General features: G+C 41.5%; 3 protein-coding genes across 4 annotated transcripts; 2 read left to right on the forward strand and 1 right to left on the reverse strand.

The window, feature by feature from the left end:
* The first annotated feature begins 6905 nt into the window (after nt 1-6905).
* ARG1 (arginase 1) lies at nt 6906-23451 on the forward strand. The gene is made up of 8 exons (XM_074946942.1): nt 6906-7045; nt 12413-12485; nt 13945-14119; nt 15554-15713; nt 16202-16296; nt 18186-18290; nt 20327-20463; nt 23276-23451. The coding sequence occupies exons 1-8, from the start codon at nt 6986-6988 to the stop codon at nt 23449-23451; spliced, it is 981 nt and encodes a 326-aa protein (XP_074803043.1). The 5' UTR covers nt 6906-6985.
* Nucleotides 23452-27392: 3941 nt separating this feature from the next.
* Nucleotides 27393-83055, reverse strand: MED23 (mediator complex subunit 23). 2 transcript variants are annotated; one of them, XM_074948441.1, is made up of 30 exons: nt 82867-83055; nt 76178-76209; nt 75967-76054; nt 74851-74975; nt 74605-74716; nt 73771-73869; nt 72745-72846; nt 71389-71458; nt 68545-68657; nt 67683-67778; nt 67099-67116; nt 58144-58344; nt 57251-57394; nt 54456-54601; nt 53583-53828; nt 53251-53393; nt 52298-52472; nt 50434-50597; nt 49158-49282; nt 48169-48374; nt 46940-47120; nt 44897-45067; nt 43511-43727; nt 42585-42821; nt 41181-41346; nt 40056-40128; nt 38491-38705; nt 36898-37018; nt 30781-30912; nt 27393-29765 (listed from the first exon to the last, which is right to left on the reverse strand). In XM_074948441.1, exons 1-30 carry the CDS (start codon nt 82924-82926, stop codon nt 29607-29609), a joined length of 4137 nt encoding a protein of 1378 aa, XP_074804542.1. In that variant the 5' UTR covers nt 82927-83055; the 3' UTR covers nt 27393-29606. The 2 variants fall into 2 exon arrangements, with proteins under 2 accessions (XP_074804542.1, XP_074804543.1); XM_074948442.1 differs by lacking the exon at nt 67099-67116.
* Nucleotides 83056-93671: 10616 nt separating this feature from the next.
* On the forward strand, nt 93672-173987 carry ENPP3 (ectonucleotide pyrophosphatase/phosphodiesterase 3). The gene is made up of 25 exons (XM_074948443.1): nt 93672-93889; nt 105734-105812; nt 110388-110510; nt 112653-112778; nt 115091-115151; nt 123602-123699; nt 126115-126194; nt 126943-127062; nt 128244-128353; nt 134084-134149; nt 135934-136006; nt 142067-142175; nt 142354-142482; nt 143962-143993; nt 149139-149266; nt 151348-151414; nt 155460-155547; nt 156540-156712; nt 156797-156848; nt 157655-157809; nt 166948-167086; nt 168105-168182; nt 169791-169923; nt 172260-172416; nt 173749-173987. Exons 1-25 carry the CDS (start codon nt 93773-93775, stop codon nt 173920-173922), a joined length of 2667 nt encoding a protein of 888 aa, XP_074804544.1. The 5' UTR covers nt 93672-93772; the 3' UTR covers nt 173923-173987.
* Nucleotides 173988-224203: the final 50216 nt, after the last annotated feature.

Raw genomic sequence — 224203 nt, forward strand, 5'->3', positions numbered from 1 at the left:
CTCCATCGAAAAGGCATAAATTAAGTCCCTTTGAAATTGTTATGGGATGCCCTATGCGAGCTATGACTACCATTACTCCCGTTCCAGATTTGAACTTGACTCACAGTGCGCTCCTTCAGTATTGCAAGGGACTAATGCAAGCTGTAAGTCACTTCCATTCACAGGTTCGAGCCGCCTGGCCCACAGAACCCACCTCTGATGCTTGCCACAACCTCGAGCCAGGTGATTGGGTCTACGTACGGCGCCATCATCGAAAGCACGCTTTGGAGCCCCGGTGGAAGGGTCCTCATCAGGTACTGCTCGCTACACAGACGGCTGTTAAACTATCTGGCATCGCAGCGTGGATACATGCTTCACAGTGTAAGAAGGCACCATCCCCAGAGAACCAATCATCACCTCAGGACAACGCAGAGTCAATTTTGACTCCAGAAGAAGATGTAGAGGAACAGTCTGCAATACCTTACAATCTACACTCTCGTAAGGGTTGCCAGAAGCAGGCGACGAACAAAAAAAAAAAAAAAAGAAAAAAAGCAGTAGCGAGCCTAGCGCCTACTGCCTGGTGGGCATAAAACCGTGACTGCGGTTCCCTCAGTTGAAGTTGTCAGAACCAGAAGAGCCTTGCCTCCAACATGCGTCTCTGCCTGTTCCTCGGCTGCTGGTATCTTACAGTCTGGGGAGACCATGATGACAATTCTTTTATCCAGCAGCAGGTGTGGATAGCTCAGACCCTTAATATTTCTAATTGCTGGGTCTGCAGCCACATCCCAGCCCACTCTCAAACTGGTGTTCCTGTCCTGGCTATCCCACTCAAGTCCCCAGATCTCACTGGAGGGCCTCGTCTTGGGAAGTGGTGGGAATAAATGCATCTAAATGGATAAGTGTGGTGGAGGGAAAAGGTCATCGGTGTTGGGTGTGTAATGGGACAGGGCTGAATCTGGGGAAAAGCTGTTGCCTTCAGCATATTGTGGCCAATGGTGTATGGGATTATTCAAACAAAACTAAAAAGTGGCGGGCCGGGTGTGGAGTTATGAATTTTTTTCTCAACCTGGGATCAAACAGAGAAATCACTCATGTTCCCCCTACAGTAACCTTTGTGAAATCAATACAATCTTTCAATGTCATGCAAATAACACCACTCCTCGTAAGGAGAATTACCCTCTACTCTTTTGGGGATACTACTCCTCCTTTGCAAACACCTATATGACAAATGGGTGCAACCAACCCTTCCTGGCCTTAATAGGCCATCACTGGGTGTGTGGGACCAGAGCTTATATCGCACTACCAGCTAATTGGTCAGGAATCTGTTATCCTGCCCGACTCTTCCCACAATTCCGAGTGCTAGGAACCTTCCCTCGAGAACGCCTCCGCAATTTCAGGCGAAAAAGAAGGGACTTAACAGATGCCCAATGGCATGTAAATAACATAAGCCCCTTAACCTGGGAAGAGGCCATTGGCGGTTCCTTAATACCATTAGGGGGAGTAATACATCATGCAAAAAGGCTCCTAAGGTTACAAGCAGTAGTTGAAATAATGGCAAATGAAATTGGAGAAAGTTTAAGAGCCCTGGCCAAAGAAACAGGTGCAAGCCGACAGATGGCCCTCCAAAACCGTCAGGCATTGGACATAGTGCTGGCGGCAAAAGGAGGGACTTGTGCTCTCATTGGAAAAGACTGCTGTGTGTATATACCAGACAACACCAATGGGGTAATAGATCGTGCTAGCCACTTAGAACAAATCACATATCTTCCCCACGAAGAGCCAAGTTCTGTATGGAAGTGGCTAAGTAACCTTTTCAATTTCTCTGGCATAGGAAACTGGTTGTTTCAGGGAGCCCTAACTCTCCTGTTTGGAATCCGAATAATTTTTGTATGTTTTCAGTTACTTTCCTGTTGTAGCCAAAATTGTGTCAGGCATGCTACACAGATAGCTGCCCCAAACCAGAGTGCTAATTTGATGATTTTAAATATCACTGATGAACAAAGAGATAAAGAACGATTGATATATGGAACCCAGTCATTGTTGGTCATTGCGTAGCTTGACCAAAAGGAGGGATTGTGAAAGTAGAATGAATTATATTGAAATTATAATTCATTAAAGAAATGCTACTTGAAGGGTTTGTTGAAATATAGTTGTCAGGAAGAGAAACATTAAGGAGTGTGAGACAATGGGTCCTCAAACTAATTAACTTAGAGCTCCTACTGAGCTAGGAGATTGGTAAACGTTAGTATGCAAATAAGATATGTATGTATATTTGTCAGTTTCTGCTTTCTTTTGTCTCTTATGTTAAATTGGCTTTGGCTTAGCTGTATAAATAAGTTATCTTGAGCCTCAGAGAGGGGCTCACATCTGGGTGCATTAGCAAAGCACTTTGCTAATAAACAGAGTGGTCTGACAAATTATGTGAGTCCTGAATCTGACTTTGACAGTAAGTACAGTATTCATTATAGGGTTTGCCCATACTCTTGCCCAAACTGTCTTCTCAAAAAGACCCATTAGGTTCTACTGAAAGTTCAAAAGCTGTCTTTTCTAGTTCACTTGTATACAGCTTTGATGCCACAGTATGAGAATTCTAACCACATCATAAAAGAGCTGATAGGGAATATGGGATGGACTGGAAACAAGCAGGGAGGATTTTGTTTTATTCAGATAACAACATTAAAATGGTATCCTTCCCAGCAGATGCAATTTCCAGCACTGTAGAAAATGGTGACACTGCAGAACAAAGGTTTAATGCATTTATATGGAAAAATAATCAGTAATGGAACAACTTTCCATGGGGTAGGTTCCATAAATTAGGTTCTCAAATCCATGAATATGCACCACAGCCACTTGCAAGCCCAAGCCCATTTGTCTGCATATCCTTCAGACATACACAAGCTGATAAAAACCCATGCAAATACAGTGATGACCCGACTTTAAAAAGAGCTCAACATCCAGCAGTAGTTATTGAAGTATGACTCTAAAAATATTGACTATCCCATTGCATGACACACATACACCCTGTTTTAGTCCAAGCCAACATCTCCCCTATGAAGGAACACTGGACTCCCAAGACCAACCATACTGGGTCAGACCAAAGGTCCATCTAGCCCAGTATCCTATCTTCTGACAGTGGCCAATGCCAGGTGCCCAGAAGAATGAACAAAACAGGTAAATCAAGTGATCCTAGCTTCTGTTTGCCAGAAGCTGGGAATGGGTGACAGGGGATGGGACACCATCCTTGCCCATCCTGGCTAATAGCCATTGATAGACCTATCCTCCATGAATTTATCTAGTTCTTTTTTGAACCCTGTTATAATCTTGGCCTTCACAACATCCTCTTGCAAGGAGTTACACCATACCCTCAGTTCCCACATAGTCATGTTCTCTTGATATCTTCTGATAAAAATGAAACATTTGATTTTAGACTCACCACTGTATTTTCCTGTATTGTATTCTGCCAGTGTGTGCCCTTAGAATGCAAGGACATCAGGGCAAGAATCCTCTAGTTGCTCTGGCACAGCTCCAGTTGTGTAATACCAGGTATACCAATAGTGCTAGATAAACAATTTTGCCAAAAAGAAAAGGAGTACTTGTGGCACCTTAGAGACTAACCAATTTATTTGAGCATAAGCTTTTGTGAGCTACAGCTCACTTCATCGGATGCATACTGTGGAAAGTGTAGAAGATCTTTTTATATACACAAAGCATGAAAAAATACCTCCTCCCACCCCACTCTCCTGCTGGTAATAGCCTATCTAAAGTGATCACTCTCCTTACAATGTGTATGATAATCAAGGTGGGCCATTTCCAGCACAAATCCAGGTTTTCTCACCCCCCGCCCCACACACACACAAACCCACTCTCCTGATGGTAATAGCTTATCTAAAGTGACCACTTTCCTTATAATGTGTATGATAATCAAGGTGGGCCATTTCCAGCACAAATCACTTTAGATAAGCTATTACCAGCAGGAGAGTGGGGTGGGAGGAGGTATTTTTTCATGCTTTGTGTGTATAAAAAGATCTTCTACACTTTCCACAGTATGCATCCGATGAAGTGAGCTGTAGCTCATGAAAGCTTATGCTCAAATAAATTGGTTAGTCTCTAAGGTGCCACAAGTACTCCTTTTCTTTTTGCGAATACAGACTAACACGGCTGTTACTCTGAAACCTGTAATTTTGCCAAACTTTCTATTGAACTGACTTATGTCATCTTTAAGTGTTCAGTCTTTCTCCCCCCCACAAACCAAGATATACACAGGAAGAAGGAAGGATGCCATGCGACAACGGTAAAGCGCCCGAGGAGCAACTTTCTTGTAACACTGAACAAGAAACTGTATTAAAACAAGGAAAACAGCATTATTCCTAAACTTACTCTGTCCCTCACTCTGTTTAAATGCAGAGCTTCTGCTTAGACCTTCCCGTCTGGCTCCCTGCTTCAGATTTAAAGGAACAGTAAGTACAGATATCCTCAAGGAAAGGTTCTCCTTGTATGTTTTGCGTTTTTTCTGCTTATTCCCTCTACTTTTAGTCCCTTCATCACACCTCTCCCAGTGACTAGAAATGGAAACCTGAAAACTGAGAGAAGCATGAAAATGTGCCTCCACTCCTTACTATCCCAGTCAAGGTCCCTTGAAGTCATCTTGTTAGTTCTGGTTTCGCCAGTAGGGTGGCACACAGGAGAGCTGTTAAGAAGTCTGAAAAAAAGCAGCATAGGCGAAAGTAATTGGATTTTACCACTGTCGACTACTATAAAGGATGTGTCTAATGTCCCAAAACAAGGCCTACTAGGTTGGCTCTATTGTGACATTGGATTGAGGTGACTGTAATAAATTTGGCAACCGGGACCTATGTCAGGTGACTATGAAAAAATCATCTAGTTAGTTCAAGATTCACTAGTGTGTTGGTTTTCAACCTTTTTTCATTTGCAGACCCCTAAAAAATTTCAAATGGAGATGCAGACCCTTTTGGAAATCTTAGACATACAGGTTGAAAACCACTGTTCTATGGTAAAGACAACCTCTTGTGGATCCCTTAGACATAGTCTGAGGAATCCCAGGGGTCCGTGGACAGCAGGTTGGAAATCACTGCACTAGTGTAACAAATGGGTGACATACAGGAGGGTTTCCAGCAGCTGGACTTTATTTCCTGGCTGCACTCACTTGACGTAGGTCAGATTGCAAAAGTTCATGCCCCTTTCATCTGACAGGTTAATAACCCTAAGCTCCAAAAGACATAACCTTCTTTTGGGTGGAAAGGAGTGGAACAAAGTATATACTCCATGGGACTCTGTTATTTGGACAGCATCCACTCACCTCCAGAGGTTCTCAGTGATTTTCCCCCGCTGCCCTTGTAGGTAAAATGGCTCTGGCAATGATGGCTCTTAATGTACTCCCCCAATATGCAGGAAGCATTTACTATGACTGCTTCCACTGCAGCCCAGAAGATACATCTGAGCTGTTTTTATATGTATGCTGCCACAAAAGTAACTTGGTCTGAATTTTCAGGGGGAAGTGATGTGGAGAGGGGGCAGGAATTACACAAGGGGAGAAAAAAGTTCAGGAGAACCTGGCCTTTTATCCTCACGGGACTGTGCCCATACTTAGCATCTTTGTGGGGCTAAGGGAGATTTTAAAAAAAATCAAATTCTGTCAAGAGAACTTTGTAGATGTGAATAGCTCTTATCTCTAGAAATCTTAGTGGTTGCTTGCCAAGTTTTCCAGAAGTGGGGGGCTAGTGATTATGAATGCCTAACTTGACATGCTTTGATGAGTTCTGATTTTTAGAAAGTGTGCTAAAAGAATCAGTCTCTTTCCGGGTATCTCAGATCGGGTCTTCAAAAAACGGAGGCACCAAAAAATAACTAGTCACTTGAAAACCTTGACTGTTGCTCAGAAGCCCTCAATTTTGTGGTCCTGGCTTGCCTGACTCAGCAGTGTTTTAACACTTGCTAGACTTGTTGACAGCAACATAAGGCTGTTAAGTTCCCAAAAGGAGTAAGTTTGTTTCTTTCAGATTTTATCCCCTATCATCAAAATTGTATTTGGACTATACACTCCACTCCCTGAACAGACTCAGGTAGCTATTTTCAGAGATGGGGAGTTAGATTTCATAGTGGGCAGGCACACTCTTGCTATCTCATGTGTGTGCATTGGAGTGCATCTCTAGCGCTGATGCACAAAAGTATCTTCAAGGGACTGCAGAGATGTGAGCTATGACTATGTTCTGGTTTTGTCTGTCCCTTCCAGATAGTGCAGGTCCTGAGCCTTCCTATTACAGGACAAATCATACTGATTGGGTGATATGAGGCAGGGAGTGGGTTCAGGAAACCTAAAAAGGCTTTTTATAATAGTTACTGGAGCACAGGGGAGGTGTTTATAAACCTGTCACTTAATGAAGACTTATCCATCCATCTACTACAAAAGGATATATTAACACTTAGAAGGCTGTTGCATAAATATCACAAAAGTTGGATTTTAAGGTTTCTTTTAAACCACTGAATTTAAAATTAAGAAGCTATAGCTATTGTAGAACAGCAACAGGCTGCAGCAGGGTGTACTTTCCTGAAGGATAAAGGCCTTCTACTTCACAATATACCCAAGGAACGTATTGCCCTGTAATGCACACCACAACAGGGTGTGCCACTTAACACCTGCGAAAGAGCTAGAAGTCTGGCACTCATAAAAGGCTCTGAATTAACAAGCTTGCCATAGTTATGTAAAATTAAACAATAACGAATACAAAATACACAGTTAATGGGGTTATTCTCTTGCATAGACTCAAGGACAGGAAAGTGGCAACTGCTGATCTGTGCTTGTGCAATTGCTCTTTTCAGTGGGTGGAGGAAAAGACCCCGCCCCACACACACAATGGTAAATAGCTTCCCTTCTGTTATAAATGGGAGAAATCTGACCTCTGCCAGTCAGAGGGTTGAGAGCCTGCCTTCCAGAGGGAGGTACCTGTTCCATTTTGGTGAGATCCCAGAGGGCAAGGTGTGTGGCAGAATGAGTGTAAGACCGAAGACCTCAGCTGGAATCATCTGGGCTCCTTTTTCAAAAGGACAGGTAGAGTGTTTCCAATTTTTCTAAAATGTGTTTATAAACACTTGTGTTTAAGGGGTTTTAGATTGGAAATTATGAAGCCACTACTGTCTGTGACCTTTGTTCCTTGTTTCTCTTGGTCTCATTCTCTTTATTAGAAAGGGAGGCATAAAGAATATGGAGTAAGCTACACGTTTAGCACAGCTTTCCACAGCTCTGGATGAGAAGGCACTTTCACCCTTGTCAGTCCCAAAGGCAACACTTAGCGTTGTTTTGTTCTTAGTGCAAATGTTATATTTCAAAAAAGTTCAGTTAAATTCTGTTTGGTTTGAGCAACTGAAGCACAAGAGAACTTCTTCTCTGCCCACGCCAGCTTTGTAGATCTCAAAACTCCCTTATTAATATTCCCCATTTGTCATGAACATAGTCTTCATTCATGGATGAATGTTGCTCTGGTAAATATGAGCAAAAAGTAGGGTTAAACATAATTACACTAAAATTGTTAGCAATTTACATTCTTTATTTGTGTAATATGGGAGTTCTCCTAATCTTAATGGGATCTCGTAAGGGGGAGTTCCGGATATACACCTGCCCAAGCACATTGAAATTACTGCAGTCACGCTTATTTCAATAATTAGGCACAGCATACACAATGCCTCTGATGTGATTATACTTGCTTCCAGATTACACCCTCCACCATCATATATGTAATAATCTGCTTCCAAGAATGAGGTTTAGTCCTTTAATGATGAAGATGGTAACTTCCCCCCTTCTCCGAACACACACAGACATGAGGTTCATGGCAGTGACATAGAAAATAAATAAATACACAAGTAAAGAGCACATACTGGTATGGAAATATTACCTCATTAACTTTTGTGATGCAATACTATTCAAAAACATAACTAATACAAAGAATAAAGAGCTGGTTAGAAAACATTTTTCTGCAGGAAAAAATGTTTTCAGAGAAAAATTAAAAACTGAAACATTTCAGTTCTGAAGTTTTGCCACTGTGTCTCATGTGAGTTGTAATTCAGGTGTATCTTGCTCCTGTTCTCCTCTACAAGCCAGGCTCCCTGGTCAGACTACACCTCCCATAATGTATCACAGTCTCCCCTCAGTGGCATTGTAGGGGTAGGAGGCTGAGGCATCATGGGAATCAAGTGGCCATAGTGCATCATGGAAGATGAAGTCCAGCAGGGGCCTGGCCCACAGATGAGAATAGCAGCACGAGGCACCACAGCAGCACTTCACGAGTGAAATGTCTTGGTATTCAGTTTTTTTTTTTTTGGGGGGGGGGGGCAGATAATTTGAACAAATAAATTTAGTCTAAAATGCAAATTTCCATTGAAAAATCAGGTTTGATGGAAATTTTCAATCAGCCCTAGTATGTTTAGACATTCCTACCTTGATCAGCTTTAAGCATTCCAGTGGCAAAGATGACCACTGTCTAGGTGGCCTTCCGATATAAACAGTATGACTATATGACTAAACAGTGTTATATAGAAAATTAAATTTAAGTCACCTTATTTTCAGGGGTGCTGAGCACCTGCCCTTCCAGTTAAAAATCAATTGCAGATGTAGGTGTTCAGCACTTTTAAATATTAGGTCCTCTTTTGTAAGGCTTTCCTTCAGATAAACTTACTGCATCACCCCCAAGCTGAGCTTTTCCTTAAGAAAAACCTGCCTTCTTCAGCCTGCTGTAAGGGCATGGTCTTCAGTCCCTTTTTATTCAGCTAGCAGCATAATGCTGTAGCCCAGTTCAGCTTTGTCTCAGAAACAAAATTAAACACACACTGGAAAAGAAACAGATTCTCTTTCCAGCCTGGCATGTGCTTGCTCCTGGTACCAGCACACTCTCTTTCTACGCTCTCCATTTCCAAACTGTAAAGTGCACCTGAGGGTGAGGGCATGACTTGTAGTTAGCTGTGGAGACGCTCATTCCCCTCCTACATGCACTAATAATTAAAGTAACATACCCATTTATTCTTTTTGAGTTATTCCATTTCTGCAATCCATTCCTTAGAAAATCTTACCCCAAGTATCACAAAAAATTATAATGTCTAGACTGATACAAACATGTAATACATAACGTTCTGCTTTGGCTGGGCTGCTTGTACTCAGAGGCGTTAGCTGGACTTGCTTTTCTTTCTCCCTTTCTATTAATTAGCCTACAATATGTGATGTGTAAGGAGTTGCAGCCTCTGGGGTCCCAAGTCCCAGAATGAATGTGTATAATGTAAGGCCAGATTTTCAAAAGAGCTCAGCCTCCAATGTTCCAAGTGCTTTTGAAAATCTGGCTCCAACGGTGGCAGCTGATCACTTTCAGACATGATCATATCTCAAAAACACACAAAAAAAACCCCCCAATAACAAGCAAGGAATTTAAAGTGTGTGGGGAGTGGAATCTGTTAAGCAACACTGAGAATGAAATTCCTAACATTTGCAAGTGTGAATATCAAAGTTATACACTGCAACGGGGCCAGTGCGTGCTCCACCCCTTTGAAAATCAGATAAGATTCAACATTTGCAAGTTATATACACCCTCTTGTTTCTGAGCATAAGTGAAGCCACTAACTGATGCGGTTAAAAAGAAACTTACTCTATGGGGGCAAGTTATTTCATATTTGCCTATTTGAGGGTTTCTTCCACCTTCAAAGGGGAAAAATTACGTTTCTCTTCTAGCCCAGTTAGGTGGTACCAGACATTGATGGAGACAGGATATGGGAGTAGATGGAACTCTGGTCTGATTCAGCAAGGCTGTTTCTCTTATGACATAATTTATTGGTATTAGAATTTAGCTATTTCATTTTAAATGTGTTTGTTTCAAAAACTCATTTTAATGTTAGATAAAGCATCTCTTTCCACTGTGAAATAGTTTGTAGTAGAAAGATAAGAACATAGAGAGGAATAAATGATGGAGACTTTGTTTTGTATTTCTGGCACTGGACTGGTACTCAGGAGACGTGGGTTCAGGTCATGCTCTGCCACAGACTTCCTATGTAACCTTGAGCAAGTCATTTAATCTTTCTGAGCCTCAGTTCCCTGTCTGTAACATGACAGTACTTCTTTTCTCCCACTTTTTGATCTATTTAGATTGTAAACTCTTCAGGGCAAAGTCTCTTACTATATATATGTACATCTAATAGAAGGACGCACCAGTGTGATTAGGGCATTAACTTAGGATTTGGTAATCCTGGGTTCAAGCCCCTGCTCCACCACACACTAACTGTGTGACCTTGGGGAAATCATTTGGACTCTCAGATCCCCCTCTGTAAAATGGAGGTAATAGCACTTCTCCTCACAGGGTGTTGTGACAATAAGCCCATTAAAGATTGTGAGGTGCTCAGATACTGCAGTAATGTGGACAATACAAGTGACTAATCTTAGCTGGGGCTTGTAGGTGCTACTGTAACTAAAATAATATATTTTATTAAGGTTACCTGGACTTCTCCCTTGAATCCAGGTGTCTGCTGGCAATAATTCGTATCCTAGATGGCATGTTCCGTTCTCATTTTCCACTGCAAACAACTGAGTCCTGCAAGTCTTGCTCATACAAGTAATTCTCATTCATACACATGGTTTCATTGAATTCAAAGGGATGGCTCCGATAAGTAGAGCTCATAAACATGAGTAGAGCCTTGCATAATGGTGCCCTGAATCTGGAGTGTCAAACTTCTAGCTTATTTCTATAATAAAGAACGGAGTGGTGTTATCAGCAAAGTGCTGCAGAAAGGACATTGCTGAATCCAGGCACACGGGAGCTATTTAAAACTGGCTGTTTTGTGCCTTTGAGTCCTCCAGCAGTCTCTCCTCCCTCATGCAGCTGCGCTGTGCACTTCAAAGACAGCTGGGCTGCTTTAAAATGTAGCTTGTACTTACAGCACTACTTTGGGACCAGTCAGCCAGTTCCCATTTCAACTTTTTAATTAAAAGTCAGACTGTAAAGTAGCCGAGCCACAACTCTGTGCTGTTGCTTGGCTAGAAGAGAAATGTAATTCTCCCCTCTGAAGCTGGGTTACTTCAGAGGAACCAGGAGAGAAACTTCAAAGGCTGCTGTGTCCCTCCTCCGGTCCAGCCGCCACGTTTCCCAAGCAGTCGGCCTCTGACAAACCTTTATCTATAGATATGAAGAGGAGCCAATTTACCTTTAAAACAACTCAGCTCCCATTAACGTCAGTGTGAGCTACACATGTATCAGGCAGATGGACTGGGCGCAATACAGCAGCTGCTCTCTATGGCACAATGAGTTCAGTTTCAGTCTCAGAGCTGGCTAATAATTATTTTAAATGATACATTGAAAAGGACATGATCATTTTCTTTAATAGGCAATAGAAGAAACCGTTACCCTTACAAAGGATAAAAATGCTCTGGTGAACCTGTAGTGAATGTTTGTTTCTGTATTGTTAACATTCCCTACATCCAGAACCGTTCTTTTCCTTGCATGTAACTAACACCTTGTCTATACTACCACATAAGTCGACGTAAGTTATGTTGCTTAGGGGTGTAAAAAAAAAAGAGTGATGTAACTTACATCCACTTAACACGGTGTCTACACCATGCTATGTTGGTGGGACACGCTCTCCCATTGACATAACTTCTGCCTCTTGGAATAATTATGTCGATGGGAGGGCGCTCACCTGTCAACTTATCGCATCCTCATCAGACCCACTAAATCAACACTGCTGTATCGATCGCAGCAGTGCCGATGTAGTGTGGGATGAAGACAAACCCTGAGACAGACACTTTCGTAATTTCATATCGAACAAAACGTATACAAGACGACAATGATTTTTGCTTTCAGTTGTTTGAAATGACCAGAAGTCATGCTTGAGAATTCCTAGGCCAGGTTGGATATGAAAGAGAGATCAATTTTGTTAGCTGATAGAACTGTTTAAACACAGAGAATGGCTGAAAAATTACCATTACCTGAAAAATTAGAATACAGGGCAATTTTTTTCTTCTTTCGAAATAGATTCTGCTTGATGCTTGTAAACTACTTTTCAAGGATCTGGGCTCCCTTAAGGTGCAGTTATGTGCACCCATGGATCTATTACAGCAATTTATTTTCTGTGCCCTATTTCAACTACAGCCCCGATCCTGCAACTGGGTCCATGTGGGTGGACCCATGCAGAGCCTGATTCATTTCAACATGGATCAGCTTGCAGGATAGGGACCCACATTTCTTTCCTGGATAGATTTCTGCCTCCTGCACTTACCTCGTCTGTTCTGATGTGATATACTTGTTTTTCTTCCAATCAAGTTATTTTAGAGCAGCACATTTGCACATAATGTAGTGTTTAATGTAAATTCTGCTCCAAAACAGGTTTTTCTCTTACGTAATTGCTCAGGTACATGATCTACCTGACTTATTATATTTCTTATTAATAGGTACGGGAAGGAGTGGAAGAAGGGCCGGCAGTGGTGAAGGAAGCTGGCCTGATTGATAAACTAACAGCCCAAGGTATTTTTCAAATGGAAAACACAAAATTTAAATACAATTAACATTATCCTTTATAAACACACCAACAAGTACGCAAGCAATGCTCTGGCATCTTCAATGAAAAAAAATGACAAGTTTAAATAAAACCAAAACACTATGTTTGAAAATTTGCAGAAAATTGCAAAGTGCCTAAAAATCACAGAAGCTGTACAAGTTTTGTGCTCACAATTTTTTGTCACCCGAGAGGATGCCTTAAGTGTTTTGAGACACTTACCTTCTTCATGCAAATTGACCCAGAAGCCCCCATTCTATCCTGCCCCTCCTCTTGGCCAGCAAAAAGCATGTACTTATTTTAGATTTCTGGTGATGTCATCTTAGCAGATACTCACTTCGTATATCCAAAAGTAGATTTCCCCCCCAATCACTTACTGTGAAACTTTATATTTTTCGAAGGCTGGCCTTTCAAATGTGTGTGAATGAAAAAAGCGGGCTTAGGCTGAAAATATGTTTCCCATCCCCACTCCTCCAAGCTCAAAACCACTCGAGAGATGTTCTTCAAACTTTTCTGGAGCGGAGGGAAGCTGCCTAGGTCACAGCCCCGATGGTGCTTGGGAGGCTTAGAACTCTGCTGAAGCCTTGCAGAAGAAGCAGAACCCAACATTCATTTGGTGTTGAATTAACTGCTGCCTCCCCATCTGACAGAGCGCTGCCTTGTACACTGCTGCCTACTTGGTACTTATATAGCCCGCATTGCCATAGTATCCGAGGGCTCTACAGTCTTGGATGTATTTATGCTCACAGCACACGGGAGGTAGAGAAGTGCTATTAGCCCCATTTTTCAGCAGGGGAACTCAGGCACAGACCAACAAAGTCACTTGCCTAAGGTTACACAGGCAGCCTGCAGCAGAGCAGGGAATTGACCCAGGAGCAAATCTAGGACAACACTGTAACCACTGCACCATTACGAATTATTATTATTATTGGTATTACTGCAGCACCTAGGAGAACCAGGACTCCATTGAGCTAGGTGGTGTACAACCACAGAACAAAACAGCAATCCCTGTCCCCCAAGAGCTCCTTTCCCTCTCAGCTAGCAGCTAGTTCCTTCCTCACTTGCCCTTGTTGACCATCTCTTAGCTATTCTGGGGGGTGAAAGTTTGCTCTCCTACACATACCTCTGGAAGCCATGCTAGTAATAGCAGCATAAGCTCCAGCCTCCGGATTTTCAGAATGGTAACCGAGGCAAATGGGTGAGTTGGGTTAGGAACTGCTCAATAAGGAGCTAAAGAAGAAAAGCAGAGTTATAGATTAAGCTGCAAACAATAAACACACCTAAGCATAAAATAGCTTTGCAAATTACATGTGATTTACTCCGTATTACCTGCTACACAATAATGTTCAATTGTTTTGAACAGGAAATTTTAAATGAAAAATGTACTTCCTTGTGACCTTTAACTTCTTTCCACTGTGCTAATCCCAGGGTGTGATGTTAAAGATTATGGAGCCTTGCAGTTTGATGACATTCCCAATGACAGACCTTGTCATAATGCAAAAAATCCTAGAAGTGTTGGGAGCGCAAACGAGAAGCTAGCCAGCGTTGTGGCAGAAGCGAAGAAGAGTGGAAGAACCTGTTTGGTAGTTGGCGGGGATCACAGGTCCTTTGTTATACTTGTCTCTATAAAAGCATGAATGGCTTTCAGAGCTGCACAAACTACCCAAATGAAAAGCCAGTTCATTTTTAGCTAAGTTCTTTCAGTTCAGTTTCAAGACTTGTTATCTGTTAAATCTGATCAAAAGCCTTTTCCCATGCCAACATCCCTTTAAAAAGATTGGTAGAAGAGATAATCAGCCTTGGAGTTTTATGTAGATTTGGGTCCTGATCCTATAAACACTTTTGCACGTGCATAATTTTACACAGTGCAAATAGTTCCAGTAAGGGAGAGATGGGTAGTTAATGTGGCTGTTCACCAAAGCGCCGATCCAGCAAAGCACTGAAGCATGAGCATAGCTTTAAAGAATGTAAATAGTGTTGGGATTCCCTTGGAGATCTCTTTTCATTCAGCTTCCCAAGAACTCAGTTCGACTCCAGATTTCGTCACTCAGGTATCGTAATTTGGCATACAGCAATGCTACGCTGAGTTGATCAGGGAACATCACAGCTCCAAAGTTATACAGAAACTATTTCTCTTTGTACACATTCACGCATGGCATTACATTTACTGGACGCTGCATCACTCACTTTAGGATCAGATTGGTTAATCTGTAGGAACCGATCTCAGTACCACATGTTCTATCCACATGCTGTCCATTTTAGACTTTCTCTTTACCTCATTCTCTACATTCCTAATTTACTTTGTCCCTTGTTATCTAGTTCATAGTAAATAGTTCCCTGGGTGTTCTACCTCTTGTAGCTAACTCACTCATTGTCTTTTTAGCCTACTGACCTATCTACTTATCTTATTTAGCACAAATGTCCTGTTTTCAGCCTGACGATTCATTTACCTCCCTAATCCTATATTCCAAAGAATGAGGCCTCCACACAGATGTTAATTACTTCAGGCCAGGTCTCAACAACAAAGAGTCTCATTCACTTCATTGGGACTATTCAAACTGTGCATCTTTAAGCACTTGAGTACACCCAGCAGAGTGAAGGGGACAACTCACGTTCTACACATGCTTGAGTGCCTTGCTGGATCAGGGCCCAAATTACCATTCTGGACCAGGGCATCTCTGCAGTATGTGAACTCGCTAGCCATGTTCCTGCCAATGTTCCAGAATTTTGCCCTGTGCTTGAGAGAGAGTGTTGACCCCCGAGCTCAACTCCATAGTACACAGGAAGCTAGCCACACCCTTTCCTTTTCCAGCCTACCTCTTCCTGGCTTCTCCCCACACAGAAGAAATATAGCATTCCCAGCGCATGACGAGCCTTCCTTGGCTGCCCAGTGCGCTGCAGATTTTAACCTCAGAGAATGTTTTGCAACAACAAATACTTTTACAAATAAGTTTAGCATGGTGCTGTGAGAAGGAAAATATCTTGTGTGCTGTGCCATGTAATGCCTGTGTTTACACACAACTCTCTGTCTATTCAGCTTGGCAGTTGGAAGCATATCTGGCCATGCAAAGATTCACCCTGATCTTGGTGTAATTTGGTTTGATGCCCATGCTGATATTAACACTCCATTGACATCATCATCTGGGAACATGCATGGGCAGCCAGTGGCTTTCCTTCTAAAGGAATTGAAGGACAAGGTAATACAATTGCCATCACCTCTTTACATTGCAAGTATCTTGGAAACTCGTCCTAAACAGATGTGGGTTTTTGCTCATCCTCTGCTCCCCCTTATTACTACTGTAACATTTAGAATTAGCAAGGGAACCTGCCCACCTATTTCCTCATATTGGGACCCCTTCTTCCCCATGGATCACCCATGGCTCCTGTGGGCAAGAAGTCTGGTAATCCCTGCCCTGAACCCTTGGGGTCAGCAAAGGGCTTCAAAGCTCTGCCACTGGTCGGGAGCCATGGTAAAGGAGGATCTCCAAGGACCCAGTGTCCTATGGCTCTGATTTGGGGGCAAGGTTTGAAATTCAGCCTGCTCTCAATCCATCCAACCTTTCTACACTCACATTTTGGGCTTTTTAAGAAGTCAAGTCTTATTCTCCACCCTCCCACTTTGAGGAGGAGGCTGGTTGTTATGGGGATAACCTAGTAAAAATAAAACCTCTTTTGATCCTCTGAGATGCCTGATGTTCCAGGATTCTCGTGGATAACCCCGTGCCTGTCTGCTGAAGACATTGTGTATATTGGACTAAGAGATGTGGACACTGCTGAACAGTGAGTCTAGTTCCTCTCTCAGTAGTGCTCAAATGCCACATTTCCCTTGCCTAAATGGATGTGTGGTGTTGTTGCAGACTGTAAAGTAGGTGTGAGGCTTAATGTGATGTGATTTGGAAATAACTGGCTAGGCAGTAATACTGCAGAAAAGAACTGGGGGAGAGGGAGGGAGGATATAGTGGATCACAAATTGAATATGAGCCAATAATGTGATGCAGTTGTGGAAAAAGTCTAATATTCCGGGGTATATTAACAGAGTGTTGTATGTAAAACACAGGAGGTAATTGTCCCGCTCTACCTGGCCCTGGTGAACCCTCAGCTGGAGTACTGTGTCCAATTCTGGGCACCACACTTTAGGAAAGATGTGGCTAAATCAGAGTGTGTCCAGAGGAAAGCAACAGAAATGAGAAAAGTGTTAGAAAACCTGGCCTCCAAGGAAATGTTAAAAATAAAATGTGTTTGTTTAGTCTTTGAGAAAAGAAGACTGAGGGGGGATCTGATAACAGTCTTCAAATACATTAATGGCTGTTATAAAGAGGATGGTGATCTACTGGTCTCCCTGTCTACTGAAGGTCGGACAAGAAGTAATGGGGCTTAATCTGCAACAAGGGAGATTTAGGTTAGATATTTGGAAAACTAAGTATAAAGGATAGTTAAGGACTACAATGGGCTTCCAAGGGAGGTTGTAGAGTCCCTGTCTTTGGAGGTTTTTAAGGACAGATTAGACAAATACCTACCAGGAATGGTCTAGGTTTACTTGATCCTGCCTCAGCCCTAGATTTCTATGATTCTATGATGGGAGAAAATAAAGCAGAAAATAGGCCCACCTTCCCCAAAGACAGACAAAATCTGCAATATATCAATCAATAACTGCAGGGAGCAGACACTATCTTTAAATATCATCTCATCTCAAAAGGTCATGCTACATTCACCAGAAGTGATTTCCCTCCCCTCCTCTCATATCTGCTTCCTCCGCTCATGTTCATGAGTGAAACGTGGGGGGGAAATCCAGTGACTGCAAAAACTTCCTCCCAAACTGCTCAACCCCTTTTTGCTGACTGAATGAAGCCTGCACCCACAGCCATCAACACCTCTTCTCTACCTTTGGCTCTCTCCTCAAACCAGCTGCCTGCTCCTCTCCTGTGCTGAGGAGTCTCTCCAATTTCTTCAAAGACAAAGATGCAATCCAGCAAGAACTCTCACCTTCCTGCCCATCCCCTACTCTGTACATTTCATCTTTTTCACCCCAGTCTGACTCACAGGTCTGTCTCCTCCTTGTCCTCTAATACCCAATCCAACCTCTCTACATCATCTCTTAGCTTTCCCTGCTCTTCTTTGCCTCTTCTCTTATCCTCATGCACCCATCTGGTTCTTTCATCTTCAGTCATCTGCTTCTTCAATCAAAAAATATCTTTGATCAACTGCTCCTGCCTGTCCAGCTATTGCTCCCTATCCTTCCCCTGTTTGCCTAAACCAGCACGTGTTTAATAAATACATACATTTTAAATCCAAATTTAAGAACTTAAATATTGATTTGTAGGCATCTAAATGGTGACTTAACGCATCCAAGTTCATATTAACTAAATACATGTTTCAAATATAACCAATATAGATTAGGTGTCTATATATGTGCTCAGATACCCAAGTTCAAAAATTAAGCACTTGAATATAAGCAGAATACTTTACCCCCCACTCTTGCCTTTATAATTCATTCATCTGGTTGATAATTTGTAAGCAGAATTAAAATGTAAAATTTACTTAATATTTGTACTTAGTTCTCTGATGGAAGATAAACATTTCAGATGTCAGTATATTTACAAATGCTGAAAAAACAATGTACTTTTAGTTGCATTCATAAGCTGTTAATGTGTCTGCCATGTCTCTTTCAGCTGTATTCTGAAATCTCTGGGTATTAAATACTATTCGATGACTGAAATAGATCATCTTGGGATTGGGAAGGTGATGGAAGAAACACTTAGTTATTTGCTGGCCAAGTAAGTAAAGAAACTATTTCATTTTTTTTTAAACAGAATAAAAATTACACTGCAACCCACGCACAAAAATGATCAGGTAAATCACCTCAGAATTTTGAGATCCCAGTCAGTCACTGGAGCGCACCAGGGATGCTGAATAGATACCTGCCAGGACAGTACAGCAAAATTGTTCTAGGACAGTGGGAGAAGAGCTCCTCTATATGTAATAGGACTATGTGGTTGTGTTAAAGTTCAACAGATCTAAGAGAACACGGCACATTTTGCCAAATACTCATGCATATAAATCAAGCCCAATTTATGTACTGACAATCTGAACACAAAGATCAGAGAAACAAAATTTCTGCCTTGACAGTTACAGAAGACCCACTAAGTATTGTTGATCATATTGTCAAAGATCACTTCAAAACTCCCCTGTATGACGTACATTTAAAACACAGAGGGTTTATTTTAATGGTATTTAAATTGGTATAATTTAAAGTTTGACGTGAATACTCAAATCAGCCCCACTGGCTGCTCACAACTGTGTCCAAGTCTCTCTTTGGCACTGGATGACTACAAAGGAAGTCATTAGGCACTGTTCTAGGCCTCTGGGTAACTTCAGAGGCCTCTAGTGACTTCATGCCATGTACTTTATGGCAGGGACTCTTTTTGTTCTGTGTTTGTACAGTGCCTACCACTATGGGATTCTGGTTCATGACTGGGGCTCCTAGGTGCTATGGGAAAACAAGTAATAATAAGTGCCTCCATACTGGCTCTAGGTTCTTCCTCCCACCCACAGATCAAACAGAGCTAGGCTGCTAGGGCTTCCCCCACCTGCTGCTACCGTTGGAACTCTCCATCCCGGGGGCCTACAGTCTTATGGGGGGTAGTAAAAGAGGGTAGTAGTAACAGGAAGGAGTGATAGGATGAAATTAAAAAAAAACAGCACAACTTTAGGCGGAATTCAGGGAAAGCTTTGTCCCAGGGAGATTGTAAGACTCACATCGGGAAATGGTGACAGCATCATCAATTTAGCTCAAGTTTGTTCATTTTACTCTAGTGAATATATTCTAGGGAACATTCCTTTACTGTTAGCAGGATAGATTAGAAGACCCTATTGGTCTCCCCCATCTCTAGTTTTACAGCCCTAATGTACATACTAGATGCTTTATAAATAAGGCTAGGTTTTAGTCATGGGTACTTTTAGTAAAAGTCATGGACAGGTCATGGGCAGTAAACAAAAATTCACGGCCCATGACCTGTCCATGACATTTACTATATACCCCGACTAAAACTTGCGGGGGGGAGGGTGGCCCAGGAGGGCACCACGGGTGCTGGTGGGGCAGGGAGTTGCAGCCCAGGGGGTGCCATGGGTGCTCGGGGGGAGGGAAGTTGCAGTCCAGGGGGCACCATGGAGGCTGGGTGGGGGGGGAGGGGGTTTGGTGGGGCTGGGGCAGGCTCCCTACCCAGCTTCTGGGAAGTGGTGACCCCCCAGCTCCTAGCTCCATGTGCTGCCTCCGCTCTGCCCCAAGCCCTGGTTCTGCAGCTCCCATTGGCTGGGAACCGTGGCCAATGGGAGCTGTGGCGGTGGTGCCTGCGGGCGGAGACAGCACGTGGAGCTAGGAGCTGAAGGATGGGAGTTGCTGTTGCCCTTCTGGGGAGCGTCTCCCGAGGTAAGCACCTCCACGCACCTCAACCCCCAACCCTGAGACTCCCCACACCCAAACTCCTGCTGCTGGGGGTCTGGGTGGGGCTCGAGACTGCTCCAGCACTGGCTGCTGCAGAAGTCACAGAGGTCACGAAATCCGTGACTTCCATGACAAACATGGAGCCAATTTATTAATCTGTTCCTTGCTTCACTGTGATGCCGTCCAAGGCAGAATGTCATTCCATAACTTTGTTATGTGGCACAAATGTTTTCTAAGTAGGACACAAGAAGTCTGAATCAGGGGGCTTAAGTTTTTTCATTGTTTGTGAAGAACATTTTCACAGGATCACTTTACAGCTTTTCTGAACATATGTGTTTAATTTTATTCTCTTGCTTTCCACCAATAAAGTAAGAAGAGACCAATTCACTTAAGTTTTGATGTTGATGGCTTGGATCCCTCTCTGGCATCAGCTACAGGGACCCCAGTTCCTGGAGGAGTGACTTTGAGGGAGGGTATCTATATAGCAGAAGAACTTTATAGAACAGGTACAATAAACACCTGAAAATTCTTAATATAGTTTTAGATTTAACATTTATAATGTCTACCTTCAGCATTTGAAGTGTTATGCTGAGGGATTTTCTAACTTTGAGGTACATATTGGATTTTTTCACTGCTTTAATATAAGAGGAATTCACAAATCAAATAAGAGAATGTGATATTCAGTACTGCAAGAATACTCTCCTTCATAGTAATAATGTAGGATGAAGGCTGATGAGCTCACAGTTTAGCTGTGGATGTCCAGAGTAAAGCCCGATTTAATTCTTAGTCTATAGCTAAAACTAGGTGAGCATTGCCTAAGGCCTTGTCTACACTAAAGGGAAAAGTTGATCTAAGCTACGCAATGTGAGTTATGTGAATGGATCCACACTACCCAACGTCGACAGGAGACACTCTCCCATCAACTACCCTTACTCTTCTCGATCCGATGGAGTACAGAAGTCGATGGGAGAGCGATCGGCAGTCAATTTAGCGGGTCCGATTTAGCGGGTCTTCACTAGACCTGATAAATCGACTGCCACTGCATCAATCACTGCAGCGTCAATCCTCTGGTAAGTGTAGACAAACCCTCAGCCATATCTGTCATTAAAACTACAATAGCTTGTGGCTCTTGAGTAGGAGAAAGAAAAGGAAAAGAAAAAGAATCCTACTTGCCATGCTTTACTTGGAATCTATGGAATGGGTAGTGACACAGATCTGGCAGAGCGCCCACTGCTGAATACTCACTAGACTCCTATGTTTGAAATTCAAGTACTGGATCGTGCATGTTATTAAGCCCACTGAGTCTGAGAAACAGGATTCTCAGGATCTCTTCCAGTTTTCAGACTCCCTGGATGGTACCCCTTTTTGTAAGTGGGACCCCATCATCCAAATGCAGTAGGCTTAAGACCAATGCTGAACTACCACCCCCAAGTCTCACCAATAACTTAACATACCCTTCTGCCGACACTTCACTCAGCAAGCATAAGAGACTTAAGATGCGTGCAAAAGTAACAAAGCCTTCACAGACATATCTCACCCTCCTTTGTCCTCACCAGGTGGAGCCCCTTTGGGTTTTGGTCAGTCCTTTTAGCGTCCCAAGTCCTTCCTCTCTCCTGCTCAGTCTTGTATTCTTGTCCTTGTCACTGAGAGGCAGCTGCTAAGAACAGGTCATGTCCATTTATAACTTCAAGCCCCCTCTGACATGTGACCCTCCTGGTCTCCCCGTCAGGTGATCAAGGCCCTCGCTTAGGTGATCCATTTTTTAGTTACAACTCACCAAAGTCCAGACTGGAAAAACTGGTTTCTTGCAGCTTGCCACCTTCTTTAGCGTACCCATTGTATTGCCAGAGGAAAGTCATTCAGTGTTTACAGCCCTTGACTGCTTTGCAATGTACACTATCACCACCTCTTGGAATTCCAGTCCAAAATGAAGGCAAAAAGACAACAGGGAAGGCACAATGTTGTTGTAGCCGTGTCAGTCCCAGGATATTAGCAGAACAAGGTGGGTGAGTAATATTGTTTATTGGACCAACTTCAGTTGGTGAGAGAGACAAGCTGTCAAGCGACACAGAGCTCTTTTTCAGGTTTGGGAAAAGTACTACAGCTAAATACAAGATCAAACAGTTTAGCATAAGTAGTTAACACATATTCTAAGGGCCCATTCAAATCTAAACTTTCAGGAATACTTTGCCCATGGCATTCTAAATAGTGAATCCACATGATCTCAAACCAGTGTATTTACATCTGGTAATATCACCTCACCTCTTTGCCTACAGATTAAAACAGCATTAGGATTGAAAATTTAATCAAAGCAGAGAAAGTATCACTCCCTCTTAGTGTAGGAAAAGAAAACGAAAGTATTGCTGAAGAGTGGAGCTCATGAAAATTAAAACTGGAGGGGACAGAGTAGTGACTTAAATAGCAGGTTTTGCAGACCTAGATGTTCTGGAACCAAAGGTTCAAATCTCCTCAACATCTCCTCATCCTTCCTTCAGAGAGATAAACTACCATATAGCTTACTCTCTGTGCAGGGCTTTTGGGAAAGACCTTTAACTGAGGTCCTGTCTGCTCTCATAGCACATTTTGCATGAATAGGGATTTACTGATGTCCAGAGGCTAAATTTCCCATGCTGTACCTACTGGGTAGCACTCTGGTCTCTGCGTAGCTACCACCACAGCTACCTGTGTTTTAGTAGCATTTAGTTTGTGAAGTGCTTTGTCAATTCATTGGAACGCAGGCGTTCGATAAAATGCAAAAAAACGGACACAAAGAAGGTTAGAAATTACATGCAACTTTGTAGTATGGGAGTCCCAACAGGCATAGAGCTGATGCAGCTGGCTCCTACGACTTCTTCTTTACACCCCTTGGCTCAGATGACATATTGGGGGTGGGACTGAATGGGGGGAGTATCCAGAGCATTCTGCACTTTGGCTATGCCTCAGGTAGCGTATGAACCCTTGGGGACAAAGCTACCTGGTTCAAATTAGAGTAGCCCCCAATGATGCTTGAGGCTGAGGATTAGAGTCATAATTAGCTCTCTGATATCAGCTCCTTGTAGTGGTGTCCAGCAAAGATGAGCACAGTAGAATATCTGACTCTAAATATCTGCATCCTACACTAGGAAAAGGCACACTACTGGTTGTCTTCTTATACTAGCCTTTGTTAATGTTGATAAAGAACAAAGACAAAACCCCAAAGGGGAAAAATACATCCTGCTTTGGAACTCTGTGGTAGTGAGTTTTGAATTTATTGACCTGAAAAGAAAATTATGTATCAATTGAAATTTTTCTCAGTAGAATTGTCATTTGTTATTGCAGGGTTGCTATCGGTAGTAGATATAATGGAGATCAATCCAGCTCGTGGGAAGACACAAGAAGAAGTTAACACAACAGTCAACACAGCTGTTTCAATTATCTTGTCCTGTTTTGGTAAAGCACGTGAAGGTTCTCATAGTTCCAGTTACCGTATACCCCAGCCACAAAAATCCATCTGAACATATACAGTTATGTTCCAAGAAGTTTTTCAGTCCTAAAGTATAATATTTTGTTAATGACTGTTGCTTACTGAATGACTTTGGTAACCTCAAGCACAAAAATAAGCTTTTCGTTGAAGCTCAGACACTAATGAGACAGTAATTGTCACTCATGCTAATGGAGGCTGGTGAAGTAAAAAGTGTCAGATTTGCTCATGCTGTTTTCTACTTTATGACAAATTCCAAAATTCAAGTCAAATAATTTATTACCACCATTATGCAGTAAATCACATTATTACCTCTTTTTACTTACCTTGTTTTCGTTGCTCTCTATAAAGTTCTTGGTTCGTTAAAAAGAAAGTAGACATTTTTCTTGTGCACTAAACTAAGTTTTCTGGAAGAGATTTCAAACTGTTAGTACTAGATACTCCTTCAAAAACAACCCCCTATGTAGTAAGTAACATTACTTTAGCTCACATTCTGCATTACTAAAACTTGAGTCAACACATCCAACATGTTATCTTACAAATTAAAAAGAAATTGACATTTTAAAATACCAAGTAACTGGATTTGGGAAATAGTTTTATAATGGGTATGTAGGTTTCATTATAAATGAAATATTAATTAACATTATATTGAAATTTTGAAGACAGACTAATATACAGATGTGCTCTAGGCATTATTTTGGGGAACTTCTATTGCCTGTGTTCTACAAGAGGTCAGAATAGAGGATCACAATGGTCTCTTCTGGCCTCAGAATCTATGGCTCTATGAAACCATGGAACGGGAATGCACCATGTAAGTTCCCTCTGGTGGCTAATAACTAAATTGAACTTCTTTCAGAGACTGATCTCAGTTAAGTCAGATGACTTTGGCATTACAGACAGTTGTTCAAGTCTTACTAGATGAGTTTTCTTTGATCAAATACATTATATACAAAAATACCTAGGGTGAACATATTTCCCTAAGGGAAAACAGGCCCCCCTGCCACCGCTGCTCACCTGACCTCTGCTTCCCCACCTCCACACGGGGCTGGCGTCGCCGCTCGCCCACTCCCCTGCACATTCCTCCGCACCGCACTTTTTTGACAAAAGTGGGCATTTGTCCCATTTGCTCTTGCGAATTGATCAAGTTGGCAAGAGCAAACAGGACACTAGCCCACTTTTGCCAAAAAAGTCAGGACAGCTGGGACAGGGCTTAAAACAGGGACTGTCCTGGCCAAACCAGGACATATGGTCACCCTGAAAATATCAGATAGTTAAAAATAGTCAACCACGTGCATGCCTCTGCATTCTCCATGCTGCCTCCTACACAGAGAACAATCTCTCAATGCTTACGCATCAGGCCCTTCTATCGCCTCCCACAAATCTGATTATTCACACCTGCTGTGTTTGCCACAAACATTAACCCATGCTACCATTGTCTTGGCAGCTGAGGGTCTCACCTTCCGTTTTAAAATCTACAATCAGCTACCCACATGCAGGACTGAAATTGTACCCAAACTAGGCTTGCTGTGATAGAAATTTAAAGCATGAGCAAAAAAGCGCAACTTCTAACAAAAAACATTCAGTCCAACGTAGGCAATATTAGGCAAACAATCATTTCTTTTTAGACCACTGATGGTTAAGATAAGAGATTAAAAGGACTTTCACATCAAACAGTGCTGGTATCTGTTTCTGTTGGTCAGGTACCTTATTACAACTGTCTAGGGCAGCAATTCTCAACCCGCAGCCCACGGAATTAACACACAGCTGCAGCCCAGCTCAGATGCATGTTAAAGGCCCACCTGCATGCCTAGGGTGGCGGGGACAGGATCGGGGCTTCCGGCCTGCCCTGCATGGTGGGAATCCAGGGTTGGGGCTGCTAGCAGGCCCCGTGGGGTCTGGGGCTCCAGCAGGGTCTGGGTCCAGAGCAGTTACCCAGCCCCACGAGCTCTGGGGTCCAGGTCCAGGGCAGCCAGCCCGCCCCGTGTGCTCCGGGGCAGCCGACCAGTCCCGTGGGGTCCGGGGCTGCTGGCTGGACTGGCAGGGTCCGGGGAGCCAGCTGGTCCTGCGAGCTCCAGGGCCTTATTGAAATCCCAGGAGGCAGGCGGGCAGAAGCTAGGCCACATCTAAAGGCCCCTCCCCCAGCCTTGCAGGAGGAGCCATTGGACCCGGGATCCAACTGAAGACGAGGGACAACTAAGGAAGAACAGGGCAGGGAGTTGGGGTCATAGTTTCAAAACTAGGGATCCAGATGGAGACACAGAGCAGAGAACCGTAGATAGCCCCACGACTCCTCAAAGCTGTCTAGGGAGCCAGCAGACGCCACCCAGATACGTGAGACAAGGGAGGAATGGAAATAGGCGCCACAGTCACAGCACACCTCTCCGTCCAGCATCCTCCTCCTGGTATTGTATATATGGCCACTTTGGAGCTTGCCAGTTCGCTTTCAAACTGTGCCAAGGGAACAACTCTACACGGGCCAGGAGGAGGTTGACTAGGAGGTTTCGCGACTTCGTGAGGCCATGAACAAGGTGTATATATGAAAAGGTGTGGGGAGAAGTGCAGCCAGAACCTCTCCAGGAGGTCCTGGAGGAGCCGGAATAGGGGCTGCAACCTAGCACGTTCTAGATAGACATGCGCCAGGGTCACCCTCACACAGCAAAAGGGGCAGGCGTCGGGGATGGGGGTGAACTGCGCCAGGTACACGCCCGTGCTCACGGCTCTATTGAGGAGCCACCAACCAACATCCCGGGCAGGCCATGAGAATAGGGTGCAATATAGACTGATCCACTGGGGTTCCTCACCCTCTACAGGTGGTAGAAGGTCCTGCCACTTGGTATCGTGGCGGGCACGACGGTGAAGAAGTGAAATGTGTGGAGAATGAACGTGTAGAGTTGTTCCCTTGGTGTGGTTCTAAAGGTGTCTGGGGTGGGCAGCTGGCTGGCCCTGCAGGGCCCGGGGCCATGTGCCGAGGTCCAGGGTAGCCAGTCAGCCCCGTGGGGTCCAGGGCGGGCAGTTGGGTGGCCCGGGCAGCGAGGGACAGGGTCAGGGCTGCCGCTGCCCTGCCAACTGGCCCCTGTGGCCCACAATGTGTAATCAGTTGAGAACCACTGGTCTAGAGCGACAACCTCAGAAGCCTGCTAATGAGCTTTGCACACACATCAAAAGGAGACTATATCCCAACACGTTTATGTATTTAAAAAATACTTAAACCCATTGGATAGTAATTCTACCACCTAGCTAAAGACAGAATGACTCAGGAGACTGTTAATGGGACAGAGAGCCTTTCAGCTTTAGGTCACAGGTTCAAACCCAGGCTGGTAGTGGCCAAACATTATCTTTTGATGGCCTCAGCCCAATTTCACATTTTGTCATCTCTGCATAGGCCAGGAACTGAAGGAGCTTAGACACTGAGCTACTGAACCCATTTATATACACAGGTAGACCCTAGATGGATGGAGAGGCCTAATTTACATTGTTGCAGCTTGCTTAGTGAAGAAACAAAAGATTTCAGGCTCCAATTTTAAAAGGTGAGAAAAACCTCACAGGTTTTCGGGTTACCAATAGCTCTAAACATTTGCTCCTAAAGGCAGGAGGCCAAATTCTCTGTTACTCTCCACGCAAGACCAATGACCGTAAACAGATGCTACAAAGAACTGCAGATGTACATTCTAGCCCCAGGCCAATCCCAAGAATTATTTCTACATAGTATAGGACTATTCTGTCATGTGCATGCACAGAGTAGTTGCTATTGTTTGATCAGAGGGCACGCACACACCAATAATCAAGCTTGATACTTATACAGCATTTTTCATTCATACATTTTAAACGTGTTTAGAAAGGTGAGCAAGTATAACCTCAGTTTTACAGAGAAGTGAATTGAAATACAGAGAGGTGAGTGATTTGACCAAAGTGATATAGCAGACCTGGGAACAGACCTCAGCCCTTCTGTGTCCCAACCCTATCAACTGACCCTTTGGCTCTGCCCCAAAATAACCTTTGGAGAGGCTTCTGGAGAAGCAGACTAAACTTCCAAGATGTGTACTGGATTTCTGGAGGGCACCTAGGTGCAGTGTGTTATCAAATCCAGTCTGGGAGACACAAGAATCATTTAACTCAACTTTGGAATGGAGCAAGACGGCTTTTTAAACGACATGCAGAAGTCCTACTCTACCTGTCCTAAACTGCTGTGAAGTTGCATACCTTATGCAAACTGTAAGATGAATATAGGTAAGGCAGTTCATAATTATTCACACTGGACCACTTGTTAGAATCCCAGGGGGTATGTATGATTTAAAAGATAGCATCTTGACAACACAGTGCCTTCTAACACTATACTAGGTGTAGACTATGCAGACTGATATGAAGAATTCTTTCTACTGAATCAACGCTATTTTTTATAGCACCAGGGCTTTTAGCAGGAGGTGCTGATGAGGCCTAACCTTACTAAACGTGTGAGTTCTGTTGAGATCATCGTCTGAGATGGTATTGTTGTAGAACTGAAGATTGAGGACACAGAGACTTTGATGTTCTAATCAACCCCTATTTTTAAACTGAAGAGCATGGCAAATAAACAATAAGACATAAAATGGCAAATGGTATTACCATAAACTTCAAGGGGCTTTTTAATTAAAAAAAAGTCTTTAAAAATGTCAAATACGATCAATATTTTACAAATCTTAATTGAGACTATTTTCACTTTTGTTATTGAGTCATACCTAGTAAACAACTGACAGTACACATACACAAATAAAATTTGAAGAATTAAAGTAGTGGATTATACAAACCTAAAATAAAGCTTAGATGTGATAAAAATCCAACCATGACTGACTAATAAAAATTACACCATTTCCCAACTAGGGGAGAAAAAAAATAAAAATCAACCAGCAACTCTTAATCGAATACACAGATTTTAAACATGGTTCCATTTCCGATGGTCTTTGGCTAATAATCTAGCAGCCTGTTAGTTCATGCTAGATCAAAGCCACTGCTCATCTATTTACTTTAATGAAGACATCAGTAAATTCCCTACTTTACAAGAGTCATCCACAGTCTTTAAAGAGACTGAGGCCAGGTCTACATTACAAATTTACATTGGTGTAACTACATTGCTCAACGGTGTGAAAAATCCACCCCCCTGAGCAAAGTAGTCGTATACCAACCTAACCTGCAGCGTATACAGCACTGTCAACGGGGGGGTGGGGGAGGCTTCTCCTGTCGACATAACTACCACCTCTCATGGAGGTGGATTCTACGCCGACAGAAGATGCTCTCCTGCAGCTGCGCCCCTGCAGTGCTGTAGGTGCAGACAAGCCCTAACTCCCCAATTGAAGAAAGCACTTAAACACACCCTTAACTTTAATCTGATATGCAAGTCCTGTTGACTTATGCCACTGGAACTTAAGCATGTAGTTAAGCACCCTCCCTGTGGGACTAAACTTGTTCATATGATCAAAAATCAAGAACATTAATCTACCCCCACTGCCCCACCTCTTCAGGAGCAGGAGGTCAAGTAAAAGGGATTTGTGCACGCAAGATCTGACTGTGCCGCCTCTACTCATGTCGGATGGTAACCTTATTACATGGGTAGTCCCACCGGCTTCAAAAAGGCAGTGCTCAAGATGAGGGAGTATATCAATATCTGTCCCCCAGTGATTAAGTAGACAGTACTGGTGAATTACAATTGAAGTGTCCATCTTTATGTTTAGTCCATGGATTAATATTCGATCCCAGGGTTTGAAGAGAGAATCTGGCTGACGTTTAGGTTCAACATTTTCATTTAAAAGAAAACTAGGTGTTTACATACCACCATGCTAGACACCTCTGAAAAAAGCTAATATAGACAGACAGAAATAAGGAAAACTAAGATGGCTTGAAGAGGGATATGGAGCTGCTTTACAAAATAGTCATCTTATCCTACATCCATAAATGCCACTGTTTGCAGCATACCTTTGATCAGTTCAACGCATACCTTATCTAGTCTCTGATACAAATAGACAGGAAGAATGGAGTGCAGATGATGCACAAACTGATTCACCACACAAATCAAAATGAAGCAGCAGGCTGGAGATAATTCTCTTCCCTTGTTACACAATGTCACCAAGTTCAGACCAAAGAGTGTTTCATCTGGATCAATAGAAAAGAGTCTTCACATAGACACCAGTATGAGGTCCTGTTCTGTTGTGTTACGGGCTAAGCAACATTAACAGGCACTTGGCTAGGCTGTGGTGCTGGAGACCCGCTGTTGATGGATTGCTGAGGAATAGCAGCTGGTTCCATTTTGCTGATATGTGTTATGAAACGTAGACGGAGTTTCAAAGACGGTCTTAAATTGCAAATAATTTTCTCTACCTATAAAACACGAAACAAAAAAAGACCCCTCAGGATACATCGACACTGCAGCTGGAAGCATGCTTCCCAGTGCAGGCAAACAGACATGCACAAGCTCTTCTCAGGCTAGTGCGCTAAACACAGCAATATAGGTGGGGGATAGCAAGGGCAGCGGCTCGGGCTAGCCACTAAAGTACATTCCCAGGGGAGCTGGTCAGGTTTGTGCTCAGGCAACTCACTTGAGCAGCAACTTGTGCTACCTTGGCTACACTAGTAGCGCATCCATCGTCCCACACTGGGAAGTATGTTCCCAGCTGTCATTTAGACGTACCCACAAACGTGGACAAAGCATTATCAAAACACAAAGTAATTTGACACATTTTTAATGCAAGAGAGGAATGAACCCTAGAACAATACGGCAAGACAGATTTATCGTAAGTGCTACCTAAATGAATCCCTGAATCTCATCAGTTCTCATCCCAAAACCTCCCTGGTCTAGGACTCAACCAAAGCCGTGAAAATGCATTCAGGAAACATAACACTTATCTGGACTTTACACTTTGTTACAAAATAGGAACCTGCATCAGGTTTCAGTAAAAGATTAATTAAAGTTCAAGAATCCTTTTCGTGAACATGGGATGATTTATGCTTTTGCAACAAAACCAGATGGAATTTGGTTATTTAATTTGAACCCAAAGTTCAAAGTAAAACTCAGAAGGTGTGGACTGAAACAGCACAAAAATCTAAACATAAATGCTTATGACGTTTATATAGCAGCACTCCTATTGCCATCTCATAAAGAAAATCAATCTCTAGTCACAATTTCCCTGTGGTCTGAAATTTGTCTCAAAATCTGACCTACAGCTTTTAACGATGAAAAACTGTACCAGTAATTGATTGGGAATGGACAGACTGATCAACTGTGAAGGGATTTGTGATCCTTTTACATTTAAGATCATACACAAAAAGATCCTGGTACAAATTGTTATATTAAATGTAACCTTGCTTTTAGCTTCAAGGTATATTGTTAACTTACTTGATCTTTCACGCTGTCCCCAGTAAACATGTACTTCATATGATACAAGAAATCACATATGGGATCCATGTAGTTCAGATGTGTACTGCATTGGTCCACATCCAGAAGCATTTCATAAAACGCCACCCCAATCTGTTTTCATGAAATGAAAATAAAAAGTTTAAAACATTGCTGTCTGGATTTACATGCTATATTTTTAAGTTTATTCTTTTGTGAAGGAGAAACACATTTATTATGTGCATCTTCTACTTATCTGAACTTCCTGGTAAACATCTGGCTTCTTGTGAAAGAAGACCAACAACTCTAAGGTTATGTCTACACTATGACCCAGCAGTGTGATTCCCCTGCTCATGTACATATGCTCACGCAGGCGCTCATTGAGCTAGCACGAGTACCCCCAGCAGCGTGGCCATGGCAGTACAGGCAGCGGCAGCAGAGGCGCGGTTGTGCCCAATACATACCAACCAGTTTCAGGTGGGTTTGTATGAGGCCCGGCTCAGCTGTGCCTACGCTGCCCTACCTGCGGTACCCCAGCTGCATGGCTATTTGTGCTCGTACTAGTTTGATGAGAGCTAGCATGAGTATGTGTACATGAGCAAGGGAATCACCTCCTAGCTCATAGCATACATGTAGCCTAACTAGCCCCACGGTGCCTCACTTTGGAAATTACAATAGTTTAATAACCGTCCTAAAAATCTGAATTATGGTAGTTTTATACCCAATGCTTTTAATCAGATTTTTACTATGTCCAGAGTCAGCAAACTATTCCTCTTCAGCAAAGTACTAAGCACAAACTTAAGTCTCATTGACTGAAACAGACTTTAAGCGTGTGCTCATGTGATTTGCTGGAGGAGAGTGAATTTTATGGAGAGTAACGAGGTGGTCAGTGGACTAAAGTGACTAAGAAATTTTAAGCTTTTTCCCTTTACTTTTCTAGAAGAGCATTATACTCTTGCTCTGCATGTGGAATACAGATATAAAAAAAATCTATTATCTTCCTGAGGGAAGAAAGAAGCCACTGGAGGCAATATTTAGTGTCTGTTTACAGTATACAGCACTCAGAAGCGTGCTAGGCACTTTACAGAAATGTATAAAAAGATGCTCCCTCCTGCCCTGAATAGTTTATTTTTCATCTTTTTTATTCTTCAATCTTTTTGCCGTAGGATTTAGAAAATTAGTGTATGATGGAAGCGTATGATGGAATTTGTTGCAGTGTTGTCTTTCTGTTGTGATATGTGTTATTATTTAAAGAAGGGTTAAGGGATGCCTGAAGCACAGACTATGCATTTTTTGTGGTTTTGTAAGTCTAAAGAAATAAAATTAAACCCAAGAGTCAGCATAAGGTAATAGGTGACAGTGACAAAGAAACGGGAGAAATAAGGAGCAAGGTTATAAATATACAATAACAAGGTTACATGATTACTTAGCTACATTATATATACATCTATTCCATCATATGTTCACACATTACATCCAAAAACATTAAAAGAATATTAAAGTTGCATAGTCAAGAACTCCTAAATGTCATGTCAAGATAGGAAATTTGCCCCCCTTGCGGGTATGTAGCCCTAATGTTCTTTTAACATAAGAAATTACATTAAAAAAAACCCCTCCGTCTTTTAAAAAAGACAACTGAAAAACAAAACAAAAAAACCCCAGAAGTTGCCTTCTGTGGAGTCATACTGACCCGCAACTTAGATCATCAGCAGGGTTTTGATCTTAAGATCCACAGCACAGACCTCTACCAGTTGAGATAACAGAGTAACTGGTAGCCATAGTCAGTTGCTAGCCTCTATGTAGACCAACCACTGGAGCAGAGGTGGGCAAACTACGTCCCGCGGAACCGTCCTGCCTGGCCCCTGCGCTCCCGGCCCGGGAGGCTAGTCCCCGGCCCCTCCCCTGCTGTCTCCCCTCCCCCACAGCCTCAGCTCGCTGTTCCGCCAGCACTATGGTGTGCCGCTCCTGTCGGGCAGCGCGGGCGGTGGGGCTGCGAGCTCCTGCATGAGCTCCTGCTGCTCTGAGCAGCATGGTAAGGGGGCGGAAAGAGTGAGGGTTTGATAAGGGGCAGAGGGTACCGTGGGCAGTCAGGGGACAGGGAGCAGGGTGAGTTGGATAGGCGTAGGAGTCCCGGGAGGACTGTCAGGGGGTGAGGGCGTGGATAGGGGGCGGGGCAGTCAGGGGACAGGGAGCGGGGATGGGGGGGTTGGATGCGGGGTGGGGTCCCGGGTGGGTGGTTAGGGGCGGGGTCCCAGGAGGAGGCGGTCAGGGGACAAGGAGAAGGGGGGTTGGATGGGTCGGAGGTTCTGAGGGGGAGGGGGTGGATAGAGGGCAGGGGCCAGGCTGTTTGGGGAGGCACACCCTTCCCTACCCGGCCCTCCATACAGTTTCGCAACGCCGGTGTGGCCCTCGGGCCAAAAAGTTTGTCCACCCCTGCAGTAGAGGGAGATAACATACATACTATTTCCTGACAACAGAGGAAAGTAAAGACTCAGGATTCCTGAGTTAATTCCAAATTCTGGAGAGGAGTATTCTCTAGTAGTTAAAGACCTCTCTCCCCTGTGCCCCCAGGCTGTTTGGCCCACCTCTGTTCCTATACATTCCCCGGTTTGTGTCTGTATACTCCCCCCTCTCTCTTTTCTTCTCCTTCCCCATTGCTGCTATTCACCCCACCACCTCCTGTCACCAACCCCTGGCTCCTACCCCCTTCTGCTGTCCTCCCATCCTCTGGGTCCTGCAATTCCTTCTCTCTCTGCCCTACCCCTCCTGCAATCCAGTCAGGATAGATCTTCCTCATCCTCCATGCTGCTGGGGTACCACCAAGGGGAGCACTGACAGTCTTCAGAGAATTTAGCTGTTACACGCTAATAAGTCTCTACTTGGCATGTCAAAGCTAGAACTTTACAGGGGCTTATAACTTGGCCAAATTTGGGGAAATTTCACATGGATGGCAAGATGCATCCATGACACTTAGGTGACTCCCCTGCCAAATTTCAAGCATTTACTCCAAAACATGTAAGTAATGAAACAATTGCAAGATTTATACATTTTTTTAAAAAATCATGGGTACATCCTCAGAAACAGTTGAAGCATTTTAATGAAAACTTTACAAAAATATTCAACCTGAGGCAGATACCCAGCATCAAAAATTTTAACTTGAATGGCTGAAGTTTGGCAAAGTTGTACGCACTTGAAAAAGGGTCTTATAATTAGGTCCCTACAAAATTCATGGCCACAAAAAACGCATCATGGACCGTGAAATCTGGTCTCCCTCTGGGAAATCTGGTCTTTTGTGTGCTTTTAACCTCTACTATACAGATTTCACAGGGGAGATCAGCGTTTTTCAAATTGGGGGTCCTAACCCAAAAGGGAGTTAAGGGGGGTCACAAGGTTATTTTAGGGGGGTCATGGTATTGCCACCCTTACTTCTGCGCTGCCTTCAGAGCTGGGCGGCTGCAGAGTGGCGGCCGTTTGCCAGACACCCAGCTCTGAAGGCAGCGCTCCACCGATGCAGCACAGAGCTAAGGGTGGCAATACCATACCATGCCACCCTTACTTCTGCGCTTCTGCCTTCAGAGCTGGGCTTCTGGAGAGTGGTGGCTGCTGATTGAGGACCCAGCTCTGCAGGCAGCAGCCTAGAGGTAAGGGTGGCAACACCATAACATGCCATCCTTCCTTTTGTGCTGCTACTGGCGGTGGATCTGCCATCAGAGCTGGGCTCCCAGCCAGCAGCCACCGCTCTCCAGGTGCCCAGCTCTGAAGGCAGTGCCCCGCCAGCACCAGCGCAGAAGTAAGGGTAGCAGAACCACAATCCCCGCTACAATAACTCTGCGACCCCCCCCAACAACTCCTTTTTGGGTCAGGACTCCTACAATTCCAACATTGTGAAATTTCAGATTGAAATAGCTGAAATCATGAAATTTACGATTTTAAAAATCCTATGACCGTGAAATTGATCAAAATGGACCATGAATTTGGCAGGGCCTTACTTATAATGGAGAGCTTTGGGCAACCTTAACTAAAGGCTTAACTAGCGCAACCAGTCCTGTCTATAATTTATTATGCATACACAGCAAGAGTGATAAAATGTGTGTATATATTTGACCCTGATGTTTAATTTCTTTAAATGCTAAGTTCATTCTATACTAAAAAGTAAGACATTTTCAATAAACTGGTGGGTTAGCTCCCTTCAAGTAGCGAGCGCCATCGAAGCACAGGGTTCTGTTCACACAGAGCTCACTGCAGGCATAGGCGCCAACTCCGTCAGTGCTCCGGGGCTGGAGCACCCATGGAAAAGAAATAGGGGGTGCTCAGCACCACCGGGATGACCAGCTGTTGGCAGCCAGGGATCAACGGTTTTGCGGGCGCCTCAGCAGATGAGCTGTTTCCTATGGGCAGCCTGCGCGCAGCTGCGATCAGCTGTTTGGCGGGCAGGCTCAGATCAGCTGTTTCCCACCTCCCTGCTCTGGCAGTGGCTGAGTGAGTCTCACAAAAGAAAAAAAGCCTAAGGGTTAGGCGTGGGCGGGAGTGCTGGGCTATCAGCAGCAACACAGCCAGCCCCTGCTCACCTAGGGCCGGCCCACACCTCTTGGGCTGATGGCCACATGTATGGCTGCTCCCTGCCAGACAGGCTTGACTCTGGCCACAGCAGGCATCAAGTGACCCAAGGGAGCCCAGCTAGGCTAGGGCTGGGTGCAGTGGTGGATTAGGGAGAGGAGAAGCCCTGGACCCCATCAGGAGCTGCACTCCGGGGGGAGAAGGTCTGGACCCCGGCAAGAGCCGTGCTGGGGGGCAGGCAGGGAGGAGAGGAAAAGCCCCGGACCCCGCCAGGAGTTGTGGGGGGAAGGGAGGGGAGGAGAAGCCCTGGACCCTGGCAGAAGATGTGAGGCGGAAGTCCCCGGTTCGGGAGCCCCAGCCACCCTAATGGCAGAAGCTGCAGGGCTGAAGCCCCGACCCCACTCTGTGCGGAGCTGGCCTGAGCCTCTCTCTCTCCCGTCCCCCCTGCGGAGCTGGCTCTCACTCTCCGGCTGTGGAGAAATTCAGCCCAAATCTACCCACACTGGTATCTCTATTTCCCCCATCATCACACAGCCATGAATGAATTTAGCCTAGGAGGTTGGGTCAGCATTAGCCCCATTTGGCAGGTGGGATCTAGGGCACACAGAGGTGAAGTGACTTTCCCAAGGCTAATCAGGGAGTCTGTGACAGAGCAGAGAATCAAACCCAGAACACCTGAGCCCGAGGCCTGTGCATTTACCACTACGCAATCTTCCCACCCAAGGAGGGGGGTGGGAGCAGGCACTAGACAGCCGCCAGGAGGTGGGGAGCGGAGAGAGATGGGAAAAAGGACATGGGTGGGAAGCAAGAAGGGGGAAACATCAGGAAGGAGAGCAAGGACTTAGAGAAGAAACAAGAGAAAGGGAAAGGGGCAGGGAGAGGGAAAGGAAGGGAGAGGAGAAAGGGGCAGGGAGAGGGGAAAGACTCTCCACTACTTGTCCCTCCCATCCACCTTCTTCCCACAGCCATCAGTGGCCTCAGCTCCCAGACAGGCCCTAAGCAGGTGTGAAGCCCAGAGTGAACATAATGTCTTTAAACTGGGATGTTAGTGAAGACAGCTTGTAGCTGAGTGTAATGACTTTAATATACTGTAATTCATGATAATGTCATGATATATTACTATTTTAATAATGATTACATTAAGATGCCAATGATAGACACACGTTCAATTACAGAATATGAAAGAAATGTATAAATATGCTGAAAATTGCCAGTTTTGGGGGGAGGCTGACCCCCCCCCCCAAACACACACACCTCGCCTTCACGGGTGTGTGTGGGAGGGAGGGAGCAGAAAGGAGTGAGCAGTGGGCAGGAGATGCTCAGGGGAGAGGACCTAAGGGGAGGGGGAAGAGCGAGGACAGGAAGAGGTGGAGTGGGGCAGAGTGAGGGCGGGGCCTTGGCGTAGGGGGCGGAGCCAGGATGGGGCACCCACTGGCAAAACCAAAAGTCAGCACCTATGATTGCAGGACTGGGGCTTTAATTTCAAAGATTTTCCCCTGCTTTTGAGTTTCAAAGACCAGACTGAATTAGACTATAAAAGCCAGGACAAGAGCTATATTTTACCTCTATCATACACCGTGTCCTCTCTTGCTGAAACCGCTGTAGAAAAGGACCAACAAGGTGGTAAACGTAAAGTAACTGAAATTCTGTCTTCACTATGGGTATCAAGACTTCAGTGAGGAATCTGCAGTATTTCAAAGAGGACACATCACTGTTTTGTACTGTTTATCTTATGTTAAAGTATTTCAAAGAGGACACATGCACTGTTTATCTTATGTTAAAGTAGTCATGCCACCAAAATCAACACCATTTTTCAACATTCAGTATTATCGTCACTCATTAGGCTCAGACATTTATGACTGCATTTGGGGTTTTCTTGCTCTACCTCAGACTGGTTGGGAGTGACAGCATTTTGCTACAGTGGAAATACAGTCAAAGTGTTTCATCCTCCCCTAAAACCCAAACTTGAGTGTTCATGTTAAAAATGATTGAACACTTGCTGAATAACACTCATAGAACCATACTCAGTCTGTCAGCAAAAGTAGCCGTAGGGATCATGACTGAGCTATGAATGATTCACACAGTCCCAAGGACTAGAAGCTGCATAGGCTCACCCAAGATCAGCCTGGAGAATGAAAAGGAGAGTCAAATGCAGGCCTCTTGGGTCATGACACTGGAACTAAGTCTCTGAATAGGGTCACCTAATTGTCATGAGTACTTCATGCCATCTCCCACTTATGTAGACAATGATAAATCCAGGTGAACTGAAAAACTAAAATGGAAGCTGAGTTAAAGCCCCCATACGTGCTCTGAACGCTCCCATTAATAAGGCAGTATGGAAATACATTTTAACTAAATTTTTAATAAACTGCAAGTTTTGAAATGCTACAGCTTCCTGGCTTGCTAAGGACATCTCCTAGTGTATCACTGCAATGTCTATTAATTTACAAAGCACTTCCCCCACTGGCAACAAATGTTACATACAAAGACTGAAGACAAAATTACACAGAGTTGATCATAATGGATGGCATTAAGCAAGTGTATTGCCACTGCCAGTATAAGCTGCAGCCAAACTGTAATGAGTAAGAAAAAACTAAACACAAGCTCAATGAGATATAATATGCTTTACATGAGGGATCGGCAATCTTTGGCGCACTGCCCACCAGGGTAAGCCCGCTGGCAGGCCGGGCTGGTTTCCAATGGGGGCTGTGGGCAGCAGTGGTCAGCACATCCCTCAGCCCACGCTGCTTCCCGCAGCCCCCATTGGCCTGGAGCGGTGAACCATGGCCAGTGGGAGCAGAGATCGGCTGAACCTGCAGATGCAGCAGGTAAACAAACCTCACCCTGGTAGGCCGCGGGCCAAACGTTGCCGATCCCTGCTTTATCATACCCTGAGGTTACCACACTGGTGGAGAGCCCAAAGATATAGATAAGAGAGACAAGAACCAGCTTAAAAACCAAAAAAACCCTACCATCACCCATGTTTTAGAGGATTTTTAATTACTTGTTCTGATTTGCTTTCTCTCTCCGCCACATACCTCCTTGTGTACATATTTGACATATTGTTTTCCTGTACACAGTACGGAAGGGGTGTCAAACGTGTACTTTAAACTACCAGTTAAATTTTAAAAATCAGTTAAATTTCATTATACATACTTTGGAATGAGGGAAAGTTGGCCAATGCTAGAATGGTGCCACACGGCATGTGCCAATGCTAAAGTGTAGCTACAACTCATCTCAGAGTAAGACTGATGGCAAGCTGTGAAGTCAAAGAGCTGGAATGGGTAACCAACCCACTCTGTCTCTGAAGTCAAGCTAGGACTGTTGATAACACTGACAATTCGATCATGGAGGACAATCCAGTATGGCTCCTGGCAAAACAAAAAACCCGAAATGATTTTTATTCTTTTAATTTTTAGAAGAAAAGGTAATACTTTCTCCCCCACCTCCCGCAGACTACTGTAAAATATTAAAAATATTTATTTAACATTCTTAATTTACACAAATACTTTACCTACCCATTTCCTGACAAATATCTGAATATCTAAATAAGACAAGATATCACCAGTCTAGGAGAGAGGGAGCATTGGGATTGTTAATGAAAAGAAGGGTGGAGGGACTGTTTGAAAATATGGAATTTAAAGAGTGATCTGAAGCAGAAAAGAGTGGCAGTTGGTGGAAGGGGATCGGGGAACTGTTCCAGGCATAGGAACAACACAAGACACAAGCTAAGAACATAAGAACGGCCATACTGGATCAGACCAATTGTCCATCTTGCCCAGTATCCTGTCTTCCAACAGTGGCCAATGCCAGGTACTTCAGAGGGAATGAACAGAACAGGAAATCATCAAGTGATCCATCCCCTGTTGTCCATTACCAGCTTCTGGCAAACAGAGGCTAGGGACAAGGATGGGAAAAGAATACAAAGGGAGATGTTAAGGTAGGAGACTGTAGGGAGCAAAGGAAGCAGAGATGCAGGAACTTGTAGATGAAGATGAGAAGCTTACATTTTTTTACAGTGAGAAATAGGAAGACAATAGAGGGTTTCAAAGGGATGCATGATGTAACTGTGGAGGGTGTGAAAATAACTTTGGTAGATCAAGTGGAAAGTGGAGCAGAAAACGGGTGAAAAAAGGAAATTAAATCAAAAATATTCATCCAGTGTTGAAGCTGAGTCATCAAACACTAAAACTCAGCATCTTCAAAAGGTGAAAATGTCTACTAAAACATTTTAAACTCAATTATACATATTTTCTATTCTTGTTTCCCTTGTTAAATTTTACACTTCCTTTCTATAATGTACTCCTCTTGCATTATGCTCAGTAAAGCTATACGGGATGTGCAGAGTTACTGTTCCATCAGACTTCTTATCTTAGAGAATTTTCTGACTTCATTCTCAAGCTTAAACACTGCACAAGAAATTTTTTGTAGTTAAAGTATAGCAACTTTATTTTCCTACAAGGTACCGAGGAAACAAGATTGTGAAAAATCCAGTTTTCGTGCTCCCTCTTCCCCCAATCCCACAGTGGGTTTGGTCAGATAATGAAGGACAAAGCACAGGTGTTTCATAAGCTTTCCAGTGGCTTTTGGAACTACTCCAGGAGCATCAGAAAGAAATTAGTTGCACTAATCCCTCACAGAAATTACCACCCACATCAGCTTTTACGGAAGAATGCATTCTCTTCTCTGTTCAGAAAATTTTAAAATACATACAGACTCACTGGTAAGGCTGTGATAATCAGTCCAATAGCATTCATCCAAGCTGTGATATTCTCCCTTGGCACCAGAGGCTGACTACAAATAGGGAGAGAAAAAACACAAAACAAACCTCTGAAGTTATACATAATTTCTCATGACTTTTACTGTATTTATGATGACTGAAATATATTCCTAGAGAACTTATAGCTATTTTCTCTTAAGAAAAAGCTATATATACAAATGCATGACTGGTTAGTTGAGTACCACATTGACACTGCATAGAAAACTTTTAAAACAATTTTGTTCCTGTAGCATGTTTTCTTTTAAGGTATTTTCATTAGAGGCATTTGTATGAATAAAGTCTTCACAGTGATATCGGTTCCTTTGATGACTCATTTCCCCATGGTCCCAAAGCCTGCATCAGGGCGACCTTCCTTGGCTGAGTAAGGTGGGAAAGGAATCCTTTCTTTCAACCCATCATTACCACTTAGAGATGGCCATCTGAATCACTAATTAAATGCAAGGTGGTTCATCCCTTTACAACTCTTTCAGTTCCTGCTGGCCCAAAAAGCAAGTCACTGAGTCTAGGAATCAAGTCCAAATGTGTCATGTGGCAACACGGAATGAGTTCTGTAAAATGCAGTTCCAATATCACATGGCAACAATGAAAATTATAACAGATATTAAACGTGTATAAAAATATAAACTATGATGCACTTTTGGACCTCAAGGATCCTACCAATTTTTCTGCTTTCCTCCCTGCAGTCAAAGATCTTTTGTTGCAGCAACTGATGGCCCTCCCCCTCTGGACGAGGAGTGCTATACATGACTCCTTTTGTCTCCTGTTAACGCCTATAAACACACTGGACAAGTTGCTGACAAATGTACAGTACTTCCTCCATTTCTCCCACATGAAGCTGAGTCTCAGTCAACACCAGCACCGGGATCTAAGGTATTGTACAGGTATTCGCCACACGCATTTTTTGTTCCTGGCTCTTAGAACGGCATCCAACACCATACTACTCCTCGCCTCCCAAAGATATCAATATATAAAGCAATGTTTAAGAAAAGGAAGTTTCAGAACCAGTGAGCAATTTGTAACCACTGTACTGCTTTTTGCAGAGGGCAGTTCTGTAAGTCCAACGTACCTCTTTAACACAACATTGAGAAGTGCATTGCCCACATCCTTTCCTGGAACAGCCAAAGCCATGAGTTCAACACAGGTAACATGAAGAGCATGGGCAGCTGGGTTAGGAAACTCATTGAATCTCCAGTCGCAGTTTGGAAATGGACCAGGCGACTTGCCAGCCATAGGTAACAATGATTAAGGAAAACAACAAATTCCCACATGGGGACTGGTAAGAAGCAAACAGTGTAGTTCTGCATGTACACCATGTATTTATAACAAAATATATCTAATACACAAACAAAACAATAGAGTCCCACAAATTCCTGATAATATATATATGTGTGTGTGTATGTATTTTTTATAACACACACACACACACACGACAGTACTGAATGAAACTAATGGCCACAGTCAATCAAAGGCACATATTTAAGATGATAAGTCAGTTATTGGAAAGCATTTTAAAAATAAATATCTAGAGAAATTTCTGTATATATAGAAACACATACACACAATACAACAGATACTTTTCTGACAGGAAGATTCATTGTGTTTGGGCCATGTCAGAGTTCATTTACTCTAAACCTAAGATATTTTATTAGAAAAATGCTGAGAATTTTCTACACTATTAATAATCTGTTTTGAAGTATATTGTTAAATATAAACATACTACTCATATTAGAATTTTTCAGGTGGCAACATTGAAAAAAAATTGAAGTCTTGAATAGACAAAGAACAAACAACAGTGACTATCTGATTGCCACTGAAAATTAGAGGTATTCCAGAACACTACCACAAAGTGCTTTTTTCTACTTATAGAACAGTGGAATCACTGGCATCATTAGATGCTTAAAACTTATGTAAACTAGGAGTTTATATGCTTTTAGTTTCCCTTAATCAGAGAGAAGTCCAGCTCCCCTGTAGTTGGACATCTCAGCAAAGTAGAGGAAACGGTGGAGCTGTGGGAGGAGGATAACAAAGGTGCACAGAGAACTAGCAAACTTCCCAGCAGGTTGGCATTAGAGAAAAGGGGAAGAGGATGGCCAGGGAGAGTCAGGGCAGGTCTACATTATGGGGCTAAATCGACCTAAGTTATGCAACTCCAGCTACGTGAACAACATAGTTGGAGTCGAGTACCTTAGGTCGACTTATTGCGGTGTCTACACCACGCTGGGTCCTGTCGACTTTACCTTATGCTTCTCGTTCCGGTGGAGTACTGGAATCGACGGGAGAGCGATCGGTGATCGATTTAGCAGGTCTTCACTAGACCCGCTAAACTGACCGCCGGTGGATCGATCAGTAAGTGGAGACAAGCCCTCAGTCCTACAGTGTTTCAACTGTATGGAACATAACTAAACTCTGGTGAACTGAAACTACAATACTGATAATTTTCCTTTAGCACAAATCATTATAAAAAGGATATTGTCTACTAGTCTTCCAATCAGTTTGCAATAATAAGTGTCATCGGGGATCCACGGATTATCTTCTCGTACATTCATAGCAGACTTGATGTAAGTGTCACTTAGACACCAGCCTTGTGGTCGATTATCTTTGAGAGAACCAATGATGGCATGGACAAGCTTCCGCTTGAGGTTTGTGCGTTCTCTGAGATGCCTCTCGTAGTAATGAAGAGTATTGTATAGGTATGTCACTGGACGGTCTACCAACAAAAAACCCCCAGAAACACAGTAGCATCGCACTTAATTTTATATTGGTAATAGTAAGCTTATGCAAAATTAAGGGTGATGTAAAAACAGATACACCAAGTAGAAATGCCTCATGTTTTTATTGTTACTGTACCACTATGTTAAATGAAACTGGACAAAAAGTTTATCTGAAAGGGGGTCAAAACCAATATTTCTATGTTTGTGATATTGCTTAAAACATTATTTACAAATAGCTAAATACACAGCATTAGAGAGCATCTCATGGGGAGACCTTGACAAGAAACAAGGAGTAGAAAGAACAAGACTGACACTGTTGTGCCATTATCACAACATGGTTTGCGTCATACTCAACATCAATCATATTAAAACCAAGTTAAAAAACTGTGTTTGAACCCTGCTGAGAAGGAAGAGGGTGGATAGAGTGGGTAGCATTGAACAAGATTTTTGCTAACAAGGTTTACTGTATCAAAGTCCATACAACACTGAAACAGCTAAATCAGTGTTCAAAAAGAGTCAGCCATTATGGTTCTGCTAGTAAACCAAGCTTCTCTTCAGAACAGACAGTTAGCTAATAAGGTTTGGTTTCCCATCATGGACAGGACTTTACTGATATGCACCATGACAAAGAATCTGTAGTGACCGTATCGCAAGTATAAAGAGCTAATGGGCTTGAAGAGCTTACCATGGAATTTGTATAAGCCTCCTAGATGATCCAGTAGAGTCTCCAGTGATTTGGACACTGGAAGCAATTCCAGAAATCTGTGGATTACAATATCAAATACTGGCAGGAAGCGGAGGCACACATTTCCAAAGTAGATGGGTAGGTACTGGGGTTGGATCTGAACAGGAGGATTGACTTGTTCTGCCAACCCTTCAAAATACAGCTTTTCAGGATATTTCTGTGGAAATCAAACACAGATTTTTTAAAAAAATATATTGAAAACATTACTGACTACTTGCAGTACTTTAAAAATGTACTGAAGCTACATTGTACTCTATTCTGTAGACACTCCAAACAATTTGGAATTATACATATACACATACATGCAAAGAGAAGATATGAACACAGTAACTAAATATAATTGGACAAAATATAATAAACTAATTTTTTCTTGAAAAAGTATTTAAAAAAAGAGAGATAGTTTCAGATTCACTAAAACTGATTCAGGGAGGTATAAAGTACTAAAAGGAAATTAATCCTGATAGCAGGCAGGCAATGATACCATCACTTATCCACCCTTCTTGTCAAAGACTCCAAGGAAGATCAAGAGAGAAATCAACTCTATTTTACATTACATGCTTCCCCTGGAGTCTGAGAACACTGGTCTGTCATATGTTGAATCAATACATTAAAAATAATTTGTATGTGATTTCTCCCTGGGGAAAGGAATGAGAAGGAACCACACGCATGACATATAAAGCGTAGCTGGATGGTGCTTATATACCATGTGACGGGGAACAGTTGAAGATTTATATAATATTCCAACTGTCATGCCCCGCCCTGCCCCAGCCAGCAGTTCCCACTTTTTGGGCAACACTAAAATCTGGAATGTTTCCCTTCCTGTGAGTGTTACATTCTATTTTCAATACTGTGGAAGCTTGCAGAAGACTAGTTAAAACTGCCCCTTAATGATTACTGGTTAAACCCATATTAATGAAAAAACAAATAATCTATATTTTCCCCAATTCACAAACACAAAGGAGAAACTGGGTCCTTATTCTTTCTGACTGGCTTCCAGAAAAATTAAGCATTAAATGTGGGATTAAACTATATTCTGATGACCAGAGACGCCTAATTCTTCAGTCACTTCTATCTTTTAGTATTACATGCACATTTTCTTTTTACATTATTCTGTAAACATAAAATTATTTTATATTAACCCAAATATTCAAAAGTTACTAATGTTAAATGTATCTTTAAAAGTTATTGCTGTGGTATTAAATGACACACTGAATAGCAGAACAAGGCATATAACCAAAATGCAAATAATACACAAAACAAAGGACAACTTCAGCATCCCAGCTGCACAGCACACATTGCACAATCCTCTGGTGTAATCTATAGTACCTTATGATAACTCATGTGCTTAGTATGCCAATCATTCTGTAGCCAGTGCTCTGGAGAGTTCTCCTTCACAAAATCACTCACTCGGTTTCTGAAATCATTAGGCTTGAGTAAGAGTAACTGAATTATGAAGTAGCAGACCTGCGCTTCATTTCCTTCATGGCTGCGCATAGCCTTTAACAAACAACACAAGTATTAGATTGCAGAACAATGTAAAATTACTGTCTGCTTTCATTCATAGATTCCAAGGCCAGAAGGGACCATTGTCATCATCTAGTCAGATCTCTTGTATAACAAAGGCCATAGAACAGGGGTGGCCAACCTGTGGCTCCAGAGCCACATGCGGCTCTTCAGAAGTTAATATGCGGCTCCTTGTATAGGCACCGACTCCAGGGCTGGAACTACAGGCGTCAACTTTCCAATGTGCCAGGGGGTGCTCACTGCTCAAACCCTGGCTCTGCCACAGACCCTGCCCCCACTCCACCCCTTCCCGTCCCCTCCCGAGCCTGCCGTGCCCTCACTCTTCCCCCTCCCTCCCAGAGCCTCCTACATGCCACAAAACAGCTGATCAGGAGGTGCGTGGAGGGAGGGGGAAGCACTGATCAGCAAGGCTGCCAGTGGCCGGGAGGCGCTGGGAGTCGGGGGGGAGCTGATCGGGGGGTGAAACTGATGGGGGGTGACTGATGTATTACTGTGGCTCTTTGGCAATGTACATTGGCAAATCTGGCTCCTTCTAAGGCTCAGGTTGGCCACCCCTGCCATCGAACTTCCCCGAAATAATTCCTAGAGCACATCTTTTTGAAAAAAACATTCAATCTTGATTTAACAATTGCCAGTGATGGAGAATCTACCGCAACTCTTAGTAAATTGTTCCAATGATTAAGTATCCTCATCGTTAATGACTTTAGGGTGATTAAACATCTTAATTTTAATATAATTGGCCAGCCAACTCACCCATTCACTATATTCTGTGTGTGTAGGCACAGAATGGAAGCAAGGGTCTGAACTCTGGACACCATCCCCTCCCATTGATAAGTGCTCATCAACTCACTCATTTCCCAGTGGAGAAATTCTCCCATTTTCCTCAGTAAGAGGCATCCCCTATCATAGCTTTGACCCATCTGCCAAAACCATTTTATGAACATCCCTCCAACACTGATAGTATCAAGAAAGGTATGCCAGTTTCAAAATTCTAGTCATTCCAGAGATAGGTACTTGTGAAATTGCAAACACTACATTCAGTTTTTAATGTATCATCTTGGACATTTCTTTTGGTAGCACTAGATCCATACCAGGAAGAGACATTTTAAAATCTGGTGAAAGGATAGTACCTACTGAAGCAATATTTTAGCTAGTTTTTTGATAATTACTAACCAATGAAAAGAGCTAGGGAACTTAAAGGAGACAGAGCATACAATCCCTTGCACCCACCCTTTTGAGACAGCTGGCAGATCTTTAACCTCCCTGAAACAAAGATAGCATTGTCCATAGGCCACATGAGGTTTTCCATTTATTTGCCAATATGGCATCAGTCATGCACCTTGTTCCCTTTCAAAATATGAACAGTCATTGCAAAGCTAAGAGGGAAGAGAACCAGCCCCATACAATGGTGTTAACAATTCCAATTCATTCAATGCTGTTATATGATCAATAAAGCTAGACAGAGTTCTTCTCACCAGAGAATGAGACAATTGTGATACTCCTAGTTTTCACTCACTCACTTGGGGGGGGGGGGGGAAATCTGTAATTCTATAGTACTACTTGATTATTGAACTAGTAATTAGTCACTATTCAATTCAATATATTTGCACAAGAATGGGCATAGTTTGAGGGGGCGGGGGGAACAGTAAGGTGTTGCCTCCCAAACAGCAAGCCTCAGGCAGGCATGGAATTTGCCCCCTATGTGCCACCCTGGAGCTGCTTCCCCAAAAACTGAAGTCAAACTACACCTATGCAAGTGACTGCTATAGAAGTGGATCAGAAGACATTGGCCAAAATTTTGGATAAAGAAACATCTTGCACCTAACCTACTAAGGTCACACTTACCAAGCACAGTATCAGCCTGTCCAGTGTTACAATGTTATATTTCCACACCATGTCATTAAGAATCTCAATACATTTGTTGAGCTGCTGGCCTCCGGCTGACGTGGAGAACTCATAGACCAAGAAATCCGCAAATGTCCTAACGTGAGCAACCAGAGCTCTAGCCCCAATTCTCTCCAAAACTCTAGCAAGCAGAGGAAAAGAAATGATCTTGTTACTGTAATATGCACATAGCAGAAGCAGTTTGCATAATTTATAGAAGTCTTGATACATTTTTATCTGGCCAATTTTGCAGGACTGTGTTTCAAGTTTTTATTCAAAATATGCATTCAAATACAACATCAAAACATGCTAATAAGTGTAACCCAACTCCCAGAAGTGAGGGCACTCCAAGGTCAGGATGCCACAAGCTGCTAATTAGCAGTAAAAATAAATCATTTTCAGCTTCATGGATAGATTCTGGGCACAAGTCTTTGTAAATATACATGCATCAGTCTTGTAGAACTGAATTCTTCAGTAGGATGTGACATATGACATGCTGCTAAAACTAGTTAATTTTTTCTGTAATATTTTTTTACACACACAGTACCAAAGGTGTCACATTTCCTAACTGTAGGGAAGCCTATCAAACATTTTATCAGATATTTAATAATTGCTCTGACAGGCCTAGTGAGGGAGGAAAGACGATAACTGATTTTGTGTGGGTACAGCACGTTTTAAGCTTTCTAAAACTGAAAATGAGAGTTAGACAGCCATGAAAATTATTGACTTCTTCAATTCAGAAATAAGCCTTCTGAGCAGTCTAACCCAATAAAGCTTTTAGTATTTGCCTTTGACTAAAGTTATTAAAATATTTCAAATAAATAGTAAATAATGAACAGAAAGATTGTCCAGAACAGTACTTCAATGTAAATAAAACTCTGACTTTGTAGACCGCTTCTCTCTCCCCACCACCCAAAAAACTCTAACTCAACAGCTGAATCGTTCACCTGCATCTGTCACTTTTATCAGGAGATAAAAACAGGACCAACCAGTAGTAAGCACTACTGTTAGACATTATGCAATCCTTAAAGTATGTTAATCCTTCTAACTGTACATCAAAACCCATCATCTAACAATGTACTAAATCTGCTACCCTAGTACAGAAGAACTGTGCCTACTGTACTTAAGAAAGCTTACCATCCCCTTAAGCTATAACTGGTACAGAATGCAGCTACACTTCTAAAGCTCACCTGTAGCCAATCTGATTAATGTGATCAGTCTCTAACAGCATCTTCCATAGGAGGCAAAGGAATAGGGGAGGGGAGCCCTGCATGGAAAAGTGGGTGATTATATCATTCTCATTGGTCATAGACTTCCACTTTCGGTATTCCTCTTCCACATTCTTCTTTAGGTTAAAACGGCTTTCTTGGGGAACATTATTCTGTTTGAAAAATGCCTGAAATAAAGTTTGTTTGTTATTAACTGACAAGTCTGAAACATTTAAGCCGTGTTGTTATAGCTATGTCAGTCCCAGAATATTAAAGAGAAAAGGTAATATCTTTTATTGGACCAACCTCTGTTGGAGAGAGACAAGCTTTCAAGCTTACACAAAGCTCTTCTTCAGGTCTGGGAAATGTACTCAGTGTCACAGCCACCCGAACACCCTGAGAGAAGCTGCTTCAATACAGAAATAAAACCCCCTCTGACCACACACCCCTAGTTGTCACCTATCACCCCACACTGGAACCCATCCGGGGTATCATCAAACAACTACAACTCATTCAATGGGGATCCCATCCTAAAAGAAATCTTTTCTGAACCCCCCCCTTCTGGCCTTCAAACAGCTCCCCCCCCCAATCTCATCATCAAAAGCAAGCTCCCCACAGACCAGGACACCTCAAAGTGGCAGCACACCCTGCCAGAACTACAGATGCAAAACCTGCTGACATATCTCCACTGTGAATGAAAACCTTTTCCAATGTGAAAGAAGTCATTTGTCATGTACATCAACTGGATAATTTTGCAAAGATCTGCAAACACTGCTTTATATTTTTTTGTAACAACCACTTCTCAAACATTTTATCCTAAAACACCTACCATTTCAAAACCATGCATGATTTCTCATGTGACTTGAGCATAATGTAGAAGGGAAGAAAAACTAACTATGAAGGGGACAACAAAGATCCCACTGAGATAATTATTTTCCCAGCTGTTCAAGCACTTCGGTTGAAACAATTACCTGCAGTGGAGCTGGAAAACAGCTTAGTGTGTGTGAAGCCCAGTTATGGGGAGTGAAACTCATGATAGTCTGCAATATGTCCTTGCACCAAGTTCCCTGAATTGAATCGGAGCCTGTGAAAAAGTCTAAATGGACACATATGCAACATTAATCAAACACAACGGATTGGTGAAATTGGATCTTCACATAAAACTGACATTTCCTCCTTAGGCTTTTACATTAGTAGGACTTAAATCTTGGAAAACACAGACAGGTTTACTTTTTTGTCTGTCTAAAATGTTTATATTGCCCATCCTCCCTTTTTTCCTTTTTCACACTCCTGATTAATTCTGTAGAACCAACATACCTGTGGGGAGAATGGGCTGATTCTATCTTGCTGAAGATGCAAAGTAAGAAGTGATAAGAGTTTCAGAATTCCTATGTTGCAGTTGCAGAATCTTTATGGCTGTTGACAAATGAGCTAGAAATAACCCAGTTTCATTTTAAGATACTAGGCTTAGCTTGCTGGACTGGCAATTGCAAAACACACCTTGCTTGTAAACCAAGTAGGTATGATATGGAAATCATTGAGAGACAATAAACATGGAATTCCAAGAATCATTTTTAAAGAATCAACTTTTCCAAACAGAAATGCATGTGAACCATTATCCTATTAAACATTCTAACTTAGTCAATGTAAAAAGCTAGTGATAATGCAATGTTAAGGTTGCAAAAAATCAAGCAAAACAGTCAGAAAATGCCAAAAATCCCTTCCCCATTCAAATTTTCACTCTCTTGGATTTTCTGATATTATAATTGTACTAATTCTCCAGTCAGTCTCCAGACTAGATCTGAAATTCCAAAGTAAAAAAAACAAAACAACCAGGAAAAAAAAAAGCTTTCATAAATCAGACCTTTATAAATCATAAAAAGGCAAAAAAGGACACAAAAGCCAAGTTTTCTTTTGCTTTGCAGATCGCCTTTAAGAAGGCTTCTTCCACAACATTAACTTTAGCCCTGTTGCACATTCCATATATATTTATGGTGTGCATTAGTACGTGAGCATTTAAATTTAATAAGGAAAACTAAAACGGAAAATATCTATGTGCAACTTAACTGACTTTACATTGTAGAATAAACTAACTTCAGAATTCCTGACGTTTAATTCTTGATTTCAGAATGTTAGTACTGCATTAATGCTAGCTGCTGACCTCCGAGTGGTATCTCTCTATTTGGAGGAAGATGATTTAATTCACTTTCACATAGATTATCCCTTATTTGACAAATTCACTCTTACCTGTCACATGTGTTGCTCTTGCTAGAGTCAAAATCAGAGCCCTGTTGAGTTCTTCTGACTCTGCTGAAAGAACTGTTTTAGGGTCACTAAGGAAACGTGTAAATTGTGGTTGGACCTCAGAGCTGCCCAACGCTGTGATTAGCCTTAAAGCAGTGCTCTCAACACTAAAGAAGAGAAGGAAAAAAGTTAGGTTTTTTATAATAAATAAATAAATAAATATAAAAATAAATACACTGCTACTATAAAACTGAAAAACTTTAGTACTCCTTGTCATTTGTTACCTTTTTGCTTCATATAATATGTATATAATTGTTTTCAAAAACAGTTTTAGTAGGGAAAGAACAATGTACTTGTGCTTCTTGGTGGATAGGGCCAAGACTTTTAGGTGATTAGTGATTTTGGATGCCTCCATCTTTGGGTTTTAAGAAAGTGCTGAGCACATACCTTCTGAAAAGGGGCAAGAACTCCCCAGTGGGGCACCCAAAAATCTTTTTTTTTTTTTACATTTGAGAATCTCGGTCCAAAGATCTGAAGTCACTATTTAAAGAGATAAATGTGGTACAGGAAGTTGCAAAGCCAACTTCTCCATTTACGGTGCCAGACAGTAATTATACTGTTTGAATTAAAATCAAAGGGGGAGGGGGTGGAGAAGGGAAATAAAATATTGCTTTTCATTTGAGGTGCATTATTTTAAGTTCTTCACTGGTCCAATTACAACTAGTTTTCTCACTTGCTAGTCAGAAGCAATTTAAGAGATAATGACATATCATCTAAATTTACTTAAACACCTACAATGCAGAGTCCAATTGTTTCATTTCTAGTTGTGTACCTCTAATTCCGTGTTGACAGGTCTCTACCATGATCTTATCTTTCAAGAGACATGCAAAAGTTCATAATCATAATCAATGACAACAGACTCCTCTACTTTTCTGTCCCCCTCACTTTTTCCCTGCTCTCTCAGCAGAGATGGGTAATTACTAAGCAACTTACAGTCGTACTTGGGCTAAGAGATCAGAATGTAGTCAGAAGGACTTCCTTGGTATCAACTGAGAAAACTGATCTGGACAAAGGACCTTGATACTCACTCAACAGCTCATACCCTTCCTAGAGTTTGGCTTTATTAACAAGGACCTTTCAACAATTAAGTTCAACTCAAGCCATTTCCCCACACTTGACTGCACCTCGAGCTTCTATCACAGGACTCTCAGTGGAGCTGGTAGGGAATTTTTTGATGAAAGCCCTAATCACTGGGTTAGTGAGTATGCTGCAGGGGGTGTCCACCAAGCTCTCCAATTGGTGTGGTTCCACTTTGTATTAATAATTAAATATTCACTGGGTCAGAGAGAGTGACACTAACTCAATAGCCCTGCGATTAGGGCACTCAGTCGGGATGTGGGAGAGACAAGTTCAAGTTGCAGCTGCAAATCAGGCAGAGCAAGGACTTGAACCCGGGTCTCCCACATCCCAGTGAGAGTGCCCTAACTCCTGGGTTATTTGCCACTCTGTGGTGGGACAGTATCTCTCTTTGGCTTTTCGTAGAACACTTTTAAAGGTCTTGCAATGATGCAGAACAAAACCAAATGCTAAAACCTTGAAATTTGTTGTGAAATGGAATTCTTGTCTTCTGGCTAGTCCTACTGTTCAGTCCACACCCTGATAGTATCTTGCTCCATTACATTCAATGAAGCCACCTTCTTCAGATTCAGCAGAACCCATTTAACACTTTCCTAGCAGAATCAACAGCTGCTAGCAGGATGCGTGTATCAGGCAAACACTGACAACCTATCTTGTAAAGGTCCTGCAGGATTTTCAATAAATTACTAAGGAAGGGGATAAAAGTTTAGTGATGGTTACCCTCACTCACCAGAGATGAAGCTGGTTCTGATTGGTCTGTGGCACAGCAGCCAAAGAATGAAGATGGCTCAGCAGCTGGACTCTGTAGTGAGGCTGGATGTGATGCATACGGTAGCTGAACATCTCCAACAGTGTGTGCAAAATTCCCCAAGCATGAGATTTAAACACTGTTGGCAACAGCTGACCTAATAAGAGAGAAGAGAATGTATCAAGTATTTTCCAGTGAGATCATTTGGAAAAGGCTATTTTACTCATATGTGCAAATATACACCCTTTTATAAAATATGTACCGAGTAGCTAGATGCCTCTCCCGTTTAAACCACAAGATCAGGCAAATCTTTAGTGATATTTTATCTAGTTATAGGCGTTTTAAGTCTATCCTAAGAAAAACATACTATCGCATCGGACATGAAAATGAACATCGGACATGAAAATGAAATCTATACCTGATGTAAAAGCATAGTTATTATATTAAATTGCAAGCCCTAAACTACTAAAAGAATGAATTAGCTCTAACACTACACGCACAAGTATCATCTCTAGTAAGTGTTATTTCTCTTCAGTTGTGTGCATTACATTTATTCCACACTGACTAATTAAAAATTCAATATAGTGCAGATGTATAAATAAGTAAAGTGAAAATGTACTTGCACGTTGAGCTTGACCAATTAAGTATATTTAAGCTTAAGAGAGAATCTGTAGAGGATAACAACATACTTATGCACAACAGTCAGAATACTTAGGCCCTGATCCTACAATAGATGGTATGCAGGCACAGTGGTGTTCTCCTGTAGAATCTATTGCAGGACTGGGGCTATATAATATGAACTCTTTGGGGCAGCAACTCTTTGTTTCTTCCTAAGTATTTGTACAGCCCCTTGAACAATGGGGCTCTGACCTTGATTATAGCTTCTGGGTACTAATGAAATGTAAAGTGTTATTAAATAAAACATTTTTTCTTACTGATAAAGCCTTTGATGCCCAAGGACTCTATTTCCATATAAACCAATAAGCGACTGTATGTCTCCACAAGTGCTGGTGCCAAGGCTAGACTAGACTTTGCATGGGCCAGTTTAATCACCCTGGTAGCTATGCTGTGAATAAGACTGAAAAAAATAAAAATAAAAAAAAGTATGTACTTGAAACTATTAAGCAATTAGTTGTATAAGCAGATAGAAGTTTTATACATTTTGAAGAAAACAAAACAATGAACTTTCCTCTTTATACAGTTACACTTACATTAAGATCCACAGATAAAAGTAAATCGATTACATTTTAAAACCATATTACTGTACCTCATTTTGGCATGAACCGTAAGCGAATCCAAGAGGTTCATTGGTAATGGGGTGATAGATCCGGAAGCCATGCAATTTGTTCCTGGAAGAGGTATCCTCATGTTGCCATTACCATAAATAGTTTCTACTAGAACACCCATAGGCAATGTGAAACATTCTGAATTGGTTGAATATGCATTACATAATAAGGCGATCTTGTAGTCATTCATCTGTAAACTTTTATTCCTTAGACTCTGTTGTAGGAACCTGCATAATCAAGACAGGTTAAATGTTAAATGTTAAGTGAAAGAAAAGAAAAAGAGAAAGAAAAACAAGACCTATCTGCACTGCAAATATGAGACCAAATTAATCCTTCATGTAACTCCATTTGTTATTTATATTTTAGATTATTAAAACTGAAAACGAAACGTAATTTAGTATTCATCATTTATTGACTGTTTACTTTTTTGCATTTCACACACTTTGAACAGGAGAATAGTCTGTTTCACTTTCTGGTACTCAATAAATAGCACAAGTGTAATGGTAGAGTTGTAAGGAAAACAGAAATCTGTTTAAAGTCAAAAGAGAAACTATTCTTCTTAAAAATGCCATGAAAATATTTAACATTAATTTATGTGAAACTCATTTGGGCTTGAGCTACCTGACAATATCCTTTAAAACATGATCAAAATAATTCACCTTTAATGTTTTTAAGAGTAACTGAAAAAACTGACACTGCGTCATATCGCACAAAACAAATTCGAAACATGGATTTGGAACTTTCTTTTTTCTTCTTTGGTCCTGACTAGGAATAAGCAGTAATATGGAATTAAAAACCAAACAAAAAAAAATCCAAAAATCAACCAACCAAAAACCGAAACAAACCAAGCTTACTCATGATGAAGCTTAAGAGAATGAGGAATGGGAATCTGTAATTTGGAGTTGTCACTGTGAGCCTTTCGGTTCAGGTGTATCCATATACAGGTCATTGCAAAGGCATGAGTTGACTGTGGTTTGTTAATATCAGGTACAGGAATACACTAAAGAAAGAACACACAAATTACATATTGTATGTATAACCTTTTGTAACAAAACTAACATTCACTGATCCAGTGTCTTTTTCTGATATGCAACACACTTATGTAAAAAGAAAAGGAGAACTTGTGGCACCTTAGAGACTAACAAATTTATTTGAGCATAAGCTTTCGTGAGCTACGAAGTGAGCTGTAGCTCACGAAAGCTTATGCTCAAATAAATTTGTTAGTCTCCAAGGTGCCACAAGTCCTCCTTTTCTTTTTGCGGATACAGACTAACACGGCTGCTACTCTGACACTTATGTAAAAAAATTTGGTCTCACACGTTCATACAACTCCAGCTGAAGTCAAAAGGAACCAAGGACTGAATGTGGCTATTATTTTTACCCAGAGAACCTAATAAATCATTCAAAAACTTCAGTGGATAAATGCTTACATTTACAATATATAGGAGTCAAGGGAATTAAATACTTATTTTTGTTACAACCAAATGCTTTCAGACGCAGACTCAGTTTTGCACAGGACAAATTTCAGAGATTGGTTATGGGATATAAAGCTCAAAAATGGAAATAGAGAGATAAAATACAGAAAGACAGAGAACAGCAATAGTTTGACAGTCAATATAAAACTTCCATTAACAGCCCATCAGGAAAAAGGATGCCTTTGCATCTGACAGTCAAATATCCCACAAGAAAAAGATGTAATCTGCTCAATTTACTTAAATTGCGTTTAAAACTGGTTTGTAGAAAGAGACAAAATCCAGTTGGTTTTATACACTGATGCACACCAGAGAACCCAAGGACAGAGAAGTATCAAAAAGTAAGTGTTCTAACTTAGTTCTCGCTCCTACAAAAATGCACAAAGAGCCTGTTCATAAATCCAAAGTGACAGGAGCTACTTGCAAGCAGGGTGCAATGTGCAGGATGTGTGACTGCAAGTCTGAGTGCTCATCTCACAGCTGGCAATGGGAACTATGCACACAAACATTACAGAAACTATTTGTGTGCGCGAGCATGTGTCCCCATGCCCAACTTCAGCAGCTAATCAGGACAGTGTGCATTTCAGGATGGGAAAGCGGTGTGGTAAATCACTGCCAGTCAGAATACAAAATTAGTCTCACTTTTATGGTTCGTGCTCTTGTATGGGGGGCCCTTTCTGAAAGAAGATATTTTCTTATTTACTCTATTTATGGCATGAAATGATTTTAAAAACTCCACCCACTCTCTCACTTGAGAAAAGATTCATTTTTCCTTAAGGAGAAAAGAAGAACTGCAGTGCTGAAATGAAAGTTGTGTTAAGCATAGCTGTGTGCTGAATATCGCACTACTAGGTCAGGGGAGGCATTCAGCATGAAACAGGTGTAAAACTAAGGCTGTGAAGACAGCCAAATTATATATTTAAGGCCAGTTGGTGGTTCTGTGTGCACAGCAGTGCAAAGGAGTCAAGGAGAATAAAGTGCCCCTTTTACTCCATTGCGCTGGTTTCGTGACTCAGAGGTAGCAGTGGCTGGGGATAGGTGGAGGGAAAGAAGGAAGAAGGGAAAGGAGGAATAGTGCTTTCTGAAGGGTTGCTACACCTCCCTCTGCAAAAGGGGAAAGGACAGGGTGAGGAGTGGGCAGAGCTTAGGCTCCAGCCTCCACTAGAACACATTGCCTACCACCAGGTACAGGAGGCCTCCCACAGGGGCTTTCCCCCATCAAGCAGAGTTAAACTAGGAGGCAGATTGTGACTTGACCACAATCTGCTTCCTGGGACGCTCCTGAGGTACTAATGTGTTGCCTCTTGCTTAGAGTTCCTGTCAAAGCCACAAATGAGCTCTTAATTATCATCTTCTGTGGGCCAGGTCTGCAACATTAACTGATACCAGTTAGAAGATCGTACAAAGATCAAGGGTAAAGTATGTACCTTATTTAATATCAATGCGCCTGATTTTCAGAAATGCTGAGCATCTACAGTCCTTTTTGCCTGCAAGTGGAGCTGTGGATACTCAGCACCTCTGCAAATCAGATCGTAAACTTAAAGCGGACACTGTTACAGTCAACATTATCTCTCAAAGAGAGGTGCTGTCTGACACCTGATGGCTGCTACTATTGTTACCCTTTATTTAGCCATTTATACACACACCCCTCAACTCTCCCCCTCACCTCCACTCCTACAGTAACTTCACAGTGTGGGTTTACAATTGCATACCAACATCATTTCATATCATGTTAGTTAACCTTTTAAAAGTACAAACAATACCCCTAAAATGCCTTGTTCACTAAAAATATGAGAATGCATCATTTTGCTTTATCCCAGATACCCAAAGACTCATTGAAACCCTTCGTATCAGAAATGCCACCAAACATTGACAGAGAAGAAAAAGAAGTCCTTGAGACTTTCACAGGATAGAAAAAATTCTTAAAAGATTAGTTACAACTTATTGTGATGCCAAATGCGTCCTCCCTCCACCCAAAATTAATTATTAGAGAAATTCAGCACATAAATTTTGAGCTTACGGTAGTTTTCACTTTATTTTTGTAATTCCCTGTTGAATTATGTGACACACTATTAAGGTACACATTAAGAGCTAGTATTATTATTACTCCTGAAGGCTCATTTTAATTAACACATTCAATTATGACTCTGGCTTTTAATTTTGTATGGAAAACTCACTTCTTTTTCAGGGTAAAGGAGATCAAAAAGCTTCATAACTGGGAGGAAGTCAGCCAGTGCATTTTTTTGAATGCTGCCAGAGATGAATTGCAATAGTACCCACATCAGATGGTCTCTGCCTTTAATAAGACCTCGTCCTGCCAACTGTTTAAAAAAAAAAAAACAAAAAACCCCACCTTATTTAGGAACAGATACACTGCAGGCAGAGGAAAAATTGCCTCTAACCAACCAGTTCTTGCACATTAAGACTTAAGATTCATTCATATATATATATATATATATATATTTAGCAGTAAGTTAAAATAGTTAAGCTTTCCACAAGTTGTTGGGGAACATTAAAAAAAACTTCTTAGAAACACTGGATTTGCATTTCCATAACTGGGACAACATGGAAAACTGAAAAACTGAAAGGGTCATGGGTTTGAAAATCAGCTGCTTTTTATAAAGGCTAGGTCTACAATATTCAGTCTGAGTACAAGGTATAACAGTATAATCTGAAAGAAAACAAGGCCACCTTCAAAATCCAGCTGCAAATGTATTTTACAATGTATCTAAGTACAGCAGGGTATCCTGTAGTCTAATGCAATGAAGAGAAAGACCTAACCAGTTAACACCATGATAGGGAGCAGGGGATGAATCAGTGTCCACGTCGCACTCCCCATCAATACTCGGCCCAAGCCGGGGAAGCTAACAATCCAACCAGCAGACCAAATTTGGTGATGAGTCCTGGTCACATGAGACCTGAGGCACATTGCGCATATGTTAAGAAGAACACAATGATTTATGTTGTATGAATACTTCATCTCATCTCTGCCAGTGTGATTACAAGCTCAGTCTCACAGAGACAGATTTTTTTCACATCTTACCAAAAGAGAATGCCACAGAAAAGGTACCTTTTGATGGAGTGACAGGACCATGTGAGGAAAGCTTGCAAACTGAAAGAGCACAAAGAAAATGAGCTGGCTGGAAAGGTGCTGCCACAACAACTGGCTGGTTCCACCATCGTCAAACTTCTCCTCAGTCTCCGAACGTTCCATGGCATACACAACGAGGTCCACCAACTGGTCTTCCAGCACAGGACAGCGCTGTTTGTGCTGCAAGGCAGAGACCAGATACAGTATTCCAAAAGCTTTGCAATTAACTTCAACACAATGGTAACAATTTCAGTACAGTATTTCGACAGAAGGCTGGGAAGCATGAAATGAAGTCTGAACTTAAGAAGTTAAAGGATAAGCCAGTGTATTAAAGCTGCACTGTGTTACAGGTCACAAATAATTTTACATTCTACCATATATTAATTCCCTGCCCCTCCACGCATACACCAAGTATCAACTGAGAATTATTTAACAGTTTTCTTCAGTACAAAATGTTATTTTTCTGCCATAGTATTTATGAATCTAATAGGCACCTGCAAAGCCCAAGTGTTCTAAATCTGAGTCTATGTGTATATGAAGAGAAAACACTAAAAACAAAGGATGGATTCCAAAGACAACATAAATATTCAGATAGGCTATCTTAAGGGAATGTATGATCGCTTTCAATTCCGGTTCAATTCTGTTCCAATTAAAGTCGACAGCAGAAATCTCAATGATTTCAATGGCAGCAAGAAACGGCCTTTGGTTAGGATCCTAAAGGTGAATGGTACACTGACAATTTTTATTTTATAAATCATGGTCTCCTACACTTGGAGCTGGGGTGTGATCCCTCCTTTGAGGGCCAGAGTGCTAAAAATAGTAGGATAGCTGCAGTAGCAAGGGCAATGGAGAGCAGTGGCCCAGGTTAGCCACCCTGAGTACATACCTCTAAGGTTTGGGAGTTTTGTACTCAGGGCAGTTAGTGCATACTGTGGCTCACCACTGTCTATGATACTGCAGCTATGCTACTATTTTTAGCAAGCTAGTTCGATTAGAGCTAGTGGGAGCATGTCTACTCAAGCTGGGAATCACACAACTAGCTCCAAGTTGTAGACATAGTCTTAGACATTATTAGTGTCCCAAGTAATGGTGAAGCACTAGTTTATATACCACGGTGATGAGAAGCATAAAAATTATTTAGCTTGCAGCTTCTCCACAGTGTGATAAGCAATTTCCAGGCCCCTAAACACACAAATAAATAAATCACCTCTTAAAATATCTCTCTTCCGTGATGTCTTTTAACAATGACCAAATATAGAATATATTCATTATGTGTGGATACATATGTGTGTGTATATATATATATATATAGAGAGAGAGAAAAATAAAATAGCTGCAGTACTCCAAGTTTTTGGTACAAGTTTAGACTATTTTCTGTGCATAAGTTATATTGTAAACACTTTTGTAAGGAACTGTGTATTACTTTATGTTTATACATCTTCAAACAGAATGATAAGTCCTACATGCTATTGAGGGGGTGGAAAGCTGAGTGTAATTTGACTCATTCCATACAGTACTAAGGCTTGAAGATCTATTGTGTCACTCTACAGACTAGGTTTAAAAATAGTTACATTTAGATTTTTACACCTAATGCCTGTAACATAATGCAACCTTAATTAAAGAAAAAAGTATTACTTTAATGATGACAGAAAAGAAGGAACTGAGCTGCTCAAATACTAGTCATGAAAATACAGTGTCCCTTTCTAGAGGCAAAAAAGGCTTTTTAAAAAATTACTATTTTAAAAGAAAAGAGAAGTTTAATTTTTTTTACCAAAATACATGTAGGGCTTTCTTAACAAATGAATTCATTGACTTGCTAGCCAGGCAGCCTAAAAACCTTTTTAATAAAAAAGGAAAGAATTGCTGAAAGGAGATGCTCATTCTAATTTTAACCAATATTAGTCTTTTGCCATGAAAAAGGGATTTTTTTCCTTCAAATTAAGAATAAAATGCAAGAATGGAAAAACTTGACAAACATAGTGAACATCATCCCCTCTTTTACATGCTCTTTGCCAGCTCAAAACTGCAGAAAGCTACAAGTTTAGCTGTGCTTTCTTGAAGCATGCTTAACACAAACTTCTAACTAAAAAGGGAAGCATCAATTTCTGTTTCACCTTCTCTTCCAAATACACAATGCCATTGTCACATATCAACCACATTACAGGTTTACAAAGAGCAATATTAACACCACCAGTTGAGAATACTTTTTTCCAAGTGCAACTAATTATGAAGCAGAGCAGGGTGCAACAGACAACACTACAGACTATTTCATAATCCAGCATGCAAAACTACTGTGTACAGGGCTTGAAATTCACTAGCTTGATAGGCAGTGGGTTAATGTCCAACAGCCCACCAACCTTAGCCTATATTAAAAAATAAAAGTTATTCAAGTTATACAATAGACAGGAAAATATGACCGTGAAAAAGAAAGCCAGAATTTCCAGCAGGAATTTTCCACTAGTAATGTACATTTTATTCTATAGTTTATAATAAAATTGACAAAACGGTAGTCAAATCCCCAGTACATTTAATTAAGGAACAAGTCTTAATAAATATATATTTTAACATTTAAATAATATCAAGGTTTGGACAAACTTTGGAGCCAGGAAATTCAAACATACAGCTGATCACTTTATCCTCTATTCATATTGCTTTAAAATAACTTTCAAGATATTGGGAAGAAGCTTAACAATGGTTTTTGAGTACAGTCTTTCAGTATTAACTCAATATCTGGCATTTTACTATTTTCCGTACATAAAGGTTTGAAGCAGCTTATATGTAAGCCTCATGCTTTGGACTACTCACATGAGTAAATTTATGCACATGTGAACGTTTGCAGGATTGGGGCTTTAATTTATTAAGAACAGGCATATCCCATGGACTAGTCTATAGCATGAATACCTATAGCCTCATGGTTTAACTCCTTAATATACCAGAAGTAGCAGTTACTAATTTGCCTTTTTTGGGTTAAAGGACTACTTTTGGAATTATACATGAATTTTAAGAAGTATCTGGAACAATTAAGACTTCTCCTCTAAGACCCACTTATTACAATAAAATTTTTTAAATTTGGTTTAAAAAAATGATTCCCAGACTAGTAATTGGAGTTTCATCCTGAAACAAGTTTTTAAATGCTTGAAAAATGGGGATTTATATTTGAAACTGCGATTAAACCACAAACAAATGTGAAAAAAAATCAGAATAGTGCTACAATGGCCATTTCTGACTTTCTGAAAAAGTTTATAAGACCAATCCCTAAAGAATGCCATAGTGAACTGGTAAAAACTTCCACTGGCTTCTAATAAAAAAATATTTAGAGAAAACACATTTTTAAAGGATTTTAATAATTCAATAAATAATGTAACTGTCCTCATAGTTCTCAAATATTTTATAAAATATGGATGGTTGAGCTATCTGAGGAACAATTAATAAATGATTTAGACATTATGGATAAAACTGGTACAAATTGCCCTCTTTTCCAAATATGGTGGTTATCCAGGCTCGTAATTAGCTTGTTAAAATTCCAACCAGTCATTTGTATCGAGTCTGATCCTACTTCTACCAGTTTAATGAACATTTTGCCATTTTCTTCAATAGGAGCTGAATCAATCCCAGTAAGTAGAGGTATGTGCCGTTTCTGACATGCAACCATACGAATGGAAAAAATATCAAAGAATTACTTTACACCTTAGCACCAGTGGATCCATAATGTTTGTCATATTAATACTGTGAAATACCAGGAAATTCAAATTCCTAGTACCAAACAGACAATGTGGTAAAAAGAAGAGGGAAAGGAAAGTCAACTGAATAATACTGTATTAAGTCATTCCTTTCACTTCATGCTTCAATTCCATTTCCAGGATGAATAGTCAAAGGTAAAATCAACAGCTCCTTTCTCAAACAACCTGGCACAAATGGATTTAGGCAGAGATGAAACTACAGCCTGGCTTGGGAGAAGGCACAGAAGAGGATATTCTACTTTAACCTTTATACCATCACGGCTGGCTGAAAAGGTGAACAGCAAAGATTTTAACAACATATGAACAGCCATCCTAGGTCAGACCAACAGTTCATCAAGCCCAGTATTCTGTCTTCAGTGACCGGAGCCAAATGCTTCAGAGGGAGTAAAAAACAGAGCAATTTATCAAGTGATCCATCCCGTTGTCCCGTTCCTGCTTCTAGCTGTCAGAGGCTAGGGACATCTTGAGCATGGTCCCTGACCATGCTGGCTAATAGCCACTGATGGACCTATCCTCTGAGAACTTATCTAGTTCTTTTCTGAACCATTATATTTTTGGTCTTCACAACATCCTGACAATGAGTTCCGCAGGTTGACTGTGCATTGTGCGAAGAGGTACTTCCTTTTGTTTGTTTCAAACCTGCTGCCTATTAATTTCATCAGGTGACCCCCTGGTTCAAGTTTCGTGAACACGTCCTCATTCATGATTTTATAGACCTCTAACATATTGCCTCCTAGTGGTCTCTTTCCCAAGCTGAGCAGTCCTAGTCTTTTTAATCTCTCCTCATACCCCTAATCATTTTTACTGTTGCATACCCCTAATCATTTTTGCTGCCCTTCTCTGTACCTTTTTCATTTTTAATATATCTTTTTGAGAGGGGGCGACCAGAACTGCACACAGTATTCAAGGTGTGGGCATACCATGGATTTATAGAGAGGTATCATAATATTGTCTACCTTATTGTCTAAACCTTTCCTAATGGTTTCCTAACATTGTTAGCTTTTTGGACTGCTGCTGCGCATTGAGCACGTTTTCAGAGAACTATCCATAATGACTCAGAGACCTTTTTCTTCCGTGGTAACAGCTAATTTAGACCCCATCATTTTGTCTGTATAGTTGGGATTATGTTTTCCAATGTGCATTACTTTGCATTTATCAACACTGTATTTCATTTCTTGCCCAGTCACCCTGTTTTGTGAGATCCCCTCGTAACTCTTCGCAATCTGCGTTTGGTTTAGCCATCTTGAGTAATTTTGCAAACTTTGCCACCTCACGCTTTACCTCCTTTTCCAGATCATTTATGGATATGTTGACCAGCACAGTTCCCAGTGCAGATCCTTAAGGGACCCCCACTCCATTCTGAAAACTGACCATTTATTCCTACCCTTTGTGTCCTATCTTTTAACCAGTTACTGATCCATGATATGACCTTCCCTCTTATCCCATGACTGCTTAGTTTGCTTAAGAGTCTTTGGTGAGGGACCCTTTGTCAACATGTATGTTGAACCCATAGAAGAATTCTAATAGATTGGTGAGGCATGATTTCCAATTACAAAAGCCGTGTTGACTCTTCCCCAACATATGTGTCTGATAATTTTGTTCTTTACTATAGTTTTAACCAACTTGCCTGGTGCTGAAGTTAGGCTGTAATTACTAGGTTTGCCACTGAAGCCTTTTTTAAAGATCGGCATCACATTAGCTATCAGCCAGTCAGGTGGTATAGAGGTTAATTTAAGCAATAGGTTACATACCACAGTTAGTAGTTCTGCAATTTCATAGTGAGTTCCTTCAGAGCTCTTGGGTAAATACCATCTGGTCCTGTGACTTATTACTGTTTACTTTATCAGTTTGTTCCAAAGCCTCCTCTACTGATACTTCAGTCTGGGACAGTTCCTCAGATTTGTCACCTAAAAGAATGGCTCAGGTTTGGGAACCTCCCTAGCATCCTCTGCAGAGAAGACTGATGCAAAGAATTTATTTAGCTTCTCCACAATGGCCTTGTCTTCTTTGAAAGCTTCTTCAGCACCTCGATTGTTCAGTGGCCCTACTGATTGTTTGGCAGGCTTCCTGCTTCTGAAGTACTTCAAAAAAAAAAAAAAAAAAAAAGTTTGTTGTTAAGTCTGTGTATCTTTTGCATCAAATTCTTTTTTGGCCCATCTAATTATACTATTACACTTGACTTGCCAGAATTTATGTTCCTTTCTATTTTAATATGAGTAAAATTGTTTCAAGGTCCAAAATTATTAACAGCAGACAATAATTACAGGTACAGAAACAAAATGTTTGAAGATATCTTTCATGTACACTTGCCAAGCGATAGAAATCACACGTTAAAGAAAGCTTGGAGCACTCCACTGTTTGAGGGGTCAGAGATACCATCAAGGAACCCAAACTCCAAGCAACTAAGCTAAAGAGGAACTGGTTTTCAATTTGTTTTAAATGTATGTTTATTTGTCACAGAGAAAATAAAGTAATACTCCAATATGGGATGCCAGCCTGAAACATGATAAAGGGGTGACTGTTCAGCGCTTTCTGAAAAGGAGGCCCCTTGAAGGGCAATTTGGCTTCCCAAAATTTACGGCATCCAAAATAACTAATCATATTTCAAGTATTTGCTATAACGAACATTCTACGAAACTGTACAAAGTTAAACAAATATTGGGAAGAAATTAGTAATATACTGATGGAGATGAAATACAAATTAGATCACACTGTACGTCCTAAAGGACGATTTGATTTTTAACACTTATGCAAAAGATGGTGTACCGCACATTCGCATGCCAAATTGTGCATTACTAGAAATTGGAAAACTGCCAGAACCCCCACACTAAAAGAATATTTTGAAGTTATAATTTTTCATCAAGAGCCATATGATAGAAATAGCCATAAAAGAACAAACAAAAACTGAAAATCCTGGAATCAGTGTACAAAATTGTGTATCTTTCTCTGCCTTGATGTTTGCCTCTACAAGGTTAATATGAAAAACAGTTTAATTTGTACTTTTCATGTACCTCAAAGAACTTTTTCAAAGTAAATATTTCTAATATAAATCTATACATTGTTCAAAAACAAAAATAATACTAACAGTTTTGCTGTTCACCTTTAAGAATATTTGATAATCAGGTCAAGGGTCCTGTTTACCTGTATCACATTTATCCTGAACACATTTCTATTGTAATGAACTAACAGGTACACATGAAGACTCCAATCCTGCGACTGGATCTGTGTGGATAGATAAGCGAGGGTCTGCAAGGTATAGCTAAGTAAAAGGGGCAGATATGACTGTAGGATCATGGTCCTAGATTTAATTGTTTCTGCATTTATTTCTAAGAGTTGGTAAGGCACAAAATTAGTTTTTAAAACAAAGTTCACACTATTAATGATTTTCTTTACATTTTCAATAGTTTCTGTTATACTGACAACCACTTGGCCTTTAACAGCTTAACTCAGATCTTATATTATTACTATTATTAGATCTGGATGGATTATCATCACAAAAATAGTTAAGAATTTTACTATAGGTAGCATCACCAGTATAGCACTTCCTGAAGAGCACGCTATAACATTCTATTGAAGTTACTGGAAATATCAATGCAGTCATAATAAATTAACCTACACCCAAATGTGAGTAAAAACTTTCATATTCTACTTAAAACTGTGAAAAATAGGATTTTTAAGGTGTACAGTTTAATATTTTCTCTTCTATCCTGATACACCCCCTATTTCATACTTAAACTTTTACTGGCAAATACAATGGTCTGAAAGCCCACATACTGGTATTATGGTAGCACAGCTACAGTTCATGTTCTGTCAGCATTTCCATTATAAGCCATGTTTTTCAAGGGTTTGTTTCTTAGCCATAAAAATTCACTCTAGGTTGAAACACTGTGTAGAAATTACCATCTAGAACCCCAAAAACTAAAAAAAAAAAAAAAAAGTATTTCAGTTATCTTTTAATTAGAGAATAGCAAACTTAGAGTTAAAATTAACATTCTAACTTTGATCTTCTGGCCTGAAAGGGCAGACCACCACAAATAAACTAAATACAACACATTCAGTACACATTTTAGCCTATGTCTTGTGCTATTTACCAACTAAACCATGAAAAGCTGCACGAAGTGACAACCTGATCTATTGTCTAAATAGAAATTTAGACACAGTAAAAAATCCTATTAATTTAAATATTAATCTAGAGGCTAGTTTTCATATTTTAACATTTCAGCTGCCTTATATGATTTTGGTTTTAAAATATTTAGGATAATTACATGCAATGGAGTATTATTTGTCAAATACCTTGATAAAATAAAGAAATTTGTTCATTCAAAGTAACGTGATCGTTTTTTTATTTACAGTGGAAGATATTACACACAAGGTTTCAGAGTCATGCAAATTTTACAGTCAAGTTACAAATCCCTGAAAGAAGTTTTATAAATGGAAACACTGACACAACCTTCACCATAGTATTGCAAACAGCAACGCTATTTTACATATCTTAGATATTACTTTTTTTTAAAAAAATAGATGTTGCTCTGGTTATTATTCTAAGAAGGATTCAAAATTTAAAGAATAAAAAGGCTGTAATGACCAATATTTAAAATTTCAAGCATAAGTCCATACAGTAAATTTGGACAAGAAATAAAACAGAAGGTTTATAAAATTTGGCTTAAAAAAGCATTTTTTCTAGCACTTTGTATTGTCTTAGTTCACCCTGCTTGGAGGACACTAGAAGGTTAATGTAAGAAAGGGAATTTGTCACAGAGGCTGCCTGATAATGTGACATCCCCATCAAGCTCCATTTCAGCAGTTTTTGCCACTCCAGATTTACAGTGCTAAAAGTGAATTCAAGGAATGTTCTTCTATCCACATAAGGAAAGAAAGGACTGAACCAATAATCTCTCTTCATCTGAAAATTCCAGCAAACCAAGAAAAAGCCTATAGATCAGGTGGGGAAGTGGTGGTGGTCCAAACCAACCAAAATTTTAGGATCAGAGGACCACTGGGGCTGTACATTTTCATATTAAATAAATCTCTCATTTCCTAAGAGATTTTAATGAGAATTTGCCCTTGTCCTAGCATCTAATGGTCCTGCCAATTTCAAGCCCTGACCGTACATGTATTCTCTAACTGGAATCAGTGGCTACAAAGCGGCCAGCGTATCGTTAGTCACAATACAACAGTAAGGTTGTGAACATACCTGAGCAATGTTCAAGGTCTAGAGCATTGGAGGATGGGCAGGACAAGACAGGACAGAACAAAAATAAAGGAAGAAAAAAAGAAAAGACAAAACAGTGACTATGAGGCCAGCCTCAAGGAATCCCAAGTCAGACCAAGCCCTCCCACTTAAAGGTATAAAAAAATAAAATCAGCGCTCCACTGATTGAATGCTGTAACATGCCAAAGTAACAAGGTACAACAAAGTTCCGGGAACTAATTACATGAACATTAACAAGAACTTTTTTTTAAAAAAAAAAACTAATTGTCTTTGGTAAGTTATAGTCTGTCAAAGGTATATATGAGGCTGGCCTTATAGGAAAAAAAAGCAATGCAAAAAAAAAAATCAATATTTTAAATCTCTACTTTTCAATTTAAACACCCTTAAAGCAATATAAAAATGATAGGTACAATATAGAATCCAATTTACCTAATATGATATTATTAAAAAAAAATCACTGTCTGGACCTAAACTGTTTTGCTCAGTTAGCTATAGCAAAGAAAAGAGAAAAGAATAGTGCAGATTCTATGCAGAATTAAATTGTGCAGCACAGTATAGTACAGTACCTGCTTATTCAGACCTAGCATATTGCAGACCATATCCCTGGAATACGGTTGTTCCAGCACATATCTCAACAAAGCAGTCTGTGGCTCAAATAGATCCTTAAAAACAAACAAACAAACATACGCGAACATTGCCTCAAGATTAAATTAAATGTAACAAAATTAAAAATGCATTCTTTTCAATACGTTTATATTTGCAGGTATGTACCATTTGGTGGTGAACTATTTTGTTCTCAAATACCCAAGAGGAAGGTAAGTATCAGCAGAGAGTGTCTTCCTCTTGGTTTTACACTCCCAATTGTGGGGGACCTTCTTCGACAACATGAAGATGGGATACTTTTTGGAAAACATCTTTGAAAAGCGGGCAGAGCACCTTCAGGAGACCAATGAGATCCCTCTCAATAAGGGGCTGAGCACACTGCCTCCACAGTGCTCCTGGGGTCTGAGACCAATTTAAAAAGTGAAATCAAGTTTCCTGCCCCGTTATGCAAGGCATGAACTACACAGTTCTTTTTTTCCACATTCCATTTCCTCTGTATCTTCCTCTCTCACACACACAGACGCAGAATAGGTGCATGCAACACCTACTGCTTCTCAGAACTCAGGGCATCAGTGTGCCAGGCAGTAAAAACATCACATACCACCTGGTGTGTGTATGGTTTGCCATTACTGTGTCATGTATTTGGAGGACTTTAATCTGTTAGTAAACTACTAAATTCATTAATTTTGAAGTTCTAATTGAAAATGGGATAGCCCAAGTTTTCAAAATTATTGCCCTCTTCCTTTCTCTAATCTACAAATAAACAGTAATTTCATAGATTAAACACACAAAGCTTTCATAACTAAGAGGCTTACACATGCATACCTTGTCATATGGCAAGAGTCCTTTCAAAGGGAAACGAAGGGTTGTAGGATCCAGCTTCCATGAGTTACACATGGCGCCAGAGTTATTTACCACAGGAAGAAGACTACAACGTCCTGCACATATTACACAGAATGAGAAAGGATAAATGCTAAGGAAGTTGAGCGGCTATGGCACTTAATCATTAAAGGTCAAGAACCCACCTCGGAAACTACTAACAATACTCCTTTCCACTCATTTATTTAAATCTGTTATCTCCCACCTCAGGAATTGGCTAGCATGAAGCTCCCAATGTTAGCAATCATTCTTTTTGCATTAGAAATTTCAACTCATTAGCTAAAGGGCAAACTCAACTATTATGTTTTGCTATAAACTGTTCAGTTTGGACATCCCCAGATATATTAAAATACTTGTAATATGACACTAAAATATACTATTTATCCTCAGAAGTCTTCCTATTCACAGCATATGCCCAGACCATAAAACTTTTTTTTTGTCCAATAAATGTTTATAACTAAAGCAGAGTTGTATTTCAGCCATAATGGTCCATTATGGACCTTTTACTGTAAATGGGTCAAGGCTCTTTGCTGGATGGTCATAGTTCTTTTATTGTCATTACATCCAAAAGCACAAGAGAAGTAATGTAATAATATTCAGTTTGGCTACACTGAGCCTTCAACTTCCCTCAAACAAAATGAAATTAAAGGATAACTATTTTCCCCCATTCACCCTATTAAAGTACAGTAACTCCTCGCTTAAAGTTGTAATTATGTTCCTGAAAAATACTACTTTAAGTGAAATGATGTTAAGCAAATCCAATTTCCCCATAAGAATTAATGTAAATGGAGGGGGTTCGGTTCTAGGGAAAATTTTTTTCACCAGACAAAAGACTCTCTCTCTGTATATGTGTGTGTAGTATTATATCTATACATACATACATACACACACACACAGTATAAGTTTTAAACAACGTAATACTGTACACAGCAATAATGATTGTGAAGCTTGGTTGAGGTGGTGAAGTCAGAGGGTGGAAGAGGGTGGGATATTTCCCAGGGAATGCCTTACTGCTGAATGATGAACTAGCACTCAGCTAAGCCCTCAAGGATTAACACATTGCTATTAATGTAGCCTCACACTCTACAAGGCAGCATGAATGGAGGGAGGGGAGACAGCATGGCAGAGAGAGACAGAGACACCATGTGAGTGTGAGAGACAGAGAGAGACTTGCACTGCCCCTTTCAGTACGCTGACTCCACTCTAAGTACATTGCCTTTTTAAGTAGATAAGCAAGTTGAGACAGCAGCTGCTGACAGAGAGCTCCCTCTGTCCCGAGCCCTGTGGTGTCCCCCGCTGCTCTGTGGAGATGGGGGGCAGGAGCGGGCAGAGGGAGACACCCTGACATTAGCACCCCCTTCCTCCCTCTCCCCCCCGCACAGCAAGCAGGAGGGTTCTAGGAGCAGCTCCAAGGCAGAGGGCAGGACCAGCACATGCCAGTGGGGGGAGGGACAGCTGAACTGCCCGGTAATTGATAGCCTGCTGGGTGGCTGCTGCACAGGGAACTTAGGGGAGCTGATGGGGGGCTGCCAGTCCACCCTGGTTCCAAGCCCGCACCAGCTACCTTCAACGGGCTGCTCTTTCTGCAAGCAGTGGACAAAGCAGGCGGCTGCCAAACAACATTGTAAGGGAGCACTGTACAACTTTAAACGAGCATGTTCTCTAATTGATCAGCAACGTAACAACGAAACAACGTTAACCGGGGCGACATTAAGTGAGGAGTTATTGTAGATGGTTAGTCCACCCACTCTGGTTTCCTGCCTTTAGCAGTAGTTATACCACTATACTGTAGTAGCAGTGGGTGTGGGCAGGACTACTATACACAGCAAGCACCTTTAATATTATTTCTACCTTAAACTGTGTATAGTCTGTTTGTGGGGTCAGAGAATGTATCAAGTCAACAATACACCTGGTCATTTATGCAAATACTTGAGCAAATTAGGAAATTTCTTCCAGGACTGAGAGTCACATGAATAAATCTTTTCCATGCGTTTGGTAAAATATACTTAAGAGTGTGTGCATACTCTTGCAAAAACAAACAAACAAAAAAAAAAAATCAAGGAACTCAGTGGTTCACAGCTGACATTACATCCTTAATCCCACTACATTGCTTTTGTGTATTAAAGGAATCAACTGGAGATAATGGAAGCTCTCAGAATTTTAGGTCCTGTATAGAGACGAATGAAATAACAGCAGTAAATACAGGAGTTACTTTTCTTAAGATGTACAGGAAAAAAAGCATCCCTCTTCTTCTAAAAGAGCAAAAATAGTATTAAACAGGACTGAAATGCCCTAATCAAACTTTTGCAGATTTCTTGAGAAAAGTAAAACTGAATGAAAGAGCCTTTTTTTATGGAGACTATAGGCTCACATAAATTAGGGAATTCGGCAATGGTGCAAATCCCTAGTCTAGATGTTGATTCAGAAAATGTCCATTAAGTCTGACACATAGCATACCTACACCAGTGCAAAGGTAATTAAATATAGGCACACCCTTAAATTCATAGGCCACGTTAAAACCACAGAAGGGACAATATCACGTTGTGCAGAGGGGCAAGTGAAAAGAAGCAATTTTCCACTTTCTATCTGTGCTTAAAGCAGTATTTTTAATCTGGTTAATCCAAATAAATTTTCAAACTTTTTAAAAATTGAGGCAGGATAAAAAAAGTCATTGATAGGTATTATATAAATGCTACATACTCAAGCATTTTGCACGGATTAACATATAAAGCTAAACCCAAATTAGCTAGGCCTACTGGCTAAAAATTCAATTCACTCATGCTTTCTTACCACAAATGGAATTTATTCTTGCGGTGGGTCTGAAGGTATCCACAAAGTCTGATACTAAGTTACCTAGCAACTGAAAGAAGATTATTAATACTAAATTATTTACATTAACACAATATTCAATTTAAAATAAGACATTAAATCAGGTAAGCTACTTGAAGGATATATGCTCTTTTTGGCAGAAATCAGAGCAAATCGAAATAGCTACTTTTCATATGTACAACATTCTTGCAATGTACATTATTTAGTGCTTTTCATGTCAGGTTTAAAATTCTATTTAGCAATAGAACACCATTTTCTTCTCCTGAGCAATTCCTCAAAGGCACTTAACTTACCACTTCTTGGATGAAATCCTGGCCCCAGTGAAATCAGTGGGATTTTCACCCCGTATCTCCTCTAATCAAAGAAACATGCCCCTTTCTGTGCAAGCAAAACCAGAGATCTGGTTCTTCAAAAGAACCAAAAGGATAAGGGGAACGTGTACTGAATGGAAGTGAAGGCTGTTTTCATTATTTGAATGAGAATTATTTGAATTTCATTATTTGAGAATGCCAAATAATTCTGTAATGGTGAATATCAGGCCACAAAACTGGCCATACTGGAAAATTAAAGCTATTTGCTTATCTTCCGAGTCATATGGAGAGTGTGAATAAAGCTGGTAGGCACATGAAGAATTTCAAGCCAGTCTCAAATGCTAAAATTCAAGAACATAACATTCAGATGCACATCTAAAGCAATATGGCCAAAGTTTGTGTGTCGTTTTTGTTGTTGTTTTTAAAGAGGTGCCTAATTTAAGTCCATATTTAGGCACTTAAATAAGTTGCCTAGTTTTCCAAATTTTAAATCAATGTGACCTGCTGAGCACTCAACAATTTTGAAAGTTAGGCACTTATGCTCAGATCATGCCATTGACTCCATGCAAGCACAGGGATCTGCCAGCAAATCAACTGCAGGATAGGGGCCTCATTTAGTGCTCAAATAGAGACTAAGTGTATATTTGCAAGTGCTACAGAGGCACAGCTGCAGCTATGCCGCTGTAGCGCAGACAAATACTACAGCAATAGCAGGGTTTTTTCTGTTATTCCAGTAAATTCACCCCTTGAGAGATGACAGCTAGGTTGATGGAAGAATTCTTCTGTTGACCTTGCTGCACCTACAGTGCGGGTTAGGTTGACCAAACTATATTGCACAGGACATGAAATTTTTCACAGCCCTGAGCGATGTAGTTAGGTCAACCTAAGTTTTAGATATAGACAAGGCATTAGGCATCCTTTTTTTTTTTTTAAATCACACCCAATGTTTTGTATGGAGAGAATGAGGAGCATATCACTTTATAAAATATAATGAATAAACCCTTACCCAATGAGGAAGCTTTCCCTCAGGGTACAGTTTTCTTATCTCTGTAACTGCGAAGTAGGCAGGTAATAAACAAGCATTTCTTTCCAAAATATAGGCTACAACCTAGAAATAAGTAAAATTTAAAAATGTAAGGCAATTGGGACAATTACCATAAACAAATTATTTCAAAATATTTAAACTACAATGAGCTATAGAAGCTAGACATATAAGATCTGAAGGGACATTAAGTTACTTTTTTAAACTGTGACTTGTGTTAACTAGTATCACATTAGATTATAATGAAATTGTAATTAAATTGTATTTTGTTTTTCACCATTTATGCTGTTTGCTTTTTACATTTTACTCAGTTGGAACAATGAAAGAAGAGTGGTGAGATTCAATTTCTGGTTCTAATGCGCTAGCACAACACTGCAATATCTGGTTGCAACAATGGAAAATATTTAAATCCAAACTGTTTTTCTTTTTTTTTTTTTTGGTTTAATGAAAATATTAATACTGATTTCATAAAGCTTATTTAGCATCCCTTTAAGGCTGAGATTCTAAACGGACTTTACTATGCCCAGGTGGGAGAGGTAAACCACCTTGTGTCTCTAATATCCTGGGATCGACATGGTTACATCACTGCATTCTACTATACCTGGGCATTTCAGGAGCTCAGATAGCCTGGAAATGGCAATGTTGTAGATCAGTGGTTTTCAACCTTTTTTCATTTGTGAACCCCTAAAAAATTTCCAATGGAGGCGCAGACCCCTTTGGAAATCTTAGACGTAGTCTGTAGACCCCCAGGGGTCACGGACCACAGGTAGAAAACCACTGTTGTAGATAATACGAGAAGGCTCACCATTAGATGACCCTGAAATACACTGGCACAAGAGCCAGTAGAAAACACATCATCAGCTTTAGCTATTCATTTATATCAGATCTAAAAGGCTCCAAAGAGATCCATTTTAGAATACTGTGAAAATCCATGACAAAAGATCGAGACCAACTCTTTCATTGTGACACCGTATAACATTTTAGAGTTACCTCTCTTGCTGCTAAGAGCTGCTGTACAACAGCTGAGCTCACTGTGTTAGGAATAGTTAGGATTTTCTCCAGGATCACCTTCAACAGATCTCGCACACCCTGAGAGAAAATCATATAGAAATTAACATTCACAAAAATTCTCAATTTCTAGCAGACAAAGTGTATCAGAAGACAGCTCAGAAAATATTACGGGTAAGGTTCGGTGCTTTGCTTCTAAGAGTCACAGTACAGAACCCACTGCCCGGGTTCCAGCCTGAGCCTGGAAGTCAACACAGCAATGAAACTGCCCCGCACCCCAAGCCTCGCGAGTCTGAATCAGCTGGCACGGGCCAGCGAAGGGTTTTTCTTTGCTATGCAGACATACCCCAAGAGGCAGATTTACGAATGTCTTCCTCAGTGCCTGCACTGGCAAAATCTTCCCACACCAGATACAGTGCTTCTTTTAGGTGCCTTTTACACCTACAGACTGCTGCTCAGTCTGACCCTTTACACAGCATAGAGATGGGGGTGAGGATATTACCCTAAATGCTTTTATAACAATACTTTTCCAGAAAAACAATTGTTGAAATTGCATTAGGATTATTATTTAGTTTGGAATTGAAAATGGAAAGTAAGCTGACTCTGTGACCATGACTGGGAAGTGAGGTGTACATCAGAAAATATTAATTAAGATGTGGTCCGCACTAGGAAAACAAGTTAAGAATATCTGGTTTAATTGATGACGAAATACTAAACTGCCAGAGACAGGTTCAACACTTTCTCTGGAACACCAGAAAGACGCACTGTAAACTTATAAAAAACACCAGAGTTTCCAAACTTTCTTAGGAAAAGTACCTTGTAGTCTACACCTCCAATTATTTTCCGGACCAGTTTAAATGTTAATGCCCACAGCTGTGTCCTTTCCCATTCAAGGGTGTCCGAGTTTATTAGAGATTCACACACCATTCTAGTAAAAAAAGAATACAACAGTGAGTGATGTATAAAAATAAGCAGATGATTTCCAATGAATCTTTTTTAACTAGTCTACAATACTACAACTTACGCATATTGCATTTCTTGCTTCACGCACACTAGACATACCTGGGTGGCAACAGACCAGTCTCGACTGCCATTGCTAAACAGTCATACAAGAAAGAAATTCTTTTAGGACTGTGCTGGCTGTGGATGAATCTTACAATCCACTGGACACATTGTTCATGAGATTCCTGGAAAACAGTGGAGGGGAAAAATAAACTACTTACTATGGCAATGTAAGTAACTTTCTCTTAAAACCACAAATTGCTACACTATGAGAAAAAGGAATAACTGAGAGATAATAACTTCTGGGTATTTAATCTATCAAAGCTTGCTTCTTTAACATCCACTTTTATCTTATTTCAAGAAATTTCCCCAAGCAGTGACATACAAAGTTATATCCCAACAGCCTATGTGAAGAGAAACAAAGAAAGTATATTGCTGGTCTGACTACAGAGTTGAAATGAAGACTTCATATATCCAGTATGTAATTAAATTAAACCATTAATTTGCCAATATTAACATTTTATAATAGGAGGATATACCAAAGTAAGGAATGATACTTGTGAACAGGAACAAATAATCAGATTACTTTGAAATAGAGTGGAATCGGCTGCCAAACACAGGGTGCATCAACAGAGATTTGAGTGAATTTTTGCAGTGCATAAAGTAAACAGAGAAGTTCAACGATTGCTTTAGAAAACCCTATGCATAATGCATTTCTTTCTACCTATATCAAAGACCCATGTGTTGCAAGAATGGTCGAGTCATGGGATAGTAATATTTTATGCATAAATGTTTTTCGTGAAATATATCCCTCCTTTCATTCAAGCCCCTCCTTCAGAACCTCTTCTACCACAACAGCTATAAGAAATTACCCCATTTACCCCAGAAATGACCCTGTACTTTTGATATTTATATTTATAAAAGGAGTTACTCTTTACTACTACACCATGTTATGCACCAGCCTTTGCCAAGTAATCATGTAATTGCACCGATGTCATCAATATCCTTCCTGTCTAAGATCACCATAGTGTTTTGTTATTTCCCTACAACTTTTCTTTCCCACATCTGAAATTAGACTGTGAGCTGTCTGGGACAGGAATCATGCATTAGCTATGTATCTAGTACACTATCAGGTGCTGTAAAATATAGCTACATTAGCAATACTGAAATGCTTACCTGGGAAAGACTGCTCCAGAACTGTCTAAAAGCTCCCAGGCAGCTGATCAATTTGGTTCTCTCATCTTCAGGAGTGTCCATAAACATGCTATTGCAAATAAGAACACTAGTTATCTGCAATGTGTTCTTGAAAGGTAGCACAATTAAAACAGCAGATATAGAAGACAGTCACAATGAATCACATGCACAAATAAATTGTCATGACACTCACCCAGGGAAAGCCTCCTCTATAACTTCTGTTTTCTGTAAGAGAAAGACACTGGGGTTCAACTCTTGGTGATTAATGGCAAAATGATCTAAAGCTCTGCTACAGATACACTTAGTAATAATGGAAACAGAATTATCAAGATGAGGCATGTTCACTAAAAAGTAACATAGGATCACACCAATGGTCTTTCTAGCCTGATATACTGTCGCTTGAAAGTGACCTGCACCAGATGCTTCAGCAGGTACAATGTCCCTCCTGCCCTCCCATGCCCTTTGACAAATATACAACAACATTTCTTGAGGAGTTGGGTGGAGGGAGTTTCTCTCTAACCCACAGTGATTGATTTACGTACTGAAGTAGGAGGATTTCTATTTTATTCACTTTTTATTCTAGCTTGTATAACTGTGGATCTTCTTACAAATATAAAGATCTAATCGTCTGAATCCTACTGAGTTCTCTTCCTAAATTATATTATGCAGCAGTGAGTTCCACCGGTTAATTATGCTTTGCGTATAAAAGTATTTCCTTTTATTTAATTTACACCTGTTGACTTTTAATTTTACTGGATGATCCTATGGTCTTGGATTATAAGGATATATAGAAATACTCAATTTACCTTCCTTATACCATTCATTATTTTACATATCCTCTTACTTTTCTCCTTTCTGAACAGTCTTTTTTTAGTATATCATGTGAGATTATTTCCATCCCTCTAATAATTTTTGTTGCCCTTGTATGGTCCTTTCACACTTCTTTTATATTTAGATAGGGTGTCTAGTGCTGAACGCAATATTCAAGATGATGGCACCACATCAATGTATATATAATGACATTAAATGTTTTAAGTATTATTTTCTTCTGGTAATAGGATGTGAAGGAATAGAGGGTGCCTTTGACGGTCCTTTTCACCTGCAAATCCTTGCATTGCCTGCTTACAGCAGCTTATAGCTTTTCCAAGTACCTGCAAAGAATTGACTCTCCTAAGTTCTTGACAGAAACTAAAGTCAGTTTCACAGCTAGGAGTCCGGGGGCACCTTAAAGACTAACAATCTGTTAGTCTTTAAGGTGCCCCCGGACTCCTCCTTGTTTTTGTGGATATAGACTAACATGGCTACCCTTCTGATACTTAGGGCTTGTCTACACTTACATTTTATAGCGCTCTAACTTGCTGGCTCAGGGGTGTTAAAAATCACCCCCCCGAGCACAGCAAGTCTGAGCACTTTAAAGCGCGAGTGTAGACAGGCACGAGAGGCAGGGAGCCACACTCCCAGCGCTCGGAGCTAATCCCCTGATGGAGGTGGATTACCAGAAGTGCTCGGAGACCTCTCTCCCAGCACTCGCGCGTGACCACACTCGTTCCCACAGCAGCACTTTGAAGTTTCCAGTGTAGACATACCCTTAGTTTCACAGCTGTCCACAGAGTAATGAAAGTTACTAATAGCAGCACTGAAAGCAACTATTTGTTAATTTCTCTAGTGGTCGGCAAAGCCATGAGTACAATAGAAACATTGGAAGTGTCCGTCCTAACATTCAGACACAGTATTTAATCAGTTCACATTATCAGATGATCTTCACAACCATAAGCCCAAAACAATTTTGCAGACAAAAGCAAGCTTCTCAGAAAAAATATTTCAAGTTTGTTAATGATGTTCTTTGTCGCTTCAGGGCGGATATAAAAAGATATTTAAATTAGAGCTGTTGATTAATCGCAGTTAACTCACGCGATTAACTCGAAAAAATTAGTCGTAATTAATCACAGTTTTAATTGCACTGTTAAACAATAGAATACCAATTAAAATTTATTACGTTTTTTGGATGTTTTTCTATATTGTCAAATATATTGATTTCAATTACAACACAGAATACAAAGTGTACAGTGCTCACTTTTTATTATTTTTATTACAAACAATTGCTCTGCAAAAATGATAAAGAAATAGTATTTTTCAATTCACCTCATAACAAGTACTGTAGAGTAATCTCTTTATCCTGAAAGTGCAAATTACTTATGCAGATTTTTTTTGGTTAACTGCACTCAAAAACAAAACAATGTAAAAATTTAGAGCCTACAATCCGCTCAGTCTTACTTCTTGTTCAGCCAATCACTAAGACAAACAAGTTAATTTACATCCGAGGGAGATAATGCTGCCAGCTTCTTATTTACAATATCACCTGAAAGTTTTGTAGCCGGCATTACAAGGTATTTACATGCCAGATATGTTAACCATTTGTATGAACCTTCATGCTTCGGCCGCAATTCCAGAGGACATGCTTCCATGCTGATTACGCTCGTTAAAAAAATAATGCATTAATTACATTTGTGACTGAACTCCTTGGGGGAGAATTGTATGTCTCCTGCTCTGTTTTACCTGCATTCTGCCATATATTTCATGTTATAGCAGTCTCGGATGATGACCCAGCACATGTTGTTCATTTTAAGAACACTTTAACTGCAGATTTGACAGAACTCAAAGAAGGTACCAATGTGAGATTTCTAAAGATAGCTACAGCACTCGATCCAAGGTTTAAAAATCTAAGTGCCTTCCACAATCTGAGAGGGATGAGGTGTGGATCATGTTTTCAGAAGTCTTAAAAGAGCAAAACTCCAATGTGGAAGCTACAGAACCCGAACCACCAAAAAAGAAAATCAACCTTCTGCTGGCTGCATCTGATTCAGATGATGAAAATGAACATGCATTGGTCCGCATTGCTTTGGATCATTTGGAGCAGAACCCATCATCAGCATGGATGCATGTCCTCTGGAATGGTAGTCGAAGCATGAAGGGACATATGTATCTTTACGCATCTGGCACATAAATATCTTGCAACATGGACTACAACAGTGCCATGTGAACACCTGCTCTCATTTTCAGGTGACATTGTAAACACACTGGTTTCAGAGTAACAGCCGTGTTAGTCTGTATTCACAAAAAGAAAAGGAGTACTTGTGGCACCTTAGAGACTAACCAATTTATTTGACCATAAGCTTTCGTGAGCTACAGCTCACTTCATCGGATGCATACTGTGGAAAATACAGAAGATGTTTGTTTTTATACACACAAATCATGAAAAAATGGGTGTTTATCACTACAAAAGGTTTTCTCTCCCCCTACCCCACTCTCCTGCTGGTAATAGCTTATGTAAAGTGATCACTCTCCTTACAATGTGTATGATAATCAAGGTGGGCCATTTCCAGCACAAATCCAGGGTTTAACAAGAACGTCAGAGGAAGGGGGGGGGGAGGCTTCTGCAGGTGGTCCACACAAGAGATCCACTTCCTGGACACTACAGTGCTAATAAACGATGGTCACATAAACACCACCCTATACCCGAAACCTACTGACCGCTATTCCTACCTACATGCCTCCAGCTTTCACCCTGACCACACCACACGATCCATTGTCTACAGCCAAGCTCTGCGATACAACCGCATTTGCTCCAACCCCTCAGACAGAGACAAACACCTACAAGATCTCTATCAAGCATTCTTACAACTACAATACCCACTTGCGGAAGTGAAGAAACAGATTGATAGAGCCAGAAGAGTTCCCAGAAGTCACCTACTACGGGACAGGCCTAACAAAGAAAATAACAGAACGCCACTAGCCGTCACCTTCAGCCCCCAACGCATTATTAAGGATCTACAACCTATCCTGAAGGATGACCCAACACTCTCAAAAATCCTGGGAGACAGGCCAGTCCTTGCCTACAGACAGCCCCCCAACCTGAAGCAAATACTCACCAGCAACCACATACCACACAACAGAACCACTAACCCAGGAACCTATCCTTGCTATAAAGCCCATTGCCAACTGTGCCCACATATCTATTCAGGGGACACCATCACAGGGCCTAATAACATCAGCCACACTATCAGAGGCTCGTTCACCTGCACATCCACCAATGTGATATATGCCATCATGTGCCAGCAATGCCCCTCTGCCATGTACATTGGTCAAACTGGACAGTCTCTACGTAAAAGAATAAATGGACACAAATCAGATGTCAAGAATTATAACATTCATAAACCAGTCAGAGAACACTTCAGTCTCTCTGGTCACGCGATTACAGACATGAAAGTTGCGATATTACAACAGAAAAACTTCCAATCCAGACTCCAGTGAGAGACTGCTGAATTGGAATTCATTTGCAAATTGGATACAATTAACTTAGGCTTGAATAGAGACTGGGAGTGGCTAAGTCATTATGCAAGGTAACCTATTTCCCCTTGTTTTCCTAACCCCCCTTTCCTCAGACGTTCTTGTTAAACCCTGGATTTGTGCTGGAAATGGCCCACCTTGATTATCATACACATTGTAAGGAGAGTCATCCCTTTACATAAGCTATTACCAGCAGGAGAGTGGGGTGGGGGGAGAAAAAACCTTTTGCAGTGATAAACACCCATTTTTTCATGATTTATGTGTATAAAAACAAACATCATCTGTATTTTCCACAGTATGCATCTGATGAAGTGAGCTGTAGCTCACGAAAGCTTATGGTCAAATAAATTGGTTAGTCTCTAAGGTGCCACAAGTACTCCTTTTCTTTTTGTAAACACACTGGCACCATTATCTCCTGCAAATGTAAACAAGCTTGTCTGTCTGAGCAGTTGGTTAAACAAGAAGTAGGACTGAGTGGACTTGCAGGCTCTAAAGTTTTACATTGTTTTATTTTTGAATGCAGTTATTTTTTGTACATAACTCTACATTTGTGAAATCAACTTTCATGATAAAGAGATTGCGCCACAGTACTTGTACTAGGTGAACTGAACAATACGATTTCTTTTGGTTTTTTTACAGTGCCAAATATTTCTAATAAATATAAAAAGTGAGAACTGTATACTTTGAATTCTGTGTTGTAACTGAAATCAATATATTTGAAAATGTAGAAAATACCCAAAAAATCTAAAAAAATGGTATTGCATTATTGTTTAACAGTGCAATTAATAGCTATTAATTTTTTAATCATGCGATTAGTAGTGATTAATTTTTTTAACTGCTTGACAGCCCTAATTTAAATACATTTTTCTGTTAAAAAATAAGCAACGGCCTCCTCCCTAAGCCGTAATGGGGGTGGGGGAGAGGGAAGGAGCAGCAGCCTGGCCCCTCCCTACTGTTCCTGGATGCACCGCCTTGGCATTGGTTGCTGAGGCCAGTACCTACCAGCAGTAGTTGGTGCTGTGCGGCTTCTGGAGACACACAATGCGGGAACCCATCTTCCAGGTTTTGGGCTTCGGCCCTGGGGTGGTGGGCCGGCAGGATTTTGGGCTCTGACTCCAGAGCTTCAGGCTCTGGCCCCGGGGCTCTGGCCTCCAACTCCGGCCATGGGGCTTCGGGCACTGGTCTCCGGCTTTGTCTGCTGAGCTTCGTGGCTCAAACCCTCCCCCCCCCCCATGTCTCCCTCGCAACTCCCATCTCTCCCCCAGTCCTCCCAGCCTCCGCTGCCTCCCCCCCTATCCCAGGCTTAATTTGTCCCAGGACTTGCTGTGAAAAGTGATATTAACAAGCAACTATCATTTTTCACAGAAGCAGACTTACTAACAAAAAAGGCATCCAAAAGCGCAAAAGGAACAATGACAAAAAACAAGAAGATGGAAAACACTTTATTTGGGTTTCTATTCTGTTTAGGTCCAGTAAAGAATAGAGAGAACTTTATATTATTTTTACTATTGATTCTGAAAAAAACCCTACATTAATAAGTTACAATGATTTGGATATGTATAGGTACATATTTATTTTTTTGCCTGAAGTTAATTAAGTATTTTCAGAAAACATGTCAGACTGGCCACCAGCAAGAGTTTGTTGTGAAAACCACTACTTTAAGACCTACATATCCAGGCCTTATCCAAGTTTTGTTGCTTCTACTTAAGTTTCAGTCTTTTCTGTCCAACTGCCAGATCTCTTGTTGAGGCCCTTGTCATCCCAGGCATTGACTACTGTAACCCAGCCTCGCTGACTCTGATTCCTGCCACATCACATTCCTTAAGTCCACTAAAAATACTGGGATCATCTTCCTGGCTTCAACCACATTTCCCTACTTGTTGTACTCCTCTCCTGGCTCCCCTCTCCTCCACCGTATCAAACACAAACTCCTTAGTTTTGCTTTTCAGGTGTTTTTATCATTTAGTTCTGTGCTACTCAGCTTGACAACTGAATGACCCATCAACCCTGTCTTTGCTCTGCCAGTGATGCCTGCCTTGATCACCCCCTTCTCTTTCGAGTATTTCCATGATTTCTCCCAAGTCATCCCCCTATTCCTGAAAAAGCAAAAAAAAAACCCTTCCCATCAGAATTGCCAAAGCCACCATCTGTCCTCCGTTTAAATCCTTCCTTAAAACCAACTTCTGCCGTATCTACCAACCACCACAGTCTAGCTTCGGTTAGGCCAAGTAGCGAGCTGGGACTTACGTTCTTCCACCAAACTGCTTCATTGCTGCCCCGTTCTTTCAGCCCCTCCTGAGCGGGACGCACCCGCTCTTTACTACCGTCACATCACCACACAGGGGCCCGTACTGCCCCCCGGCCCCCGCTGCACGGGCCACAAGGCAAGCATGGATCACGCCCCAATTCCTAAAAAAAAGTCTCGTGCCAAACCCCCCTCCAGCTCCTCACATCCCACAGACCCTGCAACACCCAGACCGCCGCCCAACGCCCCAGAGGCCCCCCGCGCAGTCCCCTAGGCCGGCTCGGACTCACCACCACCTCCTCGAAGATGCTCTGCAGCTGGGTCTCCATCGGCACCATTGGGATCGCCATGGCCCCGCCCGGGGGCTCAGCCCCAGACTCCCGGCGGGTGGCGGCACCGAAGCGGGACCAGCTACAGTTCCTGCTCCCCCGCCCGGGGTGGCCGGGCCGAAGAACCGAGCGGCGGCGGCGGTTTCTGGGTCCGGCGCCGGCGGCCGCGGCGGAAGGTGCGTCTCTGAACCCGTCCCCGCCGGGAAGCAGCTCCCCGGGCCGAGCAGTTCCGCGCTGGGGCCGCCCCCACCCTGCCGGCTCTCGCCCTTCCCCGGCCTGTGGCCGCCCCCCAGCGGTACGCGCAGGACCGAGGCCGTGCCCCGTGTGCGCCGCGGGGAGAAACAGCCCCGTGCACAGACCACGAACACAAGCCGCGCCCCGGCCTGTGGCTTTGGGTGTATGGCGCGGACCAGGCGAGTCGCACCTCGCGCCTCAGGCCTCGCTCAGGCCTGGCCGGGCCCTGGGGCGGACTCAGGCAGAGGCGTCCCCTGGCCCCGTGGAGCTCATCCAGCAAGTCCCGCTGGTGCGCAGTGGCGCAGGCCGGGGCCAGGCAGCCGCCCAGAACCCAGGGGCTTGTTGAGTGACAGGAGAGAACGCGTCGCAAAGCACCCACAAGCCTTCGGGGCACAGGCAGGGCCACTGGACGCTGAGCCCCGCCACTCTGTGGTAAGGGCCCTGGGCAAAATTTCTTCCTGGGCCCCCCTATTCTGGGGGACGGGGGTGGGGGTCAGGCTGCTCCCCTTTAATTTCTGTTGGCACAAAACCGAACCCTCGAGCCTCGCTACTTCCTCGAGGCCTGGTTTTGTTTGGGTTTTGTTGAAAAAAAGAAAGCCCTGAAAACTAAGCAGCTTATGTTTTGGGGGCTTCCAGTTTTGCCCCAAAAAATTTAGAGAAAGGTTTTTTTTTTTTAAAAAGAAAGGTTTCAGCTATCTCTGGATAATGGGTTTCAGAGTAGCAGCCGTGTTAGTCTGTATCCGCAAAAAGAACAAGAGTACTTGTGGCACCTTAAAGACTAACAAATTTATTCGAGCGTAAGCTTTCGTGAGCTATGCATCCGATGAAGTGAGCTGTAGCTCACGAAAGCTTATGCTCAAATAAATTGGTTAGTCTCTAAGGTGCCACAAGTACTCCTGTTCTTTTTTCTCTGGATAATGGTGACCGCATCAGATGACAGGATCAGTACTCAATGACTCCACTCGCTACTCTTGTCAGGAATCACAGTCTGCAGCAGAGCTAGTCTCCAAGCTACCTCATCAGTACAACTAAAGCAGACTGCCTGATTGGCCATGCCATCCGATTGGCTGCAGGGGCCAACAGGCCAAGTCTTAAACCCTCAGCAGCTTGCTGGAGGGATAAATGCTTACATCCACCACTGTGATTGCTCCTGTGTTACCTTGTTCATACTGCTCCTGCCTTGGACCTTCCCCTGCCATGAACCACTCCTGGCTCTCTCCCCTGCTCATTCCAGTTCCTGACACCTGGCTTGACCTGTGGCTCTGGCTTCTCATTCTGAGGCTTGGTTCCAGACGCCTGCTCTGAACCCTAGGCATGACACCTGCTCTGACCATTAGGCTAGACTACTTTCATCCTGGTCACTTGACAGAAAATTAATGCAAATAAAACATAACTAAAAGCAACAACCACAAAATAATATAGCCAGTTAATAAAATACATAAATGGAGATGCCTAGGCTGGAGGACAGAGGAGACAACCTGAATCCCCGAACAGAGGAGAGGATTATTGTGCCTCTTAGAGTCCCACCTGTGAGAAGGTTGGTCCAATGATTAGAGTGATAGCCTGGGATGGGCCCATTGTAGCTGGAGGCAAACTAAGCTGCCTAGGGCAGCAGATTTCTGGGAGAAGCTCTTTGTCATCATGGAACCACAGACCTATTTATGGGGATGTGAATTGCAGAGTGCTCTAATGTGTAGTGCTCTCACTGCCCGTGTAGACCCTGCTGGTGCAAACTAAGGGTTTGGGTTGGTGTAATCTGGACTACATTAACACACACTAGGCACCTTTTAGTTCACACCACCAGGGTTTACACAGGGCAATGAGAACACTACACATTAGAATGCTCTGCAGTTCGTACCCCTCTAGGCTAGTCTGTAGTGCCATGAGAACAAGCCTTATGTCTGATAACACAGAGGTTCCCAGCTGTGGCGAGGGAGAGGGGCTTCTGATTGTTATGGAATAACTGGGGAGACAAAGCACCAGCTTATAGATTTGATCTGGGTGCCCCTCCATCATGACGGGGACAGCAGGGCCAAATTTGAGTGGGTGGCATTGTGACCTGGAATGCTCAAGAGTGGGGTGTGTCTTTGTAGTGGAGGCTCCCAGTGCAAAAGGGGTGTATGACATTTCCTGGGGGTACCCAGCATTATGAAGCACGTCACTACCACCTGCCCTTAGCATGAGGAAGCTTTAGGTCATCTTCCTGACTCCACCAGCCCTGGACAACACAAGTAATCTTCACTCAGCATATACAGTCTCCACTGTCCCTCTGCAGGTTAGCAATAGGCATGCTCCAACCCCCAAGTCCTCCGAGCATCCCCTTGGAGCGTTCAGCCCCTGTTCCACTGGACATTCATAGAATTTCTGGAGCCGCTGTTCCCAAAGGAACAGTACCCCTTGTTTACCAGCTTCATCTCAGACCACTGTCTCTGCTTAATTCGTATGTGTTTATTTAACAAAGAATCAAGATTCAGGTAATAGGAAGTAGGTAGAAGTATTGGAAACAATTGGTCACATATAAAAGAAAACCATAGCATGCATTCTAAGTCCTAGACTTGATTAACAAGGTACTTTCCTGTTTAATAAAGTTTAGCTCACCCCCAAGTGTTTGTCACAGTGCTTACCAGCCCTGGTTGGCTGTGATTCTCTGTTCATAAGACATGCACACTGGCAGCTTCTCCTCTAAGGGAAGGAGAGTATTCCCTGTTACACACCTAAAATCTATTGTCTTCACTGGTAAACATGATACACACTGCTGTTTTGTTTTTTTCCTTGCAACTTTCCCTCTCTTGGGATTTTGTAAACTTGATTAGCTTGGAGGCTCAATACACAAATTGACTTACACTGGGAGACATACAATACACACAGGACCAGACAGAGATAAGCGTTCTTACCTCCTGCTTGAAAGGAACCTGTTTATCACCTTCTGGTGACCAGCCCTGACTCACAGATGTTAAGAACATGATTTTCAGGATATATACGTAACTCCTTAAAAAGTATCCATCCATACATTTCATAATAAATATGATGACCAGTGAGCTATTGGCTTTTTGTGGAGACCTCACACACCACGCGTTGGTGGATTATGATGCATGTACCTGACTCAGACGATCCCTATAGTGCCCATGCACCCCTTCTGTGTCTTCAGCCACTTGGTACCCAGAGGTGCCTGGGTCACAGGGTGCTAAGGTGAGGCATGGTTCAAAGGGGGTTGAGAACCCCTGTGATAACAGAAAGCATTTGGGGCAGAACAGAAAAAATACAAAGTGTATGTGTGTATGGGGGTCAAGGAACAGGGGAGCACAACAGATTGTCTTGAGCAGCCTCTGAGCCTGGGGCTCAGGAGACCTATATTCAAATTCCTGCTTTGCCACAGACTTCCTTTCTGACCTTTGGCCAATCACTTTACCTTAGTTCCCCATAAATAAAAATTGAGATAATAGGACCTTCCTACCTCACAGGAGTATTGTGAGGATAAATACATTAAAATATTGTAAGATGCCCGAACACTATAGCAATGGGTGCCAAATAACCATCTAAATATATAGATATACAGGTATCAATAACTACCTTGGAACCTCAAGTGCTTTCTGATCACATGGCCACTTTTGTGCCCCTAATCATTGCTTCTGCAAATGTGTGATCATCTGCTGAGGTAGAACCACCATCTGATGCCTTTATTTATTGTTATGATGGTACATCTGCACCTCAAACTGGGGGTGTAATTCCCAGCTTGAAGAGGCATACCTCACCCCCAGCTCTGCTCGAGCTAGTGCCTAAAAATAGCAGTGTGTCTGTGGTGGTGTGGGTAACCACTTGGGCTGGTCACTTCAAGTGCATTCCTGCCTGATCCTCTGGGTATGTACTTGGGTGGCTAGCCCAAGCTGCTATATTTAGGCTCTAGCTTGAGCTGAGGTAGCATGGGTACATCTATTTAAGATATGAATCACACCTTCAAGTTCAAATTTAGATGTACTCTATGTGTTTCGCATTGACAGTGGCTAGATGTGTTACTTCTGTCAGCAGAGGAGCATTGTCAGTAGCACTTGGATGTTCTCAAGGAACAGGAAGCCAGTGTCTTCTTGGGTTTTGTTTAGTAGTCTGCTATTCCTTCTGTAGGACTGACTCCCGGGGGATCAGGTGAGGTTATTACCTTGTTACCTTGCCACTTTCTATATGGAATTATGGTCCACCCTTTCTCTTAATATAAGTACAAGGGGATGGTCAATAAAACTGAAAGGTGGCAAATTGAAAACCAATAAAAGGAAATACATTTTCTACTCAGTGAGTATTTAGACTATGGAATGTATTGCCATAGTATGACATTGAGGCCTAGAACTTAGCAGGATTCAAAGAGGGATTGAACATTATGTAGATTATGTGGCCATCCAGTTATAATTGTAAACACACACACAAAAAAAGTTTGGAAGGAATATAAAGCCTGATGCTTCAGGGCGGAGGTTAACTCGGTTTATTTTTAAACACCTTGTTGGCCATAAGCACCTACTTGGCATCAGGTTAAAGAATTAATGTTTGTTTTGTGGGCAGTGTTAGCTTTATGATTTCTTTGCCTAGTAATTCCATATTTTAAGTGCTTAAGTTTTATAAATTAAGGCTTGTCTACAGGACAATTTACTTAACAGAAAGCTGGGGTGTGAATCTACCCAACACTAGCCTGCAGCGCATTTACTGCTTGTGCAGACCCTGCTGATGTGCATTAACAGTAAGTGCGCTTTGATCTAGTTCAGTTTCAATACGGACTAGACCAAAGTGCATTCATGATATTGCCACCCTGACTTCTATGCTACTGCTGGCAGTGGCGCTGCCTTCGGAGCTGGGCGCCCAGCCAGTAGCCACTGCTTTCCACTCTGCCTTCAGAGCTGGGTAGTCAGAGACCAGATCTCATGGAAGAGACCAGATTTCACGGTCCATGATGTGATTTTCACAGCCACTAATTTGGTAGACCCCTAGTAATAGCCAATATGGATTTGTCAAGAACAAATCATGCCAAACCAACCTAATTTCATTCTTTGACAAGTTGACTTGCCTAATCAGTGGGGGGGGGGAGGAAGCAGTTGTGAAATATTTTGATTTTAGTAAGGCTTTTGATACAATCTCACATGACATTCTCATAAGCAAACTAGGGAAATGTGGTCTAGATTAAATTACTTATAAGGTGGCTGGATAACCGGTTGAAAGACTATACTTAAAAAGTAGTTCTATTAGTGGTTCACTGTCAAATGAGGAGGATATATCTAGTGGAGTCCCACAGGGATCTGTCCTGTCCTGGTACTTATTTATCATTTTCGTTAATGACATGGATAATAGAGTGGAGGGTATGCTTATAAAATTTTTGGCTGACACCTAGCTGGGAGAGATTGCAGGCATTTTGGAGGAGAGGAATAGAATTCCAAATGGCCTTGAGAAATTGAAGAATTGGTCAGGAATCAACAAGATCAAATTCAGTTATGACAAGTGTAATCCTTCTGCCAGGTAGAACCAGCAGAAACAAGGGCCGGGTTCAGTATCTAGGGGTTTCTTTTCAACAATACAACCAAAACTGGCTCGAGCCCCTACCCAGTGACCTGGGACAATTACACACAACCCCCTGAGTGCCTCTAAGAGGCAATACTTCCCCTCTCGTAAGCACGGAGTCTGAGTGTAGCAAAGACTTTTAATAAAAGGAGGGAGTTAACTCAGCATTAATTTGGGAAAACACCGCAACTAGGGTTCATAAACACAAACCAAGAGCAAAAGATCCACCCCCAAGTAAGTTGGGCAATGTCCTTTTCCCCTCAGGGTCTTAAGTCCAGCGACACAAAAGTCCCTTTAACATGCCCGTCCCTTCTCTGTACCCCACTCACAGTTGCTGTCCTTGGCCAGTGCAAACCCAGAGTTCAGAGGTTAATCTGCAGAGTTCACCTTCCACCCTGTGTGGAAGGCACGGGGGGTAAGGAGGCACCTTACATGCTGCACTGCTCGGGCATTCACTCATCACTCCAACGGCTGATTGCCACACTTCTGCATGGCTCTGCTCTGGCCATTTGCTGCGCCTCTCTACCAGCCTCCCTGCTGGCCGTGTCTCTCCGCCAGCTGCACCTCTCTGCCAGCTGCCCACTCACCAAGATGTCTTCAGTCCCCCCCCCCACACGCACGCACATGCACACTTAACACAGATCTCAGTGATTTCAGCTGTTGGGGGGGAGCCTCACTGCTGGTGCACACTGGGTAGTCTCTTGCAATAGAGACACTGTCCCAAAGTAGGTCTAATACTTAGCCATAGGTATCAGTGATTTCAGTTCTGCAGCATGTAACAAGACTCTCAGTTCAGTCTAAATTAGCTCTTTTATTATATCACGGAGAGAAGGGTCAAATGGTATCTAAGACTTTTAAACATGGCCTTCACCACCAGGTATAAGTACCTGTCCCCCACACTCTCTCAGCTCATCATGCTTGAGAACCCATGTGCCCTGCCTCACAGGTGCCGTTCAGTTGAGGGTGAGTCCCTCCATGGGGGCATGCCAGGTACAGTTCTGCTGCCCTTGGTTCACACAACAAGGATAAGAACGCTTTATTACTTCTGCCCCAATAACAAGGAGACTGGGGATCCAACACCAGCCACAAGTGATCATATGGGCAAGCAATCCCATCATGCTGAGCACCTAGGCAGGGTGGGTGTGTCCATGCAAACGAGATCAGCTTCTGAAGTCTTTTTCCACAGCTCACCACAAGATGTCAGGGGAGAGCTCATTCAGACTCTGCTTACACAAGTGCAAAGGACTCCACTACTACACTTACTAAGGACAAATCAAATGCACTAATAAATATGGGTTTTAACTTCCTATAGAGTAGTATTGCTCAAAAGGATCTGCGGGTTATAGTGGATCACAAATTGAATATGAGCCAACAATGTGGTGCAAATGTGAAAAAGGCTAATATCATTCTGGGATGTAAAGGGACGTTGTACCTAAGACAGGGGAGGTAATTGTCCCATTCTACTTAGCATTGGAGAGGTCTCAGCTGGAGTATTGTTTGCTGTTTTGGGTGCCACCCATTAAGGAAAATCTGGACAAATTGGAGAGAGTCCCAAGGAACGTTACAAAAATGATAAAAGATCTGAGGAAAAGTTAAAAAAAGGGGTACGCTTATTCTCGAGAAAAGAAAACTGAGGGGTGGTCCTGATGAGTGACTTCAAATTTGTCAAGCGTTGTTCTAAAGACGATGGTGAGCAATTGTTCTCCCTATATACTGAAAGTAGGACAAGAAGTAATGAGCTTATTCCATATAACTCCATGGAGTTATAGGTTAGATATTAGGAAAAACTTTCTAACTATATAAAGATAGCTAAGTATTGGAACAAGCTTCTAAGGGAGGATGTGGAATCCCCATCACTGGAGGTTTTTAAGAACAATTTAGAGAAACTTCTGTCAGAGATGGTCTAGATTTACTTGATTCTGCCTTAGCCTAGGGGTTTGGACTAGATGGCCTCTCAAGGTCCCTTCCAGCCTTACATTTCTGTGATTCTGTTATTTCTATAGCATTGCTGCTGAAGATGATGCAGAAGCATGTGAAGGCTTTTGCCAAGTCTGAGTCTTGTGAGACTCTCCTGCTGCAGGTATCCTCAAGTAAGTTCATGAGGCAAGGAGCAAACATATTTGATTTTCAGTATGTATAGTGGGCTCAGTCTTTCAGTCCTTTCTCAGGCCATCTCCCATAGCAGCTAATGGAAATTTTCCCCTAACATTATTTCTCATACTGCAACATCCTTTGTATGCATACATATATGCATATTTTCCTGTTATGGTGGGTTAAAATAAATGCGAACAAATATTTTTATTTGTTGAAAAGTGTGTGACTTTGGACTCCATAATGTTTTATGGAAATATGCTTATGAATGTGAATATAAGGTAACTAGAACATGCTTTATGCAAAAGGTCTCTTGTAAGGTATCATTACAAGGCTTATAATCTTCTCAGTGTGTTCATCCTATTTGTATGTATGTATCATTCTTGTATCTAAAACTAGAAATATGAAATATAACTCTGAGGTCCTATTGTAATTATGCAAAGTGTGGGCCATTAATGGTGGCTTAAAATCTTAATGGCTCCCATTGGCTAGAACAATTGGTTGTGAATGGGGTTATTTACCTGCAAGCCTTCCCGTGTATGTGACCTGGGGAATGAAGAATGAGGTGTCACAGGACATGTGACCAGGTCACATGATACTGGAATCCATCTTAAATCTGGTACTTTTCCATTTAGAAGGAGGGGTGGGGACCCAGAGAGACAAAAGATTCCCACCTTGTGCTAAAGCTATAAGAGGGGGTGGAACAGAACGGGGGGGGGGGGCGCAGTCATGAGAACACCTCTGCTTTCCACCTAAGATGTCTGCTGGAACTAACAAGGATTGTACCAGGGAAAGGATTGAGCCCAGACTAGGAAGAAGTCTAGTCTGTGAAAGAAGCTTATTGAAACATCTCTGAGGGTGAGATTTACCTGTAAACAGTTTCTTAATGTATTAGGCTTAGACTTGCGTGGTTTGTTTTATTTTGCTTGGTAACTTTCTTTGTTCTGTTTGTTATTACTTGAAACCACTTAAATCCTACATTTTATACCTAATAAAATCACTTTTGTTTATTAGTAAACCCAGAGTAAGTGATTAATACCTGGGGGAGCAAAGAGCTGTGCATATCTCTCGATCAGTGTTATAGAGGGCGGACAATTTATGAGTTTGCCCTGTATAAGCTTTATACAGAGTAAAATGGATTTATTTGGAGTTTGGATTCCATTGGGAGCTGGGTGTCTGGGGGCTGGAGATAGGTGACCTGCTGAGCAGTTTTTGGTTAAAGTCTGGGTCTGTGTTGCAGCAGGCAAGTGTGTCTGGCTCAACAAGGCAGGGTTCTGGAGTCCCAAGCTGGCAGGGAAAAAGGGCTCAGAGGTAATTCCAGCATGTCAGGTGACGGTCCCAAGGGGGTCTCTGTGACCGAACCCATCACAAAGTGAACATGTATTTTATAAAGAAAAATATTCTAATAGCTGTTAGGTGCTTCATACTCTGCTCTGACAAATGTGAGCACCACAGACTCAGATGCTGCTATGGCGCATGCCTTACTATGCACCAGCATCATTCTGTATCCATCATAATAGACCATCTCTTGAGCTTTACAGTTTTGTGTTGCTCCTAAAATGCTTGCAAGTAGTCCAATAAGATGACTTCTGCACCATGAGAACTACAATACATTCCTCTTTGTACAAATGGCCAGGGGGATATCTGAAATTTTCGGCTAACTGGACGTAGGGATTAACAGAAGTGCTATGGAACTTAGTGCTAGAAGCCAGAAGCAGAAGAAGTAGTAGGAGGAGGCGTCCGGGCCAAACTGTACTTTGCCCCTGCATGCTGAAGTGATACCAGGTTCTTGAGGAGCTGCGTGACAGGGCCCAGAGGGGAGCTCAGAGGAAGGTTAGGAGAGAAAAGGGGAAGGAAAGAGGGAGCAGAGAGCAGTGTTTGAATTACAGGGGACTTGCGGGGGGTGGTAGGTCACCATGCTACGTTTAGGGGCTACCTGCTCTCTTTTTCAAATGCACCGGTGGGTTCTCCCTGAAAGATTACACCATGCTGTTCTTGGCCCCCTTAGGGCTGGATGCCCCAGCACTGAATCGGCGGAGCTGGGGCCAAAGGGCATGGAAAGGGTACTGTAGTTGAAAGTGAGGAGCTATCTCACTGCAGCCCTGCAGAGCCCCTAGCACCAGGGCTCGGCCTCATGATTTTTAAGTCAATGTAATTATTTTTGTTGTCTTGCTCATCACTTGGGAATGGTTAGAGTTGGCAATACTGGTTTTTTTTTTTTAAACAATCAATTCTATTACTGATAAATTTTAACTGGAAGTCTTCATGGAAAAATTGAATTTTAGGGCAGGATTGATACAGAAGAAAGAGAAAGGACTTCAAAACACAAGGACTAGCATGAAAAAAGACACAAAGATATGGTATAGAATCCAAGCCAAAAATCCACTTATATGATAATGGATTTGGCTTAATACTTGTTATGTAACTTTGAGGATAATGAATGGCATGCTGAACTGAGGAGAGGCTTTTAATCAAGTATTTGAATTTCATTTGTATTATTTTTTATTTGATTGCTTTACTGTTGGCTCACAAATTAATTCTAAACTATGATTTTCAAGTACTCTCCTTATTTTAAAACACAAAAAACCCTACATGTACTGACCACAACCAAAACTGTTTTGGAGTAGCAGCTGTGTTAGTCTGTATCCGCAAAAAGAAAAGGAGGACTTGTGGCACCTTAGAGACTAACAAATTTATTAGAGCGTAAGCTTTTGTGAGCTACAGCTCACTTCATTGGATGCATCAAATAAATTTGTTAGTCTCTAAGGTGCCACAAAACCAAAACTGTGACCTTGATTATGCTTCTCACACTTTGATCCTGCTGAATGTGTTTCCCTGTTATTGTGACTTGCTGCAGCCCTATGACTCAGGGACTCTGATCTCATTAAAATCCTGAAACCACAGTGCCAGGTGTTCAGTTCATGCCAAGATGAAATGTTCGCTGTAGCTGAACTGAAAAAGGAGATAAAGGACTATAGCAATATTAGAAGATACGACTCACAGCAAAATGCTATCTGACAAAGAAACAAATGCACATCAAAGCAGCCAGATGGAGTTAATGGGTTTACAGACAGAGGAAATTGTTAAGAAAAAAACACTTCTGAAATATAAGATACTCTGTGGCGTAAGTAGTGACTGTTCTGTTTCTTTCAGACTTTCAGAATTCTGAATGTTGTTCTTATTGCATTATAAACTTGATATTTGTTAGAGAGACGTTTCACCATGTTTAATTTAACTATATAAACTTGTCCAGTCTATACTTAAGGGGATTGGAATTTTACAGGACGGATGCATGAACTTCTCTGGCAGGACTCTATGAATTTTATAGTATTGGTCAGGCAGCCTCAACAATATTAGAGCTATTTTGTTATCAGTATACATCTGTACTTTATGCTTTACTGAAATACACGAACAGTTCTTTTTATGTATGGCAAAAACAAAACCTTCAGGCTTCAATGAACTGCAACACAGAACAAATAAGCTTGTGCATTCACCACCTCACTTTTATTGTAACATTATTATGTTTGTTGTATTATCCTAAGAGCCTAAAATGTATTTAGCGCTTTATATGTTACGTATTTGTTTAAAATGAGAAACGTTAGCTTCTTGCATTAGTGGCTAATGGAGCTGTGGTTTTTATTTTAGTTTATTTTTGGTCTCTGTGTGTTCAGATATTTCATTAGCAAATCAGAAAACACAGACAAGTAACTGGTGAATAATGCCCTTGTACCAAGATACAGGAAAAAGTACAAAGAGTAGAGATGCAGATAATATCGGCATGCCCAAATATTAAGGTATTAGGGGTTCAATTCCCCCTTCTCCCTAATGAGATTGGCTTGTAAATATAAATTTGGGGCTCTTATTTGTTTTCTCCTTTTTTTTTGAGCCTTGTGGTATGCTCAGTGCACTTTTTCAAGCTTTTCTCTGTAACCAAAAAAGTCAAAATAACAAGGAGTCCTTGTGCGTAAGAATGAAGTGGGTTCTAACCCACGAAAGCTTATGCCCAAATACATTTGTTAGTCTCTAAAGTGCCACAAGGACTCCTCGTTATTTTTGCTGATACAGACTAAAATGGCTACCACAAAAAAGTCAAGAAACTCACTTCTAAAAGCAGGCTGGAAGGAATCTATAACACTGGAAACTTCAGTAATAATTAAAACATAGCCATGCAGAACATTCTGAATGCTGCCTTGTTACCAGGTAGTCGCCACCTATTAGGAATGTATCTAAAAATAAAGTTTAAGGAGTAGAGCTGTAATTTAGCATCCAATATCAGATTGGCCCTTTGACCCACTTCATACCAGATATTCTTGATACAAGGGTACTCCCACAACATATGAACTCATGTAGTACCAAGGAGCTACATTTCCAACAACGGTCAGCATTTATGAGGCCCATTACCATTAGTCTATGTGGGGATCAGCATATTCGAAAAAGTGTCTTTTTGTGAATAAGCCATAGTCTCAGGGCCAGGGCCGGCCCACAACATTTTGGCACCTGAGGCGGGGAGCTCAAATGACGCCCCCATGCCCCCTCACTTGGGCCAAAACTTTGAAAGGTCTCAATTCTGCCTTCTTCCTGTTCTACTCCTCTCATGGTACAGCTCTGCTACTTACCCCGATAAAGGAGAACTAACAACTTAAAATGCCTTGTTCAAAAATTTTAAGTAACACTCAACTTTCAAATGCCTGAACAGCAAATGTAACTTTTCTTGTCTGCATAGTAAACACTGGCATTTTTATCTGTATGAATAATCAATGTGGTGCTTTCCATGCCTTCTTGGCTGCAAAGATTTGAACTGCTTCCTGCAAGGTCCACAGTCTGGGCCAGCTCATGCTCTGTTGAGATGGTTGCAAGGCCGACCCGCCTCTCCTGTGTCATTGTGGAGAATAGATGTGTTTTTATTAACTTCAGCTTGGAGAAGCTGCGTTCCCCACTGGCAACTGTTACAGGAAGTGTTCAAAGTATGCACAGAGCAACAAAAGCATTTAGAAAGAGGGTGATCAACTTATTTGTGCACATATATTCCAGCCTTTGGAGTTGATCCTGCTGAAATGTATCCTGAAAGGGCTTTCAGTTCATCATCTAAATCACTCGCATTAATATTGCGCATGTCATCATGTGTCAACACTGTCTCTAGTGCCCTGCATTGCTGGTGTAGGTCTTCTTCAGGTATAGTGAGGTGTTTTGGAATATCATACAACATCCCAAATATACTGGTGTGTTCCTTGAGCTGCATGAAACGTTCTTCAACTGACTGTATTGCACAATCTAGCACCTGGTTAAAGAATTCAGCTTTAATTGTTGTTTTGAGTCTCTTATGCGATTATCCCGTGCCTCGTAATCAAAATGTCTTCTTCTTCAGTGACTCTTGTATTCTTGAATGGGTGGGAAAATAGCTTCAGTGTGAAATTCCTCTACATCTTCTGTGCACGCTTCAGAACATTTTGAAATCCCTCATCTGACTGGTAAAACTGTAGGTATGACTTTGCTTTGTCCAGTTGTTCCATTGCTCCAGATATATCAAGGTGAACATCTTGGAGTCTCTTGCTCACAACATTTATTTCAAACAGTATGTCATGCTACAACACTAAACCACACAGAAATGTGAAGTTATGTATGTTTCTGGTGATTCCATTTCCCTCTGCCACTGTTCTCCCACGAACAGTTCCTGACATAGCATTATCCTCCATAATGGCAACTATGGCATCATCTGTCTTCCCAATTTGGTGTTTGATAGGCTTTATCACCTCCACTTGACTTTCCCATTGTGTGGCACTCAGTGGTTTCAGTGTCAGAGAGGATGTTCCCAGATGTTGCTTCAAAATTTGCCATCGATGAGTTGATTCAGAGAAAAATACATAGATGCTTTGAATTACATTAAAAAAATTCAGCAGCTTCACTGACCATCAAGTTCAATGAATGAGAACTGCATGGGACAAAAAAACCTCGAGGGTTTAACTCTCGGATCCATGTCTGCACTCCTCTGTTTTTTCCTCTCATGTTGGCACCATTATCGTAGCCCTGACCTCTCATGTCAGCTATTGCAATTCCCATATCTTCCAGCTTTTTAAGAAGCACATTTGTCAGACCAGCTCCTGTAGTATCATCGATGTCAATAAATTCTAGAAAATGCTCTCTGACAGTCACCATTGCAGGGACATTTTCACTAGGTTCTGTTGTTGTTACAAAAAGCATCATTAAAGTCATTTGTTCCGTATGGCTGATGTCAGGTGTGCAGTCCAGAATAACAGAGTAATATCTTGCTGACTTCAGATCTGCCACAATCTTCTGTTTGACTTTTGTTGCCAGTAACTGTATGATCTCATTTTGAATTCTTTTTCCAAGGTAGTGGTGTGTGTACATTTCTTGGGTTGTGACTCTTCTTAGATGCTCCTGGAGTACAGCATCAAACTCAGCCATTAGCTCCACAATTTTATTGTATATTGTATATTGTTTGGCACATACAGCTGATCTGAAGTGCCACGCAGTGCTAGGTTTGGGGTAGCAAGCATTCTCACAATGGCAATGAGCCTTTTCAGAACATTTTGCCAGTAAAGAGACTCTGATGCAGTCTTCTCTTGATGCTGATCATCTATGGTGGCCTTTAACCTTAGTCTCATCTCAAGCTCTTTCCACCTATGGAATGCTCTCCAGTGATTTGCTGCCTTCTGATGGCATACCAGATTTCTAGCCAGATTTGTCCAGTCCTTTGTTCCTGTAGAACCCAATGTGGCTGGAACATTAGACTGGAAGAGTTTGCAACAAAAACAGTATCCAGCATTCTGGGTTTTTGAGTACATAAGCCATGGCTTCTCCACTTTGTCACTATTGGGGATTTCATGCCAGTAATGTGTTGGATGGAAGCTTCTATTTTCATTGTCTTTGGGGAACATGAAGTTTTTCACTTGCTGTGGCCCATGCAGCACAAGGAAGTCCCTCAGGCTACTGCTCAAGTGGGTCCACAGTCCTGGATCATCTAGACTTAAGGAACTAAACTCAGCAGCTGCTGTTTCTTGCGCCTCCACCACACTCTTCTCTGATCTACATTTTTCTTCAGGAATGGGCCTGGTTACATCCATTTGAGATGGAGATATGGATGCTGCAGGTCAGCTGCCAGGTCACCTGCATTCTGACTAACTGGAAGATCAGGCATCCTCTCACCACTCACATCCTCACTGGGGCCGGAAGGCTCACCGTGATCATTTGTGTCTATGTATCTCAGGAGAGCTCCTTCCTGCTTACATGGAAAAGCTTCCTTTGCTTTCTTTTTTTTCTGAATGCTGTTCCAGAGGGGCGTTTTCTTCTTTCATTCATGACTGCTGTTCTGTGCCAGCTATAGTGGCTCTCAACACTCAATTGAAGGGGACAAATAAGCAGACTGGTAGCAGGGCCTGAGTGAGGGAAGATATCAGCTCCTCTCACCTTTTCTCCTGCCTGCCTGTTATGTCTCTTGTGCCCTCCTTCCTCTAGCACAGCACTCCACTATCTCTGTGCATCTAGGGCAGAGAGAATACATATGCACTAGCAGCAGACACAATTTTCTACACTCTGGTTTCTAGTGGTGGCCCTCCCCCACACAGTCTGGCACCTGAGGTGGCCACCTCAGTTCGCCCATGGTAAGGCCAGCCCTGCTCAGGGCTATAGTTGCTTTCTAACATTAGGAATAATTGTATTTCACTAGGTTAGAGGTAGTTGTGTATTCAAATCTCTATTCCAAGCAACTCTCAAGTTATCAATCTTTGGCAGAGGTTTTGGGGCCAGAAAATCATCAAAGTATCCCACTGGCCAAGTGACTCCAGGAAGTTTCCTCCAAAATAATAAAAGTTCTGGAGGATATGGAGCTCCCAATGCATCCAGTTCAAATACATTTGTGAGTAAATGCTTTAACTGGAGATATTTCCATGCTCCAGAGCAGGGCAAGCCAAATTGTTGCTGAAGATCTATAAATGGTTTAATTTATCATCGTCAATTAGCTGTGACAATCATAAATTCCTCTGTCCATCCAGTCCCTCCACATCAAGGTTTTGCCTTACAGCCATTATTGTGGGAGCTCTGGAGCCATCAAATCTATAATAATTTAACCCTACCATGCCTAAAAGGGAGAGAAGATATACCAGTTCTCATTCAATCTGAACCCAAAGTGGGTCTGTGTGGTCATATTTAATAGCCACAAAGATGACTGGCTCAATATAGAGGAGATAAGATAATTTTCCAAGTTGGGAAGACAAAATCCTCACAGAGAAAGGGGAAGCTGTAATTTGTTCAGAGCCAGTCTAGGTTTCATACCTGCGCCCCAAAGGAACATTCTGAAAATATTGTTGAATTTCTTAAAGTAAGCTTGAGGAATAGAAATAGGGAGACCTCTCAGGACATACAAAATTCTAGGAAGGACATTGATTTTCAGTATATTAATTTTACCCCACAAACTGAGGGTTAATGAACTCCATCTCCCCAAATTGTTAGCCACTTGTGCAATAATTGGTTCTATATTTATGTTAGGGATGTCTTGAATATTACTGGGAATCAGTATTCCTAAATATTTCATATAAGAGGACTGCTATTGGAAATCCCAATTCGAGAAAAGGCCTTTATGGGCATATTTGTTAATGACTAAGATTTCTGATTTACCTCAAGTAATTTTCTATCCTGAGAGGAGTCCAAACATATTAATAGTGGTTCAAAGGTTAGGAACGGTAACCTTGGGCTTAGATACATCTAGAAGAGCATCATCTGCATCTGTTTGACCACCTAGATGCCATGATTTGCTTGGGTGGCAATGTCTATGGGTTCTAAAGTGAAAACATTTACCTCTCTGTCATGGAAATGGGGTAGAAATAATACTATTGGCAACTACCCTGAAAGCTGTGATAGAGCATAAAAGCTGAATCCAAGCTATAGATTGTTTACCAAAACCAAATTTTGCTAACACATGAAAAAGATAGTCCCAGCCTATGTGGTCAAAGGCCTTTTTGGCAGCTAAGGAAATGACAGCTAAGGGTTCTTTGGAATCTCTCAGAGCACTGATAATGTCAATTAGTTGATGCAAATTATCTAAGCTATGTCTATCACGAAGGAAGCCTACCTGATTTATCTGTATGATGTGTTAGAGGACTTTGTCCAGCTGCATATCAAGAGCTTTAATGAAAATCTTAGTGCCACAATTGATTAAAGAAATTGGCCTGTAATTACTGCTTAGTCCAAGGTCTTTCCCAGGTTCAGGAATAACTGAAATTACAGCTTCTCTTAGAGTAGGTGGGAGAGTTTGCTCATTCTTGGCCTCACTGAACATATTCAATAATCTAGGTATTAAAGTTTCACAGAACTTTTTGTAAAATTCAGTTGGGAACCCGTCAGGAGTCTTTACGACCTTCATTTCTTTTATAGCCTATCAGTTTCATGATTTCTAGAGGGGCATCTAAAAGTTTCTTCTGAGAGTCAGAGATCATTGACATTGTTTATTAATATCTAACTGTGTTGTAGATAATTTATTGCTGCTATTCATGATAGTAGCAATCTTATTTCTGTTAGCCTTTTGCTTAAGTCTGTATGCAAACAGCTTGCCCGCTCTCTTGCCAGATTTCCAGTAGTTTTGCTTCAAACAGAATAAAGGAAATTCAACCTTTTGGGACAGTTTGTTGCTTAGATTGATGAGGATTCTGAGCTTCTCTGGGGAGGGGGCAGAAGCATAATCTACATCCAAGGTCTTAATTTTCTTCAAATGGGTATCAATTCTATGTTCTCTCCATTTCTTTTTAAAGATGGCAGCTTTTGTTTCTCGTGTCCTTGTCAAAAATTAGATAATTTTTCAGAACTGTGCACAAGTAATGGTCCTATCCATTGCTGCAGCAAGGTCCTCCTTCATATAGGTCTCCCCAAAGAGTCAGCAAACGAGCAGGTGCTCCATGGTCTGCACCTCACCGCACTGGCATATATTCGTGTCATTAGAGTCTCCTCATTTGATCATATTAGTTTTTGATCTACCAGTTTGCTTGCATGGGTGGTTCAGGCATCACCACATTGACCAGCCTGTGTCGGCCCTTCCGGGAAGGTCCTCCTGGGGTTCCAGATCTATTTCAGTGCATCTGACTGCGCCTAGTCTTTCATTCCATAACCTCAGTCATGCCTTGCTAGCTGTTGTATCCATAGGCACAACTCTTTCGCAATTTAAGGCGTTTGATTACTCCTGTGTGGCATAAGAGATGACACTGCCTCTGATGAAGGCTTTAAATTCCCCTTTGGGAAATTATTTTCCACGCACTTCTCTCTTTCCACCCTTCTTTCTTCAATCCCTCCTTTGGGCATTTTTCCTCTGGGGGCACTAGAGAAGCATCTACTTCCCTTAACCCAGCAGTGGTCCCCAGCATCTTGAAACAAGGAAAGGGATAGAAAGAAGAACTGCTACCATTAGCTTGCAGCTTGTGAGCTTGCAAAGGCAGGAGCACGGAGCTGGAGAGTAGAAGGAGAGACACAGCAGCTACCCCTCTGAACCTGATTACATGGAGCTTGGCAGCAGTTGAGGCTGGAAAGGAGCCTCCGAGATGAACCCTGTTGTGGGGTGTTAGGGCAGATGCAGGTGAGGAAAGGGCCACAGCTGGGAGGGGGAGGAACAGAAGCCAGAGAGGGCTCATTTGTTTGTGTCATATCAGATATGAGCATTCTCCTTAGTTTCTTCTTCTGGCTCCTAGTTTCTATGGCCATTCTCAGCTAAGTTGCTGCAGTCTATTACTGGGGGAAGGGTGTAAAGTGAGATGCTCCAACTGCTATTTCCTATTGAGTCTCCTTGTTACCCTGAGAGATGAAGCTTCCAGCTCAGGAGCCTGGGAAGGGGACCTGAAATAGTCTCGTGGAGAAAATGGGAGACTTAACAGGTCTGCATTATGGCTCTACTTCGGGTAGGTAAGGAGACTGTGTGTCCTGATTGCAGATTAGGCTGAGGGAAAGGAACTGTAGCTTCTCACTTGTGGCTGTCAACCAGCATGTATCTTTAGCTGCACCGAGTCTTCTCTTTTTGCCTACCAAACACCCACAAGCCTCTCTAGCTTTCTCCCTAACCCCTAAATCACATGCTGATATGGTTGCAGAGCAGACCTCACCAGGGTTATCCCTGTATTTTATCATCTGGGGAATGGATTACCACAATATTCTCTGTGTTGGGCTACACCAGGAAATTGCTTCTGGCAGAGAAAGTAGTTGCCTGTTTATTAATTGAGATTTCCCATATGAGGCATGTAAAGAACATCTGTATTTCATTATAAGTACTCATTATCAAATATTGGTCAGTTGAAACGTACATGTTTGTACAGCGCTTAGCACAATGGGGTCTTGGTTTCTGACTGGCTCTTAGGCACAATGATAATACAAATAATAATAATTAATAATCATCTAGAAATCTTTAAGAGGTTTTGTGCCTACTCCTGTCTACTTTTCAGACTGCATCTTAATTTTTTTTCTATAGTTGCAATTAATTTGAGCCATTAGTCCTCTTGGTTATATTAGGGGATTGATGGCAGGGCATTCTAAGTGAGGTCTCCCAGACTCTGGAATTTATTTTCATCCTTTGTTTCCCTGAGCCTTGTGTTGATGACCCACTGGGAAAGCTCTCAGATGTATCTTCCCCCGCCCCAGCTATTTCAAGGAAGGGAGGGGGGAACTTGGGTTCTAGAGATTATGGCTGAGAGAATATAATTTTGGTATTGAGGAAAATAGTGATTTTTTTTTATTTGATCATGGTTTAAAATCTTTTACCTATGCTAAGAGACGTGATTAAAATATAACTTTTTCAAATTATGCAAGGTGAACTGCATGCTACATTATCAATATATGCTGTACTTCTTAAGATCAAAGTGTAATCACTTCAAGGAAAATATGCTTAACATAAGTATTTTATCAAGTGCTGCCTCCCTCCTTGGTTATGAGGAAACTTTTTTGTTTTAAGTGGAAAGCAAATTAATAGATTCACTGGTCCCTCCCCCCTCTGCAAGCAAATACATCCCTGCTTACCACATGGGATTACTCACAGATTAAAGGGGACAAAATTTTGTGGTAGCTTCTTGCTAAAATATAAGCAGCACATCACAAATTTTACTTTTATGCTTATAACTACAGACACTCTCACACCTCTCAACTCAGGATCTCCCCAATTTTTTCATTTGTTAGCATTCATAGATACTACTGGTGTACAGCATATGTGATAAAGTTCAAAGATTCCAAGGCCAGAAGGGACCATTGTGATCATCTAGTCTGTATAACCCAGGCCATAGAACTTCCCCAAAATAATTCCTAGAGCATATCTTTGAGAACATCGAGTCTTGTTTTAAAAAGTGTCAGTGATGGAGAATCCACCATCACCCTTGATAATTTGTTTCAATGGTTAATTGCTGTCACTGTTAAAAACGTACTCTTAATTTCCTGTATGAATTTCTCTAGTTTTAACTTCCAGCCACTGGATCCTGTTATACCTTTCTCTACTAGATTGAAGCCCATTATTAAATATTTGTTTCCTATGTAGGTATTTATAGACTGTAATCAAATCACCCTTTAACCTTCTCTTTGTTAAGCTGAATCATAGGACTTGAAGGGACCTCGAGAGGTCATCTAGTATGGTCCCTTGCATTCATGGCAGGACCAAATATTATCTAAACCATTCCTGACAGATGTTTGTTTAACCTGCTCTTAAAAATCTCGAATGATGGAGATTCCACAACCTCCTTAGGCAATTTATTACAGTGCTTAACCATCCTGACAGTTAGGAAGTTTTTCCTAATGTCCAACATAAACCTCCTTTGCTTCAATTTAAGCCCATTGCTTCTTGTCCTATCCTCAGAGGCTAAGAAGAACAATTCTTCTCCCTCCTTCTAGTAACAATCTTTTACATACTTGAAAACTGTTATCATGTCCCCTCTCAGTCTCTCTCTTACAGACTAAACAAACCCAATTTTTTCAATCTTCCCTTTTAGGACATGTTTTCTAGACCTTTAATCCTTTTTGTTGCTTGTGGTCCACTATGCCCCCCAGATCCCTTTCCACGGTACTCCTTCCTAGGCAGTCATTTCCCATTTAGTATGTGTGCAACTGAGTGTTCCTTCCTAAGTGGAGTACTTTGCATTTGTCCTTATTGAATTTCATCTATTTATTTCAGATCATTTCTCCAGTTTGTCCAGATCATTTTGAATTTTAATCCTATGCTCCAGAGCACTTGCAACCCCCTCCCAGTTTGGTATCATCTGCAAACTTTATCAGGGTACTCTGTATGCCATTATCTAAATCATTGATGAAAATATTGAACAGAACCGGACCCAGAACTGATTCCTGCGGGACCCCACTCGTTATGTCCTACCAGCATGACTGTGAACCACTGATAACTACTCTCTGGGAATGGTTTTCCGACCAGTTTTGTACCCATTTTATAGTAGCTCCATCTAGGTTGCATTTCCCTAGTTTGTTTATTAGAGGTCATGCAAGACAATTTCAAAAGCTTTACTAAAGTTAGGATATACCATGTCTACTGCTTTCCCCCATCCACAAGGCTTATTACCCTGTCAAAGAAAGCTATCAGGTTGGTTTGGCATGATTTGTTCTTGAGAAATCCATGCTGACTGTTACTTATTACATTATTATCTTCTAAATCTTTGCAAATTGATTGCTTAATTTGCTCCATTATCTTTCCAGGTACAGACATTAAGCTGCCTGGTCTGTAATTCCCCAGGTCATCCTTATTTCCCTTTTTATAGATGGGCAAATATAGTGTCATTTTCCAGTCTTCTGGAATCTCTCCCATCTTCCATGACTTTTCAAATAGATTGAGCTCTTTGCGTCTATCACTGTAAGGCATGTTTTCTAATCCTTTAATCATTCACGTGGCTCTTCTCTGAACCCTCTCCAGTTTATCAACATTGTATAAGTACCAGGGCGTGGGCAGTTATGCCTAATGGTTAAAGTTGGACGCCAGAAACCAGTGCTAGGGGCAGAGCTGGATACAGAGTCATGTGCCAAGACAAAGGTCAGAGCTGGAGTCTGAGTCAGGGGTAGTGTGTAGGAGCAAGGTCCTGGAGTGAGGTGGGAAAGCAGGAACTGAGAGCAGACAGGGATCTGAGAAAAGGAGGTTTGGAATAGCTGGGATGCAGGAACCGGCTAGAAGGCAGGGCTCAGAAATCAGGTGAGTAGGCAGAGTCCACAATAGCAGCCAACCAAAAATTCACATAGCTACTCAGACAACTTCCTTTTGGCTTATGTAGTGCATTTGAGCTAATCAGTGGGGCTGGACATCTTCCCCAGTCAGGAGTTTCGTGAGCGAAGCTCTTGGTGAGCTAAAGCTCCACCAGTCCCTTTCTCCACAGGTTCCAGATAGCTGCCAGGTGGTAGCCATGGTTTGAGCACTGCCTGGGGAACTGCGGGCCTGGCTCTGAGACCCCCAATCCCTCACACATCCTTCTTGAATTGTGGGCACCAGCACTGGACACAATATTCCAATACCGGGCACACAAGGCCAAATACAGAAGTATAATAACCTCTCTAATCTTACTTGAGAGTTTCCTGTTTATGGAACCCAAGATTGCATTATCTCCTTTGGTCACAGCATTGCACTGGGAGGTCATGTTCAGCTGATTATCCACCACAGCCCCCTAATCTTTTTCAGAGTCACTGCTTCCCAGCATAAAGTCCCCCATTTGGTAAGTATGCCTACATTTTTTGTTCCTACTTACTTAAGCCAATGCCTTACATAGGGTACAGGACTGTAGGTTCCTTGTGTTACTGCTGAGTAAAATAAAGGGCTACGCTGGCTCTATGGGCTACAACACTTACATTTAGCCATATTAAAATGCATATTGTCTCCTTGTGCCCAGTTTACCAAGTGATCCAGATCGCTCTGAATCAGTGACCTGTCCTCTTCATTATTTACCACTCCCCCAATTTTTGTGTCACCTACAAATGAAATACCTCACAGTATATGACTTTTTTGTGACAGGTTCTTTTAGTCTCTTTGGTGGTTATATCACTTGGACTAGGCTTGGGACTAGGACTAAAACATGAAGACCAAGTACAAGGTACGTTTACAATATTTTCAGTACAGTATTAATTTACACTTCCATCCAGCAAAGCGTTTAAACAGAGGATGACTTATAATTTCACTAAAAATAAACCGTGGGTGCTCAACACTTGTGAAAATGAGGCCCTAGGTTTCTCAGGGTGCACAACATAAAAAGAAAGCTGCCAAAATTGGTGGACAGCTTTAAAAAATTTGGCCAGTATGTGAGTCACATTATCATGCTGCATTATGAAAGATAGTCTGGATTAAGATCTGAGGATGATGGGCCAAGTAAGTATACAGCAGTTCCCAATTGACATTTGTCTGAACTTTCCATTCCATGAGAAAATTTGCTATTTAGACTTTTCATCCTGATTCAATACAAAAACATATTGAAATGTCCGAATTTCCCATATGATGGAAATTCTGATTTTTGATCAGCTCTAATTACTAATGAGAACTAGTCTAGTTAGAATGCAGTGTAGAGCTGTCTGGAGGACAACAATTCCATTTCATGGCATTTCTTGAGGTTTCAAAATTTGTTTTCATTCTGCACTGGAACAAAATCAAAACCTTTGGAATGCTTTTGGAAAATGGAAATACATTGAAACATCTGTTTTCAGATCGAAAGCCTGAGCTTTTCAGTTTGGTCCCTCTTTTGTCAGAAGTGACCAGAGAATTCTTGACCCAAAAAAGGCCCTTTAACACAAAAACTTTGCTGAAACTGATATGCCTCCATAAAACATTTTGGCTTTGACAAAACAACTTACTTTGATGACATTTTATTTTGTCAAAAATGTCCCAACTGGCTCAGTGCAATGTCGACAATTGGATAGCTTCATTTAAAACAAATTCTATCTGTGCAGCCACAGAATGATGATGAAATGTTTTTTTCCTCATTCTTATGGTATCTATGTTAATGTGTTAAACTTGTTTTCCTACTCTTCCCCACTCATTATTTTTCTTGCTTGTTTCCTTCTTCTGGAGTCTTGTGATATTCTTTGTAACTATGACGATGAACTGTAGTTACTCTTCAGTGACTCTTAACCAAATAGTATAATGTGTTCTCAACTTGCCATGTATCATTTTTATGGACATGTAGAGCCTGATTCTCCATTGCTTTCCACCCTGAGGAATCAATTATGCCTGCACAAAATTAATGCAAAGTGGTGTAAAATGTTAGCAGATCAGAATACCATCTTTTATAATCACTTTGCCCTGGTGTATTTGACTGCAAACTGCAGGGCAATTGTGAATCAAGCCCATTTACTCTTACTACTTTCATTATGACTGGCCTAGCTTATGAAATAGTAACACAATAGCGAGCAGTTGCAGTACAAAGTCAGAGATATTAAATCTTTTGAAAATGGCTTTGATCCTATTGGATAAACTTAAGTATTCAGAGTAAATTTCAGGATAGCTCCCATAATAATTCTGCAATATCTCAAGTTTTTGAAAAATATAATTAGATTTCTGCACCTGAATATTCTATTGTTCCATTATATAGTCTCTAAACAAATAATAAAAAGGAATTTAATATTGTTAAGAGTATGAAAACTTGCATTTCAAATAGAAAAAAAGGATGACACTGCTCCTGATTTAGGCTATATCTACACTGCACAGTTAACCTGGTGACTGGCATTTGGGTTAGTCTAGCCTGGGTGTGAGCACTACCACAGCAAAGCCGTATTTGCATTACTATGTCCTAACTGTCGCTGCACTTGTCCGTGTGTGTCTGGGGGCATATGCCATGGTTCTTTGTTGTGAGAAACTCTAGGAGTCTTTCTCAGTCACTTGTTGGAAAGCTTGTTTGTCCTTCAGGGAGAATTGTGGGAAGGGCAGTGGAGGACTGTTAACACTCAAGTAGTTTTGCTGGCATCTCATTTCACAGTGAGCAGGTGCCAGCCCAAGTTAGAGTAGAACCCAACTTGGGCTCTAACCCACACACCTCAGCTGGGTAAACAAGCTGGGCTTAAAGCACCTCCAAACCTGGGTCAGAGATTTTTCTGTATGGATGGTAGGGGGGTTGGGCTAAAACCAGATAAACCCAGATTAACTGTGCAGTGTAGACATACCCTGAGACTCAGCATGTTAAATGCAAAATAACTTAAATTCAGTTAGGTCCATTCCACGCTTCTTCACAATTTAGGGTGGTTGAAAGTCCCAAGAACAAGGTCAGACATTCAATGGATTATTCATGTAGGAAAACAAGGTAGGATTACCTTTTCATATTGGGTGCATGTAAATACATTCATTAAAATCATCAGCAGCCAAACCCTCTTTTAACAGACTAGAACTCAACTAGAAAACACTTGACAAATTGTCAGTGATGGGGAATAGAGAAGTGTACATATGCAAAATGTGCACCTGCATTTTTGCAAATGTGGTGGAACTGTAAATCTGGGTAGTTGCACGTCTACCTCATAAATTGCTGGTGCAAATACGATACTTTGAGGTACAAGTGCTCTGATCTGTATCTACAATACATTTGCAGGTGCATGCTTTTTATTGGCTACCTTTTTGGTTCCAGATGAAGTTGGGCTTGACTTATAAAGCCCTAAATGGCTTGGGGCTTCACAGTGTGAGAGAACTCTCTCCCTGTGTGTTATTGCCATAGCTTTGGTGACTAGAGGCACTCAAACCTCCAAACTTAATTTTAGGACTGGATAGGATCTGAGAAAGGGGAAGGTCAAACTCATTTTTAAAAAAGAGTCCCCTTTAAGAAGACCTCCAAACTGATCCTGCCAGTTCTGGTCTCCCATGTTTAAGAAGGATGAATTCAAACTGGAACAGGTACAGAGAAGGGCTACTAGGATGATCCGAGGAATGGAAAACCTGTCTTATGAAAGGAAAGTCAAGGAGCTTGGCTTGTTTAGCCTAACCAAAAGAAGGTTGAGGGGAGATATGATTACTCTCTATAAATATATCAGAGGGATAAATACCGGAGAGGGAGAGGAATTATTTAAGCTCAGTACCAGTGTGGACACAAGAACAAATGGATATAAACTGGCCATCGGGAAGTTTAGACTTGAAATTAGATGAAGGTTTCTAACCATCAGAGGAGTGAAGTTCTGGAATAGCCTTCCAAGGGAAGCAGTGGGGGCAAAAGACCTATCTGGCTTCAAGATTAAACTCCATAAGTTTATGGAGGAGATGGTATGATGGGATAACATGATTTTGGCAATTAATTGATCTTTAACTATTCATGGTAAATAGGCCCAATGGCCTGTGATGGGATGTTAGATGGTGTGGGGTCTGAGTTACTACAGAGAATTCTTTCCTGGGTATCTGGCTGGTGAATTTTGCCCACATTCTCAGGGTTTCAGCTGATCGCCATATTTGGGGTCGGGAAGGAATTTTCCTCCAGGGCAGATTGGAAGAGGCCCTGGGGGTTTTTCGCCTTCCTCTGTAGCATGGGGCGCGGGTCACTTGCTGGAGGATTCTCTATACCTTGAAGTCTTTAAACCATGATTTGAGGACTTCAATAGCTCAGACATAGGTGAGAGGTTTATTGCAGGAATGGGTGGGTGAGATTCTGTGGCCTGCATTGTGCAGGAGGTCAGACTAGATGATCATAATGGTCCCTTCTGACCTTAATATCTATGAATCCATGAGTAGAGTTCCTAATTCTCTTATTGTTCTAGGTGGCAGGCAAGCTTTTCCCCTTTCCCTTAGGCATCAAGTCAGGGGAGGAGCAGTTTAAGGAAGTTCATAAGGCCCTTGCCTCAGAGCAAACAAACTCAGAGTCAGAAAACAAAATCTCTAGAGCCCAGATCAGGCTAGCATCCTGGTGCCTGTGGGGCAGGGTGGAGGTGTGTGGGGAAAGGGAACCTGCAGTTTATAGCTGCCAACATAGCTTCTGGTCCCTCTCATCTGAAGAACTTGCTTTTCCTGTTCATATAGTCCAGCTCCAAGAGCTCCTTGGCTCTGCCCAGGATGTCTTGCCTGTAAGCTTCAGATTGTATTTTAAAAGGGTAGTATACTTCGCCACAGGAATCCTCTCTTCCTTTGGACCAAAATGCCTGACTTTGTTGCTCTTAAGTTAAAGGCATGTTGCAAGGACTACCTGTTTACTCAGACTTTGGGAGAAATGCATAATGTTAAGCACATTCAGAGGATTGAAGCCAAAATCCTCAGGGACTTTTAGAAGGGAGGATTCAAGACAGGTGTTTTGGCACAAAGTTCTTTGTGAACATATATGACTGTATCTCTTTATATAACTTTAAAATTAATAGTTTAAAATATTTTTTTACTTTCAATTTTAAGTTTACAAGGCCTGTTTACCTGGTCTGAATTTCACATATTTTCCCCATGTCATTATTCATCATAATATTCATATTATTTTTATTTCTATAATTATCCTAATTTTACATACACACACACAAAGTTTTGTGTGGACATCTCCCAACTTTGATGGAAATAAGCTTATATTATTAATTTTACTAAATATGTTGACAAGTGATTTGGGAAATAGTTTTTGACAATTATTCAGAACATTCTGACTCTAGGCTCCTGGCCATGTTCCATTTCATTGTTGTATGCTTAAGGATTGGAATAATTTTGGTGCTAAAACCATCTTTTGTTCCATTTACAGTCAGCTGCAGAAACAGATGTAATGAGCCTTTTAATAAAAAGGGGCAGGGCTGCCAGTGTGATGGTGGCTGTAAAGAGCTTCAAAACTGCTGCTGGGATTATGAGGGTACCTGCCTGGAACCAAGTACGTTCCCATGAATGTGAGATTTGTTAGTCTAGTCTTTGTATTAATTTTTCTGGAGGGAGGGTGAGGGGAAATGATAAATGTGCTATGTTTACTTATTCTGCCACGGGTACAGATGAAAAAAAGATTCCCAGCCATCTTTTGTATTTTAGAGACTTGTTATGGCACATAATGAATTCTGGAGCTGTCGTGTATGTATGTTGAATGCATGTTGTTAAAGTGCCATGCTACTTGTAATTGAATGTGACATGATATGAAATATAAACTGGGATTAATTTCTTTCCTGAAAGACATCCATATTTTTTTTTATTAAGGAAGAATGTACTTCAGTAAACTTTTAAATCAAGTATATATGTTCAATGACTAACTTTCATTGATTCACACCCAACAAGACTGGGCCAACATAAAACCAAGCAAACTATTTCACAGATAACCAGTTCTCTCATAATCATCCTTGTTAGTCCAGACAAGGTCATGAATATCTTGAGTGGGAGCATAGCTGTTCTCCTTGTCCAGGGGCATGGAATGACAGGACAACTACCTCCCCCTCAGAAAGGGGCGAGGGGATTAATGGATGCCCCCAGTACCCTGTGTTCTGAACAGTATGTAGCACACGATGGTTATGTTAGCGGGATGAATTGGATCCACGGGCTACAAAGTTCTCTAGCAGACTTGTCTGCTTCTGTACTCTAACTGTTCCCTTGACAGCTTCTTGAAATCCATCTCTCCTGTTCTGCTCTCTCTCTCACTCCTGTTCCGTAACATGTACACCTTCCTTCATTCTTTGGTCTGTTTGCCATCTGCTGGGAATCATGCAACATTTCTTCTTCGCTGTTCTTTCTCTTCCCTCAGAGACAATTGATTCAAAACAGCTCCCAATAGCGTCAATGGGCTTGTCAGTCCTGCTGATTTCACCACAGATGAATACATTCAGTGCTCTGAACGGAATTGTGGTTTTTTTCTTCATACGAAAACACAACTGTGACATACCAGGGTACAATCCAGGCTAACAAATAACTATGTCACCACTGCCCTGTAACCTGGGGTGCCCTTTACAATACCTTGCTGGTGCAGCCTCCAGCCTGGCCTGCTCACAGACAGCCTCCAGCATGAAAGTCACTTCCAGCTATGTCTGTGTGTGTGCTGCAGCCAGCCATCCACATCCTGGCTCTTACTAGCCTTGGTTATATTGCAGGGTGATCCCAACACACCTCCAGCCCTAGATCTTCTCTCAGAAATGCATGTTGTATACTGCCCAGCTCTGTCCTGGACAGTACAAATATGCTAAGTCCATTTTTCCTTGAACGGAATAATATGCACACAACTTGTTGCCCCAAATAGAATTGCCCACCCATTTCAGCTTGAATACACTGGGTTAGATAAAACAGTAAAACAAGTTTATTAACTACAAAGAGATAGATTTAGAACAAGTATAAGTAATGAGGCATAAAAGTCAGAAATGGCTACAAGAAAAATAAAGATAAAGCCCTTCTGGTGCCTAATTTAACAAACTGTATTAGATTCAATCACGGTTTTGCACCATATACTTTCAGCAGTCTTACACACTAAACTCTTTAGGTAAAAACCCCTCATACAGAGTCCAACTGCTTCCTTTGTCTCTTCAGGTGCAGTGAATGCAATGGGCCAGGAGAGAGAGAGAGAGAGAGAGAGAGCCTTGGGGTGTTTGTCCCTCCTTATTATAGTTTCAGTCCCCCTCTTGAAAAACATTTACATCTGAGAACCAGGGGACAAAATGTCTATGTGGAAGGATGTTCCCTGTTGATTTTTTCACCTGTTTCAACTTCCTTTGTCTTCCCTTCCTGGTTGATGACTCTCTTTACTGCTTAAATGCAAATTAAGCAGAGTACACATTCCTTTGTTTAGGCCAGACCTGTTTGCCAACTTCTGTTTGGGCAGGGCTGTGGGATTTGGAACATGTGTTAAGAACACCCTGCAGGGGAATCTTATAACTTCACCTGCAATGTTGCCACTATCTTTTACCAGGACAATACTGACCAGCAAATTATGAGTTTTCAAATGATACCTTACAAGGCATACTTTGTGCAAAGATTATTACAGTAGGGTGCAGGGCATGAACACAGGGGTGAATTCTATCACAACAACCAATTAATAATTTTTCAGCTCAGATATGGACATGCACTAAACTCCGTTGTGGTGAGACACGGATAACTGGAAGCCACTGTTCTTGTTCTGAAGACTGCTTGGAGAAAAAAGACTGCTGTGTAAACTACAAAAGTATTTGCAAAGGTAAAACAAAAATTAATATTTAAAAGTGTGATTTGCTATATTATAGGGATATTTACAGGAAGCTACCCAAGTGAGTATACATGAAATACATATAAAATAAACATATGGGGCTTTGTAATTGTTAGCAACTCTGATAAAACCCTTCTGGTGCCTAACTGAAGATACCTACAGCTTTTATTTGAGCAAGGTTAGATTTCTTGTAGCTGTAAATGTGTTTTGAGTGTCTGAGACACTTGGGGAGTGGCTGCTTTGTGGTGAAATACCTGGTATTTAGGTTTGTGAGAAGGAAGGTGATTGCTGGAGAGGAATGTAGTTTGTGTAAAATTAAATCCTAAGAAACACGAAAAGATATTATTATTGCAGGAGCACCTATAATGTGCTTTCCCACAATGGAAGAAGGCACCGTCCCTGCTCTGATCTGGGTGAAATCTAAAAAACATGTCTCTACCGTCGTTAATGTAACTTTTTCATAACATTTCATTATAAGCACATTTTAAAATTAATTTTAACATTGTTTAAGACAGTAGACCCTATATACCAAGCACTGTTCCTTTAGGGAGTGTAAGATGAGTCCATGAGCTGAAGATAGCAGATAGAATTACTGGGTACATCACACATGCACCTGAGAAGTGGGGCTAGAACCCGTAGTCCTTTATTTCTGAAAATACGGGTCTCTGCCCAGCAGTGCCGGAAGCTCCCTAGAAGTGAGGGGGGGCAGCGGCGCCTGAACTGGGGCCCTGTCCCCTGCTCTGCCCCTTCCCCCTGAGGCCCCGTCCTTGCTCCATCTCTTCCCCCAGTTCTCGCCCAGATTCATTCCTCTCTGCCCTCTCCCATGACACTCACCCTTAAAGTAGGTAAAAAGTGGGAGGGCTATGCCTTTTAAAATTGATGGGGCCATGGCTTTTTGGCCCCCCCTGTTCCGGTGCCCCTAGTCCGCCACTTGTCGTAAAGAAGATCTTCCTTAACAGACAATAGCAGTAGTTTTCCTTCTTTGTGGGTCAGCCACTGGCAGGTGATATCATACTCTCATTCCCACACACAAAGATAGCATTTACAGTGGACTTTTAGAGCAGTGTCATGAACTCTATTGCATCCTAGGCACTTTGCGGTGCAGAAATACTCAATGACACTGCTTCAGTATTTCAGTTAAAAGCACCTCCCTCCCTTAAATCTTTAGCAGTCCAAAATACACAGATACATAATACATACATAATACATAGAATATTTAAGTTAAATATTTAACTTAAATAAAGATTTTAATTGTGTAAGGTTGATTAAACTCTTAGATTAGAGATGGATCCGAGCCACAGATTTTGGACCCTGATTTAAGACCCTCCACCCCCCCCCCCCGCCCCAACCTAAAATTCATGACTGTTGGGTTTGAAATTTTCATAAGGATGTTTAGATCTGGGATTTTCATTTGACTCATATATATTGGTTTCAGACATTAAATGTGGACCCAGATTCAGGTTTGGATTCCCAAAACCAATGACGTTTAGGGTAGTTTGGATCTGCGAGTTTAATTATAGTCCATCGCTGTTTCAAACGATGCACAAAATAGGTGCCTGGAGTTACGTGGTACTTTAATGAGAACATTTGTGGCATGTTGTTATAGATACTTTAGCATTTCTATAGGAAAAATACAATATAGACTCCAACTCAAAGAACCTGTCTCCAACCTTCTTTGTGTGTTCTGTATGCAAATTTGTTAATGGATATAGCAAAAATGCCACTGGCAAAACAAACCATACCTCATGACTATAATGTCAGAGGGTATAAAGGATCTATAGATTCTATAGCGCCTGCATCTATAAGTGGACTTCTTTGAAATTGTGAGGTGGGAAGCAATCAAAAAAACTATTTCAGTGTTTTAATCATAATACCAGAACCTGTTCTCACCCCTTCTTGTGGCTGTATTTAATTTTCAGTTTTTATTTAGATTTATAATTGTTGGCTTTAATAATTCACAATGAAGGTCACTGTGAAAATGGTCGTTGTTTCTGCCTGCCTTGGTATCCTTAGTGGGAGGGCTTTTCTGTGGGAGGGAGAAGACTTATTTAAAAATAATCCACTGCTTTTTCTGCCCCATCAGTTCTCTCTATTATTCCTTTCATCTTTGATTTGTCCTTCTTGCCTCTCTCATGACTCCTTTTGTTCTTCTAAAGAGACTCTAGTGGATCATCAGCATATGATAAATGTTTAGGAGCATTAAGCAGAGTTTCAGAAAATCACAGGGGAGTGGAAAGGAAACTGCTTTGTGTTGTATATTTACTTTTCTACAGTGCTGCAGTGACACCTTTTGTGCTTTTCAGGTAAAACGCCTTGGGTGAAAGAAGCATGTCCATCACTTAACACTTCTCAGTGCCCAGAAGGGTAGGATGATTTGTACACTTATCAGTCTGCAAATGGAATTTTTTTGCATTTGTCTTTTCAGCATTGTAACTGAACCTTTTCTGATGGAGAAAAATGTTATAAGATTCAGAAATAACAAAGTGCACAAATTTTGGGAAGCCTGTAATAAGAAGAAAAAAGAAAAGGAGTACTTGTGGCACCTTAGAGACTAACCAGTTTATTTGAGCATGAGCTTTCGTGAGCTACAGCTCACTTCATCGGATGCATAGCATATCGTGGAAACTGCAGAAGACATTATGTACACACAGAGACCATGAAACAAAACTTCCTCCCACCCCACTGTCCTGCTGCTAACAGCTTATCTAAAGTGATCATCAAGGAAGGCCATTTCCAGCACAAATCCAGGTTTTCTCACCCTTCCCCCCCCCCCCCACACACACACACACACACAGACACACATACAAACTCACTCTCCTGCTGGTAATAGCCCATCCCTCTTTGAAACCTCTCTTTATAATGCGCATGATAATCAAGGTGGGTCATTTCCAGCACTAATCCAGGTTTTCTCACCACCACCCCCCCCAACACACACACACCCCCCTCCAAAAACCACACACACAAACTCACTCTCCTGCTGGCAATAGCTCATCTTACAATGTGCACAGCAATAATCCAAGTTTAACCAGAACGTCTTGGGGGGGGGGGGGTTTGTAGGAAAAAAACAAGGGGAGATAGGCTACCTTGCATAATGACTTAGCCACTCCCAGTCTCTATTCAAGCCCAAATTAATAGTATCCAATTTGCAAATGAATTCCAATTCAGCAGTTTCTCGCTGGAGTCTGGATTTGAAGTTTTTTTGCTTTAAGATAGCGACCCTCATGTCTGTGATTGCGTGACCAGAGAGATTGAAGTGTTCTCCGACTGGTTTATGAATGTTATAATTCTTAACATCTGATTTGTGTCCATTTATTCTTTTACGTAGAGACTGTCCAGTTTGACCAATGTACATGGCAGAGGGGCATTGCTGGCACATGATGGCATATATCACATTGGTGGATGTGCAGGTGAACGAGCCTCTGATAGTGTGGCTGATGTTGTTAGGCCCTGTGATGGTGTTCCCTGAATAGATATGTGGGCACAGTTGGCAACGGGCTTTGTTGCAAGGATAGGTTCCTGGGTTAGTGGTTCTGTTGTGTGGTATGTGGTTGTTGGTGAGTATTCGCTTCAGGTTGGGGGGCTGTCTGTAGGCAAGGACTGGCCTTTCTCCCAAGATTTGTGAGAGTGTTGGGTCATCCTTCAGGATAGGTTGTAGATCCTTAATAATGCGTTGGAGGGGTTTTAGTTGGGGGCTGAAGGTGACGGCTAGTGGCGTTCTGTTATTTTCTTTGTTAGGCCTGTCCTGTACTAGGTGACTTCTGGGAACTCTTCTGGCTCTATCAATATGTTTCTTCACTTCCGCAGGTGGGTATTGTAGTTGTAAGAATGCTTGATAGAGATCTTGTAGGTGTTTGTCTCTGTCTGAGGGGTTGGAGCAAATGCGGTTGTATCGCAGAGCTTGGCTGTAGACGATGGATCGTGTGGTGTGGTCAGGGTGAAAGCTGGAGGCATGTAGGTAGGAATAGCGGTCAGTAGGTTTCCGGTATAGGGTGGTGTTGATGTGACCATCGTTTATTAGCACTGCAGTGTCCAGGAAGTGGATCTCATGTGTGGACTGGACCAGGCTGAGGTTGATGGTGGGATGGAAATTGTTGAAATCATGGTGGAATTCCTCAAGGGCTTCTTTTCCATGGGACCAGATGATGAAGATGTCATCAATATAGCGCAAGTAAAGTAGGGGCGTTAGGGGACGAGAGCTGAGGAAGCGTTGTTCTAAATCAGCCATAAAAATGTTGGCATACTGTGGGGCCATGCGGGTACCCATAGCAGTGCCGCTGATCTGAAGGTATACATTGTCCCCAAATGTAAAATAGTTATGGGTAAGGACAAAGTCACAAAGTTCAGCCACCAGGTTAGCCGTGACATTATCGGGGATAGTGTTCTTGATGGCTTGTAGTCCATCTTTGTGTGGAATGTTGGTGTAGAGGGCTTCTACATCCATAGTGGCCAGGATGGTGTTATCAGGAAGATCACCAATGGATTGTAGTTTCCTCAGGAAGTCAGTGGTGTCTCGAAGGTAGCTGGGAGTGCTGGTAGCGTAGGGCCTGAGGAGTGAGTCTACATAGCCGGACAATCCTGCTGTCAGGGTGCCAATGCCTGAGATGATGGGGCGTCCAGGATTTCCAGGTTTATGGATCTTGGGTAGTAGATAGAATATCCCAGGTCGGGGTTCCAGGGGTGTGTCTGTGCGGATTTGATCTTGCGCTTTTTCAGGAAGTTTCTTGAGCAAATGCTGTAGATGCTTTTGGTAACTCTCAGTGGGATCATAGGGTAATGGCTTGTAGAAAGTGGTGTTGGAGAGCTGCCGAGCAGCCTCTTGTTCATATTCCGACCTATTCAGTATGCCAACATTTTTATGGCTGATTTAGAACAACGCTTCCTCAGCTCTCGTCCCCTAACGCCCCTACTTTACTTGCGCTATATTGATGACATCTTCATCATCTGGACCCATGGAAAAGAAGCCCTTGAGGAATTCCACCATGATTTCAACAATTTCCATCCCACCATCAACCTCAGCCTGGTCCAGTCCACACATGAGATCCACTTCCTGGACACTGCAGTGCTAATAAACGATGGTCACATCAACACCACCCTATACCGGAAACCTACTGACCGCTATTCCTACCTACATGCCTCCAGCTTTCACCCTGACCACACCACACGATCCATCGTCTACAGCCAAGCTCTGCGATACAACCGCATTTGCTCCAACCCCTCAGACAGAGACAAACACCTACAAGATCTCTATCAAGCATTCTTACAACTACAATACCCACCTGTGGAAGTGAAGAAACAGATTGATAGAGCCAGAAGAGTTCCCAGAAGTCACCTAGTACAGGACAGGCCTAACAAAGAAAATAACAGAACGCCACTAGCCGTCACCTTCAGCCCCCAACTAAAACCCCTCCAACGCATTATTAAGGATCTACAACCTATCCTGAAGGATGACCCAACACTCTCACAAATCTTGGGAGAAAGGCCAGTCCTTGCCTACAGACAGCCCCCCAACCTGAAGCGAATACTCACCAACAACCACATACCACACAACAGAACCACTAACCCAGGAACCTATCCTTGCAACAAAGCCCGTTGCCAACTGTGCCCACATATCTATTCAGGGAACACCATCACAGGGCCTAACAACATCAGCCACACTATCAGAGGCTCGTTCACCTGCACATCCACCAATGTGATATATGCCATCATGTGCCAGCAATGCCCCTCTGCCATGTACATTGGTCAAACTGGACAGTCTCTACGTAAAAGAATAAATGGACACAAATCAGATGTTAAGAATTATAACATTCATAAACCAGTCGGAGAACACTTCAATCTCTCTGGTCACGCAATCACAGACATGAGGGTCGCTATCTTAAAGCAAAAAAACTTCAAATCCAGACTCCAGCGAGAAACTGCTGAATTGGAATTCATTTGCAAATTGGATACTATTAATTTGGGCTTGAATAGAGACTGGGAGTGGCTAAGTCATTATGCAAGGTAGCCTATCTCCCCTTGTTTTTTTCCTACAAACCCCCCCCCCCCCCCCCAAGACGTTCTGGTTAAACTTGGATTATTGCTGTGCACATTGTAAGATGAGCTATTGCCAGCAGGAGAGTGAGTTTGTGTGTGTGGTTTTTGGAGGGGGGTGTGTGTGTGTTGGGGGGGGTGGTGGTGAGAAAACCTGGATTAGTGCTGGAAATGACCCACCTTGATTATCATGCGCATTATAAAGAGAGGTTTCAAAGAGGGATGGGCTATTACCAGCAGGAGAGTGAGTTTGTATGTGTGTCTGTGTGTGGGGGGGGGGGGGGGGGAAGGGTGAGAAAACCTGGATTTGTGCTGGAAATGGCCTTCCTTGATGATCACTTTAGATAAGCTGTTAGCAGCAGGACAGTGGGGTGGGAGGAAGTTTTGTTTCATGGTCTCTGTGTGTATATAGTGTCTTCTGCAGTTTCCACGATATGCTATGCATCCGATGAAGTGAGCTGTAGCTCACGAAAGCTCATGCTCAAATAAACTGATCAGTCTCTAAGGTGCCACAAGTACTCCTTTTCTTTTTTCTTTTTACGAATACAGACTAACACGGCTGTTACTCTGAAACCTGTAATAAGAAATAATTCTTATTTATACAGTGCCTAAAATTGCATTAGTTGTTTTACAGCAGTTGAAAAAGATTGCTTCCTGTCCTGAAGAGTGCACAGTTTAAACTTTAGACAACATGTGAGTGACATCAGCAGGCAATTGGAAGAGCACAGGGCAAGGGATGCAACAGTGTGGTCACTTAATAGCATTTGTTATATGTGGGCATCTTGGTGGTTCTGATATTCACACACACACACACACACAATGTCAGAACCACCAAGATGCCCACATATAACAAATGCTATTAAGTGACCACACTGTTGTATATACTATATATATATATATATATATATATATAAATACACACAAACTGACAACTCATATGTGGAAGTGATATCCAGAGTATGGGGTGGCCACAACACTCACAAGTGAAGGAGTACTTGTGGCACCTTAGAGTCTAACCAATTTATTTGAGCATAAGCTTTCGTGAGCTACAGCTCACTTCATCGGATGCATACTATGGAAAATACAGAAGGTGTTTTTATACATACAAACCATGAAAAAATGGGTGTTTACCACTACAAAAGGTTTTTTCTCCCCCCTCCCCACTCTCCTGCTGGTAATAGCTTATCTAAAGTGCTCACTCTCCTTACAATGTGTATGATAATCAAGTTGGGCCATTTCCAGCACAAATCCAGGTTGTCTCCCCAACCCCCCCCACACAAAGAGAGTGGGTTTGGGGGGGGGCGGTGAGAGAAAACCTGGATTTGTGCTGGAAATGGCCCAACTTGATTATCATACACATTGTAAGGAGAGTGAGCACTTTAGATAAGCTATTACCAGCAGGAGAGTGGCGTGGGGGGAGAGAAAACCTTTTGTAGTGTAGTGGTAAACACCCATTTTTTCATGGTTTATATGTATAAAAACACCTTCTGTATTTTCCACAGTATGCATCCGATGAAGTGAGCTGTAGCTCACGAAAGCTTATGCTCAAATAAATTGGTTAGTCTCTAAGGTGCCACAAGTACTCCTTTTCTTTTTGCGAATACAGGCTAACACGGCTGTTACTCTGAAACCATTCACAAGTGATGAAGTCAAGAGTTATCCACAGGTTATCCCAAACTCATGCTGATAATACCGTCGTCCAAACTATCGGCATATATTATGCACAGCACACTCTTCTTTCTCTTTTTTAGTGATTTCAGCTTTTAGCAGGTTTCAGAGGACATTCTTAGCAGTAGTCTCCTTTTTCTTTTCTCCCCTGCTGTCTCTCTTATATTTAATTATTTTTAATAATAAATTAACATGGAAAGCTCTTAGCCTAGAAGGAAGTGGCTGATAGAAAAGGGATGGAATATTAGTATATTTTCTCTATACAATGAGAAAAGTATAGAAAGGTATATACACTGATGCTGACCAGTTCCTCATTGTTCCTTTGTGTTCCCCTTGTCTATTGGATCCATCTCCTTTTCTATCATCTTTTATGTAGAATGTCTGCTTTCCAGGGCAGGGACAGTTTTTGTTGTGTATTTGTATTGTGCCTAGCGCAGCAGAGTCCTGTCCATGACTGGAGCCCCTAAATGCTACTGTAATACCAATCCTACTGAATAATATAATGTAGTACTCCCCTGGGATGGATAATCTATCTGTCTCATACCAGTACTATATTACATTGATTCTTCTGGAAGGCTTTGAATCCTGTTCCCTAGAATTCAGCTGATGACGCAGGCACAGAGTATAATACTTTGGACTTAGCCAGCTTTTCTGCTGAACCAGTATACACTTTTTTTTTAAATTAAATTTGGGGACGATCTGTCACAACACACTTTAGAATAGAATACATGAGATCAATTCCACATAAAAATTCAGTTGTTTATGAAAACCAGGAATGATTTGTACTTCTACTTCTCAGGAAAAAAAAAAAACCCTAGTATGTTTTTCTTAGTTGAGTCGTTCATAGTCCATCACATATCATTGTTCTCTCTCTCTGTGCTACTTTGAAGCAATTACTTGGGAGTCATTTCTTTTTGTCAGCAGCTCTGCAGAAAGCAACAGCTATTCTGATTTCTGAATGCCATTTCTTACCTTAGTCAGGAATTTTTACTTGAGGTAGCTTTGGGGAGAAAGGTCAGTTGAGAGGAATTGGCAAAGTGAGGGGGAGAAAGAAAGGGATGGAAACATATAATATATATAATATATATATAATATATAAACACTATATAACATATAAACACATATAATATATAAACACTTTCAAAAATCATGAAGAATTATGAAACAGGTATGCAGCTATTTCTATATGTACAATATTGCTGATGCATATGGGGAGGCAGGGTAGAACACCACCTTAAAAGGTGGTCTTCAAAGTATAATATGTGGTTTCTTTACAAACATAGACTTGACCAGTGAACCATTATATTATGTATTTGCAGATAACTTTAGCTGCATTTATAACTAGGAACACTTTTAGTAATATAGTCTCATCCCAAAGAACAAGGATTTCTCCATGCAAGGATTCTGTGCGTAGACTATGAAAATATACTTCTTAGATTAACAAACAACCTGCCCAGTTTCAAGCACAGATTCATAGGGTAGAGGGAGGTGAGTATCTCTTTAAATGTTGTATTTCCTGAAATCACAGTGCTGTTTAAGACCCTGTTCAGATTTAGGTTTAGATCAGGAATGTGCCACCTACAACCTTGTTTGAAATGTGGCTGCTGCTAGCAGGTTTCCTTATTGGCATGGAAAGGGTGCTTTTACGGAGATGCATGCTAGCAAATAGGCCTACAGGCCATTCCCAACAGTGAAAACAGTTAATCGCTCTCAGCATTAAACAGCATAACGGTGTTAAAACCCTGCTAGCAATAACTGTACATAGCATTGTGGTTAGAACAGTTCTTACTCAATGTGGAGAGGGCGTATATATGGAGTACGATGTTCCTTCATAAAGATTTTTAATTCAATTTTTTGCTAGGTCCCATGTGTACAGATCCCTAATTTAGACAAAGCTGCGTTCTCTATATAATTCCCGGGTATAAATGTTTCTAAGGAAACTATAAAATATATAATTATGTTTAGCAAACATGGCTGAATTACAGGACTGAAAGCACTGGGTACTACCTTTGTCAGCCCTGTATTATTAAAAACGGAGTTTTATAATGTTTATTACTTAACATTTACTAATGTGTTTTTTCCTGTCGGATTGTATGTGGTAGAACAATGGTCAATTCCTAGCCAACCACAGAGTTTTATTGTCACAGCTGTTTCCTCCTGGTAAGAGTTTACCATAACAACAATTTAATTTTTTTTTCTACCTGGCCGTTTATATTTGTGTATCCTAACATCACACCTACTATATTTGATTAAGTCACTCAGAGCTAAGGATTTTAGCCTTGATTCTTTATATTAGCTGTTACAGAATAACATGTTATTAGAGGCTAAACTCTCCTGGTAATACTGATTAAGCTCAGTTGGATATTGAGAAAGTGTGCTCCAGCTCAGTGGAGGTTGTGGAAGGATTTGGTGTGGGAAGAACTTGGACTGCTTATTAAACTTCTCAGAAAGGAAATCAGGAGAGAGTTAGCACAAACCCTCCACAAGAAAGCTTCATTCCCCAAGATGCAGGCCAGATAGGCAAAGTTTCCTAAGGGTAGCATGACCAGATGTCCCGATTTTATAGGCACAGTCCCGATATTTGGGGCTTTTTTTTATATAGGCGCCTACTACCCTCCACCCCCATCCCAATTTTTCACACTTTCTATCTGATCACCCTACCTAATGGGTGATTGTTAGAATGTTCAAACCATCTGTGTGGACATGCTTGAAGAGGACTTCAGGATATATTGAGACACAAAAGACAAAATTCAGACCCTGGCATAAGCAGTATCTTCCAGCTAATTTGGCCCATCATCTATTTGTTTATATTTATAGTTTGTTTTAAAATAAAAACCTATAAGTTCCTTTTCCTAAATTCTAAGTATACTTAGGGTTCCTATTCTTGTACCCCTGCAGCTGTTTGATAGCTCACTTTTGAAAGCTAATGTAAATAACCTTCCCTTTATTCCTTTGCCTTTTGAATAATGATTTATTGTTATAAAGGACTATAAACTTGTAAAAAATAGTATTTGGAACTTCTGTTCCTGGCTTCTGGGTCAACACTATTGACATAACTATGCATTCCGCAGAATGTGGCTAAAACTCCTTTCTGATGACAAACTCCCACTTACTTGCAGGTTTGATTTGCCACCACTTATCCTTTTTTCGATGGATGGTTTTAGAGCAGAATATTTACAAACATGGACTTCTTTACTGCCGAATATCGAAAAACTCAGTAAGTTACCAAGAAAGCAGTGACAATTAAAAACAGAACCTGCTGGCAATTTCTTCAGTTCCCTCTTCCACCATTTTATACATGTGACTCCCTGGTCAACAAGAGGAATATTTCATAGTAGTTCTCGCATCAGTGGTTTGCTCAGGATTAACTTGGGAGTTAGAGTTCATTGTAGTCACCCATGGACCAGTGGCCACCAATACTGGCTTGCAGCCTCAAATTTTATTTAAATAAATATTGTGAAACATTCATTCAAATAAAGTTTGAAGCTGAAAAATTCCAGTGAAAGTTTTAATACATTTTCTATCCTCCATTTTATTAAATTATTGTAAATTGTAATAAAATGTCCAAAGGATCATCACTTAATGTCATATTAAATTATATCATAATACTAAAGAGTATGAATGAATGAACTGTGTAACAGTGAAATGTCACTCAAAGAAACAGTCTTTTTGAGTCTGGAATTTTGTTCTATTCATAGACAGCTGTGCATTTAAATGTTCATCAACTATCATCAATTACTTCACTCAAATTTATTAAATTTAAACTTTAATATGCTGATTCACTTAATTAGTACAGCCGCACTCCTGAAAGATGCACAGTGCTCTGAAGTTAGTGGGAATAGAGGGTCATCAGCATGTTGCTGTAGTGGGCCCTCAAAACTTGCACATAAGTTGAGTATGGTTTTCATGGGAATACCTTAGAATCAGAGCCTCATTGCTTCTAGTGTCCCTATGGTTCAATTCAATCATCTTCTTCGCTTTCCCCACAAGAACCACACTCTGAAAGTGACAGAATGATCATGTGTTTACTTTTTATATTATATATTTAAAAACTTGACATGGTTGCTGGAAGCCACTAAATGTAATTGGATAAACAAACTTATCTGTTTTGTGGCTAACCTATTAAATATAACAAGGGCTGTAAGAGAGTCATAACTCTGACTAATGAGCAAACTGACCTGACCCTTACGTAAGTGTTTTATGCTTTGCTGCTGCTGAGTCAGCAGAAGAACTACAATCAGCTAATAAGTCATTTCATGAAAAGTCCAAGTTTATGTCAAGGTCTGTTTGAAACAGATTTAAGGGAAGTGTATCTTTCCTACTGGAATGAAAGAAATGTTAATTTCAAGCTTCCAGGAGGATATTTCGAACTTTGGTTTACACTGACCAGTCACACGCATCTGTTTTCAATGTTAACATTGGTTTGTGTACTCACACACTTTGTTTCTTACATTAGCAGCTGGAGGGGGGGACCCCTTTATTTACATGTGCGAGATGATAAAACAGTGGTGTGCTAACTTTCATATCATGAACCAGTTCCTCTCAAGGACCATTTCCTTTTCCCAGCTGATCCCACACATTGTCTGCAGCAACTGTAGGGCTTGGTTACATAACAAAGTACATTTAGGAAAGGATTAAGAAGAGAAACATGAACATAAACTCATTTTGTGCTTGAAGACTTATCAGTGATTTAGCCTGGTGACACCAGCAACTCTGCAGACCCCACAGGAGGTCTTTGTGGACCATTGGTGGTCAGTAGATGATAATATAAAACCTTAAAAAAACATTTGCTGCCACCACTCATGCTGTTATCACAAACCTGAGAGGTTGTTGTGATCTATCCTTGTATCTTTACTAACTCCATAGATTGTTTTTAATAGTTTGGCCCAGAAAACCTAGGTATTACATTCAATAGAGCTAGTCAAACTATTAATTACAGGTAGTGTTCATTATTAATTTAACCCTTTTCACTGTCTGTGAATTATTTGCAAACTTTGCCTGATGAATCCACTGTGTTTGTTTGTTATTCATAAGCATTTTGCCAAATAGTTTGGATGAATAGTTTTCAGCTTATGGGTTGTTCAACCTGACTGTTCACTTTTTATGTAGTGTGGTGGATCACTGAACCCCCAATTCTGTCTCTGATTGAGTGACAGAAACTTTTTAAACAGAAGCATGAAGTTGGATTTCAGTAAACCATTGCACAGCAAGAGAAGTGATTATTCAAAGGAGACAGGAAGGATAGTCCAGTGGTTAGGTCACTAGTCTTGGCCTTGGAAGATCTGGATTAATTCCCTGCTCTGCCAGGCTGCCTGTGTAACCTTGGACAAGTCATTTAGCCATTGTATGCTTGCCTCAATTTCAAATCTGTAAAATGGGGCTATTAGCATTTCCTTACCTCATGGGAGTGTTGTGCTATTAAAAAATGTGAGGTGCTATAGTAATGGGGGCTATACAAGTACCGTAGAGAGATTGTCTGAATATTTGCATATGAGGAATATGACACCTTGAATCACAGAAACTGAACCTGGTGGAAAATGTCATCTAAAAATGTTTTGTGACCAGCTCTAATTTTCAATATTACAGTTGCTTGGGAAGTAATCTTATAATCACTCAGCATGATTTGTTGCAGAAACATGTGGCACACATTCAAAATATATGAGAGCTGCTTACCCCACCAAAACTTTCCCAAACCACTACACTATTGTCACGGTGAGTGAGAATTTATTATTTTTATTCTTCACTATTTGTACAGCCTGCAAAATGTTAGGTGCTTTAGCAGGACAAAAGAAAAAGAGGAAGTTCTTATCCCAAAGAGCTAACAATCTCATTTTAGATGTGACACTACAGTGAAAATAACAATAAGGGAGGGATTGGACAAGGAACCGTGGAAGGGCATGGCAGAGAGCAGCAGAGGAGAAAGGGGCCATAGTTCATATGTTTACATAAATATGCTGCCTTCCTTAGCAGAGGTGTCTATGCCTAGCCCTGTGGACAGATTATTTATTCCTGCTCTTTGTTAGAATGCATCCGATGAAATGAGCTGTAGCTCACGAAAGCTTACGCTCAAATAAATTTGTTAGTCTCTAAGGTGCCACAAGTACTCCTTTTCTTTTTGCGAATACAGACTAACACGGCTACTACTCTGAAACCTGTATAGGAGTGCTGGTCTCAGTGACATATTAAAATTGTTTTTGCTGCTTATATGTAACTAATTGGGATCTATCATACCTATTTACAGACACATCAGGCTTCATGTGTTATAGTAATTTCACCAATTAAATGAAATCGGGATGAAAATATGGAAGTTGAACAGATTGGCAGATAAAAGGATGACATGTGATAAATCTTTTCTGTCTCTAACTTCTATGTTCAGTTGTAATGGAACACAGTATAGATTTAATTTTACTTTAAGAATGAGAGAAATATTTCACCTTTCTTAATTTATTTTCATTCCTAGGGTTTGTATCCAGAATCTCATGGTATCATTGACAACAACATGTATGATGTAAACTTGAGCCAGAGTTTCTCACTTTCTGGGCAGGCAAAATTCGATCCTGTCTGGTGGAAAGGACAGCCAGTATGTGTCATTCTTCCTATGGTGCTTGTCATAGCCTCTAGATTAGCTCATGTCAAAGCATAAAATACCAAGTTGTGGGATATCAAGGTTCATCAGTTTGTTCCACAGTCCATATGCTGCGGTGTGTATTGCTGATTTTTTAATGGACAGTTTGCCTTTGATACAGGAAGAAAAGCTGTTTAACCTTTAACATCTGAATTATTTTCTATATCTGAAAACTTTATCTTATGATGATACTTTGTGAGCAAATTTAAAATACATTGGCCCATATTCAGACTTGAAGTAAAATGCTGGCACCACTTAAGTGACTGGGAGTTTTACTAGATTTTGCACTTTGAACTTAGCTGTGCAAACTGCAGCAGTAACCCTTTACATCAGGTCTGAAAGTCTAGTCTAAAAACAAAAGTTTTGTTTATAAACAAACAAACAAAAACAGTTTAATGTTACTGAGTGTCAACTGTCCTTATGTGTCACATCATTTACAAAGCAAGGGAATGTGCAATTGAGGACATCATAGATCTCTCACTGCCCATGTTATAAACAAAGTATTTTATTAAGTATAAAATATTGCATATTTCATCACAAATGGATAACTTTAGCTCTGACCTAAAACTGATACTATTCTTTCACCAGTAATCTCAAAATATAAACAGAGCACCAAACATTTTGAAAAAGAACTAAAAATTGCGTGGTTTCAAATATACAACTTTTGTTGTTGTTTCATGAGGAATCCAATCAGCCTTTTAACGGGGACTGTGGTTGCAACCCTAAATATGGCAAGTTTATCCCCTCTGTGTAATAAAACAACATATACCTGCTGCTGAGCTCAGACTGGGCCCTAGCCTATCACAACCAAAACCACAGGCCTTTATCACTGGAACAAAAGGAAGATCATTGTTAGCTGTCAGGTATAGAAATACCCTGACATTCTTGCTAAACTATGAACAGCCAATAGAGGGCAACATCCCATCTTCAATCCTGTAAACAGGAGAAAAATATCAAATCACAAAACATTGCAATAATTGGGTAATGGTAGGGCAGGTGAAAGAAACAACTGAAAAATGTGAGCCAAGCAAAGGATCTGCACTTGCATTTTTCTGTACTTCGGCTTGTACTGTCTTGTATGTGGTTATCCAGTAGTGTGAATGGCTTGAAATAAGATATTTGTGTCCTCTACCTAGATCTGGCTGACAGCAATGTATCAGAATTTGAAGGCTGGCACCTTCTTTTGGCCTGGATCAGATGTACCTATTAATGGAACATACCCCAGTTTGTACAGGTTGTACAACAAGTAAGTTTCAGAATACTCAAAAGATTTATGACACAAGTCTTATAAGCTGGTCCAAAGCTGCAAGTTGGCAATAGTTTTTTTAATAAAGATGAAGTATTAGAGCTCTTACCAAAGTTCTGGGAAACAGACACCAGATTAGTGTCAAATTATTCCACTTTTCCAGTGAAACTAACATTTATGGCTGAGATTTTCAAAACCACTTAAGGGACTTAGATGCCCAGTTACCGTGGATAATTGATGGGCATTTCTATCCCCTAGATGGCTTTGATAGTTTCAAATTATAGCAAAATGACAGTTTCCCACTAGAAAACAGTCCTGCAATTTTGATAAAAACAGAAAAATATTCCAGGCAAATCTGCAAAATATATTGTAGTTTCTCTGATTTTTTTCACAATGCGAATCCTCATATAGTATCTTCACAACAAGTCAATGTTTTCCTAGTGTATTGTTTATAGGAAATGTATAGATTGTAGATAGGCCTGACTTGACATGAGTAACTGAACATGGGGGAGGCCTCATTTCTCAGAAGATGGGATTAAGGAGGTAAATAGATTAGCAGGCTGAAAACAGAATGTTTGTGCTAACTGATGACAGGTTTCAGAGTAGCAGCCGTGTTAGTCTGTATTCGCAAAAAGAAAAGGAGTACTCGTGGCACCTTAGAGACTAACCAATTTATTTGAGCATAAGCTTTCGTGAGCTACAGCTCACTTCATCGGAACAGCTCACTTCATCGGATACATCCGATGAAGTGAGCTGTAGCTCACGAAAGCTCATGCTCAAATAAATTGGTTAGTCTCTAAGGTGCCACAAGTACTCCTTTTCTCTTTGTGCTAACTAAGTAAATGGGTTACTAAGATAAAAGACAGAGTGTCTGAGCTAGCAAAGATAAGAGGGGCAACACCCAGGACAATTTACTACACACAAGATAAGTCAGGAATGTAAAGATGAGGTAAAGAGTAGGTCCAGCATGGATAGTGCTTGAACAGAGCATGTTCTACAAAGACTGGTTCCTGCAGAGTAACTAAGCCAGTCCAAAAATGTGTGCTGCAGTCTATAGTAATGCAATGAGATGTGCCAATGTATATAAAAGGGAGAGGATTTCTGGGTGAATTTGGATCTGGTATGTACCCTGATCCATCCCCTGTATTGCTATATGCCATTAAAGCTACCTGAGTGACGAACTCTGGAGTCGAACTGAGTTCTTGGGAAGCCAAGTAGAAAGAGATCTTGGAGTGGTATCATGACTTGAATGGCCAAGCTTGTTACACAGCATACTTATCTGGACCACAGTTGGTGGAAAAGGGAATTTATAATATTGGGGAAGAAAATTTGCAATTTACAGTCCTAGAAGGACCTGGACCTTGAGCACCATGTAAAATTAATAATTCAACTGTGCTAGTTATGATTGCTATTCCTAGGTGGACATGGAGTCCTGAAGAATCGTTATATGTCACCAGTATGAGTACAATAGAAAATGAAACCTATAAAGTGCATTATCCCAGTGTGAAGATGGCAGCACCAGAAGGACGTGAAATAAACACAGCCTTCTGTAAATGAATCAAGCACAGATGGTTTTGTGAGTGCTTGGCACGAATGAATCTGACCACAAGCAAGGCCCGACTAGTCATTAAAGAGAGAGTGAAGGAGGTGGTATGGCGTGGGGACACCATATGTGCTATGGGATACCACAGTTTTTCAGTGAGGACAACACAATGCCAGAGAAACCTGGATGGATTTTGTTTGAACTTTACCTCTCTGATTCAGATTGGGACCCATGGCCTATGGCCAAGTGCAGATGAAGGAGAATGTGACAGAGGCTGTGACAGACAACACTGAGTGGGAGTCACTGGTGACCAATCTCTTTGTACCCATACCTCCCTTGTCCATTAATACCATGGATTTAGTACAAAGGAAAATTGAGCCATTGGTGCCCATTGCCCAACTAATAGCCCAGCAACAGGAAATTGGGGACAATATTGTATAGGCAGTGAAGACAGCCTAGTGAGCTGTACCAGAGGAAGTGAGCTTGCAACCCTAGTTCATACCTAATGTAGTGCCAATCTTTAAAAAAGGGAAGAAGGAGGATCCTGGGAACTACAGGCCAGTCAGCCTCACCTCAGTCCCTGGAAAAATCATGGAGCAGGTCCTCAAAGAATCAATCCTGAAGCACTTACATGAGAGGAAAGTGATCAGGAACAGTCAGCATGGATTCACCAAGGGAAGGTCATGCCTGACTAATCTAATCGCCTTTTATGATGAGATTACTGGTTCTGTGGATGAAGGGAAAGCAGTGGATGTATTGTTTCTTGACTTTAGCAAAGCTTTTGACACGGTCTCCCACAGTATTCTTGTCAGCAAGTTAAGGAAGTATGGGCTGGATGAATGCACTATAAGGTGGGTAGAAAGCTGGCTAGATTGTCGGGCTCAACGGGTAGTGATCAATGGCTCCATGTCTAGTTGGCAGCCGGTGTCAAGTGGAGTGCCCCAGGGGTCGGTCCTGGGGCCGGTTTTGTTCAATATCTTCATAAATGATCTGGAGGATGGTGTGGATTGCACTCTCAGCAAATTTGCGGATGATACTAAACTGGGAGGAGTGGTAGATATGCTGGAGGGGAGGGATAGGATACAGAAGGACCTAGACAAATTGGAGGATTGGGCCAAAAGAAATCTGATGAGGTTCAATAAGGATAAGTGCAGGGTCCTGCACTTAGGATGGAAGAATCCAATGCACCGCTACAGACTAGGGACCGAATGGCTAGGCAGCAGTTCTGCGGAAAAGGACCTAGGGGTGACAGTGGACGAGAAGCTGGATATGAGTCAACAGTGTGCCCTTGTTGCCAAGAAGGCCAATGGCATTTTGGGATGCATAAGTAGGGGCATAGCGAGCAGATCGAGGGACGTGATTGTTCCCCTCTATTCGACACTGGTGAGGCCTCATCTGGAGTACTGTGTCCAGTTTTGGGCCCCACACTACAAGAAGGATGTGGATAAATTGGAGAGAGTCCAGCGAAGGGCAACAAAAAGGATTAGGGGTCTAGAGCACATGACTTATGAGGAGAGGCTGAGGGAGCTGGGATTGTTTAGTCTGCAGAAGAGAAGAATGAGGGGGGATTTGATAGCTGCTTTCAACTACCTGAAAGGGGGTTCTAAAGAGGATGGCTCTAGACTGTTCTCAATGGTAGCAGATGACAGAACGAGGAGTAATGGTCTCAAGTTGCAATGGGGGAGGTTTAGATTGGATATTAGGAAAAACTTTTTCACTAGGAGGGTGGTGAAACACTGGAATGCGTTACCTAGGGAGGTGGTAGAATCTCCTTCCTTAGAGGTTTTTAAGGTCAGGCTTGACAAAGCCCTGGCTGGGATGATTTAACTGGGAATTGGTCCTGCTTCGAGCAGGGGGTTGGACTAGATGACCTTCTGGGGTCCCTTCCAACCCTGATATTCTATGATTCTATGATTCAACCTAATATTAAGAGGAGTCCAAATGATTACAGCCACTGTTGTCTTAGGCATGTGTTGCTGGGCAAACTTGAAAAAGAGAGCACAAAAAGACAGGAATATGATGCAAATGAAATGAATGCTAATGTAAACAAGAAAAATAGAAGCAGTGGAATGTAGGTAGGCCTGGCCTGACATGAATAATTGAACATGGGGGAGGCCTCATTTCTCAGGAGACAGAATTAGGGAGGTAAATGGATTATGTGTGTTAAGATAAGAAAATGGGTCAATTTTTTAAAAGACAGAATGTCTGAGCTAGCTAAGAGAAGAGAGGGAATGCCCAGGGAACCATTGACTCTGAACAAGATAAAAATGGACAAGATAAGTTGGGAATGTAAAGATGAGGTAAAGAGTAGGTGGAGCATGGACAGTGCATGAACAGAGCATGCTGTACAGGGATTGGTTCCTACAGAGAAACCAAGCCAGTCCAAAAATGTGTGTTGTAATGTCTAGTAAATGCAATGAGATGTGTAAATGTATATAAAAGGGGGAGGGTTTCTGTGTAAATATGGATCCGTAATGTATCCTGCATCCATCCCCTACATTTGAGTCTGATCGACACAGCATAGCATTGCTATATCCAAATAAAGATACCTGAGTGCCAAAAGCTGGAGTCGAACTGTGCTCTTGGAAGCCAAGTAGAAAGAGGTCTCGAAGGGAATCCCAACATATATGGCTTCTAAAATTCATAGAAATTCTGCTCCCATCAAAGTCAATTGGAATTCTGTCATTGACTTTAATGGGGTCAGGATTTCACTTCGTTTTTAAGGACAAAAGGAGCCATTAGGATCATCTAGTTTAATCTTCTGCGTAATACCAGCCATAGAATCAGGGCCGTCCCTAGGAGGGTGCGGGGCCCAGGACACACACCCCCCGGCCCAGGTCCTGCCCCCACTCCACCCCTTCCCCCAAGCCCTCGCCCCACCTCTTCCCACCCCTGCTCCGTCCCGCCTCTTCTCACCACTGCTCTGCCCCCTCCCTGCCCCTACTCCACCCCTTCCCCCAAGCCCCCGCCCCACCTCTTCCCACCCCTGTGCCGCCCTGCATCTTCCCACCCCGGCTCTGCTCCCTCCCTGCCCCCACTCTACCCCTTCCCCCAAGCCACCATCCCGCCTCTTTCTGGCTTCCGCCCTCTCCCCCGAGTAATGCCAGGAGCTGGTGGAGCAGGGCAGGGTGGGGCGGGCTGGGACCGGGTTGTTCACTGCTGCTGGTGGCAGGCCCCCGCTAATCCCCCAGGCTGCCCTGGACCCCACGTCCCGAAGCGCGGGGCCCCCCAAAGCGCGGGGCCCGTGCGGTTGACCCGGTCCGTCCTATGGATGGGATGGCTCTGCATAGAATTTCACTCATTAGTACAATAACTTGTGGTTGAACAACAGCATATCTTTTAGGCAGACATGAAGGGCCAGATTCTCCTTTATGCTGCCAGAGTGATAGAGAATATACTTCATCTCTTGATAAGATACTCCCATGATGAATTAACCTCACAGTTAGAATTTTGTTCCTTACAGCTGCCTTTAATATTAGTATCCTAAACTTTTCCTATTAATTTCTCAGTCATCTCCCAAACCTTTTATATAATTCCTGTAACCTCATTAGAATAACATGCTACAGGCTTATCTTTATAAGTCTGTACAAAGAAGGATGACTTTGTGGTTAGGGACTGGGAGTCAGGTGACCTGGTTACTATTCCCAGCTCTGCCAAAGACTTTTGTGTGTGATTTTGGGAAAGTTAATTTCTTTGTGCATCAGTTTCTTCATCTGCAAAATGGGGATAATAATACTAAACTACCTAACAAGGGTATTGTGAGAATACTTAAAGTTTGTAACATATATCAAAGTCCGTGGATTGTATGTGCTATATAAAGGAAACAGTTCTTCTTATCTGTTTATAGGCCTTGAAACTATAAACTCTTATGTACCTATTTAACTTTGTACATGTACGAAGTTAAGCATGTTTTCAAGTGTTTGCAGGATCAGGACCTTACTAATTGTCATTAGAACTGTTATATTTCATTAAAATATTTGGAAAATTAAACAGTGTAAGTATCTCATTTATTCATTAACATTCAAAAACATATACCTGTTATCTTTTTGACTCCAACTCTTAGGCCCTAAATTTGTTACCAGGAAAGTTTGCATTCCTGGGTGTTAGAAAATATATATTTTTGTATTGTGAAATGCTTTCTGACAATACCTAATTATTAATTATTATTTTATTTTATTTTATTTTAGATCAATTATATATCAACAGAGAATTTCAGAAATACTCACATGGCTTGATGGTTCCAAATCAGAGAGGTAAAGCTTGATAATATCCAATTCAGCGTTAAAGAAACCTGCTAGAAGGATTTTCACTCGTATAGATTTCACATTATTTTCATATGCTTGTAAAACAAGTGAGGCTGTATTTAGCTAGCTCAGTTATTGTTTCTTGGGATATAAAGGGCTGCTGTAATTATGGTGTTGCCTATTATCTTCCTGGATCGAGAGGTAGAGATGAAAGAGGTAAACCAAGTCCCTGATAGTATGAGTGTGGGGTGTACATATCTGAATGGGAATGTATAAACTGGGGTTTGTTTTATCTATTGCTGGCTTACAATTTCTTTTTTCTTTGGTGTTTCCTGGATGAATTCTGAGACATCCAGATAACGCCTGGATGAGAGTTAGAGGAAGAAAGTCTGTTTAATAAAGCCTGTACTTTTGTGGATCTATGTGTATCAAAGAATTAAGAGTCTTCTCTGGGAAGAATAAATATTGTACATTATACACAGTAATGCAGACTACAGCTCAGTTCTCTAAAAGTTATCTTACTGTGGTTTTGTGGGAATTTACTCTGTTCCTATGTGCTACAGGTTAGCAAACAAGAATTAATGTTAATTCCTTGTAATTTGAGTGTCCTGCAATAGACGTATGCCAAGGGTTTTTATACCTAAAAGAGGTTGTGAACCCAGGCTCTAGGTCTGAGGTGTTCTGGGAAATGTCGGTTAGCAGTTGGATGGCCATTTTGTTCCTGTTCTGTTTGTGACTGGCTAAGTTAAATAATATTATTTTAAGAATTATTTTTGTGTAGTCAAATGGGGCAATGAATTGCCAGGTGAATTTGTGTTACATGTGAATAAATTAAAAGAAAGCTTTTCATTCTTTTATGTGAGAGATTATAGGTGAATACCTCATATAAATAGGGGGTTAGATGAAGTTCTCTGGAATCTCACCCCGCAAAGCAGGAAGAAGTCTGGCAGTAGACTCAGCTATTTTAGACATGGCCAGCAGTGCAAGTAGAGCGATCTGGTCCGGCAAGATATTTATAGCTGGTACCGTGTACCGGAAAGACATAGGAGGAGCAGAATGTGGGGCCGCTGGGCCTTCAATGGAGCTGTGTCTCCTCCAGCTCTGTCTGTACAGCAGCAGCCCCGCCGGAGGACAGGGCGGGCGTGGTACACCCGCCAGAAGAGCTGTCACCTTCTGCTCCTTTCCCTGCTGTGGTTCCCGGGAGAGCCCCCAGCCCTGTCCTCCGGTGCAGTTGTACTGCCCCTAGCCCCACCCCCCCAGCCCTGTCCTCCAGTGGGGCTGCTGCTGTACAGACGGAGGAGCTGCGGGCATGGGGCCGCTCTGCGGCCCAACGTTCTGCTCCTTTCCCCACTGCAGTTCTGAAATCTCCAGGGCAGCAGGAGGAGGATAGAGAGCCGCCCCCAGGTAGGGGGGGTGGATCATGGAGAGAGAATGGGGAGAGCAGGGGAGCAGGTTGGGGGGGCGGAGTCACATGGAGGGTCACGTGCCCCTTGTTAGCTGCTGCCCCCTTTCCCCCCCGTACCGGTCAGAAATGGATTCCACTTGCACCACTGGACATGGCCTCTAATTTTGGGTGCCTCTATTTCTGGATGCTCAACTAAAGACAATGAAGGCCACTTCTGGAAATGTGGGCCTAAGTGTTTATTCTCACAAAGCAATTGAGAGGAAACTGCTTAAACTGAGGTAAGTTTTTTTTGTTTCCTTGGAATTTTATTCAGTGTTTCCTTTCTTTAAATAAAGATTTTACAGAAACTTTCCCAAATTCTCACAGTGCTCTTTTCTTTGGTTTCTAGGCCAGATTTCTATACTTTGTATATTGAAGAACCTGATAGTTCTGGACACTCATATGGACCAGTTAGTGGTGGAGTAAGTTGTATTTTTTAAATCTTAAGCTAGTTTGCTCCAGAAATAATGGTATACAGTAATTTATATAGTTCAGAAGGGATTGCAGAGTCCTGATTAGCATGACTTTGCTTTATGCTCTAGTTAATTACACATAGTAACTATTATTCAATACTGGAATTCAACAAACAGTGCTAACCATCAACATCCCTGTTTTCATTTTGTTTAGCCTCTTGAGAGTAGTCAGCCCCACCCCAGCATGGTTCCAGCACCGCTGCAAGTACAAAAGCAGAGCTGTAGTCTAACCAGAGTTGCAGAAAATTGATTCAGACCTACACAGTTCTAGGAAGGATATTAAAATTCAACCATGGACATAGTTAGAACAAACTTTCATTTGGCTGATAGGTGATCCTTGAAAGCCACGTGACAAATTCTTAGAGCTGGCTAAATCCTTTTATGAGTGTGAAATATAATACAAACTCTAGTTAATATGTATTTTATTTAGTCCACATCATTCATTGCATTTTCTGTTATTCCTAACTCAAAGCATATTTCACTTTCACTTACATGCACATAGAACACTTCTTCCTGGGAAACATAGACATTTTCATACCAGATCAACCCAATAGTTGATCTAATTCAGTGTTCTGTCTCTAAAAGTGGTCTTCAAAGGATGTTATGGTCCCTCTAGTGGACAAGTATGGAACAACCAGCCTACAGGGGAAATTTCTTCCTTACCCATGCATAATCCATGTTGATTAGTGGATGGTTTATGTCTAGAAGCAGGAGAGTTTACATTCCTTCTTCATATTAAGATTAAGGTTAAGGTTGCTCAACAATTCCCATTATAAGGCTGTATTTTCAATTGCTTATGATTTTGCCAAACTTTAACCATTTGAGCTGAAATTTTTCATGCCGGGGGTCTGTCACAGTCTAACTTTTTTTAAAAAAAAAATTCAGCCAGAATGGTTCAGATCTTTCTAAAAATGAGGGTAGGGAAAAACGTGTTCTTTTGCAATGTTAAAAAAAATCTGGCAAACTTTTCTTTGAAAAGCTCTAGTGTTCCCGTAGTTGGGGCAAGAACTTGAAATTTGGTAGAGGAGTTGACCTTTGTGTTCACCCAAATTTGGACAAGTTATAAGCCCTTGAAAAAGCTGCTGTTTTCACATGCTCAGTAGAGATTTCTTAGAGTTTAAGCAGCTAAAATCTCCAAAGGCTCTGCCCTCACTGAGCATGCTCCAGCTCTTCACGGATCCTAGTGCTGACCAGCCTAGTGATGATTAGCCACAGAGTGACTATACATACTCCATCCCCTGACAGCTTCTACATGTGACTGGACTTCTCATGCTTCCCCACAGAACTGCTGCTGAGCATGCTGCAGCCAAGGAGTACAGGGGTAAAGCTGGACTTTCCCTACAGTTGTGGCTCTTGGATGCTCTGGTCCAGGGAGGTTCTGGGTATCAGAACTCAAAATAGGAAGGCTGTCTTTCCTGTGCTCTGAATGACTGCCTTCGACCGGAATGCAGAAAGGACAAGAGGCACATTTGCATGGAGGGGAGAGAGACGAGATTGATAGGAGGAGCCTGCTGAGAGTGGCTGAAAGGGGGCAGATCTGACAAGGAGCTGAATTGTGTGTGTGGGGAGAACTGGAGCTGGATGAGCAAAGAGACTTGGACAAGGAACCAGAGATGGGGATGAGGTGGGAGAGTGAGATTGGATGCAGAGCCCAAAAAGGGACACTGGGACTGGGAGCCAGTATAGGGGGCAAATAAAAGCAGGGCATAAAGATGACTGAAGGCTAGGGGAAAGGGAAAAACATCAGATGAAGAGCCAGGAGGGGGAAAATAGGATGAGCAGGGAAAGAAGATGGGGATGGGGAGACTAGGACTGGCTGGACAAGGAGACTGGAACTTGGATGAGAAGCCTGAGGAGTGGAGAAGGTGACTGGGACAAGCATCCCGGCATAGGGGAAGAGACAAGACTGGGACACGGACAGGATGTTGGAGGAGACAGGGCAGAAGAGATCACATTTGGGAATAATAGATTATGCTCCTCTCCAGAGCATGGAATGAAACCCTAGATTTCTGAGTCTCATCATTCTTCTGCTGTCAAAGCTAGGCTGGTCCCTGACTCCCCTTTAAGGACCAGCCCCCTTGACAGGCACCCAAAATTAGTGGATACTTTTGTCCTTCCTCTCTTTCTGCCTCAATTCTTGACCTATAAAAAGTGGATAATAGTGGTTCCTCATCTCACAGTTGTGGTCTAAAGATAAATTAATGTTTGTGGAGCACTCATATGCTACTGTAGTGATGAGTGTCAAAGAAGCCCATGTGGAAATTAATAATTCTGTCTTCAGAGCAGGGTTTGAGTAGTGTGTTGTAAATAAGGTCGAGGGTCATTGAACATTGAGGATAAAACCAAATAGTAACCCGCAGCTTATTGATTGAGAACCGTCCATCATATAAATTGAGTTCTTTGAATAAAACAGAGGAGGTCTTTGGAAAATAACAGCATGTGATTATGTAATTAAAGACTGTATCAAAATGCATACACACAGGCAACCTTAATTCTGGCCTTCCCTAACTTTTGAGTGCTTGATTTTGAAAACTTAATGGTATTTTAATCTAAATTGTGTATAACGTGTATATATATCATGCATACAGTAATTTTCAGGTTCCTACGGTTATGTATAAATTCAATCTAACATAACTGTCAATATTTTTATTATCCATATAAACTTTTAATTTTCTTTTGATTTCTGATAACTCTTGGCCTTACTGACTTTGTACTGGACATGAGTTCTACAGGTTAATCACGTTTCATTTGCATTTCATTTCACTTTCAGTTTCATTCAGTGTTCCTTGGTTCTGAATCATAAGAAAAGCAAAATAGAATAACTTTCTCTGCAAGGTTTAGAAATCTCACTTAGGTTTAAAATGTTTGATAGCTGAGACTAGACAAATCATTCTGGTTTAAACCTAAAGCAATATGAGTACTGTAAGTTGTAATAGTTTGAATGGAATCCAACCATTAGCAGCTTGGGTTTGCTACTGCCTACAGTTCCAGTTATAGGAAAAGTTCTATATGGAAGGCTAAGGAGGGATCTGGAATATTTTAGAGATTCCATGTAATTCAAACGTGATCTTCACTAGGATTACCCACCCTATCTGACATGCAGCATTATTGTTATAATTATTCATATTGCTACAGCATCAGGACTAGGGCCAGTGGTGAGCTGGACCCGGTTCGCACCAGTTCGTGCAAACAGGTTGTTAAATTTTGAAGCCGGTTTAGAACCGGTTGTTAAAGGGGTGGGCAAACTCCGGGCCACATGCAGCTCGCGGGACCATCCTGTCCGTCCCACCTGAGCTCTCGGCTGGGGAGGCTCCCCTGTGAATTTTTACTCACCCGGCGGCACTCTGAGCCTTCGGCGGCACTTCGGCGGCGGGCCCTTCACTTGCTCCGGGCCTCCGGCGGTACTTCGGCGGCGGGTCCTTCAGTGCCACCGAAGACCCGGAGTGACTGAAGGATGTGCCGCTGAAGTGCCACCAAAGACCCGGAGCGACTGAAGGAACTGGTTCTTCAGCTTCTGGCAGCTAATCACTGACTAGGGCCCCATTGTACTAGTGCAAACACATAAAAAACATCGGCCTTGTCTACGCTACTGCTTAAGTCAATGTAACTTACATGGCCAGGGGTGTGAAAAAACCACCCCCAGAGTGATGTAAGTTACATGGACTTAAAGTGGTGTCTATACCCTGCTATGTCGCTTCTGCCTCTTTTTGAAGTGGAGTAATTACATCGACAGAAGAGTCTCCCGTAGACATAATACGTCTTCACCAGACACGCTAAATCAGCGCCGCTGCATCAATGACAGCGGCGCTGATTTAGTGCGGTAGTGAAGACAAGCCCATAGTCTCTTCCCTGAAGAGCATACAATCTAAGGGTATGTCAGCGTAGACACTAGCTATGCCAACGGGAGGGATTCTTCTGTCAGTGTAATCAGTCCACCTTCCGGAGAGGTGGTAGCTAGGTTGACGGAAGAATGCTTCCGTTGATCTAGCACTGTCTACTCTGGGGGTTAGGTCAGTATCAGTACGTCTCTCAAGGGTATGGATTTTTCTCACTCCCAAGAGACAGCTATGCCGATGTACGTTCCTAGTGTAGACCAGGCCTAAGTAGTACATAAAGCTGCAACGTAATATAAGATTTCTGGTGGCATCATGATATCAGAAATCATAAGAAACTGAAAGTTACTGTATGTTTCTTCATAACTAGAGCTGAATAATTGATTTTTTGGTTTTGTGGCTGACCCAAAATATTTTTTAAAAATGTTGTTTCAGATCAACATGCAACAAAAATATTTTATTTTTTTCTCAATGCAATAAAAATATTTAAAAATTCATTTGGGGTCTAATAAAATGTTTCAGTTTGATCCAGAACAACTTTTCTTGTTTCATTTCCTTTTCCACTGTTTTTTGTTTTTTAAACAAATCTAGTGAAATTTCAAAATGAAACATAGTTTAGAAATGAAAAGACAATTTGTTTAATTTAGAACATATCAAAATAAAACAGTTTGACTTTTAAAAAAATTATTTTTCATTTGTTTGGGGGCCAAAACTATTGTCAGTCGAATTTGACCCAAATTTGCAAATAGTTGTGGTTAACCTGAAACTGCATTTTTCAGTGAATAAGCTATTTGTCCAAAAAAAATTGCCTAGGTCTATTCATAACTGCCTGTGTGAACAGAATCAAAGCTATTGTTATTCTCTCAGTCTATCCTGTGATGAATACTCCATTCTGTCTTGAAGAAAAGGAGGACTTGTGGCACCTCAGAGACTAACAAATATATTTGAGCATAAGCTTTCGTGAGCTACAGCTCACTTCATCGGATGCATGCCGTGGAAAATACAGTGGGGAGATTTATATACATAGAGAACATGAAACAATGGGTGTTACCAAAAACACTGTAATGAGAGTGATCAGGTAAGGTGAGCTATTACCAGTAAATAAATTTGTTAAGTCTCTAAGGTGCCACTCCTTTTGTTTTTGCGGATACAGACTAACACGGCTGCTACTCTGAAACCTGTCATTCTGTCTTGGTGTTCTTCCAACTATTCAAGAAAAGTGGTCATTCTTTTTTTTTTTTTAAAAGAGAGAGAGAGAGAGAAATAAAGCCTGTGATTTAACTTAGTTATCCCCTCTTAGTTACACATGCAATACTATAAACAGGAAGCAGGATCAGACCAAATACATATACTTATGTATTTTAAATGATTTAAGTGTATGTCTTCTTTCTGTTAGGAGGGTGAAGAGGTATGCCTATCAGCAAAAAAAATGAAGGCGATCTCTTCTTCTGTACCACATGAGCTGGCAAGCATGAGAAGGGAAGTGGGATGCCAAAGGGGAACTGCTCTTTGTTGTGGGTGTACTTGCCATCTGAAGTTTAGAAGGAGGGCTTTAGTTACCCAAGTTGGAAAGGGAATTTCACTTTGTAGGGGGAAGAGCTCAATGGAATTACAACTTTATTACTGTACGAACAGTTGGCCCAGTATATATATGCATTCTTGTAATGGTGCTTATTGATAATAAAGGGATGCTCTCAGATTTAAAATAATACATGCAAGAAAAATAATTTCCTTATCGCTGTTTCTAGGTCTACGATTTTATAAAAGAATATATTTTTTTTAAATCCTACATTTGGGGTCAAATTTGACCTGACTCTGGCACTTTGTTAAACACAAGATTTAGCATCTATTATACAAAATTTACTTCTAATGTAGTATAGCAAAACTTAATATGGTGGTTTGGGGTTTTCTTTTATATGGAGAAAGCAGTACAAACTATGCTTTGCTTTGTGGACTCGGTGGGCATTTGCAGGAATAAAATGATTTTTTTTATCCCACCAGTGATGTTGACAGAATTGTTTTTGAGCTCAAAAACAAAGAAAAAATTAAGTGTAGAAAGATGATAGAGAAACTTGTTTATTTTTCCCTACTCTGATTATACAGTCTGATAGATTGACTAGGGGTATTGAAATCAATAGCAAGGAGAAATTCTAATGAAACTCTATTTATTCTTTAGGTCATTAAAGCCTTGCAGTTAGCAGACGAGGCATTGGGAATGTTAATGGAGGGACTAAAACAGAGGAACCTGCACAACTGTGTGAATCTCATTGTTTTGGCTGATCATGGTACTTTATCTAGTTTTGTACTTAACTTTTCAGTATCTGTTCTGCTATATATCTTTGTTTATTCTCTTCCTTGTGTCTGGTGTTCATGGTCACTATTTTAATAAACTACTATAAATAGTCTTGTCAATATTGCAATTTCTAATATAACAAAATAAATATTTATGTATTCTCGTTTTAGGAATGGATAAGACCTACTGCAACCAGTTAGAATACATGACAGATTATTTTAATCAGATTAATTTCTACATGTATGATGGGCCTGCAGCTCGCCTTCGGGCTTACAATGTTCCAGAAGACTACTTCACTTGTAAGTGTGAACCCATGCTGTTAGTGCACAACCAGCACAACAGAAAGGAAAGAAATAAGGAAAGTGGATAATCAATAGTTTTGAACCTTGGGAATGTCTGTAGGGAATACTTTTCTGTGCCAGCTGACCATGTCTTTGGCTCATGGAAACAGTGTTGCAAGAGTGATCTTTGACTGTAACTCCAGATGATGCTAAAAGATAAAAACTCTTGTGACAGATTGCACTTTCAGTTTTCATCTCATGTGGAAAAAGAAAGGATAGGTTTGTGTTCAGTTCCCACCCCGCCACAGATTTCTTGCCCACCAGCAAATCGCTTAATCACTGTGTGTCAGTTTCCTGTCTGTAAAATGAGAGTAATAATGTTGCCTTTCTCCCAGTTGGAGTCTGTCTTCTCCATTTAGATTGTAATTTCTTCGTGGCAGGGACTGTCTCTTAATACGTGTATGTACAGCACCTAGCACAGTGGGGCCCTGATCTCGGTTGAGACCTCTAGGAGAGATCACAATACAAATTAATAATAATGAAGACCATTTAAATGAGCCTGTCGTGTATGATGTTATCAGTTTGACAAAAGTTCTCCCTCTCAGTCAGGGAATAGAATAGGGTAAAGTAAAAGCCCGAAGTCACTCGTTTCAATGAGCATCCAGAATTCCTACATAAAAGTCATGCTTGTTTTAGGGCCTTAGGAGCCAGGAAGCTATTGTGCTTATTTAATATTATTTCACATTTTTAATGTACAGCGAAGGTGCTTGGCATTAGGATAGATCCCACACGAAATAAAGACAGTCCTTGCCTTGAGCAGCTTGCATTCTAAACAAGACAGAAACAGAATAGGCAAGCTAAGATGAGAAGCTCAGAGGAGGGAATGAATAAGATTTAGCGTTTTTAAAATTATTAATGTAATTACTGTCTCATTTCTTGTGGGCATCTTATTATCCCTAAAAAACATTTGCCTTCCCTGAAGCAGAAGGGTTCAGTAAAAATAAAAACAAACTCAAAACTAAATGTTAACAACAAAGATTAAAATCTCTCTCTCTCTCTCTCTCTCAAAGTGTGGATGATGAATTATGGCAGCAGATTTGCCTTTCTCTGAAGCATTAGGTCTGATCGCTGTCAAAACCAGGAAACAAGACTTAAAGAACCAGTGATCCAGATCTTGTCCAGTACTGAAAATCTGGTATTCCAAAGTGGGGATGGGGTAGAGGTGGAGAGTCTGTCTCCAGTGATTTGTCAGCTTTGTCTTTGGTTAGATACTGCCATGGCAGCTTTCTGCAGTCCACCTTTTTGAGTTCCTACCTAGTGATTCTGGCTGCTAATAAGTACATGGCTGGGTAATCTGTAGAGGCTGACAAAGCACTTGGTGCTCACTTTTACAAATAGTATACAAGTGGATGCAAAAATAGCGCAAATTATTGCACAGTGCTTTGAATTTTCAATAGCTTGAATGCAACTTATTCTACTGTCTGTTTTCTTAAACAGTTGATTCTGAAGGAATTGTTAAAAACCTTACCGTGAGTAAACTCTTGTACATTTATTTCCTCTTCATGGTATTTTGATTAAAAGGCATATTTTTGTGTCTATATTGCATGTGCACTTCTCAAACCCTAACTTTTGCACCAGTTCCATATTGTTTTTAGTGGGGATATTGACTCAAGTGTGACTCTGAGCACAATCAGAGGCAAATCCTAGATGCTGCAGTTTGTACGTGGGCTTGGCCCAGGGGATCTCTATGGGGGGATCAAGGGAAGAAAATTTCCCACGCTCCAGAGTAGGACGAATTGGTTGACTTGCACTGGAGTGGATCCACAGATTGTGCCCCGCCACCTGGCAGGTGGAGAAAGAGTTATCTGAGAGCTGGGTTCTAGAGTACAAATGCAAGGCAATGGAGAAACAGGCCCAGGTTTCCTACAGGAAGGTTAACTCGGCCTCATAACATGTGCAGTAATTTCTTCTCCTTTTTTTTCTTTCGCTGGCTAATTCAATACTTTTTACAGAGTTCAGTATCTACTTTAAAATAGGAGGGATGGGGAAGGTGGCCAAATTAATGTTATTGTGGGAAGCTTCATTTTTGCATTTCTTTGTCTTTATAATTTAGATTGACTTTAGTATTTAAACTTTTAATCATAGAATCATAGAAATGTAGAGCTGGAAGGGACCCTGAGAAGCCATCTAGGCCAGTCCACTGCACTGTGGCAGGACTAAGTAAATGTAGATCATCACTGACAGGTGTTTGTCCAACTTGTTTTTAAAAGCTTCCAATGATGGGGACTCCACAACCTTCCTCGGAAGCACAGGCACCAGCTTCCTCGGGACCCCGGGGTGCTCAACCCCTCGCTCCGCCCCAGGCCCCGTCCCCACCTGCCTCCTTCCCCCAAGCTCTTACCCCACCTATTCCCGTCCCCGCTCCTCCCCCACGCCCCCAGCACCTCTTGCACAATGCAGAACAGCTGATCGCAGTGGGCAGGCGGTACTGGTGGGGAGGGGGAGGAGTTGATCAGTGGGGCCGCTGGCGGACGGGAGGTGCTGGGAGGAAGGGGAGTTGTCTGCCAGTGGGTGCTAAGCACTCACTAATTTTTTTCCATGGATGCTCCAGGGCTGGAGCACCCATGGAGCTGGCACCTATGCTTTGAAGCCTATTCCAGAACTTGACTACCCATATAGTTAGAAAGTTTTTTCTAATATCTAACCTAAATCTCCCTTGCTGCAGATGAAGTCCATTATTTCTTGTCCTACCGTCAGTGGGCATGGAGAACAATGGATGATCATCCTTTTCAGAACAGCCCTTAACATATTGGAAGACTGTTATGAGGTCCCTCCTCAGTACTCTTTTCTCAAAACTACATTTTTTTAACCTTTCCTCATAGATCAGGTTTTCTTAACCTTTTATCATTTTTGTTGCTCTCTTCTAGACTCTCTCCAATATGCACATATTTTCTAAATTGTGGTGCCCAGAACTGGACATAGTACTCCAGCGGGGACCTCACCCATGCCTAGTAGAGCAGGATAGTTACCTCCTGTGTCTAACATATAACACTCCTGTTAATGCACCCCAGACTCATATTAGCCTTTTTTTGCAGCTGCATCACACTGATGAGTTATATTTGGTTTGTGGTCCACTGTAACCCCCAGATCCTTTTTAGCAGTGCTACCACCTCGACAGTTATTCCCCATTTTGTAGTTGTGCACTGGATTTTTTTTCCCTTCCCAAGTGAAGTACTTTGTACTTGTCTTTATTGAATTTCATCTTGCTGAATTCTGACCAATTATCCAATTCGTCGAGGTCATTTTGAATTTTAAACCCATCCTCCAAAGTGTTTGCAATTCCTTCCAACTTGGTGTCATCTACAGGTTTTATAAGCATACTCTCCATTCCATTATTTAAGTCATTAATGAAAATATTGAATAGTACCAGACCCAGGATTGACCCCTGCAGGACCCCACTAAATATGCCCTCCCAATTTGACAGCAAATCATTGATAACTCTCTTTAAGTTTGGTCTTTCAACCAGTTGTGCACCCACCTTATAGTAATTTCATTGAGATCACATTTTCCTAGTTTGCTTATGAGAAAGTCATGTGAGATTGTGTCAAAAGCCTTACTAAAGTCAAGTTATATCACATCTACTCCTCCCCCGCATCCACAAGGTCAGCAAAAGAAAGAAATTGAGTTGGTTTTGCATGATTTGTTCTTGACAAATCCATGCTGACTATTCCTTATAACCATATTATCCCCCGGGTGCTTACGAATTGACTGTTTAATAATTTGTTCCAATATCTTTCCAGGTCTTGAAGTTAGACTGATTAGTCTATAATTCCCCGGATCCTCCTTGTTCCCCTTTTTAAAGATAGTTACTATATTTGCCCTTTTCTGGTCTTCTGGGACATCTCCTGTTCTTCAGGAGTTCTCAAAGATAATTGCTAACCGTTCCAAGATTGCACCATCTAGTTCCTTAAGTACCCTAGGATGAATTTCATTAGGCACTGCTGATTTGAATATTCTTTAACCTGTTTTTTCCCTGTTTTGGCTTGCATTTCTTCCCCCTGGTTGTTAATATTTATTGTGTTAAGTATCTGGTCATAATTAGCCTTTTTAGTGAAGACTGAAGTGAAATAAGCATTAAGCACCTCATCTTTCTTGTCATCATCAATTATTAGCTCCCCATCCCTGTTAAGTAGTTAAGTGTTAACTAAATAATCCAAATAGCCATTCAGAGTATATGAAAAGAGATGTGAAATGTCTCTCGTATAGTTATAGCCCAGAATTTTGGGAATTCCCACTTTTCTTTCTATCGTTGGTCATGAGTATGTAGTGCAGCCCAGGGTTCCTAGCCTCTTTCAGTCTATTTTTCTTGCACCAACTACCGGTGTATTCTATTATATCATTTGATGTTTTCCTCTATCATTGCCCTAGATGAGAACATACAGAGTTTAAGGAGTGACCTTGTCTCATGGCATATATAATAGGTGTCATGTAGCCATCTCGGAGAATCCTTTTCTAAAAAAAAAATTATCAATCTCAGTTGCTTATTTGGTTGTCCAGGCTCACTTCTTCTCATTTCACAGGGTTAATACTAACAGAGTATACAGCTCTAGCAGCTGAACACCTCAGACCAGATCCTCTCCTCCTTATGAGGACAGAGAGAATCTCCGTTAATAGATCCTCCCCTAATGGATGTCTCTATCTGAACCACGTGCTCCTCCGTCTGTCAGCTTTAAACCAGCCCTTAGTTTAAAAACTGCTCTACTATAGGTACTATAAAGCCATGTTAATTGGCCAGCTGAATATTCCTTTGGGAAACTGGGACTCCTCAGGTAACACAGAGCTGGAATAGCTGATCTGTGCCACATCTTTCCCTCCCGCACTAGAGGAGTTATGGTTCAGAGAAAAGGGGCATGGTTGGAGCACTGCTGAGGAAAGACCTCCTGGGCCATTGGCAACTGGAAGCAAATTAGAGCAGCCCTGAGGCTGTTGATAGCTACTTTGATCCCTATTTTACAGTTGGCTTTAGCAGGCACAATGATAATTATAAAGGTACAGTAGAACCTCATAGTTATTAACTACCTTGGAAGCGGAGGTTGTTCGTAACTCTGAAATGTTTGTAACTTTGAACAAAATGTTATGGTTGTTCTTTCAAAAGTTTACAACTGAACTTCAACTTAATGCAGCTACGAAACTTTACTATGCAGAAGAAAAATGCTGCTTTTAACCATCTTAATTTAAATGAAACACGCACAGAAATTGTTTCCTTACTTTGTCAAATGTATTTTTTTAGTAGTTTACATTTAACAAAGTACTATATTGTGTTTACTTTTTTTTTTTTGTCTCTGCTGCTGCCTGATTGTGTACTCGCAGATCCAAATGAGGTGTGTGGTTGACCAGTCAGTTCATAAATCTGGTGTCCGTAACTCTGAGGTTCTACTGTAGTACATAAGCCTTCACACTTTCTTTCTCATACAAAGTCTTTCTCATTTTTTTCTGCCCTCCCAATGCTTAACAGTAAGATTGAACCACTATTCTCCAGTGCAGTAAAACTCAATAGGTGTCACTATTACCAATACCATTAAAATGAGAGCTGATCCTATCTAAAATTCAGTCTTTCTAGATTCCTTAAACAAAGTATCTCCCAGTCAGAATTACTGGGAGCGTCTCGATTTTTACAGTTGCACCATTATTTTTTTTAAATTCCCATTACATATTTCAAACAAGAAATATATATTGTTTTTAAGGAATTTCAGAAAGCCTAATCAAGGTTTTAGGGGCGGTCAGTTGTGAAGTGAGGTCACCAGGTTGGTTCTGTTTGTTCAGATCTGTACTTGTTGTGGCACATAATATAAACTTATGATCCTTTATTCTTCTACTTTGGGCAACTTCTGTGTTTTGAGAGCCTACAGATTCTTAACCAGAAAGGAACACTGACTGTAGCTACACTAGCGGATGTTAGAAAAAACATTTGTTATATTAAATCTCATTAGAATCTATTCAAATTGTTTCAAAGTTACAATTTGGCAACTCAGCAAATCTTATCTCTTTTAGTAATTATACCTTTATAAGCAACAGTGCCAAAAGTTGGGTATTGACTTTTTCCAAGAAAGTGATTTGCATGCTTATAATTTTTAATGATTTCAAAATGACACCTTATAGGCATGTGAAGGATATATTCCTGTTCCCTATTTATTGCATGGTAAACTTCCCTATTTATTGCATGGTAAACTGGTAAAAGATTGCAGAAAATGAGTAACTTTCAGGCACCTTTAGCTACTAGCTTATAGAATGTGGACTGATATACTAACTGCAGATAGTATATAGATGCCAACAACATTAACCATAGCATATACCAATATCTTTACCATTACAAGTCCTTTGTTCTTATCAATAACTTTACAACAGCCTCCTACTAAGGACTGACACACTTACAGTACATCTTGTCAAAGGCCTATGTAACAGATCCAAGTAAGACATTTTACTATCCATTGTCAACTGGGACCAAAATGTGGTGGAATAAGTCAGTGAAGAAATTATTGTTCTAGCTATCAATCAACATATACAGTATAGTTAGTGTGCCAATCTCCACAGTATCTATGGCCATTGCTGAATGATGTGTTTGTGTTTGATGTAGTGCAAATCTTAACGTGATTGGATCATTTCTTGTTTTTCAGTGCCGAAAACCCAACCAACATTTCAAACCCTACTTGACACCCAACTTGCCAAAGCGATTCCATTATGCTAACAACATTCGCATTGATAAAGTTCATCTTATGGTGGACCGGCAGTGGTTGGCTGTTAGGTAAATTGTGGTTGTCAATTGATTCTTACCCTGATCGTTCAAGATGCCTCATTTCCTTCACAGATGTGTCATTTGCTTTCTATTTGACAAGACTGCATCTCTTGCAGTGAAGACAATAGCTGATCCTTAGAATGCTGGATTTTCCAGACTGTTAGATGAATGTTTAGGAGGCTATATAAAAGGAAATAATTGTGTGTGTCTGTGTAAGCCAGATAGCCACTGCTTTACATGGTGTGCATAGAGTTTTCTCTTCAAATTTGCATGGTAAATGAGGTGAATTGAAGTCTTGTTCATTATTCATCTTCACTAAATATCTCATCACATCAGTTAACCATCTAGGGCTGACAGAACTGGCTTCTTATATGCCCAGTTAATGAGAATCTGTCATGCAAAAAGTGCTGCAGTTTTTCAAAGGTTCATAACTCAGTTAGTTTTCATTGAAATATTCAGAACACTTTTTAATTAGGACTCTTACCTTGTCAAGTTTTAGCTTTCTATCTCCTGCCATACCAGTGGCAGAGCAGTTCAAAAAAATCTTGCAGGACCCTGTTTGTTATGGCGGAAGTCTATTTTCTGCCACATTTTCTGCATTTGTACTCAAACTTGAAAAAATAAATCACCTTTGGGAAGAGACTAAGCCTGAAACATATACGAAAAAGTGAATGATATGGTTAACAGATATGATTTACTGAAAAAGGGATGGTTAGAATGGAAATAGTTTTCTGATCTTAGCTGTCGTAGTTGCTTATAATCATGTGTGTACACAAACTGTATATACTGTAGGCATATGTAACCCAGACACTTCCTGGGTGTGGTGCTCTGTCCCATCTAGTGGCACTGAGACCACTTACAGAGAGAGGTTAATGAGTCTGCTCTCCAGTCTTAGCTAAGAGTCAAATGGCTTTTAGCTCATGAAGTAGAGGCGCATGCATTTAGCTCCAGAGGTCCCAGGTTCGATCCTGCCCACCGATGAGCGGGGTCTGTCGGTGTTCCACATACACACACTCAGAGGTGCAGTAGTAATAAATTATAAGCGTAGGGTTGGGGTACCAATTTTCATGTGGAAAAATGAAGGTGATAAATCTTAGAAAGTCAGAAATTGTGAGCTCCTTTCATCCCATTTGCACTTTCAGTTGAAAATGCACTACAGGTGCAAATTCTACTTGCACTTATTATTGGCTCAGCTTTTGGAAATGTATTTTGTACTGTATTTTACATATAGATACATATTCCTAAATGATCTCCAGATGGTTAAACTTTTCCTGCTTCTTGGATGGTTTTTAAAATACTCTCTTTCTCTTTTCTCTTAAATACCTTCTATCTGTTTCTGAGCAGAGGACTTTTTTTCCTGTAATCTTATTTAATAATATTTTTAAAACTTAAGTTTTGTTGAGAGAGGGGTAAAATGCCTGTTTAGCATTTGACTTCATATTTTATTTTGAGTAGTGTCCAATATTTGTCCTAGATATTTAAAGAGAAATATTTATTTTGGGGTGTTTTCATATTTGTCTTCTCCTTTCAAGTGCTACTCATTGTAAGTCAAATAGTATGACATTTCTATTGTATTTAAAATACAAAATCAAAACTAAGGCTGCAATTTGTAGAAAAAATGGAAACATTTTTAGAATGGTGTATTTAAATTTAAATGCTCCTTCATAAGGCAAAGCCATCTGAAATTGTTCCAACAGGACTGCCATAGTTGGGTTTTCCAGGAAGAAGTCTTGTTTTAAAATGTGAATAGTAAGGAAGGCTATTATAAAACTAGCCCCAAGGAGATGATACATTTTTTTGGAACTTCCCAATTCGGAGGTCAGCCTTTTACTCTGATTATTTCAGAGGCATAAATGCACTGTACAGTAGCTAGAATCTTGGGGTAAATTCCTGGTTAAAGTAATCTCAGTAACCTAAGAGAAGCAGAGGTCTCTGCAAAAGTCAACATTGTGTTATAAGAACAATCAGTACCAAAATATTATGCAACATTCTTCTCAGGGGGTAACCCAAAGTTCAATTTGTTGGGGTAACTAGAATTTTTGTTGTATTTGTACCATTTTTACTTACAATATAAAATGATTTCTTCTTAGGAATAAAGCTTATACATTTTGTGGTGGAGGTAATCATGGCTATGACAATGAGTTTAAAAGTATGGAGGTAAGGTGATTTCTCAAATCGCATGTCCCACTGTATAGCCAACTACATATTTGCTGTAAATAAACCATACACTGTACTATATGACAATTTTTGCAATCTGATTTTTCTTACATGGGCATTCAGACATCTAACCCTGGAAATCTACTCTCTACAGAGGCAATTTGCACGGAGACAATCAAATGTTCAGACCGGCCACAATTGTGCTTGCAAAGTCCTATGATTGTGCACCACCTTTAAGAGTCTAATACTTAGCCATGTCTCAGTGCATCTAAAAAATATAAAAAGAAAAGGAGGACTTGTGGCACCTTAGAGACTAACCAATTTATTTGAGCATGAGCTTTCGTGAGCTACAGCTCACTTCATCGGATGCATACTGTGGAAACTGCAGAAGACATTATATACACACAGAGACCATGAAACAATACCTCCTCCCACCCCACTCTCCTGCTGGTAATAGCTTATCTAAAGTGATCATCAAGTTGGGCCATTTCCAGCACAAATCCAGGTTTTCTCACCCTCCGCCCCCCCACACACAAGCTCACTCTCCTGCTGGTAATAGCCCATCCAAAGTGACCACTCTCTTCACAATGTGTATGATAATCAAGGTGGGCCATTTCCTGCACAAATCCAGGTTCTCTGACCCCCTCACCCCCCTCCAAAAACCACACACACAAACTCACTCTCCTGCTGGTAATAGCCTATCCAAAGTGACCACTCTCCTTACAACGTGCATGAAAATCAAGGTGGGCCATTTCCAGTACAAATACAGGTTTTCTCACCCCCCCCCTTTTCCAAAAAAAACGCACACACAAACTCACTCTCCTGCTGGTAATAGCTTATCCAAAGTGACCACTCTCCCTACAATGTGCATGATAATCAAGGTGGGCCATTTCCAGCACAAATCCAGGTTTTCTCACCCCCCCACCCCCATACACACACAAACTCACTCTCCTGCTGGTAATAGCTCATCCAAAGTGACCACTCTCCCTACAATGTGCATGATAATCAAGGTGGGCCATTTCCAGCACAAATCCAGGTTTTCTCACCCCCCCCCCCAACACACACACAAACTCACTCTCCTGCTGGCATGAAGTGAGCTGTAGCTCACGAAAGCTCATGCTCAAATAAATTGGTTAGTCTCTAAGGTGCCACAAGTCCTCCTTTTCTTTTTGCGAATACAGACTAACACGGCTGTTACTCTGAAACCTAAAAAATATAAGAGTCATATAAACAACAGTACCTAAACTAAACACATCATGGTGAGAAACAGAACCCTGCAGAGTTCACACAGCCTCATTAAAAGCACATGAGAACATAATCATCAGAAATTCCCTAATTTTTTACCAAGTATTTACATTTCAGATGGCATGTGTTCATAGAGAACATTAATCATATTTATTCTGTTGATACAGTATATGTAAGGACAAATTAGTGCTTTACAATGAGGTAATATACCTTCATAATATTTTCCTTTGACAGCATCCTGTTTGTGTTCTTTAGAAGTGCTAGTCAGAAAGCATTAAGTGTTCTTCTGTATTAGTCAGTTCAAAATCCCTTTCCTATTAAAAGAACAAAGGAAATGCCATACCAGAATAGACCATTGGTCCATCTAGTCATGTCTCCTGTCTCTTGCAGTGGTCAAGTTCAGGATGCTTGAGAGAAGCATAAACATTTCCATAATGTACTTCAATACTTTATACTTTGAGGCACAATTTCCTGACCATAGCTAAATGTCAGCCCTTAAAGTTTTTAATCCTAGTTATTTTAAATGCAAATGATATTATTAGTCATGTAAAAATTTATATAATTGATGGAATTTATTGGCTGATTTGCCTCAATGATATCCTGCTGCAGTAAGTTCCACAGTGTAAGGGCCATTTATACTAAGTATAAGAAGTATTTCTATTTATCCCTTTTAAATTTGGTTCCTTTAATTTCATTTGATGTCCTCCTCTCTTTGTTTTATGGAAAAAGATAAACAGAAGTATGTGTCTGGCCTTCTCTTCTTTGTTGGTAATAAGCTTCAGACCCATTCCATGTAACAGATGTGTTTCAGGATTCAGTCCTTGTTCATCTGTTCATCTACCCTGTTCTCAGTTTATGAATGAGTCTTTAATAGTATGTCCAAAACCTATATTTGGATGCTCACATTAACTCTTAGGCATATAAATGCTTAAGTGATGATTTGAGCATCCCAAAGGGGTATTTGGATTAAAACTCTGAGAATATTTGAGTGTATATCTATACCACAGAGACTATACCAGCATAGACTCACCCTGCATCAACAGAAGGGGTTTTTATGTTGATGCAGGAACACCACCTCCCTGAACGAAGTTAGCTATGTCAACAAAAGCCCTCTTCCATTGGTATAGCTGTGTCTACACTGGGGGTTATGTTGTCATAGCTATGTTGGTCGGGGGTGTGTTTTTTTCACACCCTTGATTGATGTAGCTATGGTGATATAACTTCTCAGTGTAGACCCAGGCCTCAGGTGGAATCCTAAATTCAGCTGTGGTTTGGGATTCTGATAAACTAGTGACCAGCAGCCCAGATCGTGGAACTTAGTTGCTGCAGCCATGCAGAGAAAAATGTTCTTAAAGTTTTATGTCTACACAGCATTTTGGAGTTAGCCTCCTAGCCCGGATTGATAGACTTGGGTTTGCAGTGCTTGTGCTAGTGCTCTAAAAAACAGCTGTGTAGACAACACTTTGAAGTTGCGGCTCAGGCTGGAGCTCAGGCTCTGAAGCCTAGGGAAAAGGGGTGGGGTTTGGAGCCCAAGCTCCTGCCTGTGCCCCAACTTCAGAGCAGTGTCTGTGCAGCTATTTGTACAGCACTAGTGTGAGCCCGAGTCTGTCTAACTAGGCTAGGAGGTGTGCTCCAAAATGCTCTGTAGACATACCCTAAGTGACTTAAAGAAAAGAAGTACTAGTGGCACCTTAGAGACTAACCAATTTATTTGAGCTTAAGCTTTCGTGAGCTACAGCTCACTTCATCGGATGCATTCAGTGGAAAATACAGTGAGGAGATTTATATACACACAGTACATAAATCTCCTCACTGTATTTTCCACAGTATGCATCCGATGAAGTGAGCTGTAGCTCACGAAAGCTTAAGCTCAAATAAATTGGTTAGTCTCTAAGGTGCCACTAGTACTCCTTTTCTTTTTGCGAATACAGACTAACACGGCTGCTACTCTGAAACCTAAGTGACTTAGGAGCCTAAGGCCCATTATCAAAAGTGACTTTAGTGTTTAGGAGTGTAAATCCAGTCAACTTTTGTGAGATTTAATCTCCTAAATGCCTAAATCAATTTTGAAAATGGGACATAGGAGCCTAAGACACTCAGGGCTAGATTCACTTAGGCATTGTAACTTTTAGGCCCTAGAAAAACACAGGAACAACACAGCAATTCCCAAAGCCTGAGTTAGGTGCCTAGGCTCTCTATAGAATGCATGCAGAGAGATAGGCACCTTCGTCTGAAATTCATAAAAGGCAGCACTCTAGGCGGGGAGCCATCTAGGATAGCCAATGGGAGATACTGATGACATGGGTGTGTACTCAGCCCTGACCCTCTCATGGAGATATGTGCCTGAGTATAGACTGCAGGCGGGGCACTGGAACGAGGACAGGGAGGAGCCATGGTCCCCCCACTTTTTACCAGCGGTAAGGATGAGCAATGGGGGGAGGGGTTTTGGGGGTGAAGAGGCAGTACGGGCCTCGGGGGAAAGGGGTGGTGTGAGGGGTGGGGCCACAGTTCAGGTGCCGATGGCCTCCCCTCTGTTAGGAAGCTTCCGCTGCCCCTGGCTGCAGGGAGGCGCCTACCTGCTTGTGACCCACAGCTGGTAACCTACTTTTGTAGTTAGGTGCCTAAGGCATTTTTTGCCAGACTAAATTCTGCTCTCTTACATCAGAATAATCCCACTGATTTTAACTATTGTGACAGAGTGCAGAATCTGCCCCAATACTCTTAGTTCTTTTAAAATCTAACTCCTGTTGTTTTCTAGTTTGAATTATTTTAGATAACAGCTTTTATTATTACAATCCAGGCTATCTTCATAGCACATGGCCCGAGCTTTAAAGAAAAAACTGAAGTGGAACCTTTTGAAAACATAGAAATTTATAATCTAATGTGTGGTGAGTATAGACAACCAGTACTGCAGCTAGTAATGCACAAGCAGGTTTTCAGCTGCTAATATGTTATGAGCTAAGACAAAGATTACAGAAACATTAGTGAATACATCCAGAAGCTAATAACACTGTACCAAATGCCTCGTCCCACCCACAGACATAACATTGGATTTCAAGCTTATGTATATTGGCTCACACTTATCAAGAAATTAGCTGCAAAGTAGGGAAATTTTCCTGATTGGAGACAGAATCATGAAGTGGAAAAGTGCTCCTAACAAATATATGTGCTGCAAATATGCTTGAGCTCATATGGGGGCTCCTTGTGGCCATCTTGGGGCAGGAATCTTGCAGAGAGTTGCAACTCTTCGTCAGAATTTTAGATAGGCCACTGTATCCCAAAGTTTGAAGTGGAATTTTCTGTAATTTTTTTAACGATCACATAAAATGAAGCATTTCAGTGCTCCTCCTCGTGTAATGTAATGGTCTCAAATAATGACACCTGTAACGTGGTTAAAATAATCAGATCTCATGCCTACACCACCACTTAAAAGTGTAAAAACTACCCAGAAATGACCAGCCTGCAACACCTTAATGCTTCACTTTACATAAAACATAGCAGATATGTTATACTGTGGAAACTATTAGACCCTCCATATTTAACAAATTGCAAACTCAACTGCCTGACTTATAAGCAATTGGTTAATTAGCGAGGTTCTTCATTGTTTGTTGCAGTGCTGGATTATATTTTACATATTTATTTCAGTTTTGTTTTTGTTGAATCCCGATTAACTCAACCGTTTATTATTCAGCGTTTCAATTATCCATGTGTGCATTTGTGGGTGCCCAAGCGGTTCAGGTAATTGAAATTCTGCTGTCATATTTAGAAGGAATGCATAAAGGAGTAGCTGTCAGGCAAATGAAACTCCTGGTATTTTCTTCTGTAGGGCATCAGGATGTTTTTGCAAAAATTTCAAATGTTTTGTAACCTGTTTAATCAGATCTGCTGCGTATTAAACCTGCACCAAACAATGGAACTCATGGCAGTTTAAATCATCTTTTGAAGACACCTTTCTATAACCCATCGCATTCAAAAGAAGAGTCACCTCCATCTTCATGCCCCTTTACCACAACAACTCCTCTGGATGGGTTAGGATGCACATGTGCCCCATTAGTAAGTAATGGGTCCAGAGTTTTGTTTTTAATCAATCAGAACATGAATTCTTCCTGAACAATCTTTTAATATTATATTTTACAGGCATTGGATTTGGAAGCAATAAATCAAAGACTAAATCTCACCTCAGAAGGAAGTAAGTTGTTGGAAATAAAAGGAGCAGGGGTGATGTAAAATCTATGCCCTTGTGGTTTTTTTTTTTTATTTTATATTATTGCTTTCAATGGGACTATTTGCAGAGTAAAGTGCAACTGAAGGTAAGCAAGGATGACCGAATCTAGCCCATAATTAGTAATTTCCCCCTTTCTCTTTCCTGTCTATGGAGAAGAGGTTGGCTGAGAATCTTTTACAGCGACAATTCTCCCTAGGGTCCTGATCCAAATCCCATTAAAGTCAATGGAAAGACACCTATTGGCTTCTGTGGGCTTTGGATCAGGCCCAAGGTACTTTAGGAAAACAGGAGATAAAACTACTGTTCCCAGCCTTTCAGCCATCTCTTGCCCTTCATCTGTTCACATAATTTTGGGAAGCATAACTGGATTCTTTTGGTGGATGTTCTTGGCACTTGGTTTATATAACGCTTCATAGTCAGCTAGGGCCTGATTCTTACTTCACTGACACACTGACGTCCACAGAGCTGTATCAGTGTAAACTTAGCATAAATTTGAGGAGAATCAAGCCCTGGATTTTTGTGATATTTTCTCTGTCATACTTGAGTAACTTATGTGTTTTAAACATATCGTGAAAAATATTGTTCCACAATTTGAAATATCCAGAAGTACAGATCCTTAAACATCTTTATACTTTATTAGACTGTACATATTTTATGTCAATTAAAACATCATTGCATTTGATGTATATTTTTGCTCATCCCATATGCCTTTCTGTCAAGAAAAATCTTTTCACAAGCACAAAATTCAGTAACTATTGTTTACATTCTAGTAAAGAAGGTGGAGACCTATAATTTGCCCTATGGCAGACCTAGAGTTCTACAGAAGCAAAACACCTATTGCCTTCTTCACCATCATCAGTATGTGAGTGGATACAGTCACAACATCTGGATGCCACTGTGGAGTGCATACACTGTCAATAAAACTGTAGGTTATCAAATATACTTACCATTCATAATGGAATGACCCACTGTTCTGAAAATGCAGAGCATTCGTTAGGAAAATTGGTTATGAACCAGGGGACATTATATGACTCTTCCGGATTATTTCTTTCTTGCAATGTAATATTTTTTCTTTTGAGAACAGAACAGGTTGAGTTTACTTGGAGTCTGGTAATGGAAAGGTGGAATTTTATTTTACTCCCCCAAAGCAATATAATTCCAGGTTAGTGTTTGGTTCCAAATGGTGGCAGGGGATTTAAGCAACATATTTGTAATGCTTTTTAAACTCACCTGAATTGTCCAAATCTAGCATATCTTGAAAAACAACCTGTATAATAACCAAAACTAATTGTACCTTGAATACCTTAAAAATTATTTTAAAATGTGGAAATGGCCACTTGATAGGGGCACAAAAGATACAAAGATCGAAGCACAACAGTTAAGTTGGTTCAACTAAACCTGTTTGTATAAAATGGGAAATAGTCAGGATAGGAAAGCAGAGGCACAGAACCTGCCTTACAGTCTGTGAGGACATTTACAGACCCAACACAGAGACTAATGGTGTGTCTATACAGTAATTAAAAACGAGCTAAGGAGCTCTTAATTACAGTGTAGACATGCAGGCTCGGGCTGCATCTCTCATGCTGTCATCTCACAGGGTCCTAGAGTCCAGCCTGCAGCCCAAGCCCGAATGTCTGCACTGCAATTCAACAGCCTCTTAGCCCGAGCCCTGTGAGCCTGAGTCAGCTGGCATGAGCCAGCCATGGGTGTCAAAATTGCAGGGAATGAAGAAGCAGTACTGGGAAAAGCGGGCCCTTCCCTGCCCCTCCGCAGCTGTGAAGCATACTCCAAATGGAGGATCTGCTCAAAAGGGGACTCTGTCACTCTGGGATAGGGATGGGTGGGTGGGGATGAGAATGAAGGAGAAGTAGTTGGTTTGCAGCTTTTGGAGGCAAAGCAACTCACAAGAAGGAGTCTGGACTGTGGCCAAGACCCAACTGGGACCCTTTTCCTCCTTTTTTTCTCCCTGCGGAGGGAAAATAACTGGGCTCTAGGAAGAGTGTCGAGGAATGCTTATCTGACTGACTGAACTGCTGACACTGATTGGGAACTCCATGTTGAGGGGGCGCCCATACATCAAATTGAATAGAGAACGGGGTAGCTCAAGGGAAGCTGGTCACTTGTATCAGGAAGAGGTGACCAGGACTATACTTGGGCCAGGTCCTGGGTCCCCCTGCCTCCTCTCCTCCCCCCATGCCAGGACTTTGCGGGATGGAGGGACTGTTGAGCCATGGCCTGCCCACTAGGCCTGCTGGCCATTGAGTAAAAACTACTACACAGTCCCACAGGGCAAAGGAGGGGAATAGAATAAGAACAATGAGAGAAAATAATAATAAATGAGAAAATAAACACAACTAAAACCAAAAGATGAGTGCTCTCTCTTGGTCATTCAGTGGCAGTCGTGCACATGGGCTCCAGTTTGTCTATCAGTCAGAAAAAAGTCAAACTATGATTTCCAAGAATGAGTCCTTGCAAGTTTTCTTATGCTTATTTTTGGCTTTCTCTGCCAAGAAAGCTTTCCAAAAATATACAAACTTACTGAATAGTTTCTACTAATGCAGTTTCTGTTGCAAATATATTCTGTGTATTTACAATTCCTTAGCAGTGTGATTGATAAATGCTCTCATTATAACTGTGGATGGGTGAACCTTGTAGAGTTGCCCCCACTCCCCTGAAGATTGCAGCCAGGCACGACCTTGCACTTACCACATGGTAAGTGGAGTGACCCGGCCGCAGCCTGCTCCGCTCCCCTGGCTCCCAGGCTTGCGGGGACGGGGGAACGGCCCCCCAGCACTTGCCCGGCGGCCCGGCTGGGAGCCAGGGGAGTGGAGCAGGCTGGGGCCGGGTCACTCCACTTCCCGCAGGAAGTGGCCAGCCCCTTCTCCCTGTGGAGGCCTGGGCCCCACACAGCCCCCCCCCCCCACGGGGAGGCTGCGTAGGGCACCAAAATAGCTAGGGACGGCCCTGTTCAGGCTGCATCATAGATGAGCACTGAATAAAATGGCACTGAGGTGTCTGGAGTGCAATATAACAACCAAAAATCAGTAGTACAGATTCTGCTTTCTGTCAGAAGGTTATGAAATAGTATCACAAAAAGTTCCCTCTCTAATTATGTTCAATACTATAACATGGAGAAAAGTTACAAATGAAAGGGTCAGATTGCATACTGGCTTATTTTCTAAACCTACATGGTTAATTGCAGTTGTGTCTTGCGAACTAAATCTAATATAACTATTCCGAAGAAATGGGAGTTTCTAAGATGAGAAAGCATGCCAAAAGCCTCATTACTTCTACCAATAGATGAATGCTAGGTGGCTGTAGTAACTGTCTCTGCTTGTATGCTTTGGGCACCATACCATGGAGATGCCAAGGTCCATGGAAATGGTTTTCCTCTAAATGAGCAGTACATCCTGCGGTTACCTATAAGCTGGAGAAACAATGCTGTGTGGTTAGCAGTGCCTTTAGGCGGGTGTGTTTCTGACTGCTAGACAGATACAGAGAGACTCAAGCAGGACAACAAAATGAAGCAGGCTAAGTCTTTGCTGACTGTCACCTGGGGATTCCCTCAGGTGGCTGGTTAATCAGGATCAGTGCAAAGGGGCCAGTGCAGGGCCAAAAATCTGGCTCAAAAAGTTCTTATATGTAATTTTCTTTGTGTGTGATTAGCAGTGTTATGAATGAACAATTCTTTCTGACTGGATATTAATAAGCTGTCACAAATATTTATATTATCATAATTACAGACAGTATACCAGTAACAGCAGCTGGATTTTCTGTTACCTGTGACTCTGATTCAGAGGAAAATCTGATTTAAACTATTGGTGCTTGGAATGCATTTTTGAGGTAACATACTCATCTCCTCGAGAGGAAGGAATTGGTTGTATCAAACCACGCACCTCTCCCACCCAATCAGGATGTAACAGGCTGGAACGCTAATTCTGTTGTGTAGAATTCAAAGCTACCATACCCTTTATAATATTTTGTTGGTTGTAAGTTGAATTTGCACTCTGGAACACTATAATTTTATTTGCTTTTCTGAGTTTGCTGTAGTTCCTCTGGATATGACTCTAGAGTGTGTTTGTAGATAAAGAAAATTACATGCAAGGGTTTTTTGTTTAGTATAAAAATATTGTAAATTAGATTAGCTTTTGAATCTTATCCTTAAAGAGTAAAATCTTTACTGCACTGTGATGAAAACAGAATTGAGACTTGTTTGGTATTTTATGATTTATGGAAAAAAAGACCTTGGTGCTTTGGGTTTATGGGATCTTTGTTTTTTGTGGTTTAAGTATTTTTTCTGCTGGTATTACCCCAAAAAACCCCTCCTGGAAGTGGCTGAAAATTGACATGACAGACCACAACAGCTGTGGAATACTATATTTAGTTCGTCATGTGATGAAAATAAATTATGCATCTGGAAACATTAATTACTGGGTTGTTTAAAAAAATCTTCTTCTTGTAACATGAACTGGAGAATGGATTGTGTAATTTTATCTATGGAATAGTTTTCTAAAGTCATTGTAACTGTTTTTTTCTTCACAGGTCACCATGGTTCACCATGTGACCTGAGATAGAGGAAATAAGACAGGATACAGCTATAGATCCAGTGACGAAAGTCTTCTGAGTCTAACCTGTTGTAACAGATTGTCTGTCTGTGTAGCTTATGAAGAAAGAAAAGGAGTACTTGTGGCACCTTAGAGACTAACCAATTTATTTGAGCATAAGCTTTCGTGAGCTACAGCTCACTTCATCAGATGCATACTGTGGAAAGTACAGTGAACGAGCCTCTGATAGTGTGGCTGATGTTATTAGGCCCTGTGATGGTGTCCCCTGAATAGATATGTGGGCACAGTTGGCAACGGGTTTTGTTGCAAGGATAGGTTCCTGGGTTAGTGGTTCTGTTGTGTGGTATGTGGTTGCTGGTGAGTATTCGCTTCAGGTTGGGGGGCTGTCAGCCACACTATTAGAGGCTCGTTCACCTGCACATCTACCAATTTGATATATGCCATCATGTGCCAGCAATGCCCCTCTGCCATGTACATTGGTCAAACTGGACAGTCTCTACGTAAAAGAATAAATGGACACAAATCAGATGTCAAGAATTATAACATTCATAAACCAGTCGGAGAACACTTCAATCTCTGTGGTCACGCGATTACAGACATGAAGGTTGCGATGTTACAACAGAATAACTTCCAATCCAGACTGCAGCGAGAGACTGCTGAATTGGAATTCATTTGCAAATTGGATACAATTAACTTAGGCTTGAATAAAGACTGGGAGTGGCTAAGTCATTATGCAAGGTAACCTATTTCCCCTTGTTTTTTCCTACCTCTCTCCCCCTTCCTCAGACGTTCTTGTTAAACCCTGGATTTGTGCTGGAAATGGCCCACCTTGATTATCATACACATTGTAAGGAGAGTCATCACTTTAGATAAGCTATTACCAACAGGAGAGTGGTTTTTTGGGGGGGGAGAAAACCTGGATTTGTGCTGGAAATGGCCCACCTGGATTATCATACACATTGTAAGGAGAGTGATCACTTTACATAAGCTGTTACCAGCAGGAGAGTGGGGTGGGGGGGAGAGAAAACCTTTTGTAGTGATAATCACCCATTTTTTCATGGTCTGTGTGTATAAAAATGTCTTCTGTACTTTCCACAGTATGCATCCGATGAAGTGAGCTGTAGCTCACGAAAGCTTATGCTCAGATAAATTGGTTAGTCTCTAAGGTGCCACAAGTACTCCTTTTCTTTTTGCAAATACAGACTAACACAGCTGTTACTCTGAAACTTATGAAGAAAGAGATTTCTTAAAGAGGCTATCATGAGAGCATTGCTTAAGGGACCACTTCTTGATACGTACATTCTGCCTAACTATTGACCAATAGCAAATCTCCCATTTTTTTGGGACAGGGAAGTCATTGAGTAGGTTGTGGCTCAGCAACTCTGATAGTTTCTGAAGCCTTCCAGTTTCTTTGGCCATAGTCACTAGGGTGTGGGACAGACACTGCATTGATTGGATTAGCTGGGACTCTCCTTCGAGCAAAGGGTGAGGATAAATGTATCACTTGTGCTTATTATAAACTTGTCAACAGCTTTCGATACTGCTGATCATGAGGTTTTGTTGATTTGGTTGTGGAACCTAGCAAGAGTGTTACAGAGCTGAGTGGTTCCTCTCTTATCTTTCTGAGAGAACACAGAGGTTATTTGTGGGTACTTATTTCTCCAACTTGAGAGTTCTCTCATGCGGGGTACAATAGGGATCTATATTAGCACCCTTCCTGCTCAACATGTAGATGAAGTGACTGGGAGAGTTAGTGAAGATATATGGTCTGTGATATATTCAGTATGCAGATGACAACTTGCTCTGCATCTCTATTCTTTTGATTTGGCTGGAGCAGTAGAATAAATAACCCACTGTCTATATAAATTTGAGGCTTGGATGAGAATTACTGTGTATCTGGAGAGGAGTGAAATAATGTTGGTGGCTTAGGACAAGATGCCAGAACAGTTGGTGGGATTTATATTGGTTCCTCTGATTGGGGGAGTTTGAATGCCATTTGTAGCCCAGATGCATGACTTAGATGTGGTATTAGATCTTGGGCTGTTCCTGGATGCTCAGGGAGCAGCCATAGTTATGAGCACACTCTCATCTGTGCGTGGTGAGAAAAAATGACACTTTCTCTCTAAGATGGCCCTTGCCACATTTATTCATGTGTTTTGTCAACTTGTGATTAGATTCCTGTAATAAGCTCCTGTCAAGGTTCCTTCCCCACTCTGAACTCTAGGGTACAGATGAGGGGACCTGCATGAAAAACCCCCTAAGCTTATTTTTACCAGATTAGGTTAAAACTTCCCCAAGGTACAGACTATTTTACCTTTTGCCCTTGGACTTTATTGCTGCCACCACCAAGCATCTAACAGATATATAACAGGGAAAGAGCCCGCTTGGAAACGTCTTTCCCCCCAAAATCCTCCACAAACCCTACACCCCCTTTCCTGGGGAAGGCTTGATAAAAATCCTCACCAATTTGCATAGGTGAACACAGACCCAAACCCTTGGATCTTAAGAACAATGAAAAAGCAATCAGGTTTTTAAAAGAAGAATTTTAATTGAAGAAAAAGTAAAAGAATCACCTCTGTAAAATCAGGATGGTAAATACCTTACAGAGTAATCAGATTCAAAACATAGAGAATCCCTCTAGGCAAAGCCTTAAGTTACAAAAAGACACAAAAACAGGAATATACATTCCATTCAACACAACTTATTTTATCAGCCATTTAAACAAAACAGAATCTAATGCATATCTAACTAGATTGCTTATTAGCCCTTTGCAGGAGATCTGACCTGCATTCCTGCTCTGGTCCCAGCAAAAGCAACACACAGACAGAGAGAGCCTTTGTTTCTCCCCCCTCCAGCTTTGAAAGTATCTTGTCTCCTCATTGGTCATTTTGGTCAGGTGCCAGCGAGGTTATCCTAGCTTCTTAACCCTTTACAGGTGAAAGGGTTTTTCCTCTGGCCAGGAGGGATTTAAAGGTGTCTTACCCTTCCCTTTATATTTATGACAGCTCCACATAGGGCTACGCTTAGAGACCATTCAGAAAAAGAAGCTATTAATAATGTTGATATTAATCAATTGATATTGATAATATTTATATTGATCAATATTGATAAATGCAAAATAATACACATTGGAAAACGTAATTGCAACCATGCATATAAAATGATGGGGCCTAAATTAGCCCCTCTCTCAAGAAAGAGATCTAGGAGTCATTGTGAATAGTTCTCTGTAAACATCTACTCAATGTGCAGCGGCAGCCAAAAAGGTTAACAGAATGTTGGGAATCATTAGAAAAGGGATAGATAATAAGACAGAAAATATCATATTGCCTCTATTTAAATCCATGGTACACCCACATCTTGAATACTGTGTGCAGGATCTGGTTGCCCCGTCTCAAAAAAGATATATTGGAATTAGAAAAGATACAGAAAAGGGCAACAAAAATGATTAGGGGTATGGAACGGCTTCCATTTGAGGAGAGATTAATAAGACTGGGACTTTTCATCTTGGAAAAAAGATGACTAAGGGGGAATAGATAGAGGTCTATAAAATTATGACTGGTGTGGAAAAAAAGTGAATAAGGAAGTGTTATTTACTCCTTCTCATAACACAAGAACTAGGGGTCACCAAATGAAATTAGTAGGCAGCAGATTTAAAACAAACAAAAGGAAGTATTTCTTCACAGTCAACCTGTGGACCTCTTTGCCAGAGGATGTTGTGAAGGCCAAGACTATAACAGGGTTCAAAAAAGAATTAGATAAGTTCATGGGTGATAGGTCCATCAAGGGCTATTAGTCAGGATGGGAATGTGCGACGGGATAGATCACTTGATGATTACCTGTTCTGTTCATTCCGTCTGAAGCACCTGGCATTGGGCACCTTCAGAAGACAGGATACTGGGGTAGACGGACTATTGGTCTGACCCAGTATTGCCATTCTGATGTTCTTATAAATGCTTCCACCTGCTTGTTAAGTGGAGTTTCACACTGGAAACAATTCCACCTTCACACCAGGCTCTGCACTTCTCTAATAAGTTTCCAGATGTAATTGGATGTTAACCTACCAAGCCTTAAATAGTTTTGGGCCTGATTTCCTGAGAGATCATTTCTCTCCTCATGATGTACTACCCCAGTTAGTGGACATGCTTCAGCTGGAGTTCCTTGCAACATACAGGAGAGCTCTGCTAGGGTGGGTGGGGAGGAAAGGTGTTCTCCATGGATGTTCTTGACTTTGGATCACAGTTTCCCCTTGAGTATGCCAGAGCCTCAGTTTGTTAACTTTCTATACGTGCTGCAAACTCCATATTTCCCTCCAGGTTTTTGGAGAAGGTGCAGGTGGAGGGCTATAGTGATTTAGGTTAGAATCCTCATTGTGTCCCTGATGCTGCAATCAGATCTACTAACATTCAGGTTTGCACCCATGTGGATCCCTGTTGACTTCAGCAGGACACCCTCTGGAGCTAGAGGTTCAAATTAATGGATCTCAGTGTAGGATTGTGGCTTATATTTCCTGATGGATAGCTATTTATCCTTTACATTATATTTCTTCAATGTAATGCGCACCTAGAACATAGGATGGGCACCTACAGAGATTTTCATACAAAGTGGAAAAAAGAGGCACAAGCATGATTTCCCCCACTGCAGTTCACCTTTAACAGATCAAAAGTGATGTTGCACTATATCTGTCCTCTTCCTATCTGATAAAGGTTTATAAAGCTTAGGCTGCTTCCTAGATCATTAAAACAAAACCACATCAAAAAACCTCAACATGTCGTGTTAAGAATAAAACAGAAGAAAGCTCATTAGTTGTGAATGATGGATCTAATTAATTATAGCCTCATATCAGATACAATACCTTTCTTAACAAAACGGAGAAGAAATTAAATGGAAGTAAGAGCTGCTGCTGAGAAATAAAATACAGTTGTGCAGATAAAATACGATTCTGGTGTTGTCGTGGGTGCAATCCTAGCAGTTGTAAATACCGAAATTACAGTTGAAATGTTGTGGGTCAGCTCTTCAGCTGGTGTGAATTAACGTTGCTTCATTGAAGTGGAAGGAGTTGTACTGATTTATAGCTGCTGAGAATCTAGTCCATACAGTTTCTTGGTGTCATTGCTTAACCCATCTGGATATGGCTAAAATAACATCAGCCAGTATGTGATTCTCACATGTTAACTGCTCTGCAGTAGGAAGTGAATTTATTTTTAGAGAGCTGAATGGGACAAACATGTCACCTTTTTGGGCTAAGATACTACCTTAGCCTTGCTACTACCATTTTACACCATGCTAAGGGTTTTCCCTAATTGGATTACTGAAAAACAGAAGGACCAAGGAAAAACACTACAGAAAACATAATTTTCCATTACTTGTATTGAGCTGATTCATTATGAAAATAGGAAAAGATTCAATGGAAAACCATTCTAGGAAGTCACAAACCATACAGGGTATAAGGTTAGCCACAACTGTGGGTGTAACACTATTTCCCCCCTTTTTCTTTTTAGCAGGCAGACGCATCTTCGCTTCCTTCCACTATTCCAGACTGTCTGCGGGCTGATGTTAGAATCCCGGCTACTCAAAGCCAAAACTGCTCTGACTACCAGCTAGACCTGAACATCACCCACGGGTTCCTGTATCCTCCCAGTCAGTAGGATTCTTTTTATAGCTAGTGTTTAGAAAGTCTTAATCAGCTGGATGTGGGTTTGTGTTTAAAGCATATCTAAACACCAAAGCAACCTGCCTGGGATAAGTGTGCTGTGCAAAAAAAAATAAAGAGGTTTCCAGTGGCTGTGCATTGACCAAAAGCAGTAAAATTACTATTAGAAAGTCAATACATTTTGCAGCAGCCACCCACATATCCATGGTAATCCTGCCCAAATATTTTCAGTTCAGAAGATTTAGGTTTACTTTAAAAATGGAAGATATGCTGGCTGTGATGAAAGCTGACCAGAATGACATAAAGAGACCAGAGTGGAGTCAAGAATCTGCCCAGGCTGTGTCACTCCATGTACATTTTGATTTTTTTTATGTTAGTTTTGATGTATTGGAAGGGTTAGTTTTGCAACAGTCAAACAGTAGTTGTCAGCCCATAGCCCTTTTTTCCCATCACAAAGGTACCACACAGTTTGGTACATGTGAGCAGCCTTGTCTTGGGGGACCTGCTTCCCAGTGGAAAAAATGTATATTCTAGAATAGTTCATTGAAATATAAATAGATCAAGTGCATGCATCTATTTTTTAAAATATATAGGTTGCTAAAAGCTGAATAGGCTTGAGGCAGTAAACAAAATTCTAGGGAACAGATGTGGCATACTTTGTGCTAATGGTTCCTCCCTGACATTCCTCACAGATTACATTTTTCTCAGAAATTTAAAGGAGGGAGACCTTTTATTGGGGTGTAAGGGATATTTTTGTTGTCTATCCCAGGGTAATATTTTCCAGTGTAACAGAACAAGCCCCCAATCCTGTTCAAACAGTTGCGTGTTTGTATATATAATTATGTATTATTTATGTATGTATATTTATATAGTTCACTTATTAATGTGAGATTTTAATTACCTGCAATAATTTGCCTTCAGTCTGCAGGGATACGTAAACTGAACATTGAGAAACATCTTCCTATATATCAGTCATTAATGCATGTTTCGGTTTTTTTTTTACAGATTTCAATGCAACTGGTCCAGAACAATATGATGCCTTACTTACCAGCAATATTGTGCCCATGTATGAAGAATTCAAAAGTAGGTTCTCAAAAGGTTCTGCTGAACATTTTCCTGCAGTTTATTAAATGATAATTGACTAAAGAAAATTAAGAAAAAATTAAAAGATTTTAAAAATTCTTTTCTTAACTGATCATATTCAGTATATCCAGATCGAGTACAATTGCACTAAAAAGTGGGTTTTTTTAAAATAGGCACAGAAGATTTTAAAACACATCCACTGTATTCATTTCCTTTACTCTTTTCTCTGGACAATCCTACTTAAAACTGCCTCTTGCCAGTTGGAATATAGTCGTGTTTAAATTCCTTACTACTAGACTTTGGGGAGATTCTTTCCCCTCACTACTCTCTTTGAACCACTCAGGGTGGTGCTGAGGAGGTAGAGACTGGCTGCAAAGCTGTTGCTGGGGATTCTCCTGGTATGGGGGAAGTCTCCAGTAGATGTACAGATGGAGTGCCTGGCTCCTCTTTTATCTTCTCTTGACCCCATGCAGGAGGAGAAGTAGGCAGACTGGAATTAGTAACCAGCTCTGTGACACTGCCCCTGCTTCATCATGCAGAATCTCAGCAAACCAGAGAATCTGGACCTTTATTTGGAAAATGCATATCAGGCAGATATGCTTGTGTACAACTACAATGAACCCTGTTATTCCCATCCATCTACCCTTGCTTCCAGCTATTAGAAACCATGAGCTTTTATGACTTGTCTACAGATACATGTTTTGTCTAATAGTCTAAGGCTGGTTTTCTAAGACAAAGGAGAAATATAGAAAATGCTACAGCAAGTAACAGAAAAAAGAAAGAAAATAAAAATGACTGGACTGCTTTTCACAGTTCATTCATATCCCATTCACTCATACCACATAAAGCAAAGAAACCCAGAACAGCAAAGTGACCTGAATCCCTAAGGGAAAATAAATAACTAGAGATGGAACACCCTGTCACAAGAAATATAAAACTCACTGGCCAGTTACTGCAGACTATAGATTACAGGTATATCAGTAACAGGTAAACAGAAAGAGTATATTTTTAGCCACACTGTCCATAACTGTGCACCTTTTATCACTAGTTTACATTGTAAAGATAAATGTTTAATTAAATTACATAAGTAAAATAAGTTAAATGGCCCACTGGTATTTGAAATGTGGTCAGTTGACTCAGACTAGTTCCTATGAAAAAATATCCACATCCCAAAAAACACCATCTCAGCTAGCACCAGTTGGCACCTTTGTCAGTAGTCTCAGCAGAGAGGCCAAGAACTGCTAGGTATTGAAAATAAACTGTCCTCTCAGTTCAAGAGTTGTTCTTTAAAAATTCAGCTTGAGGCATATCGCTGGACTGTGTGGAGAAGTTTGCAATGGCATCGCCTTTACCACACCTCTTCCATAGGTGAACAGAGTACATTGATTGTGTCAATACAATAGTTTCCCTCTAAATTTGCTTAAGTGAAATATTTTAAAAATATATAAAATATAGAAGAAGTGACAGTTTAGCCTGGATGAATGTGCTACATTTTCATTCTTTGCCCATGGCAAAAAGTGAAAAAATATTCACATGCTCATTAATGTAATAGAGGTAGAGCATTTTGGAACTGGTATTAATTATGTTCAACTGTCATTTTAATGACAGAGATATGGAACTATTTCCATGATGTGCTGCTTCTAAAGTATGCTGCGGAGAGGAATGGACTGAATGTGATCAGCGGACCAGTGTTTGATTACAATTATGATGGCCATTTTGATGCTCTTCATGAAATTACACAGTAAGTACAAAAAGGTAACAGAGAAGGGTCACACTCTGGCTTATTTCAGATATATTTGCTGTTATGGTTTCCATATTCCAACCATATTTCATTCCATTCCAGCCATATTCGTTCAGGCTGAATGACTTCTGTTATAGGTTAAGAGAAACAAGGAAGATCAAAAGTAAAGTATCCATGAGAGGAGCACAGAGTATATCCTCTCATATAATGCTTACTCACAAAATGGCAGAATCCTTGGGAACTTAATATTGCAATACAGAGAAAATAATCATAACAATTACATACCTAGAGACAGACACTATACACACATATCAGATAAACAGTGTGCTAACCACATGCTGTTGCAGGTGCATGTGATATAAGATGGCAACCCTGATCTGGTTCCCATGGAAACGCAGGGGGAGCCCACTTTTTTGGGGGGGCCTCTGCAACATTGGGACATAAAAATGGCCATACTGGGTCAGAACAATCACCCATCTAGCTCAGTATCCTGTCTCTGACAATGCCCAATGTGAGATGCTTCAGAGGGAATGAATAGAACAGGTCAATTCTGAGTGATCCATCCCATGTCATCCAGTCCCACCTTCCAGCAGTTGGATGTTTAGGGACATCCAGAGCATGGGGTTGCATCCCTGACCTTCTTGGCTAATAGGTTGTAGAACTGATGTCATTGGAGATGCTGTATTCAAAGCTAGACTTAATACCACGTCTAACAAGGATGTCTTGGGAATAGTGAAATCAGTTCTGCCATGATGCAGGAGGGTGGACTAGATGACAGGCTGGAGATTCCTCCTAACTAATATGCTGTAATACCCAGACAACCACATAACACTGTCTACAATTTTTCACAAACATGTTCCATTCTGCATGTTAAATCATACTATGTATAAAGTGCCTGTCAGTGGGAAGTGAGGGTATACAGCACAGCCAGGAGTCACTCAGCACCTCAAAGAATTAGGCCCTACTACATAGGGATGACTATCATACTGGAGTGGGAAATTTTTAATTTGTGAATCCTAAACTGATTTAGCTTTCTACAGCAGGTTACCAGATGTCATTTTCTTCATGGCAGTTCAGGGGGCACTGTCAACCCTCCCTGCCACACTAATTTTCTCTTTAATTTTTGCAAATTAAACTTCATTATATTTTAAATTGTTGACAGAATGAAATGCAAATATGGGGCTCAATCCTGCAAGGTGCAGTGCATTTTGGTTTTGATCCAGCGAAGGACTTCAGCACATGCTTAAGTTTAAGCATGTGAGTAGTCCGTTTGATTTCAGTGGGACAATCACATGCTTAAAATGCTTTTAGAGCGTCTCACCTTGCTGGAGTAGTGCTTTATACAGATATTCAGTCAAACATATATATATATATATATATATATATGGCTGTTTTCAAGTTTTTTTAAAAAGGTTAAATTCTGCATTGAGTGTATATATACATACCATACAATCCCATTCACTTCAGTTCTTGTACAGTATATTATCTTTTATGCCAGGGGTGGGCAAACTACAGCCCAGGGATTGCATCTGGCCCTTCAGACATTTTAATCCAGCCCTCGAGCTCGCACCAGGGAGAGGGGCCCAGGGCTTGCCCTGCTTCAGCCGGGGAGCGGGGTTGGGGGCTTACCCTGCTCGGGGCGTGCCATACCTCCACGCTCTCAGAAGCAATGGCATGTCCCCCCACTCTGGCTCTGATGCATGGGGGTAGCCAGGAGGTTCCACATGCTGCCCCAGCCCCAAGTGCTGCCCCTGCAGCTCCCATTGGCTGGGAACCACGGCCAATGGGAGCTGCAGGGGTGATGCCTGCGGACAGGGCAGCACGCAGAGCTTCCTGGCTGTGCTGCTGCATAGGAGCTGGAGGGAGGACATGCTGCTGGTTCCAGGAGTTGCTTGAGGTAAGTTCTGCCAGGAGCCTGCACCCCTGACCCCCTCCCACACCCCAACCCCCTCCCCCAGCCCCAATCCCCCTCCCGCTCTCCAAACCCCTTGGTCCCAGCCCGGAGTACCCTCCTGCACCCCCAGCCCCTCATCCCAGCCCCACTCCAGAGCCCACACCCCCAGCCAGAGCCTTCAGCCCCCCCACACCCAACTCTCTGCCTCAGCCCAGAGTCTCCTCCCTCACACTGAACTCCTCATTTCTGGCCCCACTCCACAGCCCGCACCCCCAACCGGAGCCCTTACTCCCTCCCACACCTCAACCCCCAATTTCATTAGCATTCATGGCCCGCCATACAATTTCCATGCCCAGATGTGGACCTCAGGCCAAAAAGTCTGTCCATCCCGTTTTATGCCCTTTATGATCAAACTTACCCCTTAATTAACGTTCTTTTATAGGCACATAAACAACACACAAATCCCTGTCCCGACCCACTACTTTGTGGTGCTGACCAGCTGTAAGAACCAGTCCAATACGCCACTGAACTGTGCGGGCTCCTTGGATGTTTTGTCTTTTATCATTCCTCATCGACCTGACAACAGTGAAAGCTGTGCTGTAAGTATGGTTTTGTGCATGTCTCTGCACAGTGTGTGTGCATGAGCTGTGATTTCTACAGAATTGCTTCTGGGGGAAGTCTTTAGATTCCTGTGTATTTAACTCAGTCATTCTTGATTTAAACAAAAAACAGTCAAGAGTGAAGGATGGAACTAGTGGCAGCTTGTGAGGGGCTTGTTCATGTTGTCAAGTGAGTGGTAGCAGCTGTAAATTGCAAAGATTGTTGGGCGGGTGAGAAGCTGGGGCAGCAGGGTGTGGAGCAGGTGAGGCAGACAGCAGAGAGTGAGACAGCTAAGTAGAGAAGCAGCTAACCAGCCATGCAGGAAGAAAGGAAGGATCCTGTGGGTCTGATGGACTCAGAGCAGCTATCATTCAGCAGCTGGCAGTGGGGAGTATGTAGCAGGGCTGGGAAGAGCTACAGATTAGAGGTGACTTAGATCAGCTCTCTCTCTGTGTATAGGGTGGGATCACTGCAGCTTTGTGAAGAATAAAACTTGTTCTTTGACCATTTTAATGGTGTAATAGCATTAGCAAGCTTACTCCCTCCAGCATAGCTAAGGAAAATATTACTCCTTATTTGTCTTTGGCTGACATCAGATAGTGTACTTTTACATGAATGCTTCTTCTGAGATTGAAATTAATAACCAATAACCTTGATGTTTAGAGATACACTTACAATACATAGTAAATAGGAGATGATCATGGAAAAATAAGTTACCATCCTTTTATGAAAAAAACTCTATAGTAATAGTACAAACATTATAGTGTTTTGGACCATTACTCTTTATATTTTAGTTTTCTTTGATTTTTTTGAGGGGGGGCAGTACTTAATGTAGACAGTAGATAAGACTATACTGATTTGTAAGTGCAAGTGGAAATGTGATTCCACCATATTTTGTAGTTCAATGGCCATTGAAACGTCAAGAAACCATTTATCAGCAGCATTTTGCTTCTTTGTCACTTCTGTTTGCTTACAATCCTCTCCCAAAATACAGGTTATTCCTCAAAAGATGGATCTGGTACTGGAGTTATACTGTACATTCTATTCTCACACTCCACTGTTCAGCCAAAATAATCAATTAAGTAGAGTGTAACTAATTGGAAACAGCAATATCTGTTCAGTAGAGTAAATTGATATCAGGAAGGAGAGAAAACATTCATTTGACCCTATTCAAACCAGACACCCAAATGCAAGACTACAGAGATTTCCAGGAAGAGAGTGGAAAGAGCTTTTTCAAGTGAAGGACTTTATGCCATACAAGGCTATTCTGTTGTTTGGTAACATGTGAAGGAATAACCAGTGTTTGAACTTTGCTCGTTTTGCTTTCGCAGGATGGGAAACCGGCCTCCCAGTGGGTTGAAGAAAGAGTTTGGGCTCATGCAGCACATATTCGAGATGTGGAACTTGTAACTGGGCTTGACTTTTACCAGGACAGAGATCAGCCTCTCTCTGAAATTTTACAGCTGAAGACGTTTTTGCCAACATTTGAGACTATCATTAACTGAGCATGTGTCAGTAACTTGGACAAATAAATCTAAGTAAATCAATGTTTCTTTCAAAGAAAAAGCTACCACAGCTCTTCAATTGATCAAGAAAACAAACATGTTGTAATAAAAGAAACATAATTTTATTTACTTTTTCTCAAATTTTCAGTCTTTTGTCATTTATTTAGTATGGCATTGAAAGGGGTAGTTTTAATTTGTTGACTGCCAGGTAATTTTATTTTAAAATTACTACAAATATTTAGTCTAGAGAAACAAGAGCTGGTAGGCCAGCTCCTACTAGTTGTTTTTTTTACTGCCAACTCCGGGATGTGGTTCTCACTATTTAGTCACGGTGGTTCTTTTACGTACCTTACAGGACACCAGGATCAAGACCAAGCAAAATAATCATAGTTATTAACCAGGGCTATATTTTTTTATTAAAGGAAAAGAAATCATTAAACAAACAAACACAAATGATCAACTGTTTACCTCCATTACAATTTCTTCTGTATGGTCTCTCCGTGGAGAGCTTTTAATGGAGATTACACCCTAGAGAGTGAACTGCCTCTCGGGGGCGGGGGCACTTTTCTCTTAGTATACTTTGGTCTTAACTTACCATTTCCTCAAATTATTATGAAGTCATTTTAGTATCTTATTAGATACTTAAAACTGGTCATGTATTGGCAAAAGAATTTAAGGGAAGTGAAGCTTGTCTAATTATTGTTAATAATAATCTAAACTACTTACTTTGCTGAACTATAAACTATCTTAACTAGGTCCTATGAAACTGAAGGTAGTTAAATTAGTTACTTAGAAGAAGCCATTTAAGGAGCTGTCTGAAAACAGGCCAATTACAGATATTAAGAAACCTAACTCCACATACATCCCAGTATTCCTCTGTTTAGCCCCTGTCTCCTCTCCAGGAATACATGGTCTAACCACCTGATGATTAACTGGAGAAGCTGATAGTTTTTTAAGGCTATGTCTACACTGTGCACCTTCCAATGGCGCGGCAGTGCCGCTACAGTTGTAAGGTAAGCTGTGTATCTGCTCTTTGTTGCTGGGAGGGCTCTCTCCCAGTGACAAAATAAAACCACCCCAAACGACGGGCAGGAACTTCGTCAATGGGACAGTGTCTCCTGCCGACAAAGCGCTGTCCACACTAGCACTTTTCGTCATTAAAACTTTTGTCATTTTTTTCTCACCCCTTAGCGATGAAATTTTTAACTACAGAAGTGCAGTGTAGACATGGCCTAAGTTACAACAGCATTTCAATATTCCAACAAAATCATTAGAAGAGTTTTAAACCTAATTCCTTGGCATATGTTAGTTAACTTCTTCTCACCAATCGATTTTCAAGCCTTTGCGGGAGGTTTTCCTTGGGTAGATTTCTTCTTAAGTCTTCTTTGTTTTTCTTATCTGTCTGTGGTGGCTGGCTTGTGGAGTGCTGTTTGAGCAGGGTAGCAGAGGGGTTTTGTACCCTTCAGTGTTTCTATACCCTTCTCCTTCCTATGTTAATGAATTATAGGGGGGAGAACGGGAACACCTCTTTCAGGTTTGTTTACATTCAAAGTTGGTTGTTGTCATCCTTTCATTGGTTTCTTGCCTTCAGTGTTGGCTTAGGGCCTGTCTACACCAGAAATGTTTCAGTGGCACAGCTGCATCCCTGAGGGGTTCTCCTGTACGTGGAGGTAATCCACCTCCCCAAGAGGCAGTGGCTAGGTTGACAGATTTCAGAGTAACAGCCGTGTTAGTCTGTATTCGCAAAAAGAAAAGGAGTACTTGTGGCACCTTAGAGACTAACCAATTTATTTGAGCATAAGCTTTCGTGAGCTACAGCTCACTTCATCGGATGCAGTGAGCTGTACCTCACGAAAGCTTATGCTCAAATAAATTGGTTAGTCTTTAAGGTGCCACAAGTTCTCCTTTTCTTTTTAGGTTGACAGAAGAATTTTTGTCTATACCGGGGTTAGGCTGGCTTAACTACGTCTCTCAGGGATCTGGATTTTTCACACTCCTGAGTAACATAGCTGGGTCAACCTCACTTTTTAGTGCAGGCCCTGTCTTAAGTGACACTTTCAGGTCCTGCATATGCAGTCTGTTTTAACGCATATGCAACCTTTCTTTACTTGCCTTTGTTCTTCTTGTGGCAGGAAAGCATCAGATAACTTTCAAAGCTAGCTTTAATTCTTCTTTTTTTTTATTATTCACTCCATTCTCTGAGATATTGTTGCAATTTTATTAAAATTTGACAGGAAATGACATTCTGTTTTCAAAAAGGCCAAACACTCCTGATCTTCTTTTTAAGAATTTTTTAAGACTGTTTTGAGAACTAAAATTAAATAACTTTTAGAAAGTTGTTGTTTTTGGCTTAGTTTAAGTTGTTAATGCTAATTTGGGGGATGATGATTTTCTTGTCTTCCTGAATTAGGTGAGGACTTGCTTGTGAACTGTCAGTAACTAATTAATTCCCCATTACTATAAAGATTCTATACTTAAATGGTTTCTTTCACAGCTTAGTTTAGCTAGGTCATTAGATTCCATGGTGGAACACAAAAACATTTTTACTGTTTACACAGCAAAGACATTAGGGACTTCGCATTTAGCTACATATTTACAAGTATGCATTTCACAGAGTTTTGTCATAACATTTAAGAAATACACAAGTTTTTCTCGAGTATAATAGTAGGTTTTCTTGCAAGAGGGTGGGTGTTGGTGGAGCCCACTTTGCCTAGATTTGTTGCACTGATAACATACCCTACATTCATTTCATACTCGTGTTTCTTTCTAAAAGATGAATGTTTACATGCTTGATTTACTTGTTCATAGAAGATAGAAATTTAGAAGTTTTCTATTTCTTTGATTCGCTTAACATTTTGTAACTACTAGCTAAACATAAATATTGTTATATCTCCAATCATCCTAGCTATGGCATTCTTGTAGCTAATCTTTATATTCAGTAAAAGTGCAAACAAGTTTAGAACAACTTAATTTTTATTGTTATAATAAATGTATTCATTTTGCATCAATATTGAGGTTTCTCCCCCACATTAGCTTTGATTTGGTTTGTGCAAACTGGATAAGAACAATTCAAGATAAGTCAAATCCTCATTTCTGAGCCAGCCTTTTAATATACGCCAAATTTTATATTCCTGAGTCTCTTAAAAACTGCAAATCATAGAATATCAGGGTTGGAAGGGACCTCAGGAGGTCATCTAGTCCAATCCCCTGCTCAAAGCAGGACCGATCCCAAATTAAATCATCCCAGCCAGGGCTTTGTCAAGCCTAACCTTAAAAACTTCTAAGAAGGAGATTCCACCATGATCTATGTTGTAGGTTTACAGCGTAAAATGGTTGTGCTAGAGAGACCTTGGCATTGCAAATCATATGAAAGACTATTTCTATAATGAAGACCAAGGGAAAACCAGTTTGATAGACTGTTTTTCCACTTGTATATGTCAGCAAATCTGCAGTTTTCTAACACCATTCTGTGATGCTCTGTTACCTGTATTTTCTTCTTCTATGAATTCAATTGCACGGAGGCGGTGGGGGTGGGGGGTTGAGATCCCAGTTGCAAGTACAGTTAATTGTAGGTATAAATGGCAGGTAGATGACCAGCTGTCTGATTTGTAGGCACTATCAAGTAGTCAGTCATGATTATCAATATTGGAGCCTGTAATTGAGTCTCCAAGTTGCAATGTCTATTTTAAAACTGACTTTCAAGTACACACAGAACAGATAGGACCTTGTTTTAAGGCCTCTTCTGAGAGACCCATACTTACACATAAACAAGCTCAGTGGTATTTAATTTCTCCTTTTCCACAAGGATGAAGGTCTGAGTCAAACCTGATGGGATTTGAATGTGTGGTTAGACCACAAAGCTATCTTCTTTAACATATAATTATATTTCAATCTGCGACATTTGGGCACCCACATCTTCTGTTTCCTCACAAGAGAACACCACCACCACGCCACTCCTGGTGGCAGAACCATCTTTTTGAGCACACAAGTTCACGTTCAATATAGGGTAAATCTCACTCCTAATTTAGTCAATGGACATTCGTATTCTATGAAAATGATTTAGGCATGCAAGTTACTCATTCCAAATCATGAAATTAATTTCAAAAGTGAGAATAAATCTGTTTTTAAGTACAATTATGCACAAAGCATGGGCACTTAAAAAATCTGTATCTATATGTTCAGAACTGGCCAAACTATGTTTTTCAAAGGTTGTTCAGACTTTGACACATATGTTGTATCATAGAATCATAGAATATCAGGGTTGGAAGGGACCTCAGGAGGTCATCTAGTCCAACCCCCTGCTCAAAGCAGGACCAATCCCCAATTAAATCATCCCAGCCAGGGCTTTGTCAAGCCTGACCTTAAAAACTTCTAAGGAAGGAGATTCTACCACCTCCCTAGGTAACGCATTCCAGTGTTTCACCACCCTCCTAGTGAAAAAGTTTTTCCTCATATCCAACCTAAACCTCCCCCACTGCAACTTGAGACCATTACTCCTTGTCCTGTCCTCTTCTACCACTGAGAATAGTCTAGAGCCATCCTCTTTGGAACCACCTCTCAGGTAGTTGAAAGCAGCTATCAAATCCCCCCTCATTCTTCTCTTCTGCAGACTAAACAATCCCTGTTCCCTCAGCCTCTCCTCATAAGTCATGTGTTCCAGACCCCTAATCATTTTTGTTGCCCTTCGCTGGACTCTCTCCAATTTATCCACATCCTTCTTGTAGTGCGGGGCCCAAAACTGGACACAGTACTCCAGATGAGGCCTCACCAATGTCGAATAGAGGGGAACGATCACGTCCCTCGATCTGCTCTCTATGCCCCTACTTATACATCCCAAAATGCCATTGGCCTTCTTGGCAACAAGGGCACACTGCTGACTCATATCCAGCTTCTCGTCCACTGTCACCCCTAGGTCCTTTTCCGCAGAACTGCTGCCTAGCCATTCGGTCCCTAGTCTGTAGTGGTGCATTGGGTTCTTCCGTCCTAAGTGCAGGACCCTGCACTTATCCTTGTTGAACCTCATCAGATTTCTTTTGGCCCAATCCTCCAATTTGTCTAGGTCCCTCTGTATCCTATCCCTGCCCTCCAGCGTATCTACCACTCCTCCTAGTTTAGTATCATCCGCAAATTTGCTGAGAGTGCAATCCACACCATCCTCCAGATCATTTATGAAGATATTGAACAAAACCAGCCCCAGGACCGACCCTTTGGGCACTCCACTTGATACCGGCTGCCAACTAGACATGGAGCCATTGATCACTACCCGTTGAGCCTGACAATCTAGCCAACTTTCTACCCACCTTATAGTGCATTCATCCAGCCCATACTTCTTTAACTTGCTGACAAGAATACTGTGGGAGACCGTGTCAAAAGCTTTGCTAAAGTCAAGAAACAATACATCCACTGCTTTCCCTTCATCCACAGAACCAGTAATCTCATCATAAGGCGATTAGATTAGTCAGGCATGACCTTCCCTTGGTGAATCCATGCTGACTGTTCCTTACCACTTTCCTCTCGTGTAAGTGCTTCAGGATTGATTCCTTGAGGACCTGCTCCATGATTTTTCCGGGGACTGAGGTGAGGCTGGCTGGCCTGTAGTTCCCAGGATCCTCCTTCTTCCCTTTTTTAAAGATTGGCACTACATTAGCCTTTTTCCAGTCATCCGGGACTTCCCCCGTTCGCCACGAGTTTTCAAAGATAATGGCCAATGGCTCTGCAATCACAGCCGCCAATTCCTTTAGCACTCTTGGATGCAACGCGTCCGGCCCCATGGACTTGTGCACGTCCAGCTTTTCTAAATAGTCCCTAACCACCTCTTTCTCCTCAGAGGGCTGGCCACCTACTCCCCATGCTGTGATGCCCAGCGCAGCAGTCTGGGAGCTGACCTTGTTCGTGAAGACAGAGGCAAAAAAAGCATTGAGTACATTAGCTTTTTCCACGTCCTCTGTCACTAGGTTGCCTCCCTCATTCAGTAAGGGGCCCACACTTTCCTTGGCTTTCTTCTTGTTGCCAACATACCTGAAGAAACCCTTCTTGTTACTCTTAACATCTCTTGCTAGCTGCAGCTCCAGGTGTGATTTGGCCCTCCTGATTTCATTCCTACATGCCCGAGCAATATTTTTATACTCTTCCCTGGTCATTTGTCCAATCTTCCACTTCTTGTAAGCTTCTTTTTTATGTTTAAGATCCGCAAGGATTTCACCGTTAAGCCAAGCTGGTCGCCTGCCATATTTACTATTCTTTCGACACATCGGGATGGTTTGTCCCTGTAACCTCAATAGGGATTCCTTGAAATACAGCCAGCTTTCCTGGACTCCTTTCCCCTTCATGTTATTCCCCTAGGGGATCCTACCCATCAGTTCCCTGAGGGAGTCGAAGTCTGCTTTCCTGAAGTCCAGGGTCCGTATTCTGCTGCTTACCTTTCTTCCTTGTGTCAGGATCCTGAACTCAAGCAGCTCATGGTCACTGCCTCCCAGATTCCCATCCACTTTTGCTTCCCCCACTAATTCTTCCCGGTTTGTGAGCAGCAGGTCAAGAAAAGCGCCCCCCAGTTGGCTCCTCTAGCACTTGCACCAGGAAATTGTCCCCTACATTTTCCAAAAACTTCCTGGATTGTCTGTGCACCGCTGTAGTGCTCTCCCAGCAGATATCAGGAAGATTAAAGTCGCCCATGAGAACCAGGGCGTGTGATCTAGTAGCTTCTGCAAGTTGCCGGAAGAAAGCCTCATCCACCTCATCCCCCTGGTCTGGTGGTCTATAGCAGACTCCCACCACTACATCACTCTTGTTGCTCACACTTCTAAACGTAATCCAGAGACACTCAGGTTTTTCTGCAGTTTCATACCGGAGCTCTGAGCAGTCATACTGCTCCCTTACATACAGTGCTACTCCCCCACCTTTTCTGCCCTGCCTGTCCTTCCTGAACAGTTTATAACCATCCATGACAGTACTCCAGTCATGTGAGTTATCCCACCAAGTCTCTGTAATTCCAATCACGTCATAATTCCTTGACATCACCAGGACCTCCAGTTCTCCCTGCTTGTTTCCAAGGCTTTGTGCATTTGTATATAGGCACTTGAGATAACCTGCTGATCGCCCCTCATTCTCAGTATGAGGTAGGAGCCCTCCCCTCACAGACGTTCCTGCCTGTGCTTCCTCCCGGTATCCCACTTTCCCACTTACCTCAGGGCTTTGGTCTCCTTCCCCTGGTGAACCTAGTTTAAAGCCCTCCTGCTTGTTTCCAAGGCTTTGTAGTATCTGTTATTCCTGAAAATCTCAGATTTTTTTTAAAAAAAATTATCTAACACATGAATGTCTTTTAAAACACACAGCCCTGCACAGCTGGTACTTAGTTTTTGAACAGATAATGCTTTTGTGATTTATCCTCAGCATGAGAGTTGCCAGCTGATGGCTGTTTGGTGGTATGTGTGAAAGAAGCTAGTGACTTTAGTCCAGTTCCTCATTGTAAGATATCCATATCACAGCTGGCACCTTAGATGGCAGTTCCAGCAGAGGCCCAGTGTTTGAACTTCCTTCTCATGTCTGGAGATGTCCCCTTTAGGGGCTTGTGCATCACTGAGGGGGTATTCATCTACTCAGCATATCAGGCCCCAATTCAAGACTGAAAGAGAAAGTGTGTGTGTGTGTGTGTGTGTGTGTGTGTGTGTGTGTGTGTGTGTGTGTGTGTGTGTGTGTGTGTGTGTGTGTGTGTAAACTTTTTCCACTGTACCTGTTTTATTTGTCAAGGAATCTAGGTCTTCGAATGGAAATGTGACACCTGTCATAAGTGCTACGATTCAGGAAAGGAAAACTTCTGTAACTAACCAGCAGTACATGAATGTTGAGTATTACAATCAAACACGCAGTTCTGAACTCACACTTAATTTTTTGAGCATTTGAGTTGAAAAATAACTTTTCACACAGGTGTGTGCTAAGAGAGCCTGACTGCTCATGTGGTCTCAGAAAGCGAACATGAAAAGGTCCTGAACACATGCAAGCTGAATATTCTAGTCCAGGGACTAGGGCACTAGCTTAAGACTTATACCCAGGTTCCGTTTCCTGATGTGCTATAGACTTCTTGTGTGTCCTCGGGTGAGTCACTGAGGCACTCTGTGCCTCAGTTCCCTGTCTCTAAAAATGGGGATAACAATACTTCCCTACCATACGCAGGTGTTTGGAGAATAAATGTATTAAATATTGTGAAGCACTTGGAGATTTACTGATGAAAAGCATTATATGAGAGATAGGGATTATTACTATGCCTATAATCTGAATGAATAGGTGTGGAATTCCATTCCCGCCCCCCTGCCCATTATTCATTCTACACTAGTTAAAACCTACAAAAAGGCTTTTATACGGCACAGTGGAGTCATGAGGATTGAAGTCGATGGGGTTGCACAAAAATAATGAACTGCAAAATTTGGCCTACTATGAGTAAAGAGCTAGAATCTCATCCCTGCTCTGCTCAGCTGGCAGAGCAAACCTCCTGCCGATCCCTTGCTGTAGAAGAGTCATCAGCTAGCATGGAGCCAATTCCTACAGCCGCAAACCACAGTCCCTGGCACACCCAGTGCTCATAACCTGTGTTGACAGTTGCCCTGACAGTATATTTTTTTTCAAGATTTGTGTGTGTCAACTTTTTAGTTGTCCACAGACCTTCTGAAAACGAACATTCCTTGGTGTTTACAGAGACAGTCACAGGGAAGATTTTCCTCACTACTAAAGCCAATAAGTGAGTTTAGTCATAAGTAACTCAAGACATGTCTGGAGTTTGGACTGATTTGGTGGAAAGTCTGTGGGTTGTTTTTTCCTTCTTTCCCTTCCTTCCTACCAGAAGCCAGTGCCCTCATCACTGGGATCTGGAAACCAGTACTGTAGTTCAACACGTGGGCTACATAGCTGGACAAATCTTGCAGTTTAGTTCTGTGAAACTTTTAATTTTAATGGTAGTTTTATTTACCCGTGCCTAGGATCCAGAGGTAGATTGTGTGTGAAAATATAAACGATGCAGTAATGCCAAAATATTTCAACCTGGATGGTTGAAATTAGCCTTTAAAATCCATTTAGTAGGTTTGAAATTCTTGGCTAAAATGACTGATAAGTTATACAGAACTAGCAGTAAGCTTTGGTTATAGATTTGCATTATTTTTTCCTGTATGCAGCAGGGGTGCTGGAACAATCTGTATAGTGGGGGTGCTGAGGGCCATTGAATCAAACTGTAAACCCTGTATATGATGGAAACCACTTCAAGCCAGGAGGTGTGGGAGCACCCCTAGTTCTAGCACCTATGATATGCAGCAGTGATTACTTTGTAATAAAAAATCAGCCACTATACCTTCGGGCCCGATTGACATAGGCCCTGATCCAAAGCTCACTGAACTCAATGGAAAGACTCCCCTTGCTGTCAATGGGCTTTGGATCAAGTCCACAGCACAGTCCTAATGGGCCAAATTCTGTCCTCAGTTACACCCTAGTAAGTTCAATCCTACTGTGCTCAATGGGGTTGACAGGTGAAAACGAGGGGAGGAATTGCCCCAGCCATCCCCTAAATAACCCTGGAAAATATATATGAGTGAAATTCACCACAGTTCAAGCCTCTGAGAGCTTCAGTGGGATTTTTAAGTGGTGCACAGGCCTTGTGCTTCCCCTCTGCACGGGGTGAAATTTAGTAGGACTGTCAAGCGATTAACAAAATTAACACTACAATTAATGGCGATTAAACAATAATAGAATACCATTGGCGCATGTTGACATGTCAACATGTGCCATGATCAGAAAGGCGAACTGTCGCACAGAAAAAAAGCTGGATGGTGTGCATTCAATGACATCAAGGACATCCTCCAAGGAAAGTAAAACAACTTGTGCGAATCTTTTTAACTCAACCGTGCTTCCAGCGATGTTATATGGCAGCGAAACATGGTCATTGACAAAGATTGAAGAATATCAACTGTCACACAGAGAGCGATGGAATGAACATTTTTGGGCATTTTGCTCTGTGATCACATCCCCAATGAAATAATTAGGCAGCAGTCTGGAGTGTGAGATGTTGTTGTCGAAGGCAGGCTCAGCAAAATGCGGTGGGCGGGAGATGTGGCCTGACTCAGCGACAACAGATGGACTGCAGCTATATCTGAGTGGTACCCATGAGAACAGAAATAGCCATGCGGTCGACCTCCAAAGAGGTGGGATGACTTCCTAACAAGGAGATATGGACAAGCATGGTGAAGGATGGCCAGAGCGAGAGAAGATTGGAAGACGTGTTGTGATCAGTTCAGTCTTAACTGACGAAGGACCGACGGTCTATGCCGAATACCATTTATTTAAATATTTTTGGATGTTTTCTACATTTTCAGATATATTGATTTCAATTACAACACAGAATACAAAGTGTACAGTGATCACTTTATATTTTTTATTACAAATATTTGCACTGTAAAAAAACAAAAGAAATAGTATTTTTCAATTCACCTAATACAAGCACTGTAGTGCAATCTCTTTATCGTGAAAGTTGAACTTGCAAATGTAGAAATGTGTACAAAAAACTGCATTCAAAAACAAAAGAAAACTTTAGAGCCTACAAGTCCACTCAGTCATACTTCAGCCAATCGCTCAGACAAACAAGTCTGGTTACAATTTGCAGGAGATGCTGCTGCCTGCTTTTTGTTTACAGTGTCACCTGAAAGTGAGAACAGGTGTTCACATGGCACTTTTGTAGCTGGCATCGCAAGATATTTACATGCCAGATACGCTAAAGATTCACATGTCCCTTCATGCTTCAACCACCATTCCAGAGGACATGCATCCATGCTAATAAGGACTTCGGCTCGATAACAATCCAAAGCAGTGCAGACTGACGCATGTTCATTTTCATCATCTGAGTCAGATGACACCAGCAGAAGGTTGATTTTCTTTTTTTGGTGGTTCAGGTTCTGTAATTTCCATGTTGCTCTTTTAAGACTTTTGAAAGCATGCTCCACACCTTGTCCCCCTCACATTTTGGAAGGCACTTCAGATTCTTAAACCTTGGGTCCAGTGCTGTAGCTATTTTTAGAAATCTCACATTGGTACCTTCTTTGCGTTTTGTCAAATCTGCTGTGAAAGTGTTCTTAAAACGAACATGTGCTGGGTTATCACCTGAGACTGCTAGAACATGAAATATATGGCAGAATGCGGATAAAACAGAACAGGGGACATACAATTCCCCACCTAAGAGTTCAGTCACAAATTTAATTAACACATTTTAATAAGCATCATCATCATGGAAGCATGTCCTCTGGAATAATGGCCAAAGCATGAAGGGGCATACGAATATTTAGTATATCTAGCATGTAAATACCTTGCACTGCTGGCTACAAAAGTGTCATGTGAACACCTTTTCTCACTTTCAGGTGACATTGTAAATAAGAAGCAGGCAGCATTATGTCCCATAAATGTAAACAAACTTGTTTGTCTGAGTGATTGGCTGAAGTAGGACTGAGTGGACTTGTAGGCTCTAAAGTTTTCCATTGTTTTGTTTTTGAGTGCAGTTATGAAACAATTACAACAACAAAAATAATAATAAAAAAATCTACATTTGTAAGTTACACTTTCACGATAAAGAGATTGCACTACATTATTTGTATGAGGTAATTGAAAAATATTATCTTTTGTTTATCATTTTTACAGTGTAAATATCTGTAATCAAAAGTAATATAAAGTGAGCACTGTATACTTTGTATACTGTGTTGTAATAGAAATATATTTGAAAATGTAGAAAAAAATTGGTATTCTATTGTTTAATAGTGCAATTAATCATGATTAATTTTTTAAACCACGATTAATTTTTTATTTAATTGCATGAGTTAATGGATTAATTGACAGCCCTAAGTTTTACCATTCGGGAGTAAATATAAAATCTTATCTGGTGCTGATAACGTTTTAAAAATATCCTGTGCTACATTATAAGTAAACATCCAGTGCTGATTGCAATATCCTGGAGTTACTGCAATTCCTAAAGGTGTTTTCACAGCTAGCTAGATTTGAAAATGGGACACCATTTGAGTTTGTGGTATAGGAAACAATTAGCTGCTTCAGACAAAGATCCTACTCTTCTACACCCATAAAAACACAGTACTGGCATTTTTATCTGGGTGACCTGTTTAAAAAAAAATCTTATTTATTCAAACGCTATTTAAATGTATACCTTTGATTCTATGTTCGCTACTTAAACAAAAAGACTTAGTTGTGTCCTTACTGCGCAACTCTAGAATGTATTAATAGGGAAAAGGGTGTTTATTCTAAGGTTACATGTAACTTATATAGTTAAAATCAGAAAGCACAGAAAAATTAAAAAGTTTGGGAATACTGAAAAGTGGAAGAGAGAGGATACATGATCCCTTAAAGTCCTAAAAAGGTAAAATTGTGTGACACTGTGCCCATTCTGCTCATTCAGGGTATTAAACCACTTTCACAGGAAAGTGGCAAAAGAAAATAATGTCCCAGAGGAGGAGCAAAAAAAAGAGAGGAAGTTTATTATCCAGAAATTAAGGGTGAAGCGTGCAAAGATTTATAGCAATAAAATGAAGACAAATTAGCAGTACCATTTAATAACTAGTTATACAAGCAAGTAGAGTTGCAATTTTAAGGAAAAGATTCACATTCTCTTCTCTACCCTGGAAATTGAGAAGAGGTTTTCCTTCTCAATGGTCTCAAATTCTTCCTGTTTCCCAGTATACATGAGCCATCAACTCAAGATTCATGCTTTGAAAATAGCAACTGCTTTGGTGCTATATTTCTCCGCCTGCCTCAAGAGATCTCTGTATCAAAAAGAGGCAAAATGGAAATCAGTTTATTTTCCATTTGTAAAAATGGACAGTACTGAGTGCCAGCAATTAGCCTCCTACCACTGCTCTGTTCTGAGTGTTGGGATTGCCTCCAAGACCTCTTTACACTCAGCTTCCCAAGAGCTCAGTTCAGTTCCAGACTATGTCACTGAGGTATCTTTATTTGGCATATAGCAATGCTATGCTGAGTTGATCAGACTCAGATGCAGGGGGTGAATGCAGGGTACATCACAGATCCAAAGTAAAACAGAAACCCTCTCCTTTTATACACATTTACATCTCATTGCATCATACATTTTTGAAATGGCTTGGTTACAGTGTGGGACCCAGTCCTTGTACTGCATGCTCTGTTCACTCTCAGCCTACTCTTAACCTCATCTCTACATTCCTAACTTAACTTGTCCATTGTTATCTTGGTCATAGTAACCAGTTTCATGGGTGTTCTCTTTATTTTAGCTGCTCAGACATTCTGTCTTTTTAGCCCAGTGACCTATTTACTTAACTTTGTTAGACCAAAGTCCTGTTTGCAGCCTGGTGATTCATTTACCTCCCTAATCCTATCTTCCAAAGAAGGAGGCCTCCCCCCACATCCATGTGTTTAATTGCTCATGTCAGGACAGGCCTACCTACACTTAAATGTGATATTTTCAACAGGGGATAAGGGATTTAGCCACAAATCTACCATTGAAATTAATGGAGGTTGGGAGGCCTGGATCTTCTAGAGTTGTTGAATATTAGAAGCACACCTGAAAATGATTACAGGGAGGATCTTTAAGGTACTGCTTCCCCTACAATTAGATAAATAAACCAGCTTACCTTGTCTCTGTCACAGGGAGGAGAGTGATCCTCCAGTCCACCTTGCTCCCAGAAATTCAATTTTGTGATCCTAAAGGCAGAACCAGGAAAAATCAAGGTGGGTTTGTTTAACGGGGTCCTTGCAGAGCCCTCCTGGCTCCCGCTGGGCTGAGAAAGTCACACAGAGACCTTGGTGCAGTGCTCACCTGGTGCTTTTATTTACAGGTTGTGTTCCCACCACCTTTCTACCATACTGGTAGTCTCCCTACCTACAGTCCACCAGCAGGAGAGAGGGAGCAAGCTATCACTCCCTGCTTCCCCTCACTACCTTTCCTCTCATACAGCTTCCCTCTTTCCAGCTCATCTCCTGGCTTCCTTCCCCTCGGGCTTTTATCCAGCCCAAGCTGATGAGGCAGCAGCTGTTCCAGCTTTCCCCATCAGGGCCAGGTGACCTACCTCGCTCCAATTCACCTCCCTTAATTGGAGCTGGAGTGACAGAGGGTTGGCTAAGCAGTTTTCTGCTTAGCACCATCACAGTTTGTAATAAGGGCAACTGTGTCTCCTTGGGACCACTTCCTCACCGTCAGTGACAACCATCGCTGTTAAAGCAAAAAACACTTTCTAGTTTATATTTAATAGATGATTGCTGCTGTTGACAGCAGCTTATTGAAGGTCAGGTCCAAAGTAATTAAACTGTAGATATTTTTAAAAGGCTTGTTATATTTTACCAGCTCTCTGTTCAGGTTTTTGTTCTCTAAAAAAATAATATTTAAAAAGAGCAATACAAAGGTGTACTTGATCAAATTGCCTCCTCATAGACTCATAGACATTAAGGTCAAAAGGGACCATTATGATCATCTAGTCTGACTTCCTGCACAATGCAGGCCACAGAATCTCACCCACCCACTCCTGCAATAAACCTCTCACCTATGTCTGAGCTATTGAAGTCCTCAAATCCTGGTTTAAAGACTTCAAGGTGCAGAGAATCCTCCAGCAAGTGACCTGTGCCCCATGCTACAGAGGAAGGCGAAAAACCCCCAGGGCCTCTTCCAACCTCCCTGGAGGAAAATTCCTTCCTGACCCCAAATACAGCAATCAGCTGAAACCCTGAGCATGTGGGCAAGATTCACCAGCCAGATACCCAGGAAAGAATTCTCTGTAGTAACTCAGATCCCACACCATCTAACGTCCCATCACAGGCCATTGGGCCTATTTACCATGAATAATTAAAGATCAATTAATTGCCAAAATCATGTTATCCCATCATACCATCTCCTCCATAAACTTATGGAGTTTAATCTTGAAGCCAGATAGGTCTTTTGCCCCCACTGCTTCCCTTGGAAGGCTATTCCAGAACTTCACTCCTCTGATGGTTAGAAACCTTCATCTAATTTCAAGTCTAAACTTCCCGATGGCCAGTTTATATCCATTTGTTCTTGTGTCCACACTGGTACTGAGCTTAAATAATTCCTCTCCCTCTCCGGTATTTATCCCTCTGATATATTTATAGAGAGCAATCATATCTCCCCTCAACCTTCTTTTGGTTAGGCTAAACAAGCCAAGCTCCTTGACTTTCCTTTCATAAGACAGGTTTTCCATTCTTCGGATCACCCTAGTAGCCCTTCTCTGTACCTGTTCCAGTTTGAATTCATCCTTCTTAAACATGGGAGACCAGAACTGCACACAGTATTCCAGGTGAGGTCTCACCAGTGCCTTGTATAATGGTACTAACACCTCCTTATCTCTACTGGAAATACCTCGCCTAATGCATCCCAAGACCGCATTAGCTTTTTTCACGGCCATATCACATTGGCGGCTCGTAGTCATCCTGTGGTCAACCAATACTCCAAGGTCCTTCTCCTCCTCCATTACTTCTAATTGATGTGTCCCCAGCTTATAACTAAAATTCTTGTTATTAATCCCTAAATGCATGACCTTACACTTCTCACTATTAAATTTCATCCTATTACTATTACTCCAGTTTACAAGATCATCCAGATCCTCCTGTATGATATCCCGGTCCTTCTCTAAATTGGCAATACCTCCCAGCTTTGTATCATCCGCAAACATTATTAGCACACTCCCACTTTTTGTGCTGAGGTCAGTAATAAAAAGATTAAATAAGATTGGTCCCAAAACCGATCCCTGAGGAACTCCACTGGTAACCTCCCTCCAGTCTGACAGTTCACCTTTCAGTATGACCCGCTGTAGTCTCCCTTTTAACCAATTCCTTATCCACCTTTCAATTTTCATATTGATCCCCATCTTTTCCAATTTAACTAATAGTTCCCCATGTGGCACCGTATCAAACGCTTTACTGAAATCTAGGTAAATTAGATCCACTGCGTTTCCTTTGTCTAAAAAATCTGTTACTTTCTCAAAGAAGGAGATCAGGTTGGTTTGGCACGATCTACTTTTTGTAAAACCATGTTGTATTTTGTCCCATTTACCATTGACCTCAATGTCCTTAACTACCTTCTCCTCCAGAATTTTTTCCAAGACCTTGCATACTACAGATGTCAAACTAACAGGCCTGTAGTTACCCGGATCACTTTTTTTTCCTTTCTTAAAAATAGGAACTATGTTAGCAATTCTCCAGTCATATAGTACAACCCCTGAGTTTACAGATTCATTAAACATTCTTGCTAATGGGCTTGCAATTTCATGTGCCAATTCCTTTAATATTCTTGGATGAAGATTATCTGGGCCCCCCCAATTTAGTCCCATTAAGCTGTTCAAGTTTCGCTTCTACCTCAGATATGGTAATATCAACCTCCATATCCTCATTCCCATTTGCCATGCTACCATTATCCCTAAGATCCTCTTTAGCCTTATTAAAGACTGAGGCAAAGTATTTGTTTAGATATTGGGCCATGCCTAGATTATCCTTAACCTCCACTCCATCCTCAGTGTTTAGCGGTCCCACCTCTTTTTTCTTTGTTTTCTTCTTATTTATATGGCTATAGAACCTTTTACTATTGGTTTTAATTCCCTTTCCAAGGTCCAACTCCTAATCCAAACCTGCCATATTTGAGTACACGCCAGTTTGTGCATAAAAATCTGGGCTTCTGCATGTGCAAAGTGGGTAACTACACATGCAAATGCTGATTTTCCTCCCCAACTGTCAATTTTTATTCAGTGGAGGGTGGTTAAGTGGAAACTGTTCCACACTCTAATTGTGGGAATCTTTTAATGAAGAATGGCTGAAAATTTGGCCCTGAAACTTCAAAACAATGGCATATTTGACTCCTCTAACACCACATTCTACAAACCATTGCCCTCTGATCCCACTGAGGGTTGCCAAAAGAAACTACACTGTCTGCTCAAGAAACTCCCTGAAAAAGCACAAGAATAAATCCACACAGACACACCCCTAGAATCCCAACCAGGGGTATTCTATCTGCTACCCAAGATCCATAAACCTGCAAATCCTGGACTCCCCATCATCTCAGGCATTGGCACCCTGACAGCAGGATAGTCTGGCTATGTAGACTCCCTCCTCAGGTCTTACACTCCCAGCACTCCCAGCTATCTTTGAGACGCCACTGACTTCCTGAGGAAACTACAATCCATTGGTGATCTTCCAGAAAACACCCTCCTGGCCACTACGGATGTGGAAGCCCTCTACACCAATATTCCACAAAAAAAATGGACTACAAGCCCTCAGGAACAGTATCCCCGATAATATCATGGCAAACCTGGTGGCTCACCTTTGTGACTTTGTCCTCACCCATAACTATTTCATATTTGGGGACAATGTATACCTTCAAATCAGCAGCACTGCTATGGGTACCCGCATGGCCCCAGAGTATGCCAACATTTTTATGGCTGACTTAGAACCATGTTTCCTCAGTTCTTGTCCCCTAATGCCCCTACTCTACTTGCGCTACATTGATGACATCTTCATCATCTGGACCCTTGAGGAATTCCACCATGATTTCAACAATTTGCATCCCACCATCAACCTCAGCCTGGACCACTCCACACAAGAGATCCACTTCCTGGACACTACAGTGCTAATAAGTGATGGTCACATAAACACCACCCTATACCGGAAACCTACTGACCACTATATTTACCTACATGCCTCCAGCTTTCATCCAGACCACACCACACAATCCATTGTCTACAGCCAAGCTCTACGATACAACCACATTTGCTCCAACCCCTCAGACAGAGACAAACACCAGAAGATCTCTATCAAGCTTTCTTACAACTACAATACACACTTGCTGAAGTGAAGAAATAGATTGACAGAGCCAGAAGAGTACCCAGAAGTCACCTACTACAGGACAGGCCCAACAAAGAAAGTAACAGAACACCACCAGCTGTCACCTTCAGCCCCCGACTAAAACCTCTCCATCGCATCATCAAGGATCTACAACCTATCCTGAAAGACGATCCCACACTCTCACAGATCTTGGGAGACAGGCCAGTCCGTGCTTACGGACCGCCCCCCAAACTGAAGCAAATACTCATCAGCAACCATACACCACACAACAAAACCACTAACCCAGGAACCTATCCTTGCAACAAAGCCAGTTGCCAGCTCTGTCCACATATCTATTCAGGGGACACCATCATAGGGCCTAATCACATCAGCCACACTATCAGAGGCTCGTTCACCTGCACATCTACCAATGTGATATATGCCATCATGTGCCAGCCATGCCCCTCTGCCATGTACATTGGCCAAACTGGACAGTCTCTATGTAAAAGAATAAATAGACACAAATCAGATGTCAAGAATTATAACATTCAAAAACCAGTCAGAGAACACTTCAATCTCTCTGGTCACTCGATTACAGACCTAAAAGTCACAATACTACAACAAAAAAACTTCAAAAACAGACTCCAACGAGAGACCACTGAATTGGAATTAATTTGCAAACTGGACACCATTAAATTAGGCTTGAATAAAGACTGGGAGTGGCTGTGTCATTACATAAAGTAAAACTATTTCCCCATGTTTATTACCCCACCCCCCACCCCACTGTTCCTGACACATTCTTGTCAATTGCTGGAAATGGCCCACCTTGATTATCACCACAAAAGTTTTTTTTCTCCTGCTGATAATAGCTCACCTTAACTGATTACTCTTGTTATAGTTGGTATGGCAAACCCATTTTTTCATGTTCTCTGTGTGTATATATATATATACACACATATATATAATCTTCCTACTGTATTTTCCACTGCATGCATCTGATAAAGTTGGTTTTAGCCCACGAAAGCTTATGCTCAAATAAATTTGTTAGTCTGTAAGGTGCCACAAGTACTCCTCATTCTTTCTAATGAAGTAGTGAATGTGAGGCTTGTGATGGATTAATGTACGTCTGCTTGCATCTGTATCAGTCTACAAGCACCATTTTGTTTTTGTAAGCAGTATTTTGATTGTAAAACTGTTCTGTGCCTTCACTGTCATCTTTTTGCCTCCTTCATGCGCTGTGATTCCAAGAGATGATATCAGAGGGTGTACAATGCAGAGCAATCAGGAACTGTTAACTTGGATGGTCTTCCATTCAAATGGAAGCACCTAGGGTAATGAGTTGACTTCTGCCTGAGGAAACAGCTCAACTCAGGTAGGCTTGTAACCAAGCAATGGATCACCTAATTAAGACAATGAGGATATGTCTACACTAGAAACACCTCAGTGGCACAGCTGCAGTGATGGATGGGGTGCTTCCACCAATGTAGTAAATCCACCCATCCGGGGCTGGGGAGGTGCCACCGTGTGCTTTCCTTCCTGGTGCTCTGGGGCTGGGGAGGCTGCAGTGGCACCAAGCGCTCTCCCTCCCAGCACTGTTGGGGCCACACTCTCCTTTGGGTGGAAGGGGCAGGGCTGGGAGTAGCCTCCACCAACCAGCAGTTCATCGGCTGCCCATGCGGCCTGAGCCAATTGCACTGGCCCACAGTGCCCCCCAGAGTGCAGGGCCCCAAGCGGTCACCCAGATTTGTCATCCCTTAGGGATGGCTCTGCATGTAGGTGAGGTGAAACAATGGTACCCAAAATGAGTGTCATTTTTTTGCACAATTCCAGAAATACTGCAACACGACTATAACTACAGTTTTTACTGTTTCAGTTAATTTAAACACCTTAATGTGGTTTTTATTGGCCAAAGCTCCTAAACAACAATGTATTGAAAAATTTGCATTGGTTGTGCATGGCAAGGATTTCTTTTCAAAAATGATGAAGCTGTTTAACATGTGGCAAAAATGACAAATATCAACATTGTGTAACTTACTAACATGAAATGTTTTCACACCGCATAGTCTTAATTGTCAAAGTATCTCACAAGTGTTTATAATAGTGTTCTGTGTTTCCCGTCGAAGTTTGCTGACTAGATCAATCTCACACTGAAGGCTGTGCACCACTAGCAATAGATGGCATCCCCACAGTCTGTACTGCACAATGGGTAGATATGTATGCACTTGAATTCTTAATGTAGTGCTTCCCCAATTGTAAGCATCTGTACAGTGTAGCTTCTAGCCTGAGAGGTAGAAGATTTTAATTTGTAATTGCCTATGAATGCAGTAATTGCCTTGGAAATAGAAACTAGCTTTTTAATTCAAGCATAAGCTTTCGTGAGCTACAGTTCACTTCATCGGATGCATTCAGTGGAAAAGGTTTTTTTTCTCTCCTGCCAGTGATAGCTCACCTTACCTGATCACTCTCGTTACAGCATGTATGGTAACACCCATTGTTTCATGTTCTCTGTGTATATAAAATCTCCCCACTGTATTTTCCACTGCATGTATCCAATGAAGTGAGCTGTAGCTCACGAAAGCTTATGCTCAAATAAATAAATTTGTTCGTCTCTAAGGTGCCACAAGTCCTCCTTTTCTTTTTGCGAATACAGACTAACACGGCTGCTACTCTGATTCCTGAGCTTGTATGTGGCAAAGGAAAGGAGAATAATTCTAATCTTTTATCTAGGAAGTCTATAAGTTTGCCTGAAAGGGGATTGTGTAGGAATCCGCCTGATGGGCCAGAGGTGATTCTGGATGTAAGTGAGACCCAGAAAGAGTCTGTTGTTGCTCAGGAAAGTGTTCCTTTAGAGCAAGCCCTAGGTGAAGAGGGTAAAGGCGGAATTACTGAGAGGGGTGAATTACTGCTTAGAAAAGCTCCTGGGGAAAGGAATCGTCATGGTAGTCTTTGCAAGCAGTTTACTGCAACTGAAGAGTGTGAAAGTGATTTAATCAAGAAAGTTTCAGTTCCTAACAGCCAGAAATTTTCTGTTGTGAATGGATCCACTGACTTTCCTTTTGAAAGATCCAGTGTGGATAGCTTTCAGAAGGTCTCATATGGAGTGAAAGCTGTTAAGAAAGTTGAACAGTCCCATAACCAAGTGGCTGTGTTTGGCCAGCTTGCTGAGGAGACAATGTTGTTGAGAGAAGAATGTCTCCATGCTGATTCTGTAAGTCAACAGTCTGTGTCTCAGGTTCAGAGGGAAGACTGGGTAGCTGAGTCTGCAGAGAAGAACAGCTGTGTAGTTAATCTCTCGACAATGCAGGGGATGGCAGGTATACGCTCATCTCTAGATACTTCGGATATGACTTGTAGTCTCTCAGTGAGCTTAACATATAATTCCATGTGGAAGCAGAGGTTGGTAAGGGAAGGACAACAGAACTTTGAGTCTAGCTTGTTAGTGAAAATCAGGATGGTAAATACCTTACAGGGTAATCAGATTCGAAACATAGAGAATCCCTCTAGGCAAAACCTTAAGTTACAAAAAGACACACAGACAGGAATATTCATTCTATTCAGCACAACTTAATTTCTCAGACCTAGCAAGTTAAGAACATGTTGGATCCAGTGTGTCAATCCAAGTACAGTCTGGCAAGTTCATTGTCCACCAGGACAATCAGCAAAGGTTGCAGCAAGGCTAATAGCCACATTTATGTGTGGGGAACTCTCCTGTCATGATTCTCTGTGGGGTACTCCTTTTGAAGCTATTGGGAGTTCTGCATAAAAATCCATGGCAATAAATAGCTCCTGTTCTTACACAGAGAACTTGGTACATGTGTTCAATGTGGCTGTGTTAATGATGTATACACAACCTTAATTTTTGGAATTTCCTCCACTCAAAATGTTTAGTTTGCTAAAAGAAACAATGGAGAAGTGCAGTGTCATAAACAGATCCCAGATGTGTATATTATTGTTAATTAAGGGTTACCCAAAAATTGCATCATGCAGTTCAGATGAACCAGATGAACTTTCTACATGGATGGCAGTTTTCATAAACAAAGGCCTGTGTCCACAGATAAGAGCTCCTCCAGCTTCTTTAGCTGTAAAGTAAAACATCATTGAACGCCTTCATCTCTCTCTCTATAAATCCCATTGTTTTCAGTCATCATTGGAACTAAATTTGACTTCTATACCCTTTAATTCTATGTTACCAGAGGGAAAAGCATGCCGTTTGTATCTCTTGGACTTGAGGGTAACTACAAATTACTGGGTATGGGAAGAAGCTGGCAGGAGAATAGCTGAGAGGAAATATTTCGAAAAGGATATTCCTACGGTCTTACAGAATCCTATCACACAAGCCAACACAATGAAATGTCCATCACCCCGGCTGCTAGGGTGAGTTTCAATTACAAAAGAAATGGGAAAGGCCTTCCAGTTGTTTTCAGGAAAAGAGTTGGCAGATTTGTGTCTAGCTATGAAAACTGCAGCTGCAAATAGAGTTTCCAAAACTTGGGAAACATCAGCCTTTTTATTTAACTAAATGGTTTTCGAGAATGCACAGCATGCTTGAAAAATAACAGTTGCTTTAAACTTCTCCTTGCTCAGTGTCAGAAAGGCAAGATGGCTCTTCTGTGTCTGGTGTCAGTGCAATTACACGACAGCAACAGAAGCCAAAGAGCATAGCTTACAGCACTCTTTCCCTAATTAAAAAGTTTCACCCACATCCTCCCCATCCCAGGGTACTGTGCCCCTCTAAAACTCATGCTGACTAACAGCTCAGCATGCCCTGCCAATGCCACTTAAGCTTTATCTCTGTACTGTATCACAATCCGGGGAAAGAGCAGTAAATGGCAGTGTGTGAACATGGAATAACACAGACCTTTCAAACTCTCATTCCATGACACTTTTTAAAAGCCTATTGCAGAGCTTGTCAAAGATGCTGGGTTCACAGCATTGCTGACTCAAACCCTCTTTCCACAGAAGAAGCAGTCTTGCCTTACTTCCTCCTCCTTCAGTAATAAAAAGAATAGTAGTTTATGTGGAACATGACAGGCATATGAGCAGCACCGGACACTGGACTGGTCTACATCCAGTTTTTGTACCAATATATGTTTAGAAACTGATATACTTCTAGCAGTGCCGCCTCTAGTGTGGATGTAGTAAATGTGTTTATTTTGGTAAAGACTTAGATTTCTAAACTGATACCATTAAATTGGTACAAAAACTGGGTGTAGACCAGCTTGTTGTCTCAAGTTTAAAATTGCTCACACTGCCATCCCTGCTGCCACCAATTTTGTGGATGTCTTTCATTTTTTTCTTCCAACCAGATCTGATGTATTAACTATCTATATGTATTATCTATATCTATATAATTAACCTAATGTATTCATAAGATGAAGGCTAGCAGATGTAAGCAGAGTCAGGATGAGCTCTACCCTGACATCTGGTGGTGAGTTGTGGCAGGTTGTGGAAAAGAACTTCAGGGGCTGATCTCATTTACATAGGCACACCCACCCTGCCTAGATGATCACTTTGGCTGCTGTAGGAGCCCCAGTTTCTCTGTTATTGGGGCAGGAAGAATAAACTGTTATTATCCTGATTATGTGAATCAAGGATAGTGGAACTGTACTTGGCCTTTTGTTATGATGGAGGGACTCGCCATCAACTAAACAGCACTCGCTAGGCAAGGGTCATGGGTTCCAAAACCCAGTAAATTTGAGAGAGACTGGAGATAGGTATTAGTGTTTGGTGGTATGGGCCTGAAATGCTAATTGTACTCTTCCCCTTCTATTCACTGTGGAGTATCAGAGCTAATTTTGATTCAATTAGGAGTCTAGTTACAGACTGCTGAGCTGAATTCACTTTGGGCTAATGGTGTACTAGCATTGAGGCTCCCCTATTACAAGCTGAAATTGCTAAAGAGCTAAAATTACTAAGAGCTGAAGTCACTGAGCACTGTGTTAAGGGGGGGGGCTGAAGATATATTGTGGGACAGCTGGTGGAGTGGAGCAGTTCATGGGATGGCTGGAGCGGCTCATGGGACAGCTAGTAGAGCAGAGCCCCATGGAGAGGTGGGGCAGTTGGCTTTGGACCAAGTAAGGAGTCCCTTAAACCCCGCCCCCCCATTTCCACCCAGGCTGGGAGGTAAAACTCTGCAGATTAACTTTCGAACTCTGGGGTTGCGCTGACTAGGGACAGAGACTTTTGGGTTGCTGGACTCAAGAGCCAAAGGGAAAGGAAATGGCCCAATTTGCTTGGGTGGGTTTTTGCTCATGGTTTGTGTTATGAATCCTGTTGGTGGTGTTTCCCCAACATAATGCCACATTGTTTCTCTCTGGTATTAAAAGTCTTTTGCTACACTCAGACTCTGTGCTTGTGAGAGAGGAAGTATTGCCTCTGAGAGGTGCATGGGGGGGTAGTATATATTTGTCCCAGGTCACTGGGTGGGGGCTTGAGCCAGTTTTGCATTGTGTTATTGGAATGGAACCCCTAGATACTGAACCCAGCCCTTGTTGCTGCCAACTCTGACGGGCAAAAGGGTTACACGCAATCCACTTTTATTTAAAAGTTAAGTTAAGTGGATTGTGCTAGCCTCCATCTTAATTAATGTTAACAATTTTCTGTCTAAATACTGCAGCTATATCAATGAGCACAGTACTACAGCCACAAGTGGTTTGTGTCAGACTGCTTAATATAAAATTCAGTACAAAGACCAGATGACTTCTATCAAAGGAAAAGGATGATTTCCAAGGGTCTGGTAATAACTTATTTTTGCTGGCAAAACAGCTTATACAATGGTTAATGTCTTTGTTGTAGAGATGTGTGTCATAAATTTTCTTTGACATGTTGGTGGGATCCAACATACTGGTACGTAGGATCTTGGACAGAGAACACATTGGATTGTGGAGCTGGAAGATATTTAGATTATACGTTCCAAACAAAACTAGAATTACTGGAACTTCAAGGATCAGAAATCAAGCCCTCAAAAATTAGGAAATACCAACAGTTAAGACAGTTTACAGCAGGGGTTCTCACAACAAAATTTTTGGTGGCCTCAGAATGCAGCCACCAACTCTTGCTAGTGACCGCACTGACACTTTCCCCTAAAATACTTAATTAACTTTAGGAAAAACAAATAAATATGCATGTATAAACATCCAGAGCATTGCAATTTATTTATGTAGGGGTTTTTTTTTTTTTGCAGACTCCATAATAAAAATAATGCTCTCAAAAGTGATATTTGTACGTTTAATATCATTTTTCACAGCAAGTCCTGGCAAGTTAAGACCTGGATGAAGGGGGGGGTGAAGCAGCAGAGGCCAGGGGCAATGGCTGGCAGGGAGCCGCCCCCGCGTGGTCGGAGATGTGGGTTAACGCCTGGGGCTGGAGGTTGGCATCCTAGGCCAGCACCCACTGGAGCCCAGGGTCAGTGCCTGCAGTTGTGTGGCCAGGGCCAGGGATCGGCACCCACTGCCATGCTGCTGCAGGTTAGAACCCGGAGCCAACACCTGCTGCTGTGCCACCAGGACTGGGAGCCGGGACCCAGGGTCGGTGCTTGGGGTCTGCACCGGCAGCTGCACAGCTGGAGCTAGGAGTCAGTGTCCTGGGCCAGCACCCACCAGAGCCTGCTCCTGTGTGACCGGAGGTCGGTGTCCAGGGCCAGCACCTGTCGGAGCCTGGGGTTGGTGCCTGCTGCCACATGACCAGGGCTGGGTATCTGCACACAGGGCTAGCACTTGGGGCTGGGGATTGCGCCCATGGCCAGTTCCTGCCAGAACTGAGGGTCGACATCCAGGAGCAGTGCATGGGGTCAGCAGCCAGGGCTTGGGGTTGGAGCGTGCGGCTGGGGGTTGGCTGCCACCAGGGTTTGGGCCTGGCACTTGGGGTCTGCGCCTGCTGCCACAGAGCCAGGGCTAGGGGGCAGCATCCAGAGCCAGCTCCCGTGGGAGCCCAAGGCCAGGACTGGGGATGTGCACCTGGGGCCGGCAGGCACTGGAGCTCAGTGTCTGTGCCTGGGGCCACCACTCTAGGTCAGTGACTAGGGCTGGGGGTTGAAGCACATGGACAGGGGTCAGCGCCTGGGGCCAGAGGCTGTCAGCGGGATTGGAGATCAGCACCACATGGCCGGAACGGGGGATTGGAACCTGCTGCCACACGGCCATGGGTTAGAGTCTGAAGCCCCCTGAGCCCTAGTCTGCGGCCAGGCTACCTAAGTCCCCACCGCCTAGGGTGACCAGATTTCCCGATTTTATAGGGACAGCCCCGATTTTGGGGTTTTTTTCTTATATGGGCTCCTATTACCCCCCACCCCGTCCTGATTTTTCACACTTGCTGTCTGGTCACCCTACTGCCACCCAACCACCCAGGGCTGAAGTCCAAGACTCACTAAGCCCCCGCCACCCTCCCCCGGTAGAGAACTCACCTTGCTACTTCAGTGTTGTGCCCCACCTGTCTCCGGAGACACGTTTTGCTGCCCCTACCCATCACCGCCCAAGATGCTGCTCCGGCGGCTGGGAAATCCCCTGGTGGCCACATTCGGTCACGGTGATCGCATTTGAGAAACAGTGGCTTAGAGACTATTAACTTTGCTATATTGTACAGCCTATATATTCTATGATAGAGTTTATATTGGTAATAAAATACATTAAGCTTCACATTTCATGAGAAAAAGAGGAATAACAAAATACTACATGTGTTCGATGTGGCTGTGTTAATGATGTATAAACAATTTTTGGAATTTCCTGCACTCAGAATGTTTAGTTTGCTAAAAGAAACAATGGAGAAGTGTAGTGTCATAAATAGATCCCAGATGTGTATATTATTGTTAATTAAGGGTTACCCCAAAATTAATATTTGTAGAAGAGCAAAAAGTAAGGGCATCAGGCACCAGAAATATGGAATCTAACAGAGAAATTCTTGAGTCTTGCTGAAGGGTGGATGATATATGCCAAACTAACAGACAGTTAACTACTGATAATGCACCTCAGAAAGGGAGTTCCCCTTCTTCCAATTTGCTTTGAATGAGGGAATTGAAATAGCAACAATATTAATTACTAAGTACATCATATAAAATTGCATGATATAGTAATCACTGGTAATTGACAAAAGCAGCTATTTCACTTCCAAAGGAAATACATTAATATGGGATAACATGCCAGATAATTGGAAAAAAGGACTTTTGTGGGTGGATGCCAGGTAGTTTAACCCCAAAAAGTTATTCTGAAAAAACTACCCCTTGTAGACAAGGTCTAATGGGGTGTCCTGCTAGGAGAAGAAAGGGATTATCTTGATATTTCCTTTCAGGAAAGAGTGAGAAAGCTAAGCAGTAAGAATGCTGGTATTCCAAGGTGCTTGTGTTTATGGTATGTTAAATGAAATACATCTACCCTGGAAAAGGCAAGGTCACAGGGATGGGCTGGTCCTTTAAGGGTTTGGGGCTCTTTGATGGTTGGGTCAAGTGACCAGGAATCATGTGATGTAGCCCAAGGGTGGTCCTTCATAGAGAACTTGCTCCCTCAAAGAGGAAAAGACAGGTAAGGGCTAGGAAAGGCCTCTCTAGAGGGTCCCAGAATCCGGTGGACAGAGCTCTACGGTTTAGAAAGATCAGAGGCACTGAGAGCTGGGGCCTTCATACATGAGTAACTGATGAGAGATCCCTAAAGGGGATCCAGAAGGAAACCAGATTCAGAGAGGACTGGGGAAGAAGACTTCCATGCCTGCCACAGGGAAAGGCCCAGTTGAAGCTACCTGCAGTGAGAAGCAGGTGCAAAAATACTTAAGAGGGCATTAGGAGCCTGTGAGGGGCATGATGGATTGCTGAGTCTAGAGAAGAAGGCTGTTGAGTTCTGGCTTTGAGTTAAGCTGATTTTTATGTTAAGAAACCTTCTCCCAGAAAGGAAAGAACCAGTTGTGATAGTTTGTTTCCCTGAGGGGGGAGGGAAACTCAGGTGGCAGGGAAGACTTTGTTATTGGCAGTAATAAAGGGGTTCTGAGGCCAGAAAAAGGGACATGGATATAGATTTAAATGGTGAAAAAGGCTTGGCTGTCTGTCTGACTACTGGTTACAGAAAGATTGCTCGGCAGCGCGTACCAGGATCCTATCATCAGTGGCCTAAGAAGATTATACGTTGCTATATTATGAACCCCTAAACATGTTGAAAACAAAGTAGATACTCTCAAAGAAATGGCAAGAGAATTAGCTGTTTGTGAAAGAGGTACCTGAAAAGTACTGACTATGAAACTGCAACTTAGAAGATAAACTAGTAGAGGCAAGAACAACACCCCAGTGTTGAGTTACACCCTGGACAGAACAATGGAAGATATCTTGTCAAGACAAGATGTTCAACAGCTGAAGTGCGTGGTCTAAGACAAGCTGGCTCCTCCAGAAGATTTTTGCAAACTACATGGCCCAATCTTGCACAGGCAGCTCATAGAATTTTCCAGAAACAAAAGCAACAGTAAATAGCTTGCTTTCTTTTTGGATAAGATCCATGAACTAAAACTAGCATTCTGGTAGAGTCTCTTCAGATTTTTGTAAGAAATATGGCTTTTTGCTTTGATTGACATTTAGGTTTTTTTAATAGAAATAGTCCAATGGATGGCCCCTCGGGAACCAGATATAAAGGCCAGTTTTGTTCATAACTTTTTCCTGAAAGCCAAAGAAACCTGGATGGGAGAAGTCCGAAGTTTTAAGCTGGCCACCTGAGGAGAGCTCTTGCAGATACCTATCTTGGATAGGCGCCTTTAAATGTCTGTCTCTTTTTCAACTTGTTTAGAGTGCCACCCAGCACAACTGAAAAAAGACTGTAATTGTAGTCACATGCTTCATGCATCTTTGTACTACTAACTCCTGCACTGAGCTAAACCGTGAGATGAATAAAATCTGATGAATTACTGACTTTCTCCTCAAGTTAATTACTTTCTGGAAGTGGGTACTGAACTGATAATGAAATGCATGTGCATATGTCCCGGTGTCATAGACTTTGGGTAAAATCCTGGTCCCACTGATGTCAATGAGAGTTTTGTCTCTGATTTAGCTAGGGCCAGGATTTCACCCTTTGTATCTAGATTTCTCTAACAAGTTGCAGTTTAGATATTGAAAAGTAACTTTAAACTAAGAAAGTAATTCTTTGTTGAGCACTGTACACTTATTTACCATAATTAACTTGCAAAGGAATATGAAAACCCTTTATGGGTGTATGCGTAAAGAAAGTGAAAATAAGAACCTAATTCTCTCTTACACGAAGGCCCTTTACACTGCTCTGACATTCACTTTAAGGCCCTTCTCCACTGCCGAAGTGGTGTAAAGCAACTTTAGTGTAAGTGAGAATTGGGATCTAGCAGCTTAAGAGAATTCTTGAGAGTTGCACTCAGTCTTTAGGCTTCATCATAAGGGTTTGGAGTTGGCTCTAAATAGTTAAATATTCTTTAAGTCCTTGGGACAGTATAACATTTATGTGAAACTTTAAAATGTCGTCACTATAAATCTATAGTAGGAAAGGTGACCTCAGTGAATTGGCTTGTGAGTAATTAATCAAAATTGTTCGAACATTTAGCCTGTGAATTAATGTTCACTCTTTGCTATGTTACTAAAGTCACCATTCCAGAATGGTAGTGAAATAGGAAAGTGGGCGTTTACAGTACTCATGTTATGTTGATCCTTGATAACAGTCCAGATATCATTTGGACCCATGTGTCAAGTTTGTATTCACTCTAGCAACAATCCAGTGCTGTGTTATTTTCACATACCCTATGTCATTAGTTGCTGCTGTTACGGGTAACCAATGAAGCTTTGTAAAACTACTGTTGCTCTTGAGTATTTTTCTTTTGCTAAGCGACTGAGATTCAAAGAACAAAAAAGATGGTATGGGAAACTAGTTAATCAACATTAGCTGGCCAATGTTTATTTTACAGTGTTTGTCGTTATACAGTGGTGTTGTAATAGTGATGGTTTTAGGATATTAGAGAGACAAGGTGGATGGGGTAATATCTTGTATAGGACCAACTTCAGTTGGTGAGAGAAACAAGTGAGTTTACGTAGAGCTCTTCTTCAGCTCACCTTGTCTCTCTCACCAGCAGAAGTTAGTGAAATAAAAGATATGACCTCATTCGCCTTGTCTCTCTAAGTGTTTGTCTTTATCGGTTTAGAACAGGCTGACAGGGTAGTTGAAATAGGGGAAATAGAACACAGAATTAAATGGAAGATATAGTCCAACATGTAAGAACTATCCTATTTAATATTCTTCCTGTGCCAAAAGGGAATCTAACTTGTGTATTTGTGATTTGGGTTTTTATGTAACCCTGAAATCCTTGTGTGATCAAAATATGTATTGTACTGTACATGGGCCTGAACACTTAATATTTCAACCAAAGTTTTGGCATTTTAAAGTATTTATAAATAGAACACAATCAGATCGCAAAAGCATATGTCCAGATAAAGACTAATGTTTGGGGTTCCAAAGGCACAGGACCAATTGGTTTGTTACTCGGGCGTACTGTAAACCCAGAACCAATGGAATTATTCAGCATTTACATTTTTATAACAGGAGGGAGAATTTGACCTATGACCTCTGTCATGAATATAGGGGGAAGAGCAGCATAAAATCCCTCCTTGGCAGCTGTACTGGATTGCCTTACCTGTAAAGGGTTAAGCAGTTCCAATAACCTAGTTGGCACCTGACCAGAAGGACCAATAAGGAAAGAAGATACTTTCAAATCTGCGGGGTAAGGATCTGTTTTGTTGTTCTGTGTGTTGTTCCCTCTCTGGATGGAGGGAGAAGCCAAGCAGGTACAATAGCTCCTGAAAAATATACCTGGAATAATCCATCTAAAACCACAGAAACTGTGAGTAGAGCAAGGAAATGCATTAGGTTATCTTTTGTTTTGGTTTGTGAATTTCCCTATGCTACAGAGGTATTTTTATTCCTGTTTTTGTAACTGTGAAGCTGAGCCCAGAGGAGAATCCTCTGTGTTTTAAATCTTTTTATTACCCTGTAAAGTTACCTTCCATCCTGATTTTGCAGATGTGATTCTTTTACTTTTTTCTTTATAATAAGTCTTTTTTTAAGAACCTGATTGATTTCAGTGTCCTAAAGACAAAGCGTCTGGTTGAGCTCACGTTGCTAAGGCAACTGGTTGGTATTTTATTCTCAAGCCTCCCCAGGAAAGGGGATGAAGGGGTTTGGGGGATATATTGGGGGGGATCCTTGGGTAGTGCTTCTTTCACCTGTGTATAAACAGACTTAACATATTTCATTAATGCCTGACAGTGTTTTGCAGATCTCATGGCTGTTTGGGCACATTCAAGCCCCCGCTCTTTCTTGGCTGTCAGCCAAGTCTTAGCTGGGAGCAGTGTCCTTGGGCGGGCCAGTGTCTTATCTTTGGACCAAACCTGCCAGCTACAGTGTTGAGTTAACTCATCCTCAGTTCTTTTTATTTTTTTTCCTTTTTGGCTTCTTTTAACCTACAAAGGAAATTTTCACTTTCCACTCACACACCTTCATTCAAAAATGAACACATATACATTGCTCATTATACAGCACTTTAGTCTTATTGTTCAATGTATGCCACATACACCCTTCTAGTAAAATGACTATTACAGAGCTTTGGAGCAACAAGCCAGCACACACACTTTTGAGGAGTCCACTTGGTACAAACTCTGGTGTCCAATAGCTTTCCTCCCTCCCCAGCCCTCTGGCTAGAAATTTGAGGTAGCCAGAAGGATCCCATGTGTAATATGGGGAGCGGGTTAACCTTTCATGTCCTTACTTCCAAAGACTGTTGGTGTGCAAATTTTAACAACAATTTTTCATTTAAAAGATCTGGTCAATGAAATTTCTTTTTCTTATGCAAATGTAGTAAACTTTAGTATATCACATTTTCCTGATATTATCCAAACACTTTGTATTCCAAGTTGAATAAAACAAGTATCTGCATTTTGATTTAACCCTTCTATTTAGTTTTAAACTAAATTGTCCTATGAAAAATTAAACACAGCAATTCTGGCCACAAGACAAACATCACAAGACAGGACATAGAACACAGAACATAATTCCTATTGTGCCAGTAAATTCATGATATGTTGAATTGCTTTTCAGCTGGCATCAGTTTTCTCTGATTTTCTGAAAGACAAAAAGAACATAGATCTACCCCTTCTGGGCAGTCAGTCATTGCTTAAAATATTTCCTTTTTATACAAATACCATGGTTAATTTCAGGCAAAACAGAGGAATTCCCCATATTTTCTTGTATTTGTTTAATAGGCAGCCCAGGTTTCAGTGGCTTCTACCTTATCAGTTAGGTAATTTACATTAAAACAGATTCTTTCCGGCTTGCTTTTGGATCCAAAGCTATCCACAGCTTAAAGATTCTTACTTAAAAAAGGACACAATTAACTTTACCAGACTTTTGTTTGCCTTTTACTTTTAACTCCTTTTAACTCCTGCTTTCAAACACACAGCGATCTGAAAAGGAAGACACCACCTATTGTAGCCCCTTGGAGCCTAATAAGATTTTAATTAATGCGATGGGCCAAGGCCAGATGGCTATAGAAAAGTAGTGGGAGATAGATATATTAGCTCCAGGCTAAACAAATCCCTGGTACCAGGTTAAGTGAAATGGAAGCTGCTTCAGGTCGATGAAGACACCTGGGTCCAATTAAGAACTTTCCAGAAGGCAGGGAGAATGCTAGGTTGATTGGGACACCTGAAGCCAATCAGGGGCTGGCTGAAACTAGTTAAAAGCCTCCCAGTCAGTCAGGTGGGTGTGCATGTCAGGAACTGTGAGAGGAAGTTGTGCTGTGGGAGAGGCTGAGTAGTACACACCAGATCAGGCACAAAGAAGGAGGCCTTGAGGTAAGGGTGAAGTGGAGCTTGAGGAAGTGAGGGCTGCTGTGGGGGAAGTAGCCCAGGGAATTGTACATGTCATGTTTCTAAAAGGTCAGCTACCATAGCCGATACTATTAGGGTCCCTGGGCTGGAGCCCAGAGTAGAGGGTGGGCCTGGGCTCCCCCCCCAACCTTTGCCCCCTGATTAATCACTGAGACTGGGAGACAACAGAGACTGTGCAAGGAAGGATAACTTCTCCTCACCTCCCTTGCTGGCTTATGATGAAAATGGCTCAGTAGACTGTGACTCTTGTCTCTAGAGAAAGAAGGGTTACGTGGAGGGTCACAGTGAGCCTCTGAGGCTAGCGAAATCCGCCAGGAAATGCGGGACCCATGGAGGCAAGGGCTGAGCTTTGTCACATTAAGTAGCACTGCATAATTGCATTCCTTTGGAAAAGGGGCCATTTTTCTTCAAAACGGCTGCAAAGAAACCAAGAATTCTTTTTCTTTCTAGTATTTCACAAAGTTCAACTCTGTAGTTGCTGGAGGGAATTAAGCAGTTAACTTCTCACTTTCCTTTCTTAAATCACTTGTTTATCTCCCAAAACTACACCCAATCAACTCAGATTTTACCATTCCAAGTATTGTTCCAGGGATTTAAGTTTCCCATTCCTGTAATTACTTACTCCTTTTCTTTCACTATGCTCTCCAAGTTTCCAACCTGTTTTCCAATCTCTCTCTGTTACCTGCCCACTTTGGCCCAATCCTGTTGTTCTTGAACTGTCCCTTCCGTGGGCACCAGCTTTGTCCCACTACCAATTTAACAAGGAGGGTGGGCTTTTTAACTAGCCCCCAGCCCTCCTGGTCTCTTCTCTTAAATATTCTCACTAACAAGGGCTACCTGAGTCCTCCCCAGTGAGGCTTGTCACCTGGACAGAATGCACGGCCAATTGGCGTTTTAACTATTTAATTTCCTCTTATGGCAGACACACTGCTGTTATGATGTATGCTGAGCACAAATGGTTAAATTTTGATAAGTCTCTGAAGGACTGGTACTTGCTTAGCCAGTGCTTCCTTTTCTGCCTGGAAGTCCTGTCTTAAGGCTTGCAACCTGTCCTGGGTGTAGGTTTGAGTTGCTGCCTGGTTCATAATCTATACTTTTAATTGGTCAATTCTAGCTGTCAGGTACACATCTCTTTCCTTATCCCCAACTCCTCTTTGTACCCCAGGCATGCTACGGTTAAGGTCGTATGCACCAAGGATTGTATGCGTGGAGCAAGACTCCCTGAGTCCTCCCCTCCACCAACCTGGACTTCTACAACCAGGATTACATGCACTTGCACTCTATCACCACCGACCGGGGTGGAGAGAGGAATGCTAAACCCCTCTCCGGTTCTCAGACCTACTCACCTTTAATCATGCAGTTCTTAACATGTAATACCAACTGTGCCAAACAAAGCAAACGCAAAATATCAAGGGCAAAAGAGAGAGATGGTGTGCACTCTGCAGGGTTCTCCCCATCCTCACTTTTCCATTAAAACTGCGACAGATTTTCATTACCAACTTGCCTGTGCCTTAGTTGATCAGGCTAAGACCACAGGAACATAGGGCGGAGATGAAGAGAACACACCATGTGACTGAATTTAAAGCATTAATTAATAAAATAATAACAGCACTCAAGGGAAGAAAAAAACATTAATGCTCAAACCCTGACCCCCTTTTATACTCACAAACACGTTTCCCGGGCTGGCCAGGCCAGGGGGTAGGAGAGACAGAGAGAGAGAGAGATGGGAGGTTATCCTGTGCACAGATTGTCCAGAGACACGCTGTAAAAATTTCCAACTTGCTTCCGCTTTTGGGAGGCATTCCAGTCCGGGCCAGCTGCCTGTGGCTTCTTTAGTGTCCTCAAACCACACCAGCTCCAGGGTTGCAAAGGCAGACTGTTGGGTCTCACCGGGTGGCTAATCTTCGCAAATGTAATCTCAGTCCTGCAACTTATTTGCCTTTGTTTTACCTTTGTCTATATTTTCTTCACAGCCAGCTGGGGCTGAAAGCAGGGTTTTTTTGTGCTTGGCATGATCTATGTCGATTCTTGACCTTCAACGCAAAGCAGCTTTCTTCTTATCTCTAGGCCAAGCTAACTTTTCAAATTAACCCGTTCCTTTCCCTCCTTGACTTCAGCCTTAACTAATTGGGAGTATAAAGAAGCTGAGGGGTTAACAAAAATAATTTGGGAGGCATCCTAATGCTTTACATTTCATTTTAAAGCCTGTACTTGAGTTTTTAATTTTTCCTGGGAGTCCTTTAGACTCCGCACCCGAGACTCGTGGAGTCTCCTTGTGACTTCCTCTGAGGTGTATAATTTTATTTAAATCGAAGATACCTTCTAGTGGGAATTGTTTAGATGGATGTTCACGCATGTAAAGATTCCAATTTTCCAAATACCTGCAGGTCCTAGGACCATAATATACATACATGAGATATGTCGGGGTACCCTTAGGGGGTACGGGGGAATATTTAGACTGTCCCCCACCCATTTCCTAGTCACCCAGCAGGGAGCTGATAAGCTAAGAATATCTCTTCCACTTGGATCACTCACACAGGAAAGATTTATTGAGGTTGTCCACAACCTTCCTATACCTCCCTTCAGCAAAGAGTGTCAGTTAGTCTCAGAGAGATGGTGCCGCTTACTCTGATTGCTTCCAGTGAAATGGTCAGATCAGTCAGTGGCTCATAAGCGTGTGAGAAAGGGACAAGATGGATAGAGGCACACAACCCTAGACCCAGGCAGGCTGCTTGCCGGGCGATGCCATGCAGAGACAGCCCCCCTAGTCAGGCTCTTTTACCGAACCACTGAGGTGCAGTCCACCGGGCTTACATTAGAGACAGCCCCGGTCATGAGCCTTTGGCTTCTCAGGGTGCTCTGGGCATCTTCCAGTGACCCTCATTCACACTGATTCTCTCTCTCTCTCTTTTACTTACACACACACACACACACCCAAGGCCTCTATTCCTGCGTACCATGATGCATCTTTACCTTATGTCCGGACTTAATACAACCTTTCCTTTAGGTGAGGCGGTAACAACCCCTCAGTACCAGTACATTAAACTTATTGGGGGTGGAAAAACAGTTCCTCAGCACTGCTCTGTATCTGATCTTGCTGTACAATCAATAAGTTAGGATGGTGTAAGCCCAAAAGGGACAGACGGCCTCACGGGAAGTCCTCCTCTGATATCCCAATAGAGATTTCAAAAGGTCTCTTACCTCTTGTCAAGGTTCCTTCCCCACGCTGAACTCTAGGGTACAGATGTGGGGACCTGCATGAAAACCCCCTAAGCTTATTTTTACCAGCTTAGGTTAAAACTTCCCCAAGGTACAAACTATTTTACCTTTTGCCCTTGGACTTTATTGCTGCCACCACCAAGCGTCTAACAAACATATAACAGAGAAAGAGCCTGCTTGGAAACGTCTTTCCCCCCAAATCCTCCACAAACCCTACACCCCCTTTCCTGGGGAAGGCTTGATAAAAATCCTCACCAATTTGCATAGGTGAACACAGACCCAAACCCTTGGATCTTAAGAACTATGAAAAAGCAATCAGGTTCTTAGAAGAAGAATTTTAATTGAAGAAAAAGTAAAAGAATCACCTCTGTAAAATCAGGATGGTAAATACCTTACAGGGTAATCAGATTCAAAACATAGAGAATCCCTCTAGGTAAAACCTTAAGTTACAAAAAGACACAAAACCAGGAATATACATTCCATTCAGCACAGCTTATTTTATCAGCCATTTAAACAAAACAGAATCTAACACATATCTAGTTAGATTACTTACTAAGTTCTAAGACTCCCTTCCTTTTCTGTTCCCGGCAAAAGCATCACACAGACAAAGAGAGCCTTTGTTTCTCCCCCCTCCAGCTTTGAAAGTATCTTGTCTCCTCATTGGTCATTTTGGTCAGGTGCCAGCGAGGTTATCCTAACTTCTTAACCCTTTACAGGTGAAAGTGTTTTTCCTCTGGCCAGGAGGGATTTTAAAGGTGTTTACCCTTCCCTTTATATTTATGACACCTCTATTGTGGCACCATAGGGTTCGAAAGGGAACGATCCATAGCAGCTGCCATTGTCTCAGCAGGCGTTGCCATCCCAGACGAGCCCCCAAATTGTCAGAGAAAAACACAGTTCTCACTCTCAGGTTGGGTGCAGCAAGTCAGATACACTTTATTATCTCAAGCAATTGCACAGAGGGAGAGAGTGCACTAGGACACAGGGTTTCCCCCACCTAGGCAGGTCTCTCTAAGATAAACAATTAGAGCAAGTATTTATACCTTTATTACAGACAATAATAAGTAACAACTGCATATTGTTTATACATATTCCTTCATGATCTCTTATTTTTCTCACCATTTCTCTTAGTCTGCATTCTATTCTTATCTCATACAAGGTCACAACAGCCTCTTTCACAGTTGTTTTCCACTCGCTTCGCACTATCCCCGCTTCTACAAATTTCGCGTTAATAAAGCTAGAGTTAGCCTGACTCCTGCTCATTTCAGAGGCCTGCATCCAAATTCTCTTTATCTACTTCCACAGTAGGGATTCCAAGTGACCCTTCCCTGAATTTTTGTGTAAATTACTTGGTGGTGGCAGCAATATACTGTCCAAGGACAAGGAAGGGAATTTGTGCCTTGAAGAAGTTTTAATCTAAACTGGTAGAATATAAGCTTAGGGGGTCTTTCATGTGGGTCCTCACATCTGTACCCCAGAGTTCAGAGTGTGTGTGTGGGGGTATCCTGACAACCTCTAAAAGTGCATGTGTTTTGTGCCAGTATAACCTCTGAGAAATTTTCAGATGCTCTCTGTTTTATCTGATGGAATTGTTTGCTAGATTTACATTACAAGTATGAACGTTGTTAAAGAAAGTGTTGTTTCTCATTTAAGAAGAATTGACATAAATGGTGAGATGTTATATTGTGCTCTTCTGGGATACTCATTTCTTCCTCTGCATCCTTACTGTAGCTCAGAGTTTCCCCATTCTTATTCCTTACACTATACCTCCCAATCCAAGATACCCTCCTCTGTTGCAGTGACCTTTTCTTCTGGGCAAAGAGGAACAAATGGGGCTCCATTCAGCACCCATTAACAGAGTCTTTTAATGGGTTGGAGTGATTTCCAGTGAGAAATAAGATCCTGCCTATTACTACCTGTGACAAATTAGTATGTGTATTTTTATCAAACTACAAACTCAATTTTGTTTTGCAAGTACCTGTGCTAGAATACACCCCTATATTCACACCGTACACACTACTGTAATAATCTTTGTACAAAGTATGCCTTGTAAGCTATCCTTTGAAAAGTCATAATTTGCTGGTCATTATTGTCCTGATACAATATGTGTGGCAGCATTGTATGTGAAGTTATAAGATTCCCTTGAATGATGTAATTAACACATGTTCCAAACCACACAGCCCTGCTCAAATAGAAGTTGGCAAAGAAGGTCTGTCCTAAACAAAGGAATGTGTGGTCTGCTTAATTTGTATTTAAGCAGTCATCAAGCAGAAAGGGAAGACAAAGAAGTTAAAACAGATGGAAAAAAAACCAGCAGGGAAGATCCTTCCACATAGACTTTTTGACTCCTGGTTCTCAGCTGGAAATATTTTTCAAGAGGGGGACAGAAACTATAAAAGGAAGGACAAATACCCTAGGGCACCCCCTCTCCCTCCCTGTCACTTGAATTTACTGCACATGAAGAGACAAAGGAAGCAGCCATTGGACTTTGGGGAAGGGTCCTGACCTGAGCGTTTGGTGAGCAATCTGCTGGAGCATATGGAGAGAAACTTTGCTTGAATTTAACACAGGTTGTTAAGTTAGGCACTAGTAAGAGTTTTATCTTTATTTTTCTTTTAACCATTTCTGACTCTTATGCCTCATTACTTGTACTCACTTAAAATCTCTCTTTGTAGTTAATAAACTTGTTTTTATTGTTTTAATCTAATCCAGTGTGTTCCAGATGAAGTGTCTTGGTGACCCCATCTGGGGTAACAAATGGTGTGCGTATTATTCTCTTAAAGGAATAATAGGCTCAATGTATTTGCTTTGCCCAGGAAGTGCTGGGTAGTACATATGTTTCTAGGGGAAAATCTGAAACTGGTAGTATGTGGTAAACTTTAAGGCTGATAAGAGTCAAGGTGTGGCTGGCTGACTGCAGCACACACAAATGTAGCTGGAAGTGATTTATATGCTGGAGGTTGTTTGTGAGCAGTAAGGCATTGTAAAGGGCACCCCAGGTTACAGAGCAGGCGGGACATAGCTACTCATTGGTCTGGGTTGTACCCTGGTATGTCACACCACCATTTGGATTGTAAGTCTATGCATACCTCCAGTTTTGCTTTTTACCCTCCATATTGTGCTGAAAGATTCATAGAGGTATCAGAAGAAATTTTTGCATCAAGCAGAAGGCTAAAAATGCAGAGCAATCAAGGGTCATTAACCTGGAAGGTCTCCATTTAAATGCAAGTACCATAAGACAGACAGTGAGCTAGCTTTCACCCAAGGAATCAGTTTATCTAGGTGAGCTTATCAACAGCTCACCTGATGAGGAACTTGAAGTCACTGAGGAGAATCACCAGATGGGGAAGGAGGGTTTGGAACATTAAGAGGTTGTTTTAGCAGCCCTTGGAGAGAGGGGAGCAGATCAGGACCAGCAGTAGACAAGGCTGAACTTGAGGAGAAGAGGAATCTTGGATCCTTGAAAAGACACTGACCAAATGCCACAGGGATTTTGAGTGGTGAGGAAATTGTGGCAGTGATCTGCATTCAAGTTTTGTTGTTTTTCCATAGATCTGTAATTTCTTGTACTGTCTAAGAGTGAAGTGGGTGTGTGTTCAGAAATTCCTTTTGCAAAGTCTGTGTGTAACCTGCATTCCCTGTAATCTAGTCCCGGAAGAGGGAAACAGAAAACCAGAGGATGCAACAGCTACAGGGGAGGCTTAGGAAAGCTGGCACCAGTTTTGGAGCCTAGACAATTGGACTATGGCATCCCCATTACCAAAAGGGAGTGTCAGCCATGGGGTCTGAACCTGGCCAGTGGGTTGAGAGACCCAGAGCTAGAGAGATGGTGCTTCAGCTCTGCCCAGAAAGTCAAGAGCACATGGGACCCAAAGTTTGGGTCCAGTATAGCAGCCTGATGAGTCTCCACCAGGAGGAGCTCCCCAGGGTTAGAAGAGCAGCCCTCTTCAGGGGTTTAGTGTGGTGCCCCCATAGCAGTTTTTGGTCTGTGCGATCTCTGGGACACATATATTATGTCCTGAAAATCCAACCTTTGTTTCTTGGATGATAGTTCAGAGAGCTATTAGGTATGCCAGCCCTGAAATCCTCACTCTGTAGTTTTAGAAAGCACATATTTGTTCATGACATTTTTTTGCTGATATATTCTCTTGTCCATGTGAAATAGGGTTTGTTACAGCACTGAAGTGAAAACTTTGCATTCCAGGGTCTAGCTTCCAGTCAGACGGCTAAGAAAGCCATCATCTGTCAGTTCTGGAGAACTCTACAGTGACATGTAATATTTGAAATAGGACACTGCGATGCAGAACACAGTGATTTTTTTTTTTATCAACTTACACTGGTCATACCCTGTCCCAGACCCTTTCAATCCAGGATTGTTCTTTATTACAGCATACAGTTTTGTTCAGTCTTGTACTACATAATTCAGAACTGGATCTGTGCTTGGATTTTCCTTTACTCATGGAGATGTGGGGCGGCCATCTCCTTGCTCTCACAGAAGGATCTCTCTTTGGATTTTGGGCAAATGTCTGCACAGGGATATGTGGCTCTTACTTTATGGGCACCAGATCACCCTTGTATAATTCTGATCTCATGATCAAATACCTGCAACGCTTCAATAACGAAGTACAGGATGCATGAAGAAACTCAGGATATCATCTGCCCTAGAATTTCTCAATAGGGTGTGTATAGTTACTGAATTTTGAAATACTTTAGACCCTCAATCATCCAATTCTTACAGGAAATAATTTTGTAAGTGCACAAAATGATGTAGTTAAGCAATAATCCAAGTGTACACCATGGGGAAAATACCATACACATGCTTCATGCTGAATTAGGAGTTCATCACCTTTCTTGTAACTGTCAAACAAGACCAGAAAAGAGAACTCCTAACACTGATGAAATCCTTGTCAATTGGAGATTCTACCTTTGCTTCCTATAATTGGTAACTAAAGGGCATTTTTCATGTGTGTTAGACACATCTATTTTTGTCCCTTGGTTACAATGTTTGCCATAGAAGAGTCTTTGGCTGTCTGAATGTAAGTCTGTAATAAAGAAACGTGGCATTTCAAAAGCACCTAAGAGACTTAGAAACACAAATCGCTTTGAAAGTCCGTTTAACTTGTGCTTCTAAGTAACATAGGCCCAAATTTTAAAGATATCTAGGCATTGCTGCACTCAACATCACAACAGCCAACTGATTTAGGATCTTAAAAGATTTAAATCCTAAAACAGCTAGCCTTTGCGATACTGAGCACAGAAATTCCTAGATAGGTTTAAAAATCTGGGCCGTAGGCACTCTTGAAAATCCCACTCAAAATATTTCTTCTCAGAAAGATTGATTTGTAGTACACTTTTTTTCTTCTTTCAGCATTTACCTTTTTAACTTTTCCTATGTGTTTTACTTTATCCTGAAGAGTTTATACTCTAAGGGCCTGTTTTTTTGCCACCCTTATCCATGTTGTCATACCTAACTTGAATTGTCAAACCAAGGGGAGTAAGCATGATAAAATCTGGCCCCAAGAAGACAAGCAACATATCGTGGTTGGAAGAGAGTTATAGTTAATGTAACTTTTGTATAAAACATTTATTTATTTATTACTACATATCAGCTATCCCAACAGTCCTTCAGCATATGAACTACTAGTTGGCTAATTCCTTGTAGATCTCACAGAAGAGAGCAGAGAGTTGGAGGGGAGGGCAGTAACAATACGGTCAGTTCAGGGGGATACCATGTGCGGATGGGGTGATGTGGATTAAGAAATCAAGACTGTATCCATCTAATCTTGTGTTAATTTTGAACTGCAACACAGTGTTCAATTTCTAAAATTGTTATATTTTGTATAATCAGTTTGATTGCAGTGGATGTTGCAGCTGCCCCCCCTGAACCTACTGACCTAAGCCATACCCAAATAACTGAAGCTCTGCTCTCTGTTTCCAATTCATTAGCACTGCCTTTAACATCACTAGAATAATAAGTGCTATTGAACTAACTCCTTGTGTTCAAGAGGCCTCAGAACTAATAGCTCTAATTCATTTTCCTCTTTTTACACAGACCTACTTTCTTACATGGGCAGTATCTGGGGAACAATGGATTTCTTCAGACTTTATTTAATGATGCATCAGAACATGGATTTTTTTCTCATTATGATCTCCTAATTGGATTTAGAGAGTAGACCTGTGATTGCTAAAGTAGATTAAAATGCAAATGATAAACTGACTTTTGACACCAGCATATTTTGTTTCAGTAAAAATCTCCCTGGGTAAGATTAAAGTCTCTCAGATATTTCCCATGTTTGTCTTCTCATGTCATAACTGGTATCTGCTGTAACAGCAGCCAACACAATGCTGTTACTGCAGTATTTCAGCCATAACCGTTCAAAGGCACCTAACTGTATTTCAGGATTAATTGAGAGGCAAACAATATTTCTATATACTTTAGGAAAATGAAAACTTGCAAAACCGGTGTTCCGTGTTGCTAAAATATAGGTCAGTGCTACTGACTGACTGTGTCCTTTGCAACAGTTTGGTATTATCAGTGCAAATAATCAAACAGTAGCAATAGGCACAGAGCCTTTATTGACTTGCACCTGCCCAGTCCAGTGGAAAGGCTGAAATCAGTCCAGACTTTGCTAATTTCCAATTATAGCCAAAGGCTATGACAGAGATTATATCATCAGGCAAGTTACTGTTAAACCCATGTTCTCCTTGAGGATCAGTAAAACATTTGAAAACAAGAGATGGGCTTTGAAATTTTGATTTTTTTTTTGGTAGTGGTCTAAAAATAATCTGGTGTTTTAGAGAATAAAACTAAGGCCCTGTTAAACAACCAGAGAACCTCTATGGAAAACCAATGGGTTGTTACAATGTCTCAAATCTCTTAGCTTGGTGGTGTTATACCAATAAAATAAAAACCAGCAGGATCTTATTAAAGGGAAAAAGGCAAAATACCACAGTTATTGTGAATACAGAAAAAAATCATAGTAAGCAGTTAGTTATAGCTATAACATTCCATTCAATTTCATATTTATTCACTCATTCACTCATACACACACACACACACACACACACACACACACACAGAGGTTCTGCAAGGTTGTTATCATAGTTACCAGCCTTAGAGTTGCTCATGCCAAGCCACTGGCCAGGGCCTTGTCAGATGCTCATCTGATGCTCCTGGAAGTTGGTTTGCAGAATCAGACCCCAAAGTTCTCACTTTCTAGAGTCCATTTTTGTAGGAATTTCTTCCTATGCCAGTCTATGGGAATTGCTTCATCATGCTGTTGCTGAATCAATCAGCAGATAGCACATTCCTGATGGCTCTGTGCTGCTAGATGTTATCTTGTTCTTTGGTTCTCCCATTCTTGAGGATGTTGGGTGGATTCCAATTTGCCCTCTGGGGGTCCTCTGGTTATTTCCACTTGACGCCTTCTTCAGCCGATGGACACTGGATTCTTAGGCTGGCACCTCCCTGATCATTCAGTTATTATCCACACCAAGCATCCATCCACATACATCCTCTATCTCTATTTTAATCACAATTGTTAATACAACAAAAGGGCGGGGAGTCTCTGGGTGCTGTTTCTGTTGTTACAGAGTATTGCTTTGAGTCTCTCTCTGCGTGAACTGCTTTGAGAACAGACTCTGTCTTAGAATGTACTAACGCAATTAGCAGCTTGCAAGTTTCACACACAGAGGGAGAGAAACAGTACCAAAAACCAAGAGACCTCTTAATTAGTAATACCCTGGAATTTAAACTCTGGGGAATCAAACTCATTTGTGATTTTAATACAGAACTTCTTTAATATGATCCAACATAATCCCCCTTTTGACACTAAGATTTATAATTGTCAGTGTCACTTTCTATGTAGCCTATTCAAGAGAACGTACTGTGAGGCAATTTGAGTTTGTGATTCCAATTCATGCCACATACATGATCCTAGTGATGTATCTTTACTACAAGGTTCTGGGGCAACAGGCAAGGTGAGGCACACCCACTTTTGAGGAGTCCATTCGGTACAACCTCTAGTGTCCAATAGCTTCCCTCCCTCCCCAGCCCACTGGCTTGAGGTCCAGGGTAGCCAGAAGGATCCCATGTGTAATATGGGGAGTGGGTTAACCTTCAATACCTTTGCCTCCAGGGACATTGGTATGCAATTTTGACAACAATTTCTCCCATTAACAAGTCTGTTTTTACAATACTGGAAATGTATTGTATCCATTCGTATTGATAAGTATCAAATAATGATCTCTTTCTTTGTTTTAACAAATGCATCAAACCCTTAATATTTCCCAATATGACCCAGAACATTTTGTCTTCCAAAGTAGCTACTGCAAGTATCTGCATTTCAGTACATCTCATAGCTATGGCTGTGTAGTTTCCTATTTCTAAATTATTTTTTTTCTTATGGATAAGCCATGTGGTAGTATTAAGCCATTACCAAAGATTCCATTGGCCTTTTAGGTTACCCAGACCAATTTGGACCAAGTCTACATTGGCATGTACTTGTTTTTGTATCAGGCTGTCCTGTAGCTGGGACAGAGAGCTTAATTTATTTTTAAGTACCTGCAGGTCTTCAGTATTTTTTTTTTTTTTTAAACACACAACAGTGCTAGCAACAAGACAAAACATAGAACACAAAACACAATTTCTATTGTGACAGTAGGTTCATGGTATTGGGTTGCTCTTCAGCTGGCATCAGCTTTTCCTGATTTTCTGAAAGACAAAAAGAACATGTTTCTACCCCTTTTGGGGTGGCAGATTATTGCTTAAAATATTTCTTTTACAAATACCCTTGCTGATTGTAGGCAAAACGGAGGAATTGCCCCCACATTTTCCTGTTTTTGTTCTATAGGCAGGCCAGGTTTCAATGGCTTCTATCTTTTAAGGGTTATGGGGAAATTATCCCACTGTTTAGTCATTAAATCCCTGAGGTGGAGTACCTCAGTTTCCCTTCTTATACAGCGGACCAAGTTTATAATGTTTTTCCTGCTGTGTTAAGCTTTAAGTTTATTTACAGGTAATAGCTGAGAAGCATCATTACCATACAACCTTAAAGGGTTTTTCCAAAAATCATACACACTATACGTTTTTACAGGGGTACTTATTATCATTAAATTTATTAAAATTATCTTGTTATCCCATGCCTTTTATTTAGACAATTTGTTTGCTGACCAGGTGTGTCCTTTATCTGCAGCTCCTTTGTGCTGCTAGTTCTTTCCTTCCTTTATCATTTAGCAAAAAGAAAAGGAGTACTTGTGGCACCCTAGAGACTAACCAATTTATTTGAGCATGAGCTTTCGTGAGCTACATCGTTGCATCCGATGAAGTGAGCTGTAGCTCACGAAAGCTCATGCTCAAATAAATTGGTTAGTCTCTAAGGTGCCACAAGTACTCCTTTTCTTTTTGCGAATACAGACTAACACGGCTGTTACTCTGAAATTTATCATTTAGGTAATTTGCATTTTCACAGACGCTTCCTGCTTTTGGATTTAAAGCCATCAGCAGCTCAGAGACTATCTTAAAAGGGACACAATCAACTTTCACCAGAGTTTTGATTACTTTTAACTTCTGCTTCCAAAACACACAGCAATCTGAAAAAGAAAACCCAACCTATTGTGGCTCCCTTTGAAACCTTAATAGCATTAAGTAGCATGGTATGTTTGCATTTCTTTTGCCCCTTCTACAATATACATGTTCTGGGGCAAATGCACATTCCTTCCATAGTTTAACTTCTATAACATTATCCATATCAATTTTTACATAAGGTGTAACTATTTCTTTTTTTGCTTACAGAGTTTTCATGTACCTTTATCAAAGTGACAGTCTGATTACTCAGAGCCATTTTAAGGCTCAGTGTTTCTAACATTGCTTCTTTTTGTTTTGTGCACCTCATCCCTGCTGTTGCTTCAGAGGGGCACTGTCTTTTTTTAATTTCTTATTTATTTATTTTTTTACTACAGCTCTCATCTTCTATTTTGTTACAAAAACCAACCAACCAAACAAAAAGAATCCAATTTTTTTTTTCTATTCTCCTGATTTTGACTGCCCTGCTGTGGCCACAACTTAAAAACATTTTAAATTTTGTAAAGCATTGAGTTACCTTTTAAGGGTTAAATGCCAAATCCCAAAGCCAAACAACACTAATTACCTGTGTCTAGCAAAAAGGTCTGTCAGTTTTGCAACTTTGAATTAAAAAGTCAAATGAATTTTTAGTGGCATTATTTAAAACAAAAACAAAACCAATTGGTCCTTAGAACTTTACATATTTACACACACAGATAGATACATACACATTTTCTTTTCCTTAACATCCCTTCCACACTTTTTTTTTTTTTACATCTTACATTCCCTTTATACATTTGAGGCAGCTAAGTTCCAATAGAACCCCCTTATGTTCTTTTAGCAAATTTGACTAAATTGTCCAGTCAAAGGATTTTAATCAGATAGTTTATTTTTGCCTGGCTAATTTACAGACATTCCTTTGGAAAAGGGCCCATTTTTCCTTCAGAATGGTTGCAAAGAAACCAGGAATGCTCTTTCTCTAACACATTTCCTTTTTAACATTTTCACAAAGTTTAGCTGCTTAATTCCCTCCAACCTCTGCAGAGTTAACTTTTTTTTTACTCTCTTTTCTCTTTGTAATTATGCCTGGGGGTGCCATACATAGGACCTTCTCCCCCTTTACCTGCATCCCTCCAGCCTCTGCAGAGTTAACTTTTTCACTCTTTTTGTATTCCTGGAGCCTCTTTCACTATTTTCAGCTGGCTTTGGGTATATGTAGCCAGCACCTTCCAATTGTCTGCTCCCTTTTCCATTTGTGCCTTTTCCTCTTTAGATGAGGACAAGCAGAGGTAAGAATCCTTACATGCCTCCCACAACAACCAAATTGATGCTGCATCTCTTTTGGCAGCACTAGAAGGTTTGTATATGAGGATACACTGAGCCAATCTATCCTCCAGGTCCGAAACAGTGCAGACATCAGCTAGGGCTTGTTTAGTCCAAGGACTGTGCCCAAATTTTTGAAGGATTTGTTTAAAAGGTGTAATTTTTTTTTTTTAAACAAAAGATGAGGTTGGAGTTCCTTCTGACTCCATTCCTCCCTCTGGTACTGGCTTACCCTGTTTTCTTTTAAACATTTTAACATGGATATTTCAATCTCTTTGTCACTCCTGGTATTACTTAGCAAGTGACACAGCCTAGATTCTGAAATCATAGCTTAATCTATGCGTTTGTCCCCTGCTACCTTCCCGGAGGCCAGCAGGTCCGGTTAACCTAATAGAAATGCCTAGCTCAATAGAGCTGGCGGTGTGCACACCAATATTTACAATAACTCAGGTTTTTTACCAATATTCCCCCTTTCACAATTCTTCACTGAAATAGGCACAGAATCGAGCCTACGGTGAGTAAGACGGGCCTGGGAAGGGGTAAGACCTTGCTAAACTAAGTCAGTACATCTTCCCAAACAGCTTTGCTGTACAACAAAGCTGCATAATGGACAGTGGAACACAGCAAGGACATGGAACAGGCAAACAACTTCTCTCTATAGAACCTTCCATGGATCACAAGTGAGAGACTTCCTTTCTATTGATTCATAGTAGAATCATTAGACTAGTGTTGGATCATATTGAAGTTCTGTATTAAAATCACAAATGAGTTTGATTTCCCATAGTTTAAATTCCAGGGTATTACTAATTAAAAGGGAGGTCTCTTGGTTTTTGGCTGCTAATTGTGTTAGTACATCCTAAGACAGAGTCTGTTCTCAAAGCAATACTTTGTAACAACAGAAACAGCACACAGAGACTCCCTGCCCTTTTGTTGTAATTATCTCGCTTTGTTAACAACTGTGATTAAAATAGAGATAGAGGATGTATGTGGATGGATGCTTGGTGTGGATAATAACTGAATGATCAGGGAGATGCCAGCCTAAGAATCCAGTGTCCATCGGCTGAAGAAGGCATCAAGTGGAAATAACCAGAGGACCCCCGGAGGGCAGACTGGAATCCACCCAACAGCCTCAAGGATGGGAGAACTGAAGAACAAGACAACATTTGGTAGCAGGGAGCTGTCAGGAATGTGTGTGTTGATTCAGCAACAGCATGATAAAGCTATTCCCATAGACTGGTATAGGAATAAATTCCTATAAAAATGGACTCTAGAAAGTGAGAACTTTGGGGTCTGATTCTGCAAACCAACTTCCAGGAGCATCAGATGAGCATCTGACAAGGCCCTGCTCCCTCCTCGTGTCCAGGCCACCTGGCCAGTGGCTTGGAACAAGCAACTCTAAGGCTGGTAACTATGATAGCAACCTTGCAGAACGTGTGTGTGTGTGTGTGTGTGTGAATAAATATGAAATTGAATGGAATGTTATAGCTATAACTGCTTACTATGATTCTTTCTCTATTCACAATACATGTGGCATTTCGCCTTTTCCCCTTTAATAAGATCCTGTTGGTTTTTATTTTATTGGTATAACGCTAGGGCTGCCACTAGTATTAGTATTTTGCCAGGAGGCTGGTGAGGGGTAGGGGAATGCAGGGAATTAGAAATTGTTCTGGCAGGGATATAAGGATGAGAGTCACTGGCCTGTATTATGCAAGTCAAACACTAGGGGATCTAATGGCCCCTTTTGACCTTGAATCTTTCTATAAGTGGGAACTGTGTACAATGTGGGAAAATGGAGGGGGGAAGGAATACAGGCAGAGATGGTGCTAGAAATGGAGAAGGAAGGGAAAAGAAATGGGAATTTTTAGGTAATGATACAGTGAAAGTGTCATTTAAATTATATTAATCTTGCTGAGGTCAGAATTAAGATTGTTCAATACAGTGTGACAGTGGAGAGTTGGATGTGTGTAACGTTACTGGGCTTTAAAAGGGAGTTTGTTGAGCAAATGATGAACATATGTGAGCGCATCTGGATGTAATGGTGTGTACCTGATAGGGTGCATGGGCTGTGATTGGCTTCAGTCCTAAATTTTATCTGGTGATTGCCATGCTTTTAGCAATCACATTTATAAAATGCGTAACCCTAGTATGCATTAACCATTTTATGTAGTGTGAATGTGTCTGTCTAGCCAAACAAGAAAATATGATACAACTAAATACTAAAGTCAAGAGCGGCCTGATTTATGGTAAAGCTGCCCTATGCTATTGTTGAATATCTTCCTGGTTTTAAACACTTAATTAGAAAACCTCACCCAGCATTGTCAAGAAATGGAAAAGAAGCTAAACAACAGACAGTGGAAAACGCATGCACTAAAGAAGCAGTTTGCAAACTTCTTGAGCTGAACCCCCCTCTTTGAGTTACAATTTTTGGTTGTGTGTGCCCCCGCAGATAAAAATACACACGTACAAAGTATGCTTGATAGCCCACTCATAACCCTAACAGAGACCCTAACACAATTTGATTACCTATACCTGTAAGTTTCATATACACAGATACTCACAAATGGCACACCCAAAGTTTGCAGCATGCTGCTTCTACGTTGACTACCTGTCAATGATCTCTGGGTTTTCAGGGTGGGGGAAGGTGCATGCAAAGGTCTCTGGGGGTAGAGCCACTACTGGGCATGCAGATGTCCGGGAGCGGAAATTAGCATGGCCACGGCAGATGTTGACACTGACTCAGTGGTGTTGGAACAATTTGTACGGTGGGAGTGCTGAAAGCCATTGAACAAAACTGTAAACCCTGTACATGATGGAAACCACTTCAAGCCAGGGGGTGCTTCCGCACCCCTAGTTCCAGTTCCAGGTTGCCCACTGAGGTGAGTTGGGGGTGGAACTGGCACTCCTTCCCTACCCCCCGGGGGCTAGCACTGGCCCTGCCATGCGGGGCTGGCATAAGGCACCAGTGTTGCTGCTCGCCCCCCCCATGTTATTCCAGGCCCCCCTTGGAGTGTACACCCTGCAGCTTGAAAACCTCTGCACTAAAGCAGTATCTCGAGCTAGTACGCTCCCTTTATTGGCACTGTAGGGAACTGTTGTTAGAAAATATCCCAGGAGAGGAGCTCCTATGGAGGGTGGTGCTGCAGCTGAGAGCAAAGCAAGGCCAGCTTCCAAAGACAGACCACGAGACAAGACTGGCACTGAAAACCTTCCTGGCCTCCTGCTGGGACTGAACCCAGGGAGTAAAGAGTTAACACTGTGGCAGGGGTCCCTTTACCAGTAAAGGCAGGAGGAGCAGTTCCCATCCTCTTCAGCTTGACTGAAGCCTTCCCCCCCCTCGCCCCAATGTCTCTGCTTCACTGTGCCCAGAGCTGGGGGGAAGGGGCTGCGGGGGAAGCCTGGGCACGCCAGAGGGAAAGGCTTTTCTAGGCGCAAAGGAAAGCAGCGTGGCTCTCCCTGCCAGCCACCCCCAGCCCCCCTCCTCTTCC

Source organism: Natator depressus, chromosome 3 (genome assembly GCF_965152275.1).
Source record: "Natator depressus isolate rNatDep1 chromosome 3, rNatDep2.hap1, whole genome shotgun sequence".
Classification (NCBI taxonomy): domain Eukaryota; kingdom Metazoa; phylum Chordata; order Testudines; family Cheloniidae; genus Natator; species Natator depressus.

Bases quoted from the DNA above. Each gene is read 5' to 3' on its own strand.
- MED23 (XM_074948441.1), bottom strand. From the start codon at position 82,926: ATGGCGATCCCAATGGTGCCGATGGAGACCCAGCTGCAGAGCATCTTC. The intron at 71,459-72,744 runs GTAAGGGTTTAT...ATCTTCTTTCAG, and splicing joins AGGGAAAGCTTCCTCATTGG to TTGCTAGGTAACTTAGTATC. The intron at 29,766-30,780 runs GTAAGTTAACAA...CGTGTTTTATAG, and splicing joins GGGACAGCGTGAAAGATCAA to GTAGAGAAAATTATTTGCAA.
- ARG1 (XM_074946942.1), top strand. From the start codon at position 6,986: ATGAGTGTAAGACCGAAGACCTCAGCTGGAATCATCTGGGCTCCTTTT. The intron at 12,486-13,944 runs GTATTTTTCAAA...TGCTAATCCCAG, and splicing joins TGATAAACTAACAGCCCAAG to GGTGTGATGTTAAAGATTAT. The intron at 15,714-16,201 runs GTAATACAATTG...TGATCCTCTGAG, and splicing joins TAAAGGAATTGAAGGACAAG to ATGCCTGATGTTCCAGGATT.
- ENPP3 (XM_074948443.1), top strand. From the start codon at position 93,773: ATGCTATCTGACAAAGAAACAAATGCACATCAAAGCAGCCAGATGGAG. The intron at 112,779-115,090 runs GTAAAACAAAAA...TGTGCTTTTCAG, and splicing joins CTACAAAAGTATTTGCAAAG to GTAAAACGCCTTGGGTGAAA. The intron at 151,415-155,459 runs GTAAGGTGATTT...ATTACAATCCAG, and splicing joins ATGAGTTTAAAAGTATGGAG to GCTATCTTCATAGCACATGG.